Source organism: Drosophila biarmipes, chromosome 2L (genome assembly GCF_025231255.1).
Source record: "Drosophila biarmipes strain raj3 chromosome 2L, RU_DBia_V1.1, whole genome shotgun sequence".
NCBI lineage: Eukaryota > Metazoa > Arthropoda > Insecta > Diptera > Drosophilidae > Drosophila > Drosophila biarmipes.
This window is the reverse complement of record NC_066612.1, coordinates 16,207,890-16,418,724: the sequence shown is the minus strand read 5'-3', so window position 1 is coordinate 16,418,724 and position 210,835 is coordinate 16,207,890. Positions and strand designations below refer to the sequence as shown.

Below are 210,835 nucleotides of genomic sequence, written 5' to 3'. Positions count from 1 at the left end.
CTTTGGGGTGATGCATGGAAATGTTATTTATTTGCTTGTTCGCAACTCCACTCCACTTCTTCCACTCTGCTGGCTCGTCCTTGCTGAGTGGCCTAATGAAAGGCGTTCAAGTGAGATTTACTTAAACAAATTCTAAGACACATTTCCCCAGGCAGTGGCAAAAATGGCTGTGGAATCAGATGTCTTGGCTCCCCAGTGCAGCTTAGGATTGTGTTGCAGCCAAACATTTTATTTGCATTTCCACAGTTGTCCTTCACTTGCATTTTGCAATTGAGTTTCTCATTTGTGTCCTTTTTTCGCCGGCTTGTTCAAACCCTGAATAATGGAGGTTGTGCTGGCTTGTGCAAAATGCTATGATTTAAATATTTAAAAAGTGAGAGGAATAAAATGGAAGACAGCTTTTGTTTAAATGCCTTTTATGTGCAATATTGAGCCAGCAGGCAATCGAGCAATAAATCAATGCAAAATAATGCATGTGCATATCGAATATTTTTTGCTTTGCCCTGGCTCAAGGTTGTTTGGACTTTAAAACAGAACAAAGGCAATATATTCCACAGAAAAATACTGCTTTGAAGGAGACTTAAATAAGAGGGGTTTTCTTAATGTTCTTATGTATTTGTCATTGCTAAGACAACAGCTAAATACTATTTTAATTTACATAATATAGCTTTTATATATATTTTTAATTTTTGTTTTAAGTATTAAGATGTTATTTTATGCCTCTGTATTTTTCAGCTATAAATCTAATTAGGAAAACTGTTTTTAAAACATTTATAGCAAACGAAACTTGATAAACCAAAAACAGGATAATTTTAAAAGACAAAAATTATTTGTAGTAGTAGTGGTAGTCTTAAAATAGTATATTTGAGTATTAAAGTATCTAAGATTTATTTGCTTTCATTTACTTTGTAGCAATTCTCTCGCTTTTCATGCAATAGGCAAATGGTATTTTATCAAATAACTGTATAAACAATGTTAAAGATTCTTATTTTTGCAAGTAAGCTTTAGGAAGAATTTTTCATTACTTAAGCTCCCAATTTTTATTTATTTAAGCTTCCTTGGGTGCAGTAAACCGGAAATCCCTCACAATTTTCCAGGGTATCCGGCCCCCGCCCAGTGTTTTTGCTTGATGCAGAAATAAAGTGTTGGCTGGCAGGTTTCGCCCCTGTCTCCGGTGGTCGGCGACCGGAAATGGCATTAATGCCTAAGCCCAGCGCCCTTTGCGCCATTATAATTAAATGCGCTGGCGACGTTCTCCACTTTGGCTGCGTCTCCGTCTGGCCCGCGGAATAGTGCACCCTGCAAATAATTAGCCTGGCTCGGAATCCTGTGAGTAATTAAGGTAAGTCAGCTGTTGCCGTCGTCTCGAGTGGTGGCAGAAAAAAAACGAAGTGGGCAAAAAGTGTCGTCCATTGTCAACGGAAATTAAAGTTTAATGGGAGGACTTTTTTTTTAGAATTTTCAAGTGCGAAATGAGCTTGTCTGGCTGTTTTTTAGCTGACCAAATGTTCGTAGCATTTTAAGCTATTAAACTAAAATTTACCAACTTGATGACTGACACACAAGTTGGGGAGAAAAAACTGTTGTGAAAACATGGAAATTTGGAAATTTTCTGCTAGGTTCGCCAGTGCCATGGGAAAAGCAATTACAGAAGTGATTTGGAAATATGTACATGTGGAATATTTAGACAGAACCGATGCCAAGGGGGGAAAGGGAGAGTTGCAATTTGTTGGATTTTATTGGAAAACGAGAGTGTAAACAATTTTGTGTGTCAAACCCAGGCACAGATGATAGCAAAATGTAAATAATCTGATTCATTTTCCACTTTTATTAAAGAAAACTATGCTTCACTGTGATACAATTGGCACTTTCCATTATGAGCAGCTATTAAATAAATTCGAATTACCGTACTACGTTTAAATAGTTAATTGATAGGCATTAATTGTGTTGGCATTGCTTTGTTAACCTGTTTGATGAATATTGAATATATTTTTATGTCAATGGCCCACAGAATGCGTGTTTATTTTGCAGTTAAATGGCTCAAACTGTGGCAAATAATTCATTGTTGTTCCATTAACTTTTGTTTGCTTATCTCTCTGGCTCCTTCAATGGCACAAAGCCCCTTATCGGGCCAACGTTTTTATGGGTTCTCACGGAATGTTATAAGCACTGTCTAGTCAGGAATGAAACACAGGGATTTTTACTACGATTTTTTACTTTACTTTGAACTTATATTAAATTATGTTTTCTCTTCGGTTCTTAGCGCCTAATCGGTAAAGTCGTTTCCTTTTTAGTTAAGCTTCGATTTGTTTGCACAACACAGTTCGATTGCCGCCGTTGAAAATTAGAGCGACATTTTTAGGCGATAACGCAGCAAGTTAGTCACAATACTGTTGATTTCACCTCACTTTTCTGGACTGAACCTCCAGCCAGATCATAACGGCGGCAATGGCCAAGTAGACAGCCACGATTATCAGGATCTGCAGGGGACTGGTGGTGAAAACTTGGACCACCAGCATCACGGTTCCGATGAAGAAGACCAGGGACAGGAAGATGATCATCAGGATGGTGGACCAGTTGCGGAACCAGGCCAGTTCCTTATCCGGCGGCGGTACGTAGACCGGTTTTAGGGGGCTGTACTCCTTCCGGTACTGGGTCTCGTAGCCGCTGGTGAAGTCGACCTCATCGAGGTACTTTCCCGGACTCGAGGGTCCGGCCTTTGTCTCATCCGTGCCCATATCGAAGCGCGTTCTCCGCTTGACTAAAGAGCGATTCGCTGGTCTCCGGGTGTTTTCACCCACTTTTCTCTCCCTTTTTTTCTTGATTACCAATCAGTTGGGGTCTGCGTTATTATCGCCACGGCAAAAGGTGTTAATTGAGGCAACAACAAGGCAAGGCGAGAACCGTCAAGTGCTGACAATCTTTTTGTGTTGCTTCTGACTCAGATAAGATATCTTTATGAGCCTCAGGAAACCCGTCAAAAAAGAGAGAAGAAGAGACCCATATGACAAGTAAATCTTTTAAAATAAGAGATTGCAAGAGATCACTGCCTAAGAACTTTATAAACATGCCATCTTAATTATATAATTTCTGATAACAAATCATCAGAAGAGCGGTTAATTCTAAAGTATAGGTTTATAAGTGCCTATCAATTTTATCATTTAGAACTTAAAGTGTTTTTCTATTTTTGTTTTCAGCGCTCTTAAGACTCTCTTAAGATGCGGTCTGTTTTTTGCGCTGCGATTATTATGGTTCGGTTTTTAAAATACCCTTTTGAAAGGTTCTTGAATTTTTTAATTACATAGAATAAAAAAGTTGTTACATATAAATTTATAATATTTAAAAATCATTTTTCATACATTATCCATTGTGCTTGTAGGTACATTAAAATATAGTATATTATCTAACGAATTTTATTATATATTATTTATAAACTCACGTATATCTATTAATTACAGATTAACTCATATATTATTTATTCAAATAATTTTTAAATTTTATTGTTTACATACAATTTTATTTTATTAATGTTCAAAATGCCTTTATGTACCACACTTAGCATTTCCCAGTGTAGCGATCTGAATTGAATTCGATTTCTTGGAAGACTTGGATATGCACTTGAGTCTTGTAAGATACGTGCTCTTTCCGAATTCTCAGTTTATCCAGAGCCTTGAAGCTGAAAAGACCACAGTGAATCTGAACAGAATGGGGTATATTCTAATCCTTAATACTTATGAATGACAAGTGTGATGTGTGGTATATTTTCAAGGGAAGACAAGGATGTTTTACTGGAGGAAGACAGTTATAGGATCATTGAAATGGATAATCGTCTTCAAGAAAGTGACCCAGGACAACCCGACATTGAAGTCGAAATTGTGAATATAGAAGAACGAAGTCCATACAGTTTTTTGCAAAACTGTAATTTTGTTGGATTGTGGATGTGCGTTCTATATAACTTCTGCATGATTTCGATTGTTGTTATTATTTTTATTTACAAACGCTGGAATTAATAATATAGTTGGAACCAATCAACTTTGGGTTTGTTTTGATTGCAGTTAATATCTGGCTTTATTGAGCCAACTGTGCTGACATCAAAAATAAATGGAAGCTGTTTACTGCCTTAAATGTACTTAAACTTTTCTCCATTTTATTGCCGCCAAACAATTTAAGTTGTTGACAAAGTCATCAGCATGCAGCAAGCAGTGGCTTCAAAGAAAATGCAGCATCAGCAACAAAACACAAAAAAAAACCACCAAAAGTTGCCTCTGTTGCATTTTTAGTTTCTCTCTTGTGCAACGACACAACTTTTATTTGATGCTACTCTGTTTTATTTAAGGAATCAAGAAAATCATTCAGAGTCAATCGACTTGATTTGGTGTTTATTATTGAAATCTGCTTAGAAATAGAAAACAATTTATCAAACTGCTAGCTGTCTAGTGAGTAATAAAATGTAATAATACACCTTAAATAAATACTAGTGTTAAAAACTAAATAAAAAGCTTTTTTATTTTTCAAATATTTTTTCAAAATTACAATTTTAGGTTTTGATTATTATAACATTCATTTACTAAATAGTTAACAAAGTAGATTTTTTTAAACACAATCGTCACAATATTTTCCATTCTTTTAGCCAATTTTTTGACTCATTTTACTGGAAGAAAGTGAGTAATGTGGGCTTTTATCGGCGCAGGTAATCCGATTGAGGAAAGCCAACGCACATTTTTAAGCCTCGCACGATTGTGGCCCAGTTTGGTGCACCCTGGCCAAGTCTCATTATTCAAAGCTGAGACGCAGATTTCAGGGGAACGCGATAGAATGACTGGCGGAGTGAAAAGTGCAAAGCAAGAATCAAAAATTCATGAGGCGGTGCGCGCGAATTATAGCGACTTCCTTGATGGTTTAAAGGCGCTCTTACCACGGCTATTCAGCATTTTCCCCTGTTTTGTCCGCCAACATGCGTTTGTTGTTGCAAACTTTTTCCATCAAAAGTTTCGGTTTTCGATACGCCTGCTGCTGGCAGCTCCAGCTCCCGTTCCCCGTTCCCCAATCCGCATTCCGCTCCGGCTCCTGCTCCTGCTCCTGTTCCAACTTGAATTCCGCTCCAGCTTCAGCTGGGAAAAGTGCCACTTCCGCTTTGCGCCAGTGCACACGGCTGCCGAGCACAAAAGTGTGACTGAAGTGGCTGCCAACCGCCCGTTTTTCCCACCCGCCTGATTTTCCCGCCCACTTGGCGGCCGCTTCCAGGGCTCAGGTGTTAATTAACTTGGGGGCCGGCACTAAATTTTAAAACTGCAGCTTGCCCAGACTGACGTTTGTGCGAATTACGCGAGCGGTGGAATTATGATTTTGGCTCGACAGACAAACTGCAGAGTTGGCTAACTTTGAAGTGGCCAGGGGTCAACTGGTCATTAGTAGCCAAGTTCTTTTCCTCCAAACTATTGGGCCCCGCTGTCTGTTCTACACTGGCTAAAAAGCATGACTCCATATAAACAAAAATATCTTATGTTGTTTATAGCAAAATAATTTGATTTGCAATCCATTTGTTCGCAAAAACTATAATATTTATCAAATCTTTACTGCTAATAAATTACCATTTGAGTAAATCATTTTTCTTAAAACCTTGTATTAATTAACTGGAACTGCAGACTGTATTTTCAATTTAAATGATGATCAAATTACCATACTAAGTCAGCTTGAAGTGCCTGATTGGGTCGAATGTTTGCCTGGGTGTTTGGTTAATTAAACCCCGAGCTAATTAAGTTAGTGTTTGAAATTCACTTGCCGCCGACTTCTGTGCGCCATCGATCTTTGGACGTAGTGTGTCAACAGGGAATGTTGGCCAACAACTGGCAGGATTAGGACAAGAAGGAGCAGTGGATGCCAAATGGCAGACGGCAAGTGAACTGTTGAGCTCAGTGCAGGACACTAAATCAATTGGGCCAAGTGTCTGTTGTGACATATTCAACTAATGATGACGGATCAAGCATGCAGGGCACTAAGTCACTCACACATGGTCGCCGCCCGAAGGACGGAGGATGGAGTCATGAGCCCGGAGTCCTGCTCTTGTCCTTGTGCGACACCGTAACTAATTTCCCAGCCGGACGGTCACTTGTTGTCTCCCCTGCAAAGGACATTAAGTTCAGCTTGCAGGACAACTTGTCAAGGACACTTCGCCATCTCTGCATCATCTCAGTTTACACGCCATGCCGGTGTCATCATTTACATTAATTGCATTTAATGCTGATGCAAATTGTCCACAACTGCGGTCACTGTCTCGACTGCTCCCTGAATCACTCTTTTGCTGCTGGTTTTTCTAAGCTCTTAATTGAATTTGTCCTCATCGTTTTATCACATAAATTAGGCTAAATAATTTCCACATCATTTTCATTAAGGAACATAAATAATTCCGCCGGCATAATGCGGTTTTGTGTTTTTCCCTTTTACAAGGTTAGAATTTAATTAACCAAATTTCAAAGGGGGTCGGCGAAAAAGTCAAATACTCGTAAATAATTGCAAATAAATCACAAAATTATAATTGTAAATAAGTAAAATAATTTTTTATGTAATTGAATTGTATTGATTCAAACAGATTCAGTAACCCCAGGGCTCCGCACTTAAATATATGTACAATGTACATCCAATAAATTAGAAAGAGCATAGGCAAATGTAAAAATGTGGTGTAAATAATTTTATGCCTGTCGAGTTAAAAAATAGTTTCAATAAAGTTTCCCATGTGGTAAAAAGTTTATGATATTTCACTGATAGCGTGGAATTTACTTGTAGACTAATTGCAGTCGGACAGCCTTATTTAATTGCAAATTAATTTTGCTCTCTACAGCATCCAAAATCCGCTTACTCTCTAATGCTCATTAAAAGCAATTAACTTTCCACACATTATTGGTTGTTCTTTTGTAATAAAAAACCGCAGTTGGAAAAATTTAAAAGTACGAACTATTTTTTTGCAATGCTGACAAATTGGGCATGAAGCTTGAAATTAATTTAAAGCTATTTTGACAGTTAATGTTTTCCCTTTGCATTGTTAGTTTATTAAATTAAGCAGGCATTAAGCGTGTCTGTGGCGGGTATTTGGGTCATCGGTGGGCAAGAGCAGCGAAAGGACTGGAATTTAATTAAATGCGCGCATAAATTATGCAATATAATGGCAAATGCACTCGCACTCTTGCATATGCACTCGCTGCCTCGGGTGCATTACGCATACGCACCCCGCACTCGCATAATTATTGCCAAATATTAAATCCAGCCCCCGAAAAGTATGCCGCTGCTGTTCCCATTCGTCCCTGCGACATTATTAATGCCATTCCCCCGGGAGAAGGGCCCGCCTCACTGGCCACGACAATTATAGCCCAATGCAGCGTAACTGCGTCAAGGAGAAGTGAGCTTCCTTGATTTTCTGGGGAAGAACACAAAAAAATCTTGATTTTTATTTTGGATTTTTTATAAAAAGTTATTACCATTGTTAGTTTCTGGTAATAGCTTCGAAATTGCATTTTATTTTCTATAAAATGTAAAAAATTGGTTGGTTGTTCAGGAATTTGTTTTTTTTTTATATTAAGATCTATAGATTACTTGGTTAAGTTAAGTTATATTATTTCATTTTTTAAGATTATTATTATTTATTAAGTTTTGGCATTCAGTTGAGATAAATCATTACCTAGAATTCGTTAAACTTCAAATATTAACAGCTATATATCCATTGGGTTATACTTATTATACATAAAATATAATTAGATTATGTTATATGTCGTTATCAATTTATGTATGGTTTTAACTTTTAAAATGCTGGTAAGTTGCAGTTTAAAAAAATCAGCTTTAATTTCGTGGTAGTATTTATTAGACATTAGTTTAGACATAAAGTTAATCAGCTTCGTCAGACGACAGATCAGCTTTAACCGTCAGTTAAATTTTCTAAACTTTCCAAAACGGAATATACTAGGGGATATGCTCCCAGGAACAGCAGATCGACAACTGTCCAGGCAACCAGGGTGTTTGCCTGACCTTCTGTGTGGCAGGGGGCGGCTGGGGGCGGTGGCAATGGTAATGGGCGTTTCACGGTTTCAATTTACATGGCTGCAGTTCACACGCATGTCCATAATTCGCACAAGAGCAACAGTATTGCCATCGTGGCTGGCTGTTAGTGGGTTGTTTGTTGCAAAACAGTTTGCACATTGTTGTCATTAAGGACAATCGCCGTTGTTGCTGCTCATCTGCGTGGTTATAATGCCATTGTTTATGTTGTTCCCGGCCTGGCATTAATATCACAGCAATTTCAATATTTAGTCAACCACTTAATAATGTGCGGCTTGCTAATGATTATTAATTATGGTTGAATGTTTGCCAGGATTTTGGCGCTGCTTATCCCTCGTGCGGTTTTGTTGTAAGTTGGTTAGCCACTCACTAGGTGGTAATTACGTGTATATATGCCAATGGGGGGCAGGTGAGTCCTGGGAAAATCACAAAAATGTGCCATAAATATCAAGCTGTGTGTTGTTGCTGTTCATCAGCGTCTGGAATTCCAAAGCTTACCTGTACAATGGGTTAATTCGGTGTCCGCACGTTTTCAGCACATTATACACTCCATTACCAGATTATCGATAAGATGTGGTGCGCTCATTTATTACGTGGCCCAATCCCATTGCCACTAATTACGAGCCTGGTCAACAATTAAAAGTCATTTATTATCTTGGCCGCGTCCTTGGCAATAACAATGAGTTATGGCCACTAATTAAATCAGCAAATTACAAGCACGCACATATTACATAAATTGTAAATTGCAAATAGTCCCCCCAGGGATGAATATCTGTCTCTCTTAGAATGTGAATGAATCCGTAAGTAGAATAAACAAATTGTTGCAAGAAATATCACTTTAAATAGTTAAAATTTTTGAATATCAGTTTTCAGTCCCTTTTATTAGTGATCCGTTTTTCCAACATTCAAGTAAAAACCTATCAAACCCCGACAAGGGCAAACTTTGATCCAGAAACTCAAGTTTGAGCTTCTAATACTTTGGCTTGACATTTTAAGGCCATTTAAGTTTACCCTCTTTGTTTTTATTCTGAATGGAGTGTGGCCTTTTCCGACACCAGTGCTATATATAACCCAGCATATGGATTACATATGCATATAAGCATTTTCTCCGCACATCCAGATGGCTGCCAAACCACAAACGACACCCCAAGGCGAACTCTACAGCCAAGTCAGCGGCTCCGAGCTCATCTACTGATTTTGCTGCAGCTCCTGGTGCTGTCAACACTCGACTCTCAGGACTGTCTATCACCACGATGTACAGCAGCGGGTGTTCGAGGAAGGACGACCTGTCTGCCCTGCCAAGTAGATGCCCTAAGTCAGCTCCACAGGTATTTCAGCTGCACTCGGAAAAATGTTTTTTCACTAAAGAAATGTGCAATATTTGATAGTGTTATTCATCTATAAGTTATTCATCTATAATTTTTTTGTTCGTTTTGAATTTTAAAATAAATTTCATACGTTATTTAGATGTTTGATTAATTTATGTTCTCCCTAAGTTTAAGTTGACAAGGAAATTGTAATCTTAGTTGATCTTTGGCATTTAAATATGGTATATTGCTTTATTAAAAGGATTATACACTTTCCTCCTAGTGTTACATGTTATTTAAAATATGTTTGCTTAGTTTCTGATTTATTTTAAAAGAGACCTCGACTGCGGTGGCCCTTTTTCTACACTCAGACAGATTACAAAGCGGAGACAGGTGAAGTTGGCCCCAACATTTCACTCACTTTGCGTTGGACTTTAGAAACAATTTATGCTGCATTCTCTGTGGCAATGGCGATGTGTGGCAAGTGCATGTGGCGGACACCGAGCACAAGAAGTCGGCAGGCTACATATACTTGGCAGGCGACCCTGGCATGCCCGAAAAAGGGAAAACCCTCCGTTGGTCTGGCTTCCAAAATGGCTGGGAGCTGTGACAGCAGCCAGTGCAAAATACGCGTTAAATGCGCAAAGCGTGCGGCACGCGCTGAGATTGCCGGGAAAAATAGAAGGGATGTGGCGGAATGGGCGGGGCCTGTTGTCTCTGAATATGTTGTCAAATTCTCGAGAGGACCTCGGCTTTTAGTTGCTGCCTTGTGTCTAGTGTATTTCGGGCTTTCGCCTTATTTTTGCCCCGAAAGGCAGTCAGCCAAGAGCCGTCAAGCATATTTCAAAAACTCAACTCCTGAGTGTGCTAAGTGCCTGCTTACAAATACATTTGCGTAACGTCTTTCCTCGCACTCGGGCCCTCTTGTATATCACTTTTATTTGAGTTTGCGTTTTACATTAGGCATATTACGCATACGACAGCGTGCCGCACGTCGCATGCATTATCCTAGAAGCCGCTCCCATCCCTCTTTGCTGGCGAAGTGAAATTAGGAGATTATGATTTTTGCCTCGGTGCTAAGCCCGGCTAATGGCTTAAGCTTATGTTTTTCAGCACACTTGGCTCGTAAGCTGTCTTGAAGATTTTTTTCGCAAATTTCCTCCAGCAATTTCCTGTTAAATGGGGGGATTTACAGAATTTCATTAAACCATTTTCAAATTTTTGCAATTTATCCACAAAATGTACTTATCTTTTTTATAATCCAAACTAACTTTAAGTTTTTCGGGTAGGGTTTGTCAGAAAAAGCAAATTAAATTCAAGTAAAGGAATCGCAAAAAGCGGAGGAGACTCCAGCTTCATTTCCAATTGCAACATTTTTATGCAGTCATGACAACAAAGGGAAACTCACTTAAATATGGATTTCGTTGCATTAAATCCCTTGTCTAGCAGGCTTTTATGTTTCGAGCATTAGCATTTACAAAAAGTATATCGCATTTTTCGGGAAAAACTTATTTTCACAAATTTTATTGTTGCCTCTGGGCCATGCATCATTTATGGCAAACATACACAACCAAGAAAATGCATTTTCCTGTTGCTGCTCCAACACATGATTCACTCGCATGGCGTGGGAAAGCTCTTGCACATTCGCCCGAACACTTGTACACCAATGTCAATGTTTATTGATGCAAAACAAGATTTTCCCGCTGACTGCAGGGAAAAATTGCAAAGGCAAGTTATTCCGTCGAGTCGTGACTTATTTTAATCGGTTTACTTTTACATTGACAAATGTAGCAAATAAGGTCAATAGATTTTTTCTCACAATTATATTTAAAATTCCCAACGAGCTGGTAAAATTTAAATTTCTTTTAAAATAAATTCTCTTGATAGATACAAAGGAATTCAATTAAAGGGAAGCCTAAGCCATTAGTTTCACGGGAAAAATAAGGTAAACATTGATTTTACTTATAAATACATCATAAGATACAGTTTTCAAAGATGAATATGTTTACTTGTTTTTGTGTAACCATTTACGGGCCATTTGCCAACCAAAATAAATAACATGCTAAAACATGGAAGTACTCTGGAAGCAAGCTCAAAGGACTCAAGTTTGCATTGGTTAATGGACTTAAAATAGTTTCCACTTACCTGCAGCTCAACAGGTCGAGTTTATCACATTCTACTACAATTTCCTGGCCCCATTCCCAATACGCATTTGAAGCCTGCAGCTGCAACACGAAATCAACACAATTAACAAACTTTACAAATAAACAGCAACAGAGGGTGAGACTTTCATTTGCACTCCAGGAAGACAAAGTAATCATGCTGAAAACACCGCAGCATTTGATGCAAGCCAACCTGTACAGTGAAAGAAATGGAAGTATATGCTGCAAGAAAATAAAACAATATTTTTAATCTTAATAAAAATAATTCATAAACGTATTTGGCTAGGGGATATGACATTTTCTTAAAGATTTTTCTATAGTTAAGTGAATATTAGTGACCTTAGACATTCTTTTAACAAAGAGTAATACTCCATTTTCAGGAGACAAATATATATTTTTTAGAAATTAGGTTTAAACTGTAAGGAAATATTTTCCGTGTGCAGTGTGTTTCTAAATAGCGAGGAAGACAGCTTTTAATTGCAAGCGCTTTGGCAATTGCTTTGCAGGGTGCAGGTTGCGGGTTGAATGTGGCAGGTTGCTGACTGGCGAGGACCCACCGAAACTCGGTGACTGATTCAAAGTTTTATTCGGCAGCAAGTGCTGCGCTTAACCAACCCGAAAGCAAACCCCACCGGCGGTGCCGAGCATTAAAGCCAAGTGCAAACATGACAATGACAGGCAACAGGCGACGACGGGCAGGATGCGAGGGGAGGTCGAGGTGTTCGGGGGCTCTACGCATCCTGGGGAAGCGACAAGCGGCAACAGCCAAAGATTATTCCTGGTGCTTAAATTTGAGCGTGCGGCTGGCTGAGAACGTGAGTGAGATGCGTGTCATGCTCTAATGCTCATTGCGCAATCAGTTGGCCTTAGCTCCTTAACTTGGCTTGAAGCAATGTGAGCGTGGCACACAAACAGGCCTTGATTCGTGGCTATTGATTTAAGGAAAAGCTGTTCTTCGCAAGGGGTAGGGAACTTACCAAAAATAGCTTAAACAAACAAATACATATTACATTTCCAGAAATATTGAAACATAATAAAAGTCGGGTATAAACATTTATACCAATCTCACCATTTTTGTTCCAACTGTTTTCTAATGTTGTATTGATTATGCGATACATTTAAAGTTATTTCAATATTTATTTAATTTATTTAATCTCGAACTGGTTTTCTATTGAAGTAATGTAATGTAAGCCTCTACTTTAAATTCAAGCGAGTCCTTAGCGTCAAAACGCCTCTTCGCCGGCGGAAAATTGTAAAGCTCGCAGGATTAAGAAAACATTTTGCACAGAAGTAAACTGATTAGATTCCCAGCTCCGATTCAAGACTTGTGGGTAGACCACAGCTTTAAGCCAGCTTCGCAATCAATCAAGGCACACGAAATCAATGCCACGTGCAACATTTTTGCATGCGACGAGTGCCTGTGTGTGCTGGAAATTATTTGTGGTAATTGCGGGGATGTGGGTGTGGGGGCAGGAAAGAGTTCTGCCAGTTTCAGGTAACATTAATGCGCATTTAGCATTCGTTTTGCCCTGGCATAAATGCTGATTTTTTGGCACCGGGGGCGGTAAAGTCGTTGATTCTCGTCTAACGTGCCTGGAAATTTAAATGAGGAGAGCAAATAAATATTTGGGGCGGCATTGAAAATCAGTTTCGTGTTCTACTTATGTTTAGAATATTAGAGCGTGGAGTAAAATGAATAAAAATTACACAATTTTTGGGGAACATTTCAGCCAGCTTGTATTTGAATCGTAATAAAGCGGGAATTTTACATTTATAAAATCAGAAAAATATCAGAATGAAATGTCATTTTTATTTTTGATAAAGGGGTTTTCATAAAACGCTAATTGGACTATGTGCTGGCTTTATATTGGAACTTAAGTTTCGTATTATTCAATAAATTGTGCATTACTAGTATGTTGGTAAACCTCATTATGGTACGATATGAAGGCTACTTCAGCCTGAATAACTCGAGTCGTCTTATTATTAGCATGAAAATGGATCCAAATGGCACTTGATTATTATTCATTGTCTGCTCATTTCGGCCAACTTTGTTCCCCTTAGATTTTTGTACTTTTTCCCCTGCTAAGCGGGCACGGGGCGTCAATTATGCTAACAACCTCAAACACTCATAATCACTCCACAGGCAATCGTTTAGATAAGAGCGCGCCCGTCGCGTTAAGTAAACGCTGCGGGATATGCGACGGCATTAGGGGAAACTCCGGTCGGAAAAGTCGGAAAAGTCTAGGCGCAGCATTGGGAAACAAAAGCACGATAAATGCCATAAACAAGACCGAAACTTTCGCTGAAGGAAAGAAACGAGGCGAAAGTCCAATAAAAGTCACGCAGTCCGCGATAGAAAAGAGTCAGCAGAAAAGTCGGACAAGTCCGATTCGCCGGTCAGGAGTGTATAAAATAAAGAGCTGTGATACAATAATTGCCGGAGAGGAAACCCTTGCGTACAATTTGCAACTAGGTGGCAACACCAAGGCGCTTTTCCTGCTTTTCCTGCTTTTCCCCCGCTCTGCTGAACCGGTAACAACTCTCCGAGGACGAGATTTATGCGATTGGCGATAAGGACACTCGGCCAAGGAGTCGTCGAGTAAAGTCCTTTGTCGTGTAATGGCATTCGTAAGCGTTCCCAGCGGCAGCTCCTTGAGGCAATCACATTGTCCTTATTACTCCCATCTCCGTGATTTTCCATTGTACCGCTTGCTAGTTGCAAAATTTCCATTTTCTCGGCGAGTTTTTCCTCGAATTTATTGTTCCTTAAATGCTGATTTCAATTAACATTGAAAAGCAAACAAAAACTTGTGTTTATATTAATTATTCACTAGCAATGCCGACTGGTAGCCGTACACCATTTTTTGTTTGTTTACGCTTTCAGAGGGTCGCATTTTAATTGGCCTATTTCGATTGTTTTTTTCCAGCCACATATTTATGATAATGTCTTCTGTTGTAGAAAAAAGGGGGCGGAGATTGGGGGCGCGAGAGGCTGCCTCGGCTCAGTGTAAATACATATTTATGAAAGTTTAACTCTACGGGTTGCCATAACATTTACTTTTATCGATAAAGTTATTTTGACAATGTCTAGACGGGAACAGTTTTTGCATCGATTTGCCTTGCATTAATTTAATATATATTTTATAGGCGAAGCGTTTAAATTTTGTTCTATGGCAAACCACTTTCTATTTGTAAATGAAAGAGATTTCTTCAGAAAAAACGTATTTTATCTGGGTCGATGAGAGTGTATTTTCCATCATTCATAATGGAGCGAAAAATCGAGCAAAAGAAGCGAGTGGTGGAAAAGTTTTTCGCATAATTTACAACTACGCTCTACTTAGCATTCCCATTAAGATCTCGCAGCCAACCTGTGTTGACCCCAAGGTCCCGAAACGGGGAACTTCACGGTGGCCAAGTTAATGCGGCTACAAATTCGCGCTATCATCGCGAAGTGCTATCGGCGTCATTCATCATGCGCTGCCAAACAATTGACAACCAGGACGAGGAGCTCGACGAGGCGCCAGGACACTAAAATCCTCCGGGTAAATCCAGCATTTACCTGCAAATGAAACTTTTGAATTTTGATTGCGTTCGTTGGCGTTCGTTTCGCGTTGGTGTTGGGGTTCATTGTTATGTTAAAGTGCTTTCTTTTTATCTTCTCCTCTGCCGGGGCAACTCAAACTGGGTCGTCAACGGAGATGGGAAACCTAGGTTTCGCAGGAGGGTCCTTTTTTCACATTTGAAATGTATTGCGAAAAGATCAATCGAAAATGTTTTCCCTTCATTTAGAAATAGTAAAATTAAAATATTAATATAACTTAAACGCCGAAGCCCAAGCAGGAATCCCATTTTGAACAGCATATTTTTGTGAGTAAAAAATAAATTTACCTTAACTTTTCTTATTTACTATTGATTTTTGTTTACAAATTAGTAACAATAAGTAATAGTTAAATAAATGTGAGCTGTTATATTTTAAATTGTGTGATTCTTGATGTCAAAAATATATTTTATAAGTCCATGAAAATACGGAGAAAGTTGAGAAATGTTTTGATTACTTTTAGGACAGTAGAAAACCAAAAATAGACCCAGAAAACTAATTAATAGTCATGAAAGAAGTATAAATTGAACTGCTGCAAGGTACGAAGAAATGCCACCTCTAATAGTTGGGAAGACGGTGGATGAGCCGTCAGTTCGGGCACTTCATATGCAAAGTATGATCCACTAAATGCGATTTATAACGCCACTCCTTGGATTGAACTGTGGAGTGGTGTAGGGGGCGACTTAATACATATTGGGCCAAGAGTGCTGAGTAAACTGCGAGCCAGTGGGTCTGCAACAGCTGGGCGCCGGGTGCGTCTCCATATACGTCGAGCTCGTTTGTTCCGCCTGTCATGCCCATCATCTCCGGGATTCCAGTCCTCTCACCCTGCCATCCTGTCACCCGTCAGCGCTGTCGCCTCCGTCCTCCGCCTTCGATGATGCTGCGCTTTCAGACGGGGCGATTATGCCGAGTATGGCATTGTTGCCTCAGCCTCAGCAAATCCATTCGAAATCCCCAGTTTAGTGTGAATTTATACGGGAAAAACCCACGCTTCGTCCCTCTGTTTTGCTATCCGATTCTGCTGCCCTTTATGCTTGTGCTTACCTCATAAACTCGCTACATTTCGTTGTTTTAATTTAACGCCAAAAGAAAAGAGCTCTTAAAAAATGGAAATCGCCTTCTTCGAATATTCCCCAATTTCCCTCTATTCCGGCGCTCTTGTTACATAATTGCGCGCGAACGCTTCCGTTGTGACGCTGATTTTTGTTTTTCGGACCTCGAACGGGGACCAAAAGCAAACTCGGGCACCCGCGTCGTATGCGTTATGCTGTTAGCCATTGTTCTCCGCCCGCTTTCCCTTTTCCCGGGAGATTTTCCACAGTCGTGAATACTGCACTCCGCGGATGAGACAGAGGATGAAGGATGACTGTGTTATGCAAGCATATATTTAAACACGACTGCTAGTAAATTCAAGCAGATGTCTTCAGCTGGATGATGGGATTAAATGATGCAACACTGTTTAACAGAAGCTTGTACCAGGCATTGTGCCTTAAACGAATTTAAACTGTGTGATTGAATATCAGGGAAAATAGTGACTTATTTCATTATTTCTCATAACTTGGTATGCTTCTTAATTAGTGTAGTAACCTAGCCAGCAATTGATATCCAGCTATTAGGAATAAGTTAAGCCGGTAATTGTGATCAAATATAATTTTAATAATATGGAAAATAAGGTATTTATTTCATTGTTTCTATGATTTTGCAGACTCTTTAGATTCTGAAAATAACATTAGGTTGAAGAGTTTAAAATAAAATTAAACAGAAAGTTTCAAGAGGCTAATAACAAACTGAACTAAAAAACGGACAAAAATATGATGTACTTGTGTTATAAGTAAAAAATGGCAAAGTAAAACAGCAGTGATAAAGTCTAGAGCAGAACGCCTGTCATCAGGGTATCTCCACATTTCATCGGACAATCTCCGATTCAGGAAAATGAAGTATGCAACTGCGTAGTGCCGCAAGAAAATTATCTCTTCAAAAGTTTTCCGCCGGCAAGTTGGCGACTCATTAGCAGCTACTTAAAGTGTGCTCGAGCAACAGCTGTCAGGCACTCGCACTCGTTTTCACACTCACACTCGCCCATTCAACCCCAGCCACATTTGCAACTCAAGCAAACTGGCTGCCAGGCCGTATTCAAAATGTCGCATGACGGTGGCAAGTGTCAACACAACTCCACATCCAGGTGAGCTGACAGACGGGTCTCCGGAGTCCCACCAGTTGGGTCCCGGTCCCCGATCCTCTGGCGGTTAATTAAAAAATGGAGCACTGCCAGTGCGCACACACAGGAAAAAGTGTTGAGGTCTCGCTGCTGGGAATACGGGGAGTTCTCGCTTAAAGCTGGTGATTAATATGGCACTTGGTTTAGTGGGAATCACACTTCATTTAGTCCGGCTACACTTAGTTTTTTCCTTTTGAAGCCGCTCTGCACCTGTCAATGAGCTCATTAAATTGCAATTTGAGCAGATGGCTCAGAGTAAATGGAGCTTGTGCTCCGCTGATTTCCAGCCAGTAGTCTATTCCCAAGCTTCACATCGCCCTGATTTTTCTCTCGCTTTCTTGGCAAAGTTGAACTGCATTTATAATTAAATATAACTGCAGTTCCCGGTTTTTGTATTATTTTTCACTTGGGAGGTGAGGGAATTATTTTAGTAAAGCTGCAAAATGATTATGCTGATAGGAGCGTAGCCAGTAAAGAGGTAAAAAGTTGGCAAGCTTTTGATATTTGTTTTAATTCCATTAGGGGCTGGTTTGAAAAGGTGTCTAAACTTTGGCAGAGTTATGGGAATTTAAAGAGGTTGTTTTGAAAGAGTGGAGTGATTTATTCATTATGTTAAAAATTAATTAAATAAACATTTTTAAAGTGAAAGTTAGTTAAAAAGAATTCAGTCACTTATTAAGAGCCAATAAAACGGTGGAAATTTATTTAAAAGTAAGTCCCGCACTCGAAGACCGCTTTCATCTGTGAGTACGCGGCCATTTCTGATGCATATAATTCCCTGACAGACCAATAAAATTGTCACATTTCGCAACATGTCCCTGACAGTTGTTTGTGGCCAGCAGCCTCGCCTCCTCCTTCTTTTGAGCCCGGCTCAAACTGTTTGCCGGGCCAGTTTATTGTTGGCCAGGACGAGCGCGAACCGCCCGGCCGATGTTGTTTTTGGGGTGCATGGGCAAGGGCATGTGCATATGCATGTGCATGCATCATTGAAATATGTTTTTCGCTTACAGCTGCTGCAGAACAAGCCGAGGCCGACTGCGAAAGTATTTTAGCAGCCGGGGGCAAAGGCATCATCCTGCGGTCCAACCACGACACCGCAGCAGGCGGCCGGCCCGAAACCAAACATACATAAGGGGAAAAAAGGAATGGGAAACACCAGGGCAAAACCTTCATTAATCTTATTCAATGTCCGGCACATACTTTAACCCATCCCGGCAAACATGTATGTTTGTGTTTGCCCGCAGAGGGGCGCCGTATAAACAATTTGCACATTTTAAGTTGATTTCTTTGGCATCCCTGGACTCGCATCCTCGGATCCTCGCAGCAGTCACGCGTTGCATACGTGTGTATTAAGTATACGCCCTGTGCCGTCTTGCGAATTGGCTTTACGGCTTCTGGGGCACGGAGCAGCAGCTTTATGTGCATTACGTGCACACAAACAAGCAGGCGAACGCAATCCCAGCGATTTCGAGTACGTATCTGCAGCACATCATTGGAAATTGTAATTTTAAATTATCGTGGTCGGTCCTACGGCCCCATTGAGCGCTTGGAAGGGGCAAAAACAAACAATTGCGGATTTTGGGAAAATCAATTAGCCATGACTTATGCATAGATAAATAGAAATTAAAAGCCTCCAGAAGTCAACACTGCTCTGGCTGCTTATGAACTACCACAGTTGAGGAGGCCTCGATTTACATGCAAAGCATTTGCCAATATTGGGATGCATACATTGCGCATACGACGTGTGGACCAGTTTATTTGGCCTGGGAATACAAGCCATTCCTTACCTTATGACTTGAGGAAGTTGGCTTTAAATGAACATAATTTTCATTAAATATCCAAAGGTCTATCCAATGTCAAGTTTAAATACCTAATCTCTTAAAGCAAACTAATGTGTTTTTCCCTTTTCAAAATCTTAATTTTTGTAAATATAAATTATTATAAATTATGTTTTCACTAATCCAGTGAATACTTTCCAAGACTGGTCACATCCAACTCGGTGCTGGAAATGCTTGGCGAGAGTGTCGTAGAGCTCTTGTTGCAGGAAATGCCGTCGATGTTATAGGGCTGCAGGGCTCGAGATGATGGGCGATTCGACATCCCCTGAACTATCTGATTGACGCTCCACTTGGCCAGCTTGAGTATGGCCACATGGGCCACAAATTGCATGACCATTGCTCCAAAGCCCTTGTAGAGCCCAGAAAAGCCCTCAGAAGATACTATTTCGCGGTAGCAACCGAACACTCCGCGGTAGTTGGTCAGGATCGGGACTACGGAATAGCCAGTATCGAGGTTATCGATAATGGTTCGAGTGCCCTGCAGTTGCAACCGATGAAGAATGGTCTCAAACGGATAGAAAACGACCTCGGTGGTCAGCATAGCTATGAGTCCGGCGTATATCTCTGCATTCTGGTTATCCAGCTTCTTGTCGCTGAACTTCCTGCCACGACTTTCGTGTATAAGGGCTATTCTCCTGCGCATCATGCGAGTGGAGGCGCCGTGTATTAGCAAGCTGAAGAGATACTTGGTAATGCCAATCGAAACACTGGGCGCGATTAATGCCCAAGCGGGCAGCATTCGTCCTTTGTGCGGGGAGCTCCAGTAGAAAAGACGCGCTCCCCCCTCCCGCAGGACATCCAGAAGTCCGGTTTTCTCGCTGGCAATGTCGCTTTGCACTGTCCTCACCACGGAAGCGGCGTGGAATGGCACCACCAACCCGATACTTATACATTTGAGCAGAACATGCTGTCCGAATCGCTTTAGGGTCGTTCGACTATCCAGCACCCTGGGCCAGCTGGTGAGTTTCGACACGGAATCGTCGATGGCGCAGGACATTCCGCGCACAAGGAGGCAGCTGCCCATTCCCTTCCACAGCGTCGTTAGTCCTTGACGACGGTGCAAGTGGACAATACTGGGCAGCAAAGTAAAAGGATGTAAGTGGTAACACTTGGATGCATTATAAACCTGACACTGCCAACGCAACACTAGAAAGGGATGGCTCAACACGTTTTCGGTGAGAAGAGAAACCCACTGAACTCCGACGCCCAGATACTTGCGCAGTGATGTATCTTGCTGCTGATTATCCAGATACTTGTCCAACATGCCGTGCTCGAGACTAAGATATTGGATTTTGGCTATGGCATCTTGGTCAGCGTTTATATTTTCCACTATCGACTTCTCCCGGCAATCAATGCTGCTCTCCAAGGGTTTCCATGGTTCCTGCTCCTGTTCCAGATGTTCATCAACTGGGCCACGATCCGGTTCGAGTTTCAGATTCCGACCCTCCATTCCACAAAGAAGTTCGGTTTTGTGTATATTAAATCTTTCAGGAGCGGCTTTAATTCGTGTTCAACATATCTATTTGTTTTGAAGTGTTTGACACTACAATTAAAAAATTCAATACGCAAGTTAATAATGACAGAAAGGGCTTGGACTTACTTTTAATTTAAGATGTCAATCAAAATATTTGAATCGTGGAATGTGAAATGCATTTAAGCTATCATATTTATAGAGTTAAATTGTGCGAGCCTAATAGGCAGACCTCTCCACACATTATACCAGCCTCGTCATCATTTTTCATCTATTTGCGAGGCATTCGCGTGGAATGCAAAGTGTATTCCCTCTTTAAGCAGTGTGTATTGCTTTCAAATCATCCTCATTCTTGCGGCTTGCGGTTGGCTTTCAGTCTGCGGAAATCAAAGGACATATTGTGCGCCGCCTGGCATCAAGTGCATCATGTGGCAGGCTGGGCCCGCAACAATGTGATTGTCTCCGCCAGGAGTGGGGGGTGCCGAGGGGCAAAGATTGTCATGCACATTATGCGGGTGGAGGACAAAAAGGCAGGGGAAGGAGCTGCGTTGGCATGGCGCCCAACTTCAAAGTCACAAAGTCAATTCATGGCTCCTGCAGCCGACGCACACAAATAAGCCCGAGCAAAGTTGGCTCAGTTAAAGGCTTTGACGGATGGGCGGCTCACAAAAGTGGCTTTTGGGTGGCAAGGTCCGCTAGTTGATTGCGCATTAATTTGCAGAGACTCTCCATGGAATCCCTTAACCATTACCTCAAGTCTCTCTGAGTTATTATTTGCTTAAAGTTTTCTCCATTTAACAAAGAAAGGCACAAAAGCAGAGACTTCAAGATCTACAGAGAGCGAGAGAAAAGTTTGGAAAGTAATAACAATGGCCCAACTGACTGAAAGTTTATTACAATGATGATGCTGATGGCTGGAATGCATTAAATTAAATACAAACGAAAAGAAAGCAATTCGAATCTACAAGGAACTTTGTTTTTCTCTGCCTTATTTACATGCAGTTTTCAGTTTGTTTTCCGGCTCTTGTCAACATCATGCAGCCAAACGAGAATAGATGAAAGTGTTCTCGAATTCGGATTTTCCAATTGGCCAGTAAAAATAAATAAAAGTGACGAGGGCTGGCATTTTTAAGGTTAGTGCTTGGGGACTCTAAGAAATATTGCATTTCCTAACAAAGAACTCAGGCTTTATAGGCTTGTTACCCACCCATTAAATTCAAGAGATGTTATTCTGCTTTAAGTAACTTGTGAGTAATAGAAAAAGCAACTTATAAAAGTTATTTCACCAATTCGCGAGGCAAAAATGTTTCTCGAGCCAAGTTCAAGTTCACAAGTCATCGCGCCCCATAAAGTATGCTACATAAATTACCCGGACCCGAAATCCGCTCCCAGAACGTATCCTTTCGCTTGCTGGTTGCACTCTTAATGCGATTGCATTTAAATTTATAGCGTCGGGAACAAAAGTGCTGCATATTTCGGAATTTGGCCGTTTTGTATTCTTTTTGGCGCTGCAATCAGAAGTGTTTGAGTGCCGGAAACAACTCGTTTTTCTTGACGGCAGCAGGGAGCAACACGTCGCTGTTTCGCAGCCTTCGCTGCCTATCTGCGCTGTTTGTTGATATTGTTATGGCTTTGTTGCTGTTGCCGCTGCTGTCGTGTTGCAATGGTTGTTGCTGCTGCGAGTTGCATGCATTTGCACTTGATAAGCAAACACGAAGGGAGGGCTGGCAAGAAAAATCAACACGGGCCCGGGAAATATGCATGTTCTTGTTACCGGTAGATTTCCATTTTAGATGCAAAGGCAAAGTCGTCGCCGTGGCGTTGTTTATATTTATGATTGGGGCGTGGCCCGCCCTTGCGGGGGATGACGACTTGCCGTGCAATCTGCGCCCTACGCAAACCAATCGAATGTCACTTAATTGGCTTTTTATGCCACTTTTTATGTAGCCCAGCTGCTGCCTTTTCCACTGAGCTTCGATCAAGCGGTGGCAGGAAAAAATTGCAAATGCAATTTGGAGTTGCAAGGACTCTGCCATACCATTTTTATGGCCTTCTTATTAAACTAAAAAGTCAACAGCTGTAAAACTATAAGAGAACTAGCTAAAGAATATGTTTTTTCCCACAAAGTCTGTCGGAAACCTCAAACAATTGAATGCACTGGGGAAATGCCTTGGAAAATGAATATTCAACAAAATAAAGAGTTGGAAAAGGGTGTAAAAAATAACAACTAAGCCTGCTTTAGGAAAAATATGTATAAGTCCCACGACTATTAGATTCAAAATGAAAAGTTTTAAAATAATGTTTAAATCCTTTCATCTACTATTTCTTTGTGGCTTTCTCATATTAGAGCCAATCTTCCTCCATATGTGGGCTGCCTGGCTATGACTTTCAGCACTTGTAGTTTTGATGTCTTTGCTGTTGGCCTCGAACACACTACTTCCATTTCCACATACATCTTGAGCCGGAACAAAACAAGTTGTTGATCACATAAAGCAGACTTCAGTCGAGAACAGAGCACGGAGAACAGAGGGCTAAGCCAAGAGTCTCGACCGAAGCGAAGCTGAACGGGCGTCACTTCTTGTTTCTGTGCCGGGTTCAAAGGTAACGCAAATGGGGACGACGTGCAACCGGGGGCGGGGAGCGGGGCGTGGCCCGGGGGCTTGGGTTAAAGGTGGCCAAGAGTGCCGCCAACAACTAAAACAAAACATTGACATAAATACGTGAGCGCTGCTGTGGCTGCGGTTACAACCAAAGTTTGTGTTTTTGTGTTTTTTTCGGCTTGCGAAATGCCCTTGGAAAGTAGGTATTACAAATTGCTGATGAAGTCTGCCGGGAATATATGGCTGAGTGGGTGTGCTGGATTGGAGCGAAGTTTCTGTGTCCTCGGGTATGGATACAAAACTTGTTAAACTTGAAACTGGGATGAGTAATGATGGTCGCACATTTGCAGAATATGCTCGGCAAATTGTTCAAAAGACTATTGGACTAAATATTTCTTTTTATTATAAATCAATGGAAGGTACACAAGCCCTACTTAAGGAAAAAGTACATTCCGGCTTTTAGGGTAATTTAAAAATGTATGTTTTAAACGTTTTAGAAGTGCACCTAATTTACTTTTCAGAAAAACAAAAACAAGAAATGCCATGCAAGCTAATTATATTTAATTCTCGTATTTTTCACTTAGTGGTCATGAATAATTCGAGAGTATCCCCGGTCCTCGAATAAATCCGATAATTTTTCGCCTCTTGCATTTCCCATTTTCCTTTCCGCTAACGACGTTAGTTTGTTCGCTTTTCCACCTTGTTTTTGCTTATTAGTACATAGTTCTCATTTTTATGCGACGGCTGCACGAGCTTTTTTATACTGCTCGTAAAAAATGTTTATTTTTTGAAGGTAGCTTGCCGACTGGCTTTGTTTTTCCAACTGGGCCTGTACTTGGGCCATAAATTTTTAAAACTTGAACGCGAGTGTGCGCCATGGTGGGCATTGTTGCTGTTCTTGCCGCACTTGCAGGCCTGAAAATGCAAGGCTGGAAATTCGCTGTGAAACATTTCCCCGCTGGTTTATGATGTTTTTTGTCGCTGTTGATATGTTAATCGCGCTGTGCATGCAATTTTAGTATTATTTGGCCATTTGTTTATTTTAACGCCGCCTCAGCGGTATTTTTTGTCACATGGCTTGCATTTAACATTAAACTTAATAGGCGCCGCCGATGGGCATTTAATTTTAATTACAAGGCGGGCGTAAAAAATGGTAACCTATGCCGCAGAACATATATTATGTAAATTGGTGGGCAGGGGAAGTTCTACCGCACACATGCTCTCCGCCGTTTCAAATACAATCAAAGGTATGCTCATATAAATGCCTCGAATTTTATTGTTTTACGTGCGCCAAGGTCCTTTTGCAGCTTAGTGTGGGTGTGGGACCTCACAAATGGTGTAAGGCGGCCATAAACGCCTCTCCCTGGCCGTGTGTGTGAGTACCGCTGTCATAAAATGTGCGTAAAACTTCCTTGTGGCATTTATTGATAAAACGTTTGGGCAATGAATTCCTATTCGAGAAGAAGGCTTAAAGCCACGAAGAACAAATGTTATCTGCCGGATGGAGAGGGTACAAACTGGAAGATTGCATGCATACCTGGCATGTCCCACCGGCGCATTATTTATTCGATAATGATTACATAGTGGGAGGAATTCTTATCGAGTTAGGAAGTTGGTTTGAGTTAGGGTACCGGAGGTAAGTTTTATATTTATATATATATTTTTATAAAATGACTATTGCATTGTAAATTTGTTTTTCGCAAAAATAAACCTTTAAAAGTTTACTGCTGGCTTTTTTTCAATCTTGGTTTACTACAGCAAATAAAAGCGTAAACTTTAATTAAGACATCAAGGACTTATCCGCCATCGTTAAAACCTTTCTTTAGTTTTTAAGTTAAAATAAAATCCCATGAAAATAAAGTATTTAATGGATATGCAAGGACTTTTATTTTCTGATTTAAGTTGTTAAAACGGAAAATATATTTTGAATATTTTAATGCGCACTAGAATTCTTTTGCAGCTGAGTAATGAAGCACTAAAAATGCAAGAAAACTCTTTAACTTTGATTTGACTCAGCGATGTTGCCACTTCTTTGGCCCCCAAAAATTCCACAGCCATGATGTGGAACGAGCCCAGATACATTATCGCCAGCTCACATCTTCAAAACCTTATCGCCGAATGTCAATGGCAGTTATCTGCCGAAAGATACTATTGCTCTCGGAAACTGATATAAAAGCGCTGTTCAGCTAAAATTTCCCAATCAAATCGCGTAGCCCCGTCGAAGTGGGCCAAAATGGATTTCACCCTGCTGACGATTGGCCTCGTGCTTGTGGCAGCTGCTTTTACACCAGCCCGCTGTCAGGTGGCCTGCAATGTGCGGAGCGGTGCTGTCCGCCAGAAGCGCATCGTTTTCAGCAGCCCGGGAACGGGTGAGATGACCAAGTTGGATACTTGCCAGTACCGCGTGGCGCCGTGGAGCGGCCAGGTGTGTCAGGCGCGCCTGGATTTCGAGCGCTTGGAGCTGCCGCAGCCGCAGTTCAATGCCAGTTCCGGACTGCTGGCGTGCGTCGATTTTCTGCAGATTCGGCATTTCCGGCTCTGCGGTCGCAACAGCGGTCAGCACTTGTATTTCCCACTGCGCCGGGGTCAAGAGCTGCAGCTTTTGTTCCGGCTGGCCTCGCCCCTCGGCCGGCAGTCCACCTGGCAGCTGACTCTCACCCAGCTGGAGTGCCCCAGGGATGTGACTGCTTTGAATGCAAGGCAACCCGAGCTGCAGGCACCAACTGTACGGCCCATCCTGCCCTTTTTGGGCAACCTCTTGCCGCGCACCATTTTCGGCGGACAAAATGGCATAGGCTCGGGATCCGGCCCTGCCGCCCAGCTCATCAAGACTCTGACCTTGCCATCCGTGGCGGATCTAGAGTTGCTGGCTCCCTTGGGCTGCGATCAGTACTTCAGCACCACGACGGGAGGCATCGTGAGCTTCAACTTCGCCGGCGGCGTCTACATGCCCAACATGAAGTACTCCATTTGTGTCAAGGGAGCGGCCGACAGCGAGATAAGGTGAGTGAGTCAGCCAAGCGACGGGAATTTATAAAATCTATTTTAAATTCAGCTATCTAAAGGGTTGGGTAGAAAAATACTTGCTTTTTTAATACAATTTTTACAATATTATAAGTTAAAAAAGAATAGAATTTATACTAAGCATTAAAAAAGCAGGATTTTAACCGCGTTTTTGCTAAATCATGTTTGTCTTAAGAAAACAAATCATTAAAAAAAATGTGCTCATATTAAAAATGGTAACTAACTTTGTTAACTAAAGGCATTAAAATTTAATGACACATTTTTTAAAATGAAATTACTTATCTAAATAGCTTTACTTTAAAACCCGCTAAACCTAAAAAATGGTATGTAAAATCAAGTCTATGTTGTCGTTTTGGCTATGACATGGGATGAGTCATTAAAAATCCAAGTAGAGATAAGTCTTTAATTTTATTTTACACCAAAACTTAAATTTCTTAATAAAATATTATTACATTATGTCAAAAGATGTAGGAAGGTGAGTATGTAGAACAATAAATGTATATAAATTATCAATTAATATTTGTTCTACTTATAAGCCCGTGAATTAATTAATAATATTATGTGCCTCCTTGAAATAACAGCTACAAGATCGATCACTTTGAGCTCTCGAAGGCGAACTCCGAGCAGCAAGGACCGGCCTACGACACGGACTGTCGCAGCACAGTGTTGACCCCTTTGCGTGCATCCGACTACCTGGGCATCCCCAGCGCCTACATGGTGGCCAGGCCGGAGCTGCAGGCCACTTACTACTGTGGCAGTGGTCTGGCCGGCCAGGAGCTTGTGGCCCGACCACCGTTCGTGCTGCGCTTCGCCAGTGACTCGCAGTCGAGTGCCTCCGAGACGGGCTTCCAGCTGACCTACACGGTCCGCCGGTCACAGGATCCTCCGGTGACGGCAGAACTGTAAATTGGCATAAACAAAGCCGCAGTCTCAACTAAATCAACGCACACAAGTCAGCCGGAATTGACATTATTAAATGCTGCAGTGATACTCGCACTGTGAGCCAGGACATTCCATGGCCACGGATTTGCCTTAATTAAATGCCCGGCTCCGGCATTAAGTCACATGTATCTGTATCTCAGTATATGCAAATAAATTATGGAAAGCCCAGTGGCATAAATGGCATGTGGTTGACAATTATGGCAATGCGTAGGGGAAACGGGTTTAATGGAATGTGGATAGAATTTCATAGTTGATTATTTTGATATATGCAGAGCAATGTGGAGCTTCAAATAAGAAAATAATGTGGAATATATGCAGAGTTTTGACTTGGAATGCGTTTGTGGAGCTGCCTAATTAGGAAATTTAATGGGAGAGCTATTGGCTGAAGTTCTGGTGATGCCATTTGCAATAACCACGATGCCATATTAATCTTGCAGATATGTCAATAATTTAGTTATGACAAATTAATACAGGTCATTAAGTTCAAATGCATTTCATTAGTTATGTAGTCAGTAGCCAAATTTGAGAGATTTCACAACCGATATGTGTTCAGATATTATTTTGTATATGTACAAACTTAAAGACTTTATTATAATGAGAAAAGCTTAAGGTCATTCCTTAAGATCAGAGCAACTTTCCCAGAGTATTTCCCCACATTTTTGGCAGTACTGTTGGTAACTTAAATAAAATAAAGCCGGCAGCCAGCCCACGTGGATATTTACATATATAATTGCAAAATGCTGTAACTTGTTTGGATATTCCGTTGAAGGTTCAGCCCATCGCCCCTCAACTGCCCCCCCAAAAACTTTTCACACATGGCTGCAGGAGCGGATGCAAAAGCTTTTCCAAGGGGGCTGGGGCGCAGTGACATTTTGATGCCGACACAGCTGCCACAATTGCCAGCCCATGTATTTTTAATGAAAATTTAACAAAATTTCTGCGGTTTAAGTGCGAAAATTGTTGGGTGCGTGCAGCGCAGGTGGCTGATCGATATAAATACATATTCGGCGGAAGCGAACGCGGAAGTGCGAATTTTTGCGCGATTCAGTTGACGGAACACATGTGCAAGCTGCTGCAGAATGTTGGCCAAACAGGGCCTTAGGCCAAACGGATATGAAAAGGGATAAATTCAGCATTAAAGGGGCCTTGTTAAGTGCCTGGTAAACAGAATGAAATTGCATTTGCATCGATGACCCGAACACTGGGGAAATTGCCTTTCAAATATGCATAGTCATATGCTCCGACACGATGCCAAACATTGTGAGCCGGCTCGTTTGGTCCGACGTCGAATACTTTCCCTCTCGAATTTATGTAGTCTCTCTTCTTTCTGGCCAACACTTCTGCTCGTTTAACGTTTCTATCCGGGGGCAAATTGTTTTTGTGAAAGATGCTCCAGCATCTTGGGCCTGCCTTGGACACAACCTTCGCCTTTGGCTTTCTGCCAGATAAAAAAGGAGGTCTTAAAGCCTTGTCCATAGCCCGCCCGAACTGGTAAACCATCTGGGGAACGGAGCTAGCATTACATATTGCATTCGGGCTTAATGGTCACTTCATAAATGCAGGCAATTAGAACGCTCGGCACACACTGCGTATGCGTGCTGAAACTGCCATGTGTGTTGGCCAGGCGCAGTTTTAATTGCGGAATTTCGAGATGCCAGCGAATAACTGAGTTATTTAATTAGTTGTTGGCTTCAAACTAGGAGCGCGCATATTTTATTACATGCTGTTTTTCAATTAGCCCCCTTCGGTTATCAATTCACTGGCTAAATATTAGTTTAACAACTGTACGTATGGTTTTATGCCCGGCTCACAGTTTTTCCAGAAAATGTTGGCCAACTGAAAACTACAAACATAAAGCCATAACCAATTCTATTTCATGAAAAGCGGAGTGGGAGGAAATTCTTCCATGTTTTTTAAATTGAATTTTTAAATTTTTTCCCCAACACGTATGTAGTGATTTTTTCTCCGTTGTTTTGGAGTTAGCGCGAAATAGTCTATGTTTATTTAAGCATTTTTTCGCGGCAGATTTCCCCGCTGATGCTGTCAACTTTTTAGCTCTGACCCAACGCCAGAGGACCAATGCAATTTGCGCGGCTAACAAAATGTAAAACGAGAGCCTGATCCATTGCACATGGCATAGAAAATTGTAACACAAGGTCCCTTAAAAAGCCAGATGCGGTTTCAACAGTGTAGTTAAAATGTCACGAATTATTAATGGCAATCGGATTTGTTTAGCGGTGACTTGGTACCTAAATGTAGCATACATTTTTTACTATTCTTTCACAAACATCATTGTGCTTCGCCATGCGTTTTAGAATTCTACCAATATTTTATCAACTAATTTTTATACCAAAAAGGTATAAATAAATGATGAAGTTGGGTGCTGATACCCCAGTCAAAAATAAAAACAATCCCTGACATTAATTTAATGTCAGCCTTATCGCGGCTTGAAGCACAGGCATTTTCACAAACTTAAATGCCAATTAAACAACATTAAATTGTGCGAAAAATGAACCCCACAACAAGTCCTTGAGCCGAGAGAGAGACTGTCAACATGACAAAGGAAAAAATTAAGCAGCTAAACAGGGTTTTATGGACGGCCGGCAGAAATAAACAAACAAGTGGGGGGCCCAGTGGAACCTCTGGAAAATCTGTAAGCCAGGGCAACACGACACTGGGCCAACTCACACCCGAAAACACACTCGGTCTTGGCCGGCATACAAAGGCGCTGGACCAGGCCCAAGCCAAAGCCAACAACATAATCTACGGGTTGTCAGCAGCCCAAAAGACCATAAAGGCAAGGCAACGAGCTGAAGGTCGATGGACAGGACAGGGGTAAAGCCCACTCAAACTGGGTGGGCTGGGGAAACCAAACAAATTAGTATGCAAGTCAGGCAGCAGATTAGGACACCGAAGTTTTCGCGACATAAACGGACAGCAGGCCACAATGGAACACCCGGACATCCCCCACCAATCCGTGCTTTCAGGCTCTTTTTTCTTGGTTTTTCGGATTTAGCCAAAATAATGAAGTCGGTCACTGACGCGATCTGTTGCTTGTTATGCTTAGTCGAAAAAAACAACAGAAACATTAAAAATGTTATGGCAAGGCAGGTGAATACAGGGATTAGGTCTGTTGCTACCCAGTAATTTTGTAACTTGGTGCTGAACTTCTTAAAACTATGTTCTAAATAACAAAATAAATAAAACGATTTTCTTATTCTCTGACTCTTAAAATAATAAATTAGGCTTACAGTTAATTTTTGAAAATACACTTTACAAGGAATTATACGCTTTCTATGGCCTATTCTTAGCCCAAAATGAATATACCCAAAACCCATTATTAAGTGGCTACCACAAGCATTAAAAAAGTATTAAAATGTCAGCCCGTCTGCGTACCTTGACAACCAATTTTCCAAAATTAAACGTTCTTGTTGCTGGTCACCTTTTTCTTTTAGCTGGCAGTCTGCCTCCTTTAATTTCATTTCTGTCCTTTTGGAGCGTTGGTTAAACATTTCATAAAAATTCTACGCACAATTGCGCATAGATGTGGTTGCTTGACTAAGAAAAGAAAACCCAAAAATAGAGCAAATCCTTAGTCAACCCTTGAAGAGTCGCTTTTGACTAGTAAAAGTAAATAAAAAACGAATTATTTTCAGAAAATAACCAATAGAATGCCTTCAATGTCAAAAGAAAATGTGTCACAGAAAAATAAATGGGGGTTTACTAGAAGAGTCTTTTAAATTTTCGTAAATAAATAATAAAGTACAGAAGCAGGCTGTAAATCAAATGCTGGCCAACCATATTAAAAAGAAAATCTAATAAAAAAATATAATGGTAAATGAATAAGCTCAACACAGAAATGATAAACTAAGCTTGTTGAAAATAAATTTAAATATATGTGTTGGAATCCCTTTATTTGACCTGCCTTGGGCAACTTGTCAAGATTAAATTTGTAAATTAAAATATGCAAGCATTCTTGTTTATTTTATGGGCAAATAATGAAAGTATTTTGTGTTTTGATCAAAATCAAATGTTGACTTTCAGCCAATGAGTAAGAAAAACTTTTAAAATATAATAGGTAAATAGTTTATTTAATAGCAAGGGTTTTATCAAAGGTGTTTAATTGCACATCCACCTAATTAGCTAAAAAAATGTGATTAAATTCGTTTGGGTTTTTTGGTTAAAAATACTTTGCATGGGTTATTTGTATTTATTCATGGCAATGCTCTAACCATGTACTTTATTACCCCAGTTTTCTCGCCCCGTTAGAGATTTTGTTAAAGTTATGGCCGACACATACAGGCAGTCATATAATTTTCATATTTTCATACATTGTTTAACTTGTTCCTTCGTCCTTTTCGTGGGCCACAAACAATGTGTGTGCAAAACGTAAGTTTGCGTGCCTGGTGCATATAAATTAGTCGCTTATAATATTCTTTTGGCATTTTTCAAATTTCCAGTTCGGTATTTGCCGGCTCTGCCTGGCGAAAGAGTTCGTACGCCGTAAAGTATGCAGCTTACGTGCTCAAGGACCTCCCCTTCTTTCTTCTTGGCATGGCATGGGCGAACAGCAAAAAACAATTATTAACATATTAATAAATTTTAGCATATTTGAAAGGCCATAATTTAGTGTAATTCTAGATGCCCTCAGCTGGGCAACACCTGAGCGAAATTGGATAATCTAGACGAGCACGTAATTTACGTTTTTTATGGCCTGGCCTTAAAGAGCCCTGACTGATTGTGGCCTTAAACAATGCCCGAAATTTCCCCAGTGATTTGCCAAATTAGTGCTTTGTTAGCGCTAGCAGTCTTATCAGATTCAAGTGCACTTGACTTGGGCCTTTGTTCGATGTATGAGAAGTAAGCCAGTTATGATAACTGATAATCCCAGCACAAGTAAGCCGATTCCTGTGTACATTCCAATAATCGCAGCATTTAAGGCAAGCTGTATTTAAAAGGCAGTATCAAAAGTACTTTCTTTTTATAAAGAATAAGTAAATCCTACCTTTAATAGGCTTGTGAGGCCTTCATCTAGTTCCGCATGAATTTCCATGGTGAAGAGAGGAGCATAGTGATCATAGGCCACATCCTTGAATAAGCTGTATAAAAAAAAAAATACAGTAGTCAGATAAAATCAGATTGTTATAGAAAATAAAGTTTTGCAATAAAAATTAAAATCATTTGTCAAAAAAATTGATTAAGCTTTAAAGTTGTAGTCTAACTAAAACTTAAGACTCACTCAATCGCCTCATCGCGCACCACTCTCGTGCTAATCATGAGCTGGCCCCTCAGGCTCAGTGGAATGCCAAGAGTGGGTTCCATTATCACAAACATTCCGTGCTCGGATTCCCGTGGTCGCAGGCCCGTGGTATTCTCCCTGTACATTTCGTCCGTGAGGTAGAAGTGCGGGTGAGACATGTAGAACGGCCCGTTGAAGGCTGGTGGGCCATAATCCAGGACTCCGTTGCGGGGACACTCGCGACTCTTGAGGCAAAAGCACTTGGTGTCCGGCGACAACTGGCCATTGTCGAGGGTGAGATTGGTGGACTCATAGCGCCACACGTCTATGCCATCGACAGTCAGGTTTTCCTTGGGAAAGAGGTTCAGGTAACGCGCTGCATCGGGTAGGAAAATTGAGGTGGGCTGATTCCACTGCCTCTCCGACGACCAGAGCTCCCCCGTACTGCCATTCACCTTGCCGCACTCACCGGGATAATAGCCGGTTGTGTTCCGTCCATTCCACAGGAGAAGATCTCCCATCCGACTGAGATCCCCACGGCCAGTGTGGACTGTAAAGTTCCCCTCGGCCGTCTTGGAGTTATTTCTCTCGTAAAACCAGCCAAATGTGTTGCTCTGAACCGGCAGCAAGGGCGAATGCAGCTGCTCCACAAAGTCCAGCAGATGGTCGTAGTAGCCGTCGAAGAGCCACTGACCAGCCGTGTGGGCTATGTGGGTGGCGCCGCCCTCGCGATTGAGGGCAAAGTTCACGACCTTGCGCAGGATTCGGCGTAATCGGCGCGAATAGAATGCAGCTGTCTAAAGCGGATAGCGGGATAAGCGGGATTACTCGATGTGGTGACAGATACTCAGATACTCTGTGCTCTAAATAAACATGTGAAAGTTTGCAGCACCGCATTAAAGTTGTTTTTTAAAAGTTAACTTTTTTACTTTATATACGTATTAAAATACTTGAATAACTGACAAAATTTATTGAAAACATTTCGTTTTCTAGACGTTTAAGTATAACTTATGGAACCCTTTTTAGGTGCTTCATTGGCTCTACCAATAATTTAGAGTCAGACTTACCAAAGATGGAAAATGTGGCGCGACGACTACGTCCTCCAGGGAGCCGTTAGATTTTTCGGGGAGAAAGTGCCAGGTGCGTTTTCCGAAATAAGTCACCTCCGGCTGATGCCACTGCAAATCTTCCTTCACCTTGAAGTCACTGAATGTGTACGGTCCCAGCTGCTCAAAGTTGGGCTTAACGCCCTCGGTGTTCAGATGCTCCGGATTAGTCCAGTTGAAGAGGTAAACCGTGCTGTATACCGGCATTGGCGTAGTCACCCAGCGTTTGTACATGAAGGAGTTAGGGGCCAAGACCAAAAAGCTGCGAATCCATCGCCGAGACACAGCTGGCCAGGCTGAGGCCAAAAATATGCCCACAAGCAGGATCAGGCCTCCCAGGCTGAAGACCCAGATCTTTTTCCGGCGGACACTGCAGCAGCTACAATGCATTGCCTTCGATCGATTTTTGCAAATGGTACGCCATTCCCTTTACCCAGTGTTATATATAGGCGAGCCCACTTTTGGAATTCGTTGATGTCCAATCCCTCAAGATCCAGATTAGATTTCAAGAGCGCTCCCCCCGAATTAACTGCTGATTTTCTATTTTTAAATCTTAACTTGGAACACTTCTGATGGATTAATCGTTAAAAGCTTCCTCAAAGACATTGGCTTGCGAGCGATTGATATCTTTGAAAGCTTTACGATAAGAGCGAAATTAATCTAAATTAATCAGCATTCTACTTTTTTGGTAGACTGTAAAATTTATTGTTTCATTATGGTTTGTTAAGTTTATTAAGACATTTTTGCGACTTTAGATGAGCGAGAAGCTAATTGAAACATAATTGACAAACTTTAATGTTACTTCTTTAAAATTACTAAAGCACACTATACTATATTTCTCTTGCCATTTCGATTTTCAATTTTACCCATGGTTAATATCAAGAAATTATCAAAGCAAACAAGTTTGCTTATAAGGAATTGTGTTGACCCTAATATAAAGCCCAAGAATTATTTTTTTACAGAAACACATTAAATTTTATAAGTTTTCTCTAATCTACTTTTAATCCACTGATTTCATTCATTTATTTTATGTTTAGTATATCTAAAAAATTTTATAAAATACCCAAATTGGTGTTTTACGCTTATATTATAAAACAAAAAAATGAATACAGTTAGTTATCACATTACTTGTTTTAAAAATCACATTGATGTGCTGTTTTTGTTTGAAATGTTAATACTAAACTACAAATTTTGGTCGAATGCATTGGCCTGTGTTTCCGGTGGATTTGGACTCTCCTCGTTGTCCTTGAGAGCTAGTCTGTCCGATTCAGATTGGCCATACCATTTTCTCTTAACAGTGAGTATGACGCCAACGGCTATAAGAATGCAGCCCAGACACAGAAAACCCACCCCAGTGTATCTGCCAATCGCAGGCAGATTGAGCGCCAACTGGATAATATTACTCGTTAATAATGTTATGTGATCATATTTTTTTGAAACTTACCTTGAGTTCAGAGGCCAGAGCTTCGTCAATCTCCGCCCGACTGGCGGTGGTGAAAAGAGGAGCATAGAAACTGGGAAGGCCCTTCAGTATGCTAATGGTAAGTAGAAACCAAACTTTAATAATAACTCACGAAATGGTGAGTAAGATCACTTACTCAATACTGTTATCCGCCTCTATGTACAAGGTGATCATCACATTGGCATTGACCTTCAAGGGCACGCCCATCTTGCGCTCCATGATGATGTAGAAGTTGTTCTGATCGTAGTTGGGTTGGTAGCCGTTGATCGTGCTGCCATAGCTCTCGTCAGCGTACATAAAGTGATCCGCCGACAGGTACATGGGCGCTCCGTCGGCACAAGGTGCCATATCAGTGGCCCCGGTGGACGGACAATCATCCGGCTGTCTTTCCAAAGGACACCAGCACTTCGTGTTGCCATTGATCTGACCATTGTCGAAGGTATTGGGTGTTATTTCGTACTTCCATCCCGTGATGCCCTGGATCGTTTCACTCTGGCCCGTGAATTCCAGATTTATGATCCGACAAGTGTCCGGAATGAAGATGGTCAAGGCCTTCTCCTTGGGCTCACCGGGCACGAAGAGGTCTGAGGTGCTGCCATTGAGCCGTCCACACTCACCGTCGTACCATCCTGTGTGGTTTTGGCCCTTCCAATACTTGATTTCACCCATCTCCTTGATGTCACCCACTCCTGTGTGCACGGTGAAGGGCCCCTCGAAGTCCTTGGATCCGTTGCGATGGAGGAACCAGGCAAAGTGGTCATCTTCGATGGCTGGCACCAAAGGATTGTTCAGGGTCATGGCGTAATGAAGGAACTCGTCGTAGAAACTGTCGAAGAGCCATTCGGCTGCCGTGTGGGTCACGAAAAGATGTCCTCCGTTCGCATTCAGGGCCTGGTTGAACATGAACTTCAGAAAGGCGTTGCTATCCCGCATTTGATTGGAAGCAGCCTTAAAAATTAAATGTGATTAACGAAAAAGTTAAATTAATTTATAACTGATTTACTTACCAGCGAAGGCAAATGGGGGGCAGTAATTAAATCCGTTTGCTTACCACCAGACAGTTCTTCCTCCCAGAACCAGGTTCTCTGGGGGTTGAAGGTCACCGTGCCATTGTCGTGCCACTCGACGTCCATCTTCCTTCTCTCCTCCCGATAGACATACGGACCTAGTTGTTCGAAAGTTGGTTTCACTCCAAAGGCCTGGACGTCTGCGGCATTTGTCCAGTTCCAAAGGTACATGTAGACATACAAGGGTATAGGCAGTTCCTCCCATTTTTCAAAGGTCTTCGAAGTGGGCGTCAGGGGCAAGGACTTTTAAATAAATCGTTAGTGCTCGTCATTTATTTTATTTGCACAACCCCACTCCTCACGCACCTTCATAATCTCCGAGTCTATGAAGCCGGGCCAGAATATAATGGCCATGAGTCCCGAGACCGCGAAAAGGGTTCCTAGTCCAAAGACCCAGACCTTTTGCTGGGTCACTCCACAGCAGCTGCAACACATGATGGGGCGAAACAAAGGCTTCCAAGCGACTGTCCAGCGGAAAGTAGAACTACTCTTTATATTCATGCACCACTTAATAGATTATCCACTAGTAAATAAAGAGGCGGCTAATCAGCATGTTTACTGTAAGAATTTGCCTGGGCTTTTGTTTGCCCAACTGATAACGCGGGGTGATTGGGATTCGAGTGTATGTATTGGGTACTGAGGACCTTGCTTAGTGCAGACATCTGCAGCGAATTTCTTGTGGGTGTTGTCTTATCAGCCAGACTAACAGGAGTAGATGTTTGATACCGCCTAACACTAGCTACCAAAACCACTTGGTAACCAACGTCAGCTCGTAAGTTAAAGAAATTGTCAGACCCTATATTAATGTTTGAGCAACGTATGTCATAGGGCATTTCCCTTTTTTATTTGTTATGATTCTTTCATAAACACTTGATATAGAGTAACTCCTATTTCGCATAATAAAAGTTCTCAAAACTAGTTGATTAAACTATTAATACGGTCAACTATTTCTGCCTTGAGTCCCGCCATCTTATCGGTTGCATAGGCTAGTTGTGTGTTTAAAATGCGATTTTACTGTCAAGCATTGTAAAACAACACTTCCAAAGACGATGATCACCTAATCTGCCTTACGTAAAATCGATTGGGGCCATTATGCGAAATGACTTTGACTAATCTACCACCTGGTGTTCGTTTGTTGCTCCAAAGTGATTGGCTACTTTTCGAGCTGTATTTTCACCACCATGGTGACCGAACAGTAGGAAAATTATTGGGAGCCAATTAATATAATCATCGTGGCCAACTGAAAGTGCCAGAAACCATTTGGCTGTAAACATGGCCAAATTAAGTGGTTGCTGCTCTTGGGGAAAGGCAAAACGAAATATGCAAGTTTAAACTTTAAGCTGCAATCTGTGATGAACTTTCAAAATTCACCTTAAATCTGACCATATTATATCAAATTATCCCTTAACTCACGACTTAGTGCAGTAAACTTCCTCCACCATCTTCCCATGAATTAATTAGGCACCCTCTCAGCTCCTTAGAGTAGCAATAATTGGAATTACTTAGCCACGAAAGCAATGGCTGCTATCAGCAATTGAATAGAATGGACTGGCTTCAGTTGATTTCCCCACTGCACTTCAATAAATACATAATCAGCAGACGTTGCAAGATATCAAATGCCTAGGAAATGAGGAAATGCCTTGTGAAAGTGCATTAATAGTGGGCATGTGTGCATTCCATTCTAAAGATTGAATGCTATCTAGACTGTTCCTTGAGTAAAATTCAACACAGTTCTAGAACTCGTTAGTAGTGATATTTGATAAACAGAAATTTCACATTAAATTATGCTATTAGATTTCGATTTTCAGTTCTGGGCAACACATTATTTGCAAATTCATAAATAAATTCTGTTCATATTTAATTGTTGGTTGAGTTATAAATATAGTACACATACACACATATATGAATATTGGATTTGCTATATAGGAAAAGTACGACGACTGCAGTTCAGAACATTTCAGCAACATCAGCATTTTTTAAGATCCACAAACATCGGGTAGACTTGTAGAAATACGCCATTTTTTGTCATTAGTTGAGGTAGCCATTTCTGTTTAGGCCTCGATGGAGCCCTCGGCTTCCAGTTGAGCCTTACGGCTTGGCTGCAAAAGGATCAGTTTTTAATTGATTTAACAGTGTTTGGAAAGGATTTTCTTGTACCTTCGGGTGCATCAAGATGAAGGGCAGCTCGGCGCAGAGCTCACCGCCCAAGGCTCCTAAGAAGAGCTTGACCTTCACAGCGTACGAGACAATTATGCCAAAGGCATCCCTGGCATCCTGAGTGGCAATACTGAAAAAAGATATTTTAATAATGTAAGTCTAATTAGCTAAAACATTTTTTTCTTTTTTAAAAAAATGCTTGTTTTAGAATAGTTTTTAAATATTTACATTATAAAAAATGTATGATGATTTTATGCAAATTTTAAGCTATTCACTTGCTGATAGGGTTTATTATAAATCATATATAGTATTGTCACGCAAAAGAAAAATAAAGCATTGTACATACTTTACTTGTTACATACTTTTGGGCACCTAAAATAGCATTTTAATGTAACTATACATTTCCAAAAAATAGTATTTCTTTATAGAATTTAATGAATCTAATGTATACAACATAAATAGCTCAGAATTTGAATTTTTTCAATAATTTACTTGTTAGCTACTCACAGTGTGGTCGAAGCCAGGGCCGTGTCCTTGCGCTTGATATCCCCCTCGACGGCGATGCCCGCGCGGTCGCAATTGGCCACCAGGGTGGGCACCAGGTACATGACCTTCTGCAGACTGGAGCCCGGGTTCAGGGGGCATCCCTCGCTCGTCTCCATGAAGGCGATCGTGTTGCGGAACTGGCCGTTCTGGAAGAGCACCACATCGACGCCCTGCTGCACCATGGCCTTGACCTTCTTCACCACTTTGTTGGAGTTGTTGCGCACGCAGATGTTCACCGAGATCTTCTCGCCGTGATGGTACAGCTGCTTGTCGAGGGTCACCTCCAGCTCGAGTTCCCCGGGCGACAGGAGGAAGTCCTTGCGGACGACGGTGCAGGGCTGGATTCCCTGCTTGGTGGGTGCGTACTGCACCTTGCGGATGCCCAGGTTGATGGTGCTCCTGCGGTGCGAACGATCGCAGTCACTGTCCCCGGTGAAGATCTTCACGAAGTACTGCACTCCGCAGGGCTGGCTCTCGTCACTGGCCTTCTGCTGGAGGACCACCGAGGCCGGCGAGCTGGGTGGCATCTGCATCACGAAGGGATAGGCATTCGAGCCGAGCTTCTTCAGCAGGCGCTCCTGCATCTTGGTCAGCTGGATGTCCTGCTTCTGGGGCGGGCACACCTGCTGCGAGACCAGGGTCAGCTCCTTCTGGAACCTCAAGCCGATCATCTCGTCATCCTCGCGGCCGTAGCGGAAGTTGCAGACCAACTGCACGAAGATCTTGCGGTTCTGGCGCACATACTCGTCGTCCAGCACCACGATTCCGTCTGCAAAGGGATGATAATTAATCGGTGATGACCGAAACTACGGCCGAGCCACGTGATTTGCCTGGTCACGTAACTAATAAGCCTGGTTTGCCGCTAATACAGCCGCCTTGGTTTGCATAAATTAGACGAGAATTTAATTATGCTCAAATTGGAGTTCGTCTTGCAAGCAGGAAAATCCCAGTTCAATGGTACAAATATATGTAGTTTAGATACAAGGTAAAAGTATCTGCAATGCAAACTCAATTCAAACCACAGCTTGAAATATTTGAATTAAACAAACAATACAGAACTTATTAAGCTGTATCATTTTTTTTGTTTAAGTATTTAAGTATCTAGGACATTACGAAAAATATATAAGCTAAAACAAAATGGAAAATCTTTGCCTCTTTTGTTTTTTTTCAATTTAAAAAAATGTATATTTTATATATTTAATAAAATTTGGCTCTTTTGTACTCTTTCAAAAAGACCGATTTATTTTAGGTATCCCTTATGTAATGCTGGTACTATGTACATTTTTCTTTTATATTAATTCCACTTTTTGTGTCCTTTGTGATACCTACCAATAGGCTCCACTTGCGTCACGGAATCCACAAACTCACGCCTGTTCATGTAGAGCGTGATCATGTTGTTCGGGGAACATTTCTTGAACACCTTGAAGTTGACCACCATGTTGAAGCCGTTCACTCGAAAGTTTCTCGGAAGGTAATGTGAATAATTAAAGACACTTTCACGTTTCGCGCTCGTTTGCTCGGGATACGCCGCGTTGCGTGGTCCGCTTGGCTATTAATTAGCGCTCATTGGCAATCCGGCATTTATACCTGGCATTGTGCCACCTGTCGCCCCTGTAAATTCAATTAGCGGCGCAGCAGAAGTTCAGCAGTTCTCCGGCAGGAAACTATACGGCTTCCGCCACCTTGCTGCGCAGTGTCTTTGATATTGACATTGCAGCCGCCGAGCCAAATCGATGGCTTGGACATTAAATAATGGGCGCACAACACGGCGTATTAGCAATGCAGGCACAGGGTACAGAAATAGCCAGCCGAATCGATACAGTCTGCGTATTTGGGCTTGTCGTTCCCCCAATATGACGTATTTATACACAACTATTACGAGCTCTCCGCTCTTCCTTCCCTGTTTACGTAATGCTTTTTAATTTAATTGAGGCTTTTACAGTCGCCTACTAAGTACTGATAAGGAGGCTGCTTTTATGCTTATAGAGTGTTTACTATAAAGTTAAATAATTGAGGGCCAACAGCAATATTTTGTGTAACTGATGCCTTTTTCTAGTTATCGGTATTTGAATTACAGGTAATTGGGAATATAAGATAATAAACACGGCATAAAGGTTTGAATTGATTTAATTTACTATTTGGTTTTTGATGTATCTTTCGTTCAATTGCCGCCAAACAAAATATTTACCCTAAATTAATTCCCATCGAGTTACTTTTTTACATCATCACGGGAGTCGAACAAAAAGTAGGGAGTTTAACTTTAAAAAGCATTGCAAAGCCCACTTTGAGTAAATAACGAGGCATTAGCACTTAAATCCAGCAACTGTCACTTGAGGCACCCGCTCATTCAATTATGTAAAAATATTCCGTGCAAAGCTCCTGCCACCCCACCGTTCGGTCATTTTCATTTTATGCAATGAAATCACATTAGCATAAAGTAGGCTACTTAACAAAGTCAATGAACGTAATTATAATACTCCTGACATTAAAAATATGAACAAAGTTGTGTGAAATATATTGTCCTTTATTGTGTGGCCTGGGGCCGGGACAGTGTGGACAGTGGGCTGGGGTTCTCCCCAACTAGATTCGCACATGTTCGTGTGTGGAAAAGTGTGGGAAAGCGGCGGCGGACAGTCGCCAAGGGCCCAACAAAACCGACAATGAGGCCCTTAATAATAGCAAAACTTTGGCGCTCACGACGTGTGGGCCAGCAGGAAAATGGCGCTGGTTATGGGCTTGTCTCTCATTTAAATACATTACAAGTGAACTTTCCAAGAGGCGTGGTTACGGCCAAGTCCAGGACTTGGCAATATGTTGTAAATTGCGTGTGAAAGGGGAAATTAAATTCAATTAAATTGGAGCCTCAAGTTTTGGTAAGAATCCATTCTTCTCGGATGCCACAGAAATCATCTTCAAAGGTGCCTAAAAGTATTCATTAAATGCAATGCAGTCTTTTAGTCAAAAATATGTTGCTGCATACTTTTAGACACCTTTTTAGTTGAGTTAGTAGTTAGTAATTTCTTAACTAACTTGCTTCAGCTATTTAAATCATTAGGCAAATATTTGTCAAGTGTATGAGAGCTTATGAGTGTCTGTTAGAGGTTAATATTGCGATTGCTGGCGACCGCAAAACGCAGGCTCCATTATTTGAGCCCAATTGTGCCAGATGCGTTTGGTATTAACCCATTTGCGAGAGTACCTCTTCAGACAGCCATAATTTTCCGGTTTCTCCTCTTAAAGCCGCTGCGATTTAAACAGCAACGGAAGCAGCTTGCAACTATTCTCCTCTTTCGGTCCACTCGAGAGCTAATTTGGGCAATTCAATTGCCTGACCAAGGCGAGACAAAGTCGTCGGCCAAATTGCATTGCACAATCAGCGCAATCGCCACGGTCCGAGCTGCGGAGTTTGGCCAAGAGCCCGGCACAGGCATAGAAGCCAGTGCAATTGTCGTTTGGCCAAATCGACGGCCAACTGGAGCCAGAGTTTTAGTCAGAATCAGACCAAACAGCAAGAAAAGACTACATTTTTAAGAGGCATTTATTCGACAATATTAAATCATAAATTTACTTATTAAATAAAACACATCACAATCCCGCAGATATTATATTACTTTGAATGATTAATGACAAATGTTTGGTATTTTAAATATATTTTAAGTATTTTTAACTAGCCTTCTTACAAGTCCAAACATATATATTTTTCGAATTACACATTATACAAAAATGTATATAAAAACATGAAACGATTAAGGTCGAAATTGTTTTCTGTGTCGGATTTAAGGCGGGAAAACAACTTTCAGGTGGCAACTTGGCCCGGACCGAAGCACCTTGATGCATGGCCGACATCTGCCATTGAAACGTGCGCTGGGGCAGCCGCAAAGTTTTAGGCCAGAAGTCGTGCGGTGGGCCACCCACATCCACTCATCAGCCTGATCAGGGCCAATAGCTCGGAAAATTGCAGCGAACCCCAAATTGTTGTCTTACGACTATGAAAAGTAAAAGCAAACAAAATTGGCGCCCAGCCTTGGCGCGAGTTGCTGCCATTTCCAGTTACCATTAGCCGGTGGAAGGACATGTCGCACCCTCCGCAAAAACCTACAAGGACACAGATGGAAAAAGCTGCAGAAATATACAGGTCCTGTGCTGCATGAGCGGACTTGGCAGCGATGTCGTCGCCGTCTGACGATGTGCAAACTGGCGAAGTGACAGCAAATGGCGCGGAAACAGTGTGTGCGCCAACTAATCGTGGGTGAAGAAGCCTTTGTATACGGGGGCACATCCGAATATACATATATGCAGTCGGTACACACAGTGCCGGGACAGGTGGCTGTTGTTGTTGACGCCAGTCGGCTTCAGGTGCACTGCCAAGGGGGTTTCGCGATGGCGCACCCTGATTGCTTTGACATCTGCATCGCGAAAGGTCTTAAAATAATAATTTATCCGGCGAAATCCAATACTGGATTTAATTGGGGCAGGCAGAGGAACCAATTCTACATTTGGCTCCTAAGCTTTTATTTCTTTAAATAATATAAATATTTATGGTTATGTATTGAACGTGTGTTTTAGACAGCTTTACCTTTTCGGATTCAATTATTAATTGTTTGGGAATCAAACCATAACTACCAGTACCAATATTTGCACACTCTTTTTGGAATGAGATATCAAGTATGAGTAGGAAAGACACTAAAGGAAATAATCTACAACAATTTGGCAATATGAAGAGCAACGGCACCCCGAGGTCCTTCAATCGACTGGATATTACGTGAAATTTCACATTCAAATATTTCAGACAAAAAGACCACACTTTGCTAGGAATTTGCCGTACTCGGGATGCAAAGAAAACGAACGGAAAATGCTCGGGGCTCCTTTTCAGCGGGCCAATTCCTACCGAATACGTGTCATAAGCTCTGCTGTTGGCGTTGTCCGAAAAATACCACTATTGCCGGCTAATTTCCCAGGTGCATGCTTGCTTGTTAAATTGATGTATAGCTACAGCTATAGCATATAGCATATACCATATAGCATACAGCAGCAGCAGCAGCAGCAGGCCAAGTCCGAACCCAAGTTGGTGTCGGAGGCGTGCGGTGAGAGGGGACAAAGTGGCAGGCCGTGTGGCACAAGAGGGGGCGGAACGGAGGCGATGGAAGGGCAGAAGCATAACTGAAAATATTGTGAAAATGGCACTGGCCTCCGCACACAACAATGGCTGCAACGGAGGCACCTGTACAGGTGCCCCTCCACCGGCAGGACGCCCTCGCCGCCCCTCAACCACTCTCGTCCGGCATTTGCGGTCGGGTTTTTGACACAAATTTTGCCGATGACATGTTCAATACACAAAGCTGCGTGCTTAAGTTCGCTCATCCGTATTGTTGTACCATGGAGCCGGAGCCCCGGCTACATGCAGTCCTCAATATTTGCAGCCAGCACGTGTTTAGGGTTGCCACAGCGCCGTTGTGCGCCGTGTGCGCTGGGGTGTGGGTTGCCCATTTGACTACCCTTAAACCGTGGCTGCTCTGCGTGGTCAGAAAATAAAAGCTTTTCACTTATTTAAGAATTATATTTTTTTATTTAAATATTTTAACAGAAAATATAAGAAAAATATCAAAATCTATAACATTTTCTTTTCCTTTGAATAATATAAAAACTACGTAACCAAAAATTTTATAATAAATATAGTAATTATATTTATAGTTATTTTGTCATTACCTTTAACAAAATATTTACCCATTTGAATCGATTAGATTTATGTTTTTTGACTACATTTTGCTTTATGTGTATACCTGGCAACACTGTTTCACCTGCTGTGTGTGCAGAAATTCACTTCATTTATCACAGCGACGAAAAGAATGAAAAAATGCACAGCGGAAAAGCCACAATTTTCGACTCTGCCTTCTCGCTTTAAAGAACCTTGGCAGGTTTAAATTTGCATTTCAGTCTGTCAGCGGGTGACAAATAAATTTGACAATATCTGCCTTTTTCCTTTGCCTACTTCCGTAAGCCACATTATCCTATTAGGGGATTTAATGGAGTCACACACGCGCGCAACTTTGTCTCATCATAAATCTGAGAAGCCGGCACAGCGGGTAATTCTCTGTGGAGCGTAAAAAATGGCAGAGGATGGAAGAGCAGGGGGGGCAGGGCATTGCTTGATATATTTACCTCATATTGGATATTTATGCCTTTCACTTACCAGTTACCGTATGGATTTATGCCGCAACGATTATGGGCGATGGCCAAAGTTGCCGCAAGCAGCCAACTTTACCGAAAATCCCTCAAATTAGCCGAAAGCTCGAGGAGTGGCCGTGCAAATGCGTGTGGCATTTAAATTATTTTATCTGCACCGCAAAAATTTATGAATTTCACAAAAGTTTCTAATAACACCCAAGGGACCGCTTCTGGCCGCTCTGCCAGTGAAAATATATCGTCGACCATTCGGCAAACAAACTGTGGGAAGTTGCCTCGTTGAGATATTCAAAAGTGTACTTCTCGTTTCATCAATGGTCTTCGGGTAGTTCCCGAAATAAATTTCGCTTAATTTGGTTTTGGGGTAAATGTGCGATTTCCCAGACTGCTAAAGTTTTGCTCCTACCTCGATGGAAACCGAGCGGCTATCAATCTTGGAATAACTTTCACTCAAGTCGGCTTTAACTTTGCCCACTTGAGACGATTTAATTGGTTGTGCTGCCGGTCCCCCTTAACCCTCGCTTAACCCCTTGCTGCCTTGGCTCCCGAACACATCCAGGGGCTGTCACAAGCTATCCGGCAATTCTTTTTCCGTTTGCTTCGGTCCACATAGTTTTGCATCTGGGACAGACCGCAAAAGAATCTTTTCGATCTTGAATTTAGTTTTTCTATGTCCTGCAGGGCTATTAAACTGAGAGAAAATATTTCGAACCTTGTTTACAAATTCTACCTGAATTTGTAGTATTAGAAATTGTCAAAGTTGTACGGTTGCCTAAGAATTACACAGTATATGTTACTATTTCAAGATTATTTATAAGGCTCTTATTCCTTGTCCGGTGTTACTATAAGTTCATATCATCATCATACAATTTAAATAAATATTTAAAGTAGTGTCGAAAAAGGCTTTAGTTTATTGTGGCTGTGCCATAGCCTTGCTTTTATTTGCTCTGCATCCCAGCAACAGTCTGCCATAATAAAATGCGTGTTCTGCCAGTTCTCAGCAGGCTTGTCACACGTGTCGAAGCGTTGCAGAAATCACGGTGCCCCTCGGCTCCTTGCCCCTTTTTTATGCCGATCCCCCGTGGACAATTCAAATTGTTCATTTTCACTCCGTTCATGTACGGCCGTATTCAGATGGCCAGCTCTTTCTGCTCTGCTGTCAGAGGTTAAAGCCTAATGGTTTTTCCTCCGCAACTTTGGCAAATGCTTTGAAAAGCAATTAGTACTGACAAATGCGTGCCTCGACATTGCTCGAACTGAAGACATCGCCTGTCATTGCGTTTAAACGATTTGTCATGGCAGAAAAACGAAGCGCTTTATAGTTGGACAAAATAATGATTGATGGGCAAAGGACGATGCAATAATTTATTCAAACTTATTCAGTTTACAATGCTTATTTACATTTGGAAATTCCAAAGTTAAGCTGTTAACCGCTATTAATATCATTACCCCATTTATTTGGCACTTGACCGAAATAAAATAATTAAAGGCTCCCATTTTAAGTCAGAGGACGATATGAAATGTAATGACTACTATTTTAAATTAAACTTGAAATTCTCTGGAAAGCTATGTACTTAAAAACTGAATAGTTTTACAAACTTGTTTTCAGCAATATTAAATCGAACATGGGATCTATAAAAGGCATAAATACCTGGCCATGTTGATCATCGCATCAGCTGCATAAAAGCCCGCTTCCAATGAGCTAGTTAACCTGGCTGAAATTTAATTTATTTTCGACATTTTTCCGCACTCAACCCGAGTAAACCAATAAGGGCGAAGGAGCCGCCTGAGACAGAGGCCCAGGAAGGAGCTGCTGCTGCCGAACTGCACCAAAGTTGAGTAAGCTGGCTGATTAAATTTACACATCGAACCGCAACTGTTGCACACTGGCATACGAAAAAGTAATAAAAAGCAGGGAGTTGGGGCTCATTTTATGTGCCCGACAGCGGCGGAGGAACAAAGCTGGGGAAGTGGAGGGCGGAGCTGCTGTGCATTAAAGTAGGAAATCAATTGATGGCTGCCGAGCAGATGGGAGCCGTTTTCCTTCGCCAATTGCCTGGAAGTGCGGGGTGGTAAAACTTTTTACAACCGGACTGAGTGCACGCTGCGTATGAGCAATGCCAGCTGCTCGACTTCAAGGGCCCCTCGATGCACCGAATTAGGGAAAGATTGGAAAAAATAGTCAAATTTCATATCCTCCGATCGAATATCTCCAGTGGCAATTTAGGATTTTTCCATGGCCCATCTGGGGGCGGGATCGCTCACTCCAAATGTTAATCAGAAGCGGACGGGCAGGCCCTTCCTACTCGTCCTTGCTCCTTCCGGATGTGTCAAGTGTAGCAATATTGATGTGCAATCTCGAGGGCTGCAACCGCACTGCTCAATTTGCATGCGCCGGCCCTCGACTGCTGTGCACTTTGCAATGCATTTTCAATGCTCCGGCCGCACTTTCCACTCGGACCGGCAGTGGCATGGAGGGCCCTTGCCAACTCCATGCATAAATTCAAATGTTTTGCCGACCAATAAGTGGCAGCCGGACCCGGCTGGACATTGTCTCAGAGATATATGAATCGGCAAACAAATGGTCAGCAATTTTTCACAGCGCCGCATTATGCACCGAGTGCGCTGCGATCAATAAGCTCAGTTTGCGGAATGGTCAGTGAGTCAGTTTGAATGGTCTCAAATGTATTAATAATAACGGGCAAATGAAGCGACCGTTTCTTTTTATTAAAAATGTTAACAGAGAATGGATATGAAAAAAAAGAAATACCCATATGAGCCAACAGAATATTAATTTAAGTCAAGATTTACTTGTCTTTTGAACCTTTTTTATCTGTACAGCAGCTTGATTTTTTGCCAAGAATCTTCTTATAGAAAGGGTTGTATTTTTTAAACACCATCTCACATTAAGCTGGTCAATATTGTACATAAAACACTTACAACGTTTTGTATCAAATTACAATGCTGTATTGTGTAAATGTGGCTTAGCGAAAGGCGGACCAAATTAATCGACGTTACTTCCCTTCAATTACTTTCAAAAGGACCGACTGCCCCAGTGTCCCTTCGCCAACCAACCTCGGTGAGTAAATCCCGGCGAACTGATGCAATCAGCAACAATAGCGATCCGAGGGCCGTATTCGAGCCACCGCGGAAGCGGAAGCAATTTTCATTTGCGTTGAGTTTGGTTTTAGCCTGGTGTCGTCCTCGCGGTCGCTTAGGAGCGCTCCTCGGTCTCGGTCTCGGCGGAAAAGCGAGGGGCGGAAAATGGAGGGGGGCGGGTCGTCGGAAAAGGCAGCACATGCTCGGCGACATGTTACCAACATAATTTCAGATGCCACACAATGGGATAAGATAGATGGGGTGGCGCCGGGCCAGAAGCGGAAAACCGCAAATGATGCAAGTGTGCAGTGCAGTAAATGTGCATTTTTATTAAATAAATTGCTGGCGGAAAGACCTTACCGTTTCTGCGGATTCCATTTCGGTTTCAAGAACAACACGTATCTCCCTTGGTTTCATAAACAGTCACACTTTATTACGGATTACGGTTATTGCTGTGTAAAATAAATACAATTTTCCGACTTAAGAATACGTGAAAATGCCAAGTTCTGTTTTGGATTCGGGGGGAGAACCGAAAATCGTTTGGGCTTCTAGTTGGGTTCCAGTCGAATGATTGCTGACCTCTGCTTGTTGGAGTCGAATTTGGGTTCCGAACGATATATCTCGTTGACATGCCTTACTCGCTAGGTCTATATAGTGTTCTATGTGTCTGGGAAATCTATGCCTCTAACTACGTGCTATATTAATGTTTACGTTTAAATTCTCAAACAGCGGCTGCTCAATTTTGAATCGCATTGGCCAAATATACAGGTTGGTTTCCTTTTCATTCACTTACATATTATACACTCAGTTGTTATGGTTCGCTTGCCTTAATAGTTATGTACAGAATACGCTCGTTTTATCACATTTGAAATGTGTCGAAATGAATCGTGGTTAATGCTTTGCCCTAATTTAGACCAATTTTGTATATACAGATGCGCATACAAAAAACATTAAATTAAGTTACAAGTATCTTAGTGAAACACTGGTAAAGTTCGTTAATTGTGAAAATGGCAGTATGGAATACCCCGCTGGGGCAAAGGCCAGGCCCAATTTGATGACGATCGTCTGGAGTCCGGAGACTGGAGACTGGAGACTCGAGTCGAGAGTGATTAATGAACTTAATTGCGAACTCAAATCCTAATTACTGCACTTCAATGTGACCCCGCATGGCCATTAATTATACGCCCCGTCGTCCTGTTACAGTGCAAAACTGCAAATCCAACTCTCCTGCGGCTTACGTCGGTGTCGTGCCAACTGTTTGCTGGGCAAACTCGGCGGCCGACGAGGACGCGGTGGCTCCACTCGGGCCCCTGGGTCAGTTGACGCTGACCAGCGGCTCCAGCGTGCTGCTCAGATGCACCAGCTGCTGCTGCACCTCCCGCAGGCCGCCGAAGCTGCCGTCCATCTGGTGGTGGTGGTGCGGTGGTGGCGGCGGCGGTGGCAGCACCACAACCACAGCCTCGGCGGGGGTGGGCATGGGCATGGGCATGGGCACGGGCATGGGGGATGGGGCTCCTGGCGGGATAACAGTCGCCGCCGCGGCCACAGCTGCCATGGTTGTAGCCGAGCCCGGCGAGTGCGACACACTGTACATCAGGCTGCCCATATTGGGATGTGGATTCGGATGCGGATGCTGTTGGACCGCTGCGGGAGGAGGCGGTGGCATCAGCTCGTCAATGGTGCAGACGCGATCGTCGACGGGAAAGGTAAAGTTGATTTCCTTGTCCTTGTCCTCGGAGACTCCGTGGATGGGCGTGCTGCCGTTGGCAGGACTCAAACTCAGGCCCTGTCCATTGCTTCTTGGCCCATTCCCCGACGCCGCCGCCGGGGAGGTGGCCAGGGTCAGGGTGGTCGTCGTGGTGGGAGAACTGCCGTTGCCCACCGTTGTAATCGTGGTCGCCTCCAGATTCTTTTCCAGGCACTTGCTCTCGCCTGGGGAAGACAGCAAAAAATTGGGAAAGGGAAGTACCAATGAGAAGCAGCTATACAATTCGTGGCGGCTCCAATCTGGATGCACTTTAAAAACAATATCAAAGAACACTTCATGAATACAAATATTGAAAGAAAAATAAAAAAAATTAGTTAAAAGAAAATTATTACTCTACATTTTAAAAAAATTACTTAAAATTTTTCAACTTGAATAATAAGGTAATTTTTTTTATTGATTCTTTACTTTTTGATACAGTTGCTAACCGTTTTATTGCAGAATTTAGCTATAATTTCAAAGTGTTCTACAATATTTTAGTAATATTTTTTGGCTATCTTTTCCAATTTGATTACATTAGAGGTTGGAGGTTTCATTATTTTTTAGTATTATGTAGGGATTTTACTCATTGTAATAAAACATTTCATGATTTGAATTTGTCAAATCAAAACATAATAAATATGTGTATATTTTATAGTTTATTTTTAAGAAAATATTTCTGAAAGTGCCAGTGTAAAAAGTAGGGCACAAAAGGCTTCGGCGGCGTCATAGTTTTGCCCATTTTTCTCAATTCCTAGAACTCCTTTCGGGAGTGTGGGAAATGGTAGCGGTTTTTGCTTGCTGTCAGCTGAAAAATTTCTGTTTTTTTGTGGCCCAGCTTTCTCTGCCCCGTTTATCGTGGGAATCGAATTTTTGTGTGCGGCAAAAAGTTTTCGTTGCGGCCGGGCGACAGCCTCTAAGGCCATTTTATTGTTTGTGCAGAAATGCTACAATTGCGTAAATTCAGAAGTTTGGCTTTGTTTTCTTTTGGCCAGAGGGCCAGACTTTTGCTCCCTTTTTTTGTGGGGTTTCCCTCGAGTGCGTTCTGCTGAATGGCGGATGCCCCAGGGCCAATTCCAGGTGAGCACAAACATTAACGCCGGCCCACATCCACGGAAGTTGGTCAGTGTGAAATTTATTTATTCCCCAATTAAGTGGGGAATGGGCGAACGGGCTGAGGGCCCGGCATAATGAAGCACGTTCCTGTAATTAATTAAGTGCGGCGACTTGTTCCTTTTTTCATTTGGTGAATCATGCGCGTGCCCCAGTATCCGGCACATAAATTTCAGGATGTCTTTCGGTCCGCCTTTCTTACTTCATCGCCTGCACTTGGCAAATTGCCCGGAGTTTGGGGCTTAAGACGCCTCACCTCTCCCGAACTGCAATTAAATTTAAATTCAGGTACTACTCTGTACTTACTGCCATTCAAATGGTCCTCCCTCGTGTAGTAACGAGCCCGATTTTTCGAGAAGCAGGCCACCAAGGACAGTATAATGACAGCAATTAGCACAAAGATGATGCCACCCAGAATAGCCAGAGTGTTGAGACCACCTGTGAATTAGTCAGGGGGATTAGAGTGTTAAAATATTTGCAGAGCCCTTTAAATTGTAAATAAATTTTGTTGCATACACTATATACATAATACAGCTGTTTGAAATTTAATTTTATATCAATTGAATTTAATAGCATGTAACAAATATTAAGTGTGAATAATTTAACGCAGCTGGAGTTTCATATCAATCAAACTACTTCGAGATAACTCTTCAAATTATTCCCCTTTAGTATGGGCAGTTAATCTTCCCTCGCTCCAATTTATTACCATGTAACCAATATTTACTGCATTGCAATATTTTTCAAGGGTCCCTTACCGTGCTCGAGAAAGTTATATGAAGTGCTGGCGGCATTCTGCTCCTCGTCGGTGATGAAAGTCAAGCACGTGTGCAGCCCGTTGATGTCCAAATTATTTATTTCTGCACCTCGCAGGCTCTTGGGCAAGAAGCAAATGGGATACGTATCCCATTTCCACTGCAGCTGCGTGGGGGAAAACAGAGGGAAGACAGAGAAAAGGGGAAACCGAAAGTGAATCAACCCGTGGTCTTGTTTTCGTAAGGCGTCATCAATCAGCGAAGGCTTTGAAAACTAATTGAAATTGAATTTTCGCCGCCGACGGCGTTTATTTTGTTTGCAGCTGAAATTCCACTTACTTGGCGCACGACATTTATTAATTTCCCCATGTGACACTCGTCGCATATCAAAGGATTGTTGTCGAGCCGCACGTTGCGTATGCCCTGGATCCTGAGGGCCGTGTCCTCGCTGATGCCGTGTAATTGATTCCGAGATAAATCCAAAAACTGTTGGCAGACCGAAAACGGGGCCAGGAAGATGGCCAGAAAAGTTCAATTAAAAGTGCATTACAAGTGGATGTACGGACCGGGGAAGGGATGGCGGATGGTTGGTAAACAAAAGTTTAATTTTTATTGGAAAACTCTGCTTGTTAAAGGACAATTAGCTTAGGAAAACGTATGACAACACTCAGAAACAACAGATGAAAGCTTTTTACAAATTGAAAAATGCAGTCATAGGTTAGCTTGTAAGCTTAAATATTGCATAATAATTCTGGAACTAGTAATACATTTTATTTACGAATCAACTAAAATATTATATTTTTATATTTAATATCTCAACAATAGTAAGCCCATATTTTTTAATTTTGTAGTATAACAATTAGCTTTAAGTATTTTATGCCAGCACTAAGATAAAATAAATATTAATTAAGTAATTAGTAGTTTTTCAAAATTATTTAACAATTTTAAATACTAATTTATTTGGTTTCTTGTATTAAATACCCTTTAAATTTGCAACCACTCAATTTAAGTAAACCAATGTTTTTTGATGGTGTAGAAAGCCCGAAGAATCAAGCAAAACAATTTGGTAATTTTTGGTCGGGCCACAGTAGCAGGACCCAAATGGCTTGAGTGAAGTGTATACACAATTAAATTCAATTAAAATGAAAGGCTTAATGGCTATAAAATGATTGTTGTTGCCGTTCTGGTTGATACTGCTGCTTCTGCTCCTGCCTTTGTTGCTGCCCAATAAATTTGCCATAGTCAAAGGCAACAATAACAGCAAATTCGATGGCAGGACTGTGGCAACAAAGGATCCCCGGCACGGCACCGAAAACAATCCGCAAGAAGAGTGCAAGGACACCAGTTTGGGGGATATTCATCGTACATAAGGGATATAGAAGAGGGGCTGACTGACGTGGGGCACGTACAAAACCGGGGTGACACACAGTCGGACGGACCCAGAAACGTGAATCCCTCTGGCTGGGAAACGGAGTAAAGCCACGGCTTTGGTCTGTTGTCAGAAATGTATAAACAGAAACGGCAAACGCTAACGAAAACTGCAAATATCTCTTCCGCCACTCTCCACTCCAGTCATGCTACCTGGTCCCCAGGACTCCCCTGCTGCTGTGTGGCAATGTTTTACAGTGATATATTCTACAAATTGGCCAGAAAGAATCAAGCAACGTACAGTCCAGGGTGCAGGACAATAGATCTGGGGACAAATGTGTGTGGCATTCCAGGCTAAATTATTGCCTAGCCCTCGTGACTTCTGTGATTGACTTACCTCCAGCTCTCGACACGGATCGATGACCTCCAGGGCCGTGTTGTTCAAGAAATTGCCGGAGATATTGAGATATTTCAGCTGCTTGAAGGGGTGCAGCAGGCCAATGGGCATTGTGCCCATATCGGCAATGGCCAGGTGGGTCAGCTGGGGAATGAGCTGGAAAAATATCATAAAATCAATTTAATGTTTGCCAATTTAAAAGAGTGACTTTAACTCATATTTGAAGTTTCAGACTTTTACAAATTTTTAGTAAATTCCAAGCAAATCTTTGTGAAATGTTTTTTTCAGGTGTCTAAAAGTATGCAACATGATATTTTTAAAGTAAAAAGTAAACCGAACTGCATACTTTTAGACACCTTCAAATTAAATATAAAATTACTTTTAAACCCAAGTGATTTGTGTGGCTTCCCCTTTAATAATATTGAATAGTACGTCAACCCACCTCGAAGGTTTCTCTCATTTCCCTGAGATCCATCTGCACATTGCCGCTAATGTTTAGAGTCAGCAGATTGCCCAGACTTCTAATGGACTGCGGCTCCAGACGCACCAATTTGTTGTAGGACAAGTCCAAGAAGGTCAAGTTGGTCAGCTGCAGAAACGAGTCATTGGGCACTTTGGCCAACCGATTGTACGATAAATCTAAAGAGTTTCAATGGGAGAAAATCCAAAGAAAAAAGAAGGCAAATGGAAAGCAATTCAGAGTTGTTAAAAGACCGCGGAGGAGAGGCTATAATTTCTATAGCGCACCCAAATGATTAAGGCTCTTCTGCATGCGAAAGAGTTGGTCCACCACCACGGACAATTGATTGCCATCCAGAAGAACTTTGGTTAGCCGCTTCACATCTCGGAACTCATCCCGGTCGAGGAACTTGAACTGCGCGAGGGGGAAAAATAATTGGAAAAACTCTTCTTCGGCGAAAAGGGAAAAGTAAGCGGACACAGACCTCATTGCGTCCCAAATCCAATTCGCTTAAGAGCGGCAATAAATTGTACATCTGCGGATTGATTTTTTTCAGCTGACAATTGCGGCACTTGAGCACTTTGAGTTCCTGCGACAAAACAAATTATACAGTTTCGCTGTCATAACAAAGCACTCACACAGATATGCACAAAGCACACAGTAGACAACTCACCGGCACATCGCGGAACACATCCGGCTGTAAATCCTGGAGCGGATTTCCGCTCAGGTCCAGATACTTGAGTCTGCTCAGCATGAAGAAGTTGCGCTGCACGAGCTCTACAATCGAGTTGTCGGCCAAATTAAGACGTCGCAGATCCTTTTGGGGCGGAGAGGCAATTTACAAAGTTTATTACGGCACGCACTGAATTAATAATGTTTTACGATCAGGCACTACAGCTACGGCTAATAATTCATAAATCAGGCAAATATTGCCCAGGCCCCGGAAACTGCCAAAAAAGTTGCAAACGCTGCACTGGCTCTTCCTCTGGGCGGGCCAAAGTGGGGTGGTGTTGGTTTGGGAAAGCGGAAAAGTGCAAGGGCGGGAGAGGAAGTCACCGGAGCGCAGTGCAAAACAAAATCGAAAGCACATTGAAGACAACGAAGCTAGCTTCTGTGCACTTGCACTTCCGCCGGTTGCAGCCGGGAAAGTAGGAAAGTGGACCAGGAGGACTTAAATTCAAGCACGTAGAACTTTTCCCTTTTCGCCCCAAAAAGTAGGCAACAAATTTGCAACAGCAACAAGGCTATTAAAAATGCCACACAATTTATTACAAGCCAGCGAAACGTAGTCGTGCAAGAATTGCAATCATCTTTGGAGTTAAATTCATTGCGGCTTAGTAATAAGTTCTGCAATAGTACGGGTTTCCCTCTGTAAATTTTTTGTTTTTCCCGGACACTGAGGTTGAACAACCCTATCACTTTCATAATGAGATTCAATTTTAAGTGCACCACGAACATGACAGTGGCAAACAAAAGGCTATCACTCAAAAGTTGGCTGAGTACTCACCGTCAAATGGCGAAACGTTGAGCTGGCCATGCGCAAAATTTTATTTTTCGATAAATCCAATTCCAGTAGGTTGTCCTGGCCGCGAAAGTTGTTCTCTGTTATGTTGGTTATATTGTTTTTCGACAGATCTGCAACAAAAGTAAATAGTGGGATATGCGGGTTTCTCTGTTGTTCACGAGAATTCAACAATATGAAATCACATGAATAAAATAAAAAACCCTCTGATTGCATAAATACCAAGAGTACTGCACGAATATGGTTTTCCCTGAGTGGAATTAAAGACCTTAAGCCCGCTTATTTTTCGCTTTTATTAAGGCTGCTCAACCGAACCCGAAGCACATTACACATACGCCCCATTGTCTAGCGGAGAACCAGAAGCCACCACGCCCCTTAAACATTCAGCGAAATTAATTTAAATAGAAAAAGGAAAGGAAAGCTAAAGGCAAAGCAAATACCAATTGTTCCGCGTTGCTTTTTGCAGCCAGCGCGGCAAAAAGAACCCGACTGCAACTTAACTCTGTTTTTGTAGCATGTGTAACTCCTGACAAGCGAATGAAACACCAATGGCTGTGGGGCAGATCCCAAAAAATAAGATCCGAGCATGTAAATAATTGGAGGGCAGTACCAGGGCCGTAAACCGCCAGCAGGGGGCGAAACGGCGCCCATAAAGCACAAATAAACAAGTTTAAAGCCCCAACGATATCGGGGCATTGCTTTCGTTGGCTTTACACTTGCTTTCTGCCGCCGCCAGCCCAATCTTATTTTATTTTTCGGGCGCTTTCTGCTGTTTGGCGCATCAATTTTAATTTTATTGACAAGACAACAAACGTTCGGCGCGGCGAAAGCGAAGTATTAATGCTCTTTTCTTTAGTTTTCCAACCATCTGCCGAAAGTGATTGCCTTGAAAATGAGTACCTTTAATGGATTCTTAGAGGGCTTTTTAGCTGATTAAAAGATTTCTTATTTGGGACTTTGATTTTTATATTTAATATTTTCTTATCTATAAGGTGTTATATAAATTTCAGAGGGGCAAAACATTAGGTATGAAAATGTAGTTTTATATTTGTGGGTTGACACCCACAACAGATTAATAAAATAAGCGAATACAAATATTAGATAAAACACCTGCTACTGTAAAACAACTAAAAAAATGTTTTAAATTGTTAAAAATAGTCTGTACTATTTCCCTAAAAATAAACTGTATTAAAAATGAAAGAGACCACGTTGCAAATTGAGAAACCTGCGTTATCCTGAGCTGTCCTTTCTCGGCCTGCCACTGGTATGCTCATTTAACGTTTTGCGACGCGTCCGCTGCTTTATTTGCGTTTTCGTTTGCGCTTCGCATTTTACGAGGCTGCAGGACAACCGCATCGCCTTCTCCCCACCCACGCGTCCTTCCTCCGATTGTTCCCTATTATTTGCATATCAGCGGGTTGGGTTTTAAGAGCACGCAGCTGCTTAAATTGAAATCGCTGCCCCTTTCGGATTTATGTCTATCGGGGGGAATTTAAGAGCTTCCGGGCTCGTAAAGGCATTGATTACTCACCTAATATCCGCAGATACTTGAGGCCCCAGAACGACTCGGCACCGATGGCCGGCAGATTGGAGTCTGTGATGCTCAGGATCTCCAGCTTCATGAACTGCCTCAGGGCAGGGCCGATTGTAATGGAGTTCCGTGGGCCCCTGATGACAATAACTTTTACATCGATGTCCAGCTCATTGGGCGACAGCAGCGCGTTCAAGCCCCCTGCAAAAAAAAACAGCAAAGCGACAGCAGTTAAAAATAGTTGAGGTCGAGTGGTTTTGTCAAGGATACTCGAACTAATTTTATTATGCCCACGGTAGAAAAGCAAGCTTTGCAGTGAGACAAAATTGGGTAAAATGCTTAATGATATAAATTTTGATTAGTTATATAATTAATTTCAAAATACTTTCTGTTGTTAATTTAAACATTTCTTTAAAGAAACGTTTGAAATTACTTTTTAATTTAATTTAAGGTGTCTGAAAGTATGCAGTGAATAAGAGAGAATAAATTCATTGTATTTCTAATATTTAAATATTTCGTTGCATACTTTTAGACACCTGAAATGACATTCGAAACCCCCAGTGATTTGTTTGGCACTGACAAATATTTTTGAAATGGGTTTTTGGGTTTTTTGCAGTATACTGCCCCTGGCCAACAAGATCATTAATTGCAGGACCAGCTGGGTCTACCTTCCTCCTGTACTTTTGCATTTTTGTATGCTAACAATGTCGGGCATTGGCGTGGCATCTATTTAGAATTTGCCGGGCAACTGCGAGTACAACCAACTAAACGGATCCCAGTCACCATTAACATCGCATTTGTATGCAGCACTATTTTTACTCTTCGCTCACTTCCATTGTGCTTCGCTGGGGCTTCGGATCTGGGCTTTATGCATTTTGCATTTTCCATGGCTGTGCTCCATGGGCATGTGAATGTCTAAGGGCGAAGTTGCATTATAATGCCCCCATTGTACTCGACGGGGTTGTTGCTGCAGTTGTTGCAGCGGTATTATGTTGGCTGCCACGCTGCGGGAATTTTCATAAAAATGCTAAGCATTAACACTGATTGTAACATATTTTAACGCGCGCATCCAGTTTTATTTTGTTGCTCCCATTCTGTTTTTTATTTTCGACGTTTTTTGGCGAGGACGTCGTTGGGATAAAGGATAAGGGTTGCTCATTAGCTAAGCTGCAAGAATTGTAACAAATTGCAGCTAAGAGGAAATTAGTTGAATTTAGTACCATGGGTTTTCTGGCACAAAAATAATGGGATTTACTTGCTAAATACACTTGAAGGCAAGGAACAATTTTTAATCACTTCCATTCAAAAATTAAATTTCAGCTCTCGAGCCTTGTTTTGGCACCTTTTAGTTCATCATTTGAAGTCTGCAAGTGTCAGGCTCTTGAACTGTCTTTCAAGCACTTTAGTTCAACACGATTAAACTGAAATCTCGTGTTTAAATCCCATTTCCAGTGCCGAATCTAAGCCATTGCAATTATTAAAAGCCCAACAGTTTTCGAAATGAAATTAAAACGACAGAAGCATCACATTCAAAGCAATTCAAGGACTTACTATATGTGAGTGCTGGCCAAACAAGCGTTAAATTGAAATTATAGATTTTTTCGGGGGAGAATAGAAGTTGGGCAGATGAGCTAGGAGGGGCGAATCGAAGAAAAAACTCCCCAGCCACAGCGACGACGGCAAATGACAGTTGAACAAATTGAAATTGTCAGACATTTAAGGGAAATAAATGGCGAGCTTTAAAAGTAATGTCCGGGGGAATCCCCCACATCCGGGGATTGCGTGTGAGCAGGGAATTTGCGCCAATCGAAGCATCGCATCACCGTTGGAAGTGTAATTATGATAGTATCCAGCGGAGACCGCCTTATCGGGACTCAAGGAAGCCCCATTCCCTTGCATAATTTCCAAGCACTAACTGGGTATTTTTCCCCGGCCTTGCCACACCCGAATCGGTTCCGCCTTTTGCATTTATTGCGCCACTTACCTTTTGTGCAGATGGCCTGATAACGATCCGAGTCGTCCATGCTGCATTGGCATTCAATGGGGCACTTCCTCCTCGTGTTGCTGAACATCGCCGGCATTATGCACAGGCTGAGCAGGAGCCACTTGAGCAGCATCTGTCAAGGACGAGCCGCAGATTGGAAGGAAAGAGGAGAAAAGGACACAAAGTTAGTTCAGTGTCTAAGTCAGTGGCTGGTGAAAGCGATTAGTGGTTACGAGGCGATTACTTTTAGTTACTATTCATACATATTTACCTATGCTGAAGTCCTAACTTAACAGAATAGAATATAATAGAATATTGAAGATATTATTTAGATTTATACTTTGATATAAGCAGGACTTATTGTAAAATCAAATCATTTTTAAAGTATTTTATAAATATTTTTTTAGAACTTGCTCAATGCAGATATATTTTAACCTTATAATATTAAATATTTTAAATACACTAAGTAAAATACTTTTAAATTTAATTTATTTTTTTGCAAAAAGAGATTAGGAACAGTTCAATTTAAAGATATAAAAGATGTTATTTCCTCCTAATACCCTTTGGCCTTCGCCTAACGAAGCATTTAAAAATTCCTGTAATTATCCCATTTTAATTACATCGCTAGATGATTGAACGACTCGCAGAACTAATTTAACTCTTCACCTCTTCGCTCTCCGCTTTCAATTACCGCAGCTGCTAGTCTATATATAAAACCGCACACCCCACCTAACAACCGGCAAATACCCATTCAAATTGAAATCAACGTGGTGTCACATGTTGACATGGTTTCAGCTGCTCCGGCAGTTGTTTTTGCACCATACAATTTTTTTGTTTTTAGTTCAGTGGTTTGGTTACATAGTTTCGTTTTGTTTGGCTCCGCTTGTGTGTAAGGCTGGGGTGTGTGCGTTGCGTATACGCCGTGTTGACCTCGGTGATTTGTGGTCGCCAGCACCAGGACACTGGGACACTCGTGCGCCGCGGCCAGCGATAAACTGTGGCTCTGGTCCTGTGGTCCCGATGCAGTCTAACAGTCCGATGTGCTGCATAAATTAGCCGCAGCACATTGTGGTTGGGAAACAACAGAAAAAACAAACTGAAAATCAAAGATTACAGCGGAAATTGCGGCAAGTAAATGCAGAGAGAGAAAATCACACATTTTCACTTAATAATAATTCTAAACAGTATTTTAATACGATAATTACATTTAAAAGACAATTGTGTCTTTTATTTATTTTTAAGTACTCCACTCCTAATACCCCAAAACTTTTATATGACAAATTGTTTTCTGCGAGCAGATACATTTTTTCGTGTGCCATGTTAACCACTTCCAATTTGCCTAAAAGCCAAGACCTGCGAATGCATTCGGAAATTAAATTTCAGCTCGGAGAACTTTTGGCTTGGACGCGTCGGCTTTTCCTTGCAGACGCTTGCCAGGGACATGCGAAAGCCTAGGATTTATGTGCAGCATATTTCTCATTTTACATATTTGGCCCGATCACAGTGGCAGGATGCGGTGGGGGAAGGACCAAAGGAGTTGTCTGGCAGGCAGCAACTGTCAAGTCGCCGGCTCATAGTCGGCACCTTATGCATTGTGCTCGGCGGATTTGTTGTCAGGATATTGCCGCTGGGCCCGGCTGAGTAATATTCCCGCAAAGTTGCTGCGGTAAAAGTGAAAAATTGCGACAGCCTCCGCCGCAGCTCCGCCGTCAGGATGGTTTTTTCCACTCAAGTCGGCGAAAAGTTCCAAAGGCGCACTCTCAACTCTTTATTCGCACACTCACACCCAGTTTAACATGGCACATAACTCACAATAAAGTTCCCAAAAACTGCATTCAAAAATGGGAAGTTTTGTAAAATACGCAGTGCAAGCGGCGTTCCACACGAATATAAATTCCTCTCGCATGCGAGTTGCTCAAGGCGGAAATTTAAATTCAAATTGGGTGTCACACCTGGGAAATAATGTTGTGGATTTAGGGCACACAAATAAAATTTAATCGCATTATCGTGTTCTCTTGCATTCTAGACGTGAAGTTCGGCAAAGTGAGGATGCAGAGTTACAGCTTAAGCTATATAATTTTATATAAAGGCAAAGGGAAAAAGGGATAGGGTTTTTATTTAAATTGAAAAATTCCTCCAGGGAATTGCAGGGAAATTATGAATTGAAGTACATCAAATAAAATAATTAAAATATGAAGAGTTTTTATTTATATTTAAACCAGATTTGTTGATAAGTTTTGAGCTCACATTGTGCTGTGTCAGTCAGATATCTTTATTGTAGAAAATCTCAAAGCTCAGTTATTATGAATTATTTTAATATTTATAATATTATTAATACACTATTAATTAATAAAAATTTAAAATTTTAAAAGTATATAAACAATAAATTAAACAATCATCGTGGAGCCTATGGAAAAGCTTTTCAGATGCGAAAACCAAAACTCAATCTCACTCCTCTCGGTAAACCGGATTCGGTTGAAGATGGATGGCCCAGAAATCAGCATCTGTCTGGGCCGTTAGCCGCCGAATTCGGAGGCGGATTGGGGGCCACACACTCTGGAGCTGGAGCAACAAATACCCGGCCAGCAGCTGACGTCCTACACGCTCCACTTGGACTTTTGGCCAAGTTTGCAGATGGCGCACGCGAAGTGGTCGCGAGTGGTGGAAAGTCGTGGGCCGGGGAGGAGGAGGAGGGATCCTGAGTAGTTGTTGATATCGGCTTTCAGCAGAGGGAACTGTGCGCTATTTAAACATTGGCAAATTTGTTTGGCCGGCTACCCACTCCGGAGGACAAACAGAGAGCCGGAAGCGAAAGCCAAGATGGATAAAATGGAGAAAGGGCTGGGCAGAAAATTACTCATACGCCTCCAGGAACGGCCGCCGGATGTGGCATTTAATACGTTCGCTACTTTTGTAATTGAATATGATAAATCAAAGGGAACTCTCTAACCAAAAACCCTCAGACTAAGCCAGAACGGAAGTGGTCGGAGCATTCCTTTCTCTCGAATTACACACACAATAAACTCTCATTTGCCGGCCAACTGAACGGTATTAAATTTGCCTAAATTCAGCAGGGGATGAGCCGAGAAGCCGGCTCAGTTCAAAACCAAATAAATCTCAATACTTGCCAGGGGAGGAAAATCAAATTACGTTAAAGTCCCGCCAAGGGGCCTGGGTCCCCATGAAGAAAATAAGCATCTGGCCGAGCATTATGAATTATGCCCAAGTGCGGGCGTGGCCGATTTGCGCCTTTCGCTGACCGACGAGGGCAACATTAAAATTCATGAACACATTTATTGCCAATTACTGCAAGGCCCCAAACACGTTTCATATAGATGTATATATACACAGCACACAGTCTGGCGATGAAGGCCAAAAATCGCAGGTCAGAGCGCCCCAAACGGAATTGGTGGTAACAAAATAAATTTCGGACTCCGTTTGGCGGGATTTTTGCCGGCTGGGCTTGCCAAATCTTTTTTTTCTCCGCTCACATAAATTGATAAATTAGATTTACGCTTGAGAAATTACATTACAATATAATATATATTTCCGACTGAAGATTTGTTTTGTATTATTATGTTCGGGTCGGCGCTTTTGTTTAATGCCCCACCAAATTATTTTAAAGCCTGCGTATATTTCACGCATCAGTTTCTGATATTTCGACCTGCCATTTAGTTTATGGCCTCATACGGTCAAATTTTTTGTCGGCGGCGGCTTTTAAATTATAGCCATCATCAGTGGGACCGCCGTGGAAATGGCGGGTGATTTACTAGGCAAAAACTGTTGATTTCGCGAAATTTCATTTAAAAAATCATTTTCAATTGCGGAATAATGTGGAAGCTATTTGTTGGCCGCCTGTGTTTATAAATTTCCCTTGAAAAAGAATTTGGCACAATTGGCGACTCAAACCAAGTGTTGCGACCGTATTTAAAAGTTGGTTAATCCGAAAAGAATACCACTTGAATATTTAGCACATTGGTTTTGCTCGCTTAATTGGGCCATTTGAAAGCATTTGTGACGAGCAGGATAACCATTTTTATCAATTTCCAGGAACAAATTCACAGCCCGCGGCTTTCTAGTAAGCTGCACGGATTGAAAAAGTGGCGATGGCGACGTGTGATTATGCCTAGTCCTAATACACTTTAAAAATTATTTTAACATTTTGGAAAACGTAAATATTACTTAAGTAATGATAGCTTGCAATATAATTTTTAAATCACTTTTAAGAGTGTACCAAAGTATTCTACAAAAAATGTTTTTTCTTGTGCTTAATAGTATGCAACACAATATTTTAAACTTTTTACTGCATAGTTTCAGGCGGCTTTATGGGTGAATTTAGAATCGTTTCTATTTTATAATTAGATAAGACGTGTTTTTTATTGATAACTGTTTATGAGACATTTTGTGACTTTGCCTTTTCTTCAATGCGTTTTCCAATGTAAATCTTAATTCAAAATGTAACTATAAATTAACTTTTAGTACGCATTCGATGTTTTGCCCTTTGTCAAGTGCAGGAGTTCGCGGAGGAGCTGGCATACCCAGATGATAGACCCAAGGCTGCATGGTCACGAAAGTGCTCCTGCCTGCTGTTCGCCTGCCGAGGGCATAAAGGACTTGAGCGATTAGTTGCAGGACGTGCGGTGCATAAGAGCGAGGAGTGTGCCGAGTCCTTGGGCAAGGATCAGGCCGGCGAAGCTGGGACAGAAGCTGGAATCGAATCGAAATCGGCCACGTGCTGTCCGTTGACCAGGCACATCGCATGCCGTCCGACCATAAAGCTAAGCCCAGAAAACCGCTGAAGAGCTTTAAGCCACGTCGACCGCTTTGTGACCTTCCCGGGGATTTACATGGGAAAACCATATTGCCGTTTATGGATACACTGGGATACATCTGTTTTATCTGGGGCACATTGGAATGGGCGAGCCGGAGCCGGAGCCCCTCCTCCGCACACGTATAATTGCTGTTTACCAGCCACTGGCACGTCCTACTCCTTGGTCTTGTGTCACTTGCCTAAAAAAATAACGTATTTTCCTTGATTTATTTTCACACTCAAATGTGAGAATTTTCATGTAATTGCCTTTGTGTGCGACACGAGGAAATTTATATAAAATTGCCGGGATAACCTCTGGGTGTGTGCAATCAGCTGCAGATTTTGTCGCTTGTTTTTTGGGTCATTTGGTCAATGCGATTAGTTTCGGCCACACCCACAAAGCCCACAGACGGTGTGTGCTTCTGTGTGTATGGGTGCTTTTTTGTATCAGTGTATGTGCCTCTGTGTCCTAGCCGGAAGTGCGGAGAAAGGCAGGGAAAGAAGAAAGGCAGGGAGGGAAGCCATGGGCGAGGGGACGACATTAAGCTGACATTGGCCAATTAGGCACGGCAAATGAGCAGCAATCTTTTGAGGCAATGATGCCTAAAACAGGGATTACTGTCCCCCCTCCTGCACACGCACACACCTTGACCACCGACATGGACAGGAATAAATCACTGAAAAATTATAATTTGATTTAAGACTCTTCGATTAATTATTATTTTACCCGCAGTTTAAAATTATTCACTTTATAATAGAATAGCTTTATAAAATTAATTTACTTTTTTTGATAAATTATGTTTATATATTATTTAAATTTAGTATATTTTAATTGATGTTTTGTATGTCATTTTTTTTACTAAAAGTTTGATTTTATTTCAGTTTCAAGTGGAAGAACTAGTAGATTAATATTTATTTTGAAGTACAAGTATTTTAATCTTTCAAACTTTTCTCTTTTGTTTTATTTATGTTGTTTTAGCAATTACCAAGAAAATAATACTATTTTTCCAGTGTACCCCCTCCTGCTTTCCTCGCTGAGATATTGATTCCAATTAGTTCTTCGCCCTTACTGATCTTTGGCGGCATTAAAGGGCATTTCCGATGAATCCATTTACCTTTCACCAGCTCGAAGTTCAGCAACTGCGTGTGGCCAGCTTCTCTGAGCCGTCTTTTTGCTTAGCTCGGTACTTCAAGAACCCTTCACTTCCACTTCCACTTACGGAGCATACAAGCCATACAGGCTGAACAGACTGTTTTATGTTTCACTTGGCCAAGCGTTGCAAGATATTAACTTTCAGCGGGGCAGGCGACGTCGTCATCGTCTTGGCCGCGGTTTTCTTTCGGGGTGATGTTGAAAAGAAGAGGGGGCAGTGGATATATAGTCGCGGCACCTGTCCGGCTTTAGTTCCTACCTGGGCCTGGTCATGGTCGCAGCCACGGCTCCTTTTGTGCGCTTTGTTTGCCCTCTGATTGCATTTTTAACGCTTCACGCCGCGTGAGTGCATTGTTTTTGGCCGCCGTTCTTCTGCCTTCTGGCCCTAATTGAATTGCAAATGCACAGGCCGAAGAGCTACCAACTGCACGAGGCACAGGATTACGGCGTACTAATAGCGCGTTGATTGAATTAAAGGATCGCCTCAGATGTTGTTACTTCTCATCGTTTAACTTTTAATTATGCCCGCACCTGCTCTGCTTTTAATGCACTTTGTGTGTGCCTGGGGGCTTTAATTTTAAATGCACTTTAATGCCACTTGAGCCGAGAGCGGACACAATGCGGAGAATTTATTTTTATTCAATTGCCAGCAGGCCGCAAGAGTTTTAACAGGTAATTCCGTAAATGGTTTAAAATTTCGGTTTGCGGTGGAGCGAATGTCACTGGTTTTTGGCCACCGGAATGCTGGAAAACTTTCTCTGTTCCTACAAAACAAAGTAAAGTTGGACCTTTGGCGAAACTTTTCGATTTGTCAGCTTTGCCCTGGTAAAAGGCGCCAATTTGTCGATTACAAAGGAGTCCCGATCCCCAGTTGTGTCCATGAGTTCCCTTTGAGTTGCCGGGGCGAAACTTTCGCTGGCTTTAAATTTCGCAAAGCAAATTTCTCAATTAAACCGAAGTCGAGATTCTTGAAGAGCACTCCAGACTGTCTGCCGGCGAACAAAGGCCGCAGGGAGAAGCGAGGGCCAGGCCAGACCGAAGATGTTTCCATTTAAATTTATCATTTTTTAATGAGACTCTTAATTACAGACCGGGAAACCGAGGAGGCAGAGATGCCCCAACAACATGTTACAAATAATGCTACAACGCTAATTGTTTCCGCTTGTTCATTTGGCCACCGCTCCCCATAAAAACGTACATATACACACCGCCTCGTTGCGGCAGGTCCTGCAAAAGGACACAAAAGGAACCCACAGGCTAAGTCCTCTATCTCCTCGCCGCACATGCGACTGCCTCTTCATTAGACTCGTTTAATTTAACTTATTCGAGACGCCGAGCCACTCCAATTAAATCGCAGATTTAAGTTGGCTGCCTCTTGATGATCTGGAAACAGACGTAGGGGGACTTTGTCCCTGACAGATTTGTTAACTCAATTGACGTCGATTTGTGGATGGAAACTGTGCCGCAAGGACAATTGCAAAGGTCGAACGTGTTATGCCATCCGTAGGCACTTCTAAGCCAGATGATTTCTGGACTAAATTAAACCTTTTCGTGTCAAGGCCAAATCGGCAGATGAGTTGCTGATGGAAACTGGCAACTCCCTCTGGAAATTAAAATTAAAGGTGGTTTCTATACCAGTCCTCTTTCAATGATGAAAATAGAAGATGTTACAAGAATTAACTGATAAGAAAGGTCAAATTTGGTTAGTATTAATTGTTTTACTTAGAAACGAAGTGTTGATGGTGTTCAGGATTTAATGAAAAATCTCTTTATATCTAACGTTTTTCGAAGAACCCCGCCGCTCCATAGCAAGTGAAGTAAATTGACACCTTTCTGTTTCTACTGGATAACCATCACCTCTTCCGACTGTGACTCGTTAATGGAATTGACTTGTTTAAACTCCATCAAATCAGGGCCTGTCCTCTTGACCCCTTTCTGCGGCCCACTCAAATCGAATGAAGCTGTTCAATTTCATCGCCACACGTTTCAATATTTATTATTGCCTATTGACACTGAACAGGTCGATTGCCGAGAGTTGATGGCTCCTGGATGGAGTGGAGACCACGAGGCTCGAAAGCACAGCAAACACATGCGGAATTTTTACGATACCGGGCCAAAGGTTGGGAGTGCCTTTAGCAAACATATTATTGACATTTTATGGTTCGAAATTCATGGAAAAACAATCAAAAAGGGTGAGTGCCAACTCAACCCACTCACGACTGGGACGGGATCCTGTGAAAGCGAGATGGGGATGGGTGCTGGCGTTGGGCCACAAGTCGATTAACAGTTTGATTGAGTTTTCCCATATATCCGATGCGGTATTTGCGGTTGATGTGTTTAAAAGTCAATACAATGCGACACACACACGGACACACACGCACACACACTGACACACCGGAAAAGGGGGAAATCTTAATGGAAAAATGCCTCGTAAAAATGTTATGCGGCAAATATTTGAACGGCAAGAAAGCGGTTTGAGGTCCTGGCAATCGGAAAACGTAATTAAAAAGCCGCTCACTGACAGCCCGTTGGCAGAAGTTAAATGCGTCCGAGTGGCCTTCAGCTCTTGTTATAAATATTAAAAGACGACACAGTCCAAGGATCCTTGGCCTGCTTTCAGTGCCCGGGAACGGGCGAAGTAATACTTGCCATTGCAAAATGTTTGCTATTGATAAATTAGCGGAGGCATTCTCGGGAGCCACTGGGAAAGCGGAGCAGGAAAACATATTTTCTTTTCACGTCAATTCGAACAAAATGCCATAACTAGGCGAAGGGCAGTGGGAGGATGACAAAAAGCAGGTCATCATCGGTTCACTGAATCCGCTGCTTTTACCAGCTTTTCCCTGCTCTTCGGGCCGTCCTTCCGCAATTGATTGAAATAATAAGCCGGGACAGCGACTTGGGTAGCAAATTGATGAATGCAAATTCGGGGAAAACTCCCCGATACACCAAATAATGCTCGTTTAGTTTTAGGGGCTGGGGTGGCCAGAGTTGAATGAATTGATGAGCACTTTGACAGGCACTCGCAGTGGAACCGAATTGTGACAGACCGGGAATAAAGCGCGGGGACCCCGCGTCATTTATGGCATTTCTGACTGAATAAATTACGCCAAATAACATGATTAATGGCCCCACTTCAGCGGGAGAGTGTCGGCAAAAATACAGCAGTCAATGGCACTCGTGAGTGCTCGATAAGCACCGAAGATGAAGTAATTAATTTCCGTTTATTTTATAATTACTTTTGTGCGACTTAATATGAAGTGTATAATATAATACATATTTTTAACCGGATTGGGACTAAAAACGGGGTATGTCATTTCTTCTCTTTAATTAGTATAATTAAAGTATAGCATTATTTAGTTTTTACAGCTATCCTGATTTTTAACACATATTTTTAACATTTTTTTAAAATTATTTCAATAGTTAAACCAATCATTACATGTATTATGAATTTATCGAGTGGACCCAAACAATAACTTCATGCACTTAATCTCTGTTTTTTCCTTTGAGCGGAACTATCTTTTCAACCGCAGTGCACAAAAAATTAATCAACTCTAAGCCGGAGAACGGAATGCGGGCTTCAGGGAAAATCGTATTAATTAAGGCGAGGTTATGATTAAGCGCAGGACCCTTTCCTTCCGCATCCGCTGGCTTTGATAACTAATTTACACACATTTATTAGTCGTTGTGCAGCTGGACAGATAAGCCGAGGCTGAAGGCCTGGTAAATGGGGACTGCTAAATGGTATATGGCAATGGCGACTGGCAGCGCGTCGCTCTTACGCCATGTGGTGCCTGCGGTGCGCCAATAATGCTGGTGTCTGCTCTTCCACGTTTTCCCCACGCGAGTGTGTGCTGTGTCAAAGTGCGCATTTAAAGCTTTCGGGCTTAGATGCGAAATCCCCGCCGCCATTGTTCATCTCGCTTTGGGCTACTGCAATCTCAGATGCGCGATGGAATGGCAACAGCAACCGCACCCTTGAATTTCTCCCCCTTCTCATTTGGCCGTTTAAAGCGTCTTTAAACCGCTCAGCCGGATAAGTTTGTTGCTAGATGAAAATCCCAGAAACTGGGGGCGAAAGTGCTAACAGCATTGGCTCTAAACTACCCCATTAACTAGCTGCTCGTTTTAATTAAAAACTACATTTCTAGTCCTCGCTGTTTTCTTTTTTCCTCCATTTTCGCTGTGCAGATTCCTTGCTCCAAAATGCCCTGATATATGCGTGTAATTTCGTTTTATGACTCGCTCACACACTCACTTTATGAGATATGACCCCGGCGATGGGGTTGCTGTTCGCATAATGATTAAAAATTCAATTTAGTCGACGCTCGAAATGAAATTATTTATGGGATGCTTGGCGCACGAATGCGGGTCAGTGTGGGAGTGTGTGATATATGCGGCATAGTCGAAAAAACTCCCACGAAATTTAGATAAAAAACTATGAAATACTCATCGATACCAGATTAAACCCAATTTGTAGCTTATTATTTTCGAAATAGAAATTTTATAAACTCATTCTGTGTATTCTACATAAAGCTGCCAATTTTAATATAAATTTATCTATCTAGTGATTGGTTTTCGTTTTCCAAAATATCAATCAATGTATTAGCGTGGGAGTCTGCTTCTTAGAATTATCCCAATCAATCCAGGCGATGCTTTTTGTTATTAAAGAAATATAAGCTATAATTTAAATTTTAAAACTTTAAGCCATTGAAAATAAGTTATGGCTGTTTTCTAATTTTGTATTACCCACATTATTTCAAACTTTAAGCTTCTTGAACTCATTTTTCACCTGAAAATCTGCTGTGCCCTGGCAAATATTTTCTAATTAGCAAAAAGGGATGCCAGAGCCTTGGAGCCAAAAGCACGTGAGAAATCCTTGACGGAGGACTCGCTCGCTGTCTCGTTCTCCATCTCCGCTTTCGAGGACGAGACGGGACCTGTCTCTCTGTCCCTGTCACTGCCCATTTTCCGCTCGGCACTTTTCCAGTTTTCCGCCCTCCCCGCCCTTGCCGCTCCCCACCCTTTTAACGGCATTGTTTGCATGCTTTTCTTGCTTTCCGGCGTCGACGTAAACTCATATACTCAAAGTCTTACACTCGGGGGGCCTGCACTTCAGCTCATTCATCAGTCATTCAACGGCTAGGGGAACACTGCCAACCAAAACACAATCAAGGAGCCTCTCGCTCGCACCGAGGACGGCAGCATGTTTTTGCAATTTACCGATTTGCGCTGTAACCGAGTCAGACAGGACTTTTTTCGTGGCCCATTTCCCGGCTTTCCCCACCACAAACCCCTTTCAAGTCCTATCACCCCCGTCCCCGGCTCCGTGGCTCTCCATTTTCCGCTACTATTCTCGTTCGTTGTCATCATCAGTGCGCAATTCAAGCGGAATTTCGCAGAATTTACTTTGACGTCTGTGCATTGCGCATACGCCTCGTGGGCCGCTCTGTTTGCACAGGCGAAAGCGAAGGCAACCTCGCATTTGATTAGACATTAGGAGCCACTTGTCAGACTATCTAAATAATCTGTCAACTGTGCTTGTTTAGCTAAATAAATATTGCTGCGCTATTTTTGAACCCACATTGTAAATGTATCAAAAAGGATACAAGTTTCTACATTATTAGCTTATATTTGAAAAAAAAATAAATATTTGGGTGGTTCGGAGCCTAAATTGATAAGACTACATCTAAATAATCTATCAATTGCGATTGCTACACTAAATAAATCTTACTTTGCTACTTTTTAATCTGTATTGATTTAAGACTAGGAATATCTCCTATGTGTATTTGGGTGACTCGGCCAGCGATGGTGTATTTGATTAGGCATTAAGGGCCACTTGCCCAACCATCCGAATTAACTGTCAAGTGTGTATGATAAGATGTTTCTCTCCTGCTAATTATGTGTGATTTTCCATGTCAGGGAAGCCGCAGAGTCCCTGATTCGAATTTTCGTCTGCGGTTTTATGAGTCCCTCAATCAATTAGCCTCGAACGCATTAACGTTTCCTCTCTGTCAAATATTGGATATCCTTATTGGGCTTCGCTTTGATGTCACCGAGTCTTAAGCCACACGCACTGTTGAACGCTGGCAGAACCTGATTTTGTCTTCTGGTAATTGACAGTTAATATTTGTGAGTTGATAGAGCGAAAGAATTGGCTAAGTGCGGTGGAACCAATTTAAATGGTAGCACAAACGCAATTACCGGCCTCAAAGGCACATGACACATGTCCAACAATACCTTTGTGTGGGATGTGTTTCAAGTTAATACCCCTAATGTACTGTTCCCGGAAACCGAAAACGAGCAGCGAGAATTTATCTTCCAACGCAACAGTTTCTTCCGCCCTCGAACCCACACCATCACTGAGAAAAAAGGTCCTATATTTTTTTAACACATTTTTTGTACACAAAATAAAGCTACTTATGTTGTTGGTATTTTTTATGGGCTCTGAAATTCTTTTATAAATGTTGTGTGTCAATTTATCCGGTGGTTGCTATAAAAACTATTTGGTTTAAAGTGAACGCTGCTTTGGTTACGAAACAAAGAGTCAATTTTCCTCTGTGCTGCCACACGCATATGTGGGAGCTGGTTTTTTATAGATTAGGAGCTGGCCGTGATGGCCGAAGCAAGGAGCCCCATAAAGGCCCACTTGCCGGGCGTTGCCAGGACGAAAAGCCGAGATTGCCAGCCTCAGTCGCCGACTCAGTGTTTAAATGTTTCGAATTGCCGACAAGGGATTTGGCATCATGGCATTCACGCCCAGATAAGCGCCTGTAGTGGGTCTTATCTTTAAGGAAACTCGCATTTTGCCGCCCTGCCCCGTTTTCCGTGAGTGGTCGCCGAGATTTATTACAAGCCATTTTTCTCGCCCAGAACCCCGCAATTAAAGCCTCTTTCCCCCAGATTTTTCCCGCCTCCCCGCCACTCAAATAGTTAGGGGAATACTTTCGAGTTGTTTGGCCGTCGGCTTGGGTATGCAAATTATTTGCCTTTAATGTGTGTTGAGAACTCGCGCAAACTTGCTCTCAATTTAGTCATTAGGCTTTGGGCCAAAACTTTTGCTTTCTCTGCGAGTGTCGGGGAAAACAATTTTTATTTTCCGCCTTCCTTTTGCGCTGCGCGTATTAATGCAAGCAGTCAACTTAAAATATAATTAAGTCGAGCCCGAGCCTCCGATGACAAAGCAAACACATGGCCAAAGGAAAATGCCTCAGAGTGCAAGAAAATTCGCACAGTATGCGAAAGTGGAGAAAAATAAAAGAGCTCGGGTACAAAGGAACCGGCAGCATATGAGAGTCGGGAAAAAGGAAATGGGGTCGACTTTTGGATACCGACTGGGGGTATTTTGAATTTAATTACAGAGCAGCGAAAGGGGCTGTGAGAATAATAATTTATACGCAAGTTTGTAAGAGTCCGCCGTCCTTGGTGTAATTTCATCACTTTCCTTTATCCTCACAGAGCTTAGCTGTGCAGAAGAGTGCGAAGAACAAACGATGCCAAAGGCAGCGCGGAATAACTTTGCAGTTTAGTGAAGTGCGCGTCATGAGAGACATAATTATGCGATTTAACACTTTAGTGCCGGCAAAGTGGAACGGCCAGGCCCGCGGCATCCTCGTCCCCATCCTCGTCATCTCATCAGCCACATCCTGGGCTCCATGGTTTCCCCAGAACAAAGGAGCCTGCTGGCAACAAGAAAAGGAAATTTGTGCTAAAAGTGCACTTCCAGTCAAAGTGAAATGCGGATAACAGGAGCGACCGCAACCCGATTTAATGAAGCTGCAAATACAGGCGAAAGTCTCGTTGGCCAAACGAGGGGAATGGGTATGGATGTGGGGGTAGGAAAATAGGGAAATAGCGAAATAGGGGCCCAGTCAATGCAAACTGATTGCAGAAAATGCCTCATTTACCGGGAAATCAAATCGCCTCCTTTCTAAGTGGATAAGCACACAAATGATGGCAAATAGCCATGAATGCGAATGCATGCCGAGGGAAAGCCACTCCGATGACCTGGCCGAAACGCTAAACGAATGAGCGAAATTGAATGAAAATTATGCTGCCACTCGACTCACTGGGCTCTGGGCCTTCTCCGTGCCTTCTGCTAGATGAAATATAATTTTATAAAATAACTTGGCCCTTTTTTCAGATCAGTGAGCCTTCTCCCCAGCCCTCAGTGCCCGACTCCCGGCCAAACAGGGCAGGAAAATTTCTTTGCTAAACAAAATTGAATTGTATTCCGACTGACGCCGGGCCCCAAGGCCCTGTTTTGTTTAGTCTCTTTTTATTTTTCGGCAACCAAATGAAATGGACGCATTTCAAACGGAATTCGTGAACAGCTCTTTAAGTCAGCAGGTTGGGAAAACAGTTGGTTATTTAAGGTTGTATTTAATTTTAGATTTCACTGATATAAATGTTATTCAAGGTATAAAAATTTGAAAATCAATTTTAAATATTTTCAAAAAGTTCGAAGAGATCCTAACAATACAATAAAATGGTAATTCGATATAAACAAACTTTTACGCTCGCACAAAAAAAATGCCATATAGGGGGAGCGGAGGAAAGGACCTGAAATGTTTACAAATTTTCATGGGCCAACCAGAATCACCGCAGGCATCGTAAAAATGAACATTTGAAGAGCCGAAAGATGTTGAAATGTGCAAACATAAAACTGCCACCAATTGATTGAGATGTAATCAAAAAGGCGACCCAAACAAAAAGCAGAGGAATGAGCCTTTTTTTCCCAGAAAAGCGTCAAATGTGGAAGGGCATAAAAATCATTGCCCGAACGCAAAAGGAACGAAAAATCAAATTACGCATACGCAGTGCAGACCGAAAGGGAATGCCCATGCTGGCTTTTCCGGCTGAAACCTCGTTTCGTTATGGAAATTCGCCGGGAAAGCATATGCGGCAACTTACTAATGCTAACTGGGGTTAAATGTGACTGCCTCTGGGCCACATACATCAACGCAAACATAAATTACTCGCCATATATGCGCATGACTAATTTGCGACTCATGTCTGGCCTTTGATGCCGCCGCCCGCAAAGTTTCAGCATTCATATTTTATTAGCCACAAGTCAGTAAGTTTGTGTTCTAAACAATTTATTAATCAAATGGCCCAGCCAACTATGTATGCTGTGGGCCAAAAAAGCAGGCCAAGGAATCGTCACAAGAGGCGAATCCGAATCTGACACCGAAACCAAAACCAGAGAGTCCAGTCATCTCCGACTAGTGTGTATATATAATTTATGTGCCCTGTGTGTGTGACAAATTGTGTGCCGGAGGCCAACTTTCGCATTTTCCTGTTTGTCTTTCTGCCCTCCCAGGGATATTGCCCCGAACAGAGATGTCATGACATAGGAGTCAAAAGCGGCTGGCATTGGTAAACATTTCATCGAAGACTAGCTAGGCACTGCAATCGGAAAAAAGTGTTTGAAAAATATTTAAAAAATATGGGGATCATGATAACAAACATTAACATGATAAAATGCGATTAAAAGTTCAAAATGGTTTACAATTTCGAGATACCAACATCTTTATTTTATTGAAATATTACCATTTCAATTACAAAATAAATAGAGTGTTGGTCATTTTCAACATTTTAGTACTTTACAGAATCATAATTATAAGTATTCAACAAAATATAAAAAAGGCCCCGTGACATTATTTTCAAAACTTTCAGGTCAGCATTTAATTTTTTAACATAATTTATATAAGTAATAAGTCAAAAATGTCTTTGAAAAAACAATTACAAAAATTGCAGGTAGATTTTCGATATAATTTTTATAGTTTAAGAAAATCGCTACTTTTACAACACTGCCCTGAGAAAACAATTCGAGCACGGCGTCTGCCGTCCTTTCCCCCACCCTGCTCCCATCACTTTCATCCGGCCAACCGCTCGTCATCTTGTCTGGATCCCCCGCAAAAGTGTTACAAATTTATGACATTTTCTTTTTGCATTCGTCGACCCTTTAAAGCAGCTCGCACCCAATGGCTAAATCCAAAGCCAAACAGCTTCGAAAAAGGTCAACAGAATACTCGAGGTTAGAGACGCTGGCCGAAAAAAAGCAAAAAAAGGAAGTAGTAAAAATGTTGTTTTCTTCTTCGTTTTACGGTTTTGGGTTGGACATTTACAAAAAATCCCGAAAAGAAAAGCGCTGGGGAGAGTGGAAAACTGTAATGGGAGGGAACGAAACCAAGACACTAATGTCGCTCATCTTTTATTAATATTTCTTTGAGATTTTTATGCTGCAGTTTTCTTGCCGCAGGGCGAGCCAAATCTTGGGGTCTAGCAGACAGTTGAATGAACTACTAGAAAAAATCCCCCAAAGTAGAACAAATAAACAAATATCATATTTCAAGAACTTGCCAACTTTTAAATGAATTTTATACACCCACGTGACTTCCTTTCACCCGCATTTTCCACGCATTTTGGTGCGCTGGAAATCAATAAGCTTTATATTTCCCCTTCAAGTGACATAAAGCACTCGCCAAACCGGAGGAGGATAAACCCTCAGGCACTTGATTTGTTACATAAGGCGTGTTGCTTACTTTTACTGTCATACTTTCTTTTATGCTGAAAATTTCTCCGCAGGAATTTCTCCCCAAGTCATGTCTGCGATGACTTCCTCCCCTTCTTCCCGGCTGCCCTGAAAGTGATTTAGCGGAAATTGTTTTTTAATGTGGCAGACATTCTTAAACTATTTAACCTGATGTGGCAGAGTCACTCGCACTGAGGCAAAAAAAACGTGCTCACCATTTATCAATGGATAATCAATAGACCTTAAACCGTTTTTCCCTTTTTTCGGGTTCTGTGTGTGCCTGGGGTACATTTTATACTTTGCCTGACAGAATTCAGGGCTGTGGGCCCAAAATAACTGCGTGGCATGCGATAAAGCTCAGGTACGTATACATTTCGAGCAGAGGCATACACTTTCCCCACGAGTTTTCCCATGTCCGCACTTTTGCTAAACATCCGCTGCAGCATTTCGACATTGCGGATTACAATAAAAGCGTTTTTACTCGTCGGCATGACTGGCAGACGAGAGCTGAGAGTGACTGACAGATAGGTGAAAGTTGAAAGGGGACGAGTGCATAGTCCCCGACATTCATTAGCAATTGGCACGATGTCGTTACATGTCAACTCGCCGTTTAGCCTCAGTATTGATTTTGCCGCCAAAATATTAATATTTGTTTTTGCAGCACACGATTGTGTGCAATTTGCCAGGCTGCCTAAACAGTTTATTCGTTACAGCACTGGCAAATATTGAAGCGAAATTCCGCAATTTTATGCAAGCCCATCTCAGCTGGGGGCAATTTCATTTTAAATTTAATTTGCCCAAGTGAAAATTATTAATTTGTGCACATGGCCCGGCTGCGTGTAAAATCCTCTGCACTTTGCACAGCCATAAACTTGGGCAAATAACTTAGTAATCATCGTCAGCAGCACTTGCAGGATCATCAGCATTTTGCCAGGGCATTATAATTACATAAAGATGCGCCTTTTGTGGCTGTGCATGTGCCTCTGCTCTTTACGCAGGAATAAAAAAAAAATAAAAGTAAAAGGACTCGTCGGCAGTGAAAAGGCGCAGACAGCATACCTTTTCCTCCTGTTTATGACAGCTCCCACTCAGCACACGCCGATGTGTGTATGTGCGGGGAAAACACTTGCAAGTTTTACGATTTTCAAATGATGTACGTACAAATTCATAGAATTTTATATTTAACAGCGCCCAAAAGCAGGCAGCTCTGTGAGCTGGTGTAACTCGTTTTTAGTTGTTTAGCCCGTTTTCCGGGAAAACCCTGTCTGCAGCAGGCAGTCATTTTTCATTATTTGCAGCGCAGTTTTCCGCACATTCGCATTAATCAAACATTGGCGGTGGAAAAACTGGCAAACAAACATTGAAATATGGCTGAATTTTGGATGCCATTGCGTTTTTGGCTGTGGGCAATTGGAAACTGTTGCACAACTCATTTGTTGATCCTGTGTCTTTGCAAACACAATATTGGAGAAATATTATGGACTTTTTTTCCCATTGGTCGGCCATCAACCAGCATGACAAGCTCATTATAATCGAATGACGATGCCACGAAAAACTTTTTAATTTAGTTAGGAAAGAAAGTAATACACAAAGTAAAAGCCATCATCATCGACAGAAGACTTTTCCGGCTGGCTGCAAATGTATTCGTGTAGGGAAAACTTTTTCCTGCCTACTTTTCCGCACATTCACTGGGCCAATAAATGCAAATTTGTATAATTTGATTTCGTTACAATTCCCAGGAACCACGGGAAACGCTACCTTTTTGTTCTGTCTTCACTGCCCCAAAGAAATTTCATTATTTTTCTTTATAGCCGCAAAATTAATCAAGTAAAAACACAGAGCCGGGCGAAAATGGATTTTAGAAAATGTTTGCTCAAATGGCATATTTCCATTTCGCAACAAATTTCAAGCGGAGCAGCAGGCGTTTATGGAATTTTATGTTCCATTTTATGGGGCCATCAAAAAGTGTGTTCAATTTCATAAATTGAAGAATAATTGCGACAACAGTGGATCGGAGCGCAAAGGTGGGGGAAAATCTTTGCTGATTATTGGCACTAATTGGTCTTTGGCTTGAACAGCCAAGAAACTCAATTAAGCTGCTAATTAAACGCGCTGGGTTTATCAAGCTGAAAAATGCGTAAATTAGAACTCAAATTGAAGCCTGGTTTCCTGGCAAGAAAGGAAAATGCCGAACAATTTCAACAGAAAATGGAGGAAAGTAAAAAGCAATAAGGCGATTAAGAGCCTATTAAGTCTTAATATAATTAAGTGATAAGCGCTAATCATATTGAGTTAATTTGACATCACAATAACTGCTGGCCCCTTACCGCGATTTTTTGTCGTTTCCAGACACTCACCTTTGCTATAGTTACGGTGTCCTGCAAGAAAAGAAAGGAAAAACACTCATTAGTACACTTTTCCAGGCCAAGTTGGTTTATGTTTTAATTAGCCAGAGAGCCCTACATGCATGTAATTCGTAAATATCAAAGTAAGCCCCCTTGGCCAATGCTCAAGTGTCGTGTGAGGGAGCTTGGGATTAAAACATGTATATTCTGAGGCCACTGAGAGTGGCTTCACCTTGGCAGCGCCTCGAATTCAATGGCAAATGTCAACCTTTTCAGCTGCACAACCTTTGGCAAACACACCAGCGCACGGAGCGCCCCGGGGAAAGTGTCATTGAGTGAGTGGCAAATTTATAAAGAAACATTAGTTCCAATGACACACGAGCTGCGGAAATAGCTCCATAGCTAATGCTAGTGGGAAATCGGTTTGCAATGAAAAGAGTTCTTACATTTAACATTGAAAAATATAAATTAAAGTGTTTACCTTAGAGAAGAATTATAGGAAAGTATTTTGTAGTATCTTAATTTCATTGTAAAAATATATTTTTAGGTGTACTTGACTAGGGAGCACTTGTGAAACCATCAAGCCAAAGTTGGGGTGCCACAGAAATCAATTAAAAATTAAAAATTAAAAATGAAGCAAGAGCGTTTGAAATGAATTTCCACTAAGAATATATTGGTGCACACTTTAGACCCTTTGATAAATGATTGTAAAATCCTGTTGGTTTTTGTGGCACTCTTAATAGCTTTAATTTTTTCCATGCAATACAAAACCACGCCATTTATCATGCACGAGGGCAGAATTAGCCATGAGACCACTGTGGGCGTGGCACTCGCTCGGCACCGCCGCCAGAGGGCGTTCCGGTGAAAATGGCCTGCACTGAAACTAAAACGCAGCTGAAACACGGGGTTCAAATGGCATGACAGCGACATTGACGCGTCGAGAATGAGCCCGTGGCCAAAAGAATTTAAACGCCAGCTGGGAGAAGGCCAGAAGAGGGTGTGGCTGGCCGTTAAGATTTATGCTGACGCCTCTGGCTGAGGTCAGAGCCAACGCTGTCAGACAAAATGCAATTGGGTTTTAATGCAACTGCAAATGCAGCAGGCATTCCATTAAAATTATGAACGGCATCAAAATGCTGCCGCTACACAAACTATCGCTAAGCAGGAAGGAGGAGGGGCGTTTAATTTTTATTGGACGCTGCACTGCACCGGGGAAATTCAATTAGTTAGCCAGGATTCTGGGCCGAGAGCTCGAGGAGAGAATCAAGCCAAGCTGCCGGGAGTTAATCAGTTTTGCTAACTTCATTTGAGCATCTAACGGCAGGAAACTTTTGTGCAAGGTGGGAAGCTTCCTGCTGATGAAGTTGGCTTTAAGCTTACTCCCTGCCAGCCAATTACACGCACTGCAATCCTTTAGAAAAGTTTTCCCACTACACGTACTAATTCCTGTGTTTGCTGGATAGTGCTGGCACAGGGAGATTGGTTACAGAAGCTAAATGAAGTATTTCCGAACGAATTAATACCTAAGCAGCTAAATGCATGTATTTTTGACCGTCATTCAATCAAATTCAATAATATCTTAGCAATATTTTTAATTGAGAAGGTGAAATTTAATTTGATATATATTGAATATATTTAAGTATGAAATTAATCAAAAAAGCTTAGAGAAAATAGTAAATAAATTTGGAAATTAGTCTCCCTCGGTTTTCAATTAAACCCTAAGCTATATCTAAGAATTCCTTAAGCATTTCCCTATTTTGACCCGGCTGTGTTACAGCTGGGTTGCCAACACAGTTGCAATCCCTCCTGAGGCGGACTAAAAGTTGGCTAGACAAATGTTGCACTTGCATATCCTGCCCGTGCTGGAGGAGATTTATGGCCAGGACAAAAGAGGAATTAAAAGCCAACTCTGGAGCTCACATTAACCCACATTTCGATGGGGATTTATGGCTGGCCAAATAAGTTCGGAAATAAGCCGAGTGAAACGCATGTTCGATTAGATGTCACAGATATGCATTCATAACTTATTCAGCTGGCCATCCGATCAACAAGCACATAAATGTCACAGTACAAATATTTAGCTGTTACAAATTGAATCCATCACTGGCTTTTGTCAGTAGGATTTGCCTCGGTTGCAAATTCCGAATCAACATGGCAGCAGGTGCTGCAACTTTTATGAGCCTCGTTTTTGGGTCACTTATTGGGCGTCAATCAAATGCGGGTACTTGACCCCCAATCAATTTGCCCATAAATCAGCACTCTCTGCGCAGTCTAAACAATTACAAAACAATTAAATTGTCACTCCGCGCCGTGAAGAACAAACATAGTCAGGCTTTGTGGCGGGAAATGTGGGGCAGAAGGAAAAGCGCTATCTGTTTGGTTCCTTTCCACTCGGAGCTCTTCCTTTTCCCTCTTGGACATCCGACTGCTGCTCAGTCAACACGTTTCCGCTCCAACGTCCATGCACTACAAAAAACTATAAAATTTTAGGTTACCAAATACTTCCCCTAAAATACATAAAATCATAAAATGAACCAAAATATTTTAAAAATATGTTTTCTAACATTTAGGAACACACATACAAATTTTATATAAAGTAAAATGTACTTTTCATTTTCAATTCATGACTTCTCTGGAGAGTTTTCTTGAACTTAATTTCCTAGAAACTTGTTTCTGACATTATAACAATTTTGGTTTCATTGCAGATTGAATTTTTTCCGCAGTGAAACCACTCCGCCCCGAGGAGGAAATGGAAAAAGTGCACAACTTGAGCACAATATAAATTTCATTGGGCGCCAAGGCCAAATCGAACTGGTCAGCTCAGCGTCTGTTTCCATTATTTATTTGCAGCAAATTAAGCCCGACCCCCCGAATAAAAAGGGGCGAGCAAACAGCGAAGGAAAAGGGCGAACTGCCAGGGCGAGTCAAGTCAAGTGTCAGCATAAATGAAATTTCCCACCGCAAACTTCCGGGAAAATGGAGGAGCAGGCTGCTCGCCGGATTCATCCCTCTGTTAACAATGCATGCGCATAACAAAGAGCAAATGTCGGGTTGAACTTTTCACGGTTTCACTTTCCCATCGACTTTCCATTTCCCACTGCCCCCTTTCCTACCCCTTCCCTCTGCAACTTGGACCTCGGACATCGACACACTTGGCTGGCGCCATTAAGGTGCAACAAAATGTGCATACGGGAAGTGCTTCCAGCAGGTTACCTTGCATCCGAACTCTGAAATTCGCACAATTCAATTGCGCAGTCATTTCCGGCTTCGACTAACACCCCTGAAAAGCCATTCAAGCCACTTCGATTGGGGTTACTCCCCGGGATATGATTTCCCTTTTGTGAGGGTGCAAAACGCGGGCCAGTTGAAGGTACTTTTACACTGGTAAATTGGTAAATGTTTGCTTAATGGAACGTGGAACCGATTCTGGAAGGTATACCATGTAAGGTACTTTATAATGATTATCATTTTTGAAGTTAACTTACTATTTGTATATTGAAAACGAGTTATACATCGCAAAGTAAAGCAACGCTAATTTCTAGATTTTGTATAAACTTATACAGAGAGCAGAGTACTAAGAGCCCAGGGTTCTTTTCAATAGGGAACACTTCTTTTATGTTAATCACTGCATTCGTTCCACTTCCTCTTTGCCTCCATTTTGCGGTCGCACACAAATGAGCTGCATCATTTCCGCCTCTCCCCCTCCGCTTTGTAGGTGTGCAAAGTGGTTAAACATTCAGGAACTGCAGATAACAAGGTAAAGTCGGTATAGTCAGGGGTAAAAAAGCAATTCTGCCGGGTTCTAGTGAAGCGTTACATTTGCGGGGTTCCGTTCGCTTGAGTCTCAGTGGCTGGCTTTTCGCCGGTTCTGCTGCTTTTGTGCTAACTTTTTTAATGAACTTGTTGATGTTGCGTGAGTACATTGCTGTTTTTGCTGATTTTATTGTTCTTGATGTGGGTTTTTCTCTTTTTTGCTGCTGCTGCCGGCTGTCTGTCAAATGATTTGCTCAAGAGCGGCGGGATGTGCAGCGCGTGTAATTGACTTGTGAACTCGAACATTTGGCACTCAATTAACAGCCAGCACTGGCAATACTTAATTTATGTGCTGCAGATAAACTAAGTCAAGAGCGATTTAATAAAATTCGCAGAATATCTGATGATGTCATTGTGGGAAAAGGGTTATAAAAAATGTATTATCAGGATAGTAAATAGGTAATTTTAAAATAAAGATAAATATTAGAAATTTTCATTTATGCCAAGAATAATATTAATCCAACTACTTCAGAGAACTTTATTTATTTTAAAGTTCCGAAATACCGTGGCATTTTAGCCAAACTAGGCCCTGTCACATCACCGCTAAGTTGTAAAATATGCATCACCCTTTTGGCTATACATTTTGGCAGCACATGAATCACCCTCTCCCTCGAAGGCCGCCGACTGCATTATGAATTATTAATTACAATTTAATTAAAACTGTCTAACTTGGCAGAGGACTCCCGGCCGTCGTAAAAACTAATGCGGCTTGCGGCCTGCCAAGTCGGGCCAATAAATCAAGAGCGCGTTAACGAAACTGATATGCCATCTCCGCTGGAAGGAATTCAAGAGGGCCCAGATGAAAGTCCCCCGATGAGGGCGAAAGCCAAAACTTGAAGCCAGCCAGGCGGGAAAAGCGCAAGCGGGCCAACTGGAAATGTAACAATTAATGTCATCAGCTTGCAATATCAACAACGGCAACGGCAGTCAAATAAACAATGGCCACGAGTGGCAGTGGTTAACAATGCCAAACAACGTGGCCAACTACCAAATGGTCCAGTGGTCAGCCAGCAATTCTGTAGATAAAGAGGATCTGCGGCATGTGTGTTGTTTGCATGTTGTTTGGCCAGGGTGGCGATGCAGGCTGCATAACTTGTTGACTTGCTCTGACTAATTGTCAATCGAGACCAAGGATCAGGGCAAATAAAATAAACCAGGGGAGTCAATTAACCCGGTAGAGGTGAGAATATCTACTGGGAAGTGCATCACTATTTTTTAAATATATCTGGAGATACAAGTTAAATGGTTGATATTTAACAAGTAGTTTATGATTCACTGCCAAAATTAGTACTCATAATACTACAGAAGCTTTTAAAAATATTTTTGAAAGTGACATCCTACACAATACATTTTTTATTACACACACTTGAGTGTAAACATTTCTCACACAAAACTCTTAAAATTCCACAGTGCCAGGCTACACTCACAGCATTGCCCCACATAAATGGCGGCCCCATCTTATTGTTCCTCAAGCATTCCAGAGGAGACCCAAAATAACCGAGTTAAATGACCGAAAATCGTGCCACATTTTCTACTCATTTTCCCGAGCAACTAGCATGAAAACGAGGCTAACTCGGCTAGCTCTTGGCACTAATTAAGTCAAAACCTTAGCATTTACCTTGGGGCCAGGTGCTCGGCGGGGCAAAAGGAGGAGCTGGGGACGGGGCAGAGTGATCCATCTTGGGGCTGCGAGTATAAATAGGAAACCCTTGTTGCGAAGGCTTCGGGGCACATAAAAATGTCATATGTCAACTACAGGTTGCCTTGTCAGCACTCATTAAGCTCTTAACCTCATTCGGGCGCACACTCAGAAACACCCAGACTCTCACCCGCACGCACACCCACAGATGTACACATCCTGGACAAATGCAAGTGAGCGCTTTATTACCAATGTCGACACGCCCGGTCGGTAGAGAGCAAAGCTGGCAGGACAACAGAGCTGGCAGGACTCTTGTCTCAGTTCGCCAGCGAGTTCACTGACCGGGAACTCAGACTTTAAGCCCTCATTTTGCTGAAAAAATATGAATGTGCGGCACTCGCGTAATTCGCTTTCTTCCCCGGCTGCCTTTCAATTAATTTAACTCGCGCTGTTTCGGGTCCTTTTCGCATTTTCTTGGCCCGAATGAATGAAATCAAATTAATTACGGAGACGACGAGCTGATAGCGAGGACGCAGAAAGGATCCGCCGCTCCCTTATGCACATGCATGAAAATTTCTTTTCATAATTTATGCTCCTTCTTCCGCCCGGCTCTTTGTGCTTCTCCTCCTCTTGGCCTTTTGCCATTCATTTCAAGACATTTCCCAGGCGAATCTTATCTGTCCTCCTCATCGTTACCCACTTCATCAGTTAGTTTTGCCAAGATGGGGGCATATATGTTAGGGATATCACACGTTTAGTAAATAAACATTTGTTCGTCCTTAAAAATACTCAAATATTCAAAGGTCTCTCTTAGTTGTTAATACTTCCTTGTCGACCCAAACACTATACTTCCATTATGGTCCTCATAGTTCTTTGCCCCGTTTTGTGCATATGTCTCAAGCATTTCGTTTTTTTGGATATGTGTGGGGGCATAATTTGATTTCTCCTCTCTTTGATTAAGGATGTCGAACGAAACGCCTGGATCTCCATCCACCCACACATTCAGGGGCAATAGGTCGGCAGTCGTAGTTTTAGCTTGCAGTCATTTTGCGCTTTGATATTGGATTTCAGCTCGCATTTCTTTCATTCCTCCACATATCGAATTTTCCGCCTTTGAGCCATGGTCAGCATATTGTTAAACAAGCTTCTATTGGCCCATCAAGTCCCTTGCCTTGGAGCCTTTGGCATTTGTGGGCCAACATATTTGGCAGCTTTCATTGAAAATATTTTCCCCAAATGAAGCTCACAGTTCCAGTGCAGTTTTCATAAAATTTCCAGAATGAAATTACGAAAAGGAAATTATTATCCTCTCCCCCAGACTGATGGATGATAAATGGCACAGAATGAGTTCAACTGTCAAAGCAATGAAATCTGTCACGAATGTCAAAACAAGTTGGGGAAAGTCACATGTTTGCAAGCAAAACTTACCCTCTGCTGTGTGGGTTTATTGAACTCTCAACTTGGTCGTCTGTCTGCAATAGAGAGTGATATTCATGTACATAAACGATGATTAAAATGCATTAATCAAGTCGAATTAGGCGCATTAAAGGTTGACAAAATCTTAATCAGGGACAAGTTATCTCTCTACTTAATTAAGCAAGTAGCAATTCAATTAGTTGGGCAGCCAAAGTCAAAGCCAAAGTCACGTGGAAAAAGGATCTGCGTCGCACCTGTACACAGGTGTGCTAATAAAGACACACACATACCGTCAGGGAATTCGAGGCCGGGTCACGGTGAGCCGCAAAATCAGAAATGTTAATTAAAATCACTGAGCGTTGAGCCCAGGCGACAGGCATGCTAAGCAGGCCCCAAGTCTGTGGGGAATTCGGTTTCTCTGGGGAAAAGGGGCGGAAGGCCGGAAAACCCCTGACCACACAGGTGGAGGCAAGACAAATGTTGCAGATAGCAATCTGCCGGGGTTTATTAAATGTGGTGTAAAGATGCCAAATGCAAACAAATTAATTTGAAGCAGGCAAGGATTTCAAATACAACATACGCAACATACGCCGACGACACAGCGGTTATGGTCAGGAGTCCAAGCGAATGGAACATAGGCATAAACTGCCCAGGCATTTCTATGCTCGGTTCTGTACTTCGTCACGAGTCCCACTACAAGTACCTTGGTGTGATTTTGGATAGAGGACTCACCTTCCAGAGGCACACAACAATGGTGAAGCAGTAAGTGCTTTCAAGGGCAGCAAGTATGGCCTAGCTACTTACTTCAAGGAATAAGCTTTCTTTGTCTAACGAAGTGCGAATTTATAAATCGATTCTTAGTCCAATCTGGAAAAATGCACTACAGGTCTACGGCATAGCGTCAAAGTCGAACTTAAACAAAATACGTGTAGCGCAAAGCAAGATTATCAGATCGATTTGCAATGCCCCATGGTTCATGAGACCAGAGATATTGAAAGAGATCTCAAAATCCCAAAGGTAGGCGATGTTTGTCGGACGCATGCTGAAAACTACTTCAGACGCCTTGGCTGTCATCCTAACTCCCTGGCGAAGAGGCTAATTTGGAGACCAACAAGAAGAAGACTTAAAAGATACCACCCACATGATCTTCCATTAAGATATATTTAACACCCTCGAAGTCTGCTGTAACTGTAAATTGTAAATGAATAGAAATACTGTATAACCTTTATACCAACGCTTTGTTATCCCCTTTATTTAAAACCTGCTCAAGCTGCCATATAGGTAGCAGTATACCTGTTAATTCTGAATAAATATAAACGGTTTTCTCCAAAAAAAGGATTTCAAATGGCCAGGCCTCAGTCGAGATATAACGTAGCTAGTCTTAGTGTCTAAATGAAGGCTTTCTTTGCTACGAAATAAATAAAATATAGTTCTAACTTTTAAATTTATTTAAAAACGTTCGAACCAAATACTTTCTCGTCTTTGTTCCCAACTTCAAAGCTGCAATTTTTGTGCCCCGGTTGCCAAAATAAATGAGAGACAAAAGTCACAGGGCCACAACAACGCAGAATTGCATTTAAAATTCGTAATGGACGTACCGGAAATACAGAATTCCGATCAGGAAGCACGGGGGTCAGGAAATGAAGTAAAAAAGTGCCGCAAAAAGTGCGCAAAGCCAAAGAGAAAGCTCACGGCCCGAAAAAGGGAAAACGAAGGTTAAAAAGTAAACAAAAGAGCTGAAATAATATTTATATTAAAAAAAGTGCAATGCAAAGGACGCGGGTGGAGTGGGCGACCTTCCCTTTGATCGCAAATTGAATATAAAAAATGTAGGATAGACAAAATAATTGCGAGGGCAACCTCGCCGAGTCAAAGCAATTAATGAGGCCCTAAAAAGCGGCTAATTCCCTTCAATTCGCCGGCGAGCAGCTTAAGCCGATGGCTTTTAATTTCGTCTGGGCGAAAGTGGTCGATGATTCGAGTTCCGGTCTCGGCAACACGACCCCCGACTCCCGACAACAAGTTGCATTAAAACGGATGCTAACTTTCATTAAAAGCCACTTAACCCGTGCCAGGACAACGGAGACCGCCCAACCCACTGCCCCCCACTTGACCAGGCAACCACTTGACCCACATGCCCCACGCCGGGGCAACAACAAAGGCCGGCGATGCCACGTGCATACCCCGAGTCCTGCCCCCTGTGTCCAGAACTCCTGTTAGTTGGCTTAGAGGACTTAGAAGTGGGGTCTGTCCCGAAAGGGGGCGTGGCACTGCTGCACATCGTTAGTCATATTTTTTTACCGAGCAACGAAAACTTTTTTGGCAAACACGAAGCCCGGAAAGAGATATTTTTAATTAAATTAAATAACAGTGCGTACAGGGAGAGCGAATGAGGGGCGACTTGTGGTTTTTGGGACGAAATGCAAAAGTCAGAAACTACTGCATACTTATGTGGGCAAAAGTTTCAGTGGGATTAGAGATTTTATTTAAGATCTTAAAAGCCCAACGCCCGAGGGGACGTTTCCACAGAAAGTTGATGCAAATACGGCACCACTACAGGGATTATTACAGCAAATTGAAAGCTTCTCTTTTATTGAAAAATATTCTTGCATCCCGAACACTTTTGTGACCAATTGTCGAGCAGTTAAAAAGTTTGGGCAGCCAAAGTTTCAGCCGCAGTCGATCAAGAAAATCTGCCACAGCCACAATGTCATGGGAAGAGCTCACATATGCTGCCACATTTCGATTTTCGGAGTCAACGTTCGCGTATTTCTATTTCATTAGCTGCTATTTTCCTTTAATTTTTTCGCCGCCAAACAAACAAACAATGAAGGAAAAGCAGTCAAAAAAGTTAAAAAACGGCAACGCGGAGAAAACTGGGAAAAAATGTGGGGCCAAAGGGGAAATGGGGGCACTGCAGACAAAACTGCAAAACTTTGGCGATTCTTTCTCGGTTATTTTCGGCCCAACTGTTTTCTTTTAATGCCGAAGCGTGAAAACAAAACTTTTTCTGCCTCTCAGCCGGCACTCTCAATCGGCGACACTAATGGTCTGAAATTGAAATGGATTTTCGAGCTTGTGCAAATATGTTGTCGACTTGAAAAAACAAACTTAATCGAATGGGTTTACCGAGAACATCATATGCATTATTACCCAAAATGAGCAATCGATTTGAGCGAAATGGAGGCTAAGGCAAATAAAAATTAACAGCCTTTAGAAATAACAAAATGACTGGTTTAGGGAGAATGATGTTCTGAGTTATTCCGATAATTTGTATTAGTATTTTTCTTTTGAAAACGTTTAAAAACTAACTAATAAAAACAAAAATAACATGGCGTCAATGGTAAACGGCATTATCAAATAAAGTTTGTTTGTTTTTTCAACACCATATGGTTTTCAATAAATTTGCCTTCTAATTAAATGTGCCATTTTTAACGTGAAATTAAACTAAAACTGTTGAATTTAATGGACCGCCCAGAAAATATGCAAATCAAATGCTAATCAACGACTGGCCGTAAAATGCGATTTCGATATGTGATATCTATTACAAATGACTCCCACAATTTGCCTGTTTGTTTGACCCAAATGGAAGTGGCCCCAAAATTCAGCGCTCAATTTCCGCAAACAAACAATCCAACAAAAGCCGACGCCAGAGTGAATGAATAACTCTGAACATAATACACAGAAATTTTGCATTTGGGACATCGAGAGCGTCAAGTAAAGTCTGACGTGGACCGCGGCTGGGCTAATTAAAATTTGTAATTGAAAAGGTCCGACAGATACACGCCCATAGGATATTGTTAGCTTGCACACCTCCACATCCCCGGGCAATCTATCAAATTCGCCTGGCAGTGCTGTAAATTCAATTTTCCACAGCATCCAGTTCGAAAGTGCTAATGCTTAGCGAGGGCCCTTCGATCGATGAGTTTTATGGATTACTCAGCTAGCTCGACAGCTGAAGCCTTAAACAGAAATTGATTGCATATTTCAACGCTTGCGAAAACTCAAGCCCAGTCCACAGCCGCAGCTCGGTTTAGGTAAATTTAATTCAATATTTTTGTCATTCTATGCAGATTTCTGCTGGCATTTCTGCTGCCAACAAAAGTAACGAGAGCGGGCCAAAAAGTGTTCGGTTATTTGGGTCAGAAATGTATTAGAAAGTGCTAACTAACTGCAACGAATGCCTCCGTTGCGATTTTCTCCGTATAAATATTGCACCAAAGTTGGTCTGCCGCCAGCGGTAAACAAACTTCTGTGGTCAACGGGTCGGCTAATCGATATTAAATGTAGCCCGAGGGAAGGGAAAACGAGCCCGACGTGTGGTCCCTTCATCAAACATATCGCAATCTTTAATTTTTCGGTCTCCGCAGTGCCAACGATTTTGGGCATTAATTGAATTCGGTGCCTGACACATTCTGTTTTCTCTCTTTTTTGGGTTCCTTGGAAATTTAGCACTTGTGGTGAGTGCGGTGCCCAAAGGAAGGCAAACAACGCGGCCAAAAATGTAGAAAAGATTAATTTTTGAAGCGGTGCCAAGGGCTCAAGGACGAAGATGTCGCAAAATGATTTAGGCTTTGCAAATATTTGGCCGAGCAGTAATTAAAAAATTGAAACGACATTTATTTTGGTCAGTGTCGCATCCTAGAAAGATAATTCAAGTGCAAGTCAAGAAAGTTAAAATTAATTTAAATGTATTTCAGATTTTTTGTGCTTATACAATAAAACCTGATGTTTTTTTGGTGCTCTCCTAGCTTTAATTGGAGACTGGTCTAGCTCGCATTGTGTAGCTTTAGATGCCTCAGTTACATTTTCCTGGTCAAAATGTTCCGGTTTGGAGCTCTGCACTCGAGCACTTTGTCGGCTGCCTCATAAATCTTGAGTGAAAATTTTCGTTTGGCCCATAAAAAATTAACAATGCGTAAAGGGGCAGGCTAAGTTACGAGGCGGACTGCTGTGGGGTTTTAGCGTAAGCCAGGATTTCTGCGAGGGCTTGCCAAGTATGTCCCTGCTGCACTTGAGACCCCCAAGCCCTCACACACACCCAGGTATACATATTGCACCCGCACACTTCGGTATGCCAGTGGGTGAGAGTGGGCAGCCATAAAGGTTTTGTGGTCCAGTTGGGCAGACCCGACGGATGCCCTCATGCACGCCTCATCGCCTTCAAGAGTACACGTGGAAAACAGTGTTGCCAAATCACGAAATCATCATCAAGAATAAAATTAACTTACATAAAATCGGACCTCTATCCAAACACTATTTTAAACATAACAATGGCAGGTAAAATTATATGCATACAAGCTTATAAATTATAAACTTAAGGCTGAAAAGCTTTTTTAAATAATTATTTTTTAACTATTATAAATTATATGTTTTATAAATAAATAACAACACATTTTAACGTTTTAAGATAAGCCAGTACTCTCAGATTTTTTAGAGCGACTCAAAATTCCATTTGCAATTTCTTTCTTTAAGTGTTGTATCGAGATGGGGCCCGATATTTGCGGTCAGTTCTTCGAGTCTGCATTAAGGAACAAGCGCTTTCCCTCCGCTCTTGTTTCATTTTATATGGCCCTGCCTTGGAGTTGGAATTGGATCCTGGGACTCTGACTGCGAATCTGCCTTTAACTGTCTATCTGGCTGTCAGTCAGTCCATGGCCCGTAAGTGCATTGGGGAGCTTCGTTTGCGCACTCCGCATGATGTCCTTAATTGTGAATATGTGTTAATGTATTCCCTTTGGCACGTTAACATTTTATTTTGCCATTTTAAATACTTCCAATCTGGCTTTAAGCCCGGTTGAGGAGGGCCGGGGAAAGGAAACCTTGTCCAACGTGACACTGAACACGTTTTAACGCCGAGAAGCTTCTGGCCCCAGCCTTCATAACTTATGCCCATAGATAAGCGACGGCAGGCTCTTCGTCCTTTTCGCCCTCCTTTCGTCCTTGCGGTTGCCCCGAACATTGTTTCTGCTTTTTTGTGTATTTGGTGGTTTGTGGGAGGACTTTTTGGGTCGTGGGCTTGGGGCTTTCCCCCCTCAATGCTGCTGGCCATTTAAGCAAATTATCAAATTTTCATAATTCTGTATTGTAATTGCTTAAAGCTCAAGCGCAACTAGAAGCGGCAAGTTCTTGGAAGACAAATGTTAATGGCAAATTAATAATGCACTCTTGAGAGGGAATATACTTATGTTTATCTTTGAAGAGGCACAAGTTCGCAATATGATTTTCTTAAAGCTTTTAATATTTAAATAAAAAATGTTAGCACATTTCAAACAGGTTTTTCTCCAGCCTTAACTCTTTAATTTTAAATCGTTTAATATGTAAACGTTGTCTGGGCAGAACACAAATATTTATTGGTCAATTTCCCATCATTCTGGGCCTAATCTCCTCGGCAAACCGCAGCAAAGAAATAGCTCTTTGGTGCAAAAACCTGCTGTTCGATGACCGCAATCGGTTCGGGTCTCCACACACGCCGACCGACCCAGCTTTATTTATATTTAATTGTGCCGACCGCATTGTTGGCACGTTACACCTCAAATTGTAATTACATCCTTGATGGACTCGGCCACTCAGTGAACGTGCCATTAATTATGAAAATATTGCCCAAACACTTCTGGGCGAAAAGATGCTTTCCTCTTAATTTTCCAGCCCCCACTCTTCTCCTCCTTTTACCGACACTTACATTAAATGTAAAGTATTTGGCACAATATTTTTGCTACACTTGCCTCAAATTGTATTTCCAGTTCGCCTCTTATAACAATGCACACTCAAACACACACATCAAGTATTTCTGTCAGAGTGCGTGTATTTTAGAAATGGTACCTATTGTGCTTTTTTTGTTTTCGTCTGGGCTGGAAAACTCGGTTTTCCGTTTTTGTTTGCTGTGGCTGCATTGTGACTTTTCTTCTTATTTTTTTAAACTTTTTTTTGTGGCTTTTCACGGTAGCCAAAGTGTGATTTTACCCGGGCTCAGCAGTAAGAAAAGTTAGTTAGATTAAGTTTTAACAAGTAATATTCAAAAATATATACATTTTCAATCCTTTCCTTGTTAAAGAAAATTTATTTTTACCTTTGATACCATGTATGTAAGTATTGTTTTACATTTTTCCTAGGTAATTCCGAATTCGATCTCCTCGTTTCTGTCGTACCTTCACCTTCTTTTCAGCCAAAAGCATGTAATATTTACTGAACCAAATTAAGGACATGAAAAATCCTTGGCAACTTTAGCACGAGGCGAGACGAGAAACTGAAATTGAATAACTTGCTGAATGGTTAGTGGGTGAAAAATGACTTAATGAAAATTAGGCAGCCAGACGATATTGTTCGTGGGCCAACTGGCAAACTGATTTGGGGCCGGCTTCTTAAGATGCCAGGACACGTAGGCACCGGCAGCCGCAGGACATTTACGGCAGTTAAATTTTTGGCCACCGAATAGACCCCCAAAAACGTGCAATTATTCAAAGTGCGGAAAGAGTTTTCGCATTAAACGTGTAACTTTTCGGAACGCGAATGCGGAATGGGCACCGAGGAAATTGTTCATAAGTTGGAGACAACTTTCCCCCAACTTCTTGCGGCTGAGACGAGCCAAAGGAAACATTTTCATTTTAATTCCAGTCAGCATCTAATTTATTGCCGCAATTTGCCTAGCGCGGCCCGGCTGCCGTTGTTGCCGAATATTAATTTAACATAAACGGCTCACAGCCATCACCAAATTGCCCCCAAAATGATTACACGACACTCCGCCTCGTCGTCCTCGATATCCTTGGTGGCTGCCTGACGATGTCGTGGATTTGGCATCGCGCCACTGAAGATCAACATCAAATTACCCTAATCAAATTGTCATTACGCATATTTTAAGTAAATGAGTGCGTGAATTTAGATCAAATTAGCAGGCGGCAGCAACTGGCTGACATTCAATTTACATGTGATTTTCGAGGGGCACATTTTTTACGAGGTCCTCGAATAGGAGAAGTTAAAGCGGGAGAGGAATGCTCATTTAATTTAAATTTACAAGCGCAGAGGAAGATTCTTCTCGTAGTAAAAAAGTTTTAGCGTTTAATGCAAAGCATTAATTCTTGTAGCTGAAGAAAACGAGACCCTTGGGCTTGCATTTAAATTAAAAATTAAATTTTCTAATTATTCTTTCTAATTATTAGACCTGTCAAAGCAATAAGCAACTGGTTGTAACTGTATACGATTTATTAAACTAAAAATTGTTATACTATGCATCAGCTTTTTAAATTCGTTAAATGACTGATTTTCTAAGTATGATAAACATAATTTCCTGTCTAGGATTCAAGAACAAAGTTGGCCAAAGCCCCAGCACAATGTATTTATGCCAAGTTAATTATTTCCCCTGCCACAATCGCCTCCTCCACTCTTCACATTCTCAGACACGTGCTGAAATATATCCTTCACTGCCAGTAAGAACTTCCGCAAACAAAACCCAGTTTTGTTGAGTACTGGAAATTAATCAAGAACGGGTTGACCGCTTGGCTGCTGGGCGCTTAGAGGCTTCCGCCCACCGAGATGCTCGCCAAACAAAATAAAGCTTAGTTAGCAAGCAGTTTAGAAAAGTTGCGAGGCAAAAAATAAGTAAATATAGAGCGCAGCATATAAAACTACTAACAAGACATAAATGGACGAAGAATAAGCAAGGATAACTGAAAAGTTTCGTCTGCGGAAGGGAGCAGTGGAATAGCACAGGCAGGAACAAAGTTCTGGGAAAACACCTCAAGAATCCTGGGGCTGCGACGGGGTGTGGGTTGAACTTTCCACCGAACTGGAGCTGAACTTTTATTTGTTTGACTCGTGAGCAACAAACTTTGCCTCCATGTTCTCTCTTTCATCTTTTGTTTTCCCGATTTTATAGCTGCGAAACGTCAGCGTCAGTGATGCCGAATCTTAGATTTTAAGGAAAATTATTATGCTGAATTATGTTTCAATATTTATCAGTCATCGATAATATAATTTAAATCGATCGAAATATAATAAAAATGATTTATGTAAGGAAAGATATATTCATAAATAATTTAAATTTAATTCTTGAATGAATTTTTATCTTGAGGAATTACACTTCCACTTCAGTTAAAGTGCCCTATAAAATCGCCAAGCTGGCACAGCTCCACTCCCTATGGGTCAGTCCTAAGCGGAACAAACGAGCAGGGGAACCGCTCGCCAAGTGCCCTCCAAATTACTCGAATGATACTTGATGGTTGCAATCAGCAGAGACCCCGACCGACAGCAGACTTCATTATTTTGATAGCAATTAGCAAATTGAGTTCTATAATATTTCTGTTGTCCGTTTTGCAGCTCTCGCTTTGAGTTGTTTTAATTTTATTGTGTGTCTCGTGTGTGGCCAAATGTTGTCAAGCAATTAGTGCAGCACGACTGGGTTTTCCTCTTTCCGGCGGGGAACACCCTGCGTATGCTTGATATGGGAGGGTCAACGGAGGGGTTCCTTTTGGGTTCCGCCTTTTTGCCAACACTCCGCAGTGTAATTAACTTGGCGCATCCCAAAATGGGCAGTGAGAATTCAGTAAAAGATTTTTTAAGTTATATTACATTCGAGGCAGCTGATAAAACACGTAGCCGCTGATCCTGCAAAAAGCATGCAGAAGTGACAAACACTTAATAAAAAATGCATATTATTAGTTTTAATACCAACTTATGTTTAAGTTGAATGGAAAAAATATTTATTTCAGCAGAAAAAACACATGTTTTGTAAACATATTTGCGCAAGTGCAACTTTATATTTATTCATGGTCTTTGGTCAATGCTTTTGCAATTAAAAATGGTTCAGTAAGCTGCGTTGGCTTATAGATATATTTTTCACAAAAAAAGACTTTACAAATTTTAACTTTTCAAAGGGATTCAAAACAAATAGCTACCATGGGAGCAAAGCAGATAGTTTCCCTGCAATCACAGTCCCCCAAACTGACTGGTTTTGCGACGTTAGATATGCGTAGGGTACGGTTTAAAGGATGCAAAGCGTAACCTTGCCGATTGCCCATCTACACCCACTCTAATGGCTCAATCATGTCTGCAATTGTTATGTTCCTGAACCATTTAACCTCATTGCCGGCGAACGAGGGTCAAATGAACTGGAAACACAGTTTCTCAGCGCCTGATTTGTCGCCTCCTTCGTTCCCACACACATTGCCGGCGATAATCCCCGATAATATTTTGAATATGGGGGGAAATATGATACTTTAAGTACAATACATTGTGTTTTATGTTTATTTGGCAACGGTTACATAACCGGGCAACAGCCCGATGACAAAGCCGGTTGAAAGTTGGCATGGCATTGATCCATGTTGACAATCTTTGGCGGGTCGCGGAATATAAATAAATATGCCAAGTTATTCGCATACTTTTACGCTCGGCTGCTCAGCGTGGTGTGTGGCCAGGCTCCCAAGGAGCGGGGAGAAGGGAGATTTGTTTTCGGATTCGTCGGATTCGTCGCTGGAGCAGTTTGTTTTTATTGCCGGGCGACGCGACTTCGCTGCCATATCGATGGCGATGCCGCCCGACAAAAGGCAAATGCACCCATTTGTCATTTGGACAACGAGCTGACAACAGTTCAGTGCCACTTGTCAGCGATGGGCCGCGGAAAAAAGCCCGAGCAGCAGAAATCCCAGTGGCAGTTTGCCCTTCAAACCGTTTACTTTAAAAATATACAACAGGAGTCAAGAGCGCCCCTTTTTTCACCGAGTGATAACCCGTTTTTTGCGTAATGGGCAGGACACACAAAGTGCTTTTAATTAAGCATCGATATGTGCTCAAATATGGAATGCCCTTGCATATTTAATTAAAAGGAAATTGTATCCCGTTGCCATCTACAAAGGGACTTTGTCCGCGTTTTTAATTGCGCAATTCATGCATTTTAATGCGACTGCCCACATAAAAGACGCCCACCATTACCCGAAAGAAATCGTAATGAGCTCAAAACCAAAAAGGGAAAATTACACAGGCCGTACGAAAAAATAAAATAAAAATGCAAACAAATTAAAAGCGAGGCAAACACATAAATTTTATATGGCTTTCGCCAACGAGATCTGACGAGGCACATTGATATGGAATAAAGCCCGGGCCGCTAATCAAATGTAAGCACATTTAATGTTTAAATAAACAGGAATGGGTTGATCTGGCGCAAATAGAACAGCCGAAATGAAAGGAGTCTAGAGCCTGAAAGGACGAAAGCTGACTTGATCCTGCGACCCACGTTTTTCCCTTTGATTAAGTCCCGCATAAATATTTATGTGCAGCAGCGGCGGAAATGCGCATTCATGATGGGCAAAGTGGTATTTAATTGAGAAGTAAATTATAAGAGGCACGTGGCGGTAAAAAGAAGCATTGTGAGCTAAAAAAGCGACGAATACGAGATATCCTGGGTGAAATAAAAATTGGAGAGAATTTCCAATCCAAAAAAGATTAAACAGAAAAACCATGCTTATTTTCTTTCTTGCTACGACCCTTATTTTAATTGTTTCTCTGCATTTACTTCTTTGGTTCTTTTTATAAAACGCATTTCAATCATCAACTCTTTCCTCCCTAACCATAAACTCAAAAAATAATCTTAAATTTGAAAGCAAACACACTCGTTATGCGACGCCACTTGAAAAAAATATCATAAATTGTGTTATTGAGTTAGCAGTGTGGCTCTCAGCACAAAAAACTGAAACAAAACACAAATACGGACCACGAGAGCCACTTTCAGGCTTGGCAAACAAAATAAAGTCACCGAAGACTGAGAACTTGTGTGTATTTTTGGGGGATATTTTTGTGCCTTCGTTTTATTCCTTTTGAAGTGCCACCCGAAAAAGAAGCACAAAGTTGAGTTTATGTCTGCTGTCGTGGGGTATAATTCCCTTTAAAGACTTTAACGCTTTTTTAATAATTTTTTATTGTCATGAAATCCGCCTGGGTATTATTTGCATTTGAGAAGTTTTAAGTGCCGACATCGCGGCTGTTCCTTGCGAACTTTATTTGCGTCTTAGTTTAATTTCCGAGTTTATTTGGTTTGTTTCGAAAGTTTAATAAACGGCCGAACCCATTAGCCAAAACCAGAAAGCGCGACAGAAATGTATTCAATTTGTACTTGCCAAATGAGCGGCATAATTCCATTAAAGCCGGAGCTACTGCAATTTCAGCCAATCAATATCCGTGCAATGACCATTAACTTCAAGGACACTCTCGGCCTTTTTGTCAAGTTAATCCCATTGTTCGCCAATATTGCTGGCCAATATTTTTTGGGCCGCATTTATACATTCGTTTATATTCAATTTGCATTCATACATTTGCATAGGTCACCGTTTCACTTTGGCAAAAAATAAGGAAAATAAACTTTTGCGTTTGTTCCGCATCATTGTGCACTGAAAAACCAGCAAGGCGGGCGAAAGTCGGGCAAATAAACGGAACTGGGATTGAGTTGTCACAGCTGCAATTTTTCAAATGTCAAATCAAAACAGAAAACCAATTACTTTCGATGATTAATTACCATTTTCCAAGGAACAAATGCTGGCGACCGCAGAATGATTTTGATTGCGAGCCGGGCTAGCAGTTCGTTTGATTTATGATGCGATCACCCCTTTGCTGACAAGTCCCCGATGTGACGGGCCCTTTCTCCCCCAATTCCTGAAGGAAACCCACGCCAAAGTTTCGTGAACTTGGTCCTGCGACATGGAAATCACCTTAAAATTCATAAGTTTGTCAGCAGGGCCAGCAGGGAAAGTCTTAGAGGCGTCGGGCAGAACCCACAAGCAGCACAGCAGCTGCATGTCATTAACTATATGAGCGCCCTGGCGTAATCCCACTCCCACTTGGCGCACCACACGGCGGATGCGTAACGCGGCAAACTTCAGCGCTTAATTTTTCGAACATTTAGCGAAACCCACTTTTTGGAGTGAGTGGTATATGTATGTGGCACCTTTCCACCCGCACTCCCTATTATTTCGCACTTTTCTGCCATTTTGTTGTCACCAAAGCTGCGGATTATGCGCACAAAAAACGAGAGTTTATGTATGAAATTATGCAAAGCAGACCGACAGACGATAATGATGGTGGTTGGGATTCCTGCGGCTGATGACGATAATTTCCAACGGCCAGGGCTCTTTAACCCGTCAAGGCCGTCGCGAAAATGAGTTCGGCTTTGTTCGATTGTAAATGAAATATTTCGCGATTATTATGATTAAGATGAAAAGTGAAATTTTGTATGGCGGCATGGAAATTTCATGTTTTAATTACAATTTGCTTCGGCCGCAAGTGACCCAAATTGTAATACCCCTACATACATTGAGGGAAGAAAGGGTTCTTTCAACCCTTTGGCGACCGTCGGTGTTCTCAGCTGCATGCCTGGATGCATAATTATGTTGCCAAACTGGTTGGCTGACCAGCAAAAATGTGAGGGGGAAATAAACCGAAAAAGTCGAATACCCAAGTTACTTGAGCATGACGAATGGCTTTGTCGAGTTTACCACTTCTTCGGGAGATTTTATTAAAAACTCCTCAGACACAGGTGCAGTTTGGCAAAAGTTTTTAATTCGCCTTCTGCCAAAAGATTTGGATGGATGGTTTTACTTTTTGAAATACTTTTCGCTCTTATCACTGGGCAAACCTGTTGTCGCAGATTAAGTATTAATGACAACCATTAATATCATCCCCGGCCGTCCGAAACCAATAAAATTTCCCTAATGCCGCGATATTTATGGCAGCTAATTTATGTTCGAGACGAAGGAAATTGGAAATCGATACTGAAACTGCAATTACTCTTTGATTTATAGGTACTACTCGGTTTTTAGTCTTCTCATTTTTAGCTTCTAGGCAAATAGATTTTTTCGTGGAAACCACTTTGAATGGAAACCCTCCAAGAGCGGAAGTAGAGGCGAACTGATATTGTCGCGAGTCGCAGGTAGTGCTCACTTTGCGGTTTCCGATTGCCAAGTCATTGGAGCAGGTGTAAATGAATCTCAACTGAGAGGCAACTGCTCATTGCGCCTTGAAAATAAGTAACAGTTTACCAAAACAGATTGCTTATATTCTTGAATAATATCTGAATAATTAAAGCAACGCTTCTCATTATTTTTATTATTATTATTTTTAAAAATAAAGTATATTTTAGAAACACAATTGTAATTTAAAAAAAATCAATTTTATTGGAAAAAAAAAGGTAAGATAACGATAATGGTAAATTTTTAAGAACATTTTTTGAATAATTTATAAAAATAAAAATAACCTGGTATTTTTGCAAAGCTCATTCAACAAAGTCGGTCTCCTAAGTTGTAATTTTATGGGAAACTTTAAGGTTTACTGTCAACCCAACATTTTGGCAGTAATTAACGAATTCCTGGTTCAGCTTTAAAGCCGTGCACTGGCCTGACCTCCTTTTCCTCATTCTCGAAACAATAACTTTTTCGCACACATTTTATTTCAGGGATGTCATCTAACATTGTAAATAAAATTCGGGGATCCTCTGTCAAACTTACCCAATGCGCAACGGCATGTAAATCGAAAATTACCAGAAATTGTCACTTTACATCACGCCTGCTGCAGGACCTATAAATCATGCAGCACACACACTAGCGCACTGGCTTACGGGAGAAGCCACAATCTGGTCTAGTATTTTGGCAGCGGAGATCCTGGCGAGCGTGTGTGTGAGTGAATATTCAAATCAGTTGCTGGCTGCCAATAAATGAAATTCGCACACACTCCCACCCACTGAGCACACTCACACACAGTCCACAAACACTTAAATTGAGTGGGAAAATTCGAATGGTCCCGTGTATTTAGCAAATGAACCGTGCTTTCTGTTGATTTTCCCGGCTTCTGTTTTATTTTCGGGTAACGCGCACTAATCAAATATTACAGACTTCGCACAGCTATGCGATCAGCGGGCGGAATTAAATTAAATGCCAGATGAATGGCAGCATCATTACGACGGCAGCACTTGGCTGCCAATTAACTTGCCCGAATTTAATTAGGCTGAGTTAGGGACCCAGGATTTGGTCCTGATTTGTGGCCAAGTTCTGGGCTTATCTGCCAGCTTCACTGCCGCAATCCAACGGATGAAGTACGTTAAAACACTGGTCCGGATTAAACAAAACCGACTAGCAAACCGCTTCTTCCGCAAAGCAAATGGATACTGAAGGCGGCCGAAAGCGCGCTGAAAGTTAAATCCGAAGTCGAGAACTCGGTTCGAGCTTCCAACGGCTCGAAACGATCCGAGTGGCACTTGCAACATGTTGCAAGTTCGCCGGGACTTCGGGGATTCTATGTTTCTGAGCCAGACCTACGATCTTTGATTTTGATTCTTAATGGGTCAATTCAAATTTATTGCATAAATAAATCCTTTTGGCTCTGTTAAAAAATATCATAAAAAGTAAAACGTAATACATCTATCCCACACATTGAAAAAAGGTTTTTGACCCATCAAACAAATGATTTGTTTTATTGCTAGTAGATTGTAATGGAATTTCGTAAATACTTTTTTATAACGCAGTTCATATTAAAATAAAAACTAAAATACTATAATTTTTAAGAATTAAGTTCAATATTTGTACTGTTCTAATTTGTTGGTTTTATTGTAACAAATTAAACATTTTATACTTAAAGAAATAAATTTTCATCGAAAAAATTATAATGAGCTTTATCATTATGAAAATTATTCCACAAGTCCACAAGGTCTTAGAATTTTTAAAACAAACAAAACTATATTATCCGTTTTCTTACAAATATTTAAGCCAGAAATAACATCAATATCTCTAGTATTTTGCATTGTTTATAGCATTTAAAATCTAAATCCTGATATTCCAAAAAGTTTTCTGCGGTAAAATAGTAATTCTTTTAGACTTACGCTTCTTTACAACACTGGCCAACATCTAGTTGTTTTGCACAAATCAGTTAGGGGCTGTCCATTTATTACGTAGTTTTTGTTCTCAGACAAGAGGTGTCTGCTGTGAAGAAAATATATTATCTTTGAGTAAAATACTGATAACATAAAGGAAGAAGAGTTCACAAAAGGACAAAAAGATATATAGACACCTATGTAATTTAATTTTTGCCCATTTTTCTTTAAAGTAATTATTTTTTCAAACGTAAAATATATATATTTATTTAAAACAGTAAACTTATGACACACATCAAAGAATACGTAATAAATGGACATCCAGTTTTTGAAACGTTGACAGTGTGGCCGTACGTGAATTGCTATTTTATACCCGCTTTTAAGAATGCTCGGAAAGCACGCTCATTAGACTTCTTTCTTGAAAGCCATCGAAAAGGACTCAATTTTAAAAAGCCTTCCATCCATTGTAAGTTCAAGTTCAATAATCGTGTATAGCACTAACAGTCTTTTAAGCAGGAGCGTTCTCAAATGGGGGATACAAGCAAACGCAGCGAAAGCTGGACTCACCAAAGAGATTCTTCTTCGTCAAGCTCCGATTCGTCAACCTCTCTAGACCCAACAAGCTCCGATTCGTCCTCCAGCGATTCCATATCGTCGTTCGCCTCAACACACTATCACGTCGCACTTCCCAGTTCTTCGTCCTCGAGCTCAGACGGTCAGAGCTCCAACAAACCCTCGACATCAACGGGAAGACGTGGACGATTTTCGGAATGGACCCATTCTCCGCCGGAGAAAAGAGCCAGATCTGACCCGAGCTCCACCAGCACCACCGGACCCTACCAATGTCCTGTGTGCCTTAAAGATGTGCGGCAGGGCGAACCGGTGGCCACCTCCTGTGGCCACATTTTCTGCACTTACTGCTTGCTTCGTGCCATAAGGGCCACGTCGAAGTGCCCAATGTGCAGTGTGCGTTTACCTGGGTTTCATCGAGTTTACATGTAAGCCAGAACAGCTATCTAGGCTTCTCAAAGGAAGATGTGTGTATGTAAACAAAAATGTTGATACCAAGAACTGGCTTGAAAAATAAAACCAAACTTTTACATCTATTTAAGTTATTTTAGTAAATTAAAGAAGTATTAAAAGCAGTGGCAAAATGCAGCACTTGTCAGCTCTAAAAACTGCCACTTGAAGTCTATTTGTGCTACTAAATGCATAAACTTGGAGTAGCACCTGGAGGAACTGTTGCTCCACCATAAAAATACGTAAAAGAAGAACTTATCCGAAGTGCAACATCCTCATGGGGAACACGACAATGCAGTCGGAAAGTTTCAGCTGGAAAACTAAAAGTCAAATGTAAGAACGCAGCCAACTTCAGCCATAAAACATGGCACACAGCCATACACTCGTACTCGCAGGAAGTCCGCGAAAAACCCCAGAAAAGGAAAGGACCTTTCGGGAGAGGGGCCCGTGGCAAAGCAATGAAAATTCCGACCTACCACAATAAATTCCGCGGGAAAGCAACGCAAGCGATGCCAAAATGAGAGTGAAATGGCCAACACACACTCAAACCGAGGAATGGGAATCACACCCCTCGGAAAACCTCAAGGAAGCATAACGCACGCTGAGATACCTCAGACCCCAGACACGGCGCTATAAATCGCGCTTAGCCAAAGCAAAACATATCAGGAAGCATCAGAATCGGTTTCGGTTTCATTTTCAGATGGCATAGGAGAAGCGGGCGGCACGGTCCCCAAAAATCTTTGACCTGGCACAATGCTCCACATTCTATGTTTTGGTTCGAGTTCGAAGCGCTTCTGCGCAGTAAGCCCCGTGGCCGAACAGCTGTTCTAGGCGAGTCCTTTACCTAGGACAACATGTGCATCCTTATGGGTGTTAGGTCCTTTTGCAGCCCCACGCCGAATGACTGGAGGCTGGCCACCGATGTTTACATTGCCTAATCCGCACGCCGCATTGTTTGTTCGCCACAGCTGGGCGTTATCCGATTTTAAATATTTTCCCCAAGTCCATGGGTATAACTAATTAAAATTGTTTAATTAATCTAAACACCGCTGCTACCGTTCGCAGCCCATTTACGCAGTTTTCCACCTTCAAGAGAAATATTTAAGTCAAATTTTAAGGCAGTTCATTTTATTTATGAACTGCGACAACCGAAGAACTCATTAACTATTTGGAGAGCTTGGGTGTTAAAGCCCCCGCCAAGGAAAGGATTTCAAACAGCAACATATCTCTTCAGCAGTCGGCGGTGCATAAAAGCTTGATCTCTAGCTCCTTACCGCTTACTATCGGATTTGTGCTTAGGATAAAATATTTATAAACAAATAGTTTCTTAAACTTACCTGTTAACAGATAATATTTCTGAGCTATCACTCTTGATAAGTACATTACCAGCCGCAAGGACACGAGCTGCAACCACCACAGGGACCACAACCACAGCAAGGACTGCAGCCACCACAGGGCCCACAACCACAGTAGGGAGTGCCCCCCATGAGGGGAGCCAGGCAGCCGGGTGGGCAGGGTCCCACATAGAAGGGATCGAAACTGCAGCAGAGCATCAGAACCATCTTGAAAGTTTTGGATTTGCCTGACGAGACTCACGAACCGACTCTAGAATTTGTAGGTAGAGCTCAAATGCCACAGCTGAAAGGATCACAAAGGATGTAATGTTTAGAGAGACAGTTTGTGCCGACTGCTAATGTACACTGTATGTGTTGCGGCATTTATAGATTAGAGCCACTCTACACGGCTTGATTATTGTAAAGAACTTTTTGTTTCGATTCGTGTGCCGACGCCAAACTTACTTCGATTTTCTGCTGCTGAAGAAATACGTTGAAGTTAGTCCTTGGCTATGAATTTGGAATTTTGTTTAATTTTTCATATTATTTTTTTATTCAACGAGAGAGATGTGTTCAGTCCAAACTGTTAAAAATGAATGAGCTCTGTTGGCTTCGAGTCACACAAAGCCGACAAAAATCTGAAGTTTCAGGCCAAGGCCTACTTGATACTACTAAAATTTTGGATTTCAAAGCCGACTTTGCTGGCTGGATTTACTCCTCTTCCGGTGGATCTGCCGCTGGCGGAGTTTCCCGTTTCGCAGCGGCCGGTTCCGAGTCCTTCTTGGCCACTTCCTCCTCTGTCGAGGAGTCCCCGGACTTCCGATCGCTCCCCAACTTGGGCAACAGGGGTCCCACCATGGCACAAGCCTTGCCTCCAATACTTTGGACCACGGAACAGGCGCCATCCATGCGATCGCCTTCGACCAAGGGAGTTTCTCCTTCGACGGCGGTCAGCTGATCGGCCACCGGACCGCCCCGGGTCACGAGGTCGGAGATCGGGTCACGGGTTTGGTCCAACAACCGACCACCCACCTGCTTCAGCGAGTGGGTGACCACCAAAAGCATGGCCACTACGCCCGCCACGCCGATGGCCGAGTGCACCGTTTCCATGGCTCCGGAGCAGGAGCAACCGCTGCAGGATCTTCTGGAGGATCGGTTTCGAATTTTTTGATCAACCAAGCTGACAGCTAGTTCGGAGACTACTCTACCACTCTAACTTTTTGGCTAGCGCCGAGATGGTATCATACGTAGATCGGGCCAGGTGCGCGATAGTCAACCTAACAGTTCACCAAGATCATACCAACTGACCACCGTCTCCTGATCGCCATGGTGCTCCGGCGTTGCATCGTTCACGAACAGGAAAATTTTACAGAAGGTCGGACCAATCGATCATGGGCTCCGACTTCTTGTGATCAACAAGGAAGGAATTAAGGTGTACAATGTAATCCATTAACACCATGACGTCAATTTTTTAAATTTGTTGAATTTGTTTATAAGCTAATGATATAAAAATCCCATGGCTTGACATTGAAATGCTAAAACCGGTGTGATAAATAAATGTTCACCATATAAAGCCATTTCGTTAGGAAGCTAAATTATTTTTTATTAGATGATTTTTCTTCTTGACTCTTCGGCAGCGGTTCCTTATTAATAGCTGTGGTAACATTGGCTGTGCCAGCCCCCGGGAGTGTATCCCTTATAAATGTCAAAGTCACATGGGCAAACGGCGCATCTCGGATAGGGGCCAATGTAGAAAGGATTCACGGCAGGAGTCCAAGGACGACTTAGGTAGACCATCTTGAACCCTCCGCAAGAGTCTGAAAAAATGAGCTTAAATATTTTACACATATGCGCTTTTATCACAAAACTCACCAAAAAGTCAAGAAGAAATGGAACTATTTTAACAAAATGCCTACCAACACGACAGGTTTGAAGTTTAATTTTTGACTAAACAATTGAACATTTGTGTCTACTATTTTGTTGACACTTAAAGCAAGCACTCTGATTTGAAAATATTTTTGCACATTGTTCCCAGATTGCAGTTTAGTGGTTTTAGGTATATCAGAGTGAGTTTTAAATGTATTTATTAAATATATCAGTCTAATAACAATTAGTACAATTAAAATTTGCATACATTTTGTTAGCAGCTTATTAGAGAATATGTTGGTATTATAATTGTGGTTTAACCATATGCAGCTTCAAAACAAATAAAAAGAGACAGCTTTTCATCAGTGTTAAACTTCTGCGCTTTATAGTTCTGTGTTTGGTGTTAACTCAGCAATTAATCCACATTGGCAACAAAAAGCAGAAGTCATCCTTTCAAAGGACATTAATATGTTATGCATCCAATCTTTCAAAACAATGACAGCCCAGAAAAAAAATATTGTATCCTGGTTGCAGTGGATAATTACTAAGCCGTTTTAATAAAACCCATTCGCTAATAGATTATTGTATATTAGCTAAAGGTCGGAGAAAGTTTTCGTTTGGCTGGACGTAGGACCCTCCTCCAAGGGACGACGGAGCTGTTGTCTGGAGCTCTCCACTACTCCGCCTACTTTCTTCACTTCTGCTCCTTCTGTGGCTTCTGTTCCGCCTTCTTTTTTGGCTCCGGGGCGGGATTGCATCGTGGCAGCTGGGACTCCGGACAGACTCCGCACTCCGGAACCGTGCAGTGGCCCTCCTCCAAGCAATCCGGGTCGCAGCAGGGCGGATCGGGTCCAATGTAACCGGGATTAAATATGCAGGGCATGTTGCAGCTCCTCCAGGAGAAATGAAGGTCGAGGCGGATGAAGGAGGCAGGTGGGTCCTACTTTGCTGATGTTGTGAATTTACATATGTAGATTCTCACTGGGTTCAAATTTCGGCTAAAGTGAGGCTCGGTTTTCTCATTTCTATGGGGATTAGAACACGATAGAGCAAGGTAACTAGATGCCCGATATGCGCAAAGCTCCAAACCAAACTAATTAATAGCATATCGGGATCAACTAGCTGACCGATTATACATCAGAAAATATTTTATAAATTTAATAGTTATGATGTAAGTGAGGTTTTAAAAAAAATTCAATGTAATTCCTAAGGCTTAAGTTGAGAAAATGCATATTGAATCTTCAAAATTAAAATAATAGATAATTCAATTTCCAAATAGTGATACAACATAAACTGTATAATAATCTTATTTTCTAATAATGCTTTGTGACAGTGTATGCCAACACATGCGACACATTGAACTCTCACTGAAAATCCGATTCAGAGCCCAAACACAAACACCGACTAAATCACCGGTCATAGCAGAACGCTTATAATTATTTCATAATCGGGCAACACTTCAGTTTTATGGTGACAAAAGCCTGCGGATAGACAAGAGCCCCTGCAGGCCATCGAAACTGGGCCACAAATGGCTGCAGGCGCAAATATGGAATTTAAGTTGAAATTAATGAATAATTAAGCAGCGCTGGGCAGACGCTCGCAGCGGAAGTACAGCATTTGCATAGCCAACACAATGAACTACATACAGCGCGGCGGACAAGACTTGGGCCGTTCATAAATTAGCTATGCAAATGCAATGCGAGTGGAAATGGAAAACTAACGGCAATTCCTTTGTCAATTAATCAATCAATCAACGCAACCGCTCGCCGCGATCCAGAAAGCGTTGCGGAAATCACTTGTCCCACATATCTCCGCCCCCACCCAGCAGCTCCATTCAGACGCATTCCCCGCTGGAAAAGCTGCGAGCTGCGAGCTGCAAGCGGCAAGCTGCATCTCCATTCATCTACATCACGCATGCCAATTTGCTGCAGCACGGTTTTTGATTGCCCGCTAAGTTCCGAGCCCTGCGAGCCCCCCATCGAAGCCGATTCCCCGGTTAAGGCGCTGGCGGAGTCATTAGCATCAAAGGGCAACGGTGACATGACCAGCGCTCCTGGCAGCCGAGCGGCACAGTGGTCTGCAGGTGTCCAAAAATATCAGTTTCTTAAAACCAAAAATACGACATCTTTCAATTAAAAAAGTTGGCATTTGAAAATATTATTCAATTACAAACATACGCTTTTTTTTAAGTTATAAAATAAAATGTAGGTATTAGAAACCTAATAAAAAATATCAGTTATTTAAATTTAATTTGAAATTTAATATTAAACTACGGAATATAACCGTAACATTGTCATCAGAAAAAAAAAACAATTTTTTGTAAGACTAAATATGTATAAGAATTACATACATTCAAGTATACAAGCTTAAAGATAAGTAGTTAGCATTTACTTGATAGCATAAAAAGAAGTTCTAAAAAATATTTACATTTTTGTTGCAATTTTTTTTAACTTATGTATTTATTGTATTTTTTAAGGCATTTTTAATACATTCATATATTTACTTTAATGATTTCATAATACTTTTTTTAAAAAAATATATGTTTCATTTTTTCTCGTCATAACTATTAATTTTAATTGTATGGTTTTATATAGAATTATTTGTTGTTTTTCGTCCCACTGTACAGCCTTCAATGTCGTCGGTTGCAGCCATCAAAGTCGTGTGCACTATTTGTGTAATTTATATTCAAAGCGCAACGCGATGCCGGCGAGTGCGTGTGTGGGTGGGTGGGGAAAAGCGTGGAAAGTCGGAGTTGGGGTGGGGTGTTAGTGGGACGGCATGTTTGGCGCTCAGGGGACGGTCACTCAGAGCCAGAGAGCGCTCCGCTGGGCGGCGGCACTTCCACTTCCAGTGCCACTGAACTGGGTTCAGTCGCGCGAGCTGCTTTTAAGTGGCGTTGGCGATGTTGGTCAACGGTGTTTACTGGCAGGAGGTGAGGGAGTATTGGGTTTCTTGAAAAGGGAAGGGTCAGCCATTCGAACTGCAATTCCTTTCTATAATGCAGAAGTCAAAGAAATTTATTGAAATCACATAACAAACGTTTTCTGTGATTTATGAAAATTAAGATTATTATATTATTACATTCATTTATGTAAAGATACTATAATGCAAGGCAAAAGAAATACTTTACTTTGGAATGGAATAATAAAGGCGTGGCTTCAAGTGTTTTTATAAGTTTTACTGATTGCCAAAGTTCTCACTATCACCTACAACATATTTTCTTTAACTTTAGCCGAACCTCTTTAATTCCGAACGCATAACTTTCAGTGTAGCCCCTAGATGGTAACCATCCACGCTTCGACATTGTCTATCCAACTTCCGCCCATCGGTGGTGCTTCTATTGCTTCTTGGACTCCGCTTCTGGTTTTCATAATTCAAGTTCGATCCCGGCCACTTGTCTCGTCGTAACTGTTTGAGAAATGTACTGGAGGCCTGACAAAGTGACCGGAAGATGATACTGTAATAAAAAACAGAGACACACGCAGCGACATGGACACCAGCGAATGTTTGCCTAGGAAATAGAAAACCAAGTACTGGAAATGAACATGAACAATGTTTTATATGCTCTGTGAGTGGTTGGGCTTTTCACTATGCGTAGTTTTTCTTCTTTTTGTTAGCCATTTATTTACAAATGAACAATATTTATGGCCTCTTTTTGAAAGAGTTGCGGGGGTCCGTATATATATTAGGTTCCTATGCGGTGGGGCCAGACTTCCGTCACAGCCAAAGCATGGAAGCTATCTTTTCACTCTGCACACACATAATTGTCTACATTATTTTGTGGCTTTATTTCGGCTTTATGCGACTGGCATGCCAAACATCGATTATGAATTACAAACTCAGCTTGGACGGCAATCAAAAATGGTTTTGTTGAATGAATAATTCTAATTTGCCAACAATTATGGGCTCCCAATCACGCTTATCAACGACATGTTTTGATGGTGGCCAAAAGTGTCGGCGAAAGAACAATTAGGATTTTAGTTTTTCATCGTTTATTTAATTTCAACTTGATTATAGCCTCGCTTGACGTATTTAGCCTACTGTCATTATGAGTTAAGCTAAAATTGTTGTAAGCCATAAAATAAATTCCCTGAGTTCCTTACTACAGAAATGGCTGATCAGTAATTTAAGTTGATATGAATATGATAAATATGTATATTTTAGTGCCCCTTGAGTTAACTAAAAATGCATTGCCATTGATTGCATAAAGTATTCAGCGATAAGAACATGTAGATCTCCATAAGCCAATTGGATTTATTGCAGTATAAGTAGCAGAAATTATACCCAACCCATTATTACTCGCAGCAAGTTGCAATTAGCGTTGTCATGGGAAGAATTTATGAGGAGCAATTGAAGAGGCTAAACAGGAACCCTAAACGGCGGCACTTAAGCGATCATAACTTTGCCCGTGATAAATCGAACTGGAATCGCCCGAAGAGATTCCAGATGCTGGCCACGCTTTGCATGGTCGGCCAAGAGAACAAAAGTGGCAACAGCGGGGAAGTGGCTTTAAGGACCTCGAGCAGCTGCTGCCGCTGAAAGGCGAGACCGCTGAATGAATTGGGCTGTCGTTGTCTTGGCAATCAGCGCTACCGGGCATAGAAAGTTAACACACCCGAAACCGGCTTTGGTTTCAGTCGGTGCAGCCAGTCGAAGTTGCCACTTGGCACACAGGGAAAAATTAAAAAATATAGATCACTTGTAAAAGTAAAATTAAATATATTTTTTAAATTAAATATTTGACATAAGGTAACATTTTGTAACATTTAAGCTACTTACCTCCTAATTGTTGTTAGTTTATTTGAAATGTATTTTATAAATCTGTGCTGCCTTGGTATACTGGTGATAAATATAATATTCATACTTTATCTATAAAATATAATTTTTAATTCACCCATTTGAACATTGAAACCATCCCAAAATCAATTTTCTTTAGCCAAAAAGTACGATTTTTTCAGTGCTGTTGCTAGAAGTTGCTGCTTGCAGTCGCAAGTTGCAGATTGCCAGTTGTCGCTGCCGCAAGAAACTTGCCAGGATGGACTGCGGCGGATGTGTGTTCCTGGGGATCGCAGAATATAAAGGGGAATCGGACGACAAGGGGCTCCTAAGCGTTTAGCTTGGCTTTTGCCTCGCATCGTTGGCCCCGCCGAGCGGAGTGAGCGCATCCAACTTCAAATTGCCGCAATTGCGTGTCGACCACAATCTTAACCAGCTGAAGCAGCGGCTGAAGGAGGCGAAAAACTTCGAGCCAACAAGGAGTGCACTGCGAGAAAATGATCAAATTGGAGAGTGAATGCAGTCAAAATTAGGAGAAACATAATCCGTTTATGGGTATTTTATTTTTGAAAATTGTTTAAAAATATTTAGGTAAATTACCATATTGTGTATGAGATTTTATTTCGGCAATAATCCTCGCAGTGACAAGCTGCACTACAAGTGCATATATTTTCGCAATAATACTTAAAAAATTAGTGATTGACATATCAAATAATATTTTTATGCTTATTAAATTGGGTCTAGGAAAAGTTTTGTAAATGTTTAAAATGTTTAATCTTTTATTATTTTGAAGCTTAATGTTGTTTTGACACCATTATCTTGATTTTAAGTATTTTATTTTATTTATTTTAACAAAACATTGATATTTACGTTTAAAAACAATTTAATTTAATGTGTACTTCCCTGTGTGAGCTTGGGACTTTGACTGAAACCGGCATTGGGTGTTGGCCCGGGTTCCGTCCCCGCCCCAGCTCCTCCTCCACTTGCTCCTGCCTGTCCCAGTCTGTTTCCCCTTTGTTTTTAATGAATAAGTTGGAACACCTGCTCGTCGTTCGTCTCCTGTCGAGATCTCCGTCCGTCCAACTGTCTTGGAACTCTGGTTGTGCTGCTCAAGTGTGACGGCGCTTATGTGTTCTATCTCTCCATCGGGCTCGGTCATTGTTAATACCCCTTGATTTTGGGTATGTTTGGAATTTTACTAATTTAAAAATAAATGAATTGTGTAGGAACTCGTGTTTGTTTCCAAAATGTTTATAACTATTCGATTATAATTTTCAAAATACAGGGTAAAGGTTGAGGGTTTAAAATTGTCTAAAAGTAGTAGTGGAACATACTTTTTTTTGGAAATAGTTAAAGAATAAATAAGAACAACTCAATCTGTACGAACCAATTATTTAAGTTTTTGTTTTGAATTAAAATAATAATTATAAAATTACCATTTTATACTTTAATAAAAGCTTTCAAAAGGTTTGTTAACGCCAATTCTCTATCAATATTTTGATAAGCACATAAGAATCTAACAATATTACCCTGTACAAGGTGTCCCCACGGAACTGGCCTGTCTGCATTTGATGCTTTAATTATCCAGTTGCTTGCGAGGAAGGCAAATAGAGTCAGCCGAGGCCAAAGCCAACTTCTTAAGACTTAAGTCAATAAATAACCTGTTTGAATATCATTACGCACAAATCCGAGCCAACGCACGGCCCCTGTAATCTTCATTCATTAAATCGAGCACACCTGAAAACGAGATCCGAGACATTGACATCGGAGGAGAAGGAAACCAGGGGGATCGGGAGTCATTGCCTCGACAAGTGCCGGCCACATCGAGTTGCAAAATTAAAACCAATTTCCCAGGCACTGCCGTATCACTGGCTCATCAAAAAAATGCAAGGAGAAGTAAGATGTGAAGGGCCCTCCACTCATGAGGGCAATGATGAGGGCAGTGGCAGGGAACCAGTGAAACAATGCGGACGGAGGCCCAAGAGCGCAACGAGATAATTGTAATAAAGAAATTCGTAGCATAATTGATGGAGGCGGAGGAGGATCCGCCGCTCGGAGGAGCCGGGGAAGTTCAGATACTTGAGCACTGATGATGCATCGACAGCCATCCAGAGCCAGCGCCCCGCCATACGAGCCTCCCACATTTCAGCCGCCCTGAATGCAAATTGAATTTCTCGTCCGAGAGCTAAAAGTAATTTCGATTGCAATTCTTTCTTTGCCACTGGCTGCCGTTGTAAGTGAATTTCATATGAAGGTGGCTCGATTTATACGGCATTACGTAAGATTCAATTTGCCAAAGCTCGTGCAGAGGGAAAAGCAAACGCAAATATATTGTCGCTTAAATTGTGGAAAAACAAATAAATCTATACCATATACTGGTATTTTTTATTCCTTAATTTAACCTTTTTAATATGAGCTGGCGATAAAACAAACATGGGTCATGCCAGCAAACAAGTTGTAATATTTGATATTTGCCCTCAAAAGTGTAAAACTAATGATCGAAGTGCGAGTGTTTTTTGTGTGCACTCACAATGCACTTTCCACTTGCTGGAAAACTCTGTTTTCCCAGACAGTAATTGAAGGATGTGCGAGGGACAATTAAAGAGGCGTGCAGTTAATTCAATGTCGGAAATCAAAGCACTTTGCTGGCGCACTCTCTTTGGGCAATTACATGGCACGACACTGCACTCATCCCATGGCTCAGCAAGTTTTGCGGCAAATGGTTTTCTTCTGCCTGCAGTTTTCATCATTTTTTGAACACACACTGCGCATATATGCTTGTATTTTTATTCGAGTTCCTTTTTGCCGCTGCTGCAGACATTTTTAATAAGTTGCCTGGCAGCCGTTGCACGTCTCACTTCGGCAACAACAAACAGTCCAGCTGCCAAGTTGGAAATGAAATTTGTGGCACGAATAGATTTCCAAACCCTACATGAGCAGCCAGAGCGAGATGGTCGTCCGGAAAAGCGGCAGAGGGACGGAGCACGTCGGCTATGACAGAAATTCGAAAATGAAGCAATTTACTTGTATATTTGATACAATCCCCTGTCCTCAAACAGTTGTCAACGATCTGGGAGCGCGAGTGGAAAAGTGGGGCAATGCGGGAGAAGGCGGGAAAACGCAGGAGCCACCGGCCAGTTGGCGGGCTTATAAAGTGGTTTCCCCAGTGGTGGAGCAGCCACCCCTCGTGGTTGGATAATTGGCAGAGCATAGTTCCGGGATTCCCGGCATTCCCCTTTTAATGCCAGCTTTAATGGCCTGCGAAAGGAGAGTTCAATTATCGAGTGTTTAATGGGTATAATGGCCTAGTGCTGGATAAATCAGTAAAGCTGGTTGAGGATGGGGATTATTATTAAATTATAGCGATAATCATATTTTCAATTGAATATACTAAATAGGCAAGTGAAAGACCTGATAATATATGACTATTTAAAAACTTTTTTTTTTAATGTAGCTTAATATGAGTAAAAAATCTCCAGACTAAATTTAAGGAAATCCTACTTAATTGATTTATGAAAATGTTTCCGTTGAACTTATAGTTCATATAAGCAATTTAATACAGCTACGCGTTAAGACTTCTATCTAGTAAATCAAAACAAATGAACAGGGTTTCCGCATATCCCAAACAAGCTACTATTTAGTGACTATTAAAGTTGATGGCATTCGGTTGGAAATTTTGTCACTGGCAGAACGGAAGAAAACCCTTTTTCCCGCCCGAGCCGAACTTGTTGAAAGTTTTTGGCCGCGTGGCACAAGAAACCAATAAAGAAAATGCCGAAACTAAGGGAAAAGTGCCGCAAAAGCTGCCATAGACCTACTGCTGCTATATACCATATACACTATATACCTGGGGCAATATGGCGGGAGGTTGGCTTAATGGCTCGATGCTGGGACCCCGGCCTTAAAGGATGGCCCAAATAATGAAAGTGCCGCGCTAATACTACGTGCAAAATGGTTTTGCCCAGCTGCACACGCTGCGTATACGTAACGTTGGCGGGCTTATGCAATGCAATTTTCATTTGCATAAATTTTGATGTTGTCTCTGCGAATTGCTGGGGGTCCTGGTGTGTGCCGCCCCCCGAAAAATTAAACAACACAAGTTTAGCGCACAAACTTTTACCCCGCACACTGTCTTTTATGTCAATTTGCTGGGAAATTACCTTTTTGTTAATAGTGGAAGACGCGCGCTCCCCGGCGGAGCAAACATTAAAAGTAATTCAAATGTTGGAGCCCACAAACGGGGCAACCAGCTTAGTGTAGAACAACAATAAATGCTTATTTAACTAATTTTGCAACACGTATGCAAATATTTACAATGCAACAGCTGCACGATAAGCGCGGGTTGATTAAAGAACTTTTTGGGTTTGCTTGTGTTTATTAGAACTTTACGTCGAAAATATAACGTAAAATAAAATATTTTAAATGCATCAGCTGCATGATATTTGGTGTTGATTAAAAAACTTTATCGGTTTGACTTTGTTTATAATAAAGCCAAATCTATAAATCCATTTTTCGTTTATTAAACAACTAATTCAGTTTTATTTTTCCATTTAGAGACATATAATTTAGTACATTTAGTACATATAATTTATATTTATCAATTTAATGAAATGAAGAAAATTAAAGTCATAAAATATTTCGTAAAAAAGTTCCTGTCTCTAAAATTATAACCACTCTAAACAGTCGAACTAACTAAATCCCTTAGCCACCCTCGCTTCTGCGGCTCCCTTGGTAAATAAGGATGTCTAGCAAACGACTGCCGTTAAAGCGCTTGGTTTTGTTTAGTTTTTAGCTACTTCCCGTGTGAGTTTCCCATTTTTCCGCGCCCACCTCGGCAGAGACCGGAAAACCGCGTGTCGGCTGCGGGTGTGGAAAATAAGATGGAAAGTGGTGGGGGTGAAACTTTGCGTCAGACACTTGGGGGTAACACTTAAACGCTTGCTTTTATGGACACTTTTGAGCTGATTAATTGCCGGCTTCGACTTAATGCCTAATTAGCGTTTGTTTGTCCGCCGATCAGCTGAAGAACCGCCCTCGACACCTGGCACTTAATGATGGGCGCGAAATTTCACACTTTCGAACCTCGCCGGGCGGGAGAAGTGAAATGCAAACAGCGCGCGAGACACTTAATTAAGTATTGCATACTCACAGGGGAAAAAACAATATCGAGGCTGGCCAAGCGAAGAAATAATCGAATATTTTACCTTATTTCGTCTTTTTCGCCCGCGAAAGCCATGCTTTATGTGAAATCGGGTGATTAAGCTTCTGGCAGGACTTTGCGTAATCCTCCTTGATCGAGTATGCGCCATGTTGCTCCTTTGTAAATAACTGAAGCCTGTTAAATGCCTTCGCTGGACGCATTTAATTAACAGACACGAACAACTTATAATTGCCACTCACCGGGCGTTGCAGGGAGGTAATTGTTTCTTTTCCAGACCGAAATACCGAAACTGAGAGGTTGAAGCACTGACTGACTGACCGCCGGTCGTTGCGTGCGAGTATAAATATTTTGCAGGCTGGCATATTAATTACGGCAACATGCGATTTCCCCACACCCTTGAAGGGATACATCCCATTAATGGCTTCTCTCTGCCCGAGAGTGCGAAAATTCATTGAGCACTTTTCGAGTGCGAATGGCGCTTGTCAGGAAATGTCCGAGAATAATTAAGAAGCCGTTCCGACCATCCTGACCTATGCATTTTTAAAAACCAATTTTAGCCCTCGGCCCAGGGCCACTAATCAACAAAAGCTATTTATGGGCCAGCCTTCGTTTTGAGCGGTTTTCCGGGTCAAGGACGAAGGCAACTTGGCCAGCTTAGGCTGCCAAAAAACAGCGAAACTATGCGCAGCCTACCACCAAACAATGTGCAACATGCCAGCATTAGAAAGTGGCGAAACGAATGTCGGATTGTACTGGAAAGAGTGCGGAAAAATAAGATATTTATTGAAGTTGGTTTGACCTCTCCGCAAGGCCAAACACTTTTTAGTTGTTGTTGAATCTCAAGGTGGAGAAGGCTAAATTGGCGTCTTTGGTCGTAAAGCAAATAGTTCTTGTGGTCAGCATTTAATTAAGGCACACTACGTGCCGCAAACGTTGCGTATTTGTTTTGGTAATTTTAATTAAAAAGAAAGCCCTTCGCAAATAAGCAGCCCGGCCAAAAGGACCGCAATCAAATTTCCAAGTGGCCAATTCGCGGCTCATTGCGTGCCAGGCCCTCGTCATTTGAGAATATGCACTGCTGATTGCAGGGTCCCGAACCGAAATCGAAATCAAAATCAAAACTAATTAAAAACCGCACCCACTCGAACGCAAACACATCGCCTCTGTCTGTGACTATTCCTAAAATCCATATATTCGAGCCTATTTGAGCGTTCGTGTTGATTATAAAAAGGCAACCTTGTTGGTATGCACAGAAGTAGTAGCAGCACACAGAGTTGGGCCAAATGCAAGAGTTTAATTAAAAGGCTCGCCTAATTAGTATGCGGTCAGCTGGCCGGTTAATGGAGTGGCTTACACATGATAAACACCGTGAACATAGCGTTAATTACATGGTATTTAGAAAGAATGCTTTATTTAATATGCGTTTCAGGCAAATTATAGTCCAATTTTTAGGGCGGAAAATCCCAGAAACGTAATAAATAAATGGGTGCTATTTAACTATCTTGTATCATCGGTGCAGTGTATATACCAAACTGCCAAACAAAAAAAGGAAAAACTCCACTAAAAATAAATCTGAAATTAAGATAGTTCTTATTCTTCATTGGATATACTTTCCACTGTATTAATTACGGCATAAAGCGAATTTTTGAGTCTATTTCATTCGATTTATATTGGCAAAATAAACGTATGTTTTTGAGGTATCTACATCTTTATGTTACCGAACTTATAAACAGTGTTGGCAACCTGTAGAACGCAACTTTTTTTTTTTATATATAAATTAATTTAAATATACTTAAATCGTTTTCGAAATGAAAAATGAAAGTACAAGTTATCTCTTAAATGATAATAATAAAACAACATGACAATGATAAATAAATTTAATGAGATTTAATTTCTCGATAAAGGGTCATTTTTCTTTCACTTTTCACCTCCTTGATTCAAACTTTGGCATTAGTTTGCCCGATATCTGTCGCCGACGATTCAATAAACATATTGAGCGCTAATGCCGACCTACATCGAAGGGTTGCCAGCCGGCCCATGTCAATGCCAATTTCCCTTTCATGCACAACTTGGCAGAGCTTATTGCTTTTCACTCTTCATTGCGCATAAGTTTAGCATGTTCAGGGGACTTTCCCAGCCCCGGGTTTTCCGATTCAGTTTGCCTTACTTTATTTCATGTGATTTTTCCTACCCTCATTAGAGACCCGGCAACTCCGGGACCAAATGCAGGTAATCTGCATACAAAGCGCCAGCTCAGCTGCATTGCACACTTTTAGGCGGCCAACACGCTGCGCACAAGGAGATATTGCCATAATAGAGACAGAGGAAAGTGCGGAAAAAACGGAGTGAAAGTGGAAAATGTGGGGGAAACTATAACGGCGTTTAAGGCAAACTAAATGAGAGCCACGTAGCGGTAGTGAGCATGAAATTATGCATATGTGCCGGCGCTTTTCCGCCTCGCTTTTTCACTTTCCCGCTGCGCGGAGGCAAGGCACTGCCAACGGAAATAATTCAAGTGCAATGCAAATCATGGCCCAGCCACGCTCAGGTAATTGTGTGTTTACCAAATGAGGAGCGGGAACCGGAAGCCGTGGCAATGCCAATGCCAGGAGCACGGCAATCCGCACGGGAAGCGGAAGACAAGCTGACAGACAGACATTAGGACGAATGGAGAAGGGACTCTGCCCGGAGAAAGTGTTTAACCGAATAGAGCAAACACATTTCTGGGCTGAAGCGGTTTTTGGGTTTACTATTTGCCCACCCATTTGGTAAGTCTTAGAAAAGAGACAATTAAAATTAATTGTCAAAAATTGACAGTTTTATTAAACGTTTTAATGTCGAATGCCTTACTTAAAACCAGAACACATTTGGTAATTAAACATTTTAAAAACCTATTTTAGTTTAACAAGAGGATGGTTTTTTACGGTCAAACTTAAAGATTAAGTTTATTGTTAGCTTGTTTACTTATATATAACATAAATAATTACAAAACATTTTTTAATGCAATTATAATAGTAATATTATGCCACCAATTTTTATAAATTGTACAGCAATAATGTGTTCTGCCCATCGTTCGTTTTCTGTCAAAACCTTTAAAAATGTTGAACTGACGGTATTTTGTATATTTTCATTTATAAGTGCCCTCCTTACTTTAACATAACGCTCAACAACACAATCATTCTTGCTCAAACCACATTGCAGCCATCAATTATGCGGCGAAAAGAATTAAACTGCCTGCGTTCACTTCATTGCCTCCGCATAATAAATCGAGAAAAATCTCGATGCATCGCTCAAATATTGGAGCATTTATATGCGATCCCGGGCGCCCCGACTCCTCGACCTCCGCAGACCAACCTTATCTGAGCGCTGCAGTTCGAGGCGGAGGCGAGCAAACTTTGTTCAATTTAATTCAATTCAATCCTTGAGAGTTCGCCGAGTGCGAAGGAAGAAACAGGAAATCGGGCAAGGAACCAGCATTTATTTGGAAAATAAATAAATAGACAGGCGGCGAGGGGCAGCGGGCAGGGATGGTGAAGTATAAACAAACCGACAGGCGGACAAACAAACTTTTCCGAGCGCATAAAAATGGTGTAAAAAGTGCCCTGCCGGGGGAAAATCGGAAAAGCGTCACATTCGGCCAGCCAGAACATCTATCAAATTTTGCGTTTATTTTGACCCATTCAGGGAAATCAAATGAAACGAGTGAACCAAACCAGATAAAACTACTCCACACTAGGAAAATATATAAAATGTAGTGGAAATCCTATTACCATGTCTGTGTCTCCTTTGGCTCAGTGGCAGGTCCTTTTCGTAAGTGGATTTCAATGGCAGCTTTTTGCCTTTCGGTGATTTGCAAAAGGAGTCTCTGAATAATCGCACAACTGACCTTTGCAGGGGAAGTCGGTTCAGAAAAATAAAAAATTTACTAGGTGCGCATGGTCACTCTCAGCAGACCAGAAAAGTATCATTTCCAGGATTTCGTATTTTATTTCATTTAATTTCCTTCCCCAGCGCATCATTTACAATAATGTCTACGTAAAATTAACATAAATTTGCGATTTTCCACAAGCCTAGACGATTTTTTCACAACAACAAGAAGTCAAGGAGAAGCACATAAAAAGACAGAAGAAAATCTGCTAAGTAAGATGGATAAAAAGCGTGAAATATGCTAAAGTTGACAGCTTAAGGCCTTTTTGACTCGTGGCGGCGTCAGTAAAAAGGAAACAAACTCGGGCTGTCAGGACTTATGTTCTCAGGGTGAAGTGACCTGGCTAGATATTGAATTGACGAAAGTGCAGCAGCTCTAATGAGAAAGGCAGCTAAACCGAGTCCTCGGGCTACAATTCGAATTCAATTTATCAGCGCCCCAGAGCAGGCTCCCCAGAATCCCACAGGCTGCCTTTCACCCAGTTCAAACTCAATTCAAATCGAAGATGGTTCACAGCTCAGAGTGACAAATTTGTTTACTTTTAAGTATGTGGAAAATGCAGAACTCAAGCACAGTGCTGATATCCAAATTGTTTGCCGAAGCCCAACTTTAAGTGCTTAACGGGAAGCTCAATAAATTTCGCAACTTACACCACAAAGAAGTTTTGCCAAGGACTCGAAACTTTTGTTTCCTCCTTTTTTTGTTGGGGGAGAAAATAATTTCAAGTGTGCTAGAAGCAGAATTACCAAATTTGCCTCTCCGGCAAACAAACGAAAAACGTGAGGATCTGGAAATCTCTCCATATACACACTATATATAGTTGGCAGTCATATGTAACTACATTGTAAGGACTGCCCCGAAAATCCCCCTACGTACCATAATCTTCATGTCTGTTTGCAACTGTTTGCGCTGACAGCCCGGGTTGGTTTTTGGGTGGTTATGGGTCCAAGTCCGGGGGTTGGGCGGGGCAGCGCTCCTCTTTGTTCACTTGCAGCGCGAAAATTGCACAAGATTGCATGTGCTGTTGCTCCGAAAATATTTATATTTATAATATTTTTTGTAGCTGTCATTTGGCCGTGTATCTGCTGGGTGTTGGGGCTTGTTTTTTCTGTTTAGGGTAACACAAATTACGGCTTGCGGAGTGCTGCTGAGTGGCGGCATCGCCTGCGGTTGGCAGTGGCTAATAAATCACGAAAATATAAAATTCTATGTGTGCCGCATCAAGTCTAAAGTAGGCCACTGGGGGAGAAATTTAATTGGAGTTTTCGGGCCATTTCATATTCGGGGGTGTCATGAAAGTCCCACCATATCCAAAAACGCATCAAGACTTTCGAATTAGTTTTTAGAGCAAATGCAGCTGGATCTTAAAGGCTTAAGCAAAAGGTTCGTGAAATTGACATTCTATTTATTGTCTTTTTTATACTTCTTACCCAAATCAGTACTTGTCACATTTTCCTAAATTTCCGTAGCATTACCTTTCTAAATTTACCTGTGAAAATGCGTAATAAATGTATTAGTGTTCCCACTCCAAAGGTAATTCCCTACCTTCAAAGAAAACAACTTTCAATTTACCAATAACCGTTCAATCATGGCGACTAATCAAGTGTTTCGAACAGGGAGCAAACGCCAAATGGAAATTGCTGCCTCCGGTGGCCGGCCATTGGGTCCTCGTTTTCTTTATGCACAGGGTCCCATAAATCACTTGCAAATTACCAGAGAATCGGGGAATCCCAGGGAGGAGGAGGCAACAAAGGCGAATCCATCCAGGCCACAGCCATTTCTCAGTGCCCATAATAAGCAAGTGAATGCGAATGTGGCCATGACTGTGACTGTGAATGCACAATTATGGCCGCTTCGTTGGTCGTAAAACAAGAAGGGATCCACTCTCCTTTGACCCGCCCTCTCAGCTACTCCTATCCCCCTATGCCCCACCCCATTTTCACCCACTTCCACCCGCTCTTCCCCACTTCCACCCGTTGATGACTTTGTCATGGCTGCCTCCAGTTGCAGAGGCCAAGTCAGCGGCAGCGACATCAATAAAATAAACAGTGACAGTGGGTGGCTGTGGGCGGTGGGCTGGAAGTCGGTGGGTGGTGCTGAAAAGGGGCCAAAGGAGGCTGGGCTTGCACAATTGAACACGCGACATTTGGCCAATGTTTGCTGTTTGTTATCCACGATGTTGTCTTCACTGCCAGCCGTCTCCACTTTGACTTTTATCTATTGACATAATATTTTTTTATGCTCTTCTGGCCGGAGGCGCTGGGGCTTCGGGGCGTGTCAGTGTGGGTTGAGCTACTTCACTAAGAAAAAAATACGAGTCATACATAAAGTCAAATATTATATAAGAAATGGGGCTAAAATCGTTTTACTATTATTAAGGACAAGCGCTTAAAGAAAGAAATACTTTAAGGCTCTTAATGAATATTGTTAAATATAATAATGGACAAGTGTATCTGTTTTTTTAGGCCATAAGAATAAATTTTAATAAAAAGTTTGAGTTTAAATTTTTTCCCGTGCAGCGCTTTGGTTTTCGCACTTCACTCAACGAGTCCTTCCATCCAATGGCTTAGTGTCGACGGCTTGCTTAGATTTAAGGGACACATTTGCAGCATAGTAAACGAGCAAATCCAATGTGATTAGGTTTAGAAGAGGAGATGGAAAATAGATTGAAGAGACAGGGAAGTGAATTTAAAAGCGAGTTTCAGTCCTATGCGCACTTTCCCGCAGAGATTAAACACGGAACAGACAGGAGAAGTATTTTAAACGAATGCATTCTTTTTTCTGGGTCATGCCACTTTTAGCATGCCACAAATTTCCATTGTTCCATCTTTTTCAAACTTAAGTGCTGTGCCTGCACCCGTGTTGATTGCACCCCATAGAAGTAACGAGGGGCACACGTGCTCCCATTCCCCGGTTCCCGAACCATTCTTTCGGATAGCTGCGCTCTTTATAGCCCGCACAGCTATCTCCGGCCATGTCCGCTTATGCAAGTGTTAAATAAAGTATCCGCCGGCCACTGTAGTTTATGCCCGGCTCGGCCGACTCGCTGACATTTATTGCTTGTTTCAAAACGGGCTAGGAAGTTAAGAGTGGGCGCTGGGATCGACCGAATGACAACATTTATTGCGGCCCGGGCACATAAAACACGAGCAGCGAGTTTATAGTTCAGGCGGCATCCGCCTTTCAGTCAGCGGTATAATGGGGATGTTCTTCAGCAGGTGAGATACTAATTAGGTTACTGAAAGTGCCACATCTCACTTAGAAAAACGCTAAATACTGCAGGCAAATGGCATGAAATGAGAAATGAACTTTTCAAAAATAATAAGATCGTTTCAGTGATTATAAAAATATTTAAACATTTATAGTTTCCGACTCTTACTTTGTATAATTGTTCCCTGAAGTTCTTTATATGATTTTGGAGCTTAGAATGAAACTTTGTTGTCGGCCAAAGTTAGAAGTTTCATTGTGCGGTTCTTGACGTTTTAAAAATAATAACCTTCCCTAACTAGCATAGTTATATTTAAGTTAATTCTTCCGGCTTAGTAAATATTTAGCTAAAACTTTATTTTCAATTTCGGTCCAGCACTGACCAACAAGCGTGTTTAAATTTGTTTGGCTTAGTTGTGTCTTTTTATGCACAGAACTTTTGCAAATAAAGCAGTTTATTGTACCGGAGGGATTTGTAATCCACACAAGCGTTATAAGTGCTCCCTCACCTTCACAGATCCCGATTCCAATTCCGATTCCGGGAAAAGCCTTGAAAAGGAAGTCGCAGGCGAGAGAGGGAATAAAGAGTTCCTGGATCTTCTGGTCCTGTGCTGGCAGCATTTCAAATTAAAAGCATTTGCCGCGTTTTATTGCTGTGCCTGCACTTTTACTTACACCCTCCAGCTTTCCCCTTTCTCCTGTCGGACACACAAATTTTTATGTCCATTTGGCTTTATTTCACACTTTCTTGTTTATTATTGCTGCTCTGGCGGGCCAAAAAACACGAAGCAGGAAAAATTTAAGTATTCGGACCTTTTTTCACTCCCTTACCCGTCATCTATGCCCAAATAATGCTGTTGCCATTGATTTATGCAGGGACTTTGTGAACTCTTTTTGGTGTCTGCTTCTGTCCTTTATTCGACTTAAATGCCAACTTAATTGTTGTGCCAATGTCCAGAAAGGAGGCAATTTACTTATTTTATGCTCCTTTTTTCGGGAAGGCGCAGCCCAACCTTCCGTGTCAGCATTAAAAAAGTGGAAAAAATCAGAGCATTCCATTAGGTGACTTAATTTAGCGCAAAATGATTAGCGACTAGCAATTTTCAAGCTCGTGGGGATAGAAATCCTTGGCGCGTGTAAAATTGAGTGAAAATTTAGGTAAACAAGAGGAGAGCGAATTAAAAACGTGTAGGTAAATTAGAAAATGAACAAGCTTATATTTATTTTATGGCCCCAATTTCGTGAAATAAAATCAGATACATTGCCACAATAACTTTAAATAATGAATAAATTAGTGAACCGACAAATGCTTTCGATAAACCATATGTGTTCCCAAAAACGGGGTTTCAGTTCCCTAAACTCACTCCTTTGAGTACTCTTCGTGCAACTCTTGGCAGTCTTTGTTGGCCACATTTCTCCAGCTACATCGGTCCATGTGATAAAGTCTCACCAAACCACCTGAAAAAATATCCCTCATGGTGGCATGATACACTGCGCGAAAGGCCAGTGCATAGGCACTCTCGTCGCTGAGATTAAACTGGTAGTCGGTGTCCAAAATCCCCAGGGCATTGGAGGCACCACTGCCCACGGCAAAGACTTTGCCGGCGATGCGCAGTCCGTCGGAGTCCACGTAGACCAAAGTGGGACCCTCGGGTGACCACCCCGCCAGCATCATGCCCATGCAGAGACCCATTCCCTTGTAGTCCGCAGCCACATTGCAAATAAACCTGGCAGCAGATCGCACAGAAAGCCGCTCCTTAAAGCGAAGCTCGTGCAGGCGGCACTCCCTGGTCAAGACTCGATCCCAATAGGTGCAATCCGCCGCTCCGCCCGCCATCGTACTCAGCATGTACTGGTTCACCTGCACCACTTTCTGCATGCTCTGGGATCCAATGAACCTCCCCGACGTGGCCCTGGAGTCCACGCACAGTATTATGCCTCCTTGGTAAACAAATCCCACCGTGGTGGTGCCGTGATCAAAGTCCATCCGCACTTTACTCTGGGCCGCCAGTTCATTCAGACGCTGTCGGGGATTCTCAAACGGTGGAGCCATTATTGCCAAAGGGTTGACCATGTTACTCGAGGCTAGTCGGATTTCTTCGATTGTCCTATCGGAGGTGAGGGCTCCAAAGGTCCTCATAAACGGTGCCTTATCCATCCCGCAAATATTTTCCAGAGCCATGATGGTAACAAAATGGATTGTGTACCGACAAAAGCCAAAATATTGGAGAGCCAGTTAATATTTCTGAGTGGTTCGTATTAAAATATATAAATGTTTAATTTTCAAACCCATCTGAAACTTTTATTTTTGACACAATATTCTATGTGAGTAGAACACATTTATACTTTTAAAAATTCTAAAATTCCAATTTAGCAAGAAATAATTTAAAATTTTTCTTTAGTAATATATTTTACAATCTAAATCATAACTTTGGAGTAAATCGAAGAAAAAATAAGTGTGCAGGTATTAAACGATTTTTGTTTTGTCTGGTAAATATGCCAAAATGTGCAAAAATATTTACACAACCGGCTAAACGGAACTCAATAAAATTCACGCAAACAGTTTTGTATTTACAATATCCTCGTGATAAATTCATGTTGCCAGCTTTATTTTTTTCCTTTCGTTTCTGGCAGCATTTACCCATGTGCGGATTAAAATATGTTTGCCATGGGTTTTATGAGTTTTCGCATTTTATGAGGTGCCCAGGATATGGCCAAGAAACGAGAGCCGAAAATTGAATATTAAATAACCTCAAGCAATAAACAGAATTACATGGCGTGCAATGCTGTGTAGTTAGCTGTGTGAATTGTTTATGACAATAATATCCGTTTGTTTGTGCAATCATTTAAAAAGGATTACACGATTAGCATTGCACAGGGACAATTGATAAGCGCCTAAGGCGATGCGGAAATTGTCATTTATATTAATTTTCCTCGTAATCGCTTATGCGAATCAACTTCTGTTTAAATGGCTGCCAATTCGTCTTGAATAGTAGCAAAGTGTGGAGACGGAAATACTTGAGGACTCGCCGTCCCAAGGATCTTATACCATCTATTAGCCAAACTGTTGGGGTAATCAATTTTAATTTTCGACCCGAAGCCCGGGCCACAAATTTTCAACAATTGAAATGTGTGCGGCCTGTCAAAGGTTAAAGGCGTTTTGTTGTATTGCCAAATTTGCTCTTGACCAACGTCGAAGGCGACAAAAGTGGGCGGTCCCCAGTGAGGACCACATTGTCAATCAGGAATTCCTTAAACACAGCTTTGCCCTGTCCCCGGCTTACCCCTTGCTTCACGGTTCTCCGGGTTATTTGCCAAAGTCGGAACAGCAAACACTTGGCCTAGTCCTCCGGTTTGGGTTTGTGTATGGGTTTGGGCTTGCCACCTGGCCAAAACTATGCTGCTGTGTCGAAATTTATGCATTGCAGTTGACTTATTAGGGTTCCTCCACCCCTGACCCCTGACCCCTCACCCAATCCGACTGTTGATTCGCTTTGATTTGGCCAAAACGCTCCGAGCTGGCCAACTGTGTGTGCCAGAGAGGCGCTTTGCATTCGGTTTCGGCCGCTGCGGGGGATGTGCTCTCGTTAATAGTGGCTAATTATGTTTAATTATTCATTAGTGATTTCCAGGGGAGATGCTCAGCTTCTTAAACAAATTTGTAAAGGAAATTGGTTGGATCTAAAAATAATGTATACCTTATATATTTTAGGGTGTTTGATAAGCTTTTCGTTTACTTATTAAAACATGTCTTTCATGAATTTATAACCATGAAAATGCTTTAACATTTCCTGCGATTTTAATAATAAAACTGTATAACATTTTTTAATTCGACTCGGTATCACTAAAGTTTTGTTTTTCTGTCAATAAACAAATATCAAACGCTTCATTATCGTTGTTCTTGCGGCTATTAGTTAGAGTTATATCATCATCCGCTCCCTCTTCGTTTACTTGAAAACAATCTTCAGATTCTGCGTCAGATGGTAGTTTTCGGTCGGGCAGAAGTAAAGTCATCTGTGCCAAATAATCATCTACATATTTACTAAGTTTATCTGGACTTAAATCCATATTTAAACTTAAGTCACTGGTACTAACTTTCTTATTGCATTCAGTAAAATGTCCATCTCTTTTGGTACAGTCAAAAATAGGATCGGCTAGAAGGTCTGTCATCTCTTGTGGGGAGGTATTTACTATCTCTTGATGAGCACTATTCGGAGTCTCACAAACAATCTTGTTATTTGTATCCTCGCGACACCGGTCAATACCTGTATAATTTTCCATAACCTTTTTTTGTAAATTCGGAACTTGCACTTCTTTCTGAGTAGCAGTAGCAAAGTGAGTGAATTCGATTTTATTTGAACCATTTTCACTCGCATTGGATGCTACCGAATCTTCTTCACAAAAATCATCTTCGTTGCAGTCAAGAGAGCGTAGACTCAGAAGGTCTGTCATACGTAGTGTAGAATCATCCACAAACTTGTGTATCTCATGATCTTCAAATGGTTGCTTGTCCTCTTCTGTAGTTCTATCGTTGGGGTTTATATATTGTGGTAAAAACTTTTGATCCCGGTTAGTCGCTGATTTATCTGTTAATATTGTTAAATTATCACCCCAATTAATTTTGTTTAAATTTGTTTGGGTGGTGGTGATTTTAATCGATGTTTGATTTTTTTTAACTTCAGTCTCAGACTTGTCTTCCCTGTTTTTTAAACCAATTTTAGAATCTTTTTCGGTTGAATTTATTTCGATAGATATTTTTTCAATCGAGTGGTCTACTTCCTTTTGACAGACATTTTTAGTTAAATAATTTTTCTTAGAATCATTTTTTGTTGAATCCATATGAACTGAACAGTTTTGAGTGAAGTTAATATTAATCATGGTTTCACCTGAATCAGTTGTCTTATTTTGGGTCTTCTCTTCTCCTAATTTCGTCAGAAGCTCGTTGATTTCTTTTCGTACACGATCAACAATAGAATCTGTCAAATTTGCAGACCGATCATTTGAGAGTTTATTTAACAGTTTCAAAATATCATCGGTCATGTGGCTCAATAAGGCGTTGTCCTTTTCCACTTCTGCCATAAACTCCTGGAATTCTGTTTCAAAGTCCTTCGTGGTTTCAAGAAACGGATCAGGTGTCTCTGAAAAAGAAGCCTTCATTTGGTTTAGTTTTTCAACAGCTATCTTTCTTTGAGCCAGAAAGTGTTCCTTTTTCATTAAACACTTTTCTATTGAGTTGATTTTCTCCTTTTGATTATTTACAAACTGTTGATCATTTTCGATTTTTCTCGAAGATATCTTGAGATCAATTATTTTCTGGTGAATCCAGTCCAAGGCCTTCACCAGGGTGAAGCACCGAAGATCCTCCTCATTACTCACTCTTATATAAACGTAGTCGGTGGGCTTGTAGGAGATTGTCACATAGATTCCCTTTTCGTTATTACTTACATCCGCCTCGACCCTGCTGTCCTCCATCAATTTTAAAACTACCTCCAGGGCTTTTTCATACATAATGATCTCGTGCTTAAGTCTCAACTGGGACTCCTTGAAAATCGCCTCCCAGTTGTGGTAATCGGCTCTCATGAGTCCCATATCGATGCGGAGTAACTCGCACTCGTATTTATCGCACATGTTTGAATTTATTTGCCTCTCGATTTTATCAGGACTTCTAACGCAGACTATAGGAGCTATAGGTGTTATATTGTCCTCTGGTTTTGATAGTAAATGCATATTGGGAGCTGCCAGTGAAGTAAGCCTTATTTCGGTCAGCTCTTATTACAGTTCAATGTTTTTCTACTCTACCTACTCTGATAACTTTTTTTTTATTTTTAGAAATTGTATATTGTTTCTTTCCGTATACTATGCGTTGAGGATGAATTTTAACTAGATTGTTAAACAACTTACACCTTAGCTCCTCAGTTTACACTCAACAGTATAACCACATTTTTTAGTATATACACTAATTTGTAAGGCCAACAGCAAAACATCTTTAACCCCTAGAATACATTTTCTGCACATTAAACTCAAAAACTCCTTAAAGGACGCGTGCTGCTCCTCAGAAAGCCCCGAAGTATGCAGCAACAATTCATCGCCGGGACAAGGCTTTTAATCAAGCCAAGGACCCAGACACCCACACTGGCGCACATGCACACGGCGCATGTTTACATATTCCTGCATACTTATGCGCCCCTCGGAGACAGGGACAAGATAATGACATGCGTAGCTGCAATTTCCGTTGCATATTTACAGGCGCCGTCCCCTTGATATATATATGCAATTCGCAGGCTGTAAATTTTGACTCTCAATGCGAGCTGGGAATTTGACATTTACTAATTGCCGGATTATGCCGCTCAGACACTGGAGGCCCCTCAAGGATGCGAGGACTCGCCATGCATTTCCCAATCGAAAAACTCCCCAACTATGTAAACTGAATGGCAAACATTTCGCAAATGAAAGGGGTTAAGATGCTCTTAGCTTTGAGCCAGAGGTAGCAAAGCCAGGCAGCTCGACTAAGTTCCATTTCCGCTCGAGAGGCGGGGATTCCAGCATCTGTCATCGGCAATATCGACGGCATTAATTAATCAACGTTATGCATGTCAATCGAGGAGTGTGCCAGCCATCTCCTTCTGCCCCGCTCCTGTCGGCTCTTTCCCGTGCTCGTTGGCATTTCGGTTCTTTTTCCCGAGCAGAATATCACTTTCGCAAATTGAAGTTGCTTTTCCTGTCTCTCGATTTCTGTTGTTGCATGTGTGGCTTGCTCCATGGCAAGTCATGCATATTCATTGTTTACAAGCACACAAGCACCCACAAACATAAACAATCGCTCGGCAGTTCTACCTGATTTCTTTCAAAAACTTCCACCCACTCCGCCCCACTTAGAGTCCTCTTGCCTTCCTGCCTTATTGGCCGATGCATTTGGTTTTGCTTGCAGGCATCCCGAAAATATTTCACTTGCAATGACCACCAGGGGTTTGCCCCTTTCTTTTTCTTCCTATTTAAGCTACATATTAGAGCCATTAACCAAAGCGAATTGGGCAAGAAAGGCCAAATGGAAGCTATCAGAAGGAATCGAATTTGGTTTGGATTTTTCCCAGCAGCTTGCTCACATCCCCAATTTGAAAAAGAAAACAATGCAAAACCGTCTTTGAAACATTGTTTATAAAATGGCATAGGTACCTTTCACACAATACATTATTTCGGTGCATTTAATGTCGCAAATATCCTATTCTTAAGTCCCATGACAATCCTTCTAGTATCGAAGTGCCACATTTTTATTGGCCGCCACCAGAAATGAAGAAATTTGCCTGTCAAGCCCACAAACACGACCTGTAACTGCTCTTCTGTTTTCAATTTATATTTATTTATTAGCCTGGACAGGCATAAATTGGAGGCCGTAGACAACACATAACAATCATAATCTCCGATATAATTTACAATTTATGGTTGCCTAGCTGTTGGGCTATAAAAATTTACACATTGATATGCTTTTATGGTAGGCAAAAACAAAACAAGGAAAGTAAACAAATAAACAATGTACAGGGACATCAAAGAGCAATTTCAATGCAAAAAGCCCAAGACACACAGCCGCATGCTAACCATTTTTCCCGATTTCCCCCTCGTTCAAATGCAAACGCCTCGAATGTGTTGGCAGTTTATAGACAAAAGGTTGGCAGGAAAAGCTGGCAAGAAAAACATGTAATTTGACAAAATCCATAAACCATAAATTCTTGGCCAAGCCAGCACTAAAATTGCCACATGCCTGGGAGGAGTTCCTCCACTGTCTTTGTCAGTGGATTCGCTTCGCAGCCCCCAAGAAACTGTCGCGTAATCGCAGGCAATAAAAAAACAGAAACACATAAAATACTATCGATGCGAGTGCGAGTAGTTGGCAGCCCTGGCAGCCGCATAAGGATCCCCCAAGACCATAAATCGCCATCAGCCAGCGCACCCATCACGACTATTAGGTTAAATCAACCTAAAAGACACGAGCCCAAATCGGCGTTGAATAAATTTAGTGCCCACTTTTGGGTATTTATCATGTAATACTCAGTTCCATTTCCCTGAATGTCCAATTAGAGGGATTTTGCTCCGATTCCCTGATGGAAGTCGGGAACTCATGAGCTGCAGATCATAAATTGTGCCGGAAGTAATGCCGGCTCTTAATCAGTAATTGTTTAGTAAAGTAGTTGCAAGACAAAAAAGAAAATATTAGATTTCATCTTCAATTCTGAATCAGGATTCCAGGAAACCCTTTCCTAGATGTTAAATATCTCCCATCCTTGCCAGTCTTTCTCCTTTAACTGATGAAGAGAAAGTTTGTGGTTAAATGAAACAGCAAGAAGAGATTGCATAACAATTTAAGCATGCAGTTAATTTGCTTAAATGGCTAAGGGCTGCCACAGCAATTCGAGTGTTGACAGTAGTAACAGTTTGAGCCTTTCTACAAAAGACAAAAGGAGGACTGTTTTTTGTAAGCAAAAAAAGGATTCCAGTTTTTCATGAAACTTTGTTTGATTCCAAACAAAAGAGCGTGGGGAGAATGCGAGGCACAAATGAAAGGAAGTAGAAGGCAAACATTTCGGCGTTTGCTGCATCAAACACATGCAGACAGTTTAAGCGCTTGATGCTTGGCTTTTCCTGTGGCTGTAAGCCACCCAAACCCGTCCAGCATGCATCGGTTATTAAATTTGCGGGGAGTTCCCCTCGGTCCTTTCTGGGCTAAGCCTTCGCCCGGGATAGGCGGTAGTCTAACTCATAGTTCACGAAGTTAGTTGGCCCAACTAAGTTTTGCGCCAATGCCGAAAGTTTAGGCGCAACTTGGATCCCCCAGCTCAACGCAAATGCGATTAGTATCAAGACAACTTCGGCCCAAGAAGAAAAGGGGATATAGAAAATGAATAGCCAACAATAGAATGTATGTACAACGTATTCAACTATTAAATAGGTACTATGTCCTTTAAACAATTTTTAATTTTTATTTAAGTTTCGCCTAGCCCCTATTGAAACATTCTGCGTTAAACTAAGCTCGATGAACTCATGATGTGTCACATTCCTGCCCCAAAACTGGACACATCACCTGCTGTCCCCAAGATTGAGTTGTTACGGCTTTGGCCAAGTCATAAAACGGCTCCTGTCGAATCTGGTCATGTCCCGTCCAGAGTCCCTTCCGGTGTTCGTCCCAGCTGCCTGGGAAATGGCATTTCAGCACGCCCGCACAATTCAATTAATGGGCATTCAAATGATATAAACCTGCTGAGGCATTTTTAGTGCAGTCGCCCAGTCGAGTGCTTCGTTTCATTAGCAGGCGTCCAGAGTGGATTGAGGAATTGCCAGGGGATGCACGAGTCCTGGACAGGGGCCAACACTCCCAGCTCCCCAGCACCACACACAAGCCATGGCAACTACAACACGTGTCATGTGCCCAAAGCCAAACAACAGGTGCAAGGAGAAAAAACACCGAAACCGAACCACCGCCTTAGTCACAGAGGCTAGTACACTAGGGAAAATCAAATATAGAATATGGAAGAACTAACTCAATAATAAGTGAAAAAATGATATTATGAAAAATAGCTAGTTATTAATTACAAAAAACATTTTTTGGTTTTATAGAGTAATTTTAACTAAAAGCGACATATATCCTTGTAAAATATGCATGCCATAACTGGTTAATTTAATTTTCTAAATAACTAGTTCTCTTCTTATCCTAAAAATCAACTATTAAATTTCTAACATTTTATTCCTGTGCAAAACCCACCACTTAGGGGAACATTGTTCGAGTTGCCTATGGCAACCAAAAAGGACACCACATAGTTTCGCTTTGAGAAAAGTGAAAGAGTTTTCGGTGAAAAGTGAAAATTAACAAGAGGCGTTGCAAGCAAGGCGAAAAAGCAAATTCAAGATGACCCAGCGCACTAAATTTATAATAAATACATCTGGTGAGTTTCGGGATGTTTCATCCATTCAAAGCGATATATGTAATATACCGGGAACATCGCTATCTTTCAGTGGAATACTTCTCCGCCCGTTTGCCGGGTTCGGAGCTGGACGAGCAGACGGCCATGATTCTGGAGTTCCTGGAACAGGAGGAGCACACGGTCATCTCGGCGGTGCACAGCAAGTCCGATGGCAAAATCCGATTCCACCATCGCATACCGAATGAGGAGCTCTGCCTGCTGTTCTACAAGGTGCCGCAGGTGGGGCAAAAGCGCCTGGAAGATGGAAGTGAGCCCCTGCTGGGCATTCTAACCCTTGAAGGGGGCCTGGTCAAGTCGATTTACAATTCCGTTTCTCGGGTTTTCTCGCCCTCTGCCAACTCGGCCCGGGTAAGTCTGCAGACATGTGATGCAGTGTAGTGCAGTGCAGTCTAGTGTAATATTCTACCTGGCTAATTCCCTGGCTCGCTGTCGCACTCTCCATAGTCTTAATCGCATTTTCGCATAATTCAATACAGCTTGCAATTTCATTTTGTTAGTTATACTTTGCCCGGCAACCGGCCATCCAATTTGTTTTTCCCATCGGTTTATGTGTATTTTCTGCTTCACTTTCAAATATTTTTTATTTTCAGCGCAACGAATATGGACCAGAGTTGAGTGGGATACTGGAGAACTTGCACCAGAACTTGGGATCCAGCCTGGGATTACCACAGAGCGGTGGGTTTATACTTTTAACGAAATAAATAATGTCATTTTAAAATTATAAAGTGAATGGATGAAGAGTTTCTCGTAAATGGAATTAAATAATCTTTGAATATTTTATACATTTTTTGTGTCCTAACAGGAATCACTAGTCTCCGAGACGAGATCAAATATTGGAAGCAGAAGCTGGGACAGAAGTCCAGCTCCCGTTTGGACCGAGAGGCGGCGCAAGTCTTTATTGGCGTCTTGGAAAATATCGAAAAGCAAATAAGGTAAAGCCTAATGTTTTAATCCCACCTGAATATTATCAATGTGAAATTCCAGTACCATTGACGGGGCCAATCCGAGTGGCACCATCGAGGAGTTCCTCGACCATGCCCACAACAATCTGGACGAATTATGGCGCCTGCCCTACAACTATCCTCAGCAACGGATGACGGACCTGCTGGACATCATTGGAAAGCGCCTGCTGGAGGTCTGTCTGACCCAACTGCTGGCCGAGGACATCTGGAGTCTGAACTCCAGCCACGTCAACAATCTGATGGGTCAGAGCATCGACACGGTGGATGCGTGGATCCAGCTCTGCGACTCCCTCACACGGCTCTTCTGGCCAAACTACGTGAAGCATCCTTGGCTGGGGGATCCCCACGTTCCGAAAAGAGGACAACTGTTCAAGGAGCGGCTCAGTGAGATCCGCAGCATCAAGCAGCTTTACAAGCAGATTGCCACATTGCTGGATGACGCCGAGCTGCAGGAGATGTTCCAGGAGCAGGCTCCATTCACGGGTGAGTCCCTAAAAAAGTTGAACTTCATTTATTTAAATTATTGTAATACCTTCTTTTAGATTTCAACATATTTGACACATCCTCGCTGGGCCAGGCGAAGTGGCACAAGGCTCTGCAGCACTTTGAGCAGGTCCTTCAGCCCATCGATGAGCGAATTGCCGCCGCACTGAAGGGTCAGTTGCACAACCACCTAAGTAATCCCCGCCAGGTGATATTCATCTTCTCGAAATACGAGACCCTCATCCAAAGGCCGGCTGTCCTGGAACTGCTGACCATCGAAAGGGAGCAGTTTCTGCAATCGCTGCACATCCTCCTGCAGGATTTGCGCAAGGCCATGGTGGACTCCAATACGGAACCGGATACGGGGCACCTGTCGGTGATTTGTAATGAGTGCCGCTGGCTGAAGGTGGTCCAGCATCAGATCCAGGAGATCGAGAAGGTCAGCCATTTGATCAGTGGTCGGGAGGGTTTCGACAAGATCAACAAGGCGGTGCAGGAAATCAAGGAGGAGACCGAGTCCCTGCTGCGCACGAACTTCGAGATTTGGTCGGGACAGTGCTCCACTGCCGTGAAAAGCGGAGAGCTCAGGTGAGTCCACATTGAAGAAAACTTGTAATATTAGAAAAAATATCTGCACATTAAGTTCAATTACTTTACTTGCTTGAATATAGGTAAAAAATATTTGAAGCGGTGCTAGTCAAATTTCCGTTAGATATCTGAGTCGATAAGAAATAAATGTTTATGTTAAAATCAAAACTTAAAATCTTGAATATTTTCAAATTAAAAAATGTATACAATGAGCAGGAAAAGTTTTAAAATTGAACATGAAACCTTTGAAACTGTGTATTTAACATTTTATAACCCCCGTTCAACTTAGACTTCGCGACGATCAGGCGGTGGTGAAGTTTGAGAAGGAGGGTCGCCAACTGATGCGAGTAACCTTTAACCCCAAGCTGGTGACCTTCTGCCAGGATGTGCGCGAGTTTGAGAACCTCGGCTATAATGTCCCGCTGGAACTCCGAGCCGCTGCCACCCATGCAGCCAAATATATGTGCTATGCCCGGCGACTGCAGCAGATTGCCACTTTCCACAACACTATCGGGGATCGGATGATTCCCTGCCAGCGGCCCATCATGCTGAAGAATGCCCTGGAGCTGCAGGGACTGGTCCAGAGCGAAACGGTTGCCTGGCAGGACGAATCCTCCGTCCAGCGATACGTTGATATCCTGCAGGCAGCCGTTTCCAGACTCTCCACGGATAACACACTCCTAGTGGGATACCACGAGCAGGCAAAGAGAACGGTTTGTAGCTAGCGAACTTATATAATTTACAATCTACAGCTATTTTGACCTTTTTCAGGTTATGAAACTAATGTCCACCGATCTGTTCACCCAAAATCAGATCTGGAAGGACGAGTTACGACACCTCCGCGAACTAGTGGCCACCTTGGAACGCCAGGGCTACACCCACTTGGACGCCTTTAAGCTGCACTGGGATCACCAGCTGTACAAAGTGCTGGAATACCAGTATATCTTGGGTTTGCTCGACATGAACAACAAGCTGCCCGACATACATGTAAAGCTGGTTTTGCGACAGAGGGAGCTGATCTACAGTCCGCCGGAGGAGGAGATTCGTGACCTGTACTTCAGTCAGCTGAGACGCTTTATCGAAAGACCCTGTAATTTCCACGGCCTATCGGAACACAGCCAAGAGCTCTTCAAATCCATGGTGACTGTGAATCGTCATCACTTTGGTCCTCTTTACCAGAGGGCAGCTGAACTGTTTGACAAGCTGGAGGATTTCAAGACCATCTGGTTGCCCTGGATAGCCTTGGGATGTGTGGACGTGGAGCAGCTGTGTGGAATCCATCTCAATGAAGCCGCGGATTGGGATCGCAACTTCAGAGCCTGCAAGCACTTCAGTCAACAGTTTGCGAAGCTCCAACAGGCCGAGGAGTCCATCGACTGCATAGTGATCAATGTTCTGCCCCTAAGATCGGACATTGAGTACATAAGCAGACGGTACTGGGAGGCCCTGGCGAATAGCTTGAGAACGGCCATCCTGACGGACGTGAGTTTGATCCAGGAGTTCCTACAGGGTGCCTTGCAGTTCCTGCAAAACGTGCCCATGGATGAGGGCAGCATTAGCCAGTCGGGCATGAAGTACGAAAAGATAATGAGTGAGCTGCCGCAGATCGAGAAGACCCTGGAGGCGGTGCGGGAGAAAGATGCCTGTCTGGCTGGCTGGTGCAAGGAAAGGGTGACAGCTCTTTCCGGAATTCTGCAGCAATGGGAACAGTTGCAACCCCTCCTCGAGAATCACGCAGTGATCCTCCAGCGACAGGTGGACATGATCAAGAATCAGGCCGAGACACAATTGCAAAATCTTAAAAACGAGGCGGAGAAATTCCTACTCAGATGGGAGTCCACCATAGCCGAACTGGAGGCCAACGAGAACTCCACTCTGGAGGTTTTCAAGGAGCGTCGACTCCATTGGCAGCAGTTGCAGGAGAAGAAAAAGCTGCTGCTGGAGGAGTGCTCCAAATTCAACATGGAGTTCCCATCGGAAATGCTTGCTCCCTTCACAGAAATCGAGGAGCAAATGGAACAGCAATCGAAGCAGTGGCAGGTCTACGACAGTTTCCTGGCCGAGCTGCAGCCAATTCTCCAGGAGGAGTGGGCCATTTACAGGAGACGCCCCTATGTCCTCAACGAATTTATCGGCAAGTGGGAGGGCTCTGTCCATGCCTCGATTGATTTGCCCTCCAAGAGAATCCGTCAGCAGGTGGAGAGACTTCAGTCGGCTCTACCAATTCTGCAGCAACTCCAGTCGGATTCCTTGAGTGAACGACATTGGGCGAGGATATTCCAGCTCCTCAATCACAAGGAAACAAAACCTTTGCACTCCATACTCCTTCAGGACATCTTGCAGGACTTCGATGTCCTGCAATCGGCTGCCCAGGAGATTGGTAGCATCGTTAGGCAGGCTTCGAGTGAGCAGATTGTCAGGCAGGCTCTAGTGGAACTCGATCAGTGGTCAGTCACGGCCCAACTGAAATTGATCACCAGGACGGATGCCACGGGACAAAGTGTTTCCCTCATCAAGGACTACCAGGAAGTCCTTAACAAGATCGGGGACAATCAGTCGCTCTTGCAATCCGCCAAGAACTCGGCGGCTTTCGATAGCTTTTCTGATCAGGCAGAGCTTTGGGAAAGTCGCTTGAACACTCTGGATGCCCTTCTTAGCAGCTTGAATCACTCCCAGAGACGGTAAGTGATCGAAGAATACGAATGAGACAATATTTGAATTCTAGTTAACAACAATTAATGTTGAATTTAATAGTTTATAATACATTCTTCCTAAAATTAATTTCCTTATTTAATCTTATGTTTCCAGTTGGGTTTATTTGGAACCCGTCTTTGGGTCTGGAACCCTGCAGCAGGAGCAGGCGCTGTTCAAGCGCATCGACAAGGACTTTCGTTTCGTGATGCGGGAAATCGAGATGGATCCGCGGGTGACTTCGCTGACGAAGATAAACAACATCAGCACCATTGTCAATGCACTGGAGACCCAATTGGCCAGGTGTCAGCAGAACCTGATGAGCTACATAACGGTAAAGGGATTACTGAATCCAGAAACACCAATAAAATCTTGAGGATGTCCAATTATCCCTTCCATAGGACAAGCGCAACTCCTTTCCCCGCTTCTACTTCCTGGGCGATGATGACCTCCTCGAGCTGCTCGGACAGGCCAGCAAGGATGCGGATGTCATCCAGCGGCACATCCGCAAGCTGTTCCCCGGCTGCCACAGTCTCAGCATACGGCACACATCCTCCGAAATGAATCAGTACAGCATTGTGTCTGTGCACAGTGCCGAGGGCGACGAGCTCAAGCTAAGCCATCCCATCGAGATGAAGGGCGACATCGAGGTGAGCCTCTATCCAACAAGTAAATTATTTAAAATGCTTAAGTATATTATCGGCAGAGCTGGCTGAACCAACTGGTTAAAGTGGTCCAGGATACACTGCGCGATCAAATCTACGAGTGCTACTCCAGCTCCACCGGAGCAAGTGACAACCTGGATGAGAAAATCCTAAAGAAGTACGCCAGTCAGGTGTTGGCCACCTCCAGAGCCCTTCACTTCACCCGCCAGGCGGAGCAGGCCATCGGTGGCATGTCCTTGGGCAAGTTGCAGCAACAGTTGAAGGATGAAATCAACCACTTGGCTGCCCTGAAAAACAAATCCCAAAACGGAACGCTGATCAGCCTTAAAATTAGGTCCCTTCTCCTGGACTTGGTGCACTACTCCGGTGTGGTGGAGCAGCTCCAGAAACACAATGTGGTGCACACCGGCGATTGGCACTGGCTGTGCCAACTCAGATATTACCTGGGGAAGGGGGCCGGGACGTCGGGCGGAGTTAATACCAATCGACAAGTTTGCGTCCGCATGGTTTATGCCGAATTTGAATACGCCTACGAGTTCCTGGGCCAGGCCAGCAAGTTGGTCCACACGCGGCTCACCCACCGCTGCTATCTCATCCTCACGCAGGCGATGCACATGGGACTGGCCGGTAATCCCTTTGGCCCGGCCGGCACCGGCAAGACGGAGTGCGTCAAGGCCCTGGGGGCCATGTTGGGCCGTTTGGTGTTGGTTTTCAATTGCGACGAGGTGAGTGAGGGCACACTGTGCAAAAAATGTGAAACTAAACTTCAAAATCAAGCTCCCTTAACAAATTGTAGAATATTTTCAAATGAGGAATTACGCTTGTTGGGACTGAGCATCAATAGGAGTATCAAAATAATTAATTTGATCAGCCATTTAATTTAAAACTGTGTTTTTTACTAATGATTTAAAAGAGATACAAAAAACCCTAGAAAAACTTAAAGATGGGTTCAAATTTGTTAGAAATATATGCACTTTGAAAAACATGTTATCTTCACAAATTATTTTTTCCAACTGCATGATAAGTCCACTGCTATTCGTCATTATGACATGGATTGTTTGCAGAATGTGGACACCGAATCGATGAGCCTCATCCTCACTGGCCTGGCCCGCTGCGGGGCGTGGGGCTGCTTTGACGAGTTCAACCGGCTGCAGGAGGCCACCCTGTCGTCCATCTCCATGCTGATCCAGCCCATCCAGAGCGCCCTAAAGGAGCGGGCCAGCAGCGTCCGGATTGGCGAGAGACAGGTGAGCTGGATGAGTTATGAAGCGGGTCGAAGTTGAAAGTGGTGGGACAGGAATTATGGCATGATTGGTTGGGTGCCGAAAGATTTCTGCAACTGAGACTAAATGGAATTTAAAAACATTAAAAACAAGGCATTTATTTTTGATTATATTCGAGTACTCATCAAATTAAAACTCCCACTTTCCTAGGTACAACTCAACCAGCACTGCGGCATCTTTGTCACCCTGAATCCGGCCGGAGCTGAATACGGTGGTCGCCAAAAGCTGCCCGGCAACATCCAGGCTCTCTTCCGACCCATTGTTATGCAGCAACCGGAGCCGGGGGAAATCGCACGGGTTATGCTCTTCGTTGAGGGCTTCTCCGGGGCCTCCTCCATTGCATCCCGCATCGTGGAGCTGTTCGATTTGTGCGGCAAGATGCTGTCTGCCCAGCGGCACTACGACTGGGGACTCCGCGAACTAAAGACAGTCCTTCTGGTTTGCGGAGAGGGTCTGAGGGCGCAATTAGCCGGCGATAGGAACACCCAGACCACTGCTAACGAGGAGATGTCGGTGGTGGTTCGCTGTTTGCGTTCATCCACCATGTCTAAGCTGGCCCCCCATGATGTCACTCGATTTGAGATGCTGCTTCGGAATGTTTTCCCGGAGATTGACAGCTCGCCGGCGCCAGAAACTCTGCTCCATCAATCTCTCTCTGCCGCCTTTGCGCAACTGGGACTCTGTCGAAGCGAGAGGCAAATTGAAAAGGCTTTGCAACTGCACGAGCAGCTACAAAAACGGATGGGAGTGGTGTTGGTGGGGCCACCAGGATGCGGAAAGTCCACCATCATGGCGCTCCTCAAACAGGCTCTCAGCGGATCCCAACTGAAAGTGCACACCATCAGTCCGAAATCCATGAATCGGGTCCAATTGCTGGGACGTCTGGATGCCGATACTCGTCAGTGGCAGGATGGAGTACTCACCCACACGGCGGTTGCGGTCAATCAGGAGCCATCCCACGTCCATTCGTGGATCATTTGCGACGGCAGCATCGATCCAGAGTGGATAGAGGCACTCAACTCGGTTCTAGATGATAACAAGTAAGTGCCCGTATAAGCTACTTTAAATCCGACTTCGCTTCATCCACACTATTCCATGGATAAATTTCACCCCACCATGGAATTACTCTATATATTTTTAGCAAATCTGGTTTGCTGCTTATATTTCGCTCGTTTTTTGCGCATAAATTCGTAATAATTATTTCGCGGCTGGCCATACCATATCATTATATCATATAGGTATACAATTATCGTTATATCGTACTGTAGATCGTATCATCCTAGACTTGCCATATTGTATCATCTATCACTTAGCGACTAAACAAAATACGTACAGACCTAAAAAACAGAGAAATGCTGGAAACGATGACGACCTAAAACAAATTATGACGGGGAAGCCCACTAAACTAACGTAGTCCGGATTGCGTAACGCAACATAATACGTATCGGCATTTTTTAAATGGCGTCTACTTAACATACATCAAAAATAAACTTGGGTGTGTTTCAGTGCGAGTGTGTGCGTATGAGATATTGGCACACATCCTTGGGAGTTGTGACTACCACATTGAAATTGGGAACAGTAAGCGATCATGGGAAGGAAAAAAGTTCAAAAGACTTTTGACATTAGAAAATTCACATAGGTATCCACCAATTCTGTACCAACATTTAATATTAGTGAGAAATTAGAATACAATGGGGCCACAATTTTTAGCACAAATTTGAAGCATTTCAGCAATGGGTGCATTTTATCACAAAGTGCTTTCGCCCAAAGTTTATGAAATTTGAACATGTTGCTGATACTGCTCAATGGTTGTTGGTAAGAAATTGGTTGATATTTAAATAAAGTCAGAACGACCATGAAATACAACAATACGCTGGTACAGAGTTGCTAATAACTTTGATTTTAAACGTCTCAAAGTTAAAACGATTTAAAATTTATCAGCACTTTAGTGGCATATCAAAAATAAAGTAAATTGGTTGCAAAAAAATAATTTAAATTGTTTCCAGAATATTCTTAACAAGCTGCCATTCCATTCATGATTACTTGTGAGCCCTGTATATACACCAATCTTTTTGTTCTTGACCTTTTCCTTAAGGGTTTTCAAAATTACGAAACTATTTAGATCACAACTCCGGGCGTGTGTGCACTCAAACTTTCGGATGCGTTTAGCTGGCTAGAGAATTGAGCTTAGGACTACAGGCGAGAATATCTCACTGCGGAGCATGTTGTAGTTGCTGTGGCGGCGCAGGTTGCTGCTGCTGCTGTTGTTGCTGGTGCGTGGCAGGTGGCGGGGGCGGCAGCGGTGGCAAGCTCAGCGAGGGGGGCGGGGGCGGAGGCGGCAGGGATCGCATGTGCTGCATGTGCGCCTGGGGAGCCATATGCTGGAACATGTTGCAATGCTGCTGCTGCTGGAGATGATGTTGCTGCTGCTGTTGTTGCTGTTGCTGCTGCTGATGGGCGCTGAAATGATGCTGTTGCTGCGGCGGCGGCTGGGCGGGATTCAAGTCAGGTCCGGTTTGGAGTACGATTTCGGGTTCAAGGTTTATAACCATTTCGGAATCATCTTGATGCTGCTGCTGCTGGGGATTCCTCAGCGATGCCAAGGCCGCCGCTTGTGCTGCTGCCATTGCCGAGGCGGAGATATCCTGACCGTACTCCTGCTTGATGCCATTCGGTGGACCCGCGTACAGAGTGGCACTGAGGTTTTGATGCAGGATAGGATGGCAGAGCTGCGGCATCAGCGTCACTCCCGCGATGGGCAACGCGGGATGGCCAAAACTCCGTGGAGGGTAGAGTTGCTGCAACTTATTCAGCTGCTGCAGGTGCGAGGCATGGGCGGGGGGCGTGGCCAGCTGGGTGAGTTGGCTGGACATCATTCGGTTTCGTTGGTGCGCCAGCTGGTGACTCAACTGCTGCTCCTGCAGATGCGTGGGCGGAGGTTGCTGATGCTGCTGCTGTGGCACCTGCTGATGTTGCTGCAACGGCTGCTGTTGCTGCAGCAGTGGCGTCGTCTGCTGCTGGCTTTGGGGCGGGGCTGGTGGCACACCCACCTCGGGTTTCACCACAGGCACTGGCGGTATCATGGCTGCGAACTCCGGCGGCAACTGCGTGGGGTCCGTAACCAGTAAGCCCTTCTTGCGGTCCTTTCGGATCTTATCCCTCAGCTTCTCCAGCTGCCTGAAGGCCTCGTTGGCTCTTCGCGCCTTCTTCCTATCCCTATCACGTTCCTGCTCCAGCCTCCTGTACTCCGGGTTCATTCGCTTGATCCGTTTCCTCTCTCGATCCCGCTCCCTTTGGATCATCTTCAGTCGCAGCTCCTCCTCGGGGGTCAACTGCAATCGGAGATGAAAAAAAAAACGTTGGGAAAACATATTAAAGCACAGTGATTCGGGCCACAGAAACTGTGGGAGTTTGTCTGGTTCGGAGGGTTCAAGAAGTGTCAACGGTCCCGGGATCTTCTAAGCCCCTACCCCCTAATCTCAAGCCATGTGAATGTGTGGGTGTCGTGTGATTCGAGTGTGCGATGGTTCGAGTGTGGGATAATGATATTATAGATAATATAGGATATTGGAAAAATGCTACGTTAGCACGTCGTGCCTTCTTGCGGAATCGATCGCGCTCGCGTTCCATTCGCCGGTACTCGGGATTGAGGCGCTTGATCCGCTTCCTCTCGCGATCCCGCTCTCGCATGATGAACTTGTGGCGCGCCTCCTCCTCGGGGGTCATCAGCTGAAATTACAGAGAGAGTGGTTGGTTGGCAAACGGCAGTCAGCAGAAGGGGTCGTGTCTCGATCTGAGTCTGAATCTCGGGCAGTGTTCTTGTGTGGCTAAACGTGGTCTTATGCGGTAGTGTGCTCTCCTCCAAGCTTGTCTTGAAACCAGGGCATCCCATCCACAAATTGTTCTTATCCTAAAAATGCGTTCCCTTGCAGGCTCTTAACTTTGCCTTCGGGCTGGAGGATTGAATTCGGGAACAATGTCAACTTTATATTCGAAACAGACGATGTCAGTCATGCTTCACCAGCGACCATTTCCAGAATGGGTATAGTCAACATGAGGTAGGCTTCCATAATGCGTTTAGCCCAATCGTAAATATTAATTTTGTATGCTTCTAAGCTACGACTACTATCCTGCTCAGGAGATACTCAAGCATGAGCTGTCCAAGGAACCCTATGGCGACCTTTTGCAGAATTACATGGATGGTAACTTCCAATACGCAGTGGATTGGGTGGAAAGTCAACATTTATTAAGGTAAATTGCCATCTGATTTCCAATAAAACTCGAGCTACACTCTATATATTTGAGCAGTCAACTACCCGGTATAAATCGCGTCCACCTCGTTCGATCCCTGCTGTTACAACTGCATGGTTCACAATTTCTGGAGGAATATGGGGCAGCCACCCTTCGAGCTCTTTTTGGATTCATACCCAGCGACAAGCAGCGGGAGTTCGCCCAACTGGTCCTGAAACGCGCTAATCTCTACATGGCCAATCCCAACTATGCTGAACTGACCTATTATGACAGCCGCAAAAATTCCCTGGAGCAATATTCAGTGGATGCGGTGGAGTTACCAGAGAAAGGATCTCAGTTAATAATTACCTCCTACATGAAGACGTACTTGGACATACTGGAAACACTGCTGAAAACTCAGGGTAACCGTATCCCGCCCTTTATGCTAATAGGTCCGAGTGGTTCCGGTAAAACCTTGCTACTCCAAAGAGCAGTACTAGAAAATTCTGGCTACCAGTTGGCTACCATTAATTGTTCCACCCAACTTACGCCCAGCTACGTTTTGCACACTTTAAAGACGCACTGCGTCACAGTGAGTGGAATCAAGGGCAGAGAGTACCGACCAAAGCAAGCGAGACTAGTGCTGTTCATGAAGAACTTGGACCTCTGCCAGCAGGATTGCTGGGGAGCTTGCGAAGTCGTGGAACTGCTGCTCCAACTGGCCCAACGAGCTGGCTTTTACGCCGAGAATCTCGAATGGATTGGGGTGAGCGGGTTGCAAATTTGCGCCTCCATTAGCGGAAACACCGGGAAAATCTCGCCGCGCTTCTTTGCTATCAATCAGTTTGTGCGGGTTTCACGACCCACGAGACAGGATATGCTGGAAATCATCCAGCGGCGATTGGAACCTCTTTTGGAAGAGCACTTCAGGGGTTTGGCGAATCGGGGAGGGTCGGGGGTCAATTTGCAGCACGTCAGCGAGAGCCTGATGGAGTGCTTCGAGAAGGTTAGTATCCCAACCCTCGCCTTCCGTCCAGGGATTCATCATCGCAGCACCTGCTAATTGACTTTACCCTATTTTAGCTGCAGGCGACTTTCACCACCGTTGGAGGCAGGCAGGGGCACTACCAGTTCAGCCCAAAATGCATTATGAAGCTGCTGGACGCGCTCGTCTTTTATCCCGCCAGTGATTTCAATGAGGTATGGATTGTAGTGAGAGAAAACACGTTTTAAACTGAAATGTTTAAATAAACAACTAACAATAAAAATAATTAGCCAGATTAAATAAACAAATTATTCAAAAGCACCTATATATATATAAATAAGATCGCTTATAATTTAAAATTATATATCGGAAAAGGGGTATTCAGAATTTCTTCTATTCAACACTGGCTTCATTTCAAATATTTTTTCTCAGTTTATGACTAATCAGATTTGCTCCCTTACAGGCTATCTACTGCGAGCTACTGGGCATGTTCCGTGACAGATTGATTAGCGAAGAGCATGTCCAGCAATTCGAGGCGATACTCAAGCAAACGATGCGCAAATACTACGGAAAGGAAGTAGGTCCACTTTCAGATTTGTTTAATGAAAACTTCGCTAACGAACTCTACACTTCAAGAAAGTATTTTTCGTGCCGAAATCACCAAAGTCTCGGGGTCAATTGCATTGCCTAACCCATGACGAATGGCTGGAGGAAGTTCAGCGTCAGGTGACGATTTGCAGTAAGTACCGAAATAAGTTAGAACAATTTAAGGTCAGAATATAGTTATTACTACAAACAGAAAATCCCAAACTCCACAGTAGAAAACTGCTAAATTATTATTGTCTCTTACAAATCCAAAGACCCAAGTTGCCAAAAATACTTATCTACACACTTTACAAAAATTTTTGAAAGCAACCTTTCCCTAACTCAGTCTATAGATTTAAAGTCACAGTTTTGCTCACGCATCAGTTGTAGTTGCCCGGTGGTGATTCCGCAGTTTCAAGACAAGTGAGTGAGATGGATATGAGTTTGGGGAAATCGGGGATAACTACACTGGGCCTGGGCGTCAGCTTGCGAAACCGATCCCGTTCGCGTTCCATCTGCCGGTACTCCGGATTCATGCGCTTTATCCGCTTCCGCTCGCGATCCCGCTCCCGCATGATGAACTTTTGCCGCGCCTCCTCCTCGGGGGTCATCCACTGAAAGTGCACAGAATCATCGAATTAATCTTCAGATAAATTTCAAAAGTATTTGGATAGTTTAGGGTAATAGCGGTAGCTGAAGAGCGACTAATTCCTCATTAACTTCAATGATATCTGACGAGAAAGCTACGATTTTGCAGAGAATAACAGATTTCGGAGGGATAACTAACACTTTTCATAGCCCTCAAAGTTATTTAAGGAAATGGTAGTAAATCAAATAAAAATACATCGATGTACAATCCTAACTTCTTTAAGATACCGAAAGCTACAGCATCACAGCACCCGTTACAGAGGAACTTTTAAACCACACCGCTAGAATAACCAGAGTTCTATCACGAACCGATGCCCACATGCTTATTTTGGGACAATCTGGGGGACGCCATCTGGATGCCATATATGCGGCAGCCACTTTGCAGGAGGCCAAGGTGCTAACTCTGCAAGGTGGATCCTCCTACGATGTTTCAGAGTTCTACAACGACCTCAAAGTGGCCATGCAGACAGCTGCCCTGGAGCAGCAGACCAGCTACCTACTCATTGAGCATTGCTGGGTGAGTTATGTGCCGGACATTTTGAAGCCCATTGAAGCCCTGCTCGAGGGTAGCGAGATCCTAGAGCTTTTCGGTGAAGATCTGGAAACGGTGGCCAGCAGTCTCAAGCAGGCGGCACAGCTCGAAGGATACCAGGAATCTCTGGGAACATACTTTATGAAGCGTGAGTAGTTAATTTTGTGGAGTATTTCCAACCTTACGTGATTTAATATAAGGAGCCCGTGAGAATCTCCACATCATACTGGTCCTGGATCCCAGCAGTACCAAAGTACAGGAATACTTCAACAACTTTCCCGCCCTGCATCGTCAAATGGAGTTACTGTATGTGAGAGGTGAAGCCAGGGAGTCCCTTGCCCTTCTGCCCAAGCAATATATAGAGTTGCTCAATGACTCAGTCGCAGGCGGAGGAAGTGGGCGTGGCAAGGTGCCCGCTTGCAGTCACTTTGCGGACATAGCAGATGAACTGCCCCCAGAAGTGGCACCCCAGCGATATTACCAACTCATCCGTAGCTATTTCCACATGTACAGCAATGCGGCCAATGAAATCGATCAGAGATTGGGTAAATTGCAAATGGGAGTGGATAAACTGGCCTCTGCTCACGCTTTGGTAGACACTCTGAAGTCCAATGCAGCAGCGCAGGAACAGGCTTTGGGTGAGAAGCGACAACTGGCAAACGAAGCTCTGGAGATGATTTCATCCACGATGAGAAATGCCAATGAACAGAAGTCTAGCATGTTGGAGCTGAAGCAACAAACGCAGAAGAGCAGTGAACAGCTGAAGGTTCGACAAAGGGAAATCCAGCAGGAATTGGCAGAAGTGGAACCAATTTTGGCGGAAGCTAGCAATGCAGTGGGTCAAATCAAATCGGAGGCTTTATCCGAAATCAGATCACTGCGGGCGCCTCCAGAAGCTGTACGAGATATTTTGGAAGGCGTACTGCGATTAATGGGCATAAGAGATACCTCCTGGAACAGCATGAAAACATTTCTGGCCAAGAGGGGTGTTAAGGAGGACATAAGGTCTTTGGATCCAGCTCGAATCAGTCCGGAGAATTGCGAGGCTGTGGAAAGACTACTCCTGGCCAAGGGTGATTCCTACGAGTCGAAGAACGCAAAACGTGCTTCGGCAGCAGCTGCTCCTTTGGCAGCTTGGGTGCAGGCCAGTGTCCGATATTCCCGGGTCATCCAGAGCATCAAGCCCCTCGAAAGGGAGCAGAACGAATTGCAGAGGAATCTCAACGCAGCCGAGGACGAAATGCAGGAATTGGCAAGTGGATTGGACGATGTGGACAAAAGAGTAAAACAGCTTTCTGCCAAGTTGCAGACCTACACACAAGAGGCAGCAGTGCTGGAGCTTAAACTCCAGGAAGCCAGTGGAACCTTGCAGGCAGCAGAGCTTCTGGTGGGAAAACTAAGTGCTGAATATGCTACCTGGAGTGAGCAGCTAGCCGAGCTTAAGAGGGCCCACAAAACGCTGGATGGAAAGACTCTATTGATAGCCATAGCTGTGAATTACTATGCAGGTCTGGGTCTAGAGCAAAGGAGGTGAGTTTATAGGAAAATTTCCTCTGCATTTTATAACCTATATAACCCACAGCTCCTCAATCAAACGTCTTGCGGCGGACTTTCATCTGCCCTCCAACTTCGATCTCCGTGGATCACTGCTCACGGAACAGCAGCAAATTATTTGGGAGAGTCAGGGCTTGGCCCGAGATGCCCAGATCATCGAGAGTGCTGCTCTTCTCAGGGAGATGCTATCTCTTCCCTATGGAGCCTGTCCTATTCCCCTGCTCTTGGATCCCACGCAAACGGCAGCCAATTGGCTAATGGCTCATCTTAAGGGAAGCGGAAGAGCCTGCGAGTTGACCACCCACGGAAACGAGAGACTATCCTATCAGTTAGAGCTAGCTGTTCGATTTGGAAAGACACTTCTGGTCACCGATTGCGAGCAACTACGTCCTCCTATCCTTCAACTCCTCCAGGGCCACATATTTGTGAGATTCAACAAGCGACAACTAGCCATTGGCTCAAAGTTGGTGGATCTTCACGAGAGTTTCCAGTTGGTGCTGATAAGTAAATCCCATCGTTCGGATTTACCTGAGGAGCAGAGAAGTCAAGTTAACCTTCTTAAATTCACGGTCACTGCGGCTGGCTTGGCCGATCAGCTGATGTCCAAAGCGATTGTGCTGAAAAATCCAGAGTTGGAGCAGCAGAGGATAGAATTGCTCCAAAAAGAGGGAGATCTTCTGAAGCAGCGAATGGATATGCAAGATAAGCTCCTTGAACAACTATCAAAATCAGAGGGAGATATCCTGCGAAATGAGCAACTTTTGGCCAGTTTGAATGAGGTCAAACAAAGCAGCGCCCAAATTGAAGAGGCCCTTAAGCAAAGTGGGCAAATCAGGGACACCCTTCTCGCCAAATTCGGTTCCTTGAGAGAACTGTGCTCCAAGGCGTCAGTCTTTTATGCAGGCCTCACACAGGGGTATGAACTTTCCGCCCTGGTTTACATAGAACTCTTTTTGGGTGCTCTATCCAAAAATCATCGAGACGAGGCTAAGGTCTTTGAGTTACTAGTAAGATCTGTCTACATGAACTTAGCTAGAGCCACTTCCAAAGACAGTCAGCTATCCTTATCGCTGTGGGTTTGCCACCAGGCGTATCCCGATAGATTAAACGCCAAAGAGTGGGAGTTGTTTGTGAACAACTTCATGGGCAGTTCGGATGGCAGTATGCTCTTAAATCAGCTGGGAAAGCTGCCCGATTGCATGGCCAAGGAGGCGCAATTGAAGTTGGCCATGTTGCTGCAGTTGTTCCCGGATTTGCGAATCAAACTTCAATTGGAGAAGGATTATATCTGGCGAGGATTCATCGAGGCTCAAGCAGATGATGTGCTGCGTAAGTGGAAGAGACTATTTTAGTTTTTTTAAATTCCCTCAAGCAATTTTATCTTTGTACTTACAGCTGCCTTGGGATCCAGCTTCCAGAGAGTGCTTATTGCTCAGATTTTCCGACCCGACTTGATGCTCCTCCAACTGCGCAAGGTGAGCAGTGATCTTCTGGGAATTTCCCCAGACGCATCCACACAACCTTCCGTCGAGCAGTTGCTACAACAAAGCAGTTGTGATCGGCCCATTTTGATGGTAAGTCAGGCGGAAAATGATCCCACTACCGAACTGAGAAAGTGGGCGAACCAGAAGTATCGCGAAATGGCCATTGGAAAGGGTGCTGAGAAGGGAGTTCTGTCGGAAATGCGAAAGGCTGCCATAGATGGCCACTGGTTGTGTGTGAAGAATGTGCATTTGGTGCCGGAGTTCCTAACTCAGATGGAAAGGGAACTGAATGAAATTCAAAAGTCCAAAGACTTTCGTTTGTGGCTGCTTTGCGAGTCTACCGAGGGATTTTCCGAGTTTGCCGTCTACAAGTGCCTGAAAGTGCGGTATGAACAGCCGAAAGGACTCAAGCAGATTGTGATGCGATTGCTCCAGAATTGTGCAGCTGAACAGGATCAAAGCTTGAAGAGCCAACCGAAGAGTCTCAAGATGCGTGTGGTTTACTTCATCTTAACTGCTGTACTACAACAACGGCGTCAGTTTATACCCCAAGGCTGGTCAAAATACTACGAATTCGGGGAGGCGGATCTGAAGGCGGCACTGGGTATCCTTAAGTGGGTGGATCAGCAATTAAATTCTGGAAAATGCGACTGGTTGCTATTGCAACGACTTAGTGAAGCCCTGGCTTTCGGTGGAAGAATAAACAACCTAAGGGACCTGGAAATCCTGAGGAGCTATCTGAATCAGTTTTGCTCAGCGGATGTTTTGAGCAACCGTTGGTCGCCTTTGGGATTATCCCTATCCATTCCTACTAGTGGTCAACTTCAGGACTATTATTCTGCATTGGAAAAGCTTCCCGAACTGGATGAACCCAGTATGTATGGTTTGGCCAATCAGGCACAACAACAACGCGAAATTGAGCAGGCCAAGAAGGTGATCAGGGAGCTGAGGGGGTTACACTATGGCAGGGGATCAGCAGGAGAGTCAGGAGGATCAGGAGAATCTAGAGGAAGCGATCAGCTCAGCGATCGTCAAAGGCTAGAGCATCAAATTAAGCCCCTACTAAACCTGTGGCGAAAATTAGCTGGCTCCTGTACCATAACTCAAACGGTTAAGGAGTCGAAAGCCAATGCTGGGGAATCCCCCTGGGCACTTTTTGTGCTGGCTGAACTGAAACTGGGAGCAGATCTGTATGGCATTGTTCACCAAACCTTATCCCAGATGCATGCCTGGCTCAAGGACTCGCAGGACGTGGATGTCAGCACTCTGAGAACTCTGGCAGAGCAGCAGGTCAGGACTTCAGTTGCACAACGAAATATATAATAAAAACTTGCAATTTTATGTTTATTTATTCCTCAGATCCCTGCCAGTTGGCTGAAACTGTGGAGCGGACCTGGCAGCAACAGTGCGGTCGATTATTTGAGGGCCCTTATTATCCGAGCACAGGCTGCAGAGCTGCGCTCCAAGGAGCAACTGCATCTGGAATTCGGCGAGGATATAAATCTCGTCCAGGTGTTTAACTGTGAGAACCTTTTGGCCTGTTTGAAGCTGCTGCAGTCCCAGAGGCTGACAGTTTCCACCGAGCGTCTGGAGTTGCGATCGTCTGGGTCCCTGGATGCAGACGGGGACTCCTCAGATGCGGTGCTCAAGCTGGCGCCTTTGAAGGTAAGTAGAAGATGGTGGTTCTTCACACTATCATAAAACTATTAAACCGGGAACCACTTTTAGGAAAAGTATATGCTTTGACATTGAAATTAGTCGTGATAGGATATCTTTCTAAAAACATAAATAGATCAAAAGTGATTCTCTATCTTGAAGTATTTAAAACTATCTTGTTTCTAGTTTTACTTAAGAAAGTGTGTAGTCAAATTATTGTTATGATCTATAAAACACTTTCCTCTCAGTTTTTTTGTATGTCAAACTATTTGTTTGACGAAGTAAGCTAATTGCACAGTTTGTCAGTTCGAAAACGTTTTCCCGAATCAAGATCCTAAGTCCTACATCGATGTATCTCTTGGGGACCGATGGCATCCTCGCCCCTCTTTCCCGCTGGCTTCTTGTCTTTGTGTCTCACCTTCCCCATTTTGGCCATAAAATGGGTCTCCATCGCCGTCTCCATCCTGGCCGTTTCCATGGCTGCCGTGTCCGTAATCCTGGGGCTCCTGCTTCCGGGTCGCCGTTTCCGTTCAATGCATCGAAATTAAGGTGCGAGTTGGCGCTGGCTGCCCGTTCTTTTCAGTTTTTCTCACGCCGCTTTTTTGTTTTCATTTGATTGACATTCCGGCACATTAGAGTTGGTCAGGGCTGCAGCTTTGTCCCGTCAGATCTGGCTTTTTCGAGGGCTGCGAAAACATTGTGAGGACGGCGGGCAGCCAGAATTCTGGCTACTTTTCTTTAATTGAGCTTACTTTAAAGGTGTTTCCACTTTATAAAAATTAGGGATCATACAATTCCTTGCTGTTTTGTATCTCATTAACTTTGCCATATTCACTAAATGAAAAACAGCTATAATATCTTTTAAATTGGACATCACTATACAAAACATATTTACTGATATCGATATATCCCTATGCCTACCAGGGCTGCCGATAACAAAAAAGAATAATTAAAAAAATATTACTCTAAAATACTGTAAAAACAGTTTTAAGCAATTCATTAACTAATTATAAAAGTTATTAAATTTACGATTTTTACCTTGACACCCCATACTCAAAATATGATACAAAAGTATAAAATTAAATGTAGATTGTATTATCTACATGTTGTGTAAATACGTATAGATTGGATTGTGGAGTGTGTAATTGCTAGGAGTGGAGTATGTCCTCGCTAAGTCGTTTTCTTCAAAAACCGAAATATGAAATTCAAAAAATATTTGAGAATTTATTGAATTTTTTGTAGAACTTGTATGAAAAATTATATGAATTTTTTTTACTATAAATATTAAACATCTTTGTATTAATGACCTCGAAAACGATTTGCAGTTAGGAATTAATTAAAAAAAGTATAAAACCTTTGTGTTTGCCATTTAAATATTTTTGTGTGATGAAATACCTTCCATTGCAGATTGATGGCGCCAAGAGTGGGATGGACAAGTCAAACCCCTTCTACATAAGCTACAAAATAAAGGAGGACGTCAGTCAATCTGCTGCCAGTTCTTCAAAATATGGCAAAAAATCATTGTATCCCACCGAAAAAATTGAATCGAATCCACAATTGCCTTTGTATTCTCGAAGCTGTCGGGACAAACTAATTTGCCACCTGAACGTTGATGTTGTGACGGGGACCTCGGAACAGATTCTCCTGGCTGGAACAGCTCTGATCGTCGAAGATTATTAGAAATCGGGACATATGATGGGAAAAATACGTGTACTGAAATAAAGTTATCAAATATTTTTAAATATAAATATAAATATAAATGAAAAATCTTCACATATTTGTTCAACAAATGTTAAATAAATTATTCAAAAGCTCCCAAAATCAGGTTCTTCCTTTTGATATTTGCCTTTGTGGTCCAATCTAACTGCCTGTAAATATTTAAACAACTAACAATTAGGCAGCCAAACACAAACAGCCATTAAACATTTAGGACCAGGACGCCGACTGCAAGTGCTAATTGATTTCCATATGTCTGCTTTTCCGAGAGTCTCGGTGTCTGTGCTCGTTCGGGGATGCCCCCAAAAATTAATTTGCCACTGCCGAAGGGATTTTATTGCGTCCTGTGTCCCTCGTAATCTGCTCATATTAAACTAATTGCCGTGCATTTCAACAACAAACTGCCATGAATTTTGGCCATACTTTCGGTTGCCAAGACATGCCCGACCCCTCGGGCCCGAAACCATTTTACCGTCAAAAACTTGTCTTAACTTTAATTAAGTGGCATTATGTTCAATTAGGCAAAAGTTTCCAATATGCAAATTAACACAATTTGAGTGTAAAGTGCCTCCCGGAGACGAGGAAGGGCGAGGGCGGCCTGTTCGGTAGGCGTGGCAGCCAGCCTCTGTGGCAAATAAAGTGCGCTACGCACAAATCAAAGTGCCCCGAATCGGTGGGCGTGGCAGTTTGTTAACACACTTTGCACATTTAGCCATTCAAGATTTCCCAGAATTTGTTGTACGCCCTTCTTAACTTGTTGTGCTGTCGGCTGTTGATAATAAATAATTTATTACGCATCAGATGGCAATTTTGTAGCTTGTAATTGAGGAATCAGGCTCCGGGATAAGGGTAGTGAAATCAATTGGCTTAAGGTTACCAACATTTAGGAATATTAATACTTGAAATAGCATAAATTAGAAAACTTGAATTAATGTAAAAAAATTCTGATTTGTGCTGGATAACTCAAGTAAAATTATGTAATAGCTTGCAGATTAATTAGGTACATATATCATAGTAATTTCCCTTATAGTTGGAAGCCGAAACCACATTAATGAGACCCTTAACCCACTTGCCCCACCGCAATGTTGGATTACCAACCTACCCAAATAGTTCATCGCATTTAATGTTAAAAGCTTGTGGTTTGCTGATTTGGAATTCGCTTCGGGTAATCCCCACAAAGTTGCAGCTTAATTAGGGCCCCCTCTAAGGCCCAAAAGTCTCAATGACGATTAAATTTCGAATGCCTAATTCGTAGTTGATGGGCAGACGATTCCGTACTTCACACTCACATGCGCAAATTGATATCCTTTGGCTGGGCCAGTGCCTGACAAACGTTCGGGCCAAATGGTCCTTTTCCTTGTAATCCCGGCCAGCCTACAAGCAACGGAATCGCCATCTAATTGCAGTCGCTTTCAATGAGCCGGGATTAGAAATTAATTTAAGTATAAGGCTCATATGACATTTGCATGTGTTTTGCGCCCATATCCTGGTGTGGTGTGTATGTACCCACTTGTGCCATAATTGTAAGCCCTTCAAATGTGATTAATCAGCTTGCACTAATACCGGACTTTTGACTTTCCGACTGGGATTTGACTTTTGCCAAAGGATTGGGTTTCGTCTTTGACGTCCTGCTCTCTTCGATGGCACCTAATGACCCAGGATGCCATTAAAATGGCAGCAAAGGGGTTATACCATTCACTCGAATGCCTTTCAATGGCCATTTCCCCTTTTATCAGATGCTTCTTTGAGGGTTTTCTGATTTGATGACTATTTGAAAACAAAGCTGTTATGAGAATTAAATGAGACAGAAGAAGTGGGAGCTTAGTCATAGTTTTGGCTTAAAAAATGTTGTGGTAGGTTTTCCTTATCAATTATGAAACATTTTTTTATAAAAATTTATTTTTTTCCATTCGAAAATTGCCCAATTAAAAATGTTTCTTACCGCCCCGGCTAGGTTTGAAAGAAAATAATGTGAAAATGTTTCATAAACTTTAAAGTTGCCATGGAATTTTGCGATAAAGTTCAGGGCGCTGTGGCAAACTTCTCCTTCGATTCGTTCGCTTCAATATGCAAACTTCGGCTTCGAGAACCTACAGTCCTCTCCTGCATTATGAAACATTTCCCCCTGTTTCTTTTAGGGTAATCCCGAGTTATCTCACCTTGGCCGTTGAGTTCAGGAGCAGCAAAAACAACGCAACATAGGGAGTATTTCATGCATAATGCCGAGCAGCAAGGAGGATGTAGAGTCAACAAAATGCAGATAACGCGCTGGCAGCTGTGTCTTTCCTTCGTTTTTAAACAGGCTTGGCTGTCAGCGGCGGCATTTCCGGTTCCGTTTTGCCGCTCGCTGACTAGCGCCACCTGGCGGCCGCTGGTGCCGCCCTCCCCTTTTGCACTTCGAGCACGTGATAAAAGTTAACCATTTTTTGTGATTCTTTTTCACTGGGCTGGCAAATAAATTGCATTTTGTTTCGGCAGCCGCATTTCATATTTGTGTTCCAGCACTTGCACTTTTTGGTCCTCTTTTTTGCTTAGCTGCTTAACCCCACGCAGCCGTTTTTCTTTTTGCCCCCACCAAGTTTTGTATTTATTTGCGTGTAAGCTCAGTCACGTTCGCTGGAAAAAAGAAAGGGCAAAAGTGGGGTGCAATCAGCGGTTTGTGCATTCCAGCCGGGGAGTTGGAAAATCCCATTCAAAAGGCCGCTCATTTTGGCGGATTCTGCCTGCGTCTGTTTTTTCCGCCCCATACTCGCGCACAAAGGTGCATAATTTTAGTTAAATTTTTGGCATTTCATGCACGAAAACGTTTCTGGGTTAATTTACGTGCGGCATTCAATAATTGTGGCACCCCGAAACAAAACCCTCACCCCACACAAGTCCCACGTGCCTGGCACATGCAGAATGTGACAATTAAAATGGAATTAACAGCTAAATGAAATGGAATTTATGCCCCGCGTGGGCTCGAATATTTTTGCCTTTGACCAAATAATTCGGTAGCACCGTTGACCTGGCAACAGGTGCACTCAGCCACGGGCATTTCCAATAAGAGCCTATATAAGAGCACCATAAACTAACACATGCAGCTCCTGGCAATCAAAATTTAATTGTCATTCCAGATATCAATGCGAGGAACGTGTTGATTTTAATATCAAATGCGGAATTCAATTCATTCATCAGGAAGCTGAAATGTGTGAAATGTACATGAATTATTGTAATATATACTTTTTTTTTAAATAAAATAAAATGTTACGCAATTTTACACAAATTTTAATCTAGTTTCCCCACCAAAGGTCAGCTTGTAATTCGGTTTTCGAATGCATTTGGCCAGGGGAAGTGGGACAAAAACCTCAGAGTAAAATAAAACTGCAAGAATCGAGAACGAATTAAATGGGTCGAAACTTTATGACTGCTCCGCTTGCTTCGTATGAATGTCAGAACAATTAGGCAACAGTTATCTGTCCATTACACCAAGAAACTCTCCGGATAGATAGGACTCCACTCCGTCCCCCCGCCTGTCGTCATAAATTTTGCGGCCCAAGGCATTAAACAAACTAGCACAAAACTCATTTGGTAAACAGGCAGGATGCAGGATGTGCCTGTGTGTGCTCCGAGTATCTGTGCATCTGTGTATCTGTGTGCGGGATTAGGCCAGTGTGCGTGCACTTTCAACACACTGCAAGTGTTGCAGTTGTGAATCTTGAAAGTTTCGGCCCGGTTTGTCCAAAAACTTTTCGTTACCGCTGCCTGCTGGTCATGTTGCCATGGATTTTGCTGGGAATTTGCAGCTTTGTTTTTTCCGAGGGACTTTGCATACACGGAGGTCCTTAGCCTTGGCAGCGACTTTGGGCCGCAAAAGTTATGGTCGGAACACGTCGAAAGCCACGTTGCCACCCCATCGCCCTGCCCCTAGTTTTTACAAGTTCCTTGCCCCTTTTGCGGCGCTGTTGCGAGCATAAAAGACGCTCGGAAAAGCTGGGAGAGCTGTGAAAACTGCGAAAATGTGTTAATTAACCGAATGTGAGTGTGTGTTTTGTTTTGGGAAAATTAACACTTGTGTGCGTCAAGCGCAAGACAACTAATTAGCCTGTTTATGGTTAAGTGTGAATCTAATATAATGAAAGGCCCCGAGGGTCCATTTGGCTCTGATATCTGATGTTTATTCGGGCTCCAAGGCGATGGGTAATAGATAGGTAACTTAAACAGTGCTTACATATATGTGGAATTAACAAAAGGTAAGTGAACTTCATTTCAAGAGAATAATAATTATAATAATAAAATATGTAAATCGATAATAATTTAAATGATTATATCAGTTGTAAAATGGTACATTCAGGGAAAAACATCGTGCTAAAAACAAGTGCAAACAGCCTTGATTAAAGAAGTTCTCACATTGAACACATTTTTATATATTTGCAGAGGGTATTATGATTTCAGTCAAAAGTTTTCACTGAAGTCAGTTCCTAAAAGTGTAACATGGTGCTTCTAACATTGGTTATTTCTTTTAACTGCAATTCTAATTTATCCTATTAATCCTATTTAGCATATAATACAAACCGAGTTTAATTTCATATTATTTTTATAATTATTCGTCCTTAATTCATGCCTGAAACTTTCTTACTTTATTATTAAATCGCTCTAGTAATTTGGCCTTGAAAATTCGTGCTTGAAAGCATTTCCATGCTTGGGGAAGTTTTGACACCGAAAATACTTGATTCTAAGTTTACTTTAAATATTCTTAGATACTTCAGAGCAGCTTTTAAGTTTTACGTATGTTTTCATTGCTTTATTTCAATCACCAATAGGTTGACTTATTTTGTGAAATGCACAGATTTGTATGTGACGTTTGAAAATATATTGCTGTTGGCTTAATTGTTTCAGCGCTCCGTAAATTGAGAATCGCATGTGATAGTTCATTAATTCAAGTTGTGGACTCTCCACAATTGATGATGCTTGCTCTGGGACCCCATGTGCCCCTCCTCATGTACCACATGATTCCCATATCCTACATTCCACTCATTTAATTTCATTTGTTATCATCATCAAGTCGAGCTCAGTGGGAAGGAGGGATTTGGACTCAATTTGCGTCTGCTTCTGATTTCTCGTTTGGCTAATTTATGCGCTCCGCTGGATAATAAATTTTATATTTACGTTAAACAAAAACAAACACGAACAGAAAGTCAGATCCGACTAACCATATGTTGCCTCTCTCCCCCTGTTTTTTCTGCCCCTGACAATATGTCATTTGTTCCTAAATTCACCAGCGTCCTTCGCTTTTTCCCGCCTCCTCCTTTATAAATATATTATATATATCCCTTGCATCGTTGTTGTCTCGATTCCGAACCATTTGTTATCGAATTTGTTTGTGCTTATTTCGTATGCCAAGCGGCACAAGAGTCCTGTTCCATTGTCACAGGATGGGCGGGGGATTCGCCATGGGGCGACATGTGTCCTTGTGGGCTCTGCACGGCTCCTCCGTCACATGGCATCGCATCGCCCAGATATATGCATGTTAATTTGCTGTGATTCAATAGGTTCCCATTGAGTTATGGTGACATTAGGCATGGGAAATCCTCCAGGGATGAGCATTCGTTTGCATGCTCATCCTGGTCACAGAAAGGCGCCCACTTGATGGCTGAATAAACGCAAACGAATTAATGGTTCTGTGTTACTCGAGCACTTCTTATTTGGTAAAAAGCGTTTTAAACAAATTAGGCAGGAGATGTGATTATCGTAAGAAATATACAATTATTGTTAACTGATATTATCAATTTCCGTAGTTGTAATTTTTACTCTTATACTTTACATAAAGATAAAATTATTTTATTGGATAATACAAACTTTAATAGTTAGAAAATAATGAATGTAATTTCCTCAGGTGTCAAATATTCACTTCGTTTAATTTGTGTAAAATTTACAAACAGGTCTTTAAAGAATTTCTGTCTTTGTTAACTATCTTCAATACCAATTATTATGTTAGTATTTTGAATTAATTAAAAGTCATCTGCATAAGCAAATATTTATTTGACATTTCTCCAAGTTGATAGGCGAACTTTCTTCAGATTTATTCATTACACAAATTAAGCAAACTTGTCCCGGAAAACTTGAAATTCATTTACAAGCAACTTCAATTGATTTCCCTTGTCACATTTCCCTGGGTGACCCCCGTTCATCCCATTGCCTTCGGTTCCCTCGGCATGAAATTATGTTTAACATGCTTTCAAAGGAAATTCTTATAAATGTTTATGCATTTCCGCTGCGCATCCACAAACTGCTTCGATATAACAGAAGCTTATTGAAAACTTTCACAAACTGTTGCCCGATTCCTCGGGGGCATTTTATCTTTATGCCAGCCCAGGACAACCGGACTGGTATTATCCGAGGTCACGGGGCTGAGGTTGAGTTTGGAGGCAGTATTCCAAGTTATTTTGTGTATAGAAAGTGCTGTGATTTCTTGCTCTTTGGCCTTTTTTAGGGCGAAATGGCAATGGCTTGGCAAAATGGGAACTCTTCTTATTGGCTACTTATGCAGGGGCATGCTCCAACCTTGATTAGCTTAATTTAATCCAAAGAAGATATTTGAGAAAAAACACGCAATTGTAAAAAACATTGTAGTTAAAAGTTAGATAAAGTTGTTCGGTTTGAATATTATTCCCAGACCAGCATTGAATTTCCACACACATTTGCATTAACATGCAACATATGCTACACACAACATACATCACAAAGTTGCATATTAATTTCCCTCAGTATTTTTTGTGTTTTTGTGTCCAGCTGGCTGGAAACATATTTTGTTTTTATTAATTTCCACTCCAAGTTGCAGGAGCTTCTCTCTTCCTGCGCCCTGGCAATGTAAACTTTTGCTTAAACCAAACAGGCAACGTCACGTGATGGACGGTCAACAACTTCAGGGGCAACCAGAGGAACAACACTCGAGATGACGGTCGGCTTGATATGTAAATCATAAAGCCAGCTGTGTTCAACATTTGCAGGGTCCTGTTCCCATGTTGATAAATCATCACATGCCTCGTAGCTGCTCTTCTGGGTAAACGCATAATGTCTTACATGGAAATTTCTAAATTTATTAAGCATTACATTTGTTGGATTCCCACTTTGAGTAATGGGCGCATAATTTAAATTAATATATATTATTAAATTCTTAAAAGGTGCTAAGACTTTAAAGGCCTAATAAAAATCTTGGTCCTTAATATATTTTTCATTGTATTTATTATCATAAATAATGCCCACCTAAATTATATTTTTCACCCACCTCTGGAGTGACCAAAGTCACTCCTTGGACTTTTGTGAGCTTCTTTGACTTCTTCAACAGCTAGTCTCCTGGTTGCAACTTTGGGACAAGAAGACAGGATATTTTCCAGCTTAATTCCAGCCAATCTGTGCTGAATATTCACCCCCTTTTCTTTTGTTTCAGCATGCACAAAAAGTTGTGCATTTCATGGTCCATTTTTTATTCGTGGCCCGGTCGTCTTGGTCGCTTTAAAATGCACAAACCCGGTCGGTCCAAATGGGCATCCTTTCCAGCTCCTGTTCCGGCACAGTCGAAAATCCGAAATCCGAAGCTTTATGTTTGCGTTAACGTGTGCAAAATCTGATGGTTGGCACTAACTTGCGGATTTAGGTGTTGAAAATTATGTGTAAAATGTGTCACAGCTAAGCTCCGCCATGTTGCCAGCTAAGTTTGGTAAAAAGGGGGTAAAGGGGCGCCAAGTGGGTGGGCGTGGCGGCCACGCTACGTGGCGAGTGCTAAATGTCGCCCAAGGCCAGGCCATGCCCCTTCCGACCCTAGAATACCCCATCTGCCCCCTTTGCAAATTTTCCCATTTTCCCAACTACGCATCCAGCAGATCACATTTTCGAGTCATAGTTTTCAGCGCTTCCATCGCTGCATATGCAGATGAGCGGGACACTAACACACACAAAAGACAGAGGAAAAGCGGGAAAAACCGGAGGGGTTGGGGTATTCCTGGGGATTGGATGGCAGAGCGTGTGCATTATACAAATGAGTTTATGCAATTTTCGACTCAACTTGAACTTTGCGCTGTTTTTGTCCAACTTTCGGAATAAACTTTAGTTTCAGATTTAATCGTTTGGCTAAAAAAAACTCCCAGAAATTTGATTAATTAAAATAACATTTTCTAAAATGCTACAAAGTTTCTTGATTAAAGTTTCGAAAAGAGCTCAAAATTATGTATATTGCATTGCCTGGAAATTAAAAGTTTAGAAAATCGGGTAGATTAATCTGGTTTCATTTAGAATCGAAGAAAGGGCAATCAATTTATATTTAAGAGAAAAGTGTATTTTACAAATATCTGCAAACATTCAGCCAAACATCCACTTTATATTCATCCTTTTTATACAATATTATTTATCCATCAAAGTCTGTGCGTCAGTGTCATTAGTCTGCACATATTGCCCCTCAATCTTCTTTGGTCTCGCAACCTCAAGACCTGCATGGCACTTGAGCTGATCCACCGCATCCTGTGCATCCTGCAGGATGGCTTTGACCTGTGCTCTTCTTAATTAAAATATTTAACAAGCACTTTTGGTGCAGGCAACCAATTAATACCAAAGGCCTCGTATCAGATGGCAGAAGGACCCCAAGCAATAACAATTTATAAACGACGTTATGGGGAAGGGACGCAGTGAAAAGTGTGATACTTTTTATTAAAAATTATTATACTCATGACACAGGTTTTGAAATGCGTCAAAAGTCTTTGTGAACTGAAGTAAAATTGTTATTGAAGTAAATAAGAATTTAAGTTTTAAAAGTAGAGTTCGTTATTATGCATTTTTTCATCCCAGTTACTTATTATAAATATAACCATATCCATAAATATGTTTTGTTATGTATTATTTAAAATATATATTTAAGTAATTTAGTCAACATGCCATGCTCCTGAACAGCACCGAGTTTAAGAACTCAGTTTATTATCACTTTTTCTCCTCGCAACAGGCCGCAGCTTGGTTATTTTGTGCAGGACCCTTATCCTGGCAGGATCCCCCATTTTGGCCACCGCAGTGCTGTTGCAACAGCCGCGTCAACATTGCAGTTGCCGGCTGCCAAGTTTGGCCAACTAGGCAGAAGCGACACTGCCAGAGCGGCTAACAATCCAGCGCCAGTTGCCAGTTGCAAAAATGGGCCTCGGAACAGTACAGCTGCCACTGCCTCCGCCCTTTTCCATTCCACCCAGGCCCCGAACCGAACCCCTGTGACAGCAACAGGGCCTGGAAAAGCGTGGAAAATCTAAAATATTTATGCGGCCCGGCTGGCGGCATCCATCTGCCCGCCGGCGCTTCCGGCGCGTTGTTCATCAAAAAGTTCGACTGGGCGAGGGGGAACAGTCATACAAACTCGATGAAAAATTGAAAAACTATTAAAATTGTAAATGTAAGCAAATAAGAACATTTCATCTGGCTAGCTGGAATCGCAAAGAAAGTAGCACTTGCCGAGCAAACTTCTAGAGTGCTTTAAAATCTTGTTCAACTAAAAAAATGTATAAATAAAAATAAACTACAGAAAATCTAGAATGTAAAAATGAAGAAAATCCCAGTTGGCTGGGCAACAAAATTCACACACTTAAAACAAAAATGATTGTTTTTTTCTGCTTTTATTTATATTTTGGCGCTGCTTGTTTGGTTTATATGGTTGAAGCCCGTTCGTGGGATGCATAAGTTGTCTAATTGTCACGGTGAGCCAAACGAAGTAGTTTTCATTTTAAATATACCTGTGCGTTGGATTGGCCAGTTTCATGGAACCAAAAATCAATTAGAACATTTAAATTGAGCACTCGATGTCCCAACTTAAGCGCATTAAAGATAATTGCAATTTGCATTATGTAAATTGCCAGTGCGAAAAGTAAAAGTGGTAAATGAGCCAAAGGCGAAAAAAGTGAATACAATTTTCGTGGGAAAAAACAGTAAACAAATTAAGTGCAGCACGCTCGCCTGAATGCTTCTTTTTGCCATTTTCAGTTTTTTCATAATTGTGATAATTGTTTTCCAACTGATCGAGCATGAATGCAATTCAATCATAAAGTCGCCATTTTCCCAGTCTGCTACCATCTTACACTTCTTTTGCTTATGGCGCACAAATAAATGCATGCAAACCTGTTTTTTAGCCTTTTTGTGCACGTTGGCTTTCGCAGTGCTCGGTGTGCAAAAATAGCCACTATTTATTTGGCTTAATGAATAAATTAGTTGTTAGTCGAATTGTTGCACTAAAGCGGTGATTATTGGCTTTGGCCATTGCCCCATAATTGGTTTTCGTGATTTCATATAATTTTAATTTAAATTGAATACTAAAAGCAACCGAAATTTGTGTTTTATGGCATTCTGCTTAATAAACGTGCGCAAGAGCGTTTATACTGATAGCGAATTGTTTTGGCCAAGGATATCCGGCTGGGAATCATTTCCGGGCCTTCAGATAATAAATAGATTTTGCCGTTTTCACATTGAAATAAATTATTGAAAACATTGCTTTGTTGGCGTTTTTGTCAACATCATTTTTTACTAAGATATATTTGGCAAGCATATTGTTAATGGTTTTATGTTCAACTTTTGGTTTAAAGCCGCCCCTTTTATTATTTAATGAAAATTAAATATTTGCTAGAAATAAATGAGGAAAGCTTAGATACGCGCACATAGGTATAAGTAAAATAAACGTATTTTTGAATGGCTCTAACCAGTTGCATTGGCTTAGCTTGAATTAAATTTGAAATCTCAAAAGACATTTGATTGTCCGAGAGAACGCACAATAGCCTGCAAATCTCTTCGTCCTGTGAGATGCATTGAAAGCTGAACCCGAAAACTGGGTCGGTGGCTGAGTATCTGAAACCGATTGGCAGCGGAGCGGGCTGGGCAATTGAAATGGCCTACCGACCTGGCCTAAACGCATACACGTGAACTGCGGAGCGTTGGGGTGGCTCACACGGATGGGGAGACCGCACGGTCCCTACACGGTAATTATCTAACAAGATTACGCAAAATGTTCCTCCCCAGCGATGGGAGCGGAAACAACGACAGCCGTTGCAACGGCAGATGCTGTTGGGGAAACGGGGAAAAGTGGGTGGGAAAACTCGGCTGGGGAGGTGGAAAACTCCAGGGCGAGGGGCAGTGGGAGGACGAGGGCGAGGGCGAGGCGACAACGCCTGATGACAGTGGGCAGAATGCAAAATGTTGTTAAGTCGCTGGCAAAACGCTCCGATGCACAAGTGGACTGTTGGGTTGTTGGATTGGTGGTTATGGCATCGCAACGGAACTGGAACTGCAGCCCAGCAGGCGCTGCCGTTGGATTACGGCTCTTAATCCTGCGAATTTCCCGCTTTTACAACTGGCTTAAAGTGAAAGTGTGTCAGTCTCAGGTGTCCTTGCATCTGCTGACGAATGCCGCTTCCAGCCAGTCGGATCAGACGCAGCGGCTGAAATCATTCGCAATCCCATCATGAGCGGAATGTTCCTCTCCCCGGAGAGGAAAGTTGAAGTAAACGGAAACTGAAACCAACTGATTACGGAAACGAAAGCGAAATATAGTAACATCAAAAAAATCGAATTAGACTAAGAACTAAGTATTTACTTTACTTTAAGATCTTTTACATTTATTACCAAAACATTTTGCATGTTACTTTCCTCTATTTGTTTTTTATGGTAACATTTTTTAGGAGGGTAATGTTTTTTATTATACTGCACACCAAATGAACTGGACAAAAATATTATAAAATATTTAATTGAGATCCCCAACTGGCACCTTCAAATTCATATTTAAAAACACTTTCACCGAATTTTTTCCGATTCCCTTGCAAAATAGTTTTTGTTCAGGCTGCCGTTAAAGAAAATATTTCATGTCGGTCTCTTGTGACTTTTTAAAGTTAAAAACACTTTCCATGGTGCCAGCTACATTTTTGCTGAATGCAATTTTTATGCACTCCAGATGCACGCGGAGTTCGCGAGCAGCAGTCGATATTTTATGTATATGGTTGAGGGATTTTATTTGGTTTTTCCGCCCAGCCAAGGTCTGAGCATCCTGTATCTGTGGGTGTTTTTGTGGGCGAGGAAAACGCGCATCAAATGCAAATTTGTCCCGCTCTTTGTTTGCGCTTTTTATTCATTTCGACTGCCGTGCGCGCTCGCCTCTTGTTTGCCATGTGTCTGCATGGGGGATCTGGGGATAATCTCTATCCCTACTTGGCACAAGTTTACCTGCCCAGGATCGGATTATTCGAATGTACTTGTGTGTGTTTATAAAATGTATATTACCCACCCGAAAGTCAAACAAGTGCAATTGCGGCTTGTAGTGCCGACACTGGTTTACATTGTGTCTTAACAAAGATATGAAAATGTATTTACAAATATTTTAATACAATTTGACGCTTTATATTTAGGTTCCGTATTTTATTTTTAGAAATTTATAGTTCATAAAAAATGAAGTCTAGAGATATACCTATAAAAACTGAATATTTGAGTATACTTTTATTCATTAATACAATTTTAGTTTTGGAATTTTAGGTATTCCCTTAGCGAGCCACCTGATAGCCCACAAAAATTTCCCAAGAATGCCAAAATTGGGTTGTCGGGTTTTGGTGTTTGCTGGCCGAATTTCCAAATGTTTTTGTGCTATATTTCTGCGGCGCCGATTTGCGGTGGCCGTGCAAATGTTTTGTTATCTGACGCTGCTTTTAATTGATTTTCCATGTGCGGTTTGTAGATTGGTAATGATTTTAATGAACTGCAATTGATGTCGGCCACTGACATGGCCAAATACAGCAGGAAATACAGGCCACCTAATTTTATTAAACAAACTTCTGATTTTATGGCACTAACAAGAAAGTCGTGACCAAGCGGTGTTATTTTTGGCATAACGAATTTTAGAAAGGATTCATGTGTTGTCCAAATGTGACAAATGTTGCATTTATTACAATTTATTGTTCATAATTCGAAATATAAAGAGAACAATTAAAATCATACTTCTTAAATATATTTTATTTTTGGTCATTATTTAGAGATATTATCTATGCTGCTTACCCCAGCATTAGGTTCCGCTTATAAAACTTTTTATTTTTCAGAACCTTCTGCACACACGCTGTCGAAGAGGGCGGAACTAAATGAAGGTAATCTTAGGAAAACCGCTTGGGATGAATCCAAGTCAAGGCCAAAATCTCTTCAAGTGCGAGTCATCAGCGGGCGGTGGGGCAAACCACATCAAAATCAAGTCAAAACCTAGGTAAACACACTTGTTAGCTTATCATGTTACCCATGTTAAGCGCATTAATGGCAGCGAAGACGATGACAACGGTGACAGCAACAACAGTGGAGGGCGTCAGCCAGGCAAACAAACAAACAGACGAGCAAACATGGAGGACACAAAGCGTGCAGGAGGAAGTAAAATATTAATAGCCAGCTACTAAAATAGCAGGCGCCCAAATCCAGCACAAAGAATCGCAATCGGGGCCAAGGAACCAACGAGTTTTGAGGTCTCCGAAAGGGGCAGTACGGCGGGTGGTTGGCTGAAGAGGGTGCTTAAGCCACTTGCAAAGTCCTGGCTCAGACAGAACTTCGTATCCAGCCAACCATGATGCCATCGCCCGCCCTCCCCGTTCCCCAGAACTTTGGCCTAACCTCAGAACTGTGTGCGGATGGCTGTTAATGTGTCATCTCGGTGGAGCCGCTTCTATGCCTGGGATATGGAGGTTTATGTCTCGTTATTTATGCAGGAGTAGTTTGTTTCGCAACTAAGTGATATGTCTCAAAGATGTGTATTAGCGAACTCGAACTCCACTCATTTTAAGTAAGCATCATAACTTACTTTAATTAAATTAAAATAATATAAACGCTACTTCCCCCAACCCTTTTCCGATAGTTTGTTTAACTTATTCCCAACTGGTAATCGTTTTTCATAACTTTTTCAGCCTTGTGGCCATCGCACGCTCCTTTGTTTGCCGGTTTTAAATGTGTAGGGTCATAAATTGGCATTCATTGACAACACAGGCGCTAAGCCAGGGGGCGTGGCCGTTTTTCATGTTAAACGTTAAACACAAAACCAAACGGCAGGCCAGACTTTGCCATGCATTGACATATTGCGGGCTTTAGTTTCCTGTTTTTGATACGACGGACTGACTGGCCACCAAGCGGCCGCGCCATAAAAATAATCAACATAAATTGTGAAGAGCCAAACAGTGTTGGGGAAAACAATAACAATAAAAATAATAAAGCAAAACAATGCCGGAATATTTATGGGCTCTACGAGAGAAGAGGCCCTACTAACAAACAAAAAAAGAATTGTTATGTGCCCAAATGACTGTGAAAAAAAGCTCCCCCTTCAGCCGCTCTCTAAATATACTTCTGTCTGCGTCTGGCAACGTAAGCAAATCAACCAACCAGCACTGGGCCAAACGCTGCACTGGGAATAGGCATCAGCAAACAGGCAAGCGGCTCACACAGATACCAGCGGCTCACACAGATACTCGCCCACACACACAGCGTCGCAATGCATCGTTAGCCCTAATGCCTGGTTACCAACAGCAGTTAGTCCCCGATCTCCACGCCATTTTCCTTTCCATAAATCTTCGCCGGTTCTGTTTGCATATTTATTTTTGAAAAGTTACTGCGTTCGCGATAGAAAAGAATTCCAAAAACTTTTTAATTTGCGCTCACAAAGTAATCTGTTATATATTTCTTCAATTTTCTTTGTCTTTCGGAATTTACCAGACAATATAAAATAATTGTTTTTATTTAATTATTTGCATCGTATTTCCCAGCACAAGATTGTTTTTCTTCGGATTAATAATAAATCACAATGTTCATTAGATATTAGTCAATTCATTTTAATTGTTAGTCCTATAATTCAAGCAATATATATAGATAATGAAACAACTTAAGTATATTTAATCTTATTCAAATCATCACAATGTTCATTAGATATTAATCAATTCATTATAATTGTTAGTCCTATAATTCAAGCGATCTATAAAGATAATGAAACAACTTAAGTATAATTAATCTTATTCAAATCGTACGTCCTTTCATTCATTAGATATTTCTGCATTATAATTGTTAGTCCTATAACTTAAGCGATCTAAAAGATAATGAAATAACTAGAGACAAATTTAATCTTACTCAAATGTTTACTTATGCTTATTGTTTGACCTGAATTGAGATTCAGCCAGGGTTCTGTTCGACTGAATCCTTATCTGCTGAGCTGTTAAACATGCAAAGTCACTTTGTTGGGACTGTGTGCGTGTGGGCGTTTGCTTATATGTGCAAACAAATTAAGGCAAAAGCCAAATATACGAAATATGCAAATGCTTCTGCTCTTAATGTTTGCTGCCACCTCGGCACTGGGATGAGGCATTTTTCTTGCGGTTCTATTTTGATTTCAGTTACTTTTTTTATTTTGTTGTTTGTTGGCTGGCAACCTAAAAGTTTCTTTATGTAAATAAGAAATTTATTTTTATGTAAGCGCGAGCCTAAAGTTGTAAAATTGTTTGTTGCCACTGCTTTTCGCCCGGCTTTCCCCGTTTTTCCTCCCAATTTTCCTCCAGTCCCTGCCGGTTTCTCCACCTTTTGTGTGGGACGTTGCTTTATGGCCGGGCTCCTTAATTTAGTAGTTGGTTCTGAAGACGAAACTGTACATTTGGGAGTTGGCCCTCTGCTCTGCTGCTGCAATATCTTATGATTGCCGGCCGGATAATGTCTATAATTCCACTGCTCTTTTCAGCGGTGTAATCTTTGCAGTTTAATTTGCATTTTTGTGAGTGTCGTAAGTGAGTGTTGCTGGTAATGGAAGTGTTGCCCAAAATGTCTGACAAATTGCAGGGAAAAAATTCATGTCGAAATATCTGGCAGCTTACATGTTTTTGAGATGATATGGAAAGCGCTATATAAATTATAAGCCAACCATAAATTGATTAAATTCAATAAGGTGATAATGAAAATTCTTCAACAAATATTAATATTATTAAATATTTTACAAGTACATTTAGAATATTACTGTAATTAATGCTAGTTAAGGTAAAAATGACGGGATGTCACGCCTATTTTTAGATATCTTTTTAATTTTTTTCCATAATGCGATAAAGATTTTGTATACAAGTAAGCCAAACTCTTATACATACCAATCCACGTCCTTCCCTATTAAAAAAGGAAATTAACATGCATTTCATGCGTAATTCACATATGCTAGAATCCATAAAATTTTGTTGCCTACTTTTTCGGGTAGCTCGCACGCAAATTTTCGCCACCGAAACAAACAGGAAGCGGGGGAAAAATAATAATTTACGGGAAATCTATATGGAACGGGCGAAAAACAGTGAAACGCGCAATCAGGGGTGAAGGCAAAGGCAAAGGCAATTGGCACTTCATCACTTAAGCACCTGAAAGGCATTTTTCACTTTCAATTTCGTCGCAATGCCCCATAAAATCAAGAAAAACGCTGATAACACGCACACAAGTGCCAGGCAACCAATACATGGCCGTCTCTGTCAATCGAGCAGCTGCTGTGCAATTTACACGCACGGCATCCAAATTGACAACCCGGTGACAACAGCAACAGACACAGATACGAACACACACAGGCGCAACTGAGGAGACAACCATCGAGAATTGTCAAGCGCTGTACGTGTGCACTTTGGGCGCAATCATAAAAAACAATTGAAATGTAAAATATAACATTTGTTTGGCTCTTTTTCACATGCCCTACGAAAGAGTCAAGCAGTGCTGAACACCATTTCATAGCAGAGTTCGATAAATTCGGTGTTTTGTAAAATTAATGTAACGAGACCATACAAAAAAGTTAAAAAAAGGGCCTAATAATCCTTTTTTAAGTATGTGAGTCCAGACACATGCTACAAACAAGTAAGTCATGGGCCTCAAGCTGCAGATAAAGTCCTAACAAATACTGCCCCAAAAAAAAGTACTCATTAAAATAAACCTTTGCCTTTTAATTGTGCTCTATTATTTGCTTCGATGTGTAGAAGAAGAGGTGTATAAATTTAATATTTTTAAAAGTATAAAGTTAAAATTAAAGTAATAATAATAAAAAGTTCCAGACTTTTTAATATAATAAAGTTATTAAGGTATTATAATAATAGTTCTTTAACCTATAATTTAATTTTATTTCTAACTCTGGTATTCTTTTAACCACTGGTATTTTTTTTTAATATCTGTGAGATAGATAAACTCTACTGGTGGTTCTGACCAGGAGTATATTTCCAGTATACCTTTTACTTGAATATTACTCAATTAAAGGTAACGTATTTAAATATAAATATTTAATAGTATAATTCTGAAATCTATAGTTTATCACCGTAGCCATTTAGCATTTGAGGGCATTCCTCTCTTCGGCTAATATTTTATTTAAAGCGGTCCTCGTCTGTTAAAGCTCCATATCACCTGGCACCAAAAGATTTCGCTGGCGACGTTGTTGCTCTCGATGCTTTTAGCAATCGCGCGTTGATTGCGTACACGGCGAGTCAGCCAAATGCACACACAGCAATTTCTATTGTAAATTGTTCACATTTCTCACACAGGTTAAAACAAAAAACAACGTCGGGACGGCACAGAATCAGGAGCGGAAAAATATAAAAGCATGAAGGCGAGCCAAAATCGTCTTCGTCATATTTTCTGCCCCAGGCTGGCAAACAAATTTCGGTCACAGCCCTTTTGTCTTCGCCTCCCGTTTTTTCCGCCTCCAACTCTGGCCCCGATTCCTTTCCTTCCTTTTGGCCGCCCGAAGGTTTTAAGTGGAGAGGAAGTTGCGGCGACATGTTGTCAATAAATTGACAGCAATTGAAGGTTTATAAAACACTTTTTGGCCCTCCTTTTGGGCGCTCGATGGGTGAGTGTGTGACAAATATTTGAGGAAAAAAACAGACCCAAAAGCAATAAATTGTATGGTTAAAATGATGTTGTGCACCTTATTTCGCAGTCTGATAATTTGAAATTTATTGAACTTTTCCTGAGCCGCTTTAAAGTGACTTTAAAAACCTTTGATCAATTCCAGGGGGAAGCTGATTCGCTTTCCCTGCTGCTTTGGTCCAAATCCAATTTTCCAAGAATTAGCCTCTTGCCCAAAATTAGAGCTTGATGCTTGGCGCAAATCGAAGGGAAGTCAGCTTCTTTTCAACCAAAAAATCTCCCTCCAGTGCCAGACAGACAAGTTGTAATAAGTTTCCCCCGAAATTAACATGTCACCGCCGAGAGACATTTGTGGTAAGGAATGGCTGTTTAACAGTCGGTCCACTTGGAAGCTATGTGGATTCCATGAAAGTTGGTTACAGATTCTCGAAAAGGTACTTCCCCTTCTTTTGGCGATCCACAGAAATATTCTCCAACCGAAATGCTTCCCCTCCAAAACTACAGAGATCTTAGCTGTTCCCCCTTTTATTTTGCACAGGCAACATGTGGCCCATCAGCATTTTGATTGACATTATGGTAGTTTTACAGTCATCACTTGAACTTGGGCAACTTTGGAAATGTTTGGGAATATTTGATTTTAATTTGGTGTCTGCGGCTACATTGTTGAAAATGGAGTGTTCAGTCTGATTTCAATGAAATTGGTTGTAGGAAATATAAATAGAAATATTTATTTATGTTTTGAATTTGTTTCTAACCCACTCTTCAAATTTAATTTGTGAAGAAATAATTTTCCCATGTTACTCGACTGCCGTAACCTACTTCCTTTCAACGGAAAAAAAAGCAAAAGTTAATTGCTGGTTGTACCTCATTAAGGGTATTGAACATAGAACCCGGTAATTGGCAATCAATCTTGCATATCTGAAAACAATTTCCAGTGCTTCGACAGTGCTTACAATTATATTTTTCCCATCACTAATTGGCGGGCGAACAATTGAAAAAATAAAATGGAAAATAATGTGGAACAAAAAAATGTTGAGAGCTGGCAGTCAATGGGAATGATTCATTAACCACATAAATGACTCGTCGAATTTGCCTTTCGGTTTTAATTCATAATGAATCGACATCAAGAGCGAGAGTGTTGCATACACATGAAATTTTGATATGTTTGGTTTTCAGGGAAGCTGAGCCAAGCCCTGTGCGCTGAATAAAACATGAGGCAAGAGGTTGTTTTGAGTCTTTCGGTCTACTAAATTGGATTCGAAACGTAAGTGGCTGCCTGCTGGCTGCTCTTGCCAAATCGATGCGAATCAGGGCCACTTCAAATTACACCTGTCCCCAGACTTTTGGCTAATCCCACGGGCCAGGCAAACACACACCCAGGCACACATTGGCGAATTATTGGCAAGTCGAGCAGCAACAAGGGCTTCATGGCTGTGGACACTAATCTAAGCAATTGTGTTGGTCTATTTGCATGCCCACTCACACACACCGACTCACCTGCAGAGTATCTATATGCGCAGGTTGTTTGTTATATTTGCTAAACGTTCACTGCAAATACAGACACACGCCGGAGTCGAGGGGCAATTACAGATGGCCGTGGCTGGGGCCCAGGGAAAGTCCCCGCCCACCGAAAGTCATTTACATGAATATAATTTGGGAGGCCTCGAAATGGGAAAGGTTGGCCAAATTCCCAAAAGCGATTTCAGCAATATATGTGCGGGAATTTAAAGCCGGTGATATTCTCTTCTCCAGATGTTTAATGTATTGGGAAACAAATTAAAAAGCAATCGATACTAATTATACTATTAAATGGGATAGAAAGCATTAAAGAGCAACACAGATTTACTAACAAAGTTTTCTCAAGTTCCCTTGCTTTATATTAATACTTTTTAGGGAGAGGTTTATTGATATACTTTTTTATTTTTTACTTAGAAAACTATTCAGTTAATAGCAATTAACTATATTTTAACGAACGATTTGCATTTTCTGAGGGAATGTTTTTTCCAATTCAAACAATAAAAAACATTTAATCTAAGAAGTAAAGAAAACATATATTTTGCATATAAGTTAATCTTAGTAAATGGCAATAGAACAACCTAATGCAAATTAAGTTTTTAAATCCTGTCCAATCTCGGAACAACCTTTATTGTGGTTAAAGTTCGCCCTGGCCGTACTTTGGCCAGTGGAAATTGCCAAAAATCCTGCCCCTCGGTGCTTTACACTTTCTTGCTCCGGGAATTCAGCACAAGGCACAGGACACGGCGGTCCCCCCGTCCTTTCCCTCCTTTCGCCCAGTGGTTTTGTTTGGCTCGTTGTTTAGTTGTCTCTGGCTGCTGCTCCTGTTTGTCATTTGTTTGCAGATTTTTGTGCAGATTCTGTGGCTTCTTTGGCGCTGGCTTAGTTTATTTATTGTTCCCACACTCCCGCACTCGGGTGGTCCAAAGGAAAATATGTCAAGGTGCGCCGCAGAAGAGCAGGACTGGGTTTTCCCCAGGCCTCGGCCCCGGCACCACCCCCGACACCCCAACTTTCCATTTTCGCCATTAAGCTTGAGTAATGTATGCAGCGGCCTTGCGGCCGGCGTCGGCTCAATTTTTTGGCGACGCTGTAAATAATGAAGACTTTAAGCTGGGTGAAATTAGCGCTATATTGCTGTTCCGATGGCTCCGTCTTTCCTTGGCCTCTTGTTTGTCTGGCGTAATGAACTAAACACAGTGGCTTACGGCAGTCTAATGAGAATCTGGTGAAACACATGTGCATGACCTGCCAGGGCGCCGAAAAACCCCTTTGTTTATGGCTTATTAATGGAGAAGTTGTGCGCCTTGGTTCGCCCTGCATAATTGCAAAGGAATTGTGTCGGCTTCTGCTGGCTGATTATTATTACGCATTTTACGGCCCATGAATATTTATGGCCAACTTGTTGCTATGCCATTTTCATATTTGGAAAGACAAAACAATGTACAAAAAAAATATTTTTGAATGCCTTAGAAATCTGACAAGCTCATTGACGAATTTTTCAAGTGCACGTACCAAAAGAGTATTTGATGCTTTTTGCACTCGCCGAGCGTTCTACTTGCAAATGCACATTGTTTTCCCCCGAACAAGCATTTTTGCGGCCTGGCTTTATTTTATTTTCCCCTCACGCTCCCCATAAAACTCTATTTTACTGAACTTTACTGCATTTTGTTGATATTTATTTTGATTGTGTGTATTTCGCTGCTTTTGTTGTGGCTGCCCTCAGCGCCTCAGCCCCTTCGCAGCTTTGTATTTAATTTTGTTTATGCACAACTCGAACACATATTTGAGATTTCTTCGGTTAGGAGAGCAGTTCTACCCCATATCTGGCACTATTCAGCCGGCAGCCTTGGCTGTTGTCCTGTCATTGTCCTGGCTGCCAGAGAGCTTTCCCTGCTGCCTCTACTGCTTCGCTGGCCTGTCGTTGTCGCTTTCCCATGTCGACGTTTATTTATGCAAATTTAATTTCCATACTAAACGCTCTTTGTGTGTAAGCGGGGTGAATTTGTGTGTTTGTGTGGGTCTGCTCGAAAAATTCACTTTGCCTTGCCCATTTTGGCCTGATTTTACTTACTCTCGGTGGGCGGGAGCTGCAGCTTCTGTGGGTGGCGCAAGTATTTTTCCGTTATTGCTTTTTATCAGCCTTGATAAGTGAGCGGGCTGTCGCTATTCTGCCCCCTCGAGCCCCTTCCCGGGAAATTGTATTACACTGCGGCGTTAAAATTGTTTGCTTGCTAATAGAAAATGATTTTTTTACGCCCGGCCACGCTCTTCATTTGCATGCCTTGGGCCGAGGGAGCAATGTCCTTAATTAAGTGGCAACAGGACTCGGGGAGAGGATGCAGAAGTTCGGGCAGGAGTAAGCGGCCTGTCATATGTGCTTGTTCAGTTGAGTGCCTCTGCCATCAGAAAGTTAATTTAAAATTTCCAGCATATCCCTCCCTGCAAGCTTTCCATTTGCTTTAGTTTTCCATTTCAAGTTTTTCCCCCTTGTCTTTTTTTCGGTTATGTCAGGACCTTGCCAGAAATCGGTTTTATGTAAATGACGCTCAGTGGCAGATAAAACATTTTAATTTTTTTGTGCTGCTCCTGTTCTGGCAGTTGGAGTTATTGGCAAGCATATAGGGGCTGTTGGCATTGAAACCCGTTCTAGGATAATTCACCTCGCCCACACACATACGTATCTACATGGACCGTGGTCACAAGATTCCCTTACTCGGGCTTTCCTCATTTTCCATGCCTTTTTTTGCGGTTCACCCAAATGATTCTATTCGTGGGTGGTTATGGTTTCATTTTGTGTAACTTTTTTCTGGTCCCAGCTGAATTCCTTCATTAATGTGATCCCTACGGATTTTTGTGGTATTTCGGTGATGAATTTTATTTAATTTGCTTAGTTTAGTCAAATTCTTTTCAAACTATTTGCAAAATATTCCACGTGTTTGAGTAATTGAGTACACAAAATATCTTGCACTGTTTTATATAAATATTATTAATATTTTACTGATGGAAAAAATCATGTTTCGAGTATGAAAAATTGTATTTTATCGAAAGGAGATTAAGTTATAGGGGATGAAATTGACTAAAGAAAATGAATTCCGTAGTATATCGTATTTTATTTCCTAACGGTCCATGTGTTCTTTGTATTTGCTTCAAAAACATTTAATGAAAGAAACTTATTGAAATTGAGAGAGCAACTAAAAGTGAAACTTGGCAAACGAGTTATAAAAAAAAGGATCTTTGTCAGAATTAGCCTAATATTCCATCTAAAAAGCCTCTTACTTTATTAATTAATTTCCCAGAAGCGCACTCAGTTTCAAAAGGCCTGTGAACATTGAACCCTTGGCCAGGTCTTGACCTCTCGGGTCTGGGCCAAAACGTAGCACATGTGGCAGGATCCAGACGACAGACAGCCAAGGTCTGTCTCTCGCAGCATGTGGCCTGCTTTACGGCACATAAGGGATACAAATTTTTTGGCAACTGCTGAATTGCCGGCTGAATGGCTTTGCAAGGAAAAAAAGGACTGCGTGTGGCATTCGGGGATTGGGTAAATAAAAATCGCTGGGACGTCAAGTGGCGGTGAGGGCATTTAGGTGGCGCAGAGTTGCTCTAAAGTGATCAACGCGCCACTTTTGCCGCTGGCATTAATTTTTTTCAAGACAGAGTGGGAGGGCGAGGGCGGCGGTGGTGCCGGAACGGAAGTCCTGCCATAACGCAAAGCAAACCGGAAGCGCCAGCAGAAGCCCCTGTTTGTCGTCGACGCCGCCGCTAAAAAGCAGCTTGGCTAAAAGGATTCCGCCGCAATTTGTTTGATGTTTGCTACGTGTTTTCAAATATTTTCCCCAGTTTCTGTTTCTGTTTCAGCTTCAGCTTCATCCTTTCGTCCTCGCTCGTTGGCGACAGTTGGTGCCCGAGTGCAGCAACAAATACTGGAAAGTATTTCATAGAAAATTTCATAGAAAATTCTTCAAACTTCGCGCAGACTTCTTTTTGCGCGACTGCAGTGGATGCGAAAGAAATGAGCATCCCATGGCGACTGCACATTTATTTCTCTGTGCGGATGTTTGGCCAATAATAAACTCGGTCCCAAAAAAGCTTTGGGAATAAGCTAGCAATAAAATATATTTTTGTTACCTTCCGTTCGCTCCTATCAATACGATGAATGTGTGAACTTTAATCAATAAGTGGTAAAAAATATTTGAGATATCTATTCAGACGAATCGATTGTATAAAAGATGAAAAAAAACAGTTTAAATGAAAATGTTTTTAAGATACTATATGCATTAAGCATTTTTTGTCCGTAATAATTAAACATAAACCGAAAATTGTTATTTCACTGCTTTTTTAGTAAAAGTTGGCTAAGCCCTTAGGTAAATTAACACAAAATCCCGCTGTGCCAGTTAATTTATCATAAATTTATCAAGCCAAACCATGCAATAGTGCATAAAAATGAAAAGCAAAATCCGCACCGAAAAAAGCGAGCAGAGTATAATGCTTCCGCTTCGCACTTGTGGCAAATAAATGGTGAGAAATTACCATAAAATAAAAGTAAGTGTAAAAAACGCACACACGCAGGAAGCGGAAATGAAGTTTATGGCTCCCCGTCTATGTGTCGGTGTGAATGGAGGGGTGTCGGTAGGAAGTAGTAAAATCCCTAATAGAAATGAGGCGTGGCAGGGCAAGGAAAACCGCACAAAACTAATTTCCCCAAGGCGCGCTGCAAGAAAAACAAGCATCTCAAATGGGAAGAACTCGCCCCGGAGCGGACCAACACCAGCAGCTCATTGGAGCAGACAAGATTAGCGAGGTTTTCCGAATAGGTTGCGCATTGGGGATCTAATGGGGCGCGTTTACATATAGACGATGTATGAATGTTTTGATTTCTTGCTGGGGGTCACACTAAGTACAATACTCGCATATCCAACATTTTTCTACTTAAGGGTACCTTTATCTGTTTGCTTTAAGAACAACTATTTCATGGAATAAAATATGAAATGGCACTCAAAAAATCCAGGTTAATAGTTCAGGGATAAACACTACATTAACTTCATTTCATTATTTTTGCACATTGAATTTTATGCAAATCGATTTATACTTGGTTTTGAAAACCAAATACCTAATTTTCAGATGAAAATAAAGTGAAATTTAAATTGTTCAAATATTAGATGTAAGCCAAGCTTTGATTTCAATGCGAGCCAACTCATTTCATATTCGTTGTTCCTTAAACTTTTAAAATATTTATGTGATGTAATACGCTTGAAAATGCTAAAGCATTCATATGAGTCTTCAGCTCAACGGTTAGTTAACTGCAGTTAAATAAAACACAAGTTAAATACACTCCTCTCGGTTGCTTTTTAAGCCACAGGAACTTTTCGCAATTGTTTCATTTTCTCCAACGAGTGTTTGTTTTCGCCCCTTGCCGCTTTTTCACGCCTCAAAAAGTGCGACAAAGTATAAAAATGTGGCAGCCGCACAAAGGACACAGTTCGAGTGCACAACATGTGCTGTTTGTACAACTGGAATTGTAAAAATATATATATAAATTAGCAGCAATCCGTCAACGACTTTTCACCGCTCCTGCCCTTCTCTTTGTGCGGCCTCCTCCTCACTTAAGTGTTATTAAAGCCGACGACTGACGACTGAAGACTGTCTGACTCTTAGGCATAATTGTTGCTTTACTTAGCCCACCCACTCGGGCCACCCAGCGGCCATCACCCACCACCCACAGCCATCGCACCCCCTGAAAGCTGCACCTTTTACGCTGTTGCCTGTAGTTTATTTCGTTTGTCTGGCACTCGGCAGCATTTTCACTTATTTCCCTGACTCGCATTTGCTTTTCCTTATTTTTCATGCTTTCTCCGTCTTTAGCTTTTATGACTTTTGCCTTTTAGTGGCCTCTTAAGATGCCCAAAGTGTTTGGCAGCCCACGCCGCGTATGAGTAATGAGGAGAAATGCCGCACGATATTACTCATCCGCCCGTTATTCCCGTGTCGCTAATAATAAACACCTTTGGGGGCCTATCAAATATGTGCATTAAATGAAGTGCGGATGTTTATATTGCCCGACGACTGACTGGGATTTAGTGGTCTGAAGAGGAAGTTTTTACCACCTAATTAATACGGTTGCAGGTGAACACAACTCGGGGCGTGATAAACAGGGGGAAATCTGTCAATTAAGCTGTTGCAAATACATTTCAATTAGGACTTTCAACGGGCTCCCCTTCACCTGATATGCCATAAGTTTGGTATATATGTGCAACTTGACCGACTGTTTGCCCTGGGTTATATATCGAGCTAATGCCAGTCACGTCAGCCTCATGTCGGGGGCTTATCAAGGTCCACAGCTGTCGACCGGGGACTTAAGTCTGCTGCGCCCGTATTTTGAATATTTGTTTGTTTTGCAGCGCCCCGCCCTCATGTGTGTAATGTTGCCACTTCAAATTAATTTCTCAAGAGCTCAAGAGCACATGTGACGAGAGCACAAACACGAATATTCCCTTTTCTAAACACTAGCTGGGAAAACAATATCGTGTATATTTACTTGTGTATATTTTGTAAATGCGACCGGCAGGGAGTCAGGCATTATGTCGTCGCTTGTTAAATCTGTTCAATCTGTGCGTGCGATGACATGTGTTTGCGTCTAGTCCTTCGTCCTTGGTCCTTGTTCTTGTTTTTGCCCTGCCCCAGCCCGACAGCTTAGTTGTGGGCAAAAATTTGCATTAAATTAATAACTCACAGGATAATTCGTGCTGTTGATGTGCAAATTCTGCCATTAAAACTGTTTACCCCGAGCTGAATGAGTCTTGTTTGGCTAGTTAGCAATTGCCTGCCACCTGTTTGTTTTGCGGTAATGCCCAATTTGAAATATATACTGGCAGGCATTTTGAGTTTTAAAATGTAACTACCCTTTTTTGTTTACACGAACGGCTATAGTGAGTGTTTTTCAACACTGCACTGCAATAAGTGCGCAATTTGGTTTAAAGGACTTTCACTTAGCCACATCAGAGAGTAGCAATAATTTGGTTATTCCAAATCAAATAAATTTTTCAATCATTTTACCAATTTATCCAATGAAAACAAAAGCGGGCCATAAAGGAGATGGCAAAAATGAGAAATATGGCCCGCTCTCTATTCCCCGATCCAAAATACGCATCGAAGCGTTTATATATTTCATTTGCCATTGAGCACTTACGTATTGCCAGCAATTTTTCTGCATCAAATGAAATTGAAGTTCCGCTGCCCTGAGTCCTGCCGCCGTCCTTGTGCCACGCCCCCCGATCAGGGCTATCAATATCCTGACGCAGGAGCGGAAGAAAAGCGACTGCGAGGCGAGCCGAGGCAATCAACAAGAAATACATTTACCCCAGAGTTTTCCCTACCATTTTCCTTTTTCCCCGCCATTTTCTTTCCTTATGAAATCTCGCATGCTTCATTGCTGATGATGAGGGGGGCACTTTCCCGTGGCGCAGCAGTCAAAACATTTGTTCATTTCCGTTTCACGACAATATTCATATTAGCGGCAAATTTCTGTGCCTTCAATTGGAGATTTTCGCTCAATAAACATGCCGAGGCATTGGTCCATAATGATTGCTCTGCTCCCAATTCATTGCTGGCTTTTTGTTTATTTTAACTCCGGCGTGCGGCGTTGGGGAGTCGGGAAATGAATTTGAAATCCAAACATTTCCATCCATACACGTTATTATTTATTAGGCATTTGTGCTGATGTTTTTATATTTATAGCATTGGCCCGAGATTTATTTTTATTGCCAAGTTATTACGCATATCGGTATGATAATAAATTTTCCAGCCCGGAGGAAAAGCAACAGAGAGCTGAAAATGCTGGCGATGCCGAAGTGAAAGCTCTATTGAAGCGTGCCACTTCCACAGGACTCAAGTTTTTGGACCCCGCCCCCCCAGAACTAGATTAAATTTTATGCATATATTTTGCTTACATTTTGGCAATTTTACCATTTCCTTTTTCTGCATTTTATTTTCGGGGTAAGCCCCCGAATTAGTCTGGGTAATTTTGTTGCCAATTCGAGAGCTCTTCGAAGAGGCAGTGCTCGACAGTCTGTTGTTCGTGCATGTATATTTATTTCGCTATATATGTACGCATATCTGTGTGCTCATGCATTTCGAAGAGTTATTGCATCTCTGTGCATCTTGCCTGGCTTCTGGGAGTCATTGAACTTGCTGAGTGCTTTCCATTTTCAAGGCAATGTTCCATACACTTAAAGCACATAAAACTCCATGTTGTCGTCTGCTTGTCGCTTAGTCCATTGTCTTCTTTCCGACAAAAGTAATTGAAATTTGCATTGTGACATTAGCTGCATGAAGTATTTGCACCACACAAGTTATGGCAGTTTAAGCAGACGTCCTCGAGTACATTTAATAAATTACAATTTCAAAGAGAACACCGGTCATCAGCAGGGAATGGGTGTCACATCGTGATCCCATTGACATTTTGTTTGTCATTTCAATGCCTGCCTTTGGATTCGGATTTTACTTAAATTAATTACCTATTCTCAAGTTCAGTTTGCTTTTTTAAGCGCCTTTAAGATGTAAAAGCTTGCCTTTAAACATCTCGGTTTTTACAAGTTTACCATCAATGAGTTCTTCTAGGATTTAGCAAGTTAAGGGCAATTGTTACGTTAATTAATAAAATACTCCTAACTTAATTTACTGCGTGTTTAATTATTTTGTGTATCAGTAGAGGCACTGTTCATGAACTGTTTGCTGGTAGCGCCTTACAATCTAATTAATTCTGGAGCTCAGACCATGGAAGCAACCGACTGCGTCCATACATAATGTAATTAATCACAGGCACTAGGACCGATTGACATATACATTGTACTTGATTGTGCATTCTCTCCCACTGAAAGTGCATTTGCGGGTTCATTTAAGCCTGGTAGCAGGCTTCCTCAACCGGAGCCTCGGTTGGGGGATAACTAAATTTCAATTAGGTTTAAATGTAAGCACAGTAAACTTCAGTCTGTCCACTAGGGCTATCTATTTGCATTAGCCAGCGAATGAGAATGTACGGTATTAATGCGTAATTATGCTAACAAGTCAAAGGCCCGACCTCTGACCCCGAGCGCCGCTGCTAATACGGCTAAATCAGTTTAATTATAAAAGATTAACCAGCCGGTGTCTGACAGCCAGACTCGGTTCGCTGGCCTCTATGTGGATTTAATTGAAATGCCCCCCGCACAAGTCAATTCAAATCCAATAACAATGCTCTTGCCGAGGCGGAAGTTTGTTTTCGGCAACTAATCCCAAATGATTAACGAAAATGCGCGTGAAAGTGTTGGGATCCTCGGAATGTCCTGTCGCCCCGCCCTGCCCCAGCAGTTCCACTGTCTGTCTTCATTCCGAAGTGTGGTGTCTGTATGTGTTTAGATGTATATGTAGCCCAAGGCACATAACTCAATGTGGCCCGGTTGTTGTTGCCCGGCGAGTGTCAATATTGGCGAAGGGAAATGGAAAGCGCTCACTGTGTATATGTTTGTAATAGAGATGGGCGCGTGAGCGGAAACTGGTAATCATGATGAAGGATAATCAGGATAATAGCTTTAATTCGCAGCTTACGATTAAGCGAATTATGGCCTCTTTTGATGCCTAAGGATATCAGAAAATGGTGGGCATCTTAAAATAAAAACCATTAGAATTTAAATAAAATATAAATACATTTATAAAAAAATTCCAAATTCTTAATTTAAAATAAACGAAAACATAAATAAATGTATTTCAATTAGTACACCAAAAATACAGGTACTTTTGTATTTTTCCAGGAAGTTATTAAATGTTAGAAATAACATTTGTCATATATTTTCTCCCGATTCCCATCGCTTCTTCGTAATGGTGACAGGCTGTACCGTATCGTTTTGTTGCGTGAACGTAGGATAGACGCTTTATGCGTGCGGAATTCAATAAAAATTCTAATGGTTTTCTGATGATAATCTCATGACTGTGAAAATCAAACAGCCGAGCGTTTCCTGGGAAATATTTGCACTTTGGTCTGCGATTGGGTTCTGGTTTCGGTTTTCTATTGCCTCGCTGCTCGAACCCGTATTTTCCTAAATATTTGCCACGCTCCGCGCTGTCAACTTGGTAACTTCGATTGAATTCCTTTATCTGGATTCAGGATCCAGGATCCACTTCATGCTTCGTTAACTGTGAATTCCTGCCAGTGCTGGGAGCATACGTCTCAGGCTGTCTGCTTTTGTTCGGTGGCACACCTTTTTTTGGTCGCCCAAGCTCACATATTTGTTAATACCTATATCCCCGACTGCCAGGGCTGCACAGGATTGGATTTAATCCTATTTGCCGCATTTGCTGCTTGGTTAGCTTTTTCATTTCGCTCGCAGCCCTCCATCGCCTCCTCTTCCAGCCATTATTTGAGCATTTGCACTTTGACATTGTGATTGGCATTGACAATTCGCTCTTTGTCTTAAACTTCAACATTGGTTGACCCTTTTTTCTGCGTTGGAAATTGAAAAATAATATAAACAGCTTAAGCTTAAAGTTTCTCTGGGGGCTCACGTTGCGTATGCGCAACTTTTCATTTGTGTTTTTGTCTGTCTGTATTTTTAATCTAGACAAATAGCCGTGGGTCGCAGACGTCTAGATGGAGCCGTTTAAAATGTAAATAATTTGTAGGCGTAATTTTAAAACGTTTTTAATTTCGTTGTTCTACACCTTAAGGTCGAGAATTATTATTTAAACTTCCACAGGAAACACTGATGTCAAAGTTTTGGGTTTGAGATAAAAATACAATTTTCTTTTTGGATTGATTAGATATATTAACAAAAATATACATACATTTGTATTTATTTCTTTTAAGTTATACTGATTCTTCTTCGTAGCAGAATGTAGTTTTGAGCACTTTTAACTTCCAGAACAGATTTAAGTTCAACCAACGCCTTTAAGGCAGAGATTCAGTTTGGAGAGCGTCCTTTTTGGCACAATTTCCCCTCGAAAGCAGTTGGCCTGATATCCGGGCCACTTTCACTGAGCTCCTTGGGCCACAATCGCATGTCCCGACTGCGGTTAAAAGCCGCCGCCGGCGATGGCGATAAGTCCGCCCAAAAGTCATTAAACTTGTACTCGCAACTTTTTCGGGGTGGGGCCGTGAAAGAGCAGGCTAAAGTCAACTTTTATGCACATGGCCGACGTCAATTCGATTCAATTTCTTGGCACTAAACGCAGAGCGTCTCCGTGTGTGAGTTTATTTCCGGCTGCAGGGTTTGTTGCCCATTTCCGCACTGCGTGCAAATGGCTCAACAAATTAGCGACAAAACTTTACGGACACCACAACACAGGGCAATTAAAAATACACAAGTAAACAACAACTCAGGAGAAGCAGCAACAATAATTACAAAATGTGAAGTTCTGGTGGTTCGGTGCCGCATCAGCAGGCGGGTAATAGCAGTTTGGCTCCAGCATCCTGGACGAGCAGGGCCGTTCCTCATATTCAATTTCGTGCAGCTTTTAATTTTAATTAGAGCCAATTAAAAGGAAATGCTCGCTGTTTGCAGTCTCTCCCATTCCATCCTAGTCTTCCCTATTTATCTAGCATTTTCACCCGAAAATGTGCACACGCACACACAAAACAAATTGTCCTGTGTTTTTCCTGTTGGCTCTTGGCATCTCAAGCGGGATTCCTTTAACGTATAATTGCTCTGCGAAACTACAAATTCTCCACCGGATTTTTCTCCTCACTCTGGGCTGCGGTGAGGCCAAAGCCGACTGAAAAAACAGACAAAAGCAGTTTCGGTGGCTTAGAAAGAAGCCAGAGAAGCGGCAAAGGCGTGATACAGAAAAAGAGAAATTGCTAGTGGAGAAAAACTAAAGCAGGGTAAAACACTAGCTTCAGATACTCTCAAATATCATTTGTTTATATCTTATAGTATTTGAAAATGATCAATAAGGTTAAGGGTCACATTATCATAAGAAAAGTCCAATTTGATTTTTAAAATATTTCTTAAATTCCAATTTTCTTGCACGTTTTTTTTATATAACTTAACACTTGATAATTCTAACACAGGAAAAACGTTAAATCTACATAGTTTCTTTATCAATATTTAGTCAGAAGAATATGATGCAGATTAAAACGAAAAACGGCCGTCGGCAGTCATCAATCAGCTTATGCGCCCAGCAGTAAAAATACTGCAGCAAAGTGATTAATATATTTTATCTGATTATCAGGATAATTGCGACTGTGGCGTGGTCCTGTCTGCCGTTGCATCATCGAATCGCTGGAGGCCATGGCACGAATTCGCATATTGTCATGCGTCTGTGTTTGCCTATGTTTTATGTGTGCGGTGTGTTTTGCCTGCGAGTGCACAAAGTTAAATGGTTTTTTCATACACTATCCAAGTGTTTTTGTCTCTTTCGCCCACACCCCTCTGTCTCGCTCTTTTTGTACGTGTGTGTGTCTGGGAAATGGCATTTGGTTTTCGGTGTTTGCCAGCGGACAGAGAAAACTACACCCACCAATGCGAATGGGAAAATAATTAAAGTATTTAATAAACTGATTCACTCTCCGTTTCCCCATTGATTGTTAAACAAATACAGGCTTAATAAATAGAGAACTTTTTCATGATGCAATTTTATTAAATGTGTTTGACTTGACCAATTTATTTGGCACTTGGTGAAATAATAAAGAATTTATAGTGAAAATGGTAGCATGTACCATAGTTGATACTCGTTGCATATCGATTACACAAAAATTTCAAAGTACAAATATATAATTTAAGTATTTAATAAACTGATTTACTCTCTACTTGTTCCATTGATTGGTAAACAAATACTGGCCTAATAAAAATAGAACTTTTCAATTAGACCAAACATAATGATGCAAGTTTATTAAATGCATTTGACTTGATAAATTTATTTGCCACTTGGTAAAATAATAATCAATATTCCATTCATATCATAGACTCGTTGCATATCGATGAAACAAAAATTTAAAAGTAGAAGCATGTACAAATATTTAAAAGTTTGGAATCAAAATGCCGTTCATACCTGTACAAAATGTTTTCCTATTTGTTCAACTTTCAGTACATTTTTGCTGCCAAAAGTGCCACACAAATTTCAGCATCAAGTTGGAAAAGGTCACAGAGTTCCAGATGAAAAGTTCATGGAGAAGTTTCGCCGCGACCGCTTCATTGTGATGCATTCGTTTCCTGCCAAATCAACTGTCGAATAGTGACGGTACTTTTGATTATCAGCCATTTTGCATACCACCCACCAGGCGGGTGCCCCCGGATTTTCCCCCACGGGCCAGTGCGTATGCTGTGTGTTTGTGCTCGTTCACCTTGGTTTGCCTTGGGTACATTTAAATTTCCATTGGAAATTGGCAGCTGATGAGGGGGCGCTGTGAGATGGGGGCAGCGGAAAAACAGACAGCTGTTACAATATTATTGACTCATATCGCATGCACGGCACAAGCTCACGCCAACTCCTCCAAGACACCGGAATACCAGGATACCCAAACTCGCTTCCTTTTCGCTAAGAACAAGAGTTTATACGCTGGTTTGTTTCCACCAAAAATGGTACAATATGATCATAAAGTTATCATACGGTTATATAAAATATATATTAAAATTTATAGCTATTATTTATTTATTCCTAGATAAGGTTCTCTATTAACACCAAGTAGCAAAACGGAATACCTTTTGTACTTGTAATTATTTATTTGTAATTATTCAGTTTTTAAGAAATATTGTTGCATACTTTCAGACACCTTAGTGATTCCACTGCACGTTCGTGTATTTTCATTGTCAATTGGGGACGTGTAAACGCAGAAGCCAAAGCGAACAAGCTGTTCCCGACCTTCCTTTCTCATTTGCCATCGACCCAAAATCTGAGGGTTGAGTTTTGAGGGCGGCGAACTTGGCATAAAATTAAGTGCTCCATTTTAATTGAATTGATGTCGGTCGGAGAGCCAAGAACGTGTTCCAGACTTCTGCGGAAGGTAGCTTTTGACAATCTTGTGTCAATAAATGGTCGAGCGCTTCAGCCACATATGCTACCAATTTTGGGGTTGGCATACCTTTTGACTTGGCTTTTTATGCTCTCCGGTCTCGGTCTGTTTTATTTCGGTTCAGGTAATCATCGGGGAACTCGACAGGCACGTCCTCGCCTTGAGTTCCTTTCTTTTTTATTTTTTTTGTCAGACTGGCAACATCTGTTTGATAATGTCTGCCAAATGTTTATCACTTTTTTCGTGTGATTTTATTTTTGTATTCCTCTCCATTTATGCCGTTCATGAATGCAAAGGCCGAGATTTTACCTAAGTTGAGGGGCCGAGGAGACCATAAAAGTTGCCAGGAACAACGAACTTCCACATTTGAAGGAGAAAACATTTAAAGGTCATGAATAAGTTTATAAACTTGAATGCAAGAAGATTAGCATAGTTTGAAAAGTGTTTTAATCTTACTTCAACAAACTATATTATTAAATACAGCTTAGACATGTGCATTTTACAACGCTCAACTCAGTCTATGATATAAATCAGAATTTAAAATGTATACTTACACATTTTTTTTTATGATAAAATATATATGGAACAAATTTTTTGCCATCCGTGCACATAAGAGATTATTTGTTCACAGCATTGATGGCCACACATAAATAGTCAACAGGTTAAAAATAATAAATCACAGCCCGGTGACTCAACACTGGGACAGTGTCGTTTAAATTGCAATTTTCAGCATCGATGCCGGCAAAAAGTTGCCTTTCATTCCCCATCGCATCGGATCGGGCGTTAATCGGTGGTGGCATGTGGGTGCCCCAGTTCCCATCCGATGATACATACGTTACGCTACGTTCAAGTGGCGTTTGTTAAGTACAAAACGCTTGACATCATTATCGCGACTGTCAACAGAAGCTGCTCATCCCGAATCTGTTGATTATGTTGTTGTTTTCGACGGCGAGGAGGTTCTGAAGTTTGCCCTCTGATTGACAAGTAACAGTGGGGTGGCTCCAAGGTCCCCGAAACTTCTCGCCCCAGTTGTCAATTGACACTCGAATCCAATTTAACACACAGACACACACGATGCCTGAAAAGGCAGTCGTAAACAGCGTTTTAAACAGCCACGCACAGTAGCGCCCAAAAAGGCATCAACATTATTGGCATCGTCATCGTTATCTGACAGTTTGCGTTCGACAAAAGTGTCAAGGTGTTAACGGAGCTTGCTGCTGCTTTCCACTTGGCGGTGGCAACCCTGGCAACTGTCACAAGTTTTGGCGTCATGTCACGCACTCAGAATGACAAGGCAAAGTTTCTGGCAATATTTAGTTGAACTTTTTCGCTAAAAAGGCCCACAAACTTTCTTTGGCTCTTTAATACCAATCCATTGTTAACTTTGATTGATTGTCACATTCTTTAGGTGAAGAATCAATAAATCGGTGTACTGTAAAACAACTTTGAATGAAAGGTAACCCTTTAACTTGCCATTTTCTTTGATTGAAACTTTCCTTAAGAATTGATAACGTAGTTAATGCCTTAAATAAATTTTTAACAACCACTTTCTCAATAAAAAACCATATAACCAACAATTTTAATTGCCCTTACATTAAACGATAAACTGGTCCATCTTCCCCATAAAAACACAAGTCAAGTCTTAAAACTGTATTTGCACTTGATTTGCAAAAGTTTATCTATCTAAGTAAACACAACAAGATGAATGCGGGTTTCTTTGACTTGTGCTATGCAAATGTTATGCAATTTCATTTTTAGCTTTAACATTCCAACTAAAATGTTTTCCCACCCAGGTTAAATAACAAAATGTTTTCGGGACCAAACTCCCCCGAGCAAGCCGCAAAGGTAAATGAAATGTGCAATCTGTGCAAATCGGAAAATCGAAAAACTTTTAGCACAAAAAATGTTGCCAACAGCCGAACATGGCAAGCTTGTGTTTTCGCCGAAATCTGTTGGAGCAGCAAATGTGTTGTTAGTCTTAAAAAACAACAACTCCATTTGCCCCATACATAAATATTCATTTATTTTATTAAAAATATTTGTTGGCTTCCCCTGAAGTAGGTAAAGCGGATTACAATACAGGAAAGAAAATGCAGAGAGCTCAAATACCAGAAAGCATATTTTCTCTGGCGAATAATAATTACGTTTGGCTTGTGCCGAAAATGAAAAGGTGAGCTTATGTTCGAGAGGCATTTGCCAAATGTGGAAAAGTATTTCGAGCTGAGAGCATGGAATCAGGAAAAAGGTATGCGAATGTGAGAAGCCCATTGGGAGTCATATTGAAAAATGTGTCAGCATTCGTGCTGGAAATTTGCATTTGGCAACGAGTTGGTCAAACTAACACCTGGCATTGTGAAATTGTAGTGAAAACGTATTTTTTTAGCATTTTGAAAATTGCTGAACACGTGTGTGCGCCTGTGTGTAGGTGACTTGTACGGAACAGTTGAAATAGTTTGCACATTTCCATAAAATATAATTAAAGGCTACTCGCCGGAGACAGAAGTCTGACAGAGTTTTGTGCGAAATTCCATTCGTTACTCCGGAGATTTCTTGCATATTTTGCGGTGTTGCCTCAACATATTTAGCCTGGTTTTCATCGCAATTATCCTTACGATTATTTTGCAAATGCCTCAGTCAAGTATTTTCCCAAAAATAATTGCATATTTTATTGTGGCTGCTGTTTGCAGCTGACAAATGCCTTTTGTGCTGTTTGTTTAATTGTAACTACGTCTAATTGGAAGCATCAACACTTGTTTTGTGCAGGCATCTTAATTAAAATACATACACTCGGATATATAGTGCCGTAGGGGGTCTGCTGCTGAAGCTTGAATGACTGCCAGCGGAGCTGTGGGAGAAATCGAGTAGACGCCCCTTGAAAAATTTATCTGACATTTTCGCTCGCTTTGTTTCGAGGGAAAAGCTCCGCCAACAGGCAAGAGCCAAAAAAGAATTCACGCTCGATTTGAAGCTCATCCTGGGTGTCTATCAGCAACAGCAGGTACACGGAGAAAATAGTTTTGGTGCTACTCAAGTTTCGCTTTCCAATTTTGCCAGTTCCCAAATTGAAAATAAGCTCGAAGGGTATAGTAAAATGGTTTAGGAGGGTAACATATAACCCTTTATTAGTTTCAATACTACTCTGAACAGAAATCTTAGCATGCATAGTATAATAAGCTGAAAATACAATTAATGGAGGTGGTAAAAAATATGTAGTATCATAGGAATTTAACAAATCTTACCAGGATTAACACGAAAAACTTGTGAACTAAGAAAGACAGGGGTTGCAAAATTATTTCGAGTGCAGACCGCCCAGTTCCCGACGAAAGCGACAGTTGAATGGGCCCCATCTCAATGAGCAGACCCCGACATCCCGTAGCACACTCATTAGATCTGTCCACTGACACTGGCACGAGATGTCCTCCTCTTAGGCTGACAACCCGTTTTCGAGCTCCGATATTCGTCACTTAGGAGTTCCCGGGTCCCGGACCAGAAATTGTTTTTACATAAACGAGATAGAGAGGGTGAACAGAGATGGAGTGAGAGAGAGGAGGAAGGGTCCCGGTATTTTCTGGCTTTTCCGGTGTTATGTCAGTCATAATCATTCTGCCCCCATCGCCACCCCCATCTCCCATTTGGCTGAATGGATTTCGGGGAGATGTTTGCCCGAGATGCTGCCTCGGGCTCAGAGAACAGGACATGGACCAAACAATGGTTAACCAATTTAGTGGAAAGTGTGGGCGGCGAGTGTCTGAGCGTCTGTTTTGTGGTTGAAATCCGGCTATTGTTCGCAATTGATTTTAAATTAGCTTCATTTGCAGTTTGCTTGGTTGGCTTGAAGTGGGCTATCAAAGGTTGCTTTAAGCGTAGCCGGTGGCAGTATCAAAAAATGCACAGCCTATATGTATATGTACATTTCCTCGCTTTTTATAAAAATTGATTTTAGATCTTCTATTAAGATCCACCCAAAGGATACGAATTATAATATTTTCAGCACGGTATGCTCTTCAAAGAAATTTCAACTTGCACTGCTTTTACTTATTCATCTGTTGACTCTAAGATCTTTTATCATTTAACCGGATAATGGAAATACTGTATTCTTAGGGCAAAAATAAAGGCAGGCAATGACCGGGGGGAGTGCAATGCAAGACGAAACAAAGGCGACGTTGAAACGCAAATTGCATACAAATGCCGCGGACTGCAGGGAACATCTCATAGCTGAGCTTAGTTGTACGCGTTTCCCCGGAGACACCGACACTCCCGGAGTGAGTAGAGTCGAGTTGGCTCACTTCCGGCACATTGCGACCATTTTATTTGGAAATATTTTCGCCAAGCCAACTGCTGTCTGTCGTTCAATCCTTTGCCATCTCGCCTACATGCAGAAAAATTCTAAAACCAACCTACAAGATTGATTTAATCGGAAATTCATGTTTTTTAAAATGTTGGTAATAATAATCCTTTAATTACTATTAAATGATAATACTTTAGATACATTTGAAATTATAAATAAATAATTGTTAAAAAAATACATTTTTGTTAGAGAATTTTTACATAAGTAAGAGTATTCTTCTCTGTAAAACAAAAAACAAAAAAATTATAATAAAATAATAATATAGTTATTATGGCGAAAACATTAAAAGTGGTCATTGTCAGAGATATATTTTGTAAATCAATACAAAAAATTATTATATCTTTGTAGTGCATTTTAATTCTGTTTAGTTATTTCTTTCTGTGCGTTAACTTGGCTAGTGTTAGTTTTTCCTTCGTTTTGTTGGCAAATAGTGGTCCTAGCTATGGAGTTTCCCTGGGGTTTCAGAGGCAGTGGGACAATTGACAAATGTGCTGGGTTCAACAAACAATAGATTAGCAGGGGTATCCCCATTAAATGATTTCGTCTCCGCTTGGAGAATTTAATTTCCCGACTTGGTGGGAGCAGGAAAAATTATTGACCCAAGTTTTCGGCATAAATTCTTGAAGTGTCGCGAATAATTTGAGTTTTCTTCAATTTCGCCTAAGTGCCCTGCCAAGTTCGGGATTTCCTATGGCACTTTTGAGTGCTATTAGTGCATTCATTCATGCAGCTCGGAATTGATGTCAGGTTCTTTGACTTACGATGCTCCGCAGCAGGCTCTTTGGCGCATTGCCTTTATGAAACTCATAATTCCTATTTCGCCCACTTTTTCCTTGCTCTCGGGCATTTTCAGCATTTTTTCCCGAGTCCACTTTAAGCGTCTGAATGTGATGAAAAGTGAGAAAGCCTCCTTTTAAAAGGAGCTTAAGGATGTCGAGGTAACTTTAAGTTCAGCAGGCGAAGTTGAAAGTTGAGAGGGCTTTTGGTTTTAAATTGAATTGTTTAAATGTGAGCTACATTCATTTTACAATTATTAAAATACGGTATTTAAATCCAATTTCAATGCGTATTTTGTTAAAATAATATGTAATCTTTTTTGCATTAGCATTTCATATAAGATTGGGGAAATTTAAAAACTAGATGCTCTATTATTTTACAGAAAATATTTTTATAAGCTTTATATATTTATGTCGCAGATTTTCTAAGTGTGTTTGGCGAAGAAACGCCTATTGAACATTTGCCAGTTGTTAAATTAGAATATTACCAGTTTTGGCACGCGGACGCAGCCTTTGCATAATTTAATTATGCCAACTCTCATGCATATTTAATGTAAAAGCTTTCTAACGCCTTCCTTATTTATGTATTTTGAACATCGCAAATTTATTCTTTGTTATTAAAAGCAGACAGCGGAATCAACAACAATATTTGGCCCCGAAGTGATTTTGCCTTCCCACTTCTGTTGGCCCTAATTAAAAGCACTTTTTGGGGCTGAGCATCTGTTTAAGGCGCGCGCTCTAATTGGTGAAAATAAGTTTTTGGTTCCATTTGCAATCTGGCGGCGATCTGTCGAATCGATTTTCAATTTGCCAGTATTGAATTGTGGCCTGCGGAGGCAACTTGACAGCGGCATGCTCGACTGCGGTCCGCCGTTTAGATAGGCCAGCCGTTTTCCCAGGGAAAATTGATAAACAGAAAGAATGCCATGCCAGGCCCAACACACAAATCGCCATCTGCATCTCTCGGCGTTCATTTAAAAAGTGTTCGCGGGCCAATATTGATAGCATTTCCCACGTGAGGGCGGCGCAGCCTCTATTGCTTCAATTACTGGCCAGTGGAGTCAGCATACCAAAAAAAACGGGAAAAACGTTTGTGTAGTTTGGCAACTCTGGTCACTGTACCAGGCGTGGTTCTGTGGGCTTTTCCCCCTGCCAAGCCCCTCCTTACATTTCAACAGGCGTGCGGTGGGCGTGGCCACTTTGGAGCAAACAGCCATTTGTGTCCTGCGGAATTCGGCTTCCAACAAGCCGGGAATTTGGTAGCTACCAAACAATTTTCAGTTCGAAAAAGAATACTGCAGAAAATAACTCATATTTTAAACTTTATTGATGGTCAGCAAAATGCCAATTGTACTTGTTGAATACCATTGTATTGTGAGTAAAAAACAAAGTATTTATAGAGTATACAAAGTATTAATACGTGTTATTTATGATTTTTTTTAAAAAATGTCTACTGCAATTTAGATTTACTCTTCGTCGTACTCTCCTTTAAAAATGACTGAAATTAAATTAAAAACCACAAACAAATCTTATGTATAGTGCCTTTTTGTTTAAATATTTTATATTAATCATTTAAGGATTTTTATTATTGCAACAAAAATTGCATATTACTGACTGCTTTTATAAAGCCTAGCTTGTCAGCTATGCTTTCCATCATACCCTCGTCAATTAACGGATGACCAAAACCCCAAAGGGACAGCCCAAATGATTACCATATAATATATCCGAGGGGGGAGCAATAAAATTAAACATAATTACTACAAAGTGCCTTCAGCCAATACAATCAATGGATAAAGTTACACACACAAAAAACATGGATTGAAGCGCACACAAATAGGCAAACACCAATATTGCGGGGAAAACGATATAATTTTGCACAGAAAAGAAAATATTTTCGTTAGCCATTGCACAGAAATCGAGGGCCCATTGTGAATCGTTGGCAAAAACCAAACAACAAAAATAAACCAGTCACACACATATAAAATTTACTGGTGTTCCAACACAGATTCGCAGAAATAAGAGGGCAAACGTTGCCTTTTATTAGCAAACGCGTGTTGTACCAGGCGTACGTGCCTCGAATTAGTTTTTTGCGATTTGAATAAAATGGTTTTGAATAAATTTGAATGCCACACCCCAACACGCACAAGTACACAGCTGCGAGTCCATGCAATTGTTAACTGGGCAATGGATATTCCAGCACTGGGCAAACGACATTCAATTGTCCCCCGAGGCAATTTTGTAATTAGACAATCGCAAAAATCGATGTGTTTTTGTAAAACGGAACGATTGTGTGCGTGAATGATGATGAATGGTGCTTTAAATGCAATTGAATTATGCCTGTCTCTGTGCGTAGTATATTAAATGATTCTGCAAAAGTCAGATAAAGATTTTTCTGTGTTTAAAGTAGTATACGGAACACTGCTGTCTAAGCAACGCGTATTAGTTTCCGTATGTTTGGACTTATATATATTAAAAAAAATATCAAATCATTAATGGCCATATTTTTGTTGGAACATTTAATTACTTTGTTTATCCGTCAATTCGTCATAACATTTAATTATGTTGTTTAGTAGCTTTTTCGTTTTGACATTTACTGTCCAAATTGAATTTGTCTGACAATATTTTTGTAATTACGGATTTAATTAACTTTTACATTGCAATTAAAGCATTTATTATGTTTCCATTAGAGGTGAGCGAACACAAAAATCCAAATTAATGTAAGCCAATTAACTGAATCACAATTAGCCGACCCCTTCCAAAAATATCAGACTTAATCGCACAGGCGTGACCCGGTCAAAGGTTAAGGCAGCACCGAGTGGCGACATAAAAGTCGGCCATTATATAAAACACACTCGTAAAGGCAAAATGGAGGGGCCGGGGGCACCAATACAATAATAAATCTAAGTGCGCATCTGGGTGTGTGGGGGTGTGTGTCGGCATTTAGGTGAGCGTTAACAAGCCAAGAACTTGTATAATATTTTCTAATTTCTCAATTTCCCGCACATTGACATCCGGAACTAATAAAAATAAATCGCACTTTGATATCCGCTGCGCATTGCGTTCGTTCATTTGGCTTCGTTTTCCTTTTCCTTCCTATTTTTTCAATAATCGTTATGGCCGAACTCATAAAGGCACACCATGAGAAACGGGTAGTGCATTAAATAATTATGATAAATTGCATTTTTAAATAATAGTCAATTCCATTCTGTATTGATTCTAATTAATTCTGATTTTAGTTCAGTGAATGTTTGTATTTGCAAAAAATGATGCATACTTTTTTGGGCTCATTTTGTAAATGAAAGGTTTTTGAGAACTACAAATAATATCTTATTGTTACAGATTTTCGTTCTGTGCACTCGGACACACTCTCGCCCCCACATGGAAAGCCCTATCGGCTGTCAGTGTCGTGGCCCACTAACATTTTTATATCATTTTTCGTATTTTTTTCATTGTTTTCCCCTTCGCTCCCACACTTTTTGGCCTGGAGAGTTAGCGCCAACAATAAATAAATACGCTCACATTCCCGCCGGCACACATACTCTCACGCACACACGGACGGAGATACAGTTACAGGAAATTTATAGATCTGACCGGATGTGCGTCTCTCTGGTGACAGAAGCGGAGAGATAGGAGAAAGTTGGAGAGCGCGCCCCGTATCTGGCATGTACTGTATATATTACACTTTATGTGTGTGTCTATTACATGTACAAATAACAGCAAAATGACCAACTAAATAAATAGTTTTCTAACCGCACAGAGGCGGGCGCCCAGGCCAACAGGAATGTGTGGCGGCAGGCAGCACTCCAATTTCATGGAACGCACAGAGCCTCCTACGGCTTCCCGGTGTCCAATTATACTGCAGGGGTGTACTATTTTCACGAGTTCGAGGTGGATATTCCATTCTGGCGGGGTTCCTATATGGATCTGGGCGAGATAGATAAAGGAGCAACACCTCTTCTGGTTTGTAATTGCGTTGCACCTGAATCAAACTCTATTTCGCAGCCCAGCCGCCTAAGCTCGGCCCCTTGGGCAATTGTTCCAACCGAGCACCTTCGGGCTCCCTGGCAATTTGAAAACAGAGACAACTCTGCGCTCCTGCTTTTCTGCTGATTTCCTGCTGCTGGCATCGTAAATCCTGCCGGAGGGATAGCACGAGTACATACATATATCACCGGCCCTACAATATAAGCGACTCAAGGAGAGACGAGCCAAGCCAGCGTATTATTGCTTCAGTCTTACTTGCTGTATCTATTTCTGTGTTCAGCAATTCTACACTGGGGTAAATCGCATGTTTTAAATTAATAAATTAGATTACTAATATTTTTTCGTGGGAAATCTTTGTTGAATATATGGAAAGTATTATGTAAGTAAAAGCAATACACAGAAGACATGTGAATCATCAAGTATATGAGGTAAAGTACATATAAAAAACATTTTTTTGATATGCCTTGCTAAAACTTTTATTAAATCGAATATAACCTTTTTATAAAATTCTACTTGAAGATATCAAGCTTTTCCTTTGCCCCACCAGCTGAAGGTCAACTGTTTAAGAACCTTACAATATCCATTTTCTTGAATTTATCTGCTCCTATCAATCCTCCCCTTTTCCTCAGTGCAGGACAATAAAATTTCTCAAGTTGATGATGAGGAGCAAAACGCTCTTCCAGCGTGTGCGACGTCTCAGATACATCCGCTTGCAACGGGAAGAGCAGGTCAGAAAATGCAACAAAGCTGCTTATCGCTTAACGCTCTGTGTAATGCGTTTAAACTTGATGATTGATTCTGGGCAAATGCCCTTTTTGCCCCTAGGCCAGCCCCCTCCAAAGAATCCCCTTTAAGCCATTAGCTGCAACTAAGTGCAGATACCGATAGAGGGCTGAACAAAAGTTTCTTGGTCAAACTTTAAGGGGTTCGGGTTGGGGTTATGCTAGCACAGCCTAGGCTTAACTGAGGGAAATCCCTTTTCCCCATAACCCCTGCCCCTTCAGCACCTCTTATAACAGATTTTCCTCCTGCTGGCGCCATTGTTCCATTCATTTTATGTTGTTGCCTGCGTTTTATTGACTGAAGTGTGGCCTGCTATGGCGATGGCGGCCATTGTGCCCCAAACTAAAACAAAGTACTGTTAGAAGCACTTTCTCCCGCTGCCAGGGTGTGTGTGCGAGTGTCTCCGTGTGTGTGTACTGGTTATGACTCGCCGTTATATGCGTGCATGTTACTGCGCAAAGATGCCCCATAAATTTCGCGCGTTTTCGCCTTCAATTTTTTCGACTTTCCGCTTTGTTTTTAATTTTTGTTGCTTTATTTTCAGTGTTATTTTTTATGGCAGCGCGAGAATGGCACAATTATTTCTGTGGCTCTAAGTTTTTCTCTTCGCACTAACTGTGTCTGCGGAGATCTTTTTTCCAAATTTAATGACTTTGGCAGCTCCGGGCCACTAAATCAAATTGTTATTGCCCACTCCTATTTCTCTTTGTCAGCCAAATTAATTTAGCGCTGTCTAATGCGGCAAGTGTCTGATGACAGTATTGGTTTTTATTTGCTCCAGTAAAAGCCAAAAAACAAGACCTTCCAGACTTTTTTACAGCTGATACCAGCTAATTGGCTGAAAAGGCTTTTTAAAATCGGAGGAATAAGGTCGGCGACAGAACTGCAGTTGCAGACAGCGAAAGAGAAAAGCACTTCCGTTCTGTAAAGTTCACAAGTAAAAACGAAGCGACAAAGACATAAATTTTCTTCATTAATACAGACCCCCCTGAGTCCTCGCAACAGTGAATCGAAGTGAATTCATTTTTCAAGTGGTCTTTTCATTTTTCAATAGCATGAAACTGACTCTTTATTAGATAAATTAATTGAAGTGTTAAAGTGAAGAAGTGAAAAGTTAAAACAAATATCTACATAATGAAATCAAGTTTTGAATTACAGATTTATACAATTTATATCAAATCCAGAAAATTCTATAAATTATTATTATGTAAGTCATATTGGCCTTCACTTGCTTCAATTGTTTAAATGTTTAAAATCTTTAAGTAAACTATTGCAATTTAAGTCAATTTTTAGATGTCTCTTTTATATAAATAACCAAAATTCAAAGCGAACCATATTCAAAGTAATAAATCTTCATTCTGTTGTTCTGGCTTTAAAGAATTTGATTTTTTTTGTGATATTTTGATATTTAAAGACGGCTACTCTATAAAATTTATTTCATTACTCGGTCATCAATATAAACATTGATTTTGGCGTATTTTCCCTCATAAGCAGAGCGACCAAAAACAGCGTATTTACCTGGTGTTTCGCCACATCGGCACACAGTATTTATGGCCCGGTGCTGTGGTCAAATATTTTTCCACGCACTCAACTCACGCACGAACAGAGTGGGGACTTTTCCAGGGGCAGTGGCAGTGGCTATGGAATCGATGGGAAAACGAGGCTTTTGTTTGCATATTTTTTGGCATAGCACTTAACGCCCTGGACGAAACGCAGAGCCGACCACAATGCCCAGGTTCAACATGCCAGCCCACCAAACTCCGGCTGTACAGTCCGCCGGATTGGGCCCCGATCCCGGGCTGGGACTTATCCCTGGCTTTCGGTCAGTCCGGTCGGCACTTTATGTACTTGCATTTTTCCATTTCCACATTTAAAACGCCGCGTTTCCCCCTTTGGTTTGGGTCGGTTTTTTGCATTTGGTCTGCTCTTTTGTTTTCCCCATTTCCATCGTGACGACGACGGGGCTCAGGTAGCGTTAACACTTGTTTAAAAATTTGTTATTGGATTTCTTTTGTTCGCATTGTGTATTTATTGTGGCAGTCGGCCGATTGGAGGGTGACAAAAAGAGCAGAGAGTGGCCTAAAGAGGCGGGAAAACGGGTTACAGGACGCACGGAGATGGCTGACAAGTTGGCCTCCCATGGGTCACGAATTCCCCTTTATATTCGTTTATCCCATTTTTTTTGGTATGCAAGATTGTCTGTCCAGTAGCGCCTTTGTCACTTGCCATTGGCTTTATCCGAATGCACGTAATATTCGCCGACAAATTGAATATAATTGCGCTTAAGCTGAAAAGCGCATTAACCAAATTGAATACCATCGTCTCGTTGAGGTATCGAAATTTATTTTAAATGGCATATGCGCAAAGAGAAACACTGCAAACAAATATTTCGTTTTAATTCGAGGTGTTTAATTCGAAAAATATGAGCCAATTAAGAGAGGAACATTTTTTGAACAAAACTGACAAGCTAATTCTATTCATATTTTTAAGGTATCTGCGAATTTTTATACCTAAAGAAAACACTTGGCTAAACAACTTAAGATTAGAACACACAAAAGTTTTCCCCCAAAAGTTGCACTTCTTTGAGTGAAATAAAACTTCCATTTATGCAATTGTTTCCTCTCCCTTTCGCCGACAATAAAACATTTTATAATTCACCTTTTTCGTATTAGGCTAATTAACTTGTCGACAACTTTGTTTGGCTAATTTCATAATTGAAAGGACAGGACTTGTTGTTTTGTCTTGGCTCACATATGGAATGGGAGCAAGAACTTCGCTTGCGTTGGCCAGCAAGTAAATTAAGTTAATTAAGGGCAAATGAAATATGAGAAAAGTTGGCATTTAAATGCTACAAATGCCCCTTAAGCAAAGTGGAGCGTTGCCATGGTCTCGTCCTTGTTGCCGAAACATTATATTTTTGGGCATTAAATTTCAGGGGAGCCCGAGTCACGTTTTACACTTCAGCAGCATTTCCGCCCGTTGAATTCGCTGGCCATTACAATTGCGTAAAATTATTCAGTTGTTGCTGAAATTAAGGGCTAGCCAATGTCTGGTCTGTGTTTTGGTTTGTCGGCCAGGTCCTGACCCCAGAGCCCTGGTGGAAACAGGAACGGCGGGGAACAGCTGCGAGTAATTTTAATGGGAATATTCATTCGCGCCCACAACGGAGACAAGCGGCGGTTGAAAGATTGGCGAACACTTTCACCGGCAGCACTTAATGTAATGTAATTTGAATGCTTTCGGTTAATTATTCACGAAATTACCCACGGCTTCTCAATGGTTTATATCAGTTAAACGCACACTTTGATGTCGCGAACTTTAGTTGGCTAATTTTACACTGGCTCTGGCTTTCGCCTGGCTAATTAACGTTCGTGAAGGAAGGCCCGAATTCAATTAGCTAAATTTTCCAAGCATGTGGAGTGCGCTACTTTCCAAAGAAAACGGTTTCAAAGACTCTTATTCATTTTTTCCCAAGTCGTTTCGATTTATTTCCTTTGTCACTCTAAGCTCTTAGATTGAGACATTCCGCATTAAAAATTAAGCTAATTTCTGATGCGCCATTAGGGAAATGTCACGACCAAACTTAGACTACTTTGATTCTGGGGGCGCATTTGATCTCAACATGTAATTTGATTTGCTCCGTCAAGTATGAATATTTTCGGCTTCTACAAGCTTTTCGGAGCGAATATTGCTGCTGTAAATCAATGAATTTGGTGGAGTCGGGAATTTTATATTTTGATTAGGGGCAGAAAATGTATTTAAGTTTGAGTACTGTTTATAAGCTGCTTAATCTTAAAGGTCATGTGAAACAACAAATTAAGGTAAGAAGATAAATCATTTAATTTATGGTAATTTAAGTGAATTATTACTTTTACAATAAAATCATAGAAAGTTTATTTTATTAAATCGTCTATCAATGAACTTATAATTAATTCAATTATTTATTAATAAATAAGTAATGCCATATTTGCTTAATGCAGGCATTATTTAATACAAATTTAGTATGTCTACTACTGTCTAACAAAAAAGTGCCATCAAGAGCGTTTCAAAGTTTTGAGGCTGCATTACAAAGGTGGAAAATGTCGGCAAGGAGCATCCTTTGTCCTGCCATAAATCAAGGCGTGTCTGCAAATGAAGGGCAGGTGTGTGGGGCTAAAATAAAGTATAATATAAAAAAGGAAAGCCCGGAAATCTGCATTAACCAAAAGGGCTTTTGGAAACGGTGGCCGCGGCCACGCCTGCTGCAGAAATTAAAAGCAAATTTCCGACACTCGAGAGGGCTCTTTCTCTTTTAGCCGTTTGGCAGTTTTATGAGCCGGCTTTAAAATCACGTTAATGATATTTACAGCGGCTGTGCGGGAAGCTGCAGGCCCGCAAGTGGAACGGCAGACCCACTTCGGTCCTTTGACCAGGAACGCTTCCTTTTCCGCCTCTCGCGACCATGGTGTTAACTGTGTGAATTTCCCGGCACTTCCCGGGCAACGCAAGTCATTTGCATAACAAAGTCCGACGAACACACACAGTTGGTATTTACAACATTTAAATTAGACATTAAATTTGAAAGATGGGCTGCCGAGGAACTTTGCCCATTTCTCTCTCAGGTGTTCCCTTCTTTATTTGGCCTTACATTGCCTCCTCTTGTACTTTCTTCCGCCAAATTTATTTAAGCTGCAGATAATTTTTGGTCTCGGCACTCGGCAAACGGCGCTCTTGATTTACTTATTTACTTTGCTTTTATGGCACTCAAATGACATCCCGCCTTTTGTTGCCGCGTGTAATTTGGCCAGTTGTCGAGTGTTTTCTTTGGGGTCGATTATGGCGATAAGCGTAATTCCTTCTTTTGGCCAGCATGAGACCAGTATATATATTAACCTATCGGCAATTACAAAAGAAGATAGCAACTGGAGAGTCAGCAAGTTTGGAAATCGTAAATACGATTAGGGAGTTCTAGTTTAGTGCGAACATAATTCAGGGTGACTTGTGGGCATTGAATTGGAATTGCTTTTGGATGTCTGTGCTTAAAGACAGATGATTGCACAAACAATGTAAAAAATATAATTTTGAAATTAAATAAAATGGAATGTTAAACATGAAAAACATTAAAAAATCACATTTAATAAAATAAAATAAAAACCTGCTTGAGAAGGGATATTAATATTAATTCAATTGAGCATCTTTCAACCTTGAAAAATGACTTCTTGAAGTGTTGGAGTGATTTCTCTTACAGTTTTGAGTGCGAATTAAAATGTGTAAGAAATGTTTTTTTTAAGATTTCTTTATCAAAGAAATACAACTATCAACACTCTAATGTTTAAACCTCTATGAAAGAAGATATAACCATCATGATATATGATATTAGTTATCTTATGCAAGGCATAACCTGCTGCAGTTTAACTCAAAATATCCCCACTTATGGCCATTAGGACTAAGAGCATAGAAAATACCAGAGCCGAAAGCGCAAATTAATTCTCATACAAAAAGTTTATCGCTGCTGCCTGTGTTTTGGGGGAACCCCGGGCAAGAATCTAGCAATGCCATATAGACGAAGGGGCCAGAGGGACCGGAGAGCACTAAGGAAATCAGCACATTTGGTTTTAACGACTATGTTCCCGCATTTTTTTCTGGTAATAACAAAGAATATGCTCCTCTGCTGGCATATCTTTTGCTTTGGTTGTTTTCATCTCGTTTTTCTTATTTTTTGTCCAACGAGCTCGTTATTGTTGCTTTTTAATGTGCATTGGCTGTCGCCGGTGGTGTTGGTAGTGGGTGGTGCTTTTTGGCCGCCATTTGAGCAATTCAGCAATGCAAAACGTCACAGGAGAGGAGCCGAAAACTCCTTTCAAGGGGTATGTTTGTATTTGACAACATTTTGACTCCGGATTAAATCCAAATACAAACAGATTTCCAGCTTGGGATTGTCGGGGCATTCGGTTATGATATATTTTGGCGTAATATTTCTAGATTTCATTTTATATGCATATCCATTCGCATTCATAAGGCAATCAATCTTCGGCTTTCCTCGCCCGGCAGTTGTATCTGCTCCGTTTCGGGTCCTCTTCCCTGTGTGGTGATGGCCGTGTCCTGTGAATTCAAGCAGCTGAGCAGCTCTTGAAATATGCAGACAGATGAGCCGGCAACAACCATCACCCACAACAGCAACTATGGCAATGCGATGATGGCAAACTGTTATTATGCAAACAAATTACATGGCGGATGCTTCACTGAGGGAAAATAAACGTTTGGACTGGCAGAAAAAAATATAACAAAATGGTCACCTTAAATTTATAAGAAAAAGTTTTTAAAGCTTAATAAATCTTCAGATTTTAGGATGTATCCTGTCCTGTGGTTAAAAGATAGGAAAACTATTATATTTAAATAAAAATTCTTATTCCTAATGTTCTAAAAAATAACTTTTTATGCGTGCCACTTTAAATTATTTTTTCAAATTATCTCACAATATAATAATAGAAATGGATTTTAGTTTAAGTGCCCTTTTATTATTAAATAAATAAGTACTTTAAAACAGAGAGCAATTTCGAAATTTAATCTGAGCTATTGAGTTATTTTTCGCAGTGCACGGAAACTTTAGTAGATCACAACTTGTGCCTTCTTGCGTTCCTATGCGTATTTGAGCAGTTATTATTTGGCCATTTTGGCGGATGCTTCGAGTTCGTTTGCTGCCCGATGTAATTAAAATATCCAATTAGTGCAGAGAGCGATCTGCATATATGTATGCGCCATGGTGGCCAGGACTTTTATGAGCTCCGGCTCCTGTTAGCCACATAACTAATGACCGAGAGGACAGCCTCGAGTTCGGCCGGCCACATAAATTCCCTTTTGGGTAAAATTAATAAAAATGATTGCACTCGCCTGTCCTCCTGCCCTGGTACAATGAATGAATGGCGCATGCCAGCTGTTGGCCAAACACGCTTTTGATTGCCAACAACATCGGGAGCCAGAAACTACAAACCGGCGTTGTTGTAAGCCGGAGCCAGGCCCAAAGCAAAACATCAGGAAGGGAGCCAGTGGGAAAAAATGGAACCCGTCTTTCATCAGCGCGTGCATAACAAGCAGCTCGGCTCAAACTAAAGCTGGACAGTCGGACGGGGAGCCATGGCAAGGGATGTCCTGTCGCTCACTTGCCTCATACGGTATGGTACTGGGCCGGCGATTGGGATGAGCAGGGATCGGCTTGGAAACCATTTCGGATGTCCTTGGTGTCGCTTTCCTTGTGTCATGCCACTGCAAAATGACAAACAGTTCGCGGGATGTGATGCAAACTCAAAGCAAACGCGAAAAATAAGACAGGACCAGTCAAAGGAAGAGAGGCCTGGAAAATACCCCGAAGCCTGGTCATATCACCGCCAAAGAGCTATAGTCCTGATTTTCAATTGTTTTTAAATGTTTTGATTTTATAAAAGAAAAATATACTTTAATTTACATTTTTATAGTAAAAAGTCCTTTGCCAAACCCCTTGTTATTTCTATAAAACAAGTCTTGAAATAGAAAAAAAAAATTTATAAAATGACCTTTAAAAATAATTTTTTTGGAGTACCAACGTACAGATATATAATTTTTTTACATTTACAAAAATAAAAATTACTGCTTTTAATACCAACATACCCGCTGAAAAGCAATTTGACAGATTCGTAAGCCCAGGGTATCAGAAAAATTCCATTTGCAGAGGCCCGTCTCCAGTAAAGACCACTCAGCCTGACAGGCAGCGAGAAATCCTCAAACTCAGCTGCTGCTTAAAGCCCCTCTTAATCCAACATGCCGCTCAACAATTGCCATGGCTTCTTTGGCTCCCCAAACCACATCGCACCACCATCCGCGGGTGAAAATCCACAAAAGCAGCCACATCGCTTATAAGCACTTCACATCTAATCAATTATGCCATCTGCACATATCGCTGGGGCTCTTAGAAGAGCACGTTGGCCAATGGCCACATAACATTTAAATATACATGAAGATTTTAAAGCTCCGCGCCAAGGATCAAGGATTCAGCGGGGAAGGCAGAGGGATAAAGTATAGCCGTGCAGCCAAATGAAATCGTAAGGGATAGCGGCACGACCAAAGTGAAATAAACAAAGCACAAATAGAACAAAAGAGCGAGGCACAAGGATAGCGATGGCAGCTCCAGAAGCCCAAACAGGGGCAGAACCCTCCAGCTGGAGTGGATTCGGGACCTGAATCCGAATCAGAATCCGACACAGAAATAGCAGCCTGGATTCGGAGAAGAAACAGAAACAGGAACGGAAACCAGAGCCAACATTGCATGGCTGATGGTGCGCTAATTCCGTTAGCAATTCCACTTGCCGGCCGGGAAAGCGCACGGAACCGAAAGAAAAAAGCCATGGAAAATAACGAAGCCACCGCCTTGGAAATGCTCTCCAAGATGGCCGTACTAAGAACATTCTAGTCACCAAAATAAACAATCATTTAGCTATTTTACGACCACATTCGATGAAGCTTTACCCACATATAAATATTGTTGAATATAAAAGCTGAATTAAAAATATCGCTAAGTAATGTTACAAATGTATATTAATTTGATAAGATTTTATTTCGAAAATCTACTTTTATCTTACATTATATAACACGAAGAGGCTCAATTCAGCCCACTTTTCCCTTAATATAAAGGCAAAGCAAAGCACTTAGTTAGTAGTTTCTGCACACGCTAGTGCCAGTTCTTGGACTAAGTTCATTTGGCCAACAATTCTAAAGTACAAATAAACCAAATGAAGTAGTCAAATTTTTGCTACTTCGAGAGATCAACTGCCAACGCACATATGCGTGCACTTCTTGGCATGGGAACTCACTTTCCCCGGAAACAAGAGCAACATCCAGTGTCTGAGGGTGGGCTGGCAAACAAATCTTACGCTGCAATGAAAAACGAGGCGAAACTGCTTAACGGCTGCCGTTTTCTGCTGCCATTCGTCCTGTCAAATGTGCAAAGGAAAAGCAAGATGGCAAAAAAATGAAACAAAAAACGGGGAAAACAACAAAGGAGCTGGGAGAAAGCGAGCGAAATGGCCAAGCAAATTGTATTAGTGCGGCAGTGTGTTGGCCACATTGCAGCAGATTAACGTGCTTTACTTGGCTTAAGCATTAGCAAACAACAGCAGAAGACACAGTGGGCGAGTGGCGGGGGAAAACGGGGAATGAAACTCCGCCCCAAAAGTGGACGCCGCACAAATGTAACGTTAATTGCATTGAGGGCACACATATGTGGTCCCAGCCGGGGCTGCCCCCTCGCTATTTCGCATTACCCTCCTTTGACAGCAACAAACCGTTTTAAAATAAAAGAAACCACGCACTCGCTCGCTTGTTTGCCTTATTTCCTCCTGCTGGCTGCCTGTTCCTTGTATTTATTTACATTAATTGGATTTCAGTGTGTAACCAGCAGATACATTCGATAAAATTGGATACAAGAGCCGGAGCACGGGCGCCCTCAAAAGCTCAAAGGGAGCTCAAAGGACTCAAAGAACTTAAGAGCAAGAAGTGATGGTCAGCTCTGTAAAGCTGGGAAAACGACAGTCCTTCTTCACTTACAATTTTTGAAAAAGTTCGCATTCGCTCGTTAGGCTTTCATTTAAATATTCTCTAATTAAAACCAAACAACCATCAATGTATCTTCATGTTAGCTGAACTTATAATTGAAACTTAAGCTTGAGTTGTAAATAAACCTTTTCAAGCACCTTTAAAATCGATATATAACCAGCACAATCCACTCAATGACAAGATTAAAAGTAATGGTCTAAAATAATTAAGCAGCCCCTGCAAACTGGCCAAATCACTGAGTCCTTGTGGGCTTAGTTGAACAGATGATGTGGCCCTGCCAACCAAGTTAGATGGAGTGCTGTGTGTGTGAGAGTGTGGGGCACAGGATCTGCTGCTAAAAGGATATGTAGGACTTAGCCTAAGTACGGGGAAGCCGCAGCCAAGTGCAACGGCGACACTAACAAATGAACCCTGTTCGGGGCCATGACAGTGGGGGGAAAACGGTGGGATTGGGGTGGGGAATTCGAGCATATTGAGCGTAAAACCAGAAGATTTAAAGGTACATGCACAAAGATGATACTACTTAGACATATGTCTCTCGCCCGGCTCCCTCACGATTTATGGTAGCAAAAAGAGCAGCCGCCGAGACATCATCTAAACTGGCCAGTGCAAGCCTTTCGCCTCTCTATCCATCATCTTGGCAGCTTTTGCATAGACCAAGTCGAGTCCTTTGGCCGGAAAAGGAGACGAAGAAGCCAGGAGTTGGGAGAGAGGGCAAGAGAAAGCCATTTCATTGTGCCAAGTGGCTGTTTATGATGTTGTTGCTGGCCGGAAGTTATCAGTTGCCCCGGCTCAGGCTCAGGCTCCGGCCCAGAGACTCAGTCTTAGGACCAGGTCCAGGACCAGGACTACCCCAAAACCAGCACCGAAAGTCAACTCTGGGAGTTGCCCCGAAATGTTGTTAGCTTGCCATTCTGTTGCCTCACTCCTTCCCTTTTTATTGCTGGCTGCGAGGTACTCTACCAAGAGGTATTTAAACTTCCAAAGTTAAAACTTTCAAGCTGTAGAAGTTGTTGCTTCATTTTGGTTTAAAAATGCCACTAGATATTAGGTAGTTAAGAAACTATATATTAAGTTTGCTGATCTTTAAATATTTAAATTAAAATGTTGTTTTTTCTATAGCAAAAAAATAATACTGCCCAGGGTATTTAAACTCCACAACTTGTTCATAAGCACTGCATCATTTTTTTTGGCCACCCTCAGGGCTTAGCCAACAAATGGTTTTCTTAAATTGTTTGCCATTTTCCATTTTTACTCCTCCCAACGCGGTTGTTGTTGCTGCTGCTAGTGCGGCCGTTGAAAGCTTCCTTAAATAAATTTTTTGTAGTTTACAGTTTCCGCATTTGGGTGTGGAAGACGAGCCTCAACCGAACAGAATAACAAGCCGATGGTGAAAAAACATCCGCTTGTTGTCCTGGCTAAAGCCAATCATCAGAAGGCTTGGCTATTTGGCCATCCGAGTCGAACGTCCCAGACCCCGAGCTTCCTGCTCTCGTTCGCTTTAACAATGTTAATAATCTTATTTTGTGCCTCAATGGACTTTTTCCTCCCTTTTCTCCGGCCAGGGCTCTTTGTTCGCAGCCGGAGTGCAAAAAGCGCAGCAGGGGCAAAATGTATGCATGGCATTTTATTGCATACCTTAAATGCAATTTTTGTAGCACAATTTTGGCGCTGCTTTTTGGGAACTTGCCCTGGGACGGCAAAAAAAACCCTTGCCCACTGATTTTCGTGCCTTTCAGTTGGCCATCTTTTTTCCTTGCCACTGCCACTGCTCCGCGAGCCCGAACGGCAGCCTTTGCCATTTTTATCATTCCGCGCAAAGTTGCAGCAACATTTGTCCCTCGCCATCCCCAGTTGGCCGAGTCCAAAGGCTTTGGGCCTTTTGCAATGTCATTCGACCACTTTTTCCGCTCGAAAATGACAAGCCAGTTAACGAAAATTGCTTTAAATGATTTCTTGTTTACATTTCGGATTTGGAGGAATTCTCCCGGAATTTTTAAAGATTTCGTTTAATACTCCTTGAAAACATGTTAAGAGTGCAAGACTTCAAACAATAATCGACACATAAATATATGTTATTTATTAATTATTAGTTAAACTGATGAAGTCAGCTAGTAATAAATAGCTTTCGCATTATTTATAAACAAATACCTGCATTTATCATTTCATTACCCATCTGCGGCGTTCCTAATTTGTATTAAATGGCCTTCATATTTATTTAAGGCTTTATTAATTTTACTACTTTAATGGTATTGAGTAAATAATTAGGTCAATAACAAAATGATAATCCAATCTGTTAGGCAGCTTGCTTAGTGGCACTAATCCCTACACAGCCATTAAAAGCATCGTAATGGAGTCAAATGGAATTGTGCCCGAAAATCAAATAGAGGAAAATCAAATCCCGCAGAAGACAAGCCCAAAAAAGGGAACAAGGTGACTAAAGTCTTTTTACCAGATGATGAAAGCATAATAGATGAAAGCGGAAGCGAGTGAAGGAAAAAGGAAAGTCGGGTGGTATCATATCGTCGGGGGCCGCCTTGGGGGCGGGCCAAATGTGTGGCGGAAAAAATTATACACGAGGAGTAACGAAACTCAAACAGATTACCAGGGGCATGAAACGACACGGAACGGAACTAAAGCGGGCCAAATGTAGTAAAAAGAGGGAGTCGGCGAATAAATAAATAAATAAAATCAGGAGCCGGCGCTGATTTCGCTACGGCGCAGGGGCACCTCGTCCCTTTCCGGGCGCACAGCTGCAAATGAAACCCAGCCAGGCGAAACTCAAACAATAAATGGCATAGATAATGCCCTAAAATATTCAATTAGTTTATGGCCACGTTCGCCATTCACGTTTGCTCCACGGAAGCTCGGAGCCCGGTCGAAATGAAAACTTCAGCAGCAGGGAATTTCCAAAAATTAGAGATTTTTCGTTTTCGACCGTCGTTGTTGTACCTTTTTGATATATTGTGTGGGTTTTTTGTGCGGCTTCTTTTTTTCGTTCACGTGCTTGGCAGCCCTTTTAATGGCCAGCCGTTAAGAGCGGGCATTCGAGTGGCGGAAAACAAGGGAAAACGAAAAATGTTGCATTAAAATATTTTTATTGCCTGCTCAAGTGCAGAGGGAAAATTTTTTGAATTAAAGGGCAAGGGAAAAATTGAAAATAAAAATTAGATAAAGGGCGGGAAGGGAAATCGTGATAGAACTTTTACAGGTCATAAACTCGCGTTTTTAGTATGCAACGCTGCTGATAATGATATGCGGCAAAGAATAATATTTTAAGTAAGACGAGCTTTACTTATAATGAGGATGGAAATGTGCAGGGGTTTTTGAGGTTTAAACCATTTTCTTTTTTACAAAATTTTGACTGAATAGAAAAGCTGTAAGAATATTTAAATAAATAAAATGGTTCAGTTTAATTAAATTTTATTTTGAATTAATGATACAATCATGGAATAACAAAATGTTTTATATAGTTACCTATTTTATATTTATTTTCTACAAATTACATTTACCGCAGTCTTTCAATAGCTTCAAAATGGACCTCAAACCTATTCAAAATCTCTGTGTCGCACAGTCTCCTTTGATCTCTTGTCAAATCTTTCAAGGATCTCATGTGTCACACAAATCCCCCTCACCTATCAGCCGGCCAGATACAACTTGCCATCGGCAAACGAATATGGCACTCCACTCCAATCCACTCACTCATTATTCACGCATTTGACTGCTGTCGCAGACAAATTCGGGTTTAGCATGCACATTTGCCAAAGCCCTGACAAATTAATGCACATTTGCGATAGCATCTTCAATTCACATCACGCGACATGTCACAGCCTTGGCAGCAGACACATGCCATTGAAAATCAAATGGCAACTCATTTGGTGCAGCCCCAGATGCTTTACCTTTCCATCAAGACAACGGCTGCGATGTCGTTGTCTCCGTTGTTCTCGTCGGTATTGTTTTGGGGCAACGTGTTTCTCATTGTTGCCTGGCACCCAAAACACTCATTTGCGTGGCTCCAAGTCTGCAAGTCTGCCAGTCTGCCAGTCTGCGAGTCCACGAGTCCACCAGTCCACCGGTCCACCAGTCCGCACGGCAGCCTCGAAAATGCGCAACAATTCGCTCAAGTGTAAATAAAGCCAAGAGCCCGGAGCCTGGAGAACGGGTCTGGCGGGCATGAACCTTATCTGTTCAAGTCGAGCTCGCCCCAATGGCGTCTGCGGCGCTAAAATGACAAAACACCTGCACGGGCACATGGCAACGGGGCAGGTGAATGCGATTTCTGGCTCCTCGACTGCTGCAGCTATTTTTGTCACTCCGGGGAAGGGGATCCTAGAGGCTGGATGCTAGTCCTCCAGCATATGGATAAAATAAGCATCTTAAAGAGTTCATAAAATGCAAAGAAGCTGCGAAGTAGATGTTATTCTCAGACAAGCTGCATTTGCATGTTCCAAAAGATATAAATTAATGGAAGTGGTTTACAAAGCTTATACCGTCTAAGCTTCAAACGTAGGTTACTTTAAATATCTATCTTTTTAAACACATATAAACATAATAAAAGTCAAAGGAAACTATTCCTTAAACTCCTAAAGAAGTATCTTTTACATGTACAGACAGTGTATCTCGTTAAAAAGGAAGCACATTTTTCTTTTTCAAATATAGTTTCGGAAAGCAACAGTAGAGTGTGTCACCTTCATCTGAGACCCTAAGGACTTGTTCCTCTTTCCGGCAACTATTGTCGCCTGCCACGCATGCTTAGCAGGCGCATGCAATCTCATAGCAAGTACAAGTGTAGAATAGCAAGACCCCGTCTCTGCATAGGTTTTTCCATATGTATCTGTATCTGCAGCCGCGTCTCGATGTCTGTCCCTGGGAGTGTCTGTGCTCATCGCGAGGTGAATGCATTTGGCGCACACGTGCTCTTCTGGCATTACCGCCTCGTGCTCCCAAAGCCCCTCTACTTTCAGCATCCCACACCCCCGCCATAATGTATTTGTGCCCGGGGCCCAGGTGACTACGCCTCCAAAGGATGGCGGGGCTTTGTGAGAGGTCCTCGGGTGGACGGACCAGGCCACACGTTGCCGCACCGGGAAGATAATAAGTCTGGCGTAAATTAGTTTGCCATTTTGAGTTATGAATGCGCGTTTCGGCGGACGGCTGGCCTCCCGATTGCGTGCTATTTAGTGGAGAACGGCGAAAGGGATCAGAATGAATTTCACTAAGCTGTTTTGGGCTACTGAGGAATAGCTTTTATGTTTGGGGGAGCAAACTTCGTTGGCATGGCTACAGATTTAAACCTAGGAAATTCACTAGGCTAAGAAGCTTACCAAAAAGACGTAAAATGCCTAAATTCATTAGCAAATTCAAATTTCGTTATATCAAAGTGATCGTTCTTTTTCCTATTTCTAATTATATTTCCTAATAACCAATACGTAAAGAGTATAAAAAGTCAATTTGACATAGACTGATTGTGGATATTATATTTCTTTTTTAAATATCTATTATTTTTATCCCCATTATAACTATATTTGTGTTCTCCCAACAAGCCTCGCTTATAATAAGATATTAAACCTAGTTAGTTATCAAGGGTAAGTAGATTAGCTCAAATGTCGGTGTTTTACATAGGTTGATTGCAGATAAAATTTATTCGCAATGCAATCATTGTATTTTTAATTATTTTTATATCTACAAGCCTCAACAAGCCCCGATAATAATGACTTCGACTTCTGCTTTCCCAACCGTAATCACCTCTGCTTTCTTGGCCCAACTTGTCCTCCCCATTGGCGCTGCTAAATATTTGATGCTCGGAAGAAATACGATGTACGCATAATTAAGCATTTGATGGTGCAAACAAACACACTCACAGGATCTTGACTAATATGCCCAATCATAAAACTAATCCTCAAGGCACAAGAAAAACCTCATTAAAATAACGCATACGCAACGTTGTGTGTTGACAGACGGGAGTACATAAAGCAGGCAAGCACGGGCCCTTGGTTAATGTGTCTGCCGGCCCGAAGCCGACTCTGGTTTTTGCGGCCAAGAAGTCTAACCAAGCGAAATTAACATAAATGAATTTGCAGCTCTCCGCAGGGAAACCCCCTGCCTAGTTCCCTTGCCCCCGAAATGCGAGAAATGCCCAGACAAATGGCCAAATCACACTGACCTGCAGTTTAATGTGGCGAGACGTGTGTGCATGCC

General features: G+C 41.8%; 19 protein-coding genes and 2 long non-coding RNA genes across 29 annotated transcripts; 7 read left to right on the top strand and 14 right to left on the bottom strand.

Moving 5' to 3' along the window:
- Positions 1 to 1,808: 1,808 nt before the first annotated feature.
- Positions 1,809 to 2,764, bottom strand: LOC108033421 (uncharacterized). Its single transcript, XM_017107742.3, has one exon. The coding sequence runs from the start codon at positions 2,736 to 2,738 to the stop codon at positions 2,400 to 2,402; it is 339 nt and encodes a 112-aa protein (XP_016963231.1). The 5' UTR covers positions 2,739 to 2,764; the 3' UTR covers positions 1,809 to 2,399.
- Positions 2,765 to 3,567: 803 nt separating this feature from the next.
- Positions 3,568 to 4,432, top strand: LOC108033584 (uncharacterized). Its single transcript, XM_017107929.3, has 2 exons — positions 3,568 to 3,710; positions 3,770 to 4,432. The coding sequence occupies exons 1-2, from the start codon at positions 3,613 to 3,615 to the stop codon at positions 4,008 to 4,010; spliced, it is 339 nt and encodes a 112-aa protein (XP_016963418.1). The 5' UTR covers positions 3,568 to 3,612; the 3' UTR covers positions 4,011 to 4,432.
- A 6,838-nt stretch (positions 4,433 to 11,270) lies between these two features.
- LOC127010695 (uncharacterized) lies at positions 11,271 to 11,779 on the top strand. The gene is made up of 3 exons (XR_007763413.1): positions 11,271 to 11,298; positions 11,430 to 11,633; positions 11,691 to 11,779. It is a non-coding gene; the product is annotated as an uncharacterized LOC127010695 (long non-coding RNA).
- A 6,701-nt stretch (positions 11,780 to 18,480) lies between these two features.
- LOC108033422 (mitochondrial outer membrane protein SLC25A46) lies at positions 18,481 to 20,741 on the bottom strand. Its single transcript, XM_017107743.3, has one exon. The coding sequence runs from the start codon at positions 20,620 to 20,622 to the stop codon at positions 19,291 to 19,293; it is 1,332 nt and encodes a 443-aa protein (XP_016963232.1). The 5' UTR covers positions 20,623 to 20,741; the 3' UTR covers positions 18,481 to 19,290.
- Positions 20,742 to 25,462: 4,721 nt separating this feature from the next.
- Positions 25,463 to 27,374, top strand: LOC108033440 (uncharacterized). Its single transcript, XM_017107769.3, has 2 exons — positions 25,463 to 26,246; positions 26,849 to 27,374. The coding sequence occupies exons 1-2, from the start codon at positions 25,477 to 25,479 to the stop codon at positions 27,171 to 27,173; spliced, it is 1,095 nt and encodes a 364-aa protein (XP_016963258.1). The 5' UTR covers positions 25,463 to 25,476; the 3' UTR covers positions 27,174 to 27,374.
- Positions 27,375 to 31,409: 4,035 nt separating this feature from the next.
- Positions 31,410 to 33,953, bottom strand: LOC108033271 (protein croquemort). Its single transcript, XM_017107536.2, has 4 exons — positions 33,516 to 33,953; positions 32,449 to 33,245; positions 32,215 to 32,308; positions 31,410 to 32,154 (listed from the first exon to the last, which is right to left on the bottom strand). Exons 1-4 carry the CDS (start codon positions 33,942 to 33,944, stop codon positions 32,029 to 32,031), a joined length of 1,446 nt encoding a protein of 481 aa, XP_016963025.1. The 5' UTR covers positions 33,945 to 33,953; the 3' UTR covers positions 31,410 to 32,028.
- A 575-nt stretch (positions 33,954 to 34,528) lies between these two features.
- Positions 34,529 to 36,556, bottom strand: LOC108034311 (protein croquemort). Its single transcript, XM_017109181.3, has 5 exons — positions 36,390 to 36,556; positions 36,024 to 36,326; positions 35,153 to 35,964; positions 34,999 to 35,089; positions 34,529 to 34,943 (listed from the first exon to the last, which is right to left on the bottom strand). The coding sequence occupies exons 1-5, from the start codon at positions 36,516 to 36,518 to the stop codon at positions 34,737 to 34,739; spliced, it is 1,542 nt and encodes a 513-aa protein (XP_016964670.1). The 5' UTR covers positions 36,519 to 36,556; the 3' UTR covers positions 34,529 to 34,736.
- A 1,368-nt stretch (positions 36,557 to 37,924) lies between these two features.
- On the bottom strand, positions 37,925 to 40,348 carry LOC108034242 (phosrestin-2). The gene is made up of 4 exons (XM_017109093.3): positions 40,116 to 40,348; positions 38,748 to 39,555; positions 38,241 to 38,370; positions 37,925 to 38,182 (listed from the first exon to the last, which is right to left on the bottom strand). The coding sequence occupies exons 1-4, from the start codon at positions 40,222 to 40,224 to the stop codon at positions 38,135 to 38,137; spliced, it is 1,095 nt and encodes a 364-aa protein (XP_016964582.1). The 5' UTR covers positions 40,225 to 40,348; the 3' UTR covers positions 37,925 to 38,134.
- An 8,127-nt stretch (positions 40,349 to 48,475) lies between these two features.
- On the bottom strand, positions 48,476 to 99,772 carry LOC108034170 (insulin-like growth factor-binding protein complex acid labile subunit). 2 transcript variants are annotated; one of them, XM_017108977.3, is made up of 15 exons: positions 99,136 to 99,772; positions 84,665 to 84,708; positions 77,797 to 77,817; positions 58,940 to 59,072; positions 56,956 to 57,156; positions 55,410 to 55,537; positions 54,576 to 54,719; positions 54,387 to 54,491; positions 54,190 to 54,316; positions 53,885 to 54,081; positions 53,443 to 53,598; positions 52,017 to 52,163; positions 51,681 to 51,843; positions 51,232 to 51,363; positions 48,476 to 50,000 (listed from the first exon to the last, which is right to left on the bottom strand). In XM_017108977.3, the coding sequence occupies exons 4-15, from the start codon at positions 59,070 to 59,072 to the stop codon at positions 49,384 to 49,386; spliced, it is 2,250 nt and encodes a 749-aa protein (XP_016964466.1). In that variant the 5' UTR covers positions 77,797 to 77,817; positions 84,665 to 84,708; positions 99,136 to 99,772; the 3' UTR covers positions 48,476 to 49,383. The 2 variants fall into 2 exon arrangements, with proteins under 2 accessions (XP_016964466.1, XP_016964467.1); XM_017108978.3 differs by lacking the exon at positions 84,665 to 84,708.
- A 1,151-nt stretch (positions 99,773 to 100,923) lies between these two features.
- LOC108033272 (putative protein TPRXL) lies at positions 100,924 to 101,579 on the top strand. Its single transcript, XM_017107537.2, has 2 exons — positions 100,924 to 100,959; positions 101,007 to 101,579. The coding sequence occupies exon 2, from the start codon at positions 101,022 to 101,024 to the stop codon at positions 101,493 to 101,495; it is 474 nt and encodes a 157-aa protein (XP_016963026.1). The 5' UTR covers positions 100,924 to 100,959; positions 101,007 to 101,021; the 3' UTR covers positions 101,496 to 101,579.
- A 1,040-nt stretch (positions 101,580 to 102,619) lies between these two features.
- LOC108033481 (male-specific sperm protein Mst84Da) lies at positions 102,620 to 103,475 on the bottom strand. Its single transcript, XM_017107819.3, has 3 exons — positions 103,313 to 103,475; positions 102,851 to 103,151; positions 102,620 to 102,793 (listed from the first exon to the last, which is right to left on the bottom strand). The coding sequence occupies exon 2, from the start codon at positions 103,073 to 103,075 to the stop codon at positions 102,896 to 102,898; it is 180 nt and encodes a 59-aa protein (XP_016963308.1). The 5' UTR covers positions 103,076 to 103,151; positions 103,313 to 103,475; the 3' UTR covers positions 102,620 to 102,793; positions 102,851 to 102,895.
- Positions 103,391 to 104,064, bottom strand: LOC108033480 (uncharacterized). Its single transcript, XM_017107818.3, has one exon. The coding sequence runs from the start codon at positions 103,955 to 103,957 to the stop codon at positions 103,559 to 103,561; it is 399 nt and encodes a 132-aa protein (XP_016963307.1). The 5' UTR covers positions 103,958 to 104,064; the 3' UTR covers positions 103,391 to 103,558.
- LOC108033273 (uncharacterized) lies at positions 104,052 to 104,306 on the bottom strand. Its single transcript, XM_017107540.1, is given in 3 exon segments — positions 104,052 to 104,110; positions 104,113 to 104,216; positions 104,218 to 104,306. Coding segments are annotated over 3 exon segments (252 nt in total).
- A 118-nt stretch (positions 104,307 to 104,424) lies between these two features.
- LOC108033490 (uncharacterized) lies at positions 104,425 to 104,883 on the bottom strand. The gene is made up of 2 exons (XM_017107828.3): positions 104,720 to 104,883; positions 104,425 to 104,664 (listed from the first exon to the last, which is right to left on the bottom strand). Exon 2 carries the CDS (start codon positions 104,642 to 104,644, stop codon positions 104,495 to 104,497), a length of 150 nt encoding a protein of 49 aa, XP_016963317.1. The 5' UTR covers positions 104,645 to 104,664; positions 104,720 to 104,883; the 3' UTR covers positions 104,425 to 104,494.
- A 358-nt stretch (positions 104,884 to 105,241) lies between these two features.
- On the bottom strand, positions 105,242 to 105,765 carry LOC108033488 (uncharacterized). The gene has a single exon (XM_017107827.3). The coding sequence runs from the start codon at positions 105,594 to 105,596 to the stop codon at positions 105,408 to 105,410; it is 189 nt and encodes a 62-aa protein (XP_016963316.1). The 5' UTR covers positions 105,597 to 105,765; the 3' UTR covers positions 105,242 to 105,407.
- A 17,213-nt stretch (positions 105,766 to 122,978) lies between these two features.
- LOC108033479 (proteasome subunit beta type-5) lies at positions 122,979 to 124,099 on the bottom strand. Its single transcript, XM_017107817.3, has one exon. The coding sequence runs from the start codon at positions 123,965 to 123,967 to the stop codon at positions 123,146 to 123,148; it is 822 nt and encodes a 273-aa protein (XP_016963306.1). The 5' UTR covers positions 123,968 to 124,099; the 3' UTR covers positions 122,979 to 123,145.
- A 1,394-nt stretch (positions 124,100 to 125,493) lies between these two features.
- Positions 125,494 to 127,603, bottom strand: LOC108033407 (uncharacterized). Its single transcript, XM_044094240.2, has 2 exons — positions 127,589 to 127,603; positions 125,494 to 127,520 (listed from the first exon to the last, which is right to left on the bottom strand). The coding sequence occupies exon 2, from the start codon at positions 127,510 to 127,512 to the stop codon at positions 125,611 to 125,613; it is 1,902 nt and encodes a 633-aa protein (XP_043950175.1). The 5' UTR covers positions 127,513 to 127,520; positions 127,589 to 127,603; the 3' UTR covers positions 125,494 to 125,610.
- Positions 127,604 to 131,618: 4,015 nt separating this feature from the next.
- On the top strand, positions 131,619 to 151,803 carry LOC108033977 (cytoplasmic dynein 2 heavy chain 1). The gene is made up of 25 exons (XM_017108695.3): positions 131,619 to 131,717; positions 131,788 to 132,104; positions 132,347 to 132,431; positions 132,559 to 132,688; positions 132,741 to 133,201; positions 133,261 to 133,789; positions 134,079 to 134,502; positions 134,561 to 136,470; positions 136,598 to 136,814; positions 136,882 to 137,130; positions 137,187 to 137,870; positions 138,210 to 138,392; positions 138,579 to 139,468; positions 142,361 to 142,486; positions 142,545 to 142,679; positions 142,737 to 143,664; positions 143,742 to 143,858; positions 144,107 to 144,220; positions 144,280 to 144,382; positions 145,101 to 145,556; positions 145,609 to 146,938; positions 146,991 to 148,291; positions 148,358 to 149,736; positions 149,806 to 150,111; positions 151,510 to 151,803. The coding sequence occupies exons 1-25, from the start codon at positions 131,681 to 131,683 to the stop codon at positions 151,780 to 151,782; spliced, it is 12,684 nt and encodes a 4,227-aa protein (XP_016964184.1). The 5' UTR covers positions 131,619 to 131,680; the 3' UTR covers positions 151,783 to 151,803.
- On the bottom strand, positions 139,561 to 150,754 carry LOC108033978 (transcription factor SPT20 homolog). 6 transcript variants are annotated; one of them, XM_017108697.3, is made up of 4 exons: positions 150,521 to 150,754; positions 144,696 to 144,842; positions 142,011 to 142,157; positions 139,561 to 141,760 (listed from the first exon to the last, which is right to left on the bottom strand). In XM_017108697.3, the coding sequence occupies exons 1-4, from the start codon at positions 150,578 to 150,580 to the stop codon at positions 140,639 to 140,641; spliced, it is 1,476 nt and encodes a 491-aa protein (XP_016964186.1). In that variant the 5' UTR covers positions 150,581 to 150,754; the 3' UTR covers positions 139,561 to 140,638. The 6 variants fall into 6 exon arrangements, with proteins under 6 accessions (XP_016964186.1, XP_016964187.1, XP_016964188.1 ...); XM_017108698.3 differs by having other exon boundaries at positions 142,026 to 142,157; XM_044094020.2 differs by having other exon boundaries at positions 141,498 to 141,760; positions 141,899 to 142,157.
- Positions 151,804 to 161,376: 9,573 nt separating the features above from the next.
- On the top strand, positions 161,377 to 165,680 carry LOC108033518 (uncharacterized). Of its 3 annotated transcripts, none has more exons than XR_007763368.1 (3): positions 161,377 to 161,525; positions 164,895 to 165,052; positions 165,112 to 165,680. It is a non-coding gene; the product is annotated as an uncharacterized LOC108033518 (long non-coding RNA). The 3 variants fall into 3 exon arrangements; XR_007763367.1 differs by having other exon boundaries at positions 165,107 to 165,680; XR_001768677.3 differs by having other exon boundaries at positions 164,895 to 165,680.
- A 35,508-nt stretch (positions 165,681 to 201,188) lies between these two features.
- Positions 201,189 to 201,308, top strand: LOC108033601 (uncharacterized). The gene has a single exon (XM_017107953.1). The coding sequence runs from the start codon at positions 201,189 to 201,191 to the stop codon at positions 201,306 to 201,308; it is 120 nt and encodes a 39-aa protein (XP_016963442.1).
- Positions 201,309 to 210,835: the final 9,527 nt, after the last annotated feature.

Bases quoted from the DNA above. Each gene is read 5' to 3' on its own strand.
- LOC108033421 (XM_017107742.3), bottom strand. From the start codon at position 2,738: ATGGGCACGGATGAGACAAAGGCCGGACCCTCGAGTCCGGGAAAGTAC.
- LOC108033584 (XM_017107929.3), top strand. From the start codon at position 3,613: ATGCACTTGAGTCTTGTAAGATACGTGCTCTTTCCGAATTCTCAGTTT. The intron at 3,711-3,769 runs GTATATTCTAAT...TATATTTTCAAG, and splicing joins GTGAATCTGAACAGAATGGG to GGAAGACAAGGATGTTTTAC.
- LOC108033422 (XM_017107743.3), bottom strand. From the start codon at position 20,622: ATGGAGGGTCGGAATCTGAAACTCGAACCGGATCGTGGCCCAGTTGAT.
- LOC108033440 (XM_017107769.3), top strand. From the start codon at position 25,477: ATGGATTTCACCCTGCTGACGATTGGCCTCGTGCTTGTGGCAGCTGCT. The intron at 26,247-26,848 runs GTGAGTGAGTCA...TTGAAATAACAG, and splicing joins GCGGCCGACAGCGAGATAAG to CTACAAGATCGATCACTTTG.
- LOC108033271 (XM_017107536.2), bottom strand. From the start codon at position 33,944: ATGCATTGTAGCTGCTGCAGTGTCCGCCGGAAAAAGATCTGGGTCTTC. The intron at 32,309-32,448 runs GTGAGTCTTAAG...TTTTTTATACAG, and splicing joins GTGCGCGATGAGGCGATTGA to CTTATTCAAGGATGTGGCCT. The intron at 32,155-32,214 runs GTAGGATTTACT...TTTTAAATACAG, and splicing joins GCCTCACAAGCCTATTAAAG to CTTGCCTTAAATGCTGCGAT.
- LOC108034311 (XM_017109181.3), bottom strand. From the start codon at position 36,518: ATGTGTTGCAGCTGCTGTGGAGTGACCCAGCAAAAGGTCTGGGTCTTT. The intron at 35,965-36,023 runs GTAAGTAAATCA...TTAATTTTTAAG, and splicing joins CCCCCCATTTGCCTTCGCTG to GCTGCTTCCAATCAAATGCG. The intron at 34,944-34,998 runs GTAAGTTTCAAA...AATATTATCCAG, and splicing joins CTCTGGCCTCTGAACTCAAG to TTGGCGCTCAATCTGCCTGC.
- LOC108034242 (XM_017109093.3), bottom strand. From the start codon at position 40,224: ATGGTGGTCAACTTCAAGGTGTTCAAGAAATGTTCCCCGAACAACATG. The intron at 39,556-40,115 runs GTAGGTATCACA...ATCCCTTTGCAG, and splicing joins GACGCAAGTGGAGCCTATTG to ACGGAATCGTGGTGCTGGAC. The intron at 38,371-38,747 runs GTGAGTAGCTAA...ATCTTTTTTCAG, and splicing joins GCCCTGGCTTCGACCACACT to TATTGCCACTCAGGATGCCA.
- LOC108034170 (XM_017108977.3), bottom strand. From the start codon at position 59,072: ATGCTGCTCAAGTGGCTCCTGCTCAGCCTGTGCATAATGCCGGCGATG. The intron at 57,157-58,939 runs GTAAGTGGCGCA...TTTTTTTTGCAG, and splicing joins TCAGGCCATCTGCACAAAAG to GGGGCTTGAACGCGCTGCTG. The intron at 54,720-55,409 runs GTGAGTACTCAG...CCGCCCCAAAAG, and splicing joins CAACGTTTCGCCATTTGACG to GATCTGCGACGTCTTAATTT.
- LOC108033272 (XM_017107537.2), top strand. From the start codon at position 101,022: ATGGGGGATACAAGCAAACGCAGCGAAAGCTGGACTCACCAAAGAGAT.
- LOC108033481 (XM_017107819.3), bottom strand. From the start codon at position 103,075: ATGGTTCTGATGCTCTGCTGCAGTTTCGATCCCTTCTATGTGGGACCC.
- LOC108033480 (XM_017107818.3), bottom strand. From the start codon at position 103,957: ATGGAAACGGTGCACTCGGCCATCGGCGTGGCGGGCGTAGTGGCCATG.
- LOC108033490 (XM_017107828.3), bottom strand. From the start codon at position 104,644: ATGGTCTACCTAAGTCGTCCTTGGACTCCTGCCGTGAATCCTTTCTAC.
- LOC108033488 (XM_017107827.3), bottom strand. From the start codon at position 105,596: ATGCCCTGCATATTTAATCCCGGTTACATTGGACCCGATCCGCCCTGC.
- LOC108033479 (XM_017107817.3), bottom strand. From the start codon at position 123,967: ATGGCTCTGGAAAATATTTGCGGGATGGATAAGGCACCGTTTATGAGG.
- LOC108033407 (XM_044094240.2), bottom strand. From the start codon at position 127,512: ATGCATTTACTATCAAAACCAGAGGACAATATAACACCTATAGCTCCT.
- LOC108033977 (XM_017108695.3), top strand. From the start codon at position 131,681: ATGACCCAGCGCACTAAATTTATAATAAATACATCTG. The intron at 134,503-134,560 runs GTTTGTAGCTAG...GACCTTTTTCAG, and splicing joins ACGAGCAGGCAAAGAGAACG to GTTATGAAACTAATGTCCAC. The intron at 144,383-145,100 runs GTAAGTACCGAA...AACTTCTTTAAG, and splicing joins GCGTCAGGTGACGATTTGCA to ATACCGAAAGCTACAGCATC.
- LOC108033978 (XM_017108697.3), bottom strand. From the start codon at position 150,580: ATGGAAACGGCCAGGATGGAGACGGCGATGGAGACCCATTTTATGGCC. The intron at 144,843-150,520 runs GTGAGACACAAA...GTGCACTTTCAG, and splicing joins TTATGGCCAAAATGGGGAAG to TGGATGACCCCCGAGGAGGA. The intron at 142,158-144,695 runs GTAGTTATCCCC...CTGTAATTTCAG, and splicing joins AGCTGACGCCCAGGCCCAGT to CTGATGACCCCCGAGGAGGA.
- LOC108033601 (XM_017107953.1), top strand. From the start codon at position 201,189: ATGCAGACAGATGAGCCGGCAACAACCATCACCCACAACAGCAACTAT.